Here is a 264,820-nt window from a genome sequence, read left to right on the forward strand (position 1 = left end):
ATGTTTCATTGTATCTCGATACATGAGACAATAATAAACCAGCACTTTAATTTGTTTCCCTGTATCTCATCACACCCGCCAAAAATAAACTACTACCCCATTTTAACAATGAAGAAAGCCAAACAGACGGAGACTCATGTATAAGGTTATAGCTCTTTAAAATGGCTTTTATAAGAGCCTTTGTTGGAATGAGGATGAAGGGAGGTTGTAGGTGCTCTGCCCGCAGATGAGGCAGGCCAGCTGGATGTCCTCGGATATGACGGTAACATCTCGACATGGATGGTCCACAAGTTGGTATTTTCAGGATCCGGCCACCATAAGCCTCGTCGTCCTCCAGTAGAAACCCGAGGGCTAAACTCTAGAAAGCCGGGCCCTGAAGGATGCCTCACACCATACGCTGATCTCTGGTAACGCATTTCCCTCAGATAGGCTCATCTCGTTTTCACATCTTACCCTTCCTTATCTCTGAGCTCCCTCTACCGACTCTGTCTGAAGGGTCTCGACCCGAAACGTCACCCATTCCTTCTCTCCAGAGATGCTGCCTGCCCCGCTGAGTTACTCCAGCATTTTGTGTCAACCAGCACCTGCAGTTCCTTCCTACTCATCTCCTTCAGAGCCTGGCCATCATAAGCCAAATAATCACGGAGCCTCGGGCAGAAGTCAAAATAAATCTAGATTTATAAATATTGAGAGTGTCAACAGATATAGGGATAGCCGGACTGGGTTACAGACTCGACCACAATGCTGATGATGGAATAGTAGGCTCAGGGAGTCAATGAGCCAATTTTAATTACATTTAAAGTCTAAATCCTCGTTTAAACTTGTTTTCTGCTCCCGCGCATTTCCAATACACCGATCGCAGTACTTAGGCACTTCCAGATGGACTTATGTATGTTGGTTATACTATACTCGTGCATATAGAACGTGTTCACTGGATAGTACGCAGTTTTCACTGTATCGAGGTAGATGTGACGATGATTAATCCATACAAATATTTAAACAGTGAAGAAAGCCAAGCAATGACACATAAATAAAGGGCTTAGGCGGAACGTTATAGCTCTTTTCAATGGCTCTTGAAAGAGCATTTTTTGGACTGTAGGTGAAAGAAGTTTTGAGGCGTTCTCCCGCGAATGTCTTCGGGGACGATGGTAACATATGGACGGCCAACTGGTATCCCGGGCCTTGCTGTCCTCCTGTAGCGCAGATCCGTCCATTCCCGCCACCAGACACCTCTCTCCCAAGGAGATCCACCGCGAGGAGCGAGTCTCCCTCCCGCCTCCCATGCCGTCAACAACGGGGTGGCCTTCACTACGGCCAACTTGCCTTTTGTTGCTGACAGAGACCTGGTAGACGCGGGCAAACCCCTCGCACTTTCAATACATCCCTTCCATCGTATCCTACACTTTTACACCAAGTTATTATTTTAAAACTCGAAACGGTGAACCTTTATAGTTCTTTACCCGAGCATTGTACCGTGGATAGACGCAACAAGCTGGAGTAAGGCAGCATCTCTGGATTCTTCAGATTGCTACAGTGAAGCCTGTCAGAGCTCATTCAACCACGATCCGTTTTTGAAGATATTAAGAGCAAAGAATATGTTGATAGTTAGACTGAGAATCAACTCATCCACAAGTCTGGCGAATGACTGTGCAGCCTCAAGGAGTCAAAACAACCCATTTCCAATAAGCCATTCTAGTTATCTTGATGACTAAATCATTGTTTGACTGTTGTTTTGCTCCCGCGCATTTCTCATCCGTGAGATGGCCTATTGTACGTGTTGTGTATGGTTTGATTGTATTCGTGTGGATAATACACAAACAGAACTCTTTATGGCGTTTCGGTACGCGTGACAATAGTAAATTAATGTTACAACAATGAAGAAAGGCAGACTGACAAGAAAGACGAGGAATCGGGAGAAAGGTCGCAGCTCTTTTCAGTGGCTCTTGAAAGAGCCTTTGTTGGACTGAAGGCGGGGGCGGTTTGAGGCGATCTCCCCGCGGGTGAAGCGGGCTTGCCTTTGGAGATGATGGTAGCACCTCGACATGGTCGGTATCTTGGGCGCGCTGACCTCTTGACCGTTCCATGAGAGCCGAACTCTGCAAGCGCCGGTCCATCTTCAAGTCTGTGAGGATAAAATCTCCTCACCCGGATCTATGGGAAGCCCCCTCATCTCCACTGTGCGGGGTCTATGTCCCTCACGGTCACGCCACCCATATCACGTTACACCTTTTAAGGGGACACTCGCTACCACCACTCACCGAGACCAACACGACAGACAGAATGTGGCAGCAAAGATCCTATAGCGAGGATCTTTGTGTGGCAGGGTTTTCATCCATCCGTTTTTATAAGCACCGGGAAAGCCCGCCTCCAACGTTGATTGGCTCCGTCTCCAAACAACCTGACCTGGCGAACAACACATGAAGAAGTATCTCGACCAGAAACGACACCCATTCCATTCCTTCTCTCCAGAGATGCTGCCTGACCCGCTGAGTTACTCCAGCTTTTTGTGTCTATCTTCGACACATTGGTTGTGTTCAGTTGTCCCTCTGAGAACCCCGCTACTTCAGGAGTCAGAAATAATATGTGCTCAATTTTAAGAGATGGATAAGAATTCATAAGTTCCAGGAGCAGAATTAGGCCATTCGGTCCATCAAGTCTATGCCACCATTCAATTCTCAACCTCATGCTCCTGCCTTTCCCCCTATAACCCTTGACACCCGTACTAATCAAGAAATCTGCCAATCTCAGCCTTAAAAATATCCATTGACTTGTCCTCCACAGGCGTCTGTGGCAACGAATTCCACAGGTTCACCAGCAACTGACAATATAAATTCTTCATCATCTTTGTCCAAAGTCACGGCTTAGTTTTACTTTATTATTTTCACATGTACCGAGGTACAGTGAAAAGCTTTTGTTTGCGGCTACCCAGTCAAAGAAACTAGACATGAATACAAGGTGCACAGTGCATAAATAAAGAGTACAACAGTGCAATATATAACATTGAAGTCCAATTAAATATAGTTCAAAGATCTCGAATGAGGTAAATGAGAGGTCAGGACCATACTCTAGAAGAAGAGAAGCCTGATAACAGCTGGGAAGAAACTACCTGAATCTGGTGGTATAAGTTTTCAAACTTCTGTACCTCCTGCCCGATGGGAGAGAAGAGGGAATGACCTACTTGGAAGATTTAAAGGGTTGATAAACTGAGCCCAGTTTCTCTACATATTGACGGCGTAAAATAATGAAATTGGGAAAGAATAAAATCGCAGAAGGGGAGAATGAGGTCAAAAGATAATGGGGAAGAAGGGTTTTGGCCCGAAACGTTGCCTATTTCCTTCGCTCCATAGATGCTGCCTCACCCGCTGAGTTTCTCCAGCACTTTTGTCTACCAAAAGATAATGGGACATTTGTTTATCTGCCATGGTGGTTGGTTTTGAAGAAACCCTGAGCACGGGGATGTGTCTGTTGGAGTTGCATGATTTACAGCCGTTGTTAGAAATCTGTGAAATTTGTTATATTTAACAGTGCAAATAAACAACAAAAATTTTAAAAACTGTATAAACGATTACATTAATCTTTGTTCTGTGAATAGTCTAGTCTGACTGTTCCCAGCCACCATTGTATTTGACACTCTTAAACAAAGTATAGCCTTGCCTGAAGAAGGGTCTTGACCCGAAACGTCACCCATTCCTTCTCTCCAGAGATGCTGCAGGTCCCGCTGAGTTACTCCAGCTTTTTGTGTCTATCTTTGGTTTAAACTAGCATCGGCAGTTCCTTCCTATTAATATAGCCTTGATTGCCAGTGTTTCAAAGTTTTCTTGTAATGGAATATATGGCACTAACAGTCACAAAGTACCCCCCACCCCCCCATCCTCTCCCCCTCCCCTGGTCCCCCATTGTTCTCCCCCACCCCTACCCATCCAGGTAGTCCCCCCACGCCAGGTACTTCATTGTTCATTGTTCTTTAACAACAGAGTATAATTGCTCATGTAAGTGACCTATTGCATGCACAATAACCATAATTATACACCATTTGTGAAAGCTGCTTTTAACATCTATCACAGTGCAAGAATTGGATTGCATTCTCAGAAAATCCATTCTCAGAATTGGTTGTTTGTTCAAGGTTAGCTTTTGTTACCCAGTTCTTAGTTTCCCTTGAGGATGAAGAGAGTGTCTCTTTCTCTCTCTTGCTGTGTTTCATGAAAACCGTGGTGTAATGGCGACATTTCCACAGCTGTTATTAGCTCGGGATCTTGGTTTGATGAAGAAACAATTATTTTCGAGTTCAAGCACCATTCCTGTTGGAGGAGTCTGTGCTCCCATGCTCTGCTGTGCTTCAGGGCAGCAGAAGTTGGCATTTGGAAGAAACTGAGCCAAAGTGTTGTAGAACTGTAGACCAATTCTAAGCAATAGCACACAGTCATGTCCTTCGTGATTGAAATAGTCAAGGTAATTTGTTGCAAGTCTCTTTGTGAAGTTAATTCTCATTGCTGTCTCAAAGATGATGGCCATCACTTCGTCATCTGCTGAGTCTCTGTCACAGAAGCTGTGATAAGGATACCATCACTGCTCGCCACTCTACAGCAGAGGAAAATAAATTCTTATGAACACATTCAGTACATAAGGCGGCACAGTGGTGCAACTGTTAGAGCCGCTTCCTCACAAGCCAAAGACCCAGGTTCGGTCCAGACCTCGGGTGCTCTCTGTATAGAGTTTGCATGTTGTGCCTATGACTGCGTAAGTTTCCTCCCACATCCCAAAGACATGCAGTTTTGTAGGTTAAATGGCCTCTGTAAAATTGCTACTAATGTGTAGGAAGTGGATGGGAAAGTGGGATAATGTAGAACTAATGTGAACAAAGAGTGGTCAGTGTGAACTGGGTGGGTTGAAGAGCCTGTTTCCATGCTGTATCTCTAAACTAAACTAAAATTAACTTCAGGCAACAACAGACGTGTGGCATATCATTCAAACTGAAATATGAACGAGAGAGGATGATGTTACGTGTGGTACAATTTAGACATTAGACTGTGGAGATACTATGTGAAAACAGGCCCTTTGGCCCACTGAGTCGGCGTTGACCAGCAATCAGCCTGTACACTCACTAGCACTATCCTACACACTAGCGACAATTTTAATTTACAATGTCGGAGGAAACTGGAACACCCAGTGAAAACCCACGTGGTCACAGGGAGAACATACAAACTCCATAGAAACAACACCCTAGTCAGTTTCGAACACAGATCTCTGGCGTTGTAAGGCAGCAGCTCAACGACTGCACCACCCCTAAATTCATGGTGGAAATCCCAAAGAGAGTGCAACAATTATCTTGGGAACTTCTGAACTAAGCAAAGGAAGAAAGGTCAATTCGGATTTTGTTGCTGGAAGGTGGTACTAGGATTGGCCTCATGATGTGATGTCTCCTATGATTTAATAGTTTAGTATTTCCACACTGACACACAGGCAACAAGGGGGTCAAAACTTTGATCCAGCTGGGAGAATAAAGAAGGCAGTATCATCTCAACATCAGTATTACAGGCGATCGGCACAAGGCCGTTGATGGCTTCAGTAGTCAAGAGTATTTTTATTGTCCCGAAATAAAACAATGACATTTTTACTTGCATCGCTCTCAGTAGCTACCAAAATAATCAATAAATTGTTCAATAAATAAAAAAAATATATATTACGAAAACAAAGCCCAAATTTGTAAGGTCATAAGTGATAGGAGAAGAATTGGGCCATTTGGCCCATCAAGTCTACTCCACCATTCAATCATGGCTGATTAATCTCTCCCTCCTAACACCATTCTCCTGCCTTCTCCCCATAAACTCTGACAACCGTGCTAATCAAGAAAGTCCCGAGTGCAATCAAGGCAGTTCAGAGTTGAGTTGGATTCATAGTGTTCAACAGCCTGATGGTTGTTGGGAAGCTGGACATTACAGTGAGCAAGGTAAGATTGAAGCATCAGCTTTACTAACAACTCGGCAATGTTCAGTGACTGTTCTGGTGTTGGTGGAATATTGAACAGAGATCAGACTAAACCCACTTACCATCTAAGTTGATGTATTATTGTGGCGGCGTCCTTGGGTGAAACTATCTTCTTGTTCCTACACATCACAGAAAACAACCTCTTGCACTGGGTTACCACCTTAATGGAAGATACAAGTCATTGGCAGATGGAATTGAAATCTGATAATTTGGAAACAAAGAACTGCAGATGTTGGCTAATACAGAAAAAGGCTCAAAGTACTGGAATAGCTCAGCAAGTCTGAAGAAGGGTCTCGACCCGAAACGCTACCTATCCATGTTCTCCAGAGATGTTGCCCGAGCTGCTGAGTTACTCCTGCACTTTGTGTCCTTTAATTTGTATCCCTCTGTGTTGTAGAGTGCCATATGTACTAAATGCTGGAAACCCTTTGAACTGAAATGTTAACTCTTTTTTCCCCCACAGACATTGGGGAAACTGTCCAGCATGTTGAGTTTTTATTAGAGTAAATTACAGGTACAAGGAAGGACCAGTGAACGGGGGAATTTGGCAAGGGATCAATAAATGAGGGAACTGAGAAGGGAATCAGCAAATAATAATAATAATGGATGGGATTTATATAGCGCCTTTCTAATACTCAAGGCGCTTTACATCGCATTATTCATTCACTCCTCAGTCACACTCGGTGGTGGTAAGCTATTTCTGTAGCCACAGCTGCCCTGGGGCAGACTGACGGAAGCGTGGCTGCCAATCTGCGCCTACGGCCCCTCCGACCACCACCAATCACTCACACACATTCGCACACATTCACACACAGGCAAAGGTGGGTGAAGTGTCTTGCCCAAGGACACAACGACAGTATGCACTCCAAGCGGGATTCGAACTGGCTACCTTCCGGTTGCCAGCCGAACACTTAGCCCATTGTGCCATCTGTCGTCCCAATGCTTCTTTTATCTGGAAAAGAGAAAACTGATGTGAACTTTCATAAAATGTATTAATGAGTATGGGTATTCCATCACAGCCTTAAGGGCCAAATGGCTTCCATCCAACCAGTAACAGTTCTATGGTTCGATGCGGAGAATATTAGTTTCCACATAATGTTCAATACAAGGGCCCTTTAATAACTCCATTAGGGAATTAAGGCAAAAACTATTTCAGTTGGATAATGACAAGGAATTTCAAGGATTGGAAGCAAATGCTGTCCCAGGATATTTCCCAGAAGCAGACAGTGATAAGAGTGGTGATGGAGGCGGGTTTTATTGTGATAAGATTTATTGTTATAAATGTTTTATTGTGTATTGTGTGTTCTTTATCATTGTACCGCTGCTGACAAATTCATTTCACTTGCACTTTATGTGCAATGTGATGAATAAAACCGTATTGTATTGTATTGGGCACAACAGTGGCTTTAAGATGGCCACATGGATATGCAGGGAATGGAGAGGTATGGATCACATGCAGGTAGAGGAGATTACATTAACTTTGCATCACGCTTAGCACAGACATTGTGGGCTGAATGACATGTTCCTGTGCTGCACTGTTCCGCATTAACATGATAAAAACTGGCATAGACCAGTTGGGTAGAATGGCCTGTGTTTTTGTACAAAATGTCATGTAAATCTCTGCTCCGTACCTTGGGATTTAACACACAGAGGATGATGAAGATGAAGAAGCCCTGGAAACTGTTGACAATGGTGAACAAATACGCCATCACTATCGTATCCTCATCAAAGTGGAGCAAGCCAAGGATCCAGCTGCAACCCAGAATAAACACTCGCCCGATGGCTTTAAACGTCAACATCCTGCAACAAAGCAAGGTCAGTGAGATATACATCATGTTCAATATGTCTGCATGAACACTCAGCTGCAAAATTCACTCTCCACCACTCACACTAAGCATACTATGTGGTAGTGACAGCACATCCTGCCTCTGGAACCTATGTCATTAAAGTCAATTAATAGAATTTCAACAGTACAGAATAACATGCTGCCAGATATTATTTCATACGTTTCAGTCTAATGTATTTCTAAGCATTTAATTTGACATTAAATCATAGAGTAATGAAATTACATATTTTCTCTCAGAGTTCCCCTGCCCCTTCCGCTTTGTGTTGTTCAGTTCTCTTCGTGCTGAACCTAGACAGTCTTTATTTGAGACTGATAACGTTGGAGCAACCACGCGGGTCACGCAGCATCTCTGGAGAACATGGATAGGTGATGTTTTGGGTCGGAACCCTTCTTCAGATAAAACGAGGGTCCCCAATGAGGTGTTTAAGAAGGAACTGCAGATGCTGGAAAATGGAAGGTACACAAAAATGCTGGAGAAACTCAGCGGGTGCAGCAGCATCGGAGTGCGAAGGAAATAGGCAACGTTTCGGGTCTGAAGAAGGGTTTCGGCCCGAAACGTTGCCTATTTCCTTCGCTCCTAGATGCTGCTGCACCCGCTGAGTTTCTCCAGCATTTTTGTGTCCCCAATGAGGTAGTTGGCAGCTCAAGCACCTTAAATAGTTAGAGACATACAGCACGGAAACAAACCCTTCCATGCTGACCAAAATGCCCCATCGAAGCCAGTCCCATTTGCCCGCGCATAGTCCATGTCAAGGTTAAAGAGTCAAGAGTGTTTCATTCTCATATGTATCGAAATGGAACAATGACATTCTTATTTGGCAGCATCACAACAGGTTTGTAAACACAGTACTCAACAGTCCCTCTAAATCTTTCCTAGCCATAAAAGTCTGGAGATCATAATCGGACTCACCTAGTGTCTTTGAGCTTTGACACTTCAATATCTCGTTTGTCAATTTCTTTCTTTAAATTCCAGAGCGTTATCAGGAAAAGGAATGTATTGATCTGTTGGAAGATGCAAAAATCAAAAAAGAAAATGGATAGAATAAATTGGGGAGGTATCTGTGGAACTCATCTCCAGCCCACAAGGGACCATAGCCAAGCAAGAGGATAAAGATTTGTTTGTTCCAGGCCCAGAAGTCTATTTCCTGCATTATGACCAGACACCAACAAAGACCTCTGAACTCTGCCTGAACCATGAAGGTACGTGTGTGAAACCTTGATGTTGCAGTTTTATTCAGGTCTCTCACAAACCCAACAACCATTTATACCTTTGAGATCTTTAGCCATAAATTCACCATCTCTATGTTTAATCTAAACCTAAGAATAATCAACATATAATCTTTATTACCAAGACATTTCTATACAATTTTCATTCATATTTTAATGCAAAAACCTCATCATCCTCAAACTCACTCTGAGGCTCAATCTGTGTAAGGCATCACTGGCATTAGGAGACTCCTCAGTATTGAACACAATGTAATGAAGTGCCATCATGCAATACAGAGGCATCTTCCAGCTTTGAGATAGAGTACCTGCTCTGAGAATGGCTTGTTCTCACTCAAAAGGTGGCTAAGCAACATTTTGTATTGATAGAGTGCAGTAGAAAAAATAAACATTATACCATGTCACATAACACAGAGGAGGAGGAGCCATCTTGGTGAACGGCTGCTAGCCAGCAGCCGTCCGTTTTAATTCGTTTTTTTTAATAGTTTTTAGTGAGTCCTGTTTTTCGTTTGTTGGGGATATGGACTTTTTAATGTGGGGGGGTAGGTCTCAACTTTATTTCTAGGTCCCTACCTGGTCGGTGAGGCAGCTTCTTCTCCGGGCTGCCCGTCGATCCGTCCTCGTGGCCTACCTGCGGGCTTGGAGCGCCGTTTCCTGGCGGGAACCGCCCAGCACCTCGGCCTCGGCGGCGGCACAGCATCGGAGCGCTGGAGCGGAGCGGAGTGGAGCGGGCGATCCCTTGCCTGGGGCGACGCGCTGGAGCTCTGGCGAGCTGGACTGCCGAGAGCAACAACTCCAGGCTGCGGGTTTGCGGAGCGTAGAGGCGGCGCCGACTTCAACAACGGGAGCCTGGGAGCTCCAAACCGGCGCGGCCTTGTCGGCTTCGGCAGCCGCGGGCTCCAACCAGGAAGCGGCCGTTCCAGGTGGCCCAGCCGCCGAGAGGACTCTCCCGACGCCGGGGCAAGACCACCCGGTGAGAACGGCCAGGGACATCGGGCCTCCGTAGAGGCAATTGCGGTGGCCTCAATAGGCCTGACTTTGGGGTGAACATGGGGTGGGGACTGGACATTGTGCCTTCCTCCACAGTGCTATCCACTGTGGGGGGATGATTTTTTTTGTCTATTTGTAGTCTTGTAGGTCTGTGTCCAAGATGGCTGCCGTGAAGAGAGAGTGGACGCTGGCACGATTTGGTTGCCGCTGCTCCCTCTTCACACTGTGTTTTTGATTTTCTGTTTTTGGATTGAATCCTGTTTTTAATTTGTGTCTCTGTGATGTCCTTATTGTTATATTCCGATTATATGTTTACTATGTAAGGTGTCCTTGAGATTTTGTATGAAAGGCGCCCATTAAATATAAAATTTATTATTATTATTATTATAATGAAATGCGAGTTCAGAAGACCAAAGTTTGATCGAGAGGTGGGGTCATTTTCGTGGAGAGGACAGGGGCAGATAGGTTTAACGAGAAAATCCCTGAAATTTGACCTTGAGCAGTTGAATGCAAGATGGGAAGACTCGCAAGGAGGATGTAGACACAAAAAAACTGCAGATGCTGGTTTACCAAAAAACCCCATAAAGTGCTGGAGTAACTCAGGAGTCAGGCAGAAGCTTCTATGAAGAAAGTTGTAAAGGTAACAAAGGGTTCAGGATAAATGAAGATTTCAGCAGCAGATTACTTTGCTACATATTTGAAATATAATATGTACCAAAATTGACTTGTAGATCACAATCGCAATATAGATAATTTAAAAGATTACCCCAATTATTAGGCACACAGGTCCCAGGAAGCTCCAATTGAATCTCCTCTGTTTTTGTAGCCAGCAGCTGATGTTAATGAACAGAAGAATTGAGATTAAGTATATGTTGCTTTTAACCAAATTCACATGCTGATCAAAATGCAGTACATCAGATCATCATTGTACACAATGTTAACTAGGATCAATGACAATTTCTGTCCACTTTGGTAATCGTGGATTGTGTTTAGATATGGCAATACTTTACTGAACTGTATGCAAAAAAATAATGTCACTTTGCGTTTGGACATGTGACAATAAAGTACTATTGACCATTGATCATACATCGGTCTTGAATATCCAGAAGCATCTCATCTCTCCCAGAGATGGAGAGAGTAGATTCACCTCATGATATACAGGTGTGCCTACTGCGATGGTGTAGAAAATGATCTAACAATAGACTTGCCTGTGATTATACGGGTGATTGAGTAGTCTGCAGGAACTCAGCAAAGAGTTTGGATGATACAGCTATCTGTCTTGTTACCCCAGGGATAAATGGTAACCATGAGAATGGGAAAGATATAATGGGCAAAAATAAAGTTTAGTGTCTTAGCTCTTCAGAGTCATTCAGAGTTATTAATATTCTTATTTTGGTTCAATACATAAATAAATATAGCCATTGAAAACAATTTGTATTCACTTCAATAATTGTGTTGAACTGCAACGGTGTTTCTTGTCTCCTCAGTAGACAGTGTGTCAAGAATGACTGAACAATTTCTATTGTAAGAGCAGAGAAACATAATACACTACTTACTAGTTGGGTGATCCATAGCCGTCAGGGTAGATAGCAGCAGAAACGACCACTATTACTGCAGGAATCCCGTAGCCACATCCGTACATGTACTTGCCCATTTTCTCCGACTTAGAAATTCTTAAATTCTTGATGTTTCTGACCAACAGGTAGAGCTGAATTCCTTCCAAAAACATCCACACAAAGGCCGACAGGAACAAGTAATGTAAAAATCCAGCTATAACCCCACACACAATCTGAAACAACAAGAAGTTACGATGAGGGGCTGTCACAGCCCAATTGCATAATCACAAAGTTTTCATTTTATGAAAATGTAGGAATAGCGAGCCTTCCGGGTTTACGAGGACATTTTTTTTTGATTGATTGAAAAATACAGCATGGAAACTCTCGGCTTGACCCACTTGAGTCCACGCTGACCATCACTTGTTTGTTAGAAGGTGGACACAAAATGCTGAAGTAACTCAGCGGGACAGGCAGCATCTCTGGAGAGAAGGAATGGGTGACGTTTCAGGTCGAGATCCTTCTTCAGGCTTAAGATGGAGAGAACAATTACACAAGCGGGTGCTACTGGCAATGTCTGTAGTTCAGTAAGTTCCTTAAAAAGGGGTAGAGATTAAAGTTTAAAAAAAGACACAAAGTGCTGGAGTAACTCAGCGAGTCAGTCGGGGAACATGGATTGGTGATGTTTCGGTTGGGACCCTGATTGTGGGACAGATTAATGTTGCTTTTCCCTACAGAGATTCCCTCATTTCTCTTAATCAATAATTTAGCACAACCTATTTCTGTTTGTATCATTAATACTGCAGAGAGCGGTCTCAGTTGCTTCCCCAGGGCATCGCTGGTATCTTACCCGGTGTCCAGTTCTGTTGATTCCTATAATGAAGAGTAGTTCTGCCAGGAAAAGGCTCACACACAGCTGCATGTGTGTGATAATCACAGCACTCTTAAGCTCCTCCCAAAGGACTATGGTTCCAATAGTAACAATGAGACACACAAGTGACACAGGAATCCCAACGTCTGTAATTACATTTAGGGCATATGGTTCACCCTGCAAGTGAAGAGGAAAAGCACATTAAAATAGTCTGCCTTTGGAAGAATCATATTCAAGAGCCCCTGATCACGGGAGAACAAAGAAGGGAAGGGATGGAACTTTGTTTCTGCCTTCCAGCACAGTGAGGAATGTGGAGCAGTCACTCTGGTGGATGTTTATGTTAAAATGTATTTTGTACGTTCTGTTGCTTTTTATTTGTATGACTGACTTGGCAAATTAAATTCCTCGTATGTTGCATACTTGGCTAATGAAGTATTATTGTATTGTGTTCTTCATTATTGCTGTTATCAGGCAACTGAACCCTTCCTCTCACCAACTAGAGAGCGGTCCTGACTTCCCATCTACCTCATTGAAGACCTTCGAACTATTATTTATCGGACTTGACATCTTGAACTAAATGTTATACCCATGATCCTGTATCTGTACGCTCTGGATGGCTTGATTGTAATTACGTATAGTCTTTCCGCTGACTGGATAGCACGCAACAAAAAATATTTTTACTGTCCCTCGGTAAACGTGACAATAATAAACTAAACTAAAACAAATCGATTCACAACTTAACTGATTACAGGTTTATAAAAATGTGTTCAATGTATTTTATTAATTCATGTCGACATTGCTGGCCCAGTCAGTATTTATTGCCTACCTCCAGGAGGTGGTGGTGAGCTGCAGTCTGCTTACGGAAGATAAGAACCCACAGTATCATTGGGAAGAGGTCTAAGATTTAGATCCAGTGATGTTGAAAGGACCAGTGACATATATCAAAGTCAGGATGGTGTTGACTTGGAGGGGAACCTGCAGGTGGTGGTGTTTCCATGTAGAAGCTGCCCTTGATCCTTCTGGTGTAGACGTTTGGAAGTGCTGTAGTTGTAGACTGGGCGAGTAACTGCAGTGGATTTTACAGATGACACACATTGCAAGCCAATCTGTACTGGTGATGGAGGGACTGAATGTGTAGCATAGTGTTGCTAATCAAGAAGGATGCTATGATTTTCCTGAATGTGTTGAAGTGTATCCATTCCATCAAGCTCCAAACTAGTGTCATGTAAATAGTGTCTGGAGCTGAGTCAATGAAAGGAAGGTCATGCTCATGCTGCTGAAGATGTTTGGGTCCAGGATACCGTCCTGTGGAACTCCTGCATGGTTGCTACACAGAATGTGATGATTGACTTCTAACGACCACAACTGTTTTATTTTCTGTGAGGTATAACTCCAAACATGAGTCATTGTGCAGCAATGGATAGACTGTGCACTGGAGTCTGCGATGTGCATAGACTCCACCAGTCATTCCTAAAATTACTGGAATGGACATGTATTTGTAACAGATTGGTGAGGATCTCAAAAAGGTAGATCACCCACCCTTGCTTTACCCACTTCCTAAGCAGATCTCCTCTAACATCTATTTTTTTGCAGGACTTTTGGCCAGCCTAGTTCCTTGTTAATGAGCAGTGAATTATCTCCTCTAGTCTGAGAGGGTCTATGGTAGGTAGTGGGTAAACTACCAACATAAATTCTACAGCCAAGTCAGTGGATGGTTAGGTGTCAATTACATAATGGTGAATTTGTTATCAAATTGAGGCCAAAGACCAGGTAAGGAGGAGATTCAAGAGACTGCAGATGCTGGAATCTTGAGCAAAGTACAAAGTGACCGTCTTAACTTCCTAACTCTGAACTTCTTAAGTTCCCCTGTTGCAACCTTGTGTAGCTATAGCTAATGCTAACCTTTCTCTTAACTTCCCCTCTTGCCATGTTGGAAGTCAGGCCCCACATTCGTTGGTGAGATCGCATTTAGAATATTGTGTTCAGGTCTGGGCACCATGTTATAGGAAAGATTGAAGCTTGAAAGGGTTCAGAAAAGATTTACGAGGATGTTACCAGGACTAGAGGGTGTGAGCTATAGGGAGAGGTTGAGTAGGCTGAGCCTCTATTCCTTGGAGCGCAGGAGGATGAGGGGAGATCTTGGAGTGGTATACAAAATCATGAGAGGAATAGATCGGGTAGATGCACAGAGTCTCTTGCCCAGAGTAGGGGAATCGAGGACCAGAGGACATGGGTTCAAGGTGAAGGGGAAAAGATTTAATAAGAATCCGAGGGGTAACTTTTTCACACAAAGGGTGGTGGGTATACGGAACAAGCTGCCAGAGGAGGTAGTTGAGGCTGGGACTATCCCATCGTTTAAGAAACAGATGGGCAGGTACATGGATTGGACAGGTTTGGAGGGTTAGGGACCAAGCGCAGGCTGTCTAGTGTAGCTGGGACATGGTTGACCGGTGTTGGTGAGTTGGGTCTGTTTCCACACTGTATGACTCTATGACTCTAATAAACATTTATACCTTCCATTTGAAAGGAGCAATCAGCAGAGCGAGGTTGGAGACCTGGTTGCACTGGCAGCGGGTGTGTGTTCCATTGGAATCTTGCAAACTGCATCCATCGGGAGTCCAGTAACTTTCTTCAGGTGCGTAATTCCAGTGGGCACAGTGCATGCTCCAGCCATCAACTGGTTCCTGTGGAGAGCAAGCTTTTCACGTTAACACCGGCTGTAACCTGGCATGGAACCATCCCTCAATGCCCAGAATAGTTCTAACCCTGGCTTAACTCCATGCTAATTCGGCCCAGCAGAGGAAATGAAGGAAGCTGGTAGAATACAGCCAGTGTATTCTTGCATACGGACAAATGCTGTACGGGGTCAAATGCAATCTTCTCCACCAGTTTCCACATTTATAGTCTGATCCATTGAATGGTTGAATGGAAGGTTGTTAGTGACAGAAAGATCTGGCTAGTATTTAACCCTTGTGTAGCTATTCCATTTGGGTGGGTGGGGGTGCACAGTGATGCAGCTGGTAGATTCTGGGCTTGATAATAACCCCAGGTCTGAGTGGAGTTTGACCTCACTGGGTGCTCTGTTTTCCTCCCACATCCCAAAGATGTGCAGGGTTGGAGAGTTCATTGGCCACTGTAAATTGCCCATAGTGTGTGTAGGTGGAATAACATAGAACTAGTGTAAATGAGTGATCGATGGTCGATGCGGACTCGATGGGCCGAATAGCTTATTTCCATGCTGTATCACACTATGGACACACTGAACTGTTCTGTATTTATGCTTACTATATTCTGTTGTGCTGCAGCAGGCAAGATTTGCATTGTCCTATCTGGGACACATGACAATAAACTCTCTTGACTTTTGATCTCTAAAACTGAAAAACTATGCATGAATAGGTTTCATTCAGAGACAGGTTTACGATCAATGATACAGACAGGGCGGCAAGGTGGCGCAGCGGTAGGGCTGTTGCCTTACAGCACCAGAGACCAGGCTTCGATCCTGATAACGGGTGCTGTCCATGTAGTGTATGTACATTCTCCCCATGTTTTCCCCCGGGTGCTCCGGTTTCTTCCCACACTCCAAAGACTTACAGGTTTGTAGGTTAATTGACTTCTGTCCATTGTAAATTGCCCAGTGTGCAGGATAGTGCTAGTGTACGGGGTGATCACTAGTTGGCGTGGACTCGGTGGGCTGAGAGGCCTGTTTCCGCGCTGTATCTCTAAACTAAACTAAACATCAGCTAAACACAGCATACCAGACAGTACAACTCCTTACAAACCTCTGTTTGCCTGAACGTGAAGATAAGCATCGTTTTGGGGTCATGGTTCTCTCTGTTAGTCATCACAGCTGAAACTACATTGGAGACTAACTGAAATGTTGTCTGATTTCCGCCTGAGGTGCTGAGCTTGAAAGGACACCCCTTGAGGATGGAATCCATGTTGCTGTAGGCAATCAAAGCCACAGCTGCAACATCTGTCAATGGAGAAAGAGAGAAACAAATGAACTGATGGAGGATCAGTAACCCGAAACATTAACTCTGCTTCTTTCTTCAAAGAGCAAAAAACAAACCGCACGAGGAACTCAGCGGGTCAGGCAGCATCTGTGGAGGGAAAAGGGCAGGCCACATTTCAGGTTGGGTCCCTTCTTCAGACTGTTGGGAGTGGAGGGGAGAAAGCTAGCCAATAAAGGATCCCAACCCAAAACGATATCCGTCCATTCCAGTCCATAGATGCTGTATTTTGTTCTGGTCCATTTGACAATTGACTCGTGACTCTTGTTCTTTGTAACTGAAAATGTTTGTGTCTCTGCAAAACACCAATGGGCCATGAACTTTCTGAGAAGTATAATAGTATATTTACTGCTCAGGTTGTCTTTCACATTTTAGACTAATATCAAATTTTGCACCTGCTGACTTACCAACCCCGCCCATTCTAATGAGATGCTTTAATCTATGCACTAACGATTAAAATGAATAAAACCTAGAGGCATATATACCTGATGAGACCTTTCTGAGTCACTCTGCATGTTGGGAAACAGACACTCCATGTAAGCGACTTACATCAAATACAGAATAGTAAGCCATTGTCATCAATTTACCAAGGCCACAGACCTGCTCCTGATAAGACCACCAATTGGGTTTTTAATGTTGATGAAACAGGAGCTTGCAGGTGCTGGAATCTTGAGCAAAATAGCTGCCTTCCTTTGCAGGTCTGATCTGTCTAAACTCAGTCTTTCATCAATATGAGTGGTTTCATCTGCTTATTTTAAATAGCCCATCAAGCCATTTCGTGGTCGTAAAGATGTCTCTGTTGCCACCTATTCAGGACAGCAATGGGGTGGAAGATTGCAACCTTCACGTGGTCCGCCCTGTTTCAACGAATGCAATCAACCCAGCGTGCACAATCAAATAAGATCAAATAGAACAAGTTGTCCTACAACTCTAGGCTGTGCACGTCACTCACAAGAAGAAGAAGGACAGCAATGGTCTGACAGAGGCACAAAAGACTTCAGATTTTGGAATTTTGAGCAAAACAAATTGCTGGAGAAACTCGGCGGTTCTGGAACAACTGGGGATGCAAAGAGCAGGCTAAAAAAGGGCTCCCACTTGAAATGTTTTCTGTCCATTCCCTCCCCAGATGCTGCCTGACCTCGAGTTCCTCCAGCACTTTGTTCTTTGCTCGGGGTTTCAATATCCTCAAAAACAACCTACAGTAATTCATGAGTGCTGGAGTAACACAACGGGTCAGGCAGCATCTCTGGAGGGAATGAACAAGCATTGTTTTTGGTCGGGAACCTTCTTCTAGTCTGAAGAAGGATCCTGACCAAAACGTCCAGCGCGTTGTGCTTTGCTCAAGATTCCAGCATCTGAGGTTCATTGTGCCTATGGTATAAACCGTACCTTTACTTCGTAACAAAAATAAGACATTTGCTGAGAATAATTCCATTTCAGAAGAATTAGCACAAACAAATTAGCATCAAGGTGGCACGGTGGCACAGTTGCTGCTTTACAGCACCAGAGACCCGGGTTCAATCCTAACTCCGGGTGCTCTCTGTACGGAGTTTGTACATTCTCCCCGTGACCAGCATGGGGCTTTTCCGGGATCTCCGGTTTCCCCTCACACTCCAAAGACTTATAGGTTTGTAGGTTAATTGGCCTGGTGTAATATTGCAAATTGTCCCTAGTGTGTGTAGGGTAGTGTTAATGTGCGGGGATTGCAGGTCGGCGCGGACTCGGTGGGCCAAAGGGCCCGTTTCCACACTGTATCTCCAAACTAAACTAAACAAATAGAATTAATTGCTGTTACCATCGGTTTGATTTCTAGTGATGGTGTTTCGATCTATATCCACAGCATTGCCTTTTGTCTGCAGACTTATTATGTCAGAGGCTGAACTTTTAAGTCCACGAAGGTTCAGTATTTCCACACCTAAAAATACAAAAAAGTAAATTGTAAATGTATCCTGGTGAAGTAACATTTATTCCAAGAATGCTCCATCTTCTGCTCAGCATAAATTGTTTAGTTCCCAGGAGTAAACCTTTGAAATGTTCCATTACATGGACATAGGTCATTGCACAGGATGTCAAAGTGAATTAAATACATTTTGGAGCATATTTACTGTCACAATGTATGAAATAAAACAGCAAATTTGCAGACAGCAAATTTTTACAACAGATGTGTATAACTGGATAATCTGCACCTGTGAATGAAAAACAACAAAAAGGCGTAGATGCCAGAAATCCGAAATAAAAATAGAAAACAATGTAAACAGCAGATTAGTCTGCATCTGTGAAAAGAGAAACAGAGTTAAGGTTTTATGGCAATGATCTCTCATCAGAGCAGAACAATGACTCTTGTTTTCCCCTTCACAGCTACTGCCTGACTAGCTGAGTGTACACAGCATTTTCTGCTTTAAAAAAGGCACAAAGTGCTGGAGTAACTCAGCGGCTCAGGCATCATCTCTGGAGAACATGGACAGGAGATGTTTCGAGTCAGGAACCTTGTCCAGACTTATTGTGGTCGGGAGTGGGGGAGGGATGGAGGGGGCGGGTGGAGAAAGCAACAAAGTCTGGTGCGGGTGAGTGATAGGTGGAAGGTACACAAAATTGCTGGGGAAACTCAGCGGGTGCAGCAGCATCTATGGAGCGAAGGAAATAGGCGACGTTTCGGGCCGAAACCCTTCTTCAGACTGATGGGGCGAGGAGGGGTTTTGGTGGGAAGATGGTTAAGAAGAAGGGTCCCGACTCGAAACATCAGCTATCCATGTCCTCCAGAGATGCTGCCTCCCTCACTTTCTGTCCGTTTTTATAAACCAGCATCCGCAGTTCTCAGTCTATATTATGTGTACCTCTACCCCATTGATGGTCATTGGATTTAGTTCATGGAACTAATGCGCTCCAATGCTGAGAACTATATTCTGCATTCAGTATAGAAACATAGAAAATAGGTGCTGGAGTAGGCCATTCGGCCCTTCGAGCCTGCACCGCCATTCAATATGATCATGGCTGATCATCCAACTCAGTTTCCTGTACCTGCCTTCTCTCCATACCCCCTGATCCCTTTAGCCACAAGGGCCACATCTAACTCCCTCTTAAATATAGCCAATGAACTGGCCTCAACTACCTTCTGTGGCAGAGAATTCCACAGATTCACCACTCTCTGTGTGAAAAATGTTTTCCTCATCTCGGTCCTAAAAGATTTCCCCCTTATCCTTAAACTGTGACCCCTTGTTCTGGAATCTTGTATCTTCCCTTTTGCTCTACCGGCATATCCGATATGTTTGGATAGCGTGCAGTACAACACTTTTCACTATTCCTCAGTTAACATGACAATAATAAATCTAAACCAAAGCCTAAAGTTAGTAAATGCTATACCTCACAATATATGCTCCATAATCACAATACAAGAGAATATGTCAAATAAAATATATCTTCAGAATTTACCAATGTTAGTCAACTCAATGCTGCTTTCTTGGTCCTGTAAACTCAAGGTGGCACCAACGACAGCATTTTCCACAGCCTGCAGGAACACAGATGCTAAATAAAGTCGCTTATCGCTTTCTAATTCGCCCCACATGGAATCTTTCTCAAGAAGATCGCTTCCAGTTGAAATCACTTCCTGCAAAGAACAAATAATTTCGTTTTTGGCACAGGAAATTCTTAAGTGCTGAGAAAACTTTAAAAGATTTTTCCAACATAGTTAGTTTTGAAGTCTCCAATTCTTCTTCCCCAGCCTGCATTTCAGGCAACATTTCACCAGTGTGCGTTTGCAAACCCAGTGAGCTGGCATGGGCAATATTTTGAAGCATTGATGGCATGTTCAGCACAGTCATTATGGACTGAATCCCTGTGCTGTATTGTTCTATGTTCTATATCCCTTCCACCATCAGGACCTGCTATTTCCAACTCAAAACACTACTGCTCTCTGTCTCAACTCATCTCGAGTGAAGACTTGGGGTGGGAGATTGCAACCTTCACGTGGTCCACCCTGTTTCAACAAATGCAATCAACCTGGCGTGCACAAACAGAAGATCAAACAGAACAAGTTGTCTTACAACTTTAGGCTGTGCGCGCCATATGCAATAAGAAGAGTGAAGCCTTCACTCATGCCCCTGTTACGCCTAGATACTGTATGACTCCTCCAGTGCTCCCCTGAGCAGTTATGAAATAGTGAACCCTGAAAGAGTGACGGGGTATATTTTTTCTAGTGAAGTATCTTTCAATAGGATGCTTTGGATTTCCATTCCTCAGGCTTACCTCTCTCCCACCATCCCATCGCTTGTCACATATTTACCACTCTCTCTCTCTCTTTCTTCATCTTGCTAGTGGTCTGACACCTCTCTTAATGGATTTTCAACCCTGTCCCTCTCGGATATCATTCCATAACAACCAACCTCCCATCTCCTCACTCCCTGTCAGAATTGACAGTATGATTAGTGTTAGTGATGTTGAATATGGGTTATATATTGACCATAACATACAGGGATGGTGCATGGTAAACGTGGGTACACAATGAAACCCAGCTGCCAGAACACAGAGCATCTTCAGCAATAAGTATGGAAAGAAATGGAACCATTTAAAGCCTTGTGATGTCAGCTATGGATCTGTTAATGATTGAGAAAACCGTTAGATCTGAGCAGAGTCATCAAAAGTCATAGTGAACTACACAGCATGGAAACAGGCCCTTCAGCGAACTCGTCAGTGCTAACGACAAGTTCACAAGTTATAGGAGTAGAATTAGGCCATTTTGCCCATCGAATCTACTCTGCCATTCAATCATGGCTGATCTCTGCCACTTAATCCCACTTTCCTGTCTTCTCCCCATAACCATTGACACCCGTTCTAATTAAGAATGTTTCCATGTCTGCCTTAAAAATATCCACTGACTTGGCCTCCACAGCCCTCTGTGGCACTGAGTTCCACAGATTAACTACCCTCTGACAAAAGAAGTTCCTGCTCACCTCCTTTCTAAAAGTCTCCTTGATAGACAACTTGGTCAGCATAGAGGAGTTTATGGTCCATATCCCACTGAGCCTTTCCTGTCTATGTCTTTCTTAATTGTACCTGCCTCTACTGCTTCCTCTACAGCTCATTCTGTGTCAGATTGGGATACTTTCTGTTCATACATAGATACATAGAAAATAGGTGCAGGAGTAGGCCATTCGGCCCTTCGAGCCTGCACCGCCATTCAATATGATCATGGCTGATCATCCAACTCAGTATCCTGTACCGCCTTCTCTCCATACCCCCTGATCCCTTTAGCCACAAGGGCCACATCTAACTCCCTCTTAAATATAGCCAATGAACTGGCCTCAACTACCCTCTGTGGCAGAGTTCCAGAGATTCACCATTCTCTGTGTGAAAAAGTTTCTTCTCATCTCGGTCCTAAAGGATTTCCCCCTTATCCTTAAGTTGTGACCCCTTGTCCTGGACTTCCCCAACATCGGGAGCAATCTTCCTGCATCTAGCCTGTCCAACCCCATAAGAATTTTGTACGTTTCTATAAGATCCCCTCTCAATCTCCTAAATTCTAGTATAAGCCAAGTCTATCCAGTCTTTCTTCATAAGACAGTCCTGACATCCCAGGAATCAGTCTGGTGAACCTTCTCTGCACTCGCTCTATGGCTATAATGTCCTTCCTCAGATTTGGAGACCAAAACTGTACGCAATACTCCAGGTGTGGTCTCACCAAGACCCTGTACAACTGCAGTAGAACCTCCCTGCTCCTATACTCAAATCCTTTTGCTATGAAAGCTAACATACCATTCGCTTTCTTCACTGCCTGCTGCACCTGCATGCCTACTTTCAATGACTGGTGTACCATGACACCCAGGTCTCGCTGCATCTCCCCTTTTCCTAATTGGCTACCATTTAGATAATAGTCTGCTTTCCTGTTTTTGCCACCAAAGTGGATAACCTCACATTTATCCACATTATACTGCATCTGCCAAACATTTGCCCACTCACCCAGCCTATCCAAGTCACCTTGCAGTCTCCTAGCATCCTCCTCACAGCTAACACTGCCCCCCAGCTTAGTGTCATCCGCAAACTTGGAGATGTTGCCTTCAATTCCCTCATCCAGATCATTAATATAAATTGTAAATAGCTGGGGTCCCAGCACTGAGCCTTGCGGTACCCCACTAGTCACTGCCTGCCATTGTGAAAAGGACCCGTTTACTCCTACTCTTTGCTTCCTGTTTGCCAGCCAGTTCTCTATCCACATCAATACTGAACCCCCAATACCGTGTGCTTTAAGTTTGTATACTAATCTCTTGTGGGACCTTGTCGAAAGCCTTCTGAAAGTCCAGATACAACACATCCACTGGTTCTCCACTATCCACTCTACTAGTTACATCCTCGAAAAATTCTATAAGATTCGTCAGACATGATTTACCTTTCGTAAATCCATGCTGACTTTGTCCAATGATTTCACCACTTTCCAAATGTGCTGCTATCCCATCTTTAATAACTGACTCTAGCAGTTTCCCCACTACCAATGTTAGACTAACTGGTCTGTAATTCCCCGTTTTCTCTCTCCCTCCCTTCTTAAAAAGTGGGGTTACGTTTGCTACCCTCCAATCCTCAGGAACTACTCCAGAATCTAAAGAGTTTTGAAAAATTATCACTAATGCATCCACTATTTCTGGAGCTACTTCCTTAAGTACTCTGGGATGCAGCCTATCTGGCCCTGGTGATTTATCGGCCTTTAATCCATTCAATTTACCCAACACCACTTCCCGACTAACCTGGATTTCACTCAGTTCCTCAATCTCCTTTGACCCGCGGTCCCCTGCTATTTCCGGCAGATTATTTATGTCTTCCTTAGTGAAGACGGAACCAAAGTAGTTATTCAATTGGTCCGCCATATCCTTGTTCCCCATGATCAACTCACCTGTTTCTGACTGCAAGGGACCTACATTTGTTTTAACTAATCTCTTTCTCTTCACATATCTATAAAAACTTTTGCAGTCAGTTTTTATGTTCCCTGCCAGTTTTCTTTCATAATCTATTTTCCCTTTCCTAATTAAGCCCTTTGTCCTCCTCTGCTGGTCTCTGAATTTCTCCCAGTCCTCTGGTATGCTGCTTTTTCTGGCTAATTTGTACGCATCATCTTTTGCTTTGATACCATCCCTGATTTCCCTTGTTATCCACGGATGCACTATCTTCCCTGATTTATTCTTTTGCCAAACTGGGATGAACAATTTTTGTAGTTCATCCATGCAGTCTTTAAATACCTTCCATTGCATATCCGCCGTCAACCCTTTTAGAACTAATTGCCAGTCAATCTTGGCCAATTCACGTCTCATACCCTCAAAGTTACCTTTCTTTAAGTTCAGAACCGTTGTTTCTGAGTTAACAATGTCACTCTCCATCCTAATTAAGAACTCAACCATATTATGGTCACTCTTGCCCAAGGGGGCACGCACAACAAGACTGCTAACTAACCCTTCCTCATTACTCAATACCCAGTCTAGAATAGCCTGCTCTCTCGTTGGTTCCTCTACATGTTGGCTTAGATAACTATCCCGCATACATTCCAAGAAATCCTCTTCCTCAGCACCCCTGCCAATTTGATTCACCCAATCTATATGTAGATTGAAGTCACCCATTATAACTGTTTTGCCTTTGTTGCATGCATTTCTAATTTCCTGTTTGATGCCATCCCCAACTTCACTACTACTGCTAGGTGGCCTGTACACAACACCCACCAGCGTTTTCTGCCCCTTAGTGTTTCGCAGTTCTACCCATACCGATTCCACATCCTCCAAGCTAATGTCCTTCCTTTCCACTGCGTTAATCTCCTCTCTAACCAGCAACGCTACTCCACCACCTTTTCCTTTCTCTCTATCCCTCCTGAATATTGAATATCCCTGGATGTTCAGCTCCCAGCCTTGGTCACCCTGGAGCTATGTCTCCGTGATCCCGACTATATCATAATCATTAATAGGTATCTGCACGTTCAACTCATCCACCTTATTACGAATGCTCCTTGCATTGAGACACAAAGCCTTCAGGCTTGTTTTTACAACGCTCTTACCCCTTATACAATTATGTTGAAAAGTGGCCCTTTTTTATTTTTGCCTGGATTTGTCTGCCTGCTGTTCTGCATTTGCCCTTCTTTTGCATTTTCTTGTAAATCTTCTGAGTTTTTCTGCTTTATTTCCCTGCCTGTCCATAATACCATTAAACAATATCTCCTCCATGTTGCCAAGAATTTGGGCTGAGATTTCAGACTCACAGATTGATTACCGTCAGCAAGACTGGATCTAAAACATATTTAATATAAAATCCTGAAAACCAGTAGGTATATAATATGCTGTACTATTCCACGGATTACAATAAATCCTGTAGTAACCAACTGCAGGAAATCACCTGGTAATCCAAATGTGGAAACTAATGTGATACATAATACTTTTAATCTTACTCCCCGGATGTGAATTATTGATATTACTCTGTGGAAAGCAATGCAAATTGTAATGAGCCACTACTAACCTGTATTAAAAGGTCATCATTCTTGTGTTGGCACTGTTTATTCACTAAGATAACAAGTGAATTAATCACAGAACAATATTGGTGAGAAGAAAACCAGGGGAGCTGTGAAAATAAAACAAAATAAGGTGTGAAGATTTCTACTTGGTGCTTGTTTGGTTTGATTTAGTTGAATGGTTCAATGGTTCTTTATTGTCAAGTATGCACTGCACAGTGAAGTTCTTGCACCTGTCACCATATTTTGGCACCAATTACAAAAGAAAAAGTCCAAAGACCATATGCTGGATGTACTGGAGCGTCATGTAAGCCCCAAGCTGCTGCAGTGACTCCTCCATCGCCCTCAATTGGCCTGGACCACCAAACGACGTCCCTCTCCTTGCCTGACTGCCTCCATTTAGTTTAGATTAGTTTTAGATATACAGCATGGAAACAGGCCCACATGACATCGAGCACCCGTTCATACTAGTACAATGTTATCCCACTTTCTCATCCACTCCTTACATAGGGGCAATTTACGGAGGCCAATTAACATACAAAGCCACACGTCTTTAGGATGTGGGAGGAAACCACATTTTGCTACAATTCCATGAAACAGAGAATTAACTTGTTTTAAGTTATCCAACATTCAAAATCTTAAGAGGTGTTCATAAGTAAAATATTATATATTATATATCATAGAATAAAATCAGTCTGAAGAAGGGACCCAACGGAAAAGTCCCTGCCCATTCCTTCCTCATATGCTGCCATACACGTTGAGTTCCTCCAGCATTTTGTATATTGATCAAGATTCCAGCATCTGCAGTCTCTTGTGTCTCTACAGATAGACACGCATGCACATATTCACATAAATCATTTACTTACACACGGGTTATGACAGCTTCCACACATATATTCATAAGTTACACGTGGATACAAACATGGATGACATTTACGTAGAATCAAATATCACAGATATACATAGATAAATTGAAGATGCATGCATAATCATGGATTTATGCAACTGTCAACAGGAAATAAGGAAATGTTCATTTCCCAAAGCTCACATTGTTCGCTTTGTTGGTTACGAAACTGCATTAAAGCATGTCAAACACATCTTTTAGTACAGATACTTTATCTAGAATAGACCCCTGAGAATGACGTGCCCCAATACCTGTGCCTGCTTGTCCCAGTGAATGAAGCTGCACTGCGAATTGTTGAAATGATTCACATCTGTAAGAACATTTACACATGAAATTTTAAAATGAGTGGAATTTTTTTTTTTTAGCAGAACACAAAATGCTGGAGGAACTCAGTGGGTTAGGCAGCATCCGTGGAGGAACAGACAGGTGAAGATTCGGGTCGGGATTATTCTTCATATTGATTGGAGTTGGGGGTGGGGAGAAAGCTAGAAAAGAGAGAATCTGAAGAAGTGGCCCAACCTTAAACGTTGCATAACCATGAGCCGCTGAATTCCTCTAGCACTTTGTGTTTTACTCAAGATTTCAACATCTGAACTCTCTTGTGCCTCTGTAATAATAATAATAATAATAATAATAATTTGTTTATAGGGACAGTGCATATTAATGAACATTTGCATGTAAATATGCGAGATTGTAGCCAATCAGTAGCTAATTTCCGTCTCTAGTCTCTAGTAAGACCATTGCTTAACCCTGCTGTCTTGAATAGTGGCAATGGGCCACTTTTGCTATCACAAAATGGCTTGAAGGAGATGAGAAGGAATTTATTTTGCCAGAGGGCGGCGAATCTGTGGAATCCATTGCCACAGAAGGCTGTGGAGACCGATGGATATTTTTAAAGCAGAGATAGATAGATACTTAATTGGTACGGGTGTCACTGGTTATAGGGAGAAGGCAGGAGATTGGGGTTAGGAAGGAGAGATAGATCAGCCATGATTGAATGGTGGAATAGACTTGATAGGCTGAATGGCTTCATTCTATTCCTATTACATGATCAATGCCAAAAGCTGAGTCGGATTCCTTGGGACAGTACTAAAGGAATGTTCACTGTGATAGCTGCCATATTTACAATGATGCATCAAAATGAAACCCAATGTGAACTTACAAGATCTCATTTGAAGTGAAGGGACATAAGCCTGGTGTCTTGGCCAACCTTTGTGCCTCAATCAATATATCTAACAAGGCACCAATTCTCTGATTCTGGAAGCTTGCACTGTGCAGATTGCTATATGCTTTCTGGTTAGCAAAAGGATTTGAGTATAGGAGCAGGGAGGTTCTACTGCAGTTGTACAGGGTCTTGGTGAGACCACACCTGGAGTATTGCGTACAGTTTTGGTCTCCTAATCTGAGGAAATACATTCTTGCCATAGAGGGAGTACAGAGAAGGTTCACCAGACTGATTCCTGTGATGTCAGGACTTTCATATGAAGAAAGACTGGATAGACTCGGTTTGTACTCGCTAGAATTTAGAAGATTGAGGGGGGATCTTATAGAAACGTACAAAATTCTTAAGGGGTTGGACAGGCTAGACGCAGGAATATTGTTCCCGATGTTGGGGAAGTCCAGAACAAGGGGTCACAGTTTAAGGATAAAGGGGAAATCTTTTAGGACCGAGATGAGGAAAACTTTTTTCACACAGAGAGTGGTGAATCTGTGGAATTCTCTCCCGCAGAAGGTAGTTGAGGCCAGTTCATTGGCTATATTTAAGAGGGAGTTAGATGTGGCCCTTGTGGCTAAAGGGATCAGGGGGTATGGAGAGAAGGCAGGTACAGGATACTGAGTTGGATGATCAGCCATGATAATATTGAATGGCGGTGCAGGCTCGAAGGGCCGAATGGCCTACTCCTGCACCTATTTTCTATGTTTCTATGTTACTGATTTTCCTACACGACATCAGTGATTATACTTTAGAATTAGTTCATTGGATGCAAAACACTTCAGGATGTTCTAAAAGGGTTGCAATAGGTTGAAATAGAGTTTTCTCGAGGCATGAATTTAATTGTACTCGAGGCTTTTAGAATGATCAGATAACTTCACAGTCACTTTTGGTAAAACCAGCTTCTCAGTGCCAGAATGTTAATTCAAGGTCTCAAAAGAGCACGGCAAGATTTGAACATATGGTTTAAGTTATCCAACTCTCACAACCCTTTTTGCCCCTTCCATTAGGATACCTATCTCAGCTTGGTTCAAGTAGAGTCTGTCCCATTGTCACCATTCTTTCTTTTCCCATTACTGGTATGAGTGTCCCACCACTCTTTCAACCGCTTGTTTCTCTTCCTCACCTACTTAGATTATTTATACATCAAGCTGTACATGGGCCAAGCAATAATGCATCGATTATAACTCTTGGTCTTTAATACTTAGCAGAATATGCAAGTTTTTGATTTTTATTTACCAATGCATGTAGTGTTTGTACAGGTGAAACTTCCAGGTGTATTTGTGCAGTCTTCCCAAGGATTACACGGATTTGAAAGGCATTCATTAATATCTGAAATCAAAACGCACATCAATGTTGAACACATGTCTCGACCCAAAACATCACCTATTCCTTTTCTCCAGAGATGCTGCCTGACCCACTGAGCTACTCCAACTTTTCATATCTGTCTTCAGTTTAAACGAACATCTGCAGTTCCTTCCTACTCAGTATTTTATTAGATTCAATAATCAAATCTGACCTTATCCCTATCCTCTCAGAATACCCTTTCACCTCAAAGTTCCAGCCAAGAGGTAGCCAAATCCACCGGCTCATGTGCACACACAGGTGTGGTGCCCCAATGGATCACGCTGCTGCATGGGAATCTCAAGCTGAAATCCCACAAGGCCAGATCACTGCTAGTTAGCCAAGCTCCCGGGATGCCAGTGTCACAGCCGCCCGACAGTTCCTCCATCAGCAGGTCACTGAGGAGTGGCAACGGTTTGATGCAGGGGCGGAAAACCCGGGGGGGGGGGGGGGGGGGGCCAGAGGGGACACGTCCCCCCCATGTTTTGAGATGTGGGAGACTTCCCCAAGTTTTTGTGATCCCGATTTTAAAATCTCCGCTTTCCGCGAGGCAGTGGGGGTGGGACTGAGGATAGAGTGCGGTGATTGGAGGAGGGAGACGTGGCACAGACCTGCGCCTCATCCGCAGGCAGGATCGATCCCGGCCGGGTCTCCGGCGCTGTCCCGAGTGCCCCCCCCCCCCCCGGGTGGCCAGAGAGGTCGGGAGTCAGACGGGAGCTGTACCCCCAGGCCCACAGCCAGCGCAGAGAAGCAGCGCTAAACCCAGCTCAACTCTGCCTGTCCCGCCAGGTTAACCTCCCTGGGCTTGCGGGAAATATGGCCAACGCGGAGAAGCAGCGCTGGTGTCCCGTCAGTCCAGACAGGGCTGTAGTTAACCCGGTGAGACAGGCAGAGTTGAGATTGAGCCCAAAGATCCTAGAGGAGCTCCTCTAGTATCTTGGATTGAACCTCCAAAGCCTCGCGCGTGTGTGAGTGTGCGCATGCGCACGCGGCCGCCAAAGAATTATGTCCCCCGTCCCCTTCATGTTTTGATAGCGAGTTCCGCTCTTGGTTCGACGGATCACCTAGCTGGTGCTCCCCCTCAGGAAGACAGACTTCATCCTTCTGCCTCTGCAACTCTGTTGCACCACACAGTTGCCTATCAGTCAGCTAGCCCAGAATGATGCTGCGCCTGCCTAGATAGGGCAGTGTGACGAGGTTACAAAGTGCTGGAGTAATGCAGTAGGTCAGACAGCATCGCTGGAGAACACGGATAGGTGACATTTCGGGGAAAGACCTTTCTTCAAACCCGAAATGTCACCTATCCATATTCTCCAGGGATGCTGCCTGACCCGCAGTGCTACTCCAGCACTTTGTGTTCTTTTTTACAAACCAGCATTTGCAGTTCTCTTGTTTCTACAGAGTGAAGAGGTTTTTTGTTGTTCTGCACAGAACATCTACAGTTTTCCCCAAAGTCAAAAGCTTCCTTCCAATCATACTTAAGCCACTAGAGTGTCATTACATAACCACACCGCAAGGGCGGTCACGGTGGCGCTGTGGTAGAGTTGGTGCCTTACAGTGAATACAGCGCTGGAGACCCGGGTTCGATCCTAACGACAGGTGCTGTCTGCACGGAGTTTGTACGGTTTCCTCCCACACTCCAAAGACGTACAGGTTTGTAGGTTAATTGGCTTGGTAAATGTAAAAATTGTCCCTAGTGGGTGTAGGATAGTGTTAATGTGCGGGGACCATTGGTCGGCGCGGACCTAGCGGGCCGAAGGGCCTGTTTCCACGCTGTATCTCTAAACTAAAAACTAAACACAATTATAAAGATAAATATTTCAGTTTACATAAAGAAATTTGTGTTTAAATTTCTGGGTTATTTCTTACCTCTGCACCCGATTGAAGTTCTTTTAGTTATAATTTTAGTTGGTAGGTACGAGTTCGCACATGTACAGTGGTACTTGTTGGGTTTATAGAAGCACTTTGTCTTTACAGTACAAAGGACAACTGCAAGAGATCCTGTCCTGTGACAACCTAAGTCTGGAGTAAAGGGAACCAAAGTTAGTACGATTGTTAAAAAAAAGACACAATGTGCTGGATTAACTCAGTGGGTCAGGCAGCATCTCTGGAGAACATGGCTAGATGACTTTTCAGGCAGGACTCTTCTTACTAAGACTGTTTTTATCTTTTGGCAAATTGTAGTATGTATTTATAATTTTAGTCTCGTTGTTAGAGATAAGGATTGATCCTGTTTGGTAAACGTTTCACATGGCATTTCTCCAAATGACCAGCACAACTCCATCTCACAACACTCAACACATTCAGTGCTATTACTGCTCTCTTTGATCTTCATCTCTGTTACTGTTATGCTTCAACAACTTTGAAAAGGAAATTGAGGTATCGGAGAAGCTTCCGAGGAAGGAACTCAGTTGCATGGAGGCTTTGATGAAGCTGAGATCGATTTCCTCAGAGTAGAAATAATTTAAGGGATGATTTAAACAGGTGGTTCCAAATCACAAAAGATAAACAGTGAGAAAATGTTTCACTACCAAGGTTTCGGGTATTTGTAATTACTGCCATGTTCTCTACTTCTTCAATGGTAAATTGATTCATTGAAACACACAGCATGGAAACAAGCCCTTTGGCCCACCGAGTCCATGATCGACCACCCGATCACACTAGTTCTATGTTATCCCACTTCTTTAACCATTCCCTGCACACCAGGAACAATTTACAGAGGCCAATTAACCTACTAACGTGCACGTCTTTGGGATGTGAGAGCAAACCGGAACAAACAGAGGAACCCCACGCGGTCACGGGGACAACGTACAAACATAATGTTGGGTCATGAAATCAAATTCTTCCGTTTTGTGGGCTGGTATTGAAACTAAATAATGGAATTGCTCTTCTTTGACCTGCACTCAACAGTTTCATCCTAGATATTTCCCCTCAATGAAGTCTTGGAATTTCCTGAAAGTGAACACCATATCCAAGGCAGTTCTTCATACAAGCCAGAAGCATGAAGGGACTGCCCCAGTCCATCATGTGCACTGACCTCCCCACCATTGAACTGATCTATAGGAGGAGCTCCCTCAAAAAGGCAGCGGCGTCATCAAGGACCCTGGTCATGCTTTCATTTCACTCATGCTATTGGGAAGAAATTATAGGAGTCTGAAAACCATGACCACCAGGATCAAGAAGTTTCTTCCCAACAATCATCAGTCTCTTAAACACTACAAACACAATCTAAACTATGAACTACTATCTGTCTTAGTTGCACTCAGGGATTCAAGCTTTTTTTGCACTAATGTTTGTTTAAATTTATTTAACTTTTTTAGTTTATTCAAAGGGATCTATTGCAGTCGCTGCCTCAAAAAGGCAACCAATATCATCACCATTCTGGCCATGCACTCATCTCTCCGCTAACATCGGGCAGGATGTACAGGAGCCTGAAATCTGTTACATCCAGGTTCATGAACAGCTTCTTCCCCACAGCCATCAGTCGCCAACAGATTCTGAACTGTAACAGCCTATTGCACTTTATCTGCTTATTTATGTGTATATTGAACTGAACTGTTCTGTATTTTTGCTTACAATATTCTGTTGTGCTCAAGCAAGCATTGTTCTATCTGGGACACATGACAATAAACTCTCTTGACTTGACTTATTACATTATCAAGAGTACTGAACCATCCGATCATCAACCAAAGAGCGGTCCCAACCTACCAACTACTTCATTAGAAACCCTATCTTTAATTGGACTTTACAGGACGTTATCTTGTACTAAATGTATTCTCTTTATCCTGTATCTGTACACTGTGAACAGCTTGATTGTAATCAGTCTTTCCGCTGACTGGATAGCATGCAACAAAAACGTTTTTTCTCTATATCTCAGTGCACGTGACAATAATAAACTAAATAGATATTTTGCTGCTGCAGGAAAGAATTTCATTGTTCAGTATTCAGTATCTATGACAATTAAACACGTTGAAAATATGAGCATAAAATATGTTTGAATGTCAATGAATCTTTTCTCTTTACAATTGACCGTGGGAAAACAGTACAATTGGTAGGTGTTTAAGAAAGAACCTGCAGATGCTGTTAATATCGAAGGTAGACACAAAATGCTGGAGTAACTTAGCAGGTGAGGCAACATCTCTGGAGAGAAGGAATTGGCGACGTTTCTTCTGCCTCACCCGCTGAGTTACTCCAGCAAGATTGGTAGGTGAACTAGGGGATGCCTAAGATGCTTTGATGGATCATGTGGATAGGCGCCAAGAGCAAAGCTAACCAGGTAAACAGTTCTCAGACCTGAAAAGTCAACTGTTTCTCTTTCAGTCGATGCTACCTGATCAAATGTATGATTCCAGCATTTTCTGATTCTATCATTATAGCTAGTCTATCTGCCCACTGGACTGCAGAACAGTTCTAATGGAGGCCCTCGTTTGATTTTCACCCCTATTAAAAGATTAAGGAGCAGGGCAGAGGGCATGCTACATGTTCCAATCTAAAACTCACCAATGTAGAATTTTCTTAGGTTAACGAAGTACCCAGGTGGACACCGCCTTTTGTTGAAACCAATTCCACCATTGATAAAGAGTGGGTCAATCTCTGCAAGGAAAGAAAAGGCAAATATTTGAAAATTCCCAATTACTCCCAATTTGTGCCAAAAAGACATAAAGTGCTGGACTAGGTCAGCGGGTCAAGGGATAGGATGTGTTTAGGGTCGGGACCCTTCTTCAGACTTAAGGGTCCTGCCTCGAAACATCACCTTTGCATGCTCTCCAGAGACTCAAAATGCTGGAGTAACTCAGCGGATCAGGCATCATCTCTGGGGAAAAGGTTTCGGGAAACGGCTAAGTTACTCCAGCATTCTGTCTTTTTTTGTAAACCAGCATCTACAATTCCTTGATCCTACAATAATCCTTGTTCCTACAATGAGCCCACCTATTTGCAGTACCCACGTGCCGCACAGCGACCAAATTACCCCACTGACTTATTGAAGACACAATAAACTGCATAAGCATAACCTCAATAGGCCTGACTTTGGGGTGAACATGGGATGGGGACTGGACATTGTGCCTTCCTCCACAGTGCTACCCACTGTGGGGGGTTGATTTTTTTGTCTAATTGTAGTCCTGTAGGTATGTGTCCAAGATGGCTGCCGTGAAGAGAGAGTGGACGCTGGCGCGCTTTGGCTGCCGCTGCTCTCTCTTCACACTGTTTTTGATTTTCTGTTTTTGGATTGAATTCTGTTTTTAATTTGTGTCTCTGTGATGTCTTTTTTACCTGTTCTATTCCGATTATATGTTTTTATTCCGATTACTATGTAAGGTGTCCTTGAGATGTCTGAAAGGCGCCCATTAAATAAAATTTATTATTATTATAAGCTGTCTTATTTAAAAAAAATTGTATCCCAGGTGCCAATGCAAAACATCACCTACCTGAGTTACTCCAGTACTCATATAATTAATAGAAGAATATAGCTTGAGTCTATAAATTAGGACCAACTATTTTTCAACATACATTATTGCTGTGGGGAAGAGTGATTTGTGAATCCTGATTTACCTTCACAGTTTGTTGAAACGCTGCCACCTGCGTTATTGCAGTCACAATGCAAGTGTGCAGATGATGCGATACATAATGCATTCGTAACACATGCCTTGATACGAATAACGGCATCAATGTCACACTTCTCATAATCTGAAAGGCAGAATAAGTGTTAGTAAGTTCATTTTAGCGCTTTGGTGAATTAAGATACACAGTGAAAACCAATGAATGTTTTGACTGTGGGGAAGCAAACGTTGAGGTAAAAATTCTCCTTTGTCAAGTCAAGTCACGTTTTATTCGTCACTTGCACATAAAGTGCAGTGAAATGAATTTGCCAGCAGCGGTACAATAAAAAAAAGAACACACAATACACAATAAACATTTACACAAACATCCACCACAACTTTCATCACTGTGGTGGAAGGCACAAAAATTGGCCAGTCCTCCTCCATTTTCCCCCGTGGTCGGGACCTCAACCCTCCGCAGTCGCCGCTGCGGGCGTCCAGATGTTCAGACAAGGTAAGTCCTGAATCAGTGCCTCCCCACCGGAGACCGCGGCTTCACGTTGGTGTAGGCCGCAGGCCGGCGGTCGAAGAATTAAAGTCTTTGCCGTGCCGCAGCCAGTAGCACCGCAGAACGCAGGGCCGGCAGTTGGAGCTCCTCTCCAGGGATCCCCGGCGAGGGATCCTGCTCAGGATGGTAAGTCCACGCCGCGCCCGCGGTAGAAGTTGGCCGCATGCCGGCAGTAGGAGCTCTTCTCCTCCTGGGTCTCCAACGAGGGATCCCAGGCCCAGGACGCCGCCAGCTGGAGCTCTGCAGACCGCGGCTTCAGGCTGCCGCGGGCCAGCGAAATTGGTTGCTCATGTTAAATTTAGGAATATGTTAGTGACTGCTGGACAAGTTCAAAGTCATTGAATAGACAATAGACAATAGTTGCAGGAGTAGGCCATTCAGCCCTTCAAGCCAGCACAGCCATTCACTGTGATCATGGCTGATCATCCACATTCAGTACCCCGTTCCTGCCTTCTCACCAGATTCCCTAACTCCGCTATCTTTAAGAGCTCTATCCAACTCTCTCTTAGAAGCATCCAGTGAATTGGGCTCCACCGCCTTCTGAGGCAGAGAATTTCACAGATTCACAACTCTCTGGTTAATGGAGGAAACATTTGAAAGCAGTATGGAATTAATGGCCATGACTAAACTGCACGTTTAACATACCCTTTAACTGACAAGATGGAAAGAGTGCAGAGAAGATTTACAACAATATTGCCAGGAGTTAAGGTCCTGAATTGTAGGGAGAGGTTGGGCAAGCTAGGACTTTATTCCTTGGAGCACAGCAGGATGAAGGGTGTATAAAAGCATGAGGGGACTTGATGGGGTGAATGCACAGAGACCTTTATCCAGGATAGGGGAATCAAGAACCAGAATACACAGGTTTAAGGTCAAAGGGGAAAGGGCGGTACAGTGGCGCAATGGTAAAGTTGCTGTCTTACAGCGCCAGAGACCCAGATTCATCCTGTACGGAGTTTGTACGTTCTCCCAGTGACTGTGTGGGATTTCCCCGGGTGCTCCAATTTCCTCCCACATTCCAAAGACGTACAGGTTTGTAAGATAATTTGGCTTCGGTAAAACTTATAAATTGTCCCAGGTGTGTGGGATCGTTCCAGTCTCACGGGTATCACTGGTCGGCGCGGACTCGGTGGGCCAAAGGGCCTGTCTCCGCACTGTATCCCAAAACTAAACTAATATTTACCAGTGACTGTAGTTCAAAATCATTCATTTGCTGAGAACCATATTGGGATGATCCAAGATTGTAAAAAGATATTACACTACATAACGGTTCAAAGGTTCTTTATTAGTCACATACACCAATTGGTAAATTGCCATTGCAGCACATAAAAAATAAAACAACATAACAATAATAAAGAGATTTAACATTAAAAAAAAACAAAAAAAAACATCCCCCCACAATGGCCCCCATTATGAGGGAAGGCACAAAGTCCAGTCCTCCACAGTCCCCCATAGATCTCCCCACCTCTCTTTCTTCAACAGTTTGCAACTCACCAATCAAGATGTGATTATTTTGAATGTTGATATAAGGATTGCAGTTGTCACCCTTTATGATAAATTGGTGAATTAACACGCCAGCATACTTAACTGTAAGGAAAAGATAGTGTGATTAGTGTGGAGGGATTCATGCCTGATGCGAGCAATTGGGATTAGTGAAGATCGGCGTCATGGTTGGTATGAACGAGTTAGGTTGAAGGGCCCCTTTCTATGCTTTATTGCTCCATGGGCTCTTGACGTGACCATAGAACTCCAGTTGGAGTTACAGGTAGCTCAGTCCACCCACAGATCAGTGATAATGCGCACATTAGTTATGGTTAGACAAAATTTTGCATCTGTGATTTACCAGCCCCCTTTGAAACATAGAAACATAGAAAATAGGTGCAGGAGTAGGCCGTTCGGCCCTTCGAGCCTGCACCGCCATTCAATATGATCATGGCTGATCATCCAACTCAGTATCCCATACCTGCCTTCTCTCCATACCCCCTGATCCCTTTAGCCACAAGGGCCACATCTAACTCCCTCTTAAATATAGCCACTGAACTGGCCTCAACTACCTTCTGTGGCAGAGAATTCCAGATTCACCACTCTCTGTGTAAAAAATGATTTTCTCATCTCGGTCCTAAAAGCCTTCCCTCTTGTCCTTAAACTGTGACCCCTTGTTCTGGACTTCCCCAACATCGGGAATAATCTTCCTGCATCTAGCCTGTCCAACCCCTTAAGAATTTTGTAAGTTTCTATAAGATCCACCCTCAATCTTCTAAATTCTAGCATGTACAAGCCGAGTCTATCCAGTCTTTCTTCATATGAAAGTCCTGCCATCCCAGGAATCAGTCTGGTGAACCTTCTCTGTACTCCCTCTATGGCAAGAATGTCCTTCCTCAGATTAGGAGACCAAAACTGTACGCAGGTGTGGTCTCACCAAGACCCTGTACAACTGCAGTAGAACCTCCCTGCTCTTATACTCAAATCCTTTTGCTATGAATGCTAACATATCATTCGCTTTCTTCACTGCCTGCTGCACCTGCATGCCTACTTTCAATGGCTGGCGCACCATGACACCCAGGTCTCGTTGCACCTCCCCTTTTCCTAATCGGCCACCATTCAGATAATAGTCTGCTTTCCTGTTTTTGCCACCAAAGTGGATAACCTCACATTTATCCACATTATACTGCATCTGCCATGCATTTGCCCACTCACCCAACCTATCCAAGTCACCTTGCAGCCTCCTAGCATCCTCCTCACAGCTAACACTGCCCCCTAGCTTCGTGTCATCCACAAACCTGGAGATGTCGCATTCAATTCCCTCATCCAGATCATTAATATATATTGTAAATAGCTGGGGTCCCAGCACTGAGCCTTGAGGTACCCCACTAGTCACTGCCTGCCATTCTGAAAAGGACCCGTTCACTCCTACTCTTTGATTCCTGTCTGCCAGCGAGTTCTCTATCCACATCAATACTGAACCCCCAATACCGTGTGCTTTACGTTTGCTTACTAATCTCTTATGTGGGACCTTGTCAAAAGCCTTCTGAAAGTCCAGATATATCACATCCACTGGTTCTCCCTTATCCACTCTACTAGTTACCTCGAAAAATTCTATAAGATTCGTCAGACATGATTTACCTTTCATAAATCCGCTGACTTTGTCCAATGAATTCACCACTTTCCAAATGTGCTGCTATCCCATCTTTAATAACTGACTCCAGCATTTTCCCCACTACCGATGTTAGACTAACTGGTCTGTAATTCCCCGTTTTCTCTCTCCCTCCCTTTTTAAAAAGTGAGGTTACATCAGCTACCTTCCAATCCTCAGGAACTACTCCAGAATGTAAAGAGTTTCGAAAAATGATCACTAATGCATCCACTATTTCTGCGGCTACTTCCTTAAGTACTCTTGGATGCAACATATCTGGCCCTGGGGATTTATCGGCCTTTAATCCATTCAATTTACCTAACACCACTTCCCGGCTAACCTGGATTTCACGCTGTTCCTCCAACTCATTTAACCCCCGGTCCCTTGCTATTTCCGGCAGATTATTTATGTCTTCCTTAGTGAAGACAGAACCAAAGTAGTTATTCAATTGGTCTGCCATGTCCTTGTTCCCCATGATCAATTCGCCTGTTTCTGACTGCAAGGGACCTACATTTGTTTTAACTAATCTTTTCTTCACATATCTATAAAAACGTTTGGCCCTATATGTCCAGTCTTACAAAAATCCCAAGTATTATTTCTGAATATCTATCCGTTGCCTTGTGTCTAAGTCTGCAAAGGGCAGTATAAGTGAAGCGCAGTGATCTTGAACAAAAATTAGATTTGAGCATTGTGTTAATGCACTGTGTTAACAACAGCTTTATTACTTGAATCACCCCACCCCATCTCCCCCAAATGTCATTTTAGTTATCTGAGCTGCATAGTAACTCATCTTTAAGATAAAAAATCTTCAAAGCATATGACTAGGAATAGATGGTTTAGACCAGGGGTGGGCAACCTGCGGTCTTCGAGGCCATTGAGTGCGGCCTTTTGAATGAATCCAAATGTTGTAGAACAAATGCTTTTATTTTTATTAATATGTTTTTGTTTGTCTTTTATTATTTTTATTTTAATCTTAAAATGAACGTATTTAAAATACCAAAGAGTAAAAGAAGATTCAACGAAATAATCCTCCCCGACTGACGGCCACAATTAAAACATTAGTAAGTCATGAGGGCTATTTTAACAAAATAATGTACATTTTGAAGTAGATTTAATTGAAGTTGCTTGGATGTGGTCTTATTAGATTACAGCTAACTTCCAATATGAAAAGGTTCCCTGCCCCTGGTTTAGGCTTTATATAACCATATAACAATTACAGCACGGAAACAGGCCATATCGACCCTTCTAGTCCGTGCCGAACACGTATTCTCCCCTAGTCCCATATACCTGCGCTCAGACCATAACCCTCCATTCCTTTCCCGTCCATATAACTATCCAATTTATTTTTAAATGATAAAAACAAACCTGCCTCCACCACCTTCACTGGAAGCTCATTCCACACAGCCACCACTCTCTGAGTAAAGAAGTTTCCCCTCATGTTACCCCTAAACCTCTGTCCCTTAATTCTCAAGTCATGTCCCCTTGTTTGAATCTTTCCTACTCTCAGTGGGAAAAGCTTATCCACGTCAACTCTGTCTATCCCTCTCATCATTTTAAAGACCTCTATCAAGTCCCCCCTTAACCTTCTGCGCTCCAAAGAATAAAGCCCTAACTTGTTCAACCTTTCTCTGTAACTTAGTTGCTGAAACCCAGGCAACATTCTAGTAAATCTCCTCTGTACTCTCTCTATTTTGTTGACATCCTTCCTATAATTAGGCGACCAAAATTGTACCCCATACTCCAGAATTGGCCTCACCAATGCCTTGTACAATTTTAACATTACATCCCAACTTCTATACTCAATGCTCTGATTTATAAAGGCCAGCACACCAAAAGCTTTCTTTACCACCCTATCTACATGAGATTCCACTTTCAGGGAACTGTGCACAGTTATTCCCAGATCCCTCTGTTCACCTGCATTCTTCAATTCCCTACCATTTACCATGTACGTCCTATTTTGATTTGTCCTGCCAAGATGTAGCACCTCACACTTATCAGCATTAAACTCCATCTGCCATCTTTCAGTCCACTCTTCCAACTGGCATAAATCTCTCTGTAGACTTTGAAAATCTACTTCATTATCCACAACCCCACCTATCTTAGTATCATCTGCATACTTACTAATCCAATTTACCACACCATCATCCAGATCATTGATGTACATGACAAACAACAGTGGACCCAACACAGATCCCTGTGGCACCCCACTAGTCACTGGCCTCCAACCTGACAAACAACCATCCACCATTACTCTCTGGCATCACCCATTCAGCCACTGTTGAATCCATCTTGCTACTCCACCATTAATACCCAACCATTGAACCTTCTTAACCAACCTTCCATGAGGAACCTTGTCAAAGGCCTTACTGAAGTCCATATATACAACATCCACTGCTATACCCTCATCAATTTCCCGAGTTACCTCTTCAAAAAATTCAAGAAGTTTAGTCAAACATGACCTTCCAGGCACAAATCCATGCTGACTGTTCCTAATCAGACCCTGTTTATCCAGATGCTTATATATATTATCTCTAAGTATCCTTTCCATTAATTTGCCCACCACTGACGTCAAACTAACAGGTCTATAATTGCTAGGTTTACTCTTAGACCCCTTTTTAAACAATGGAACAACATGCGCAGTATGCCAATCCTCCGGCACTATTCCCGTTTCTAATGACATTTGAAATATTTCTGTCATAGCCCCTGCTATTTCTACACTAACTTCCCTTAATGTCCTAGGGAATATCCTGTCCGGACCTGGAGACTTATCCACTTTTATATTTCTCAAAAGTGTCAGTACTTCCTCTTCTTTGAATCTCATAGTTTCCATAGCCTACTCTACTTGTTTCCCTTACCTCACATAATTCAATATCCTTCTCCTTGGTGAATACCGAAGAAAAGAAATTGTTCAATATCTCCCCCATCTCTTTTGGCTCTGCAGATAGCTGTCCACTCTGACTCTCTAATGGACCAATTTTATCCCTCGTTATCCTTTTGCTATTAACATAGCTGTAGAAACCCTTTGGATTTACAATATAGCTGTAGAAACCCTTTGGATTTACTCAGCATCTGATGGCCACACTCCCCGACACTTACGCTGTCAGCATTCAGTCTGGTGGAAGATCTCACATGGTTTGGAGGACAATGACTAGGCCAACACTCCAATACAGCAAAATGCTGGAGTAACTCAGCGGGTGAGGCAGCATCTATGGAGCGAAGGAATGGGTGACGTTTCGGGTCGAGACCCTTCTTCACCCATTCCTTCTCTCCTTAGATACTGCCTCATCTGCTGAGTTACTCCAGCATTTTGTGTCTACCTTGGATTTTGTCCAGCATTTGCAGTTCTTTCTCACACTACAATACAGCACCCTAGGAGTGAGATTATAGTCCATAAAATGCCTCTGAGCTTCCAACATCATGATGGGTGATTGTTCTTCAAAAATAGTTCTGGGCGTACTTTTGGAGATTATGTGGTTGCGTCAGAAATGCAACTTTCCTTTCCCATAGATCCAGAGTATTCAGGTGCAGATTGATCAAAGTCAGGTTATAGGCATCCTAAAGGTCCACAAGTGACTTGGGTCCAACTGTAACCTTTCCACCATTATTAATAAGAGAGCATGCTGACCGGTTGCATTGTGGCTTGGTTCGGCAACTTGAGCGCCCTGGAGAGGAAGAGACTACAAAAAGTAGTAAACACTGCCCAGTCCATCATCGGCTCTGACCTTCCTTCCATCGAGGGGATTTATCGCAGTCGCTGCCTCAAAAAGGCTGGCAGTATCATCAAAGACCCACACTCATCTCCCTGTTACCTTCACGTAGAAGGTACAGGAGCCTGAAGACTGCAACGACCAGGTTCAGGAATAGCTACTTCCCCACAGCCATCAGGCTCGGAAAAAACTCTGAACATTAATAACCTATTATTTGTTATTTGCACCTTCAGTTTATTTATTCATGTGTTTTGTAGTCAATGCCTACTATGTTCTGTTGTGCTGAAGCAAAGCAAGAATTTCATTGTCCTATCAGGGACACATGACAATAAACTCTCTTCAATATTAATGTATAAGGTTAACAGCAGTGAGAAAGATCTCAAACAGATCTCAGGCACCTTTAATGATTCAGCATGATTGCTCAATCATCAAGGGAACCCAATGTCATGTTTGCTTGGATAATGCAGAAGTTCCTCGTATGTTGCAAAACATACTTGGCTAATAAAGTAATATTGTATTGTAAGTTAATTTGTTTTGAATCTTCTGTGCCTTGTTCTTTGTTTTAACGACTGTCTTCCCAAGAGTGCCAGTCATTTGACAAATAAGCAATTTAAACCCAGGGTTATCAGAGTAGAATGGGACTTGCTTACCATCACCCGGTGGGGTCACAACATCGGGGGCCTGGATCGCCTCAGCGCAGAGGGAGAGCAAGGAGGGAAGAGACAAGGACTTTGGGGCTTTTGCCTTCCATCACAGTGAGGAGGTGCCTGTTGGACTCACTGTGATGGATGTTAAACTGTGTTGAGGGTGTGTTTTGTTATTTATTCTATGTTATGACTGCAAGGTTAAACCATTTCGTTGTACTGTAAATGTGCAATGACAATAAAGTTGAATCTATTCTAATCTAGAAACAAGGGACTCATGATGAATTGTTAAACTCCTGTGAAGTACAAATTATCTCTATAAGCACAATGAGTCAAAGATTATCAGGAAGAGAGAAGCTTTAGTTTTTTTCCTCTCTCGCTCAACCACAAAGACATCAAGCACTCAAGTATATAACAGATAAAACAGCCTGCATTTATATAGCTCCTTTAATTGAATAAAATGATTCAAGATTCTTCACAAGAGCGATTATTAAACAATATTTAACACTAGCCACATGAATAGGCATTGGAATAAACTTTTGGTCTGTTGATCAAGAATGCATTTAAGAAGGAAAGTGACATTAGAGAAGGGTCAGCTGGGAATATGTAAAAACAATTTTTGACCTTGTCCTTTCTAACCAGAGGATTCTAGGACATCTCATTCAAAACTAGTGAGTACAAGTCCACCCAGGTTTGTGGCAGAGCTCCCCTCCTGAAAACAATTCACAACCCAGACAGTTCACGTCGGAAATGGAACCACAAACCCAGTTCCTTCCGTACCCTGGTTTCACTGTCACCTGCAAGCCGCACGCCTTTCCTCTCTCTCACCATTCCACCAAAATTGGTGCAGTTGCAAACAGTGAGGAAGGTTATCAAAGTATACAGCGGGAGATAGATCTGCTGCAGGAACGGGTGGAGAATAGGCAGATGGAGTTTATTCAGGGCAAGTATGAGGTGTTCGACATCCCAAAGAGATTTGGGACAACATACAATTAAAGGCAAGAGTCTGAACAGCACTAATGCACAGAGGAGCCTAGTTATACAAGTCCATAGCTTCCTATCAACACAAGGAGATAGCGTGGTAAAAACAGCCGAGGGTATGCTTGCCTTCATAGATTGGGACATTGAGTATAAGAGTCAGGAAGTCATATTGTATTTTTGGAGGACTTTTGGACAGACTGCATTTGTAGTATTCTGTGCAGTTCTGGTTTACCCATTACAGGAAGGATATGGAGGCTTTGGAAAGGGTGCAGGAGAGGTTTGCCAGAATGCCGCTTGGATTAGAGGATATTAGCGATAAGGTGGGACAAATTTGGATTGATTTCTCTGGAGCGTCAGAGATTATACATGATAGAAGTATACAAATTTATGGGGGGCATAAATAGGGTAGACGGTCCAGATGTTTCAATACCTCGCTATCCGTTCAGAGATTTGTATGGGAACTCAGAACTTATGTAATTACAAGGAATTGCAGATACACCAAAAATGGACACAAAAATATTGGAGTAAATTGGCGGGTGAAGGCGACGTTTCGGGTCGGAACCCTTCTTCAGACTGATTGTAGGGGGTGGGAAAGAAAACTCGGAGAGAGGAATATCATGGTTTTGGAAGTGGGGAAATAACTGGTACAGAAAGGAAAGAGGGTAGTGGATCAGAGAGATCAAATTGAAATCGAGGCAGAACGACAAGAGTCCTAAGTGTTTCCATCGATCCCTATCCAATCTCTTGAGGCTCTTGAAGTTCATGAATAGCACAAGTAAAATCACAGATTTATCCTATACAAAATCTTTGAATCTGATACAAAGCACTAATTACTTACCAAGGATCAGATACGTTGAGGTTAGTGCAACCATGATCTTCAGAGATGTGATGTGCCAGGCAGCATATCCTACAAACTGAACACTTTAACACCGCAGCATTGCTTCATCTCCTCCACAGGAAGCGGTTCATTCACTGATGGGGAATTACATTCCTGATATTGTGTAACACTTTTAAAGGAATTTTCCCCCCTCAGTCGGGATTAGAAATGCTTAATCACAGTGTTGGGTTTGGGTGTGTCAGGTTGACAACAAGCAGAATTCATCTTCGGCAGCAGGGTTGCTTCCAAACTGATTCAGGAATGAACCAAAGTATGTAGGACAGTATTGCATTGCCCTAAACATCTACTTTTCATTGATTAGGAAGTGTAAATAACTTAACAGTTGTTTTTAGACTGCTTTGCCTGCAGAGAGTATTCTAAGGGATAAGCATTTAGAAGAACAAGGACTGATTAAGGATAGTCAGCATGGTTTTGTACGAGGGATGTTGCATTCCATGAACCTGATTGAGTTTTTTGAAGATGTGTCCAAAAAGGTTGATGACGGCAGAGTTGTAGATGTTTTATATATGGATTTCAATAAAGCATTTGACAAGGTTCGGCATGGTAGGCTGCTGATGAAGGTTAGATCTTAAGGAGAGATAGATTCAAGATTCAAGAGTTTATTGTCATGTGTCCCATAGGACAATGAAATTCTTTCTTTGCTTCAGCACAACAGAATACTGTAGGCATAAATAAATACAGAACAGATCAGTGTGTCCATATACCATTGAATATATATATATATATATACACACACACACATAAATAACTGGATAAAGTGCAGTAGGCTATTAAAGACCAGATTTTTGTTTGAGTTGAGTTTAATAGTCTGATGGCTATGAGGAAGTAGATATTCCTGAACCCGGATATTGCACATTTCAGGCTCCTGTACCTTCCACCTGAAGGCAACGGAGAGATGAGTGTGTGGCCAGGATGGTGTGGGTCCTTCATGATGTTGCCAGCCTTTTAGAGGCAGCGACTGTGATAGATATATTGATAGCGTAGGTTTAGAGGGATATAGGCCAAAAGCAGACAGGTGGGACTAGTTAAGATGGGGCATGTTCATTGGCATGGGCACGTTAGGCCAAAGGGCCTGTTTCCAAGCTGTATGACTCTATGACCCAATAATTAAGAATAGCATACAAAAGAGCTATTGAGCAAACATTTGGATTGCTCAATCTAGACTGAATGTATGGCGAAACTGTCATTAAGTGCAGTAGAGATTGCATGTATGAGGTTTAATTGGAATATCTCAAATACTGCAGAGGCCGTGATGTTTGGTAAACTGCACCGCATTGATGCATTGCTGCCTTCAGTTTCAAATGACTGATGTATGACAAACAGTTCTTTTCAATGACTGGGAGCCTAATATTGCATTCCCTGTGTTAGTTAAAGGCAGCTGAACCTCTTAAATGGTCCATAAACAATGAGGAAAGTGACCTTTCAATCTTTCTTTGAATGTGTCATTGGCCACATTCAGAATATTTCATGCAGTTCTGCTTGTCCTTTTACAGGAAGGATGTGGAGCTTTGGAGAGGCTGCAGAAGGGATTTCCCAGGTTGCCTCTTCTCACTTTCTTTCCCCCATCGGGATCCTTCTTAAGCAAACGAGATTGTTTTCTCTGGAGCAATGGAGGATGAATGGTAGAGTGTTGGAAGCAGTACTGTTTTCATGAATCTGCGGGCTAGTACACCTCTACAAAAATTAAAAACTAGAATGAGGTGCAGCAGCCAATAGAATGCGTAAAATGTTAGCACTTTTTGTCTACAAAGAAAGCGCTGGGTAGAAGTATATCAAATTATGAAACTTAGAGAGTAGATAATCAGCGTCCTTTTCCCAGAGTGGAAATGTCGAAGGGTATAAGGCAAGTTATTTCAGACTTATAGTGCTAGTTGCCTGGAACACACTGCCTGGGAAAATGGTGGATATACAATAGCAACATATAAGAGTCATTTAGACAATCACATGAACAGGCATGGAATGGAGAGATACTGACCATATGCAGATGAATGCAGTTTAAATTGGTGTTATGGCCAGCACTGATATCATGAGTCAAAGTGCCTGATCTTGTGCTGTTCGATGTATTATCCCAACAATTCAGTGGGTTAAAAAGTAGTATTATAGTTAATACTATAGTTAAGAGTCTAATTTCTACATTGGCAGTAACAGTATATTTTAATACATCATTTGTAAAGGTTCTACCTATATTCCTAACATTTTTTGAATCCGATCCTAAACTGGTCCTCTCTACTGCTTGGGTGGCCCTATTCCAGGGGAACTGTTCCAGGCAGAACTGCTTGTTCTCCATCTCCTGCCAATCCTTTGTGCTCATGAAGCACAAGCAAAGTGATGATTCATTTAATTTGTACGTATATTGGTTACCACAAATATGTAATCGCAGTGACTGCCCTTCCAAAGTATTTTACTGCTGGTCTAAAATGTTCTGGAGGTGGGAGAAGTATGATGCCATGCTTCATTATTACCCCGATATATTTTCCCTGAACTCACCTACTCTCCAAAATGCAATCACATGTCTTCTTCCTGGTTGCTTCTGTAATTACTGCATGCTAACATATAATACTTTTCTTCCTCTCTTGCATCACCCTTCGCAATTGTTCCGATTCATGCATTTGATAGATCTTAGTTAGCCTAGTGTTGCCTCCTGCTGTTGACTGAGGACTAGGTGGATGTAAAGAGAGATGGAAAAAATATGTTATGTCTTCCTTTCTTTTGCAGGAATCACAGCTTATTTATTATGTTCTAAGTTCTTGATCTGTTCCTCACTACATGTTCTATCCATTTCCACTTTTAAAGACTGGCATATCCAGAAATCCACTCAAATTTTTAATCTATGGAAATATAAAATCTACAGCCTGCTTTGAAATTTCTAACCAAATCACCCTTACATTTTATTTTCCTTAATCAATTTCTTTGTGAAATCTGAATTTTCCCATTTGATCTTTGTCTGCATTCTTGAAATTAATCTAACCTTAAGTTTAAATGGTAAAAACAGATCATAGAAGAGCAATCCTAAAGCAAGATGGGAAGGAGGTCTCCTCAGGAAGCCTTCCCCCCAGCATGGTGCTGGTAGTTTAGTCCGTCACCCATCGAATAAGTGAAATTCCAGCCAGTTATCATAATTTTTATTTAGAAGATTTGGCATATACTACGCATATTACAAACAAAATTATTCTTTACATTGTCAATTCTCTCTGCTAATTACAAATAGTAGATGATTGATCTTCAACTCTTAAAAGTTGCAATAATTAAATAACGGCTAATACTTATCGTCAATGGTTTTGACGCATTGGACTGGAAGATTTCGTCCATTGCATGTGTGTATGCACAATTCAGTCAACAAATCCATTGGGTCAATTACTCTTTTTTTAAGTACTTTGATCAAGTGCTAATTTGACATAATTAGAAATTAGTGCTGCATCAGCTCCAAAACCATCTCACTATCCTTGTTCTGAGTTACCACTGTTAAATGGAATTGTGCTGCAAACATTTTGGCTTTCTAAATTACAAAATTGACCATCCATCCATTGCACTTCCTTAGTTGGAAAGCACTTTGTACATGCTGCGATTGTGAAATTGCCTATATAACTTTGACAAATGTACTTTGTGCTAAACTATTAGTTGGTGCTTAGCGAGCAGCGAGGTGAAGGGAATTATATAGGTGTACTCTTGCCCCATCTTCCACCAAATTTTCATCAAATTGAGTATCCTTTCGTCCATTCACAAAAATGCGATGTGAAAGCGTTTAAATATTGGAAGATCCATTATCAAAGAAAGAGGCTTTTTTTTAATTTCGCTGCAGCAGATCTGAGTTGTAAGAGGTAATTTGGGCGTGGAACGATTCTACGAGACCACAAGCAATTGATGAGCAAATGCCGTGTTAAACAATACTAGTTGAGTTAAAGATATTTGTTATGAATGCCTAATCGCCTTTTGAGCTACACCTAAAGTAAAGTAGCCTTTATTTGGGAGGGCAGAGTTTTAGGCATAATCATTTAAGGCAGACCCAAGAAGATGATGCAAGGAGTATAGGGAGTTCTTAGGCTGCTGATGGGGTGGAAGATTGCAACCTTCACGTGGTCCGCACTGTTTCAACTAATGCAATCAACCCGACGTGCACAAACGGAAGATCAAATAGAACAAGTTGTCCAACAACTTTAGGCTGTGCACGCCACATGAACAAAGAAAAAGGCTGCTGATGTTACAGCTGTTGGGGTGGGGGAGAGGTTGAGCAAGAGAATCGAGGTAAAACTTCCAGGTTTAGTTTAATTTAGTTTAGAGATACAGCATGGAAACAGTTCCTTTGGCCCACCAAGTCTGCGCTGACAACTTCATTTTAGTTCTGTTATCCCACTTTCACATCCACTCCGTTACAGCCTGGGGCAATTTACTGTGGCCAAATAGCCTACCCCCCCCCCCATCAAATGATATACTGTCTGGGGAAGAGTCTTGATTAGAAACGTTACCTACCCATGTCCTGCAGAGATGCTGCCTCACCCACTGTTACTCCCGCACTTTGTTTCTTTTTTTGAATCATAGATTGGCCTGATTTGTTATTTACAGGCTCGGTATTAGAGAGGCTGCTGTGTAAAAGGCAGGAAACTTAGCCACAGTATTCTGAGATCATAGCGAGTGAACAATGCGTGGGCATGACAGTTAATTATTATTTTAATAAATAAGCATCTGCAGATCCATGGGTCCATAATAACCAAGTTCTTGTTTTATAACCTAGGATGGAGCCATGTGCCATTATGAAGCTCATTATATAACAACATTCAAATAGAAGATTCTAAAATTATTTTTACTCACAAATGTGCAAATTCTTTTCATTCATGATAAATTGTGTATTCTATATTCTAAAATTAACTATAATTTCACCCAAGTAAAGGTGTGGCATGCGTTCGTGTGGATTCAGGTCTACTTGTCGTTTTCCTCCAGGAACGTCCACATGAGCTTGTTGACCACATCGGGTTCATCTTGTTGGACCCAGTGGCTGGCCCCAGGCACGACCTTCAGTTGGAACACATTCTGTATGTACTGTTCAATGTGCGCAGTCATGCCAACTTCCAGGGCACCATCCTTGTCTCCCCAAATCACCAGGGTAGGTGCCATCACATTGTGGCACTTCGCTGGTTGGTTGCTGCAATAGAAGCAATCACATTCAGTCAACAATTACCAATGCTGCAACACAGTGGCGCAGCAGTAGAGTTGCTGCCTTACAGCACCAGATACCCAGGTTCCATCCTAACTATTAGTGCAGTCTTTACGGAGTCTGTACGTCTTCCCTGTGACCGAATGCGTTTCCTCTGGGTGCTCCAGTTTCTGCCCACATCCCAAAAACAGGCAGGTTTGTAGGTTAATTAGCTTTTGTAAATTATTCCTAATTTGTAGGATAGAACTAGTGTATGGGTGATTGTCAGTCGGTGCGGACTTGGTTGGCTGAAGGGCCTGTTTCCACGCTATATCACTAAACTAAACTTCATTCAGTTGGTAACCGGGCATTTCTTCAACAAGTATAATCACATCCAAGTGAAATCACCAACTAGGAACTGTGACCATTCAGTCCAGCCACAGCTTAATCCTTTCCCAATGCAGGCAATTTTGAATTAGCTTATTGTCATGTGTACCGAGGTACAGTGAAAAGCTTCACCCTAACTTATGATCTTTTCTATCTTTCTCTTCTACACAGATAACTGGCTGAAGTTCTGACTGTTCAGAAATTCAGCTACTTGAGCGAATACCAAAAACAAAAAATCGATTAACTTCAAATTCACATTTATTATCACATACACCAATTAAGGTACAGTGATATTTGAGTTACCATGCAGCCATACAGTTAAAATAACCCAACACAATTAAAAGAACGATAGAACTTAACATAAACATCCACCACAGTGATCACTGTGATGGAAGGCAATAAAGTTCAGTCAGTCTTCCTCCTTTTGTTCCAAATGTTGCCCAATAACACACCAGTGATATCCTTGGAAATATTTCACTATGTTACAGATGCTAGATAAATGCTGTTGCTTGTTATTGCTTGGGTCTGATTTTGTACAAAATCTAGAATATGGAAATGTGATTTAAATTTATTCAGAGCAAGAAGCTCTGCATAAAGCATTCATTGCCCCATTGTGTATTGTCAGTATAATGTTCCTCCGATGCAAAGGAATACAGTGCCCTTCATAATGTTTGGGACTTAGAAAAATAGTTTGACTGTAGTGTAGGAAAGGTGATGAGTTCTAGATAATGCAAGTAGTTGCCAAGGTGCAGGGTTGATGGTCTGAAGGATCACCGAGTTTGGAGACTGCATCAGATGGTTCTCAAAATGTGTGTCTTAAATGTTATCTGCCTCAATGTGAGGCTTTGCAATGTCCAAACGTGGATCAGTGGTTCAAATCCCACTTCAGAAACTCCGGCATCATACTCCAAGTGGACTCTTAACAAGAGTAAGGTCATCATTGTCACCCACCCCTACTCTGCTTTCAATGCATGGCATAGAAGCACACACAATAGTCACAGATGGAGCATGATTTGAGCGAGCAACTCACTGGTTACATGGAACTGCAATACCTAGTCGCTCATGGTCCCTCCTCGATTCCAAAATGAACAGCTTCACTTCAGCACATTCGTGGAACATACTGCTCCAAAAATACTATCTTCTGCATTATACACTAAAGCAGATCCCGTTCCCCTAACTCAGGCCGATAGAAAACTGCCCATTAGTTTTCCCAGGAATTTTCCCCGTTGTACTCCCCATCCTTCATGGTATATACAGATTAAATAGTCATTACTATTTTTGGGATCTTGCTGTGTGCAAATTGGCACACAGTTTATACACAGGCCACACTTGCACCAGGTACAGCAGCCCCTAGAACACCTCACACCTGATGATTACATTTTTACCCGTTATAGAAGAAACTGGAGCTTCCACAGTTCCAGTTTCTTCCCAACCTTGGCTATCCGCTCCAGCCAATTCTTGTCACACGCCTCTACCCCCCGAACCAGATCCCCAGCACCTTCAAGAAGTTAGGCTTGATGGTGAAGGGGACGGAAGATCGGTCGGGCCAGTTACCAAAGAGCATGGCCTCGCTCTACCTGCAGTTCACCCTGGCTCCCGTGGCCAACTCAAACTGGTCGCAGACACTGATCAATCTGCGGACCGACCCTGGATCCAAGCAGAAGAGTGACATCGTCCATGTACAGGGAGATTTGACATGAGTGCCCCCACTGCCTGACAATGTCACTCCTCTTATGCTCGCATCCTTCCTTGATGGGCTCGGCAAAACAAGACAGAGGATCAATGTCACATTGAGGCATAAAGCCAAGTCCAGTCATTGGTTGAATTCCCTACCTGAAAATGTTCCTGTAGTAGTTGTAGGGACCCACCAATGCTCCAGGCCGAGAAAAGCTGAACACGTAGGCCTCCAAATCTTCTTCAGTCAATCTATTATTTTTATTTTTGATCCCCATTCGTTTACTCATATAAACACTCTTCAGGGTCTAATAAAAATGACACAGCGGTAAATGTTAAAATAATTTTTAAAGCAAAATAAAACCTGGGGAATATAAATATATGATATGAAATGATCAACATGCAGTTGAGAAAATAAATGTTCGAACAGCACCACCACCCCCTCGCAACCATGTTTCTGTAATGGCCACATCATAATTCCAAGCATTGATCCATAAAGAAATGAGGAACAATTTGAGGCAGTAAAAGCAACCAGGGTCCATAGAGCACTTCAAATGTAGAAACAAGGAACTGCAGATGCTGTTTATAAAAAAAGACATAATGTGCTAGAGTAACTCAGCGGGTCAGGCAGTATCTCTGGAGAAAATTGATAGTTGGCGTTTTGGGTTGGGACCCTTCTTCAGACTGAGGATCTCGACCCAAAACGTCACCTATCCATGTTCTCCAAAGATGCTGCTGACGTGCTGTTAATCCGGATGTTGTGCCGTCTTTAAAATAAAACATGTCAATCATGAAGTAATCAATATTTTCAAGACAGTAAAATAGTGTACCTTGAAATCATCCATATGCATCATAAACTCTGGAAGTTTTGGTACTTGGAAGAAGAATATATAGCTGGATTTCAGCAGCTGGGATGGATGTTGTTTCATGTAGCCTGAAATAAAGAAAGTCAACTCACATTACCGGCTCTAAACCTTCACATAAAAATAAAGCAGAATCCCAGTGCGCATCTTTCTAGTTTGATATTAACGAGTGTATGTGTGTTGGTTTAGCAAGAACCAGATCGCAAATACACAAATTTATATACCATTTTAAAACATCGCTCATAAATATCTCTGAGAGCTTTGACTAGCTTTTGTGGTCAATTCAGATTACAATCCCACATCCGCCGGTTATTAATGCTAGTTAAAGGTTGAAAACATATTACTTCAGGTCCCCCTGGGGTCCTGCAGGAGATATAGCCTCCACTTAAAGTGACCCACGGAGCCAACAGAACTCGCTCCTACTATTGGGAAGAAATGACAGGACCCTGAAAACCGTGACCACCAGTTTCAACAGCTTCTTCCCAACCACCATCAGGCTTTTGAACACTACACAACACTAACTTCAGCAACTACTGTTACGGCCGCCAAAATCAAATACCTCAAAGGCCAATAACATAATACAAAACCAGGTTCAAATGGAAAAATTATTTATTTTTCACTAACAAAAAGAACTAAACCTGGATCAAACAAACAAAGAGGGGTCGGATGGGCTAGCAAACAAAAGATAAAGGGTGCTCTGGCCGACCACTCAATGGGCCGTCGGACCAGAGACTCTAAACCTGCCTCAGTGTGAAAATAAACCTGAAACAAAACCACGAAAACAATAATGCCAGTCCCATCCTTCCCAAGCAAAATAATTTAATACAGAATGAAGAGTTACATAAAGAACACTATGCAATCAAACAAACTAAACCAACACCAGACTGCTGCCACCAGTCTGAGGGGGAAGAGAGACAGAGGGAGAGACTGCCAGTGCACATGGTCTTTTTAAGCTGAGGCTCCGTCATCAGGCTCACGTGATGCAGCTTGGGCCAGGAGCCTCCAATCAGGTACAGGAGCAGCCAGGCAGCAGGAGGTACTAATGGCAATCACAGAAACAGGTTAGTACATAATTAAAGGTACACAAAATTGCTGGAGAAACTCAGCGGGTGCAGCAGCATCTATGGAGCGAAGGAAATAGGCGACGTTTCGGGCCGAAACCCTTCTTCAGACTGATGGGGGGTGGGGGGGGAGAAGGAAGGAAAAAGGGGAGGAGGAGGAGCCCGAGGGCAGGCGGATGGGAGGGTGGGAGGAGACAGCTAGAGGGTTAAGGAAGGGGAGGAGACAGCAAGGACTAGCAAAATTGGGAGAATTCAATGTTAATGCCATCCGGACGCAAGGTCCCCAGGCGGAATATGAGGTGCTGTTCCTCCAATTTCCGCTGTTGCTCACTCTGGCAATGGAGGAGACCCAGGACAGAGAGGTCGGATTGGGAATGGGAGGGGGAGTTGAAGTGCTGAGCCACCGGGAGGTCAGGTTGGTTATTGCGGACTGAGCGGAGGTGTTCGGCGAAACGATCGCCCAACCTACGCTTAGTCTCCCCGATGTAAATCAGCTGACATCTAGAGCAGCGGATGCAGTAGATGAGGTTGGAGGAGATACAGGTGAACCTTTGTCGCACCTGGAACGACTGCTTGGGTCCTTGAATGGAGTCGAGGGGGGAGGTGAAGGGACAGGTGTGGCATTTCTTGCGGTTGCAACGGAAAGTGCCCGGGGAGGGGGTGGTGCGGGAGGGAAGGGAAGAATTGACGAGGGAGTTGCGGAGGGAGCGGTCTTTGCGGAAGGCAGACATGGGGGGAGATGGGAAGATGTGGCGAGTGGTGGGGTCACGTTGGAGGTGGCGGAAATGGCGGAGGATTATGTGTTGTATTTGCCAGCTGGTGGGGTGAAAGGTGAGGACCAGAGGGACTCTGCCCTTGTTGCGAGTGCGGGGATGGGGAGAGAGAGCAGTGTTACGGGGTATGGATGAGACCCTGGTGTGAGCTTCATCTATGGTGGCGGAGGGGAATCCCCGTTCCCTGAAGAACGAGGACATTTCCGATGCCCTGGTATGGAATGTCTCATCCTGGGAACAGATGCGGCGTAGGCGGAGGAATTGGGAGTAGGGGATGGAGTCTTTACAGGGGGCAGGGTGGGAAGACGTGTAGTCCAGATAGCCATGTGAGTCAGTGGGTTTGTAATGTATGTCGGTCAGGAGTCTGTCCCCTGCGATGGAGATGGTGAGGTCAAGGAATGGTAGGGAAGTGTCGGAAATGGTCCAGGTGTATTGGAGTGCCGGATGGAAGTTGGTGGTGAAGTAGATGAAGTCAGTCAGTTGTGTGTGGGTGCAGGAGGTGGCCCCAAAGCAGTCGTCAATGTAACGGAGGTAGAGGTCGGGGATGGGGCCCTGGTACGTCTCGAACAAGGATTGTTCAACGTACCCGACAAAGAGGCAGGCGTAGCTGGGGTCCATGCGTGTGCCCATAGCTACGCCTTGTGTTTGGAGGAAATGGGAGGAGTCAAATGTAAAGTTGTTGAGGGTGAGGACCAACTCCGCTAAGCGGAGGAGAGTGTCAGTGGCTGGGTATAGGTTGCTTTTTTAACACCATAATTAACACCAGCAGAGGGAGCGCATAACAACTATGAACTTCAATCCACTGTATTTGGTTGCACTTAGCAGTTCAGTTTTGTTCAGCTATATATATTTTATCTGTGTGTGTAGCGCTTACAAGCCTGTAAGATGCTGCTAGCAAGAATTTCATTGTTCCATTGTCAGTACATGACAGTGTGAGGAAAGAGTTAACAGACATGGTTGATTTAGACTTGGGATAGAAAAATAACTTAGAAAGAAATAAGGTGTCAGCAGAAGCCAGACTGCTAGTAGAATAGAAAGTAACGATATAAAGAACAGAGAGAAATTCTAGATAAAAAGTAGCAATAGAAAGACTTCAGCAGGAGATAGCAGAGAAATTAGAACAAAGGGGAGAGGGACACGAAGTCACGCTCAACTACGCATGCTTGATGAGATTACATGAATATGTACACACACCCACTATGACAAGATGCCTAATTTAAATGCACATGCGATGCATGAAAGGGGAGGTGTCTTTGACGTTGGGTGGGCGTTCCCAGATGTTCTCGTCGGAAACGGGGCTTTATGTAATGATTGGAAGAAGCTCAATAGGGAGGGATGAGAATGTGATAATAATGAAAAGAAATGTATAAAGATAGAAGACATCCCGATCCTCGGTGTGCCTCTAGGGGACATCAGAGGAGAGGCACCTATTCTGCAGAATATGAAATTAATAAAAACACTTCTTTGTCTGAATTTGTCTCAAGAGCATTTGTGATTTTTGAATCTCACAACAGTTAAACATTCTATCTCTCTCTCCTGGAAACAAACTGTGGCCTTCAACTCACGAAAAAACACATCTGGATGTGGTGCATTCATGATGATTAATTTCTCTACCAACTCTGGGTTCTGAAGAGCCAAACTCCAAGCTAAGGCTCCTCCCCAGTCATGTCCAACGAGGATACAGCTGCTATATCCTGAAAACACAACAAAATAGCATTATTAGATTGTTGCGTTAAATACATTAAGCAAGATGTTAATCCAACTTGTTACTAGTTGTAGACAAAGACCACTGGGTAAATCTAACACCAGGTTCAAAGCCCAAAAGTCATACAACACAGAAACAAGCTAGTTTGTCCACATTCGGCCCATATCCCGCTAAACCTTTCCTATCCACGTACCCGACTCAAATACCTCCACTGGCAGCTCATTCCATATACCCACCACCTTATAAGACATTGACAGTATAACACCCAGCCAATCTTATCCATTGGTGAAGGAATGAGAGATCTAACAAAGTTCTTGACGTATCCTATTCTTGTACTGTTCTGATATTTCCAATGCACCAGAAGAAGCTGCCATATTCCAAGTAATTTCTAACTGTCTCCACCTCCGTACAGCCCTATGAAGGTGTTTTAATTATCCTTCCACACCAGTAAGTCTCTGAAGTTATCCTTGGGATTTTTAGGGGCCTGTCCCACTCAGGCAATTTTTTGGGTGATTACCGCAAAATTTTCAACATGTTGAAAAATTTTCGGCGACAGTGGTGACAGATCTCCTCGACACTGTTTACCAGTTGTGCTGAAAGTAATTTGCCTGAAAAAGCAACTGTCTTTTTCGCTCCACAAATATTGTCTGATTTGCTCAGTATTTCCTTATTGTTTCCAGCGCCTGTTGTTTTATTTTGTTGCTCTTTTAGCAATACACCAAAGCATAGAGTGGTGGAGTAACTCAATGGGTTAGGCAGCATCTCATGAAGACATGGACAGCCAATGTTCGTGTTGGGACCCTTCTTCAGAAATGTTGCCTATCCATGTGCTGCCTGACTTGATGCGTTACTCCAGTACTTTGTGTTTTGCTCCAGATTCCAGCATCTACAGTTCTCTTGTTTCTCTTCCACGTATGTGAATGTGAGTTAGTTTCCTTAATGGCTGCCAAGTACAACTATTAAGTAAACTCAGCTTTGTATGCTTAAAAAACTGCAGATTGCAAGTTTTAGGCTCCAGATCAGCATACATTTACTAAATTTAATTCTTCATTGGAGACCCATTGGAGCTGCACAAATTCTGAAAAAAAAATTACAACCTTCAATATTGTAAGATCACGGGTTTACAGAAAATCAAATTCCACATAAATGCTATTTGTATGCAGCAGTCCTGATACCCCTATGAAAAATGCAAAAAATAATTTTGTATTTATCATACCTAGAGCCTCAATCATTCCCCTGATATCAGCCAGCAAATACTCCATCTTGTAGTCACTTCGATCTTGGGGTGCATCAGAATCCCCGTATCCACGCAGGTCCATAGCCACCACTCGGTACTTACTTTTGAACTCCCGCAGCTGGTAACGCCACGAATACCTTTGACACAAACAGCGTCAATGAGATGGTAATCCACTGCCAACTAGCAGCAACAATTAACATGCTAGGGCCTGCGGCACACTTCGGATGATTACATGCAGATATTGCCCCTGGTAACAATGTACCTGCAGCCTCACACTGAAGAATCAATAAGGGCTTTCATTCCTATAAACAGCACAGTATTTTTATTCATTTGGAAAGCTTTGATTCCTTGCTGTTAAAAAAAAAAGATTTCTTTTCAGTGGTCACACAGCCAAGGAGATGTATTCATCAGGATGAGTCAGATTGGGGCGGCACTGTGGCGCAGCGGTAGAGTCACTGCCTTACAGCGCCAGAGACCATGGTTTGATCCTGACTACGGCTGCTGTCCGTACGGCGTTTGTACGCTCTCCGTGACCGTATGGGTTTTCTCCAGGTGCTCCGGTTTCCTCCACACTCCAAAGACATACAGGTTTGCAGATGACTGAACTTTAGTAAAAATTGCAAATTGTCCCTAGTGTGTAGGATAGAACTAGTGCATGGGGGTAATCGCTGGTCGGCACTGACACGTTATGCTGAAGTGCCTGTTTCGATGCTGTATCTCTAAATTCTAAATATTCAAATGTATAATGTCACTCTGCATCTCATGACATCCTAAATTGCTTTATAGTAATCAATGTGGACTGTGTGGATATTACGGGCTGAAGGGCCTGTTTCTGTGTTGTACAGTTCTATGTAGAGTCCACGTTAGTATTTATTTTGCTATGACTAAATAGGGCAACTTTCTACTGACAGGAGAAATTGGTGAGTAAATAACAGGGCACATTGTTTACCAGATCTCAGGAAAGCCATGGAGCAGCAACATCAACTGCTTGTTCCTCTCGCCAGCTGCCACATAGTGAAATTGCAGCCCTGAATCCTGTAGAAAGAGGATCGAGAGGTCAGTAATGCCCCTGTCCCACTTAGGAAACCTGAACGGAAACCTCTGGAGACTTTGCGCCCCACCCAAGGTTTCCGTGTGGTTCCCGGAGGTTGCAGGTAGGGAGACTGACAAAAACCTCCGGGAACCGCACGGAAACCTTGGGTGGGGCGCAAAGTCTCCAGAGGTTTCCTTTCAGGTTTCCTAAGTGGGACAGGGGCATTACCATCCAACACAACTGTCACTTACGAAACCACAGCTGTAGGTTTCAAACAGAAGGACTTCCATCTTTTAAGTTATGGTAACCTTTGTAATTATTACATTACAACATGCATTCTCTAAACTAGAGTCTTTCAAGCACCTTCAGGTGGCTATAAAATTCAGCATTTTCCCCACAGTGCAGGACCTCAATACCCAGCATTCTGGGCAATATGAATGGCTCAATTAATGTTACTGAAATAGTAGATATGTTCAGTTATTTTGCTGCTTTAGTGGTGCAGGAAGTGAGCAATTGGGGATATACGGAGTCACAGTCAAAGGCTTAGCAGAGGGTTGTAAAAATTTGGAAATATCTTACAGGCAAGTACATTTAAAAACAATTATTTCCCAAATTAATGGATTTTTAAAAAACTATTAGGAACTAATCTGGTGAATCTTTGCTGCATTTCATCTAAAAGCAAATCCTTTTATTTGGAAGGAGCCCAAAACTGTACAATACTGGAGAAAAGACGATGTTTCGTGATGAACAAGGGTCTAAATGACTTTGTTTTACTCCTGCTTTCATCAACAGGATAGTGGTGGAGAGAGTCAATAGATTCAGTATCTCTCTGATGATCTGTCCTGCGACCAGCACGATGAAGCAAATGAAACTCACCAATGCTCATACTTCCTTAGAAGCTTTGGCATGTCCCCAAATATGCTACCAAACCTCTGCAGGTGTACAGTGGAAAGCATGAGGCCTGCTAAGGTAACTTGAATGCCTATGAATAAGGAAGGCTGTGGAAAGGGTGGACATTGCCTGGTGCATAAGGGCATTGACTTCCCTATCATCAAAGTGATCTACTGGAAGCACTGCTTCAAAAAAGCAGCTAATATCATCACAGGCCTACACCATCCTAGCCACACTGTCATCATGCTATTAATATTAATATCAGATAAAAATAAAAGAGTATCTCGATTTCCATTCGGGAACAACTTCTTCCCGTCAAGCATCAGGTTCCTGACCTACCTTTATAACCCTACCTCAGCTCTAAACTAACAAGGACTTTGTACTGCGAAGATTGCGCTATGTACTTTGGCTTGCACTATTGTGATCTGATCTATCTAGTGTAAGCGATCATTTACTTTATGTTCATTTGGTATGCTATTGTGTGTAATGTTCTGTAAAGCTGCCGCACCCATCCACACTAATCCCATTTTATTTTACGACATCCCCACCATCTCCTTCACCATCAAATTGAAGCCACACGCAAATTGGAAGGAGTGCAACTCATATTCTGCTTGGGTAAATTTCAATCTAATGGCATGAATGTTACTTTCTCCAATTTCAAGTTAAGCATCTTCTCTTCCCCCCCCCCCCCTTATCCTCCACCCCACCTATCCGCCACACCCCCGTCCTCCATTCCCCCCCTTATCCTCCACCCCCCCCCCTTATCCTCCACCCCACCTATCCTCCATTCCCCCCCTTATCCTCCACCCCCCCTTATCCTCCATTCCCCCCCCCCCATCCTTATCCTCCACCACCCCCCTTATCCTCCATTCCCCCCCCCCCACCACCATCTCTGTACACACTGAGGCCCCCTGTTGGGGGAGGGGCACTCTCACGGGGGGGGGGGGGGGGGGGGGGCACGTGATGCATGCGCGCGGCGGTTTGAAACAAGGCGGCAGTTGAACGGTCCCCGCCGCCAGTACCTTGAGGCGGACGAAGCCGTGAGTCCCCAGTGACGGGTCGCTGAGGCAGGCGGGCGGGCTCTCCCGCACCCGCCACTCGAAAGCCCTCCGCCGCTTCCTCACCACCACCACGGCGGCCCGCAGCAGGACGACGGCGCAGATGACCGCGGTCAGCGTGTGGACGGCCAGCCAGGACAGGGCGGCCCTGGCGGCCAGCGCAGCGCGGCTGGGCAGCAGCAGCAAGCGGGACCGCAGCGTCGCCATTCCCGCTCCAAGCCCCGCCTACGCTCCCCCTCCTCCCAATCCCATTGGCTGACGCGCCCGCCACTCAGCGGTGGGCGGGCCGAGGCTGCAGGTGAGGCGGGGCTCAGGTGAGCGGAGGTTCCAAAGGTCAACAGGGACTCAGGCGTTATAACCATATAACAATTACAGCACGGAAACAGGCCATCTCGGCCCTACAAGTCCGTGCCGAACAATTATTTCCCCCTAGTCCCATCTACCTGCACTCAGACCATAACCCTCCATTCCTATATAAACAGATAACAATTATAGCAAACGTTGCTTGAGGATAAGACAAAAAAATGCTGGAGTAACTCAGCGGGACTGGCCCTGAGAATCAGGGGAGAGGGAGACACAGATAAAGAAGGTAAAGTGTGTGGAAACGAGAAATCAAGAGAGATGTGGATCAAGGAAAATATAGAATCGATCATTGTTAGTTAGAGAAGGTGACATCAAAGCAACTTGGGCAGCTTCCAACCCAGTGGCATGAATATTGATTTCTCTAACTTCAAAGTAACCCATGCATTCCCTCTCTCCCCCACTCGTACCAGCTTCAAAGTTGTCTTGTTGAGTCTCATTGTAACTCGTTCTCACCTGGCGCACAGCTAACAATGGCCAGTTCTCTTTATCATCGTTACTTTTTGCATATCTTTAATTCATTTGTTCTATATACCTAATTTCTTTCCCCAGGCTGTCTGAAGAAGGGTCTCGACTCACAACATCACCTATTCCTTCTCTCCAGCAATGCAGTCTGACCTGCTGAATTATTCCAGCTATAATGTCAATCTTCGTGTTCCATTATCATATGCCCCAGATCCAAGCTCCAAGTCTTTATTATGGAATATTAGCTGTGTATCAGTTAATCCATCCCTCGGGTTGAAATTATTCCAGTTATGTGGAAAATAATTCCTTAATCTATCTCCTTTCCTAGTCCTTACACCCAATCTATTTTTTTAAATAAATGTGCAGGCAGGCAGCTGAATTTAGATCAAGATTTGTACCCATAAATGAAAACATCTATTTTAGGAAAATCACAAGGAATGAAGATTAGAGGACTCACAACTGTTTGTACGTTCTCCCAGTGACCGTATGGGCTTTCTCGGGGAAACTAGAACTAGGGGACATAGTCGCAGAATAAGGGGGGGCTCTTTTAAAACTGAGATGAGGAAGAACTTCTTCACCCAGAGGGTGGTTAATTTATGGAATTCACTGCCCCAGGGAGCAGTGGAAGCAGAAACGTTAAATATATTTAAGTCTAAAATAGATGGTTTTTTAGCTGCCAAGGGGATAAGGGGCTACGGGGAGAGGGCAGGGATATGGACCTAGGTATGGTTAGTATAGTAAGACCTGAGTGATCTCCTGGACAAGTGTCGATCGCCTGGATTGGGGTCGGAGAGGAATTTCCCGGATTTTTTCCCCGAATTGGACCTGGGTTTTTATCCGTTTTTTGGCCTCCCCCAGGAGATCACGCGGTTCTTGGGGTGGAGAGGGGTGATAGCGGTATAAAGGGGAGGGTAGTGTCTTGTGTTCTGTGTCTTGTGTACTGTTTGTGGTTAAGTGTGTCTGTTTAGTGTTCAGCCATGAGCGAATGGCGGTGCGGGCTCGACGGACCTGGTGGTCTACTCTCGCACCTACTTTCTATGTTTCTATGTTTCTCCGGGTGCTCCGGTTTCCTCCCATATTCCAGACATGCAGGTCTGTTGGTTAATTGGCTTCTGTAAATTGCCCCTAGTGCATTGGTTGAAAACTGGGATAACTAGTGTACGGGTGATCATTGTTCAGCACGGACATGGTTGGCCAAAGGGTCTGTTCCCATGCTGTATCGCGAAACTAAACCGTGAAAAGTTCAGTGTGGGAATGACTTCTTGAAGCATGTGAAAGGCCTAGCTTGTGAGTTAATTCAAAAGTCACTGGCTTTCTTAAAAAAAGGCTTGTAGTTATACAAATTTTGCAATGTCAAAACATGACAAAGCATTACAAGCCAATGGTATGTTTATTTCAAGTGCAGCCAGATTGATAAAATACAGAATATTAAATATCACAAGGAGCAAGAAGCAATATTTCTTCAATACTATACTTAAATTTAGCATAAAACCTCAATCAGATTAAAGGATGACGATGGAATCCATTAGTTGAAGGTTTGTCATTATTTTCTTCCTGATTGCATGTGTAGGGGTTATAGTAAAATAAACAAATAAACAATTTTCACTTCATTCAGCTGCAGTATAAATTCTGACAATGCACGACACAGATTATATTTTTGTTTAAAAGGTAATTGTGGCAAAACTGTTTTTGTTACTGTTCAATTTGATTTTCACACTTCATATTGCACAATTCTATCACATTATCCCAAATTGGAATTAGTTATTCCATATTCAGTAAAAATGTTTATTTCAACAATAACTGCACAAAAACTAGGAAAATCTAGTAATTTCTTTCTACATATATTCAAAATGTTTAATACAAGCATTTTCATATTTAATATAATTAGAACTTGAAGAGTGACATTGTGTTGCATTAAAAAAAAAGCTAACTATTTCATTTGATTACTGGTTTACATCACATTGATGCCATTAATCTGCAAGTAAAATTATCCACAAAAACATTAAATAGTGTGTAAAGTGTGCTCAGCATGTACAACGCAAACATGAAAATTAAACTAAATATGCCTGATGTATCCAAGAACAAGACAGTTGTATTGTCTACCAAGCAGTCCATTTAAGGGGTGGAATGCACACAAAACAAATTGAGCAGGATACAAATAAAGTCACATTATTGGAAAACGTAAAAAAATACACTGGAGTAATATCCATAAATGTGTACATCTGAAAGTTTTAAGTGTTTTGATCAGAATATAATGAAATCACCTCAGTCTCAGACTGAAAGGCTAATCTATTAACAAATGACAATATTTGGCAAATTCAAAGTACAATTGAAAACATTAAAAAGGCTATTATTCTAATATCTGAATACAAATATTTTGTTCTCTGCATACATATACAATTTAAATACATAGTTTTTATTCACCCCAAATGTGCCTTTGGAGTTTAACGTTAAGGACTTGCAATCCATTATGATATGCATTGATATCAGTTCAGAACATATTTATACCACTGTGCGCAAAGTACCCACTGAACCCTGAGCGTAGACAGCAAGCAACTCATGTAGAAGGAAAAGTGAACTGCAATTGCCCTTTTGTCCGAAATATCACGTGCAATAAATGGTGCCATACTTGAGAAAATTGCTTAGAAGGAGTCGACAGTCAACCATTGTACGTTACACAAACATTTCCCATCCAAAGATAATTTGAGGCTGTTGCAAATGAAAGCCTAATAAAATTGGAAGTGATTCCCAGATATTTCCCACAAAAATGAAATGCAATAGAACACCAAAAGAGGATGGTTTTGGCCCTACCTCCTAACAAGCCATTTTCAATTGCAAGTACAAGAAGCGACTGAAACATCAAAAGTATAAGATGCACCGATCTACAAAAAAAATTTGTATAGTTGGAACTTTTCAGAAGTAGTGTCTCTGGTATAATTGGAACATCATAGAACAAGGGACAATTGTTGTCTTTGACCAGTCTAGTTGCCAAATAAATAGATTATAGTTTGATAGTTCGGGTAATAGTAAAGTAATTACCAGCCATTTTAAATTAGAAGCCCAATGTTATCAGAGTATCTACTTTTAAAAAGGCAATGTATCTCAATTGTCAATAAATGCTCAAACAAAACATGGATGGAAATTCTGTGAACCAAACTAATGGGCTATATAAATCCAGATTCAGCTGGTTTTGGTGAGCTGCAATATTCGTTGATAAAGGGTTGTTAAAGGTGATAATAAAGTTAATTAAACACTTCCTGTCAAGTCTGCATAATCACAAAAGCTTTCTTTTCCTGCCTCCTAGTGGTAGAACGTTCACACTTTGCAGCAATAAAAATAACAATCTAATCCGCCACACTGGGTATACTGATAGGGTAAACCATTTGTTTAGGGTGGCCCCAACAGATCATCAGCTACTTAGCAAACCCCAAAAATCAATGGAGACAAGGGACTGCGGAAGCTGGAATCGTGGAAGAACTCAATTTGTCAGGCAGCATCTGTGGAGGGATTGGACAGAAGACACTGAAGAGGGCCATGACCAGAAACATCACCTGTCCATTCCCTTCACACTATTGGCCTTGCCCTATAAATCAATGCTTTGTTAATGTGCATAAATTTTAAGATGTAAATATTTGACAGATCACATTTTGATTTTATCTACAAAAGAGACAATTCTACCAATCCTGCCACCCGAATGACAAAACTATACTTATGGATGGAAATAGATTTGCCCAAGCTGCGCAGGCTAGTGTGACAGAGTTCGCAGGACTATGATCTATGGGCTGTTGTTTCAACCTCCCAGTCAAGGTCAACTGCTGTGCTCAGATTATTGCTTATACTGAAAAAACCCAAATGCTGCACAGGCACTTAAATTTACTGTTTTAGTCCTTGGTTAAACAACACTATTTCAGCAAGAGGACACACAAACCAAGAAAAAGACCAGATTAGAGTATAGATGCATATTTACATGAGACTGCAGAAGTAGTATCCATTTTTCACGGGACATAATACGAGGTTGGTGAAAATTACGTCCAGGAATTAACGTTTTAGTCAAAATCTACAGGTGCCCTTTTACAGGACGCTAAATAACTGCCATAACTACGGTCAGTATTTTGTTTTGAAGCAGAGCAGATGTGTGTGCTTGTGCGTGGGGGAGGGTGAGGGTGAGATAATTAAATGTTAATCACCAAAATCCCTATTTCACACTAACTGCAGAAATCAGTGCCATAAACCACCAACTCTTCTCAAGTATCTCCCTTGCAGTAATGAGGCTCATGGACTAATGTTTCAAAGAGAGTACTACAAATAAATACTGTAAGCTTCTGAAATGCATGCTCTCCGACCATGAAACTTTTACAAGATAAATTTACATTATAAATGCCCCAATTTTCTAACACCTTAGTAAACTTATACAGGGCATTAATGTCACCAACTAAATATTATTTAAATGCACAAATTCTATTTATTGCTGCTAAAAACTCCAGCATTGGTAAACAAAGCAAAGCATCTCTCAAATGCTAAGACTGATAGGTTATTTCATAATTGCTGTGCTGTCCTGAGGGACAAGGACTCTCTTGTCTCCCGATCTCAAAGCTCATTGTAACAGCAGCCTCCAAAATCCCTAAATGTATTTTATCTCGGTCAAGCATCAAGCTGGGGCCAATTCTGTGATTTGATTTACACCTAGCGACCTGCCTTCTTCCTGTGTCTCTACTACGTTATAAATAGCACGACTAATGTGGACAGATAAGAGGAATCTGGTAATTTTTTTTCTCTTTTGAGAATTGGTTAAAATACCTTTCAAGTAACTGAAGCAATTGGAAATGGTGATTTCAAGGAAAGTATTTCTTCATGAGATGTTAATCAGAGAAATCAGATTTAAATGACTGTTGGTGGAGGAACAAGAGGGAGGTGATAAGTATTCTTTTTACACTTCTCAAAACATGCCATCTGAAGAGTGATCAAAGTAAAATCGCCAACTTTCAAAAGGGAACTGAATTTAAACTTGAAAAGTTAAACATTTACAGGGCTATGAGGAAAGATCAGGGATATGGGTCCAATTGTGCAACTCCTTCAGAGTCAGCACAATCATGAAAAGGCAAATGGACTCTACTCATTCAGGATGATGCTGTGAATCGGTTTAACACTGACATCACACAACATTATTGACAAGCACCTGCATTTTTCCAAATGTCCGACTGTCTGGGTTTGAGAAATTTTTCTGGAAGCGATAATTTTGATTTGGAAGATTTAAAAATGCTGGATTTATTATGAAACCATTTTATATATGGCTGTGAATAAACAATTTGGGGGGGGGGGGGGGAATCAGCTTTGTTTGCAATCAAGATCAAAAGATCCCTTTTTGGCAGAGATAAGTAAGCATGCTATAAATGAATATAGGCAAGATACAAATTACAAAATTGGTGTTCACATAATCTTTTGAAGATCAATTCCTCCACTTCAAGTTCCAAACTCAGCATCACGAAGAAGTTAAACTGTAAACATTTCCCTACCTTATAACTAGATGCACCTCTTTATAAATCAGTTCTTAAGTGCATCATTGTACTGGTGTATGGAGATAACACAGACTGCTGCAATGGATATTAGTTGAGCTATTCTAGGTTCTTCATTTCCTTTCTTTCTGAAAATGTTTTGATAACACTTCTTTAGTTATATGCACTCATTCTGTTACTGATATTGGAAAATATCCATGATTTTTCTTTCGATATCTTAAGAGGAAAACTAAATTGAACCAATTCTTTAACTCAATCTTGTCCTTGCATTAACAATGGAAGGATTCATTGCCGAGAGAAGAATATTCAGGCTTTAAGAGACAAGTTTCTTTGAGTAATTCAAACCCAATTATATATCTTGCTCTCCTACTAGACGCCCATATCTTTCTCCACTTTCCAAAATTTCTTGGCACCAACTTCCGGCAATAGATTGGAAAGTAATTTCCAATATTACTGGCACAGCCAACTAAAAAAAGTGCATCTCTTGTGCAGAGTTGTCTGTGGAATAACTTTCTCCAAAGCATTTTTATATCAAAAGGCATGGAAAGTTGGCCCATGAAACAAATGAAATTATTGCAGGGTCCAATTCTTCCAAATTCATCAGATGTACCATGTTGCCATCTATTCTAGCAACATCATGTACTGAGCTACTCAGCTGACTATTTTTCTAGCAAATACCTGAACATTTGTCAGAACTATAGTCCTGGCAGCATGTTGACAATTAACAGCAGGGTTGTTTAAAAGCGCTTTTTAAAAAAAAAAATCACTTTTTCTTACTGTGGTAAATGTGTCATTTAACTTTTAATAATGGAGTAATTTTAATCAAGATGTATCATAAGCAAGCTACGTTATCAGTGCATTCTGAAAGCATGATCATTAGGTATAGGTGATCACTCCAATGGAACAGATTCTAGGCTAAAGAAAAAAGACACCAGTGTATTGTATAAAAGGTGTGTTTATTCAATAATCGATACAGACCAAATGCAATTTTTCTGCCTCTCAGTAAAACCGACTTTAAACTGAGGTTACCAACACTGGAGCTGGTACTGTATAGTGGGTATTTTGGCACATTAAAATATGTTCATTTAAAAAAAAAAGAAAAAGGTTAAAAACAGCTGAAAAAATAAAATTATATTTAAAGGCAAAGACGAGGAATGGTACATTAATTTAAATTTTGCCATATTTGCCATAAAACAATCACTCGTCTAATTCTTGCTGCAGAGTTTAACTAGGAGAACCAGCACTTCACTTGATGCTTTTAGCGAATACTAAAGAGACACTTGCACAGAAACAGCTCGTATATTTTGTACAACCCTCTGAAGAAAAAAAAGGAACGCCCAGAATCGACCATATAAAGATAAAACTCACACCTGGGCCTCCAAATCGTATGGAAGTCTGCTACATTAATAAAGTAAGTTTTTTTTAATTACAGAAAACATACAAGTTAAGCATTGCACACCAACCATACCCACTATACAGCATCGGTTGAACTACTCAAGGGCAGCTGAAACCTCTGGTTATTTGCAGAAAAGAAAGTCAGCTCTTGTATCTTTACTATTCAGAGGGACAACAGTACAAAACAGTTTCAGCAGTGCCATTCAACATTCGTATCTCCTGAGGTAATGAGACAAAACAATTTTACCTACTTTGGTTGGTAGTCCAGCTTTGATCCCAAACACTGCAGAAAAGAAATTAAAACAGGGAAAAACAAAAAAAAATGCTTTAGATGGGACAGCTGTTTAAACTCATAACCTCCGACATACGATTTTTTTCCCTTTTTTGTATTGCCATAACCATCACATGGCTTGTCAGAACATACCCAGCCTAGTATGTGAAAACTCTGTAGATAAACAAAACCCGCAGACAGCACTATGCACTGTAAAAAAAAAATGAACACATAGTTGCACTGCTTAAATAGTCCATCCAGATTATACTGTTGTAACTTAGTGAAGGGGCCAGTTTTCCCAATTACAGGGGAATCCACCCATATATATCATAGTATTGCCCCGTTCTCTCATGAGCAGTGAAGGAGACGAACTAGATTTATAGAGCCAATGCAGCAAAACCGTTCAGGAAACAGGGCCCTGACACTGTAACAGTGAAACCCTGTTTGATTGAGTACATCAGAATGTTATTGTGTCTTTTCGTACATAGTGAAGGAGTTTGGCGAGGACAGCCTTGCAGCTAATGGGTAACCCCTCCCTACCCTCTTTACAGTAGTATCATTCGGAAAGCTGGACGCACATTTGTGCACGTGTTTTCTAAACAACAATAAGTTTTTTTTGTCTATTTGTTCATTCCTATATTGTGGGTTAAATGTAAGGCAGACTTCTGTCCATCCATGTCCATCCATCCATCCAAGGCATCGACTGAACGATTCGCTCACTCACTGGGTCACACATGCAGAAAGACCGTGCACCAAGAACCTGGCCCAAACACTACGGTGCCACGCAACTCATGGAAAACAGTTTCGTAGTACTTTCAAAAGTCAGGATATCCAGGAAAAGGGGTCCTCAGAAGAGATTCTCTTCAAATATTGCCATTAAGTCGCTCTGAAAATTCATGTCAATCGTAGCCGCCATCTAAATCACAAAAGAAATGTGTGAGAAAACAATCATGTACGGTTTGTCTATTCTGTCAGTAATTTAAAACTTTATTTTTTTCCAGAAATCTTCAAATAATTGCTTGCTATACAGCCTCACTAATATAAGAAACAGGCAAAGTCAATCTTTAGCTGATCAAAGGGCAAAAGTAGAGTTAGATGACAGACCCACTATTATTTGACTGGCAGAACAGACTTAGAGGCTGTGGCCTGCCCTGCTCCTGTTTGTTAAATGGCAAGGGGGTTGTATTTCCAATGTTTGCTCAAAATTTCTAATGCCTAGTCGAGGGCCATGCCCAATGGATGCATACATCAAGGTTAGTTTACTCGAACATTCCTTTCTAAACGCAACGAGGATCAATGGAAGACCCCTATGAGGGATTCATAACCAGGAGGTCAAAACTTTAAAGCGAAGGACAAACAATAGATTTTAATGACAAACCTGTTAATTTGTCAACTTCACCTCTGCAATATTGCACTGATAACCCAAGAGAACACAATGATTATCAGCTACAAAATAATGACATAGTGGATCCTTAATTAAAGATCCTAGCTCTCCCCTATTTTAGTATCACATCCCTTTTTTGTACCCATCAGTCCGCAACTCAGGGGCAGATAAAAATCAAATCCCCATCAACTAGCCAGAGTCCCTTCTGCTTCAAAGAATATTTTTAGATGGTTCTTCTCACTTCACCATTAAAACTTTCTTAAACTCGTTAAATGGTTGCTGGCCAAAAATTCAAAGTATCACCTTAATATATCTAGATTTCAAATGCTAATCAGTATTTTCAAACTGATCCTAATTTTCACAATTTGTGTATTTAATCATCAGTATCCAATGAAAACAATCCTGTAAAAAAAATATTTTCACCAACTCCCAAAGGTACTAATACGTCCCAAAGGTGTACTAATATTCCCAAAGGTACTAATATTGCACAAGTGCACTGGCCCTTCAGTAACAGCTTATTTAACACACACTGCAGAAATATTGAACCTATTCTATACTTTTACAATATTCATACACAAAATTCTTCTGGTTGATATCAATGGATTACATATCACAAAAAATTAGGGACAATTATTTCCCCTCTGTGAACCCACGGTAAACTATCTAAAAAGTTATCACAAACTAATAGGCATGGTTCTAAGGGACTGTAAATCATGTTCAACATTCCATCCCATCTACGAGTTGCACTGGAAACTTACTGCTTCCTTCCGCCTTCGTTCTTGCTCCCGCTTCCTTGCTAGCTCTCGCTGCTGATCCAGCATAGACTGTGAGGTGGGTTGAGAGCTCTGTTGCTGCTGCTGCTGTTGCTGCTGCTGCTGTTGCTGCTGCTGCTGCACCTGTTGTTGTTGCTGTTGTTGTTGCTGTTGCTGTTGCTGCTGTTGCTGCTGTTGTTGCTGCTGCTGCTGCTGCTGCTGCTGCTGTTGTTGCTGTTGCTGTTGAAGATGCTGCTGCTGTCTTCTCACCTCCTCGTGAGCTCTCCGGGCGCACTCCAAAGCATCCTCCTCATCTCGACTTCTGGAAATTCAAACCAATATTCGGTCAAAAGCATTACAAGGGTAGCAAAGCGCCACCTGTTGAGTTCTTGCTCAGTCAGCTGTAGACATATTCAATACACTTGAGCAATTGTTTTGAGTTTTAGTTTTGAAGATACGGCCAGAAACAGGCCCTTCTATCCACCAAGTCCGTGTCAACCAGCAATCCCAGCAAACTAACACTATCCTACATACACACTCAGGACAATTTACCATTATACCCAGGCAATAGGCCTACAAATCTGTACTTCTTTGGAGTAAAAGCAATACCGAAAGCAATGGCTTAGAGTTTGCTGCAAAGGAATATCAAAGAAAATCTGGTCATTTACTTGGACATTTAACATTTTCCCCATAACATTGGCTGAAAACCTGAGCTAATAATAAGACCAGGATAACAAAACAGTTTGGAGCAAGCAATCACGCATCTCCTCCACCAAGTTGATTAGGAAATTAAACGTGACACAAGTATCAATAGGAATGGTGATTTCAATGTTAAATTAGATCTAAAAGAAACAAAGGAGGGGAAAAAATAATGAATTGAGGAAAAAAAGTACTTTAAAGCCTCAATCAACAACAAAAATTTGAAGGAAATGACATTGCAATCTTTCCCTTTTGGTACTATTGAGATTGATTTGCTTTATTAATGCACAGTGGTGTTAAATGGGCATTTAGACAGGAAATGAATAAACCTCTGTGCATTGAGCTTGTATCTGATATGCAAACATATAAAACAGCTTTCAAGGATGGGAGGAACAGTGTGATGCAACTCCCTCGCAACTTTACCAATATTTCAAATAGGTCCTTTTGTCAGAAGAAACTTGATCATAATTGTTCAAAGATTCAAGTTTCTTCCGCTGCATTCCAAAGACTCAACCTGAAACACAGCGCAGGCCAACAATGACTACTTAGTAGACAAATCAAGAAAGGAAGTTGATTTAACAGAGTAATCTTCATCCACAATGGGCCTTCCTTGTAATAGAGAACTGCTCCTTTCCTGGCACACTTCCACAGGTGCTGAGGTGAGAACATTTTGTGCACAATGAGTTCAGTGGCAATAAGCACCGGGCACCAAGCACGGCTGGTATACATTAAGCTGGCTGGCAAGAAACAAAGGAAGCAAGGCAAACCTTACAGTAAATACAAAAATGAATTTTACTGTCCCTTGGTGCATGTGACAATAAAGTACAATTGAACTACATCGGCTTGATAGTGCAAAGAAATGGAAAGGCTAGACTTGCCGCTGTCTCTCCTGCTCCATGCGGAGACGCTCCTTCTCCGCTGCCTCGTGTTGCATCTTACGATACTCTTCCTGTGCTTTAAGCGCCTTTTCTCGCTCCTCTTTCTCTCGCGCTGCTCGCCTAAACTGCTCAAAGCTATCGCTTGATGATTTTGCCGTAGATGAGGGAGTGGAAGGAGTCTTCTTAACAAGACTTGCCCATGATCCCATGTTCTTGATCTTGAGATCCTGAAACATGCACGCATAAAGAATGTAGAACTCCAATATGGTAACAACGCACAATTAACTCTCAAGCTGAACAGGTCTGAGAAACCAAAATAAACGATTTAGGTACAATTTAAGACTTAGTAATTCAAAGAAAAGGAATATTTGAACATTTCTATTTTAAAATAATATTTAACGTTAGTTAATTGATAAATAACTAAGCAGCCTATTCATCCAGTTTCATGGACCCAAAAGATCACTGATTCAGAATGAATTACCAACCATCAGAGACATAATTCAGGAAAATAACAATCAAAATAAATATATTTTCTCACAATTGAGGAATTCCCTAAGGGGACTTCAGGACAGGAATAAAAACAAGTGGATTGGTCATCAGTTAGTGGTGAGGGGCTGTCCCACTTGGGCGACCTAATTGGCGAGTTTAGAAGAGTTTGAAAAAATGACATGTTGAAGACCGCCTTCAACTATGTAGAAGACCAGTTTCGATTAGCTACGACTAACGTCGGGAAAAAATGGATGCCGAATAGTGGAGAGTGAAGACGACTTCCTTCGATCTCCCTTCGACTACCCTTGGACTATCTTGAAGACTATCTACGACCACCCTCGATTACCTACGACTAACATGCCGACCTAATAAGACTAAACCTACGAGTAAAAAAAGTATCGATTTTTTCCATGGCGACCTTTTTTTACTCGCGGCCATTTTTTAACATATTGAAAAAAACGCCGCGACCTAGCTGAGGCCTCGAGTACGCGGAGACCACTCTCGAGCATGAAGGAGAGTTACGAAGACCTCCTATGACCTCGTGTCGACCATGCTGCGAGTATGAGTCAAGGGCAAACTCGCCAGAACTCGTGGATTAGGTCGCCCAAGTGGAACAGCCCCTTTAGTTATCACTCCATATTGGAGTGGACATGGTCATCAGTTAATGCATGCAATGCCTCTCACCTTTTTGGGAGCCACAGGAGTTTTGGGCGTCTGTTGTTTGTGTTTGTCTTTGTCCTGAGGAGAAGGCTGCGAGCTGTGTTCCGGAGGCCGAATCACTGGCCCAGCAACTTCCATCTGCTTCATCTCCGCCCCTGCAGGAGGAAAGAACCCAAAGTCCCTCAACACACATTTGAACAAAAATGATGGAAACATTCTGATCAAGAAGCCTCTGCGGAGGGAGAGAAATAAAAGTGCAGACTCGATGGGCCAAAGATTTATAGGAAAGAACTGCAGATGCAGTCTGAAGAAGGGTCTCGACCCGAAACGTCACCCATTCCTTTTCTCCAGAGATGCTGAGTTACACAGCATTTTTATGTTTACCTTCAATGGGTCAAAGGGCCAGTTTCTACATTGTTTCTCTAAAGTCTAAAGTAAATGACAATTTCACTGGAAACAGACGTTGAGAAATGAGCTGATGCAGTCCTCCTGCTTGTGTTTGCAAGCAGAGTTCCTGAGATTATCTCTGAAGGGCAATGCACTGATTTTCAAATTATGTCTCTTGTTCTGAAGGAAGGTCATAATCAAAGCAGGCAAAGAACTTCCGTCATATCTGAAGGGATGATAATGATCCCCAAGGCGATAGAATGTGCTACTCACTGTGACCAAGATGTGGAGGTGGTTTGTTTCCTTCCCTCGGCTTTGATGGCTCCTGCCGCATTGAAGGACTAAATGGCTCATTTCTGATTACGGGTGAAGAGTGACTCTTCTCTTCTTTCACGTGCACCATCGGTTGCGACTGTACTATTGACGGTGTTCGGGGTTCCTGTGAGAGAATAAATATTTCTCAGACCATAGCAATCCAAATTAGACTGTTGAGGTAAAAGTATCCAAGCTACTGTGAATCAGTGGAGTTTCCATTCATGCTACACTAATGTACACCCATAGCAAAATGAACGCATGTAAACAGCAGAATCAAACAGAAAGGGGCACCGTCTGGCAGGTTAGTGTAGGCGAATACTGTAGTATTAAAACATGCTGGAAACAAATCAGGTCAGGCACCTTCTTAGAAAAGAGAAACATTTAAGGACAGAGACCTTTCACTCTGAGTAGTCAGGTTCACTGCATTTTTCTGAAACGCAATAGTTGCGTCAGTTCCAAGCAAGTTTGCAAAGATTGCTCCATGCATCAGAAATCTGTGCCCATTTCTGACAGGGAAGATTTTCCCAGGCTCAGAGGGGAGGAAGATTTAGAGGACAAGTCACAACAGGCCTTGTACAAAGCTGGAGAATTAGTATGCAGAGAAACTAAACTGCCCAGATTATATGCATTCAAAGTAAAATAGGTCAGTGTTCATTTCTCCAGTGTGGATGCCCAAATACCATAACTGTGCATGAGAATGATAGTTTTAGCTCATTACTATATATTTAGTTTCATGTTAATGGATGGTTTAGAAGTTCAGGGTCATGATATCTTTCACAAAACTTTAATTTCCCTCAAATGAACTCTCAACTGGAATCCCTGTTAAATGAGAGGTTGCCTGCAAAGTGTACTGTGCAAACTCATATGTACAATTACACCAAATTTAACAAAGATTGAATGCACACTTTCCTGTTGATTACTTGAATTTGCCTCTGATCGAGGCTTCATTATCAAAGAACAGCTTTCGGAAAAATGCAGGAGAAGTTGCACAGGGGACGCGAGAGCAAGAGAAAAAATAACTTTGAAAGGAATGAGTCAATTTCCAGAACAACCATTCAATTGGTTCGATTCACTGTTGCTGAATTTGACAAGCTGAACTATTGACAAGCTTCATTATATTGTGACTGTTGCTGTACCAAACATTCATTACATAAAGTGTGAGAACATTCTTCATGAACAATGCTTCTCAAAGATTCCCTGATTAGGACAATAAGTGAAATTGTAAAGGCATCTGGCTTGATCTCAAGTCTATGACGATCTCAACACAAATAGTGACTGGAGAATTAAAACTGGACAAAGTTTCTGCTCTTCATCGCTAGCCACTGAACCTTCATGCGAGTCTAAGTGTGCGTAGACAGATTATTAGTATCGTTCTTTTTTTTTTAAATGCCCAGCAAAGTTCACTTTATTAGATGCATATTTTTAACCAAATGTTTTTTCACCATGTCCTGCAAACACTAATCTTTTTGTAGATGCTGATTTAAAGGCTCCAAAGAGCGTTGTTGTGTTTCCTCTGCCCACGGCCTCCCGCGTGTGTCCCCCCCCCCCAGAATTTAGCTGATCTTGCTGACTTCCATCATGAAACACAAGCTTGCCTGCCTCCAGACCACTACGTCCACAGACTCGTCTTCCCTTACCCTTTTATTTTACGATCTTGCCAACTGTGTCAAAATCGAGCACAAAAAATTGAAAAATCTGATTCATTGTTAGGAAAAGAAAAAAAAAAAGAAAGAATATCATGCCTGCTTGGAATAGACTATGCTTTGCTCCATGATACGGAAAAGATGCTTTTTACCTGTTTTTTAGTCTGTACATTTCTTGGTGGTGACTGAACAAGGGATGGAAATTGTGGCAGTGGTGGGGAATGCATCAGGAGCGGAGAAGACACATCTGCCATATGAGCTGAGAAAAGCAAGCAAGAAAAATTAAAACCACAATTTTCCACCAAAGGAAATTTAATTAGCACTTTTTATACCTTCAGAATTTCCCAAGAACTTTGCAACTTAAAAAAAGTTGTCACTTTTTATGCACAGTTGTTAAGATGAGACATTTTTTCAAAGTAGTTAAGGGGTCAATATTTACCAGAACAATGGGCTTTTGAAAGGCCTAGATAGAGTGGACGTGGAAAGGATGTTTCCATTAGTGGGAGAGTGCAGAACCACGTGGGAAAAGCCTCACAATAAAATCAAAATAAGTTTGGAATGAAGATGGGGGTATTTCTTTAGCCAGAAGGTGGTGAATCCGTGGAATTCATTGCCACAGACGCTGTGGAGGCCGTAATTGGGCACTTCTAAAGTGGAGATTGATAGGTTCTTGATTAGTAAAGGTGTCAAAGATTACAGGGAGAAGGCAGGAGAATGGGGTTGAGAGGGGAAAATGGATCGAATGGCGGAGTAGACTCAATGAGCCGAATGGCCTAATTCTTTCCAGTGCCTTATTCTCCAAATTCTTCAAAACAGTATCAAGAAATCTTTTATGTTCATTTGAGTGAAAATGGACTGCTTAGAAAATTATTGTTTGATGAGTTTATCAAAAGGCGCATCATTGGTTTTTTTAACTTAAAATTGAACTATTATTTCAATGATTTTTTTTTCATTTCAAATACTACTTTACGATTATGTATAGGCCTGTTTTGGACCAAACATTCTTTAGTTCTGGAACCAACTTGAATTTTTAGCTTTAAATTATTCTGAATAATCTTCACGATTTGTAAAATCTTGCTTAACAAAATATTTCCCAGGAATTCATCCCTTTTTTAAATCAAGGATTATTTGATTTGCTGCATAAATGACAGAGTAAGAGACGGATGTTTTTTTAAGACTCCTTACCTGTGGAGTAGGGATCAGGTTTTGGCTGCCGTGGGGAGTGGTGATGCTGAATGACTTGCTGGGGTTTCGCCTGCGGGGGAGGTTGGTGGGGAGGCTGCGGGTGCTGGATGTGTGGTGGAAACTGCATGGGCTGCATGTGAAGTGGCCTTGGCTGCTGCTGCTGCTGTTGCTGTTGTACCTGCTGTTGGGAGAGAGGCTGAGGCTGGGGATGTGTCACAGCCTGAGTGTGGGGTGGAGGCTGGGGCTGCGCGTGAGATACCTGGGGTTGGCTGAGGATGGTCTGGGGCAGTGGCTGGGGCAGGGACGCAGTCTGGACCGTTGAGAGAAGCGGGGTGTGACTCTGGGCCTTTTGCAGCTGTTGCAGATACAGGTGCATCTGAGAAGCATGTAGGGGGATCGAGAGATGAGATGGTAGTTCTTCCTCTTCTAGAATAGCTGGCGGCTGAGTCATCTGTGGGGGCTGTAATATAGGCTGTGGGGCCATGGGCGGGGACTGTGCAAGAGGACGAGGCTGTTTGGGAGGTAATGGTGCCGCTTTACCACTGGGTCTGGATGGCTGTTGAGGCAAACTACTGTGCAAGGCTAAAAAAAAAGAAAACAAAATGATATTTACTTTCAACATATAGCAGAACGTTGCAAGGCAAATATTGATATGTATAGCCTAACCGCACACCTATAGTCAGTGCTTAGATCACAAGGAAGTACAATGCTGGAATTGTAAAGAAAACACAAAGTGTTAGAGTAACTCAGTGGGTCAGGTAGCATCTCTGGAGTGGATAAATAAATCACATTTTAGGTCAGGATGTCTGAAGAAGGGCCCCGACTTGAAAAAGAGTCTGAAGGAGAGTTCCAACCCGAGATATCGCCTATCCATGTCCTTTCATTTTTATTATTTATTGAACTTTTTTTTTGGTCAATTTCTTGTGTTATCTATTGAGTACTGCATTTACAAAGCTGTTATGGTGTTGATGCACGTAAGAATTTAATTGTTCCGTTTAAGGGTCATATAACAATAAAACACTCTTAAATGGAGCTCTCTTAATTGACTATCAGATGCCACCTAGCCTGCTGAATTATTCCAGTGCTTTTAATATAGACAAAAAGATACTGGTACTCATATAACAGTTCACGCAAAGATATTGGCTGCTGTACATCAATCTACACTTTAAACTTTTTAGAGATGCTGGTATGCCATACAGTCACTAAACAAAAAGCACTGCCTAGTCATCATTCTATAGTGTCTTCATTTTCTCCTCTTATTATTATTTGCTCCCGAAATATTGGCACCTTCACTTTTCAATTTTAAAACTGTATTCCAATCATTGACACTATTTCACCACAAGTCAAGAATGATTTCTTGACCAGCACAAAATATACCCATCACCAGCAGTACACATCCCCATCCCCTCACCCCAACATTTGCAATCAAATATTTGGAAGGTGGCACGCACCATTTGCATTTCCTCAACCATTTTACACATCCCGACAAAACTAAACCCTTTTTATTAAACTCTATGGGTTTTCTCTTTATTTGCTAAAAGGTTTTCCATAATTACCACTCCATCCATTTTGCAAGCCACGTCAACAGCAGAATTAAACATTAATAAGCACATCTCTTTATGCGTTTGGGAATTTGGCTGGTCTTGGTGAATGGCAATGAGATACAGCAGGATGGTAGACAGAAGGGAAGGATGGAGGTCCAACATTATAGTAACAATTATTCAATACACTGGTGGAAACCACAAGATACTTTAAATCTTGTGATCTTCCAAGCAGAGTACATGGTATAAAGATTACGACAAAATACTAGATGCTGAAATCTTAAGAAAAAATCAAATGCTTTTGGAACTCAGTAGATCAGGCAGCATTCACTTTTGACCAGTTGGATTCCTCCAGCACTGTGTGTGGTTTACTCAGAATAAACATTATCCAGCATATCATTTCAGTAAAATCTAGAGGAAAAATTAATATTCTATACAATTTCCAAAAGGTTTCTCAGATGCTTGACCTCACTACAAGGCTGTGATGCTAGCCACACACCTGGTGGAGACACCACTGAATGCTGGGTGAGGTGAGGGGGCGAATGCTGTTCGGGTGGTGGCGGCAAATGCGTCTGCAGCTCGCTTTGGTGAGGAAGGTGCATTATGGGCTGTCCAAAGTGCGGCATGGCATCATAGGCATTGGTCAATATCTGTGGCTCCATGATTGGAAGGGGAGTAGGTATAAACTGTGGAGGTGATTGCTTCATCGGCTGTGGAAGCTGATGGTGGTGGTGATGTTGCTGCAGAGAAAAAGATAAAAATTCATTAAAGATAAGTTTTTGTTTTAAAAAACACATGCTATTTTAATGTATGCATTTGGATTTATGCTGTATGCATTTTCCTAACATTTCTTTTCTAATTTCCTTGCCAATTTTCTCTCGAACCTTCCAATATATATGGAACTAATTTTCACCATCCACAGAGCCAGTTGTCGGCACACTCAAGTGATCCAGAAAGCACAACCTCACTCCAGTTTTTCCAACTCTTCCAGCTTCTAAAGCAGATAGAACTGGTCTCCATCTTCACAACTAAAATAATGAACCATGAGTGACCATAAGCCAGAAGAATCAGATTGACTTCTACCCAATTCTAACAGCCTAGTGCAAAATACTATTCCACAACCTTACATGGTCAGACCATTGTGAACTGCATGCTGAGACATTGCTACAGACAGAATTGACAGAATTATATTGGAAAAGTCTTTGACAGAATTATATTGGAAAAGCAGTCTGAAACTCAGTTATAAAAATTAACTAGAACTTGAGCCACTGTGACAATGACATTAATTTTCTCCCTTCTGGTCTTGGATGTTGTGAGAAGAGAGAAAATATCTCAGAGTTTATGTTCTTAATCAACATCCTTCAGGAAAGAGGAAGGGAAATTTGTTAGGTTGGGAAGGAAAGAAGCTGTTGACTCAGTAGAGAAGATTCTTAACACCTGTCCAACGTAAGAATCATTGAGTAACAACATGCAAAATAATATTTCACTATGCTACTATTTCCATCCATCTCCTGTCAACCCATCCCACCACTCTTCAATCAAAGTACCAATTGGACAGGTCTTGCACAGCCAACACTGAATGAAACATTCCCAATTTAGTTCAGGAGCACAGAGAACCACTCATCAGCTAGCAGTTTCTGCCAGTCTGTTGAATTTCCTACAGCAATGAATTAACTGCACAGGATCCAAATGTCAGGAGTTTGTGAGACCCTCATGCAGTAATAAAATCATTCTTAAGAAGAAGAAAAAAGGAGCACCTAGCTCTCAGTCGAGTCGTCGACTGGAAATATTAAGGTATTGAGCTTGTATTATAATGGAACTTTTAAAATCAAACCTTTACAATACATTTTGTGGATATGATACATTCCACCAGATCTCTACAATGATAACTACAGGAGTGATTCTTAACTTTGTGCACAGAAGATGTAGTAGTGATCGCATTAGGCAGTTTAAAAATGTTATAAGAATTTCATAAGGTAAATATAGAGAAGTAATTCTGCTGCAGTAATCAAGAACCAGGAGGTATTTGTTAACAATGAAAGCAAGACCATTTCAGAGGTATTTTTAAAGGGCTGCTAAAACTAGTAACCGCTTCCCCTAAAGACTTCTGGGGAGGGGGTGGGCTTGGAGCTGTGGGGACTAAGATTAACAAAGGTCATTGTGGATAAGAGCAATAAGAAAATGTCTAAGCAAACAATTGCTATTCTGACCTAAATAAATGACAGCACAAAAGAATGCAAGCAATGCAATTTCAAAACTTCTGAATTATGGATTTTGGATAGAATTGAAAAATGCCAATGGTAAAAACTTGGGATATCTCAAACATGTTTATTTGAAGCTTTATTTGGAAAGTTAAATTGAGCTTCACCTTTGGCCATGGTACAAATAGCAAACGCTTTCTCAGCAAATTATCACTAATTTCAATTTTTTGCTATTTTTTCTGTTGGAGGGAGACAACTTTCTTCCTCCCAAATACAAAGCTGCACTTTCAGCCCAGTGTTTTCCATTATTTTCTACCACATTTAGTTTCTGCATCATCAATGGCTCAAGCTAAAAAAAAGGTTTACAACCAGTTCAAAAGGACATCAAGGAGAACTGGGTGGTGTATAGGAAGGAATGAAGGCATCTCCAGTAAAACATCTACTAATTAGCCAAGCAGAAGTTGCTGAGATTATCAGCAGCTTCTGGGAGAAATTTATCTGGGATCTTTCAAGGTCTCGAGCTGTGCAGCTATTTCCTGCTAGTAAAAAGTTACAAACCTTCTTATTGTTGCTTAGGCAGAAAGGCAAATGGCTGGATCATGCTCTTAATGCCCTCCATCCAGACATATATCAACACAAAACACTTTTCAGGAAACTTGCAAATACAGTTTTAAAATAAATTAAGTTGTGTTGGTTGGTTGTCTTTCAAATAAAACAGGTCAAGGTTGCAGAATCATTAACATGCTGGGACAGGAGAGGTGGAGGAAAGAAATACCAGAGGAAGGAGTCCGAAATATGTTTAGTTTCTTTTAAGCAGCAAATGAAGAAATGCTCAAAACCCAAGCCACCCCCACCAGTAAACAAACAGCACAGTGTCTCAGACCAATGTTCATTCCTACCTTCTTTTGCTCCCGTCCAGAGCGACTCTTGTGGCTGCCATGTTTGGTTTTAGGTGGCACCTCTGCAGAAGAGAGTTGAAATTGAGATGTGCTGCCTGATGGACAACTAAATCTAAACTATACTATACACACAAGAGCTCCAGGTGATGACTTAAATAACTCTAACAGAGGACCTCCTTGCAGCAAAGCAGGGCAGGAGTTGTGTTTGCAACAAAATATATCTACAGGTTTTTGTTGTAGATTGTGAATTGTATTTTTAAAACAGCTGTTGGTTAAGTATTTTCATCTATTTCCTTTGTTTTCTCATCTTTTCATCTGCACCCCAAAGGAGAGGCATATAATATGTTATTAACTGCCAGTTTTTGACCAGTTGAAGTTTTTACCAGGAGATCCGTATTATGTTTCCATACCCTTGCACATTCATTTCCAGTTAGCCCATAGCATTTCACTGGAGACAATTATCCGATCACAGAAATGGCTACAATTGAAGATTGAATTTGTACTTCTTGATCAAGTATATCCTTGTCATTTGATGGTGCCCCTGCCCCTGCAGAATAAAGTCATCTATATCTCCATTAATCACAGGCAACTCATTTCTAGGTTGTTCAAACTAATGGCACAGAGTGGATCATAGTGGTTCATCTGCCATTTTCCCCCCTACAATGAGGAACTGGTTGGTTTCAAACAACATGCATCTATTGTTCAATAGACGCTCTGTAATAAGATGAGCCTACTGCCCCATGCCTTTAAGTTTGACTTAACCCGTCACCTTAACCCCCACTGAAACTTAATCAAGCTAAAGCCGGCAATTATACAACTTCAATTCACAACATGAACAGTATTTTATAAGAGCATGAAATAGGCATTAAGGCACTGTATCTGGTTAACTATATTTTTCATTGCTTTCTTCCAGATGCTGATCAAATGAATATACAAAAGTTAATGTCCCTTGGTACATTACTGTTTATTTAATATTTCCATTTACAAGGTAAGTATTACATCATATTGCACTGCAGATTAATAGAATCGTAATTAAACCAATTGCTTGTATCACATCACAGGTTTCAAGTGCAAACTCAATTCATATTGTATACAGAAGGTTGGCCCACAGGGGTTAAAGCAGTCCCCAGAAGTTTACAATAGTAAAGTGGATGCTGATAAAACAAGGGTCCTTTGTTTCCACCATTGCCTTCCCAATGATCCTGTCTGCACAGGGGCACCAAGCTTTATATATTAAGCAGCAAAGATGATGGTTTCATAATTCCGCGGCAATATATAGCACATTGCAAAGCGGTTATACTTAAAATGTGATGAAAAGATATGCAAAGGTTTTACATTATGACAACTGCTTATATATATATACTAGACCAAGGGGGACCCGTTGGGTCCCGTCCCTTCAATGGGGTTGTGGGGGGTGTGTGGGGGGGGTGGCCTTCAGCGTCACACATACACACTAACACCTCCCCCTTATTAATATAATATATTATATTAATATTATTTATTCGCTCCTATTACCCCATCCCTCGCCCTATCCACTCACGCATAACCCCCGACCGCGTAGGCGCGGCTGGGGGGGGGAGGGGGGTGGAGTTAGAGGGAAGGGGTAGAGATTGAGGAGTGGGGGTGGGTGGGGCGGCGTCACAGGGGAGGGCTGGTTCCCGAACGCAATACTCCACCACTCACCCATAGTTCCCTATTTTCACCACTCCTTAGGAAGGGGGGGGCAGAGTGGGATAGGGGGCAGAGTGGGATAGGGGGCAGAGTGGGATAGGGGGCAGAGAGGGATAGGGGGCAGAGAGGGATAGGGGGCAGAGAGGGATAGGGGGCAGAGAGGGATAGGGGGCAGAGAGGGATAGGGGGCAGAGAGGGATAGGGGGCAGAGAGGGATAGGGGGCAGAGAGGGATAGGGGGCAGAGAGGGATAGGGGGCAGAGAGGGATAGGGGGCAGAGAGGGATAGGGGGCAGAGAGGGATAGGGGGCAGAGAGGGATAGGGGGCAGAGAGGGATAGGGGGCAGAGAGGGATAGGGGGCAGAGAGGGATAGGGGGCAGAGAGGGATAGGGGGCAGAGAGGGATAGGGGGCAGAGAGGGATAGGGGGCAGAGAGGGATAGGGGGCAGAGAGGGATAGGGGGCAGAGAGGGATAGGGGGCAGAGAGGGATAGGGGGCAGAGAGGGATAGGGGGCAGAGAGGGATAGGGGGCAGAGAGGGATAGGGGGCAGAGAGGGATAGGGGGCAGAGAGGGATAGGGGGCAGAGAGGGATAGGGGGCAGAGAGGGATAGGGGGCAGAGAGGGATAGGGGGCAGAGAGGGATAGGGGGCAGAGAGGGATAGGGGGCAGAGAGGGATAGGGGGCAGAGAGGGATAGGGGACAGAGAGGGAGGGGCAGAGAGGGAGTGCCCCCTCCCCACACCCCCCCCTCCCCCTGCCTCCACCTCCTCTCTCTGCCCCAGGGAGGGGATAGAGAGGGAGAGGGAGGGCTAGAGGCAGCACCTACCCAGGTCGTAGAGCAGAAGCCTCCCTCACCAGGTGCCGGACCCGAGCTAGGCTGCGGCCGGCATGGACCAGAGCGAGGCCCGGAGCGATCTGAGGACGGTCAAAAGCAGCGGAGGGCCTTCCGCGAGGGTAAGCCCATCAACCAGCATGACAGACGATCGGGCAGGGGAGACGGGAGAGGAGGTTGTCCCCTGTGACGGCCGCCACGGCCACTTTTCCACTGTGCTTGTCCGCGCCCGCGCTGCAATAGCGACCGCCGCCACCATGTTGTAGAACTTCAAGGAGCCCAGCGGAGTGTGCAGCACAGCTTGAGCACGTGTTCAACGGCATCAATCCACAGCCAGCGGTTGGGGGGGGGGGGGAGGCTGGTCCATGTATCTCGCAGCTCGTGGAAAACAGTGAGGCTGAGCGTTGAAAATTCTGAGCAGCTTGCATTGTGACGTCAGTAGCAGAGGCATTGTGATGTCACCCAGCTCGCTTCAGCACGTTAGATTTAAAAAATGTCAGATTGGTGAACAATTTTAGTGAAAAACTCAGGAAGTAATGAATCAAATTTTCAGATGAGGCGATTTTTGAAACCATGAGGTAAATCTCCACCGGAATATGTAAAAATTTCACCCTCGGGCTTTCGAGGAGATGTGAATCAAAGAAAAAGCTCAAGCAAGCAAACACAAGATCAAGATCTATAATAATATAGATACACACACACACACACCGAACAAAACTAAGCAGAGGGTGGTAATTTATTTAAGTGCTTTATCTACGCTGCCAAGTGCGACACCAAATATCAAAAGATGCAATCACCTCCATCCCACCTACATCAATTTCCTCTTTACATTAGCAGACCATGTTAAAATATTTGGGAAAAGCATCTTTGACCATGAATACTTGTTACAATAGATAAGTATAAAACAGGTACAATAGCCAATCCTGAGCTTATTGCAATTACTTTCAATTTCCAAGAACATGCATGGATGAAAAATATTTCCAGATGGTAAATACCATCTTGTGATGTATATTCTTAAGTTCAAAGCAACAATTTACAGCTTTCTCTTACAAATTTAACCAAGTATCTTATTTGAACATACTTCTATGAAGCTTAATGAGAAACATATTGGACAACGCTCAAGGGTTGTGTTAGAAAATATGTCAAAAGATTAATCAAAGATTCAGCTTTTAAATGCAGGGTGCAAGGGAAGTAACTGGTTTAGGAAGGACGTCTGGATATTAAGCCTCTGACAACTTGGAAGCCAAAGGGAATGGAAAAGCAGCCAAATTTAAGGAACAAAGATGTTAAACATAGTTTTGGTAGTTAACTCAAAGCAGACTGTCATTTTGCAACAGACAATGGATGCAGTTTCTCATATTAATCACCTTTTCACTAAATAAATAAATATTAACAACTCTTTAATGGCTGACATTTTCACAGGCGTCTTGCTTGATGAACTAGCAAAATCTGAAGTATTCCATTAGTCTGTGACTTGTTCAGATTATAGGATCATGACCAACTTCCATTTTGTGGAAGCGAAAAGTGAATACACAATTTCTATATTACACCATGACAATACTTCAAGGATACTTGATGAGGTACTTTAGGACACCATGAAACTAACGCAAGAGGTGTCATATAAATGCAAACCTGTTTTTATTTAAATATATTTTGACAACACAAAGGTCTAAATTTTCAAAAAATGTTGTTTTCAACCTCGGGCCTCTTTCTTCTACACTTGATCAAATGGATGGGGGAAATGTAACAAGTGTATCAGGAAGTGGTGAAGTGGAGCCAGGGTGTTGATGTCCAATGAGAGGGGAAAAAAGAATCAGGCAAGAGTAAAATAAGATATTGAGGAAAAGAGCAAAATAATATACACCTGGAAACCTTTGGTTCACAAAACACCCAGTCAATGTCTATATTCAGGATAATGGCTTCATTGAACTTCCAGATTGAAAAGATAATTACAAATGAGAAATTTATATTGTCCACGTTAAGACCTACATGGTTCTAATATAGGAACATCTGGATTGTCCAAAATGCAATATCAACATGATTGTATGCAGCCTCTGCTGGCAATAAGATTCTGACAGACCTGGACAGACTTTAAGATGCGATCTCTGGTATAGATGTGTCGGATCAGGTGCAATTATTTAAAGATGAGGGTAATTATTTCAAATCAGAATTGGAGGAAGAATTGCTTTGGCAGGTTTGCAAATTAGGGGAATTCTTTATCTAAGAGCTGTAGATGCGGATTCATTATATATATTCAAGACCAGTAACAGGCTTATGTGAACATGAAGGAAAAAAGGAGTGATGGCCAAACGGCAGATTGTCTGTAATTAATACTTTAAAGTATACTCAAGTCGTTTTGTGACAAATAACAAAATATTTAATATCAGAAGCCGATTAAGAGAGAAAATAGTCAACAGGCCGAGAGGTTTAAAGAGGGAACTTCAGTGTGTGGCCCTTTGGAAGCTGAAAGCACAGACGATAATGGAGAACGATCAAGTTGAAGGAATTTGGGGAAAGTAAATATACTGGAGCACTGCAAAATCAGAGATCAAGGATTAGGGAGATACAAAGCTATTGCTTTTATTGCCATAATCAAAAGGCAGTGAACTGAGTTAACAGATGGGCAAGAAAGCTAGACCAAGATTGCGTGGGAAGTCAAATCACATGGTAACAAAAAATTATTGGAGGGTTTTGCTAACAAGCAGAGATAGACTTACTCTGGCAAAGTTCCCAAATTTAAACAGAAGTCGAGTTGGATGCTTTTCTTAGTCAAATATGACACTATGATTATGAATGATCTGGTTCAGTTACAGGAAGGTAAATGGAAGCAGTAGCTAGGCTTATTTGAATGGAGGGAATTGCGGCTCATTTAAAACTCATGTCAAACAAAGCATTGCAACTTAAGAGTCAGTGGAAGGTCAAAAATGGTGAAGTGGCATTTCGACTATTCGTGCCAGTGTTCCATTCCTAAGTTGTCTTTCTTCACAGGAAATTCATACATACCCATCATAAATTGGGATTGAGATGAGTTGAAATGAGCTGTCTGTTTCTGACTTGTTTTCTTGGGTGAAATCCAGTAATTGTTCTAATGCCTAAATCTAATCTTCCATTTGTTTTTTTTATTGAATGCACTCAAATGGTAGAATCTTGGAAAAGATAGAGCTAAATAATAAATTCTACAAGAAACAGTCAATAAGAGTGAAATCATGAAGGTGAAAAGTGAATGTCACACCACATGGTGTTTGATGGTCAGCAGCGACTCCATAGACCGAAAGGCCTATATCCTTGCTGTATCTCCCTGTAAATCCATGACCATGCAAACAAAGCCTACAAAAAATAAGCAACGTTAAAGTGTTGATTTTTAATTAAATGACAGTATTTCCCTACGTATTACAGGGACAGGTGTGTAAGGCATTGAGATTTTGGATAGCAATCAGTCTTGAACTTTCATTAATAAACCTGAGGTGCTTATTTATGAGGTCCATTATTTTCTTGCCATTGCTTTCTAATTTCAATTATCTTTTATGATAAGACTTAAATCTAGCTCAAGTACAATACCAATGCTAACTGGCATCCTTTCCACTTCCAAACCACTGCTCTAATCATTTAGAACAAACTGCACACTAATAGGGTTGCATCAGTCTCCACTGTTGTTTCTGTACCCAGAAAAACAAGGATTACTGGTCTAATGACTACAAGCCTGTCACACTGACCTCTGAAATCATGAGAACCCTTGAAAGACTTGTGCTGGTCCACCTGAAAAGTATCACAAACCCCCTGCTGGATAAATAGATCATAGAAGCATACAAAAATAGGTGCGGGAGTAGGCCATTCGGCTCTTCGAGCTAACACCGCCATTCAATATGACCATGGCTGATAATCCAAAATCAGTACCCCGTTCCTGCTTTTTCCCCATATCCAGAGCTGCCAAGTTTTGTCAGAGCATTTCAGTATTCTAATACCTGAAAATCAGTATTTTGCTGAGGAAATCAGTATTTTTACGCGGTACCATTTTGCTGAAAAAAAGGGTTATTTTTTAATATGCGGTCATACCCATGTAAGAGTACAAGAATGCATAACTTTGCTACCAATTGACAGGTCTTCTACGCACCTTACTTGACAGTGCATTCATTGCCATCTCTTTGTATACTGCTGTTTGAACAGCTGCTTCCTACTTTTAGCACCAGATGATGATGTAGAAGCCATTTTGGAAGCCTCCCTCTCCCTCCTTCCTCTCTTTCCCTCCCTCTCCCTCCCACCCTCCTTCCTTCTTTTCTCCCTCCCTCTCTTATTCCCTCTCTCCCTCCCCTAACAGTCTGTGACCCATAGCACTGTGGCTATAGCGCTATGTGTAAAGGCAATAGCACTCCAACTGGGAGTTCTATTTTTAGAACCCATAGCGCTGTTCATTTAAAGTCCCACGCGTTAAAACCTGGAGCGGGACAGGCAGATCAAAGCTTACAAAAATAATCATCCAGATCTTGAAATTTAAAATATTAATAGATCTGCTATAATTTTTAGAGGTACAGTACAAACCTGTATGTCTTTGGAATGTGGGAGGAAACCGAAGATCTTGGAGAAAACCCATGCAGGTCACAGGGAGAATGTACAAACTCCATACAGACAGCTCCCGTAGTCGGAATCGAACCCAGGTCTCCAGCGCTGTATGGCAGCAACTCTACCGCTGTGCCACCGTGCTGCCCATTGATATCAATTTCTTGCAAGATGCCTCCAATAAATATCCCAATATCAGACCAGTTTTAGCAGCCCAGGTGACAACCATTTTCTAAACCAAAAGATTTTTCCAGAGAGACCACCTGCCACGAAACTCCTAAAATTCCATCTGCCCCTATGGAAAAGTTAAAGTCGCAGAATAAGGTTGGTCAAATCCCTCTCCTGTATGCTTTGCAAGATCAATGGAGCACATTTTATTTTACATTTTCCTAGCCAGCTTATTGATACATATTTAATAGTGCTCTTCAACCACTACTGACAATAGTCGAGAACTCAAGGACATTCTCAACTTCAGCAGAATTAATTAGATTAAGCTGTAAAAGACAGATTTTGTGAAATATTGATAATTTTGTATTTCCTGTTTCAAGAGGAACAATTCACGCAGTGAATTCACTGAAAATAATTTTCCTGCTCTGGATTAGCAATATTGACTTTGTCAACCTGTTATCCTCTACCTAATCTTAATTTTAAAACAATTACTTGGTAAATTAACAATGATTGAAGGGAGGTATTAAGAGTTCTTCTCATTGGCCAGACATGGACAAGAGCCAACGCTTTCAGGATGCAAACATTTCCTTTCCTTTCTATTTGAAAGCTAAACTCCAGTTTCAGATACTCAAAAGCTTACGGTTACATTTCATCTCATTGTGAATATCTGGCTGGGATGTGGGGAAAGAACTGGAAGAACATTTCTCTCCTCCAACTCTATTAAATGGTGACTGGACTTTCAGCACACAATTAACTGCTCCAGGATCCATTTACTGGACAGAAAAAACTTTTCTCCAACTAAACATTGACTGGTCACCGTCGTTACCATTTTCCTTTACGACAACTATCTGAAACTATTCACCAATGTTGATGCCATGTTTGACCTCCAACCATACACCTTTGGCATCACAAGAGCAGTGAACCGTGCAGCACAAAGACAGGCTCCAAGCCACATGTCTGCGTTGAACAGATAGCACTTTTTGCCAGCTATGTAATGTCACCCAACTCTGCCTTCCCAAGCTCAATTGTTGCCACAAGCCACATTCATATATTGCTAACTTTAGGCTCAACTTTCCCAGTGCTGTTTCAGCTATCTCCCATGTGCCATCATATAAATACAATAGGTTATTCTGTGCCACAGTTCTTCCATTCAAGTTCTGTACATCCATCATCCTGTAAACTCCCTGACCTTTATTGGTTACTAATTAAGTAGAAATCAATTTTAAAATTTAGCATCATTGTCATATTGTTTTACAGCCTCACCTCTTCCCAGTAATCCTCCAAGTCCGACTAATTCCTCCAAATCTGGCTTCTTGAGAGTCCAAAATTTTAATCACAAGCCCACACCTACCAAGACACTAAGCTTTGGTTATCCCCAATGGGTTTTTTTCCATCCTTCAAGATGGTCCTTAAAACCAACCTGTATCAGCCCTAACATTGTATATGGGTCCACATTAAGGTATGTTTGACAAAGTTCCTTTGAAGCACGTAAATAACTCTCAATAAAGAATAACTTTCAGACTGGATCCAGTATCCAGCCCAATATGTTACCCAGCATATTGGTGCGGACATTGGTGCACCCAACGACATTGTAGACTATTCACAAGCACATTCGCGTTAAATGTATGCGACCAATACTTGGATGAAACAGAAAATATAAACTAATTTGATTACAGAGGGATAGGGGAAGGAGCATTAACAATTCATCTAAAATGTTAATTGAGTTAACAGATAACTTCCCTGCTGGAAAGAATATTGTAAGTTCTTGTAATGACCATGGATTGCAAAGTACATGTCATCTAAAGACATCTGCAGTCCATGTGTTACTTGACAACCCACTATAACTAAAACATTTCCATGCCCCAAGAAACAGGCCAAATTCTTTAAATGCACATGAACAATTTGATCAAAACCACAAAATTCTACTCTGCAATATAAAGGGTGAGCAACTTTTGATGTCAATTATAGGAACCATAAAACCCTTCTGTTAGGCAAAACAAAGAACAACTTCTGGCACAAGAAATTTACAGACCCTATTCCACCACCAGAAATACATATAACACAGTACAGCACAGCAACAGGCTCTTCAGCCCACAATTCTGTGCCAAACATGATGCCAAGTTAAATCACTACATACCAGGAAAATCATATAAACATTGGTACTCACAACATCTACGACAATCAACCTAACCAGGAAGTGCAGAAATACTTGAAAATAGTCTGTCGCCGATTTGATGCTTCTGGAAAATTTGGTTTATAAACTACATCTGTATTACATACAGCTTGGGAATTTTAGACAATTAAAAATACAACTTAAAGAGACACCTCCTAATCTTTTTCTCTAACCTCGACTGAAAATACCAACTTCCAGGGTCACACATTCTATGGCCCATTCCTTATCAAATTCTTGACCACATGAATTATATTGTTAACCAAGTACAAGAGCAAGCCCAACTCCTGCATCAAAAGACATTCAGGAAGGAGTAATGGCATATTTTCCCCTTCTAATTGGAACTGGAGTATTAAAGAATGACAACTTGAGGCTGCAAGTTGACGGCAATATCTGCGTAAGTTTGGAGAGGGTGGCAGAATACTGGTCGGGTGAGGAGAAGAAAGCAGATTGAAAGAATAGCAAGAGGAGTGAATTACAGGGGGAAGATAAATCAGCTGGCCTATTCATTGTACATAGCCACTCGGCATGGCTCATTATTTCTTTGCTACGTTCATGACCCTGCCTTTGTTTATTTCCAATGACACTTGCTTTCAGATGATAAATTATCCTGTTTACAATTTGTCTTTAAAGTTGGCCATTTCAGCATGGAAACAAAGGCCATATGTCATTTTGCAGTCAGGGAACCAAAGTCTGATATGCACAAAGAGGGCAAGGCAGATGCGAAGGCAATAAATTCCCTTCCCTTCAGATGGCTCACGCATCCCTTTTGAAGCAAGTTCATGTTTATTATTTCAGTTGCGTCCAAATAGCAATCAATAATTAAGGACATTTCTATTTCCAAAGCAACATTTCTTGGTCTGATTTTTTTTCAGGTAACTACATGCATATTACTAGTAACACTACTACTACTAATGTCTGTTTGAATTAACCAAGCTAATTGTACAGATTGTTTAAACTACTATTATCTTCTTGCAAAAATGTACTCTTAAAAAAATAAATAACGCTTGAACATGCCTCAGTTTTAAGTAATTTTAAATTGCATGTGTCTGCACTCAAGCCACAAATTTAGCATTGATGGTATCTTCCAGGAACATGGCAAATGTCCAACCAGTCCCTGCAAACCTGTACTGTCCCTGCCTGCTGCAAAGTCTCCACTATTGTCCCTCTACCCAAAAAGACAAGGATTACTGGTCTTATTGACCATAAGCCTGTCGCACTGACCTCTGCAGTCATGAAGATCCTTGAAAGACATGTGCTGACCAAGCTGCAAAATATCACAAACACCCTGCTGGGCCCTCTGCAGTTTGCATACCGGGCCAATATACTGGATGCTGCAGTCAACCTAGGCCTGCACTTCATCCTCCAGCACCTAGCACACCAGGGATTTTGTTTGTTGATTTTAACCCTGCATTCAACACCATTTTACCAGAGCTACTACACTCTAAACTCTCCACGTTGACTGTGCCTGAACCCCTCTGTCAGTAGATCACCAACTTCCTGTCAGACAGGAAGCAGCATGTGAGGCTGGGAAAGCACATCTTGGACCCGCAGACCCTCAGCATAGGAGCACCACAAGGCTGCGTACTCTCTCCTCTCCTCTACACCAACGACTGCACCTCCACAGACTCCTCTGTCAAGCTTCTCAAGTTTGCGGACGACACAACCCTGATTGGACTGATCCAGGAGGGGGAGGAATCTGTTTACAGACAGGAAGTGACACCGCTGGCGTCCTGGTGCCTTTGTAATAACCTGGAGTTCAATGCTCTTAAGACAGTGGAATTGATAGACTTTAGGAGAGTTCCCCCTCCCCTCCCTCACCATCAACAACATCACAGTCACATCTGTGGAGTCTTTTAAGTTCCTTGGAACCATCATCTCCAAGGACCTGAAATGGGGGGCCGCAATCGACTCCACATTTAAAAAAAAAGCCCAACAGAGGTACTTCCTGTGGCAGCTGAGGAAACACAATCTGCCACAGGCAATGATGGTCCAATTCTATACTGCCATCATAGAGTCTGTCCTCACCTTCTCCATCATGGTCTGGTTTGGCTCAGCCACCAAGCACGACATCCGATGGCTGCAGTGAATCGTCTGATCAGCTGAGAAGGTTGTTGGCTGCAACCTTCCCTCTTCCCCCCCCCCCCCCCCCATTGATGAACTGTACACTGCAAGGGCCAGGAAGCGAGCGGGTAAGATAATCTCTGACCCCTCTCACCCGGGCCACTAACTCTTTGAAGCACTTCCCTCTGGAAGGCGACTCCGGACTGTCAAAGCCACCACACCCAGGCATAAAAACAGCTTTTTTCCCCACGAGTAGTAGCTCTACTCAATAGCCAAAAGTCTGTAGCCTCATTTTGCTCTGGTATTTTATTTCATTCACATGTTTAAACCGTAATGTTTTATTATTAATGTTTAATGTTTTATGTGTCATTCTTAATTGTCACTGTGTGTCGTGTTGTTACTTACGAGGGGAGCACCAAGGCAAATTCATTGTATGTGAATATACTTGGCCAATAAACCTATTCATTCATTCATTCATTCAAACAAAAACTAGGTTGACACTTTCATATAATGCTTTGAGCATGGTGGAGTGTCAGAGACCCCGTAAATTAATAGATGATTAATGCAGAAACATTAATTTGACAGTTCTTCAAGAACTGCAGTGTGCAATGAAGGTCCTGCTTCACCTCACTGTTTCTTGTGGAGCCCAGTTTATTTATGTCTGCTTACACAACAACATTGTTCACTTTGTGATGCCCTGTAATCTTGGGTGTATTCCATACAGTCTAATGACTACTGGGAAGGGACCTCTTCTTTCAGGTACACAAAAATATCTTGTGAATCATTAAGCAACTTTTCAAAAGTGAAATGGAACTCTTAAGCACAGGGGTGAGAATATGTTCCAGCTCAGCTTTGCAGAATCAACTTACTTTAAAAATCATTTTAACATTTAACTGATGGCTCTCAAGAGCCTGTCTCGCTCACAATATGTATGATAGTCTGAGAAAGTAACAATTCGCATATAAAAATTACCCAATGATCCTTATTCCCAATCTGTTGATTACCAAGTCGAAATACCAAGATTAATGGTTTAATGTTTAAGATGCAAGCAGTACAAATGCTTACCATAATGTTATACACGCACAGTCCCACGAGTTATGAATTGCTAACTGGAGTCATTTGTGTCACATTTAAAATCCCAAAACAGTTTTCTCAGAATTTTCTTGAGGTTTCTGCTGATGTTTACCACTAACATTTCTCAGCTGCAGCAAACACAACCCACACTCTACCTTCCAAATATTTTCCCCACTATAAAGTATTTTCTTAAAACACCATCACACTATTCGGATGGAATAACTGCTTGAAATGAAATGACTCAATTTGCAGACAAGGGCAACAGGCTGAGATGAGTAAACAGCATTGTGTACAAGAGTGGATAGCTTGTTATGATCATTAAAATCAAGTTGAAGATATTATATTGAAATTAAAAAGATAACGGGCTTTCTGATTGCATGTGGTCATGTTAATTATTTATGTCTTGTGATTTTCATTCTCATGTACTGGAACTGCTGTATATTTTCACCAGAGCTTTGTGGAAAAAAATCAGTAGGAATAGAATATTTATGAAAGTTATGGCAGTAGTTTATCATGTGATTTTTGATGGGACATCTGGTTTAAATTGATCATTTTTGATGTTTTGCCAACTTACCTGTGTTGGTGGTCACCAAAAACAATGAGGTATATTGCAGGACATAGAAATGTGCAAGATAATTCTGGGACCTATGCGGACCTGACAGTCTACAACTCAACCCAGCAAGCAAACACATTCTTGTTTGTAAACTTGTTTTATTTGAGAAATAATGAAAATAGAAAACTATACAAAGTAAAAAAAATACATATAATTTAACCCCAAATATAGAAAGTCAACATGCATTGGATACATATTAAACGAGAAAGTAGAAAGAGTAAATAAAATATACCACAAAAGCTGCATTTCTGGTAACAAATATCCAGTTAATAGTTCATTTTGAAAGGGGCACACTTAAGAATGCTACAGTCATCAGCTAAGGATGTTGACGAGTTCACTTAAGCACAACCTCTTCCACCACATATTCAGGCAACGATGTTAAACAACTTTAAGTAACTTTCTGGGATCTCTGAGGCTGAGAGGCAGTTAGAAAACATCCATAAATGCATTTACTCAACAGTTCACACTTCAAATAAAATCCAGCTTTATTGCAAACCAAGCCAAGTCTCTGTAATAACTGAAAATATTTAAACAATCCTAACTATGGTACATTTAGTTCTGAAAGATTGATTAAGTACTTTATGCCTCAAATCTAGTTGAAGTAATGATGAGGCACATTTGGGAGAAGGGGAGGATATTTCTAATTAGCCTTTGAAAATACCAATTCCCATGTACAAACTCGACATTATTGAGATCCACATGAATGCTGTATTGGGAACTCATTGCAGACTCGAGCGACTTGGAAAGGATGTGTTTAAATCTCACAAGAAATGGTTTACAGCCATGCCAATTCCAAAGCCCATTGTCACTATGTTCCTGCTTGTACTATCAACAGTTGACAGCAAATAGATTGTGGGATAATTTGAATGGACTCTGCCCTTTGCATTCCTTCAAAGGTGACACTTCAACTCTTTGGGAGCAAAAATAAACTATGGAATATTAAACGCTTGGATTCCAAGCACAGGCTAACATTCCTAATTTCCCAATAAACTGAATTCCACAATGCAAGAGACTGTGGTGGAACCAAGTCGTGCAACATTATAAGAATAGAAGAGTGGCAGTTGCCTGGAATGCCTGGGTGGGTAAAGTTTCCTAAATGATACACTAATTGGCTTTAGGGATGTCATGATTAAGGAAAGAATGTGGTCTATAATCTAATGCTTACCAATACTATCGACATTCTTACGTCAGAGTCCAGCATGACCTGTTATGAGAGTACAGGCAAATCTAAGGTAGACACAAAACGCTGGAGTAACTCAGCGGGACAGCCAGCATCTCTGGAGAGAAGGAATGGGTGACGTTTCGGGTAGAGACCCTTCTTCAGACTGAGATTGAGAAGGGCCTCGACTCGAAACTTCACCCATTCCTTCTCTCCAGAGATGCTGCCTGTCCTGTTGAGTTACTCCAGCATTTTGTGTCTACATTCGAATTAAACCAACATCTGCAGTTCTTTCCCAAGTCAAATCCAATTTGCTGTAGCCTCAAGAACACACCATTCAGTGCAATGGTGCAATTTGCTCGCATGTATCCATCATTTGTCGCATGCAATACTGATTTAGGTTTTTCTCCTGTTGTGAACTGGATAAAAATTTCTGGAAGTGACTTCCAATTTTTGGAATGATATACAAGACCATTTCAGCCAATTGAATTGATGCTGGCTCAGAGTAACCAATTGCTCCTGTACCTACTTTCTCCACATTCTCATCAATTTTACAACCCACCTACCCATTTGGGGCAATCTGTAGCAGCCAATTAACCTACCAACTGTGGGAGGGAGCTGAATCACCTGGGGAAAACCACGGTCATAGGTGTAATATGCAACTGCCAAACAGACAGTGCTGAAGATCAGGACTAAATCCAGATCAATGGAGTAGAAAGGAACTACAGATGCTGGTATATACTGAAGATCGACACAAAGCGTCAAGTAACTCAGCAGGTCAAGCAGCATTTCTGGAGAAAAAGGATGGATGATATTGGGTCTGAATAAGGGTCCCTACCCGAAGAATCACCCATCCTTTTTCTGCTCCAGCACTTTGTGTCTATCACCAGATCAGTGGTGCTGTGAGGCAACAGACCTAATCGCAGAGAAGCAGGCTCCAGCAGTTTCCCAAACTATCATTTGGGTTGGTTTCAATATTTATCCAGGCATGTTAGTACAACTTCAAGAGGGAAGTACAGCAACTGAATAAACATTACACCATTTGGAGCTTATGTCTCCAAAGCATTCATTCAAAATTTAAAGGACAGCACCTCTGTTCAGGAGTGGTATGTTCTTAACATTTTTTAAATACGATAACTGGTAGTGAGATAACACATTTGCCACAGCAAGACCCCATGGAGTTTAACAGGACTATTATTAACCAAATGTGGTACCGTGGCAAATGTCAGTGAAGATGTTCAGATGCTTGGCCAAGGAGTAGTTTGAGTTATATACAACAAAATATAGAAGTTTATGGGAGGATTTTTATTATTTAAAAGGCATCAGGGTCTTGAATGCATGCCCGTTGACGGTGAACACAATCAAGAATGGCTCAAGAAATCAGAATGTGAGTTTAAATACCTCAAAGCTGTCCAGCTCGGGAATACTTGAGTTGGTAGGCTATTAGTCATGTATGTGTTCAAAAAGAAGAATTCAAAAAGGTGTCTATCAACTGGGAGTCAAAGGTAGGTCACCAACAAGAGTAACAGGCAAAGGGGAATTCTTGTAAGATGAAATTGATTTTGGGTTGACATCGGTTTATAGAAATATGAATGAGCAAAAGCAGTCAGGATTGCATTATTATCTTTCTTACCTCTGGAATTCATATCGCGTGTCTGGGTGGAGTTTGCATGTTCTCTGCGACTATGTGGGTTTCTTCCAGGTGCATCCATTTCCTCCCACAACCCAAAGACATGGTAGTTGACAAGATAACTTCCCAATGGAATTTAGTGCCAGTGGGTGAGATGCAAGAGTAAAAGGTGAGGAGAGAAATAGTCGATGAACATATGCGGGGTGGACAGATAGAAGGGGGGTGGACAGAGAGAAGGGGGGTGGACAGAGAGAAGGGGGGTGGACAGAGAGAAGGGGGGTGGACAGAGAGAAGGGGGGTGGACAGAGAGAAGGGGGGTGAACAGAGAGAAGGGGGGTGGACAGAGAGAAGGGGGGTGGACAGAGAGAGCAAGAAAAGGGAGAGAAAGAATAAGAGAGTGAATGACATGGTCTTCATTGGGCCAAAGGGCCGAGTGCCTGTATTGTATAAGTTCATGCAGAGTATTCTGTTCCTTGGAAAGTATAAGCCAATTATATAGAAATGTAATTGTGGTGTCTGCTAAAATTGTCATGGGTGCCAATTTCATGAATCTATTTAAGCCAAGTGGCAACCCTTCTGAATGTCTTTGAACAGTTCTACTTTGTGGTATCTGGAATTAAAATACATAACATGGACATGTATTGCTGCTTCCCATTTTAATGATATATCAGCTCAATTAACTCAACTGATAAGAACACAATGTGGCCACTTTATTTCAGCTACAGGAACGAGTCTGTCTACAAACAAAGCAACTCAATAACTGACACTTGGGTAACAGGCAATGTAAGGTGTTCTAAGGTCCAGTTGTTTAACAGCTGTTTTTACCAGAAATACAGCTTTCAATCTCATTTTATTAACTGCCAATCACTACGCAAGCTCGGCTTTTTTTCTTTCATGCGATCCATATAAAACAGCTATTCCAACCAATCAATCGATCCCTGTGACCCCAAAGTCAAAAGTAAAATACATGTGTTTTAAAAGCAAAAAGAATGTTCACCATTACAAAACATGCAAGTCAAAATAAATAAGATATACAATTGCATACAAAACAACAGTTTTGGAACAGTGAATTTTTTTATCACAATAAATTGGAATACAATGTCCAGTTTCTTTTCCCCCAAAAAAAATCACATCTGTTTTGGCTTACAAATTTCTTTTAAAAAAAGTAAAAAAACAAAGTAGCCAACGAGTGCTAAAGTTTTGACTGAGGGGCCAGCAATGCCAGTTCAAAGAGAAGTTAAGGTTTCTGTTCTGCTACTTGGATTCAAAAGGATATTTAACGAAATACCTCGATAACAACATTATTTCTGGTTGAATGCAATGTATGAATCCATACAAATATTGATTTTAAACATATGGCTATGATCCACTCTGAAACCCTGCACCAACAACAAAGAAAGAATTGTAATGAGCCATTCCCAACCATCACCAATCTGGTCGAGAGACTGGCAAGTGTGGCACCATCCTTGATCCCGCGCCAATTTAGATTTAAAGTGATATATTAAACTGTAGTAGCAAATGCACAATAATTAGGGCCTTTTTCAGAGACCACACAGCACCATTCTCAGAATAATTCAACCCAATCCTAAAAAAGATTGCAGCACCAATTCCTATCCAAAAGATTTTGTTACAAAATAAGGCTGCCACATAATTAACCTTTCTCCAAAAAATGCATTTTAGACTTGCGGCCAAGACTCTTTCAAAGGCAAATGTCCAGCCCCACAGTCAAAAACACCTCCAGCGTAAGTATACCAACAATAAAACTAACCACACCATCACAGAATTTGCCCCGGAAGAAATATCAAGGTTTGAAAACCTGCAGATTAAATCTTTTTATTTATACACTTTTTTCTAAAAAAAAGCAGGTCTCACCAGTGTTTAAAATCATGCATGTCAGATGTGTACAAATTGTGCACTTTAAAAAGAATTAAAGAGTAAAGTTAAAGAATTTCAAAATATTCAGTCTGAAATATTTATGAGCTGAAACGATGGCTTCAAATTTACCAACAATTCTGAATGGCTCAAATATCACCTGCCTTTAAAAGCAGAACCAATATTGCCATACTGGTCAATTTCTACCGTGACAAACAAGTGAGATTGTAACTTCCAATGGTGAAGGCAATCACGATAAATATTCAGGGGAATGAGGTTTGATGCAAGTGCATTAAATCCACCAGACGTGAAATACTGTCACAAATCTCAATAAATTAAAGAAAGATGCAAAGTCACATACAGTGATACTGTAGATTACTTCACTTCCATAAGAATTTCACTAAAGGTTATGGACAGGTAAGAGAAGATGTTTACTTGCATGACAAGGGTGAAACTATTTATCCTTTTGTGTCAGATCACGAAGGATATCAGTGGTTGGAAGAATTTAATACAAATATAAGTGATGCAATACACACAATGGGTGACAACTCCCCAAATAATTTGAATGTCAATAAAGTCATTTGTTCTTCTTTCACTCAATGACTTGTGCTCCATTATACATTCTTCTGCCTCGGGAGAATCAAAAGCTGATGGGAGCACCAATAACCTCTGTACAAAAATGCACAAAGAAATCGTTACTGCAGAAAATTCACCCTCAGTGGGGGTTGCCAGAAATTTCCAAAAGGTGGGAGCTGATCTGAAGAACAAAAATCAAATGCTCTCTGCATCATTGCAACTAAACAGTTTAAAACTTAAAATCTTTCTGTGGCATGTAACGCAAGGAAATATTCCAAAGTTCCGAAGCACAATTTGTATCTCTGCAAACCTTGCTGAAAATTCAACAGTAAAATATACTGTGATGACAATATGAACTGTAATAGGTGCATATGTTGAGTACAAAGCCGGCCATTTAGATTGAAAATCTGATCACATCTTAATACACCGGCATAATACGATGTGTACATGGATGACCAACAATCTGAAGGTGAAACCAATGCTTGGCAGAGTAGAAAGGTTCGAGGTTTGAATATTAATCTGTGATGAATCAGTGGATTTGAACCAGAATATAACAGCTGGCATTATATCACAAAATTCTCATTGGATTCTCGAGCATTTCTGCAGCACCCGAGTGAAAATTCAAACATCTACATGGGAATAGGGTATTGGAGATGAACTCAATCAAGCAATGCTGTGCTGCCTCCAGTAATCAAATTATCTTAACATCCAATATGGATATCTAGGAGCGCACGCTTGATAATTTTAAGCAGTGCGAGCTACAGCAAAGCACTAAATATGAATTTAATTACAATGTTTCATCCAAAAAATTTGTGACCCATCATATCTAAGAATATGAAATATTACTCTCATTGCCAAATTCAATAACGTAGAAATTTGAGGAATCACACAAAATCCATTTGTCTGAACTCGTCTTCACAGGCATATACCCATTGTTGGCTGACAATTCACAAATTTTTATACATCTTTGAAAAAATTGTTCTATATACTTCAACCTTTTGTTTTGGTTTAAATCGAGTTTGCTACATCCCAAAATGTTAGCTCTCTACAATTAGGCTCTCGCCTTCTCACAAAATAAAGACAGATGGTGCAATATTACCGAGCTGTGCTGTACATTTAAAAATACTTCTCAATACTTGCAATTGTATTTTATTAGATGTATTTACTAAATCCAATGTGTTAACTCTGAAGGAAGCTTTTGGACTTCCCAACTCTGTGCAGTTTACATGCCTCAACATCCAAACACATCTACGACCCAGCCCCAATACAAGATTATCTTGTACTTATATGATAATCACAGCAGGAACAATGTAATATGCAGCCGGCTGACCTCTCAGTTCCAAACTCCGCACTCTGTGGCTATTACACAATTCAATCTGTAGAAAGGTACAGCTTACAACTAAAAAAATTTACTCATCTCAAAGATAGCATTTGTGTAAGAAATCACAGCATCCAAAGACCATACATACCGTAACACGCATGAACATTACAAAAATAAAACTGTTGACAATTATCTTGGATATATTAAATACACACAGCAAGAGCACCTTAATCGTTCTGTAACCGAATCTTGAATGACCAACTAATGTACATAATGAAATTACCCACTAAACTGGAGGTGCACATAATGTTAATTAGAAACCTTATGCTCAATTATTCCTGATCAGAATATCAATTACTCATATTTCAGTGGAAAAAATGCTTTGATTTCACGACATTTGGATGGGGGGGGGGGGGGGGGGGGGTTAGAGGGTGGGAAAGGAGAGCAACTAAAGAACTCCGAAGGTCAAAATTGAAGAATTGAAAAACTTGAAATGATCTACAAGACTAGAAAACAAGCTTCCAGAAAACTTGACACTTTTCCACATTTTTATAATTAGCTAGGTTACAAGTCAGCCCTGTAGACAATTCCTCTGCAGTCAGTGGAAGCAATCAGGAACAAGGAAGAGGGGGCTTGGGTCAAGAGGTCCTGTCAAATTGCAGCCCTCAAACAATCTTCAGGGCAGAACTCTTGACTGAATGAAAGCCTGTGTATTAAACATATTTTAATGGTGTGCAACTTAATCACAGGATATGATAGGATTTTAGTTCAAATGTTCAGCAATGACCCTGTTGTGGGTAGTGACAATTAACAAGGTCTGACGTGGTCATATATGCACAACTGGTCTTTTCTGAAAATTATAGTTAAGTGGAAATAACTAGGTGGTAAATTACAAGACCATCATTTTAAATTACGTCTGATGCAAGAGAAAATATACAAGCAAAGTTTGAAATAACCGGCTCCAAGATCCAAGCCTTGCAACTAACTAACCGGGCATTTTCTACAATAGTAAAAAAATAATGGTACATTATTAAATAGCTTACTTGCTTTAAATGCGAAATCTCACTGAGTCGACGGCCATGAAGGTGTAGTAGTAGAACGCAGGATGTAGATAATTTTTTGCCAATTGTAACAGTTGAAAAGGATAAAGATCTGTAGCCCACCAGGTTTTTTCTCCTCCTTTTGCTGTCCTCTCACTGTTTATATAATCAAATTTAGACAATGCACATGTACCTTACTCCGCAAGAGTCCACAGTGCACATGGAGTTGGGGAATATCTTGAAACCTGCCCCTTTCACAGCAGATCTGTGTTAGCACCAACCATCTGAAATGCTACACGAACTGCACTCAGGTGAACGCCATGTTTTGTAAACAGCATTCCAAATGCATGTCCTGACCAGAAATCCTTCATACATTTTTTTTTAGACAGGTGAAGCAAATTTCATTTGCTGGTAGTCAAACGTCGATCTTTGAAAAGACGAGGTAGAAAAAAAACAATCCTGCTTTTTCCAAGAGCAAAACAATTTTCTCTGTTGAAGCTGCTTTCTAATTTAAGTGCAACTTAGGCTCTTTTTATGGCTTTCAATGGTCACTGTCAGCATTATTGCACTTTTTCTATGCAGCTTAAACAGACTAGCGCTAGAATTTCTTCCAGACATGTTGTTCTTTTAACACAAGGAACTACTGGTAAAAAGCTCCATTAATCTGGCAAACTGTATGTATTGCAGTGATAATTAGAAGTCACTGGTTGTCGGTTGGAAACTACGATGGGTGGTTTACAGAGAGTACGTGGGGCAGAGGGGAAACAGACTTTGCCAGCGCCAGGCTAGCAACAGGCTCAATTACTGAAAGAATTGACGCTAACCTGTTTCAGAGTCGTTGCTCTCAGAGGAGCTGGAGTCACTGCTACTGTCTGACTCAGAAGAACTGCTGCTGCTTCTCATCCTTGAAGGGCCTCCCACATCCATGCTTACGTCATGCTTCTCAGCTGTACAAAGAGAATTATTGTGTAAGTAACAGGACTAAGTAATCTGCTAAACATCAATGCTGAAACTAACTGGCTTGTCTACAGTTTTAAGTTGCAATTTACCTTTGGGTTTTGTTGATTACTATCAATATAGGCACTACTTAAGACAATGTTGTACATTAATACATTAGGAAGGAGTCACAATTCTTACTTATCTATTCTTAAAATGTTTTAAACAAGTTCCATAATTGTCATTTCAACTCAATTTGAAGAATCAGCCAAAATGAAGTTAAACTGGTTAACCTCTAACTGTTCATTAATTAGGTGTCAACCTCAATTTACTGCAAACCATCATCAGGGCACCTTTGAGCAAATGCACTCAATTCATAACGCTACTTTTCCCTGCAGAACACTACACAAACACTCTTTTCATAACAAGCAAATTAAACATATTTTGTGTAAAAGAATGAACCTCTAAAATATTTAACCGATTGATAATTTAATAGTTTTCTCCTAATATAAGTGGATAGAGAATCATAATTAAAGAAACAACAGATGTATGACAAGGTCAATCACTCAGGGAAATTCACTTTTTGCAAACAAAAATATATGCTGGATACACTTCAGGTTACAAATTTGGGGTCAGTAAAAATAAAGGACAACAAAACAATGAAGCCATTCCAAGTAGAGAAGACCTCACACGGAATAGTACTCAGTTCTGCTGCAATGTGATAATTGCCTTCGAACGAAATCTTGTGTCACAGAAAATCACGTTATTAAAACAATGTTGACAATGGAGAAAGGAGAGTCTGGGCAAGAGCGTTTTAGATTTGCAATAACCAAGTTACAAATTAGGGACTTTTTAATACTGAAAATATTTTGAATATTGAAAATATTAAAGTATCATAGAATGTCAATGGAACGGATTATTTGTCAATTTCAATGGGTATCTGAGGTGAAACTTGCAGGCTGTTCTTAAGAGACAACGGCATCTGATTATTGCAGGGGAGTTATGTGGAAACAAGTGACTGTTTTTATTTTCCCCAAAGGGGCTATCTTTTTCTGCTTGTCAATTTCCAAAGTAACTTTAAGTGGTTCTCTAGCTCCCCACACAAATCATATAACAAATTCAGCATGTATAAAACTGATAATGTTCCCCAACTCATCAATTGTGCTCCATCCACAGAGTGTTATGGAAACACCCGTTATAGCAGAACGACCTGCATTCACATGAAAGTTATTAATTTAAGCACAAGTTCAAATTCCTGACTTATTGGATTAAATCATTGTAAAGTGTTTTTGAATCCTCCTCGTGGACGAATGCGGTCAAGGCTAAACGCTGAGAATTATATTTAGGAACAGGCCACATTGCAATTTATTTTCATACTTTGAATCAGAATGATTTTAGCAACGGACTACCCAAGTCCAAGACAGCAACTTATGAGTCTTGATATTCCAGCAGCTTCATGAGCATTCATTTATGGTAATCAAGTGGCATGAGGAAGCTATGCTGAATCAAACCGAATGTCTTCACTCAATATAAAGCAACGATGAGCTCCTACTTTAATGCAGCCATCATACTTAGATAACTTCGAGCATTAAGAAGGATTTATTTTGACATACCTTCCCACTTAATTTAGTTTGCTTTACCATTTTGAGAAATACATTTTTTATTCATTTCACACACATTCCACAATAACTAACAATTGTTACATTAATATGAATAAAGATTAGTCAACATTAATATGAATCAGTCTGAAGAAGGGTCTCGACCTGAAACATCACCCATTCCTTCTCTGCAGAAATGCTGTCTGACCCGCTGAGTTAACCCAGCATTTTGTCTACCTTTGAATCAAGATTAAGAGAGCAGGAGAGCTCCCAGTCCCTCCAACAAGTTAATATAATTGCTTAATAGTTTATTATTTTATTTACACCAGCTCATAAACCACATTCATGAAAATAATTTGGAAGGGGATTCAAATCGAACCTGTGCATTCGATATACAAGGATATCCAAGTCCCTTGGACTGCTTTAAAAAATTCAGCATTTCTGATTTTTCTACCAAAGCAGATAATCACACATTTTTATACTTTCTATTCCAACTGCCAAATTACTTAGCTTGACTCTATCACTTTTTCACATCCTCAGCACAACTCACATCCACACTATTTTGTGTCATTAGAAATGTTACATTTTGTCCCCTTGGCTAAAGTGTCAATAACAATTGTGGTAAATTTGGGACCAAAGCTCCAATTCCCATGGCACTCAATGAAAGGGAATAATTTATACCCACTGTGTTTTTTGCTGTCCAACTCTCAATTCAAGCTAGTTCCAATTCCACGTGCTCAAACCTTTTTCGCCAACCCCTTGAGTGGAAATCAGAAGCCTTCCAAAAATGCAAATGCCCAAATCACATCAATCATGGTGGCCAAGCGGTAGAGTTGCTGCCTTACAGCACTTGCAGCGACGGAGACCCGGGTTCGATCCCGACTACGGGTGCTGACTGTAGGAGTTTGTACGTTCTCTCCGTGACCGCGTGGGTTTTCTCAGAGATCTTTGGTTTCCTACCACACTCCAGACGTGCAGGTTTGTAGGTTAATTAGCTGATATAAGTGTAAATTGTCACTAATGTGTGTAGGATAGTGTTAATGTGCGGGGATTGCTGGTCGGCGCGGACTGGGTGGGCTGAAGCGCCCGTTTCCGCGCTGTATCCTCGAAACTAAAACTAAACTAAATCTATACTAGATATTTCAAAACATTGTGGAGTACAGAGGGAAATAAATAAACGATGGATCTTAGTCCCAAACATTATGGAGGGCACTGTGTATATCATCTGCATATATTATTCATTTTCAGGCATATTAACTCCATCTGTAAATTTCTATACTAATTTATTTTATAATATTTAGTATTTAGTATATAACAATATTTTTGGAAGATTTTTCATGTCCATGACATCAAGCTATTTGCTGAATTCGTTTGTCATTTCCTTATACCCCCCCCCCCTCCCAGGAGCTAAACATTTCCGATTCAGATTAAATAATAGTAAAATTGCTAGATTAATGTATGTGTGAAAAAACTGATTAAAAAGTCAGGAGTTCACACAGTTGCACCACAGTTTGTGCACATGCTGCGTAGCTGTGGCAAAATAATTATTCACCATTTGAAGTTGTCTTTATTTAATCTCTTGTTACTTTTCTTGAGTTACAGATTTCTATACAAAATGTAAGTAATATATGGGTCTGAAATCAAGAGGCAAGTAGATAATAGGGCAGGTTAAATGGTGGACATCACTGGAGATAGCCTGGTATTTTGTCCTATAGCTTCCGAGCATAACTTTTCTCAGAGACAGTTCATAAGTCATCAAAAAGATTGATTTATTACTTGATGTAACAAGATTCGGGACTTTAATCATTCCGTTACTGCACCCACTCACATTGAAGTAAGTGAACAGTGGAACATGAAGAACATTGTCTCCATTTATTGTTATCATGTTATAAACTTAAACAGGTCCTTGAATCTCCGTGAGCACAGTATAAGCATAATTGACTGCTAGATACAAGTAAGGCATAGGGTCAAATATCAAGTTACAGACAAGGCAATACTCATCAATAACATACTCTGATAAGGTAGTGCTGGCAATTCATGGAATTTACAAATTTGTCCTTCAGCTTAGATTAGCTATGAATTATTTGCTGTCTCAAAAGTAACTTCAGGCAGGGTTCATTAGACGGCAGTTCGTTTCTTCTTCACAAGAGACATAGATTTTCACTGATGAAACATTCATAGATGATGATTTGTGCAGGAGCAAATATTAATGAGCATTTACTTTTGTGTACTGACCAGGTTGTATACTTTTCTAGGATATGAGAGTGGGAGAAAACCGAAGATTTCGGCGAAAACCCACGCAGGTCACGGGGAGAACATACAAACTCTGTGCAGACAAGCGCCCGTAGTCAGGATCGCACCCGGGTCTCTGGCATTGTAAGGCAGTAGTTACCGTGTCGCCCATGTTCTTCTACTTTTCCCAGTAGGATAATCATACCTGGCCATAATTAGCACCTCAAAAGTAATCTCAAAGCAACAATTACACAAATTCTTGCCCCACATTGATTCATGCGTTGCAAAAAACACAGCAACTGGACTCCTCCTCTTTATCTATCCATTTCCCATGTCAGACTCTACACATTTGTCACAGATGCAGAACATTGCTAAACAATGAAAATGAATGGCTTGAAATGTACAACTTGTTGCAACTATTGTCAACTATCATTTTCAGCAACTACTACATCTGAACTAAATAGCAGTGGCCCAAATGAAGCAAGGCAGGTTAATGGTTAAATACAGCTAGTCCAGACTTAAAATGCATGTGAGCCAGACTTTGCGTGACTTATTGTGTAAAAATGAACTGCAGATGCTGGTTTAAACTGAAGATAGACACAAAAAGCTGGAGTAACTCAGCGGGACAGGCAGCATCTCTGGAGAGAAGGAATGGGTGGCATTTCGGGTTGAGACCCTTCTCAGACTGGTTAGGTATAAGGGAAACGAGAGATAGACGGTGATGTGGAGAGATAAAGAACAATTCTGCCATTGTCAGATTGAGGCTAAATGCTGTTTCCTTTATTATCTTTACTTTTTTGCATATCTTTCATTCATTTTTCTTTATCTCTGCACATCACTGTCTATATCTCTCCTATCCCTTATCCCTAACCAGTCTGAAGAAGGGTCTCGACCCAAAATGTCACCCATTCCTTCTCTCCAGAGATGCTGCCTGAGCCGCTGAGTTACTCCAGATTTTAGTGTCTACGAGAGACATTGACAGGAGAGCAGGGGTCGGGAAGAAAAACGTTCCTCCCAAGGTGAGGATCATGAGTGATTAAGACGGAAGACGTTAAGATAACGAGAACAGATAGCTGTTCATAATGGCAACATTTCTATTTGCAGGGGTTAGGAGAACAATGGAACAAAATGTTAGTTTATGTGCAGATTTGCCATAAACCTTCCAAACAGTGTGTGACTTGTGTTTAGTCATGACAAAGTAGAGTTAAGAAGAATATTCAGTAACATGAACAGTGACTGTGCAGATCCCTGGATTGGTTTGATCAATTTAAAGATATTAGAGAAGAATTTTCAAAGATTATTTATATATTACTTCGGATTTCACCTTACCCAATGGTTATTGATTTAACATACATCATGATACTCAAAATGATGGCATAGTCCCATGTACTTTAAACTATTGCAGTCCTGCTTTCGCTTCCTAGCTATCATTTTCAAAATCTTTGATGGTGCTTTAAAAAAAATCTTTGATGTTTTATTCTTTGTAGAATTTACCTTCCCTGACAAATTGCTTGTACAAATTCTCTAGTTAAATCTCCAAATATTGATATGTTCATTTTATCTGACCCTCTGCTAGTAACAATGTATCTAAAGCACTTTCAATCAGCTGGTACTAGACTCACATTAACACAGTCTCTTACCACAATGTTCCTTCATATAACCAGGCAGTCACCCGGGGGACAAGAAATACGGCAACCGGAAAAACTTCACTTCCACATAAGATACCTTACAACATGGTAATCAAGAAAACTTAACCAAAGAACAAGGAGGATTATACTTTCGTACATTAATGTATTTCTTCAATAACTGACTTCTAAAAATATCTGCATCATTCCATTCAATTACATAAAACATGCAACACCATTTTACTTCCAATTAAATACTTGTTAAGTATAACAATAGCTTAAACGTAGCATTACAGTGTGGTTCCACCCACAACTTCATTGTTTGAGCATAATCATGATTTAACACATTTATCAACACTGGACATATTACAGCCAAGCACTATTATAGCTTTCTGTGTTTCAGTAGGAATAACTGTAATGAGACCTAGAGTACAAGACCATTCCAACTTACCCACACCACAAAAAAACACAGGGCAGGGCAGAAAGGCAATTGCTGCATCCATATCATCATCCATGCTGATACAAAATTGTTCAGCTCCAGCATAGAACGAAACCCAAAGGAAAACCGTTTTATTTTTTTGAGAGGCCAGGATTTATTGTCCATCCTAAAATGCCGTTGAAAATGAGGTGGTGAACTGAACTGTTGAACTGAATTTTGAACTGCTTCAGAGATTTTGGTGAAGGAACTCCATTGTTGACGATGACTACCAGGATTTATAACCAGCAATGATGAAATAATAGCAATACACTTCCAAATCTGGATGATGTGCAGTACAAAGGGGAAACTGCACATGCCAATGTCCCATATGCCTAACGTCCCTATTCATCAAAGTGATGAGAGGTTTTTGGCTTGGGAAGACCTTTCCTCGTGGTCCTGATGAGAAACTGCAGTGCATTTGTGGATGGCACACGGTGCAGCCACCGATCCAGGAAAGGGAGAGAAGTCCAACACACTCCCGAATTGTGATAAGGCTTCAGGAGATGATTCGTTCGCTGAAAGATAATTGTATCTGAGCTGGTCTCATAACCACATTATTGATGTGGCTGGCTCTTTTGAGCTTCTGGTCAATGGTTTGGAGTGGAGTCACCAAAGTAAAACCAAAACTGGGTAGCAGCCATTTGTCGGCACTGTTAATTAATGATTGAGAGTAGGTAGTAATGTGAAATCATATTTCTTTTTGTGAACGGTATATGTGGTCCTTTTTCCACATGATCAAGCAGATACCAGTGTTGCTTCTCGAACAGCTTGGCTGGAGACAGTTCATCAACTGCAGTTCTACAATGCGGATAACTAGAGCCAGCAGCCTTTATTGTAGCCAGTGTTCAGAGTAGTTTCATGTCACATGAAGTTAATCAAATAGATTGAACACTGTCTTCTGTGAAGGTTTGACCATGTAAAGTATCATTATCAATGGCAAAGGCATTGGCTTCTTCTTCGGCACTAATGTACCAGCTGCCCACTATTATCAAGTATGGGGATATATAGTATGAGCTGTTGTTGCATCCTAATAGCATCTTCCTGTCCACCACCATTCATGACTAAATGTGTTTGGATTGCAAAGATTTGATCTGATGGTTGAGAGACTGCTTACTGCATGCTGTCTAACAAATAAGTAGTGTTTTGTTGCAGCTTCAAGTCAGAACCATACAAACATCAAGAAATCTCAAAATTGTAGTCGTATAAGTTTTCATTTAAAACTAATTCTTGTTTTCTTTAAGGAGTAAATTTCTGGCCCACAACATTTTCAACCAAGACCATGAGTGTACAGTTCATTTCAGTGTCTTGGTGCTCAGTGGGAAGTGTTGCATCAGTTGCAAAGTGGTCAGGTTTCATCTCATTATTGCATTCCAGTAAACAGAATGAAAAAGACAAACAAATGTTGCCAGTCCATTAGATATCCAAAAATCACTTGATATTCATCACCTGACTGAATGGTACCAGAAAAACAACCTTGCTCTCAACATCAGTAAAATTACGGAAATGATTGTTGGATTTTGAAGAAGCAGCTGAGGATGCACGAACCTGCCTTCATCGACGGTCGGTTGTGGAGAGGGTCAATAACTTCCAAGTTCCTAGGTATGCATATCTCTGAATATCTGTCCTGGACATAGCATATTTATACAATCATAAAGTAAGCCCATCAATGCCACAACTAGCTTAGAAGATGGAGGAATTTCAGAACATTGATGAATACTCTCTTGAATTTATACAGCTGTACGGTAGAGCACATATTGACTGGTTGCATCACAGCCTGGTTTGGAACAAAGGAGAGAAAAGTGGTGTATACTGACTGCCCAGTCCGTCAAAGGTACTGACCTTCCCACCATCAAAGGGATCTACTGGAGGTGCTGCCTGAAAAAGGCAGTCAACATCATCAAGAATCCACACCATCCTGCCCATGCTCTCATTTCACTCAAGAATCCTGAAACCTGTAATGTCCAGATCCAAGTACAGCTTCTTCCCAACTACCATCGGGAAATTGAATGTTGCAGAACTACGAACTGCCTTGTCTTCGGGCTTCGGCACAAATTGTTTTTAAATATATATTCATTTAACTTCTTCTTTATGTTTGTTTATTATATTATCTATTGAGTACTCTGCTTAGAAACCTATTGTGCTGCTGCTGCACGCAAGAATTTCATTGTTCCATTTTGGTGCATATAATAAAACACTCTTGACTTCTGACTTGAATATCATTGCAGCTGAGTCTCATTAAAACTTGTAAAAACATCAATGCCAATGTGTTGCAAAATGAATCACAGCCTTCGTGCTTGTGAAACTTAAATTATGCAATACTTCATGCACTGGATTTAATTCCAAAATGCCACAAAATACACAGAATTTTGCAATATTGCAGCTGTCCATATAAGACAGTTTCGTAAGAAACCAGTGTCTCGATCTCTCAAATACTCTAGAAACAAGGATGTGATTCTGTGGCTGTGTGGAATGCCCAAATCTGGCATTAACTGTACACTCTTATCTACAGAAGAGATAAACCTCAACCTTCAAAAGTGAGTGTATCCATACAGCAGTGATAACTGGGAACAATTAAAACAGTCAGGCCTTTCAGTAGCTTGTTACCAGCCATTTGCATTGAAATGCCCAATCATTTAAGAGATTGGAATGAGAGAGGGGGAGGGAGGAAAAGTGGTGTTTCACAATTTAATGCAAGTTTAAATTTATCAACATCAAAAGATGAGGCAAAATCCATCTTGTATCACAAAGACTTCAAACATGACATAAGAACATTTGAGTAAGCCACTCAGCTCATAAGCCTATTTCCTAAACAAGATGATCATGGCTAATATTTTCCTCGGTTTCAGCTTCTGGAGTTAAACTCATTTCATTTACTTTCTTAATATATTGACTTCCATCGTGAATATTTACAGCAACCGAATCTCATAAGTTCCTTGGATAAAAAATTCCAAAGATTCATCCTCAGTGATGAAATGTCTTCTTATTTCAGTCCAGAACAGCCAACACTTGAATTTGAAACTGTAATCTTTGGTTCCAGATTTCTAGCCATGCAAACATTATCCTTGCATCAACCTGTCAACCTCCATTACAGTTTTCTATGCTTCAATGTGATCACCTTTAATACTATAGATAAGTCTGTTTAATCTCTACATATACAGGTAGTTCTGCTGTAAAAGCGATAGTTGAGTTCCTAAGAAACCTTCGGTTATAGAAAATGGAGTTATTAAAAACAATTGAGTTAATGGGGAGAAAAGTGAGCTAGGGGCTGAGACCAATTAGTTATTTTTCCCATACAAGGTTTTCAAATTTTTTTTTCTAATAGCTGTAAGTTTAATGTTGTTACTGAAAGCTGTATGTAACATTGTTTAATAGAGTATCATTGCACAAGTGTCAATGGAAACGATTGTTTGTCAATTTCGTAGTCAGGAACTGCAGATGTTGGTTTACACCGAAGATAGACACAAAATGCTGGAGTAACTCAGCGGGACAGGGAGCATCTCTGGATAGAAGAAATGGGTGATGTTTCAGGTCAAGATCGTTCTTCAGTCTGAAGGGTCTCGACCCAAATTGTCACCCATTCCTTCAATCCAGAGATGCAGCCTGTCCTGCTGAGTTACTCCAGCAATTTGTGTCCAACCTGCTTGTCAATTTCTCAAGCCACTGGCCTCTGTTCTTACGAGACAATGGTTACAATGGGACAGTTACATAGAAGGTATTTGTCCCTTCAATTTCTGCCCCCCCCCCCCCCCCCCCCCTCACCCACCAAGACAGCTTTGTCTCTGCTGGTCAATTTCCAAAGTAACATTAGTTCCCTCGTTTCTGATCAAAATTGCATTCTTACCAATTTGACCCACATAATACAGTAATGTTCCCTAATTCGTCAATTATGTTATACCCAATTAGAGATATGAGTTGAGATTGCAACCTTCACGTGGTCCGCCCTGTTTCGACGAATGCAATCAACCCGGCGTGCACAATCAAATAGAACAAGTTGTCCTACAACTTTAGGCTGTGCACGCCATACGCAAGAAGAAGAAGAGTTCTTGGGTTCAGTGTACGAAATTAGAGAAAAGACAGGAGAAGATACAACTATAATCCCATTGCTCTGGTCTGAAACTGTAAATGAAAGAATCATGCTCTCACTTTTACCAGTGAATCTCTGGCTTCCTGTTTTAATGTGAAACATTTCCATACAAACAATTTTCCATCAGCAGAATTTATGATTTTTAAGTAATTGTTAATTTCATATGCTACAGTCACGACAAGAAATAATGATCTGGAAGAACCAGCATTAAAATTGATTTCTCATCATAGGCAGAATACAGGACCATGTAGAACTCGATTTGTAGCAAAGCTTTGAAAAGAAAAGAAAAAATCACATCTTACCCTCTGCCTACGATTGCAGTGATTACCTGCAGTACACATCCAGATGAAACAAATAAGACCGTTTCAATCTATTAAATCACAAATACTGATGAAATCACCACCATACCTCTCAACTGTATGCTTTTTTTAAATTACGGTGACACAATATAAAGCTGCACACATTGAAATAGCAGCCAAATTAAACCAATCAAAATCAGGCAATTTACAAATGCTACCAAAAGCCGCATTCTTTTGAAAGCCTAACCCAGAATTCTGTCAATCAACGCATTGCAGTTTGAGAGGTATGTGCACCACAAAATTAAAGCTATTACAAATACATACAAATTTATTTTAACCTTGGCCCCAACCTAGGATAACCTAAGGATCTACTTCACAAGGTTGCACTACACCAACCTTTTATGCCTGGTTTCTTCCCAGAGCTCAGCTGGCCGCTAACGTCATGTAACCTGGTATCCAGCTCACTCTTCGAGTCTAGCTGGAGGTCATCGTTCGATTTCCCTGGGACTTTTTTCACTGCAAACAGCATCACACAACAAGATTTGGACCAAACACTTTGGTACCATTATACAGGTACAACACAATGAATAAAAATGACTCTAATTTGGCACATGGGATCAGATGCAAATTGAAGGAAGGAAAAGCAGCTAAAGAGAAAAAAAAGGATCCATTCATTGTTTGCAACTTAAAAAGCCAATAATCTAAAAGAGAATTTAGCAAATGTTTGGAAGCATGTAGCGAGGTCATGATAATTTTGTTTTGTGAAACATAAACCACATTTTAAAAATACTGAAGTATATAGAATGCACAATTCAATTTATTGCCAAAAACATTCGAACCAAAGAGCTGCTCAGATGATCAAACCAGAGGGAAAGGGAGTGAGGGTTAAAGAAGATTCCTGGTCACTGATTATAAATAAGTCAACTTCAAAAAAAGAACCATAAAAGGCACATGGATTGTGAGGAATAAAAAAACAATTACTTTAACCAAACTTGGACCAAGTTAAATTTAATTTTAGCCACTTTCACTCATAGTAAAAGGCTAATGGTTGAAGCAACTGGTCAACAAAGTTTCTCAACTTTCCCAAACCATATACCAGCTGCCATGACAACCAGAGATTTGCTACGGCAACAGTGGAAGTATCCAGTCTTTTCCTTCAGCATGGTTAGCATTATAATGAGTTATATAACCCCAAGAAAGTGTTTCAGTGCACCACTTTCGTTCTCATTTTTTTTGTTATGAGAAATATTACCTACAATATTTTTCCCTCATTAAGATTTACTTTTATATCATGACGTCACTACTGAAATTCACGATTTTTGCCAAATTCTAAATAAATTTAACTGGAGAAGCCAAATCTGGTTCAAGATTAAAAAGAAAATAGTGTACCTCTGAAAACCAGCTGTTGCTCTGATCTCTAGGTTAAGCAGCCCCAAAGATGTCAATACCCAACCTGTGTGTGCCCATTCCACAAGTCCAATGATGCTGTGACAGTGTAGATCATTTAACAATGATCACACATCCAAAGTAAACAGAAGATGATTGTTGTCATAAAAACTGAACATTACAAATGTCTTCCAACAAAAAAAATGCAGAACAAACCACCCAAATCAGGGCCTGTTCATGGTGCATAATGAAAACATCATACGTCACCAATAATTATATCAAAATTCATCCTCACTGGAATCAGTGAATTAATTGGTTATTTATCTCATTTGCAACTACCAAGTTATCAAAATACATTGAAGCAGATTATCTACTCTTTGAAGTTAATACAGCAAGTCCTTTTCCCCCATCACCATACCAAAATCCTACAAATTTGAATATCAATAGTTTCTGCAACAAAGAATAAAATGGTGTCGTATATGTACAGGCGGAGAAATTTGTGTTCAATTCTACACGTTTCTGGACTAATTGGGGAGAAAATTAAGTACGGTAAGTATCTGGATCTAATCTAAGCCTTACATATGCGTCCAAAAGTTAGATACTAAGAGCATGCAAATTCAGATATTTATCTCATAGTTTCAAGGTTAAATTACCAGCACAGAAAAGAGTTACAAAGCAACTGGTCTAAGTTTCTGAACTTTCCTAAAGCATTTTATTAGACAGTATATTTTTATGCATGCTCCTGGCATTTAGAATTTAGAAAATGAAACTGTCAAAATCAGAGCAAGTTTTCAAGGAATGATGATGCAGAATAATCGTCCATAGTTCTTCTAATTTAAGGATAAACTAGTTGTTACTCAAATTGTAGTTTAGTACATTAAATAATGCTAAAGCAGCACGGGATGTGTGTTTTACAGGGGAGGATAGGTGGCCAAAACAAATATTGTTGATTTGCTTAAATCCAAGATTGCCAAAAAGTGTATTTACAATCATATCCTAAGAATTTAAAGCTAACATTAAAGGTAGTCATGTATTGATTCTACCCAATCCCACACAGCAAACCCACGATAGACCCACAAAGACAAGAGTACCTACTGTATATATGATTAGCACTGTCTGGTAACATGTACGTTCCTAATGCTGTAAATCTGCCATGGCTTACCTGGAGGATCACATTGTGGGACTGGCTAAGACTTCACTAAAGTCAGTTCAATTGGATGATCAGCCATGATCATATTGAATAGCGGTGCAGGCTCTAAGGGCCGAATGGCCTACTCCTGCACCTATTTTCTATGTTTCTATGTTTCTAACTGCACCTGAATTGGGCGAGGGTTGGTCTTGTGAAATATTTATTCTCAGTATCACAGTATTTTGATGTATAATGTGAGCCAGCCAGAATACTGGGGCGAAGTCTAAGAGATTAGGTAATCTCAAATACCTTGATACTCAAATAAAACCAAGTCAATCTATGCAATGTGTTTGACCCACATACGAGTTCCTGACAATGTATCATTCCTATCATCGAGATCGGCTATCACCACCAGTTTGAGATTCTCCCATGATGAAACATGCCCTTCCATCTGGGTCAAGAACCCTCAGGATTTTACATTGCAATCAAGTCTCACTCTTCTAAACTCCAGCAGATGCAAGCCAAGCCTATCCAACCTGATTTTAAATATTTGTCTCATAAACCTCTCTAAGCTGCTTAACATTCTCAATTTCATACGTTTACTAATGCTGTATGTGTGCTCCAGATGTAGTCCAATAGCCAATGTAACTGAAGCATGAACTTTCTACTTGTGTATTCAATAACCCTCGCAATAAGATTGTTAGCTTTTCTAATCACTGAGTGCTGGCATACTAACCTTTTGAAAAATAATGCACAAGTTCACCCTGATGCCTCTGCATCCTTAAGTTTCACAGAATATGATTTCCTATTTTCACTTTACAAAAACATGACTGAACTTATCACTACAAAACGTACTCATACTTTATATGCTATAAACTATTGAGATCCTGGTCATTAGATCCCTCATTATAAAGTCCTTGACCGTGACGATTCACTCATCTTCCCAAGGGCCCAACAAGGTGTCGGGACCTTCAATTCTGGACTCTATTTTAAACACCTCTACTGACAGCTGTACTTTTAGATATCTTGGCATCATGCTCCATAACTCTCCTCCTCAATAACTGTCCCGTAAGTACCTTAGACACTGTTTTTGGTCACTACCATTGATATGGCCTGTGACACCATTAAAAGGACACAAACATTACTGTTAAGTATCCTGGTACATTTGGCTACATTAAAGGCAAGTTTTATTTGTGTCTGTCAGCTAATAGTAGTGACAAAATGTGTTGGCAGCATGTGTAGATTTGCAATAGCATCTGTCCCCACAATAGTGAAGGTCAGAATATCATGGCATATAACCATCTCCAATGACAATCTGCAAATAAAAATATCCAAGGACATGTTTTTGTTAGCATCTTGGACAAAGAGTAAATTATACTCTGGTTTATTTTATTTTGATATGGTGGCATTGTATCATGAGACAAAACGAATTTGTACTGTGTCAGCTCCTTAGAATCAAAAGTAAATAAAAATAACCTAAGTATAGCATTAGTAATCTTAAGAAACATGTGGATAACTCACTGGAGGATGCAAGAACACTTGGCCCCCCAGTGAATTATCCATGCATTGAGTTATATTGGAATTAGGGAACATTATTTGGATGTAATTTCTCTGTATTCATGGGTATGCTGTATTTGATTAGGCAAGTTTAATGTTGGTCCTGGGTAGCTGACACACCAAGCTTCCATTTGAGAAGCACCAAATAAGAGAAGTGAATGGTAGTTTAAAATGTGTAAATCTTAAATTTACAGTCAAGTGTACCAGGAATATTTCAAAAGGGAAATACATGAAAGAGATGTGGCTTTGGGCCAATAATCTTCAAATGTTCCAGAATTTGAGGTTTACTGCTAATTGACAACATATTGTATTGTGAACAACTGACTGATGGTCCATTTGGCCGTGTAAATTGTCTTCCTGCAGAGTCACTTTTTGGATCCGAGAGGAAGCTTCAAATTAACTTTTTTGTGCCATAATTATTTCCTCTGCATGAAACATGGATCCGAAGTCAGCGGGAAAATATTGCCGCAAAATGCAATAATTCAGAAGCCAAACACACCACTACATAAAAATAACTCAAATACAGAACAGGTTGAACCATGAGGTCCATGGAAATTGGTTGGTGTTTAATTTTACATTTGCTGCCTTCTGTAAAATCAGCAAATTCCATCTCCAAACCTGGTGAGTGATGCCATCAGACTGTTAATTCATGAGGTAAATCATGTTCCAAACTAAATAGATACCAAAGCACTCCACTATCTAACAAGCGAGCAAGGAGGTGAACAGTTAACTGGCCCTGATTGAGTACAAGTCCTTTGGACTCAATCCCCTATCCCTGTGAAGGAATGTAGGTGGAAGGGGTGGGAGTGGGAAAATTAAATAGGTGCATCCAGGTGGGCCACAGGGGAAGGGGAGTGAAGGTTTGGGTAAGAGAGGGGGTTTCGTAGTTGCATAAAATCAGAGAATTCAAATGTTCATACCGTTGGTATATTCTGCTTGGGTGGCTTATAACCCAACAGTACGAACATTGAATTCTCCGATTTTAGGCAAGTACAACCCCCCCCCCCCTCCTCCATTCTCCCCACCCCCTACATTCCTTTCAGCTTCACAATTGCAATGTTTCAATCCTTTGTGTCTTTTTTTTTTACAATAAACGTGACTCGACTTGAATTTCCGCAAATTAAACCCAACCTGAAGCTTGGCCCTGAAGTAAACCTGGCATTTCATTTCTTCCCGTCTTATAATGCCCATCAAGATTACCATCACAACTGTCATTTTTGCATTCTTGACTTTGAGTCCCCAACCCAAACAATTACATTCCCATGCTGCACCTCTATCATGCCATGTAGTGCAACTATCCTAGAGGACATCAGCCAGACACTCCTCTCCCTCCTTCAAGATGTTTCTTCTTTGCTCCTCTAACTGACCCTTATAAGATGACTTCAGTCAGACTTCGTTAATTAACAAGAAGAGAAGATGAGGAAAAATAAATAAATCACGCCTTAATAATGGGGATCTGGAATTCACTGCCTGACCAGGGTGGGGTAGGGAAGCAGCAACCCATATTTTATTTAAAAAGATGAGCAACTGATAAGATTTAACCTCCAAGACTACATAAAGAAAGAGTGGGATTAATCTAATAAACAGTTTTACCTTTAACTTTAATAGATCATCTAATACTTGGTACACATTCTACAGCTCTGACACGTGGCCTTACTGCAGTTAACGTACTTTAGGGATTTATACGCTACACAATTTTGATCATTCAAATCAGAAGTAATTTAGTTTATTCAAATCAGAAACAATTTAGTTTATTAATCAAATTAATTGAAAATAAAAATAGTACTTTAACCTATTATGAATAAATATATTTGATTTCAAAGGTCACATTTTTATGCCCCGCCTCAGGATGACCAAAACATTAATTAACCTGATTTTTCCTGTAATCGTCTTTGGAAAACAGATAGGGGATGAATTTGGGTAGCAATACCAAAAAAATTCAGATGGTAACTTAGTCAATGTTTTTTATCCTCTATGACACTAAGCAAATTGAGGGCTACAATTCACCATGTCATGAGGAAATATTTTTGTTAACAAAAATTGTTTTATTTGCACGGAAATGTCAAATTGACACTTGGGTGGGGAAAATATCAAAGAGCATTCCTGTTTCTGTTTCCTATCAAACCAACAGCTGGAAAAATGACTGTAAAATAAAAAAATACCTGCAGTTCCTCATCGTGGAAGAACAGTCATTCTAGCAATACAAGAAGGTGAAAGGAAGCTGAGTGTGTCATGATTAACAACTTACAACATACACATGGTCCTGTTTCCTACACTTCATATTGAGTCACAAAAGTGTGATCTCATTGGGAGATGAGTATGATATATTTGCAAGAGGAACTGCCAGGACAACATTTTAATGGGATTCAAATTATCCACCACTAGGTAAAACCAACATAAGTAAATTTCATTTGCGGAATTCCGATTGTTAGAGCAAGAGACTGAAGTTGTACAGAAAGCCATTCCAATTAGCATTGCAGCTTTTCTGCTATAGCCTCTAACATGTCACTTAAACCTTGCTTAATGTGACCCTACAATCTATCAGTGAGGAAAAAAAGATGCTCTCAGATGCATCCCCAACATGTTTTAAATGTCAGGCTTTTAATGAACGTTAATTTTTTATCTTTAAAAAACTGGTTTTTGCTTCAACAAATCAGTCCCTGGCAATAATGCAGTGTTGACACATTGCAGAATTGCAGCAGAGTGGCCTGGACTCCAGCTGAAGATTTAGGAAAGAAACAATCACCCACGTCACTCTTATAAACCACCGAACAGCTGGCTTTCAGAGGTAAAATAAGGAAAAGCCTATAAGGGAAAAAATGCTCCCAAAGGACACTACAATCAAGAAATAGTATGGGTGTGAAAGTGCAGAAAATTTTAAGCAAAGAGAAGGATTACTGATTTCAGGAATGGTTTCTGTAATTTTGTGTAAAATTAATCTAAAAATGCATTTAGTTCTCAAAGGTTCATCTCTCATGCATCTCACCATGCAAGGGATAAACTCACCTTGAGGTTTCCTCGCTTTCTTTCGTAAACACGACGTAACGTATCGTTCTAGCTCTCGCAATGTGGAGGGTTTTAAAGTTTCAAAGTCTATTTCAATTTCGTCAGGGTTTGAGTTTCTCAGTGAGGGCTCACGGGACTGAATGATGTGAACTACTCTCCCCAATTTATCTCCAGGAAGTTTGTTTATATCCAGACTCAGCTGTCTTTTCTCCTCATAGGTCATCGGCTTGCATTTATCTTCTTCTTCAGAGTCGTACGTGGGTCCAGGTTTGTTGTTCTTCATGTTCCTGAACGGAGAGTGATGGAAATAAAGACAAACATTAAAACATTTTACAAGGGGTCCAGATTTTCTTCATGCTTTCCAGAGAAGTGTGATTAATATTACTCGGTTAAGAAGACCAAGACCTAGCATTTAGCAAGATTTATACTTATAAATGCAGCATAACAGCTCAAAAGTTACGCCCAAGTACTCCATAACCTTTCTTCTGCTCATTTAAAGCAATAACTACAAGTATATTCACCATAAAGGATTGTAAACATAACACGGAGAAACAATTTCATTCTGTGAATCTTTGTAAGCATGTATGATATTATCTCCATTTCATGAGGGTCTCTGTTTAGCAATATTTCATCCACCCCTGCCATTTATTGCGTATGTCCTGCCCCTGACTGGCTTCCCAAAATGCAGCAGCTCACACTTGCTGGAATCAAGTTATATCGGACAATGCTCCGCCCAACTTGTTCTTTATCATGGTACACAAAAATGCTGGAGAAACTCAGCGGGTGCTGCAGCATCTATGGAGCAAAGGAATTGGGAACGTTTCGGGCCGAAACCCTTGTTCTTTATCATGTTGTAGCTTCAACTTTCCTCGCTATCCACATCACCATAACCCTCAATGCAAGGGGAAAACTCAAATACTTTGTCCAATTTAACCACATAACTGATGCGTTTTCCCTCCACTGCTCAAAAAAACCCCCAATAGTTCTACACAACTGATCACAAATCAGTTTGAAGTCACTCTTTCACCACATGGCTAGTTCTTAAATACTACTGTGCCTTTAAATGATTGAGGAACTATTTGAGATAAAGATGGCACACATTCATTTAGTTCCAATGCAAATGTTTCCGTAAAGTGAAGAGCTTCAACATTAAATCACAGGATTCAAAAATAATTTGCCTTACTGATTATTCACCACAATACAAAGCATTATCCTGCTATTTGAAGGAATGGGCAAGCATCCAAAAGATACAAAAACAATTAGCCAAAGCAGACAAGGTATACGTATGAAAACTAGAAGTTTTATGAACCTTGTCACAAATCCGCACAAGGTAGAACAGCAGCTGAAAGTAATGATTCCTTACTGGAAACTTTCAAAAAAATATTGCAGTAACACCAAAAACGTCTTCAGAACCATGTGTGAATGGGTGCTCTGGATTTCAGGAGACAGAATCAGAAAACAGGAAGACACAATAGAATCAAGCTGGTTGGGATCGGACTCATCCTTAAGTTGATTCCAAATTGTGACTTGATCCCAAATGATCAAACTGATCAAACCTGTGATCAAACTCTTTTCTCTGGGTCAATGGTCTAGTGCTTGAACCACTCTGCTGTCAACCCCCATATCACCACATACAACTCAAATTATATGAAATTTCTTTTTGATAAACTAACTCAGACCAGGCGTTCACCTGAAATAATGATTTAACCATGACTGATATTTAACTAGTATTTGAATAACGGAGAAATTAACCTGCAAGCAGATTTACCTGGAATTTGCATTGCTCTTCTTTGATTTTTTTGGCTGTTGCTCCTTAGCTTTGTTCTTTCTCTTTTCTTCCACATCATCTTTCTTTTTATGCCTCTCTTTTTCTTTGTCCTTTTCCTTCTCTTTCTTTTTCTCCTCTTTCTTATCTTTCTCTTTCTTCTTTGGTTTTGACAGTTGGGGTTGGGAAAGGGCAGCCAGCTGCTCATGTACCGCTTTCAACTATATGACACAAAACAATGCTCAAACTTAATTGCTGTTTACTTCCACAAATTTTGAACACAAGAATATGCATTTGCCTGTAACAGCTGTTGTTATGTCGTCTACTTGATGGATGCACATTCACGCAAAGTTTAGAGGGAAGAGGCAGGGAAATACTTCTGACAATATAAATAATTTGTAGTAATTTTATCAGAAGGCAGGTACAACATAGATTAGTACCTGTCATCTAGTAAATACTGAATTAGATAATATAATGCTCACAATTACACAGTATCACAAGATGGTTACAGCTTAGGAGGCAGCTGTTTGGTCCATCAATTCTGTGTTGGTTCCATGCAAAATAAATCCAGCTGGTCCCGCGCTCATCTTCTCCCAATGCTGTGAAAATTCCGGAGATATTCTCCAGATACTATTCAATTTGCCTCCATTGCAACCCCAGACTAATAATTTCCCTGTATAAAAACACTTTACCTGATTATTTACTTGCATGTATTTACGTGACATCAAAAAGGAAGGAAAATGCTGGAATCTATCATTAACAAGGCACTCAGAAAATAACAACTTTATGAGAGAAATCACGTTTAACAAACCTGTTGTGTTTGAGGTTATAAGAGATGTATACTTTCAGAAAGTCTTCAATATGGTCCCGAATAAGAGATTTAAAAAAACCAGAACGCACGAGGGTTAATATACAGGCATGGATGGAGGATTAGTTTATAGAAATCAGTAGAAGGCTACACAAGTGGGATGCCACAGGGTTGGTGCTAATATCTCAGCTGTAATTAATCAATCTATATTTGGACACCGAATCATATAATATGTCCAAGTTTGTTGATGATACCATAAGCTAAGCAGCATTATTTGCTATGAAAATGACGTTAAAGGGACATGGACATGCAAAGTGAATAGCAAGGACTTAATGGATGACGTATAACGTTAGAAAGGTAATCCACTTTCGTAAAACAAAATTGAAAGGGAATTTAAGCAAAAATGTCAGAGGAAGTGTTCAAAAGTACACAAATACTCTCTAGAACGCAAATCATAGATAATTCACAATTGGCATTGGGAAGGCAATCAACATACTAGTTTTGACTGGAAAACTAGGGGTGGTGCATCAGGAATATTGTCTATCACTGTGATCTCCCTACCAAAAGGGCATACTTGTAATAGAGATAATTCAGCAAAATCAGAAGATCAATTCCTCAGACAGAGGATTTATCCTGAGGGAAGATTAAACAGACTGGGTGCATGCTCCAGTTTAAGAGAACGAGAGAATCTCAATAAATATACAAAATTCTTATAAGGGCTTTACAGGGTAGTTGCCGAGTTGGTTGTCCCTAGCTATCGAGAACTAGGGATCTTAGCCTTGTACAAGGCCAAGATGAGAATATATATTCTTCAAACATGAATAGTGAAAGTTTGAAGTCTTTCAGCTGAGAGTTGTGGTGGCTCAAATCACTCAGTACACCAAGGTATCAATATTATTTAGGTGTTATGGGAATTAAGGAATATGTTTAACAACACTGTCGGGGAGAGGGGTTCCAGGAATTTGACCGAGCGATACTTTTGTTGCCGTTGTCCTTCTAGCCGGTAATGGATTTGGAAGGTTCTGTGAAACAACCTTTGGTGAGTTATTGTAATGCATCATGTAGACAATACAAACTGCTGCTACTGTGCATCAATCGTGGAAAGAGTGAATGGGGTGCCTATGGTACAGATGCAAAGTTTCTTTATTGTTGTGAAATCTGTACACATCCAGGCAAGTGAGGAATATTCCATTATACTCCTGACATGAGCCTTGTAGATGTGGTTCTTCAGAGTTTTTCCAGGATTTTCTGCTTTTCTTTCAGTCAAGTAATTCCATAGATAGATACAAAAAGCTGGAGTAACTCAGCGGGACAGGCTGTATCTCTGGAGAGAAGGAATGGGTGATGTTTCGGGTCCGGTGCCCTTCTTCAGAGGCCCTTCTTCAGTAATTCCATAGTTTAAGTAGATTCAAGTATATCTTTGATGGGTCTAATTGTTTTCTGAACTGTCATTCAACAAATTTTCAATTAATAAAAATGATAACATACAAATCAACCTGTTGCCAACTGTTGTCTTATCTTAGCTCTAGAAAGAATTCCGAACATGATACACAGTGTATTCTTTAGTTCTTATTACTTATCCTCTTCCTGAGATGGGTCAGTTAAAATTTATGTTGGGGTTGTCAATTAAGCTGGATATAAATGAACGGTTGACTGCAGTACACCATATTCTAAACTAATTGTACCAAATCACTGTACCACGAGGTAACAATGAAATGCCAGGAGAAGTAGGAAGGTGGCAAAACAGTAACACCCACGTAGCAAAATTCCAATGCTTAGAGACTGATTTCTGCATAAAAAGTTGCACACGGTGCAAAGCAAGTGATCCAGTTTTATCCATTAACATTTATCTTGAGTCTCAAATTCCACAAGTATTAATTCGCTATTGCTCATTGAAAGAACTTTGTGGAAATTTAAAAATACAAGACAGTTTGGAAGATGATTCTAATATTTCCACCATGTACCTGAATTATACATTCCATATAAATGTCATGTATAATTTGCTCTCCACTTGGGTAGACGATATCCAATTTTTCTGCATTCTGTCTTCAAGCACTAAAAAGTATGTCACAAGAGGGAAAAAAGCTGCCCCACATCAGTTACTTATGGCAGACATCGCCACGAGCCGCAGCATAATATGCAATTAAACAAAACTCATTTCCACCCTACACGATTTAATCAAGGTTAACTCCAAATTTTCAGTGGTACAATCATATTCAGTGAGCTGTGAATTTAAACATGCTTTACATTTCAATTCCACCAGTTTGTTTCAAAGCTGTTATCATGAATCAATTCTGAAGCAGTATGTTTACACAAGAACCGAAAGTGTTTTGCAAAGAGTTTGCCCTCTACTAATCAATGGAAAGAAAATTGATTTTCAGTTTTCAAATTATGAGACTACAATCTGATTGAATTGCAACATTCAGAATAGCAAAGTAAAAGAAAGAGTTGACTGGTATCAAACCAAGGTCATCTTCAAAAGATGCTGTGTACTTTATGGTGCGGCTGGGAACGTCACATAATGTTCCGGAACAATTCCACAAACACTGATATTATTCATTCTTTTGACATTGATAAAATTGTGATCTTACTTGCTTAGTTGCTCAGAGATGATTTCTCCAAGTAAAGTTTGAGAACATCACTCAGATCAGTTCTAAATTATTTGATAAAACTGATTCTTTTAAAATTTGTTCAAAAGCTCCGTCTCTTTCATAAATTACTGAGTGTTTTTTACTGGAATATCCCAGGCTCGAGAAATAAATGTGACATTTGCTTTCCAGCTTGTAATTTAATCAGTTTATATTTGATCAAAAATACAACACGTTCACAGTGGAAATGGGAATTGGTAGATGGAAAACAACACCAATTGCTGTTGTATCACATACTATCATTATATTTCCAATCCACTGCTTCAGAAAGATTTAATAGGAATCTGAGGGGCAACGTTTTCACACAAAGGGTGGTGGGTGTATGGAACGAGCTGCCAGAGGAGGTAGTTGAGGCAGGGACTATCCCAATGTTTAAGAAACAGTTAGACAGGTACTTGGATTGGGATATGGGCCAAACGCAGGCTGGTGGAACATGTTGGCTGGTGTGGGCAAGTTGGGCCAAAGGGCCTGTTTCCACACTGTATCACTCTATGACTATGACTATCCAGCATTTTAATTGCCTTAGAGATATGGAAGTTCAGAGTTAATTGGTTATTTGCCATTTGATGGCCCCATAAAAAGATGCTAAGCAAGCCATTGCAGTATAGGCATCAACCTATGGTTGGGATTATATCAAAACTGAAGAAATGGTTAAAGTTTTGAAAATTAATATTCATACAGAAAAACTAGTCCATGCCTACAGGTTTGAAAGACAGGAAAGCACTAATTGGTCAAATTCAAGGGCAAATTAAGCAATATTATTGGCAAATTAAGCAATATTATTTTCAGCAAATTAAAGGAGAATATCTCAAGAGAACATGGTCGTCCATCAAACACAGCAGAAAAAAATACGGATAAGAACAGACACAAACACATTAAGTGTTCGAGTCTGACCAAGAATGTCCCCACTGTAGAACCAAAGGGCATTACAGTAGGGCATGTGTAAGTTATATAAAAAGAACCCGTAAATCTCTGATAAACATGAACCCTGATAAATGGAGCTGCACAGCCGATAATTGCGTTGAAACTTCTTAATGCTATGTAATCCATGTAGACATACAAGTATATAGAAACAGAAAACTATGTGAAAATGGGGATACACAGACAATGAACACTTTATTTAAAACAATCTAACCCGCAACGTCCGTCAGAAAAGAAAACCGCTCAACCAAGAACTGACCTTTCCAAATTACCAAATGGAAAACTGCAAAAATGCAACCCGTATAAATGGATATTAGAGTTCCATTCATAATAATTTCTGACTAAGTCAAATTATTTCAAAATATCAACTCATTGTAAAGTGGTGGCAATCATTCAGTTTAAAATAACTTAAAATAATATCCTGTCTACTGCAGAAATGTGGAGCTATGATACTAAAATCATGGCTAACCTATTTGTATGGAGGCCTCAAAGGCAGTACCTGTTCTTGAAGTTCAGCCAGCCGCTGTGCCCGCTCCTCCTCGGAATCGTCTGTGCTGCTGTCGCTGTCAGAGGAGCTATCACTGCTACTGTCGCTCGAAGATGAGGATGACACCTGGTTGGTTGGAGGTGGTACAGGAGGAGGAGATGGAACAACTGGTTCAACGGGCTCGTCTGGCTTTTTTGCAAAACGCATCTCAAACACATCCTAGAAAGAACAAAGCAAGGATATGAAATCCAACTATCAGCTAAATTGAACAATGCATTAAATCACTTGCATTATCATTCACTTGCATAAAAAGAGGGAGACTAATGTCAAAACAAGGAGCAATTTCCAGTTGAGGAGCAAGTTCTCAACTATTGACTCATCTTCAGTGTGGAAGGGCATGTAAGAAATCACCAGCTACAAGAGGAAACCCCCACTCCTTGGACAATTGGCAGCTGACCAACGACCTACTGCAGGTTTAAAAGGCAGAAACAAAACCCAGATATCCCCAAAGGGCAGACATCTCCAGGACTGGACAATGGTTCCCCCTCTACCCTTAAGCTCTGTGCCGAACAACTGACACCAGTCTACACAAACATTTTCAATCAGTCCCTGCAAACCTTCACTGGCCCTGCCTGCTTCAGAGTCTCCACCATTGTTCCGGTACCCCAAGAACAAGGATTACTGGTCTTAATGACTACAAGCTTGTAGCACTGACCTCTGCAATCATGAAAACCCTTGAAAGACTTGTGCTGGCCCACCTGAAAAGTATCACAAACCCCTGCTAGATAAATAGATCATAGAAACATACAAAAATAGGTGCGGGAGTGGCCATTCAGCCCTTCGAGCCAGCCATTCAATATGATCATGGCTCATCATCTAAAATCAGTACCCCGTTCCTGCTTTTCCCCCCACATCCCTTGATTCCTTTAGCACAAAGAGCTAAACCTTAAGAGCCTGTTCCACTTACGTGTCCTTGGCACTCTAATTACGCGACCTCGTGGTCGCGTATAGGCGCAACGGTCTCGCGAAAGTCGCGCGCGACTTCATTCGACCGCACAGCCGTCTGGAGCGCATGACGTCATTTGAAGATGGACGCAAAATGCAGGAGTAACTCAGCGGGACCGGCAGCATCTCTGGAGAGAAGCAATGGATGATGTTTTGGGTCGAGACTCTTCTTCAGTCTGAAAGAAGGATGATGACCCGAAACGTCACCCATTGCTTCTCTCCAGAGATGCTGCCAGTCCCGCTGAGTTACTCCTGCATTTTGTGTCTATCTTCAATTTTCTTGGCCCCGCTCTGGGAGTAGGAGTGGATCCGGACCGCAACGGCCGTGAGTCCCAGGCCGAGTTCGGCAATAGTTTGCCTGCTTCTGCTGCTGTTGAAGATGAGACGTTGCGCGCGCCAGGGTCTTGGGCCTGTCCCACTTTGGCCGTCAGTTCCGCGACAAGCTGTTGGCGCGCGAAGATTTTGTTCACTACAAAGATTTCGGAGGCCCGCGCGATGTTACGCACAACTACATACCCCTCCGTGCTTCTCAGTGGGACCGGCCCCGCGTGGCCATACGATGCCCGTGCGCCTCAACGCAACCACGCGATCGCGTAATTTGCGTGCCAAGGACACGTAAGTGGGACAGGCCCTTAACTCTCTCTTGAAAATATCCACTGAATTGGCCTTCACTGCCTTCTGTGGCAGAGAATTCCATAGATTCACAGCTCTCTGGGTGAAATGTTTCCTCATCTCAGTCCTAAATGGCCTACCCCTTATTCTTAAAATGTGACCCCTGGTTTTGGACTCCCCTAACATCGGGAACATTTTACCTGCATCTAGCCTGTCCAATCCTTAAAGAATTTTGTGTCTCTATAAGATCCCCTCTCATCCTTCCAAATTCCAGTGGATATAAGCCCAGTGGACCCATTCTTTCATCATATGTCAGTCCCACCATCCCGTGGAGTCAGTGGATGACGCAGTCAACCTAGGCCTGCACTTCATCCTCCAGCACATATGATGAAGCTGAATTTTAGTTAAAATATAAAAAGATATTAAATAGGTTTCTGGGCTAGCTTATAGCTTATATTTAGTGTCAAATTAGGCTTGCCTCAGGTTGCAGTGTGTGGGATAATAAACACCATAGCATTGTCTCCCAAGGGACAAGCAGAGAGAAAGAGCTAGTCACATCTTTGAGGTAAGATGCCATAAACCAAATGGCCAATGTTTATGAGGGACCAAATGACAGCAAGGAAGCAGCGAAAGATCTAGGGTGGTCTCTGGGAAGATAAAATGGCATTATCCAAATAGCCAATGTTTATGAAGGACGAGAGAGGAACAGGGAAGTGGAAAGATAAAATGTCGTAAACCAAATGGCCAATGTTATCTTGTAACATGTAAACAAAAGGCCTTTGATGTGATGCATTCTGTGGAAACCTTTCCCTGTACCTCTGACCATGACTAATGTCGGAAATGTGCTAAGGGGACAAAAAAACCCTATTTAAGGCAATGTAATTCTGTTGTTCAGAGAGGTGAACGGAGGACAGTCAAGTGTCTGTAATGGTCACTTGACTGGAATCCTCCCTCCTTCCATCGGCCGATGTTAAGTAAAGTTTTGATCTGGTCTACCAAACAGTTTGTGTGGTGTCTGTTTATTAAGAAGCGAACCTGGTTTAGTAGTTAATAAAGTAGCTTTTTCACATAGACCACCAGAGGACCTATGCAAGGATTCTGTTTGTGGATTTTAGCTCTGCATTCAACACCATTGTGCCAGAGCTACTGCACTCCAAACTCTCCCAGCTGATAGTGCCTCAACCACTCTGTCAGTGGATCACGAACTTCCTGACAGGAGCAGCATTTAAGGCTGGGAAAGTACATCTCAGACCCGCTGACCCTCAGCATGGCTGCGTGCTATCTCCTCTCCTTTACTCTCTCTACACCAACGACTGCACCTCCACAGACTCCTCTGTCAAGCTTCTCAAGTTTGCGGACGACACAACCCTGATTGGGCTGATCCAGGATGGGGAGGAATCTACCTACAGACAGGAAATGACACAGCTGGCGTCCTGGTGCCATAGCAACAACTTGGAACTCAATGTTCTTAAGACATTAGAATTGATTGTGGACTTTAGGAGAGCTCCCCCTCCCCTCCCTCCACTCATCATCAACAACACTAGTCACAACTGTGGAATCATTTAAGTTCCGCGGAACCATCATCTCCAAGAACCACCATCGACTACATAGTCAAAAAAGCCCCACACAGGATGTACTTCCTGCGGCAGTTAAGGAAACACAACCTGCTACAGGCAATGAGGGTGTAGGAAAGAACTGCAAATACTGGTTTAAATCGAAAGTAGATGGAGAAGGAATGGGTGACATTTCGGGTCGAGACCCTCTCCATAGTCAGAAGGGTCTTGACCCGAAACTTCACCCATTCCTTTTCTCCAGAGATGCTGCCTGTCCCACTGAGTTACTCCCTTTTTTTTTGTGTCTACCAGGCAATGATGGCCCAGTTTTACACTACCATCATAGTCTGTCCTCACCTTCTCTATCATGGTCTGGTTTGGCTCAACCACCAAGCATGACATCCGGAGGCTACAGAGCATCGTTCGATCAGCTGAGAAAGTGACAAACTGTACACTGCAAGGACCAGGAAGTGAACGGGTAAGATCATCTCTGACCCCTCTCACCCTGGCCACAAACTCTTGAAGTAATTCCCTCTGGCAGGCAATTCCGGACCCTCAAAGCCGCCACAGTCAGACATAAAAACAGCTTTTTTCCATGAGCAATAGCTCTCAACAGCCAAAAGCCAGTAGCCTCTTTTTACTCTGGTACTTTATTTTCACGTGTTTAATACATTTTTATTCATTCATATGACAAAAACTCGGGTAAAAGATGCCAAATTGAAATTGAATAGTTTCCTTAATAAAAAGTTACATATTTGAAAATGAAAAACAAAATTCCCAACTAAAAATTGATGATCAAATATAATTATGGAACTCAAAATTACTGAAGGGATCAAGTATAAACGGTCTCTTACTTCAATGCCTTCCAATTCAGCATTTTAATACTGTTGTAGTTATCAATGTGAGAACGATATTTTAATCTCTGTAAAATTGATCAACCAGTTAATGATCTGCTCAGGTATAAAGTTAACAAAACCAACCCAAATCCAGAGTTATGTATCCTGAGCTGACCACAAGCAATTTGAACCCAATACAAGCCTGGGCTCTAATAAATCCCAGATACACAACCTTTATTATTGGAAAGAATAGCTCACTATTTACCCTCTCAAAAACAATAGAAACCATTGTCATTCTTCTATTTTAACGGTCTCGATTTTGAAACCCTCACAATTAAAACCCTGCTTGGTTTTGTGGAGTATGTAATGTACCCTCTCCACTACTTATTTTATGGGGCACGATATATTAATTGTACTAAAAACAAAGGCATGGAATAATTCAAAATCGTTAATTTGCTCTGATTTTTAATAGCTCAATATGTCAAGAAAAAATAAGTTGCCATATGGCAGCTTTCACATACTCATGGCAATTCACCACCAAGTGGAGTTAGAAATGAAAAAAGGACATAAAACAGCCGCTACCTAATAACAATGAACTGCAGATGCTGGCTTATATCAGAGACACAAAATGCTGAAGTAACTCAGCGGTTCACGCAGCATCGCTGGGGAAAATGGATAGGTGACATTTCGGGTGGGGACCCTTCTTCGGACACCTTCTTCAGTCTGAAGAAGGGTGCTGATCTGACATGTCACCTATCCGTTTTCCCATGTTACTCCGGCATTGGGTGTCTACAAGAAAGCAGCTCTTTTGCACAAACTCATCAACAGCAATATGATAGTTGAACAAACACCTGTTAACATTAAGAAATACATGATAATGTGCCATAAGAGCATTTGTGTACAATTGCCTAGATAGGTATTCAATGGATAGACATTCAATTGAATATATGAGAGTTGCCACTTCGAATAGTACTTGGTCAGTAATATAATCATGTCAACTTGCATTAGCTGCTTAATTTTTTGGAACACTGTCTGAATCTGAGATCTCTTGATTCACAGACAAAAGTGTTATCACTGCGCCGTCCCACGATCTGATACATTTACTTTGACCTTATTGACTTGCATTCATAACTTTAACGTCTGTTTTCTGCATTTCCGACCAATGGTCTTACACCATTATTGATCTCAATGACAGATTGGGGACAACGAATGAGATATTAATTTACAACATATAAATTTTCATTTGCAGGAACTGCTTTAAGGCTACTTTAATTTGTTCCTTCCATTAAAAACATACAACCGTATGGCTTAAATCGAATTTAGTTAAACGTCTTACTACCATACTGATCTAAACTATGGAAACCTGTATTAGAACAATATATGTTTCTAGTCCAGTAGAGGGATCCAATGAAATAAGTATTCCTTTCTGGCGACAGTAGCTGCCTTACAGCGCCAGAGACCCGGGTTCGATCCCGACTACGGGTGCTATCTGTACGGAGATTGTACGTTCTCCATATGACCGCGTTGAGTTTTCTCTGAGATCTTTGGTTTCCTTCCACACTCCAAAGACATAGAGGTTTGTAGGTTTATTGGCTTGGTATAAATGTAAATTGTCTCTAGCGTGTGTGGGATAGTATTAATGTGCAGGGATCGCTGGTTGGTGCGGATTCGGTGAGCCAAAGGGCCTGTTTCGCACTGTATCTCCAAACTAAACTAAATAAACCAACCACATACAAACCTGCAGTTTTCTTGCCATCGCAACCACTTCATGATCAGGAGGATTATATTTGTAACAATTGGAGAACATCAACCGAACATCTGCTGCAAAGTCTTGAGCATCCCCATATTGTCGGTTGTCCATTTTTGCCTAAAAGCAAACAAAAGATCAAGACATTGGCTACAACTCACAGGCAACCTTCCAGTCACTCTGAAATTAAGTACCTTAAACTTCCTTATGTATTAATACTACTGGAATTAATTCAAGTTAACAAAACTAAGACCTGGGTGTTTGCTACTGGCTTGTATAAAATCAATGTTATAATCAGGAATACTGTACAAAGATTCAAACCTCCAGATTACTAAATTAATCTTTTTGGATTAAAAATAACCCAGGTTCAAGCATTGAAAGGATTTTTTTCTTCATCCAACATTGCTGTCTCAATTTAAAACACAAATGGCTAGACAATGTTAACCTACAGCAAATGTGATCAAGTTTTTCAGTAATATACCAATATTAATCTTTGTACAGCTTCAAAACAGTCAAAGTTTCCAAAAACAAAACCCATATTCTCCTCAAAAGTTCACAAAGTACACACACGCATCTTACATACAGCTCTCACTTCAACAAACTTATTTTACTGCTCCAGTGTTCTCCATATTCCAACAGCATATTGAAGGGGGCTAATCAAATAAATTGGGTCATGTGTTTTTCATTTCACCTATTAATCAAAAAATAAAATAAAATAAAAAATACAAGACTGCCTAACGTCTGCCAAATGAAACATGTCCTAACGGACATCAACACTAAATATGAAACAACTCGAGTTACCATGGTCTTTGAAACTCTGCCTCGTGCAGAAATCATTTACTAAATGCAGCAGTGTGTGTGGGAATCTAATTTCATCACAGTAACACAGTAAATATCCAGCCCACTGATAAATGCTTAACAGAATTGCTGGTCATGGCAACATTTATAACTATCCCCAACTGCCCACGATGTTGTCAACTTGAAAATTGAGTTCTTCTGATTAAGGTAATCTTGCTGTGCTACATTGAACAGTAGAGCACAAGCACATGCCCTTTGGTCCGCAAATTCTAGACCAAACACGATGCCAAGATGCCTTATTCTAAAAATGATTTTTTTTTTTTTTCAAATCATCAATCTACGCACTTTATCCCATAATAAAAAAGCGAAAACAGGTGTTTAGACATTTTTGTAAAGTAATTAAAAATAAATAACTGAAATATGACATTTACATAAGTATTCAGACCCTTTACTGAGTACTTTGTTGAGGCACCTTTGGCAGCGATTACATTATCAAGTTTTCTTGGGTATGACGCTACAAGCTTGGCACACCTGTATTTGCCATTCTTCTCTGCAGATCCTTTCAAGCTCTGTCAGGTTGGATGGGGAGCGTCGATGCAGAGCTATTTTCAGGTACCTCCAGAGATGTTCGATCGGGTTCAAGTCCAGGCTCTGGCTGGGCCACTCAAGGACATTCATAGACTTGTCATGAAGCCACTCCTGCCTTATCTTGGCTGTGTGCTTAGGGTCGTTTTCCTGTTGGAAGGTGAACCTTCGCCCCAGTCTGAGATCCAGAACGCTCTGGAGCAGGGTTTCATCAAGGATCTCTATGTACTTTACTTTGTTCAACATTCCCTCGATCCTGGCTAGTCTCCCAGTTCCTGCCGCTGAAAAACATCCCCATAGCACCATGCTGCCACCACCATGCTTCACCGTAGGTATGGTATTGGCCGGGTGATGAGTGGTGCCTGGTTTCCTCCAGATGTGACGCTTGGCATTCAGGCCAAAGAGTTCAATCTTGGTTTCATCAGACCAGAGAATCTTGTTTCTCATGCCTTTTGGCAAACGCCAAGTGGGCTGTTATATGCCTTTGACTGAGGAGTGGCTTCCGTCTGGCCACTCTACCATAAAGGCCTGATTGGTGGAGTGCTGCAGATATAGTTGTCCTTCTGGAAGGTTCTCATCTCCACAGAGTAACTCTAGAGCTCTGTCAGAGTGATCATTCGGTTCTTGGTTACCTCCCTGACCAAAGCCTTTCTCCCCCGATTGCTCAGTTTGGCCAGGCGGCCAGCTCTATGAAGAGTCCTGGTGGTTCCAAAGTTCTTCCATTTAAGAATGACGGAGGTCACTGTGCTCTGCGGGACCTGCAATGCTGCAGAAATTGTTTTATACCCTACCCCAGATCTGTGTCTCCACACAATCCTGTCTCGGATGTCTACGGACAATTCCTTCATCTTCATGGCTTGCTTTTTGCTTTGACATGCACTGTCAACTGTGGGATCTTACATACAGGTGTGTGCCTTTCCAAATCATATCCAATCAATTTAATTTATCACTGGTGGACTCCAATCAAGTTGTAGAAACATCTCAAGGATAATCAATGGAAACAGGATGAACCTAAGCTCAAATTTGAGTGTCATAGCAAAGCTTATGTAAATACTTATGTAAATGTGATATTTCAGTTATTTCTTTTTAATTACTTTGCAAAAATTTCTAGACACCTGTTTTTGCTTCTTCGTTCTGGGGTATTGTGTGTAGATTGGTTATTTTTTTTAAAAAAATGAATTTAATCCATTTTAAAATAAGGCTGTAAAGTAACAAAATATGGCAAAAGTGAAGGGGTCTGAATACTCTCTGAATGCACTGTATGTAGGAACGAATGACTAGTTAGAGTTGGAATGCCTCATCCACAAACAGTCTTGTCCTGTTTGGCGACAGGCTCCTTAAGGTTGTTGGAACTGCACCCATCTAAGCAGGAAGAAAGTAGTCTTCTGGCTTGTGTTTTGTCGATGGTGAAAAGATTAGAATTAGAATTAGATTCCTTTATTGTCATTCAGACCTTTCAGTCTGAACAAAATTATGTTGCCTGCAGTCATACACAGAATCAATAATAACAAAACATACAATAAACACAAATTAAACATCCACCACAGTGAGTTCACCAAGCACATCCTCACTGTGATGGAGGCAAAGTCTTAGTCTCCGTCTCTTCCCTCCTTGTTCTCCCTCTGCGCTGAGGCGATTGATCCAGGCCGAAGATGCCGTCCTCCAGTCCAGCGGACCTCCGTGGTGATGTTGCCGCCGCCGAAAGCCAGAACGCCGTCAATCATCCGTTGGGAAATCAAATGTGAACAAGCCATTCCTGGGCGATTTCCCATGTTGTTAGGGTCGGCACCAGTATCACGACTGCATTGAAGCCCAGAGCTGTGCTTAACTCGAGTACCATAGTGCAGTGGACTGTGACACATGATATAGTCTGTGCAGGTAGACACAAAATGCTGGAGTAACTCAGCGGGACAGGCAGCATCTCTGGAGAAAATTGATTTGGTTAAATATTGTTTTCTATGGTGCTGAGAATCACAGGAATTGGGGATGGCCAATTGATTGGGCACTTTTGACAGAATGCAGTTGCAATACTTCCATCTCAAGTTTAACACCAAATCCCTAGTCCATGGGGCGTACTTGGAGTACATTCTCCATTCAGATATTTAATTGCCCACCACTATTTACAACTAGATGAGACAAGAGTATAATTGTTATTGTTTTGCAACTGTATTCTGGTGTCTCTCTTACACTTGCTCATTGAACCATAAGCCATTATTATATGCACTGGTCCCAACTGGCAAATACTGAAGCACGAGCCTTTGATATACCCGTTCCCCATCCATGATGGTGCTTTATCCTACTCTGGCCTCAATATTAGTTTGCCCATTCCATGCATTAAACTGAAATATAAATCACCAACAAGTGCTGCAATGTTACATCAGGAATTATTTTTGTTGCATCATTGTAACGTAGGAAAAAAGGCAGACAAATTCCAATTGCTTTACTGCAAAAACAGCACCACTCAAACTGTATATGGAAAAAATTCTCTGCTCATCATTCAAACTAACAGTTATTCTACGACGGTTTAGATGTCCAAATGTCCAAAAAATGGAATGCTCAACAAATGGACAATTTGGCCACCAAATAATTAAACAGAAATACCCACCAACATATTTATTTTGTGTTTGAAGAATTGCTACTTAAGTTAACTCTATTAATCCAAGTTGAAAGTAACATGTGATATTTTGGAATCTATAACCTCCAACTGGTGGTGAAGGGGGAAACTCCAAAATATGGCATGGTGCTCCATACAGACTACCCTCCCTAAACGAAGAGCTAAAATTACGTTACTGAAAAAAAGGCAGCATTCATTGTTACATCAACAGTCCATCGCAATTTTTTTCCTGTGTTCGTTTTATCCTTTAAATACCTACGATGTCCCAGCATTCTTTGTATTTCAGAATTTTTTGGGATTATGCTGATTTTTAAAACTGTTTATTTCACACATTACTTATCCAAAGTTCAACTAGCTGGAAGTATATTAACCACTTCAAAATTCACTCAGATATGAAAATCTTTATCTTCCACAATTATACTGGAAGTTATGGGAGTTGGAGGGGGGGAAACAATTTGCAAGAATTTATTTTAATCCAGTTTAAAACTGACACCCATTTCACTGCCTCGGTTCTTCTCTCTTGGTTACCCAAGTTTTAGAATGTGCTGGCGGGAAAAACAACAGGGCCAAGTCACTAAAAAATATTGCCAAAAGCATCTCAAGATAACGATCAGAAATAAAAGCACTCAACTTACCCTAAGTGCACATTTGCTTCCAACACCATGTATAAAAGGCGCTTCCTTGTTATTGAAACAACCTTCAAAACCTACTCTGCCAATGTCTTACAACTTTAATGCAGGTGTATAATCCAGTTCACTCACACTCACCAAGAAAATCATTCTGCACGAGATGAGACTGAGAAAGGAGACTGCAAGTGGAACAAAAATCTACACTGTGATAAATATACATTGTCACTTTGCAGCAAAATGGAATCTTATTTACTTAACCGCAGTTAAAAACCTTTTCCATGCAAATTGAATAATTAACTGAAAAATGTTTCAATAGAATGTTTAATCAGTTTCTTTCATGTAAATATGTTAAGGATTGCATATAACAGATTATGATGTTTCCAGTATACTCAATAATTGCATTTAATCCTAGTTTGATTTTATTAAGATCAAAAGAATCATACCCTGCAAAGATGTACAAAAGAAAATCTAATTATAACCTACATTGGGATTCACAGTAGAATGGTTCAATTTACTTAATAAAACGAATATCAAAAGAGAGTGTGTTATGCCGATGCTCCAATACATTATCATTTCATGGAGAAGTGCAGGTAACCAATAATTATGGAAGCTTCTTTTCTGCTACATATGGAAATGTAATTGCAGCAGCATGCTAAAATGTTACTGAACTACAAATAAATTAGTCAGCAATGATTGGAAACACAATTACAAGCTCAGTACAGGATACCCGTCTCTTGTTTGAAGAATCCCATTGACCTTTCTGATAGATGAGTGACAGTTTCAATGACTTGCAATTTTCTGGAGCATTCTTAGTCATATTTAAAATGTGATAGAAGACCAAGAATGCTTCAGAAAACAATTGTAGCATGAACGAATTATAGCAAGTGATACAATATGAGTAGCAGAGTAAACTGATTTTTCTGACGGAGAAATCGGCTTACAGACATTCCCCAGTCTGAAGAAGCGTCTCGACCCGAAACATCACCTATTAATTTTCTCCAGAAATGCTCTCTGACCCGCAGTTACACCCGCTTTTCCTGTATATCGGTTTAAACCAGCATCTGCAGTTCCTTCCTACACATTTCACAGGAACAAATCCCTTGCATAACAGGGGGACTGATTGCCTATACAATTCAGTGATTTGAGCAAACATCGGCAAAAGATTGTGACTGTGCAGGCAAATCTGTTAGCTTTTTCCATTTCTTTCTGATATTAACTGGGAGCAACACCCAAAGCCATTTCAATGTTCAATTATGACCAAATTCTGTTTAGGAGCCTGTGACAACTACACTCACTGTGGTCAATCATGCCACTAATCCGATTTTTGCATGTTCCAGACAACACAAATAAATGCAAGCCATGCGCACAAGGAACCAAGATTTAATTAAAGAAAGGGCAGCTTGTTATTCTATGATAAACTATTGCCTTTAAATGAGATTTGATCTACAAGATTAATGCAACGAGAAAAAGTACATCCCTGACCATTGGGCCTTGGACCCTTATTGCCAATGTCTGTCTGTAATCAACATAGCTTTGTGTAGGAAGGAACTACAGATGCTGGTTTATACCAAAGATAGACACATGGTGGAGAGGAAGGGGTGACGTAACAGATCGAGGCCGTTCTGCAGACTGAAGGGTCTCGACCTGAAACTTCATCCATTCCTTCTAACTAGAGATGTTGCCCGTCCGCTGAGTTACTCCAGCATTTTGTGTCTATCAACATAGCTTTGATTTATCAGAAATTCATTAAGACAACTAAAATTAAAATTAATTTACGGTAGAGAAGAAAAGTAGATTACCATGAAACAGACAAATGCTTTACTTAGTACAAGTTGGTCCAAGGATAACTATACCAGCTGTGACAAAGATTGCCCATGGTAAGTAATACATTACAAGTAGTGTTCACATCAGTTCTCAACCTCTTCAGCTGTTAGTTTTAAAGCTACAATGCAGAGTGATCCAATATGAGTAGCTATAGTATACAGATTCTTCCGACCTAGAAATCAGCGTACAGATATTTTGCAGGATCGGAGCTCTTCCATAACATGGGGGCTGCTTGTCAAATTCAGTGATTTCAGCAAATATCTGTGAAAGATTTGATTTATAATTGACAACTGTTTGTCTGTCCTTTCTTTTTGTTATTTTTAGCATGTGTTAAAAAGTATGTTTTAGTGTTCCTTGGTTTGTTTTATGTGTATGTGTGTGTGTGTGGGCGGGGAAAACGTTTTCTCAATCTCACCTCGACGGAAATGCGTTTTTTTCCCGTATCGTACCTCCGTCCCCACTGCGGCCTAACATCATGGAGTTGGCGGCATTTCCTGGAGACCGACGGGCACTCCAAGCCGCGGGAGTCTGTGGGACTTTAACATCGCGGAGCTTGCGATCCCTTTGCCAGGGATCGAAGCTCCAACCGCGGGGCCTGAGGAATTTACACCGTGAGGCTCGCTGTCTCTGATAAGAAGAGGCAGACTCAGGAGCTCCATGCCGCGAAGAGTTTCGACTGCCCCGACGCGGGAGCTTTGATCACCCCGATGGGGGCTTCGATCGTCAGCTGCGGGGGCTTTGATTACCCCAACTGCGGATGGTTTGATTCCCCCGACGGTGGGAGAACAAAGGAGGAAGAAGATTGAACTTTATTGCCTTCCATCAGTGAGGAATGTGGAATCCACTGTGATGGATGTTTATGTTCACTTATGTGGTTGTGTGTCTTGTTGTTTTTAACTTAGTATGGCAACTCAAATTTCACTCTACCTTAATTGGTACATGTGACAATAAACTGACCATGAAACCTTGATTGTCACAGACCCTGAACAGAATTTGGACACAGTTGAACATTGAAATAACTTTGGTGTGTTGCTACTAGCTATCGAGAAAAAGAAAATAAAACAAGCTGATTTGACTGGACAGTCGCAATCTTTTATAGATATTTGCTGAAATCACTGAATTGTACATGCAGTTCCCATGCATGCAAGGGCTCCGTTCCTGAGAAATGTCTGCACATAAATATCTAAGTCAGAAAAATCTATCTACTATAGCTTCAAATATTGTATCCCTGCATATAGTTCCTATAATTCTTTCGTTTCATTAAATAAACACCCTATAAACAAATGTCCCGAATACATTAGTTTAATTAGATCATAATTAAACTAATGTAATACATACTATATGCAGCCATTCATGAATACCATGGAATATTTTATCTACCTGCTATTTATAATTTAGCTTTAATTTCACATATACAGCATATAATTTTTGATTTTCAAATGCAGTTCCAAATTTTTGATGCAGATACTTACAGCATGGAAGATAGTCTTCTTGCCAAAGACATTAAATCTGCATCTACCAGTTCCAGCCAGGTGAAACCTTTTTTTACTAATTCACTCGGGAGACATCATAATACTTCCATTAAAATGTCCCTTAACCATCTCTGCACCAAGCAAAATTCGCCCAGCTTCCCCAGTTTTGCATATGATTAAAATGTCATGTCAAGAGTGTTTTATAATGTCATGTCAAGAGTATTGTCCTGGACAGGACAATGAAATTCTTACTTGCTGCAGCACAACAGAATATGTGAATATGTAAACATTGTATATAACGGGGACAAAAGTTCAATAAATAACAAATAAAGTGCAAATAATAAATAATAATATAGTCTTTTGCCGTTCAGAGCTCATTGCTTATTCGTTGTGTTTAATAGCCTGATGGCTGTGGGGAAGGAGCTGTTCCTGAACCTGGACGTTACAGTCTTCAGGCTCCTGTACCTTCTTCCTGATGGCAGTGGTGAGATAAGCGTGTGGCCAGGATGGTGTGGGTCCTTGATGATTTTGGCTGCCTTTTTGAGGCAGCGACTACGATAGATCTCTTCGACTGTGGGGAGGTCAAAGCCGACGGACTGGGCGGTGATCACAACTTTTTGTAGTCCTTTTCGCTCTTGAACGTTCAAGTTGCCGAACCAGGCCACAATGCAACCAGTCAGAATGCTCTCTACCGTGCACCTATAGAAGTTTAGGAGAATCTTCTTAGACATGCCAAATCTCCGTAATCTTCTCAGGAAGTAGAGTCGCTGATGTGCCTTCTTTACAATTGCATCAGTGTGCTGGGTCCAGGAAAGATCTTCTGATATATGCACACAGGAATTTGAAGTTATTGACCCTCTCCACAATCGTCCCGTTGATATAAACAGGATTGTGGGTCCTCATCCTTTCCCTACTAAAGTCCAAAATCAGTTATTTGGTCTTACTGATGTTGAGAGCCAGGTTGTTGTGCCGGCACCATTTGGTCAGTCGGTCGATCTCATTTCTACACTTTGACTCGTCCCCATCTGTGATTCGTCCAACCACAGTGGTGTCATCGGCGAACTTGATGATGGAGTTCGCACTATGACCGGCTGCGCAGTCATGGGTATAGAGTGAGTAAAGCAGGGGGGTGAGCACGCAGCCTCGAGGTGCTCCCGTGCTAATTGTTACTGGGGAAGAAGTGGTTCCTCCAATTTGAACAGACTGTGGTCTGTGAATGAGGAAGTCGAGGATCCAATTGCAGAGGGATGCACAGAGGCCCAGTTCCGTGAGCTTGGTAACCAGCTTGGCAGGGATGATGGTATTAAACGCCGAGCTGTAGTCTATAAACAACAGCCTGGTGTAGGTGTTTTTATTGTCCAAGTGGTCAGTGCGGAGTGGAGAGCCAGTGAAATTGCATCTACCGTTAACCTGTTGTGGCTGTATACGAACTAGTCTTAGATCAGGCTAGTTTTCTTCAGTTCATCTTCATTGCACTCACTACAGGCAAGATTTTAGCTAAGCATGAAAGAAACTTGCTTAATTTGGTAAATTGTCGCAAATTATGTTAACGCAAGGGTCCACAAATTCTAGGTCCGTGTTTCCTAAAGCATTTCTGCACACGACCAATTTATAAACTGATATGTTCTGCAACACAAGTGGTAGTCATCATATTATAAATATACATGATTACTTATCAAGCATCTTTGTTACTATTTCCTTAAATCTTTGCAAATCCCAAATGGCTTGTAGCCTCAAGGCTGAGAACCTTTACTCTCGGTTTTTTTCCCTGCATCATATTTGAAAAGATTTTGCCATCCAATTCAAACTGCTTCTCATTCTTTCCCAAATGCACAACTTAATACCATCTTCTGTTTTAAATCAATGCATTTCCATTTTCTATATCCTGCTTACTGTCTTTTTCACTGTGTGCAACATAGGAACCTTTGATTCAACAGTAAACTATGCCCTATAACGTCTAAGGCAACCTCCATAGGAATTTCATCATCACAGGTCATCAATGATTAGTCCCTATTTTATTCTGTATCACCCCTTTGCTTAAATTACTAACTCCAAACATTCTCACAGCTGCATTCTAGACATCCCCTGGCACCACTCTGCTGCTGCCACATTTACTTCAACAATCATGAAGCATACATCAAAGCCAACTGCTTTCCCCCCTCCCCCCCCCCCCCCCCCCCCCCACTGAATAGACCATCAAATGTTAAGTGTGTCTATTTTCATCCTATTCAACTTCTCTACTTCCACAAGAATTATTGCGGCATTTGCTTCAATTTATCCAAGAAGACTCACTACACTGGTTCTTGGCATGAAGGGCTTGACCCGAGAGAGGCGGAGCCTATACTTATTGGAGTTCAAAATCTTCTTGAAAAATACAAGATTATGATGGAGGTTGACAGACGAATGCCGAGAATATTTTGAAGCAGGGTTTTATAAAGCTAGGCAGCCAGGTTGCACCAATTCAGGAGGCCATCAATTTAATACGAAAAGGAGGAAGTTCTTTTAAATATGAATCTTTGGATTTCTCTATCCCTGAGAGCTGTGAGGACAATGTCACTGTAGTTGATCACTTCATAATCTTGAACAATTTATAAAATGAATGTTTAATTATTAATGCAGGAGTAAAGCAAGATATTAGACTTCTGAAATAAAGCAGAGCCAAAAGCTATAGAAAGAAAGTGATGTTGAGGTAGAGAATGGCTTGGCCATAAGCACGTTGAATGTCAGAGCAGACTAAATAATCTGACTGACTACTGCAGCTTCTTATGTTCTTATTTTTAACCAGAACTTCAGCACAAAATAAAAATGTTCACCATATTATTGGAATAATGCAATCAGTGACATTAAAGTTTATATTTAGAGTTATACAGCAGAGAAACAGGTCTTCTGGCCCAAATCTACCCGTGCCGACCAAGATACCCCATCTATGCTTCTCCCAGAAAGCATACGGTCCACATCCCTCTAAACCTTTTATACCTATGTACCTGTCCAAATGTCTTTTAAATGTTGTTATAACCTGCCTCAACTACCTCCTCTGGCAGATCATTCCATGTACCCACTGCCTTCAGTATGGAAAAGTTGCTCCTCAGGTTCCCATTAAATCTGTCCCCTCATCTTAAAATTATGTCCTCTGGTTTTTGATTTCCTTACTCCTGGCATAATACTCCATGCATTCACCCTATCTACCCCCTTCACTTGGACTATCCCATTAAATTATAGGCACCAATCAACTAATCTTCAGGATGTGCATAATTTTGTTCAACTTTCCTCGCCCTAGTAACTTCCAAGTTCTCTTTAATTTGCGACTTTGTGCCTTAAAGTAGTGTTGCTCAGAGCTTCACTTGCATCTCATTAGTATGTGGGAAATACTTGAAACTAATCAAACATTTCTACAAACAGAAGGTTGAAAATACAGTTGGTGGGACAGCAGATTTTGAGTGCCCCATACACAATGTCAACCAATGACACTGCAACTACAGTGCTTCTAAATTATAGTGTGGCTATGTCAAAATGAAAGTTATATTTGTAATTTATCACTTCATAGCCCCAAATAATTAGAAAGAGAATGCTAGCTGTTTGATCTAGTTTAGTTTTCGAGATACATCATGGAAAGAAAGGGGGCTTCAGCCCACTGAGTCCATGCCGGTCACCGATCGATCACTTGTTCACATTTGTCCCATGTTATCCCACTTTCACATCCACTCCCTACACATTCGGGGCAAAACACTTGAGGCCAACTAATCAACAATCACGCGTGGCTTTGGGATGTGGGAGGAGCACTGGAGGAAAAACCCGCGGCCACAGGGAGAATCTGAAAACACCACCCAGAGAGAATCCAAGGTCAGGAATGAGCCCAGGCCTCTGGTGCTGGGAGGCAGCAGCTCTACCAGCTGCGCCATTATGCCACCCCATATGTTAATATGGGAGAGTTTCATTCTGAAAGTCAAGTTCACTTCACAAACCATATGATAAACTGCTACAAAATATACACAAGCCTGAATTGCCAGGACAAATCTAGTGGCTGCACAAGAATATTTGAAATAGGAACAGGAATAGGCCATATAGTTCCCCATTCATCGATACAATGGCTGATGTTCCATCTCAGCACACCATCCCTATATTCCTTGATGCTCAAGTTTTGCTCTATTTCACATGAACATAACCAAGCTGGTACAGTTTTCCAGGGTAGGAAATACCCAAGATTCAACACCCTCCAAAGGATTACACGACTATAGTTATATTTGTTTAGTTTAAGGATACAGCAAGAAAACAGGCCCTTCGGCACACCATGTCCATGCTGACCAGCGATCCATATCCAAAACATCCTAACCCGTTGCCTATCCATCCCCTTGACAGACGCTGAATTACCCCAGCACCTCACGTTTTGCAAGTTTGTAACTTGACAAGCTGCTTGACATTTTCTTCTGTATTTACCAATTTGAATGACATATGACGTTGAACAAAATAAAAAAATAACATGTGCTATTCCATAACCAATCTAATTTTGCAGCAGGGCACACAATCAGTTTGGATTGTTATTTCTGAATTGTATTTATGAACATAACATCACTGCCAGATAGAGCTGATTATTAAATGCAGAATTATAATGCCACAATAAAATACTTTCTCTTCACAAAAAAAAAAACAGTTGCAAGGAAATCAGTCACATAAAGCTCAAGGTTAAATAAAACTGACAACAATCATATAATCGGTATGTATGTCATAGCATACATGCATATCAATCAAGTAGAAGTGAGCAAATGGGTCTATCAAGCTTGCTCCACTATTTAATAAGGGCCCGGTTGATTTGACCATAACCTGAACTCTGCGTTCCCATTTATGCAGCTTCATTTATTATTTAATCCATGTGCCAATAGAAATCTACCTACCTTAAAAAATATTCAAAGACCACTTGAACTGCCCTTTGGAAAGGAATTCCAAAAACCTACAATCCTCTGAGAAAATACATTTGCTTCATCTCGCCAACATGCAGGAGTTCAAACTTTTTTTAGGTTCCATTTGGTCTCCGTAGTGACCACATTAGAATTCAAAAAGTAGTGTTGCAAAAAGTAGAGCAACACTACAAAAAGGTTTCAGCCCATGCAACTTCTAATATCTTCAACTTTGGGATTCTGATATAACATTGTCTTAAGACAGGCAATGAAATATAGCACAGGTTATTTTAAGCATTGATAAAAGATTCAGTACAAGACGACGGACACCTCAAAGTAATCAGAGCTGCTTCAATGGTGTTTCATAATACAAGATCTAAAATTACAGCTGAAAGACACTGTAAAGTATAGGCTTACTTTAATAGTACAGAGATCCATTGGGTGTTTTATAATGTCATGATAATCATGCAGTCCCAAGGCGTCTACATCCACAGGTTTGTAGAAGGGCCAGGCATAGGCTGCGTGCTTCTTGGCGAACATTTCCTTTAGAATCCCAGTGCAGTACTTCAACTGTTCTGAAACGTTTCCACTGCCGACAACAAGCTCACTGCCACTGCCACTGCCATCACCACCACTTCCGACAATCCCAACACCTCCACCCGCACTCTTCTCAAGATGAATTTGCTGTTGTGAGTCTGGAATCTCTTTCTTTGCAGGTTTGGGAGGTCTGCCACTTCTGGAAGGGATCTTTGCAGGTTTGGGTTCGGTCATTAACGGAGAAGACTCTCGACTCTTCACTGCAACGTTGGTTGTTGGAGTTGTTGTATCAGCTTTCCTTTTCACACCCTTTTTATGCTTAAAAATAAAAGAGAACATTGTAGATTCAAATATCCTAATTGAGGAAATATTAATTAACCAGCAAATGACAAATGAGAAGGGAATTAATTTAATATTGGCATTGGTGGTCAATTATCTGTTAAAAGATTTATAAAATGGACCCCACTACTACAAACGATTTTTTCCCCTTTACATTGGAGAATGCCTGAATTCTGACTATTTCGCGAGAATAGACAGAGCCAATACCTGATATCAGAATGAAAAGGCATGAAAATTCCAAACCATATCTCATTCTTGTTGTTCTCTCTCAGTTCTTATTTCTCAAACTCTTCCTCAAAGTTCAGCCATAAAGTCATCAATATTTACAAATATGTGAAAAAATGAATACAATAAACACATTCAATTTGGAAACTCAGTCATTAAACGATCAATTTTCCTGTCAATGTTTTCCTGTCCACAAATACTGAATTATTGATATCTTCCTGAGGACATAGATATGAGGCAATTGAATCCTGCATACTTGGAACTATTCCCCAGCTTGGGCAAAGTTAGCCAAGAGTAAATATGAACCAAACACACTGGAGGGAATGCTACTGTAGAGATAATTACCTTTAAAGGCTGTGGTGCTGTTGTCATCACAGTTGTTGGCGTGAGTGTCGGCATTGGGGGTGCTGAAGTATGCGGAGACACTGTTGTAGTTGGAGGCTGGACTATCAAGTCAGGAGTTGCAGGAGGAAATGACTGTGGCGTGGGTGCCGGCACAGATACCAATGGAAGCTGCGGCTGTGGTGGTGCAGGCTGAGATGCCTGAGGTGCCCGCTGAGGTGGTGGCTGCTGTGGTTGTGCTGGTGCGGATACTGGCATTATCGTCTGTGTGACAGTCTGTACAGTTGACACGTTGGTTTTAGAATGAACTAAAAAAACAAAGAGAGTCATTTACATGAAATATTCAAAGCGAAGGTCACAAAAATAAGTACATTTCAAAAAGCTTTCCAGTCACAAGTCTAAAATGTACATTAAAATGTAACAAGGTAAGGATTCAGTGAACAATATCATAATCAAGGCTGAAGATGGGTTTCGACCCGAAACGTAGCCCATTCCTTCTCTCCAGATTATTCATTCATGGACAACACACTAAATAAAAAAAACACATATTAATGGAAACTATAGGTTTATGGAAAAGCTGGTTAAATCTCCGTCATAAAAGTATATGTGGAACATGCTAGCAAACATTTCTGAAAATTTACTTTTGAGGTAAAATTAGGAACCAGACCCTTGGAATACCAAGTGCTTGACAGTTTGCTGTATCATTGATGATCGTAGTGGAATGACACGATTCATAGTCAAATATTCCCAAATTGCGAACCGTGTCATGATATTAAATTTAGCACTAAAAAAACCAGATACACTTTACCTGCTTCTTTTCTGCTTCGTCCCCGTGATCCTTTGGTAGGCTGGATGGGTACTTCAATCTCTTCTTGTGGCATCTCTGAAATTTTCTGAAGAAATATCTTTTCCAAAGCTTCTGCCATTAAGACTATATCGTCCCCTTGCTGTTCCAAGAAAAGAAAAATCTATTTGTACAGTTACTTTGAATATAGCTCAAACATTAAGACATTTTGGCGGCCATAAGTCTAGTTTCATTTAGGATGTCATGTCAGTCTGTTGAAGCATAGCCACATCCTCTCAAAGCTGCAACTTTAAATAGGATACTAGACCTGCACACCATATTCTAGGTTGAATCTCAACAGGGTCTTATGCAATTCTGGCAAGATAGCTTCAGGTTTTGTTCTGCACAATGACTTATAATAGTAGGAAATGACACCAGATGCTTCTGAATATCAAAACTTCAAATTCCACCATTTAAAATAAAAACAGATTTTCTACCAAAGTGGATGACCTCAGTTTTCCACCTTTTATTTAGCAAGTCTTCTTCCATTCACTCAGTCTGTCTCTATACCCTTTAAGCTCATCACTATCTTCCACATAACCAGCTTGCCACCCTGTTCTGAAATGGCAACAAATTATTTAGCTGTTACATCCGACCCTCTCACCTCATTCGATGAAACAGACCGTAAATAGCTGGACTGCAACAATGACTCTTGTCACTCGATAGACTACAGCTCTCCAAACCAATAGTGACTAAAAAAACTGAATATTCGGAATAAAGAGTACATTAGAACTGTATGTTTATTTCTCCCCTTTTCTGTTCATTAACTATTCCTCATCCACATCAAGTACCTCAATAGACACAAAAACCTGGAGTAGCTCAGCGGGAATTAATGACTTTAAGATTAAGAGTTACTTCAGCTTTTTGTGCCTATCTTCGGTTTAAACCAGCATTTGCAGTTCCTTCCTACACATTTCAACTACCTCAATCCCAGGTGTTTAATAATCTGGTTTCTAGTATATTTTCAAAAACCTTCCAGGTCTTAATACACCACACCTACTGGTTCACTTATCAATTTTGCTTGTTTCAAGTTTAAAAATCTTAAGACTTTTCAAACAGCTCTCACTTTCATAAATCCGTATCGACTCTTCCCTATTTAACCGCCCTATTATCAAGTCCTCAACATTAGATTCTGGCAGTTTTCCTGTGATAACATAGTTTGAAGCAGGCCACCTGATTTTATTCATTAAGATCATATCTGTTCTGCCTCCACATTATTTTCATGCACTATCCAAAAATCTGTTACTATTTTGAGTAAACTCTATGCTGGGTGTCCACAGCCTTCTTTGTAGAGAATTCCAAACCTTTGGTCTTGCATTGTATTATTGTGTTTGTGCACATTACTGAAATTACACACCACTCTGTAAGCACCATGATGGACTGATGTCAGTTAAATCTGATCCCTCAAAGAGGAAACAGGATCTCAAATGGCAGTTTATATATAATCCCAGATACACAACAAGTGAAACACACACACTCCATTTTACGAAGATCATGTATGTTACATTCTTTAAGAAAAATCACTTTGAATCATAACATTGAAGTACAGAAGAGCATGATGCTTCCTGGACATCAGCTACAACTTTTCCATCAGTCATCTTGAAAATATTTTCTGCCGTAATAACCATCCAAATCAACAGCAGTTTTCCCAATGGTCTTCCATCTAATACACTGCCTCTGCCTTTGCCCTGCACGCCGCCGCTTATTTTCACGGGCTTAAAGAGGCCTGAATCCTATACAAGTTGTTTTATCCGGGGAACGGTCAACTACTATGTGTCATTGCCAGCAGTGTAAGTAGCATCTCCATTTTTTTGTTTGAAGACTCTTAAAAATATCAAGGACTTGGTGTATTCATGGAATGTAAAATGTTGAAATACATAAACAAGTGCATATATCTTTGAGCAGATATTCTTGTACGATTGAATTTCCATCATGAAGCAAACACCATGAAGGTTTCTATGAAAATCACAGCTGGAGTTAGGTACTAAACTGCTTAGGTGTCAGAATCATACATCAAAGTGTTCACCGTTGTAGCAGAGGGCTTGGCTGTGACAAGGAGCGCAACAGTCTGGAAGTAAACCACATTTGTTTCCTTACACGATTGATCCCAACATTTTCTCTTAAGAATTATCTGTCAGAAAAAATGGTTATTTTTCACTCTCATTGCACATGTATCACAGTCTTACCTTATTGTAAATGTAACAGTTGGTAAACATGGTATTGAAGTCTTGAATACATTCTTGGGCGTTCAAGTAGTAATTGTTTTCTAAGCGTTTTTTAATTGTTCCCATATCCATAGGATGTTTGATGATTTTATAGTAATCCTGAAGAAAAATCAGTGGTGACCGTAAAATTTCAGACTTTCAAAACAAAGATTTTTGTACAGTACAATTAATTTTGGCAGTGGTTTAAGAGCATCACTAACGTTTTTGGAGACAAGTGGAGCTGAAGTGGTCCTTCCTCAGCACCACTGCTAGCAACATTGTTATATTTCTAAGTTAAAGCCAATTTCAATAGATGTGGAGAGGATGTTTCTACTAGTGGGAGAGTCTAGGACCAGGGTAAAAAGACATACCTTTAGAAAGGAGATGAAAATAAATGTAGACAGAGGCTGGTGAATCTGTGGAATTGCCACATTGCCACTAGACGGCTGTGGAATTGCCACATTGCCACTAGACGGCTGTGGTGTACAAGTCATTAGGTATTTTTAAGGTGCAGATTGACAGATTCTTGATTAGTAAGGGTAACAGATGTTATGGAGAGAAGGCAGAAGAATTGGGTAGAGAAGATAACAGACCAGCCATGATTGAATGGCGGAGTATACTTGATATTCTGCTCCTATAACTTATGAACATGAGTAAGTCCGCCTGCTTTCCCTTCCTGAAGTCAATCAGTTCACCCATATCGCAACCTTAACGATCCCACAAGTCATGTCCAACTGTCTAGTCAACAGCTCAGTCTGAAGAAGGGTCTCAACCTGAAACATTACCTATTCCTTTTCTCCAGCGATGCTGACCCGCTGAGTTACTCCAGCATTGTGTCTACCTTTAGTCCAGTCAAACATGATCCATTTCACAAATCTACGTCGACTTTGCTGACCTACTACTACTTAAGGTATTGCGTACAATAACAGGTTCCTGGCATATAAACATCTTTTAATTGCTCACCATTAAAAAAAAAGCCTTGTTTTCCTCCACCAAAGGTTTCTTCCCTTCCCACATAATATTCCACATTCTCACTCGTTCACTTAATCTATTTAAATCTCCCCAACAACACATTAAAGTCATTTTAGAGTCCACAATGCCACCAGGCTTTCCATTCTGCAGTATTTTGTTTCTGACTTCAATTCCTCCATCTAGCTTCATTCTGCAACTGAATCAGACTATTTAGAAATCAAAAATACTGCAGATTTCAGAAGTCTGAAACGAACAGAAAATCTCTAATTGTTCACATTAATTTCAACCAAATGGTTCTATTAGTAACCATATGACAGCGACAATAAAGTTCATTGGACTCACCATATAGTTGACCAATAGATTAATAATCTCCATGGGTCTCCATGGATCTCAATCAGGTAACACATAAAGCCATTAATGGCCTGAACCATCCGGAGGTTAAAAATAACGCGGCAAGGTTTCACCAGAATCTACCACAACCTGCCCCATTAAAAACAAATTACTGAGGTTTATTTTTCCTGTTTTCTGCACAGATAACTTCAAATTTTACTATTTTTACACAAAATCCAGTGTAAGCATCACCTTTGCCCATTGCTGCTGAGACAAAACAACCTCTTACAGATAAGCTAATTTAGCAATACCTATTCCACATTTCCTTGGTCATCGTCTGCTTTGATCTGTTGTTTTCACACCCTGCCCTTCCACATATCTCTTGTCTCTCTCCCCGACTTTCAGTCTGAAGAAGGGTCACGACCCAAAACGTCACCCATTCCTTCCCTCTAGAGATGCTGCCTGCCCCACTGTGTTCAAGAGGGAGCTAGATAGGGCTCTTAAAGATAGCAGAGTCATGGGATATGGGGAGAAGGCAGGAACGGGATACTGATTAGGGATGATCAGCCATGATCACATTGAATGACGGTGCTGGCTCAAAGGGCCGAATGGCCTACTCCTGCACCTATTGTCTATTGCTCCTGCATTTTGTGTCTACAGTGTAAACCATCATCTGCAGTTCCTTCCTACATAATACGTTTTGCGATGTACTCCAACTTGTTGAGTGACCTCAATTAACTATTTGTTAGGCTATGGGAAGAGTATATGGAATGGAACCAGTAGGAATGTTCTATCATCAGGAGCTGGTGACTTGATCAGCCAAATAACCTTTCATGTTGAAATCATGCTGACATTATTTTAAATATGTTGTTGACAATATTGCACTCCAGAGACAAACACCTAAAGCAGATCCACTCTGATGCACACTGAGACTTAGGCTAAGGATGTTAAAACCAAGCCTACTTAGATGGACATAGAAGCTCATGGCAGAATTGAAAGGGGTGTGGTACTCTCATGGAACTCATTTATCCACAAACCGACATAAAAAGGACAGACTAACCAGTCTTTACACTGTTTATGAGGCTCTGCGCTGATCGGCTGCTGCGTACAAAAACATAAATCAACTCCAAAATTCATGAGCTGTGAGGGCTTTCAATTTTGTATCCAAGGACCTGCATGAATTAACGTTCATTGCTCAAATAATTGGATACTCAATTTTTATTAGATATTTGGGGGACTGATTGACAAGGGAAAAATTGAGATATTAAAATTTAATTAGCCTCAACTTATAAACGTTCTTCAAAGATTGGGTACTGAAGCGAAGCATTGTTCATCTATATTATTAACAACCTTTACAAAGATCAGTTTATTGCACTGCAAGTCAAAATTATACAAGAAATCTATACATTCAAAATAATTTAAAATGTCAGGACTGCTGTTCACTATTTGGCTTTTCTTCCAAAATTGCTGGTTTGTCAAGTCAGCCAACATGTTTTCTAAGACTTGGCAAATGTATCAGTTTACTTGATTTATGTCAGTGATCCAAACAGGCTATTACTCGAGTGTTTACTTTTGCCTGGCCCAAGTTGGAAAGGATCCAATTGGCACATTAGTATCAGGTACCACAACTGACAAGTGGAGTTGGTTAATGAAATCTAATAACTATTTTGGTGGAAGCCTGAATCGCATAATATGACATGGTGATTATCAATATGAATTATCAGCATGAATTACTACCACCGTTAAACTATGTCCTCTCACAAATGCCCATTTCTTAGTTCTTACACCCGTCTATTTTTCTCCGTCTTTATTGGAAGGAAATTAATCAGAATTTGGTTTGCTAATTTGTCCTTCTCGCCTTCTCGCCTTATTCAAGAACAATTTGCACTTGAGAAAATTAAACATGAAAATAATTATCTTTTAAATTTAAAGCACATCAGTACATCGCTGAAGCTGCTTTTTGACTTCCGAGCTAAATATTTGCTTTGTAAATACTTGAAAATGAGTCAAAGAAAACCTAATGCCATTGCAGGAAACCTTCATTCAACTTCTTCCAATGCAATAACATCACTTTGTTTAAGAAGGAACTGCAGATGGTGGAAAATCGAAGTTAGACAAAAGTGCTAAACTCAGCGGGTGCAGCAGCATCTATGGAGCGAAGGAAATAGGCAACGTTTCGGGCCGAAACCCTTCTTCGGACTGACATATCACTTTAATTGGAGGAGACCAATATTACCCACAGTACTCCATGTAGGGTTACACCAGTGCCCTCCAGAATTGAAGCATAAACCCTCCTACATTTGCATTCAATTGTCCCTCACGATAAACATTAAGCTTGCTAACTTTCCTAATGACTTGTTCACCCCATATTATATCCTTTTAGAAATGTTCCATTAGGTTTCCCAGATTACATTGCAACTCCGACCTCTGCAATATCTCATCATTTGGATAACATGTTCCATCCTTTTCCCTTCCAAAGTGGACAATTTCATATTTTTCATTTATCTCATTCAGACAATTATCAGTTTAGAAAATCCCCAGAGGCTTATTTGCCACATGTACAAAAATAGTGCATTACTCCTTCATTTGCCAGATCTTTGCTCACTTGTTCAATCCATCATTAATGATGGATTCTTCCCTTTATGCGTACTTTCAATACCTACTTTTCTGCAAATTACCTTTTATGTCTTCAGGTCATTTATGTAAACTGTTAAGCCCCGCTACCACTCTGTGGCACACCACTCATGTCAGCTTGCCAAGCAGACCCCCCCCCCCCCCCCCCCCCCCCCCGAAATAAACAAAAATTGCATTACATTCCCTGATGCTATTTTATATTATACACAACTGTCGCTCAAGCAAAAGCTATAGTTTTAATATCAGAATTATGCCAGAAACAGATACATGTATGAATGTTAACCATAGCTTTAATTATATCAATTAATATTTTAGTGTGTAGGAAGGAACAGCAGATGCTGGTTTAAATCGAAGATAGACATAAAATGCTTGGGACAGGCAGCATCGCTGGAGAGAAGGAATGGGTGTTTTGGGTCGAGACCCTTCTTCAGACTGATGTCAGGGGAGGTACATAGATAAGGAAGTGTATAGATGAGGAAGTGCAAGGTGTGAAAACAGGACAAAGGGAATAGAAATCAAGGAAAATCAAGCACATTGTTAGTTGGGAGGTACATAGATAAGGAAGTGTATAGATGAGGAAGTGCAAGGTGTGAAAACAGGACAAAGGGAATAGAGATCAAGGAAAATCAAGCACATTGTTAGTTGGGAGAAAGTAACAACAAAGCAACCAGATAAAATGTAGTTGGAGACAGCAAGACTGGTTGAAAAACTGGGAAGGAGGAGGGGATGGAGAGAGAGTGAAAGCAAGGGTTACTTGAAGTTAGAGAAGACAATATTCATGGGATGTAAGCTACCCAAGCGAAACACGAGGTGCTGTTCCTGCAAAAAGGTCAGTGCGGGAATGAGAGGGGGAGTTACAGTGTTCAGCAACTGGCTAGTAAAGCAAGCGGTGTCCCGGAAAACGAACGACATTGAAGAGACGAAGGGTGTGCAAGGTGTCTTAGACATAGGTAGGGATTGGACCAGGGGGCATAATAGCAAAGATGAGGTAGTGAGATTAAATTAATATTTTAGCTCAGTTGATTGCAACAAAGTTAGGAGGTCATGATCAGGCACAATTTCAATACTTTAATATTCTCTTACAAACTAGAAGGAATTCATTCAACCCAGAAACTATATAAGTTCTCAGAATTCACATCAATCAAAATCCCCATTTCCACCAAACCATACACCCCTCTCCTTTCAACGCTCCTTTCAGAACCCAGATTTACCTACCATCAGCAATTGCAATTTATAGTCACTGATTAGTAAAATAACCAGCACGTCTTTGAAATAGGCGAGGAAATTGAAGTGCCCAAGGACACTCACATGGTCACAGAGAGATGCACAGACTCCACACAGGCAGCAATGGGCAGAATTGAACCTTTGTTGAAGCTGTGAGACAGATGCACTACTTGCGGCACCATTGTGCTAGATTGGCCATTTAATTCATCTTGCTTTATGAAAATAGCCCAATATACCACCAACAATACTGGTATGATATGAAGAAATTCAGAATGTCTCAAGGACCTAAAAAGGTCACGTGAAGATTAAAAATTCTCAAATTCCTCTCTTCTCTTAAAATTCAATTAGAATTCTATTTGATTTAAAATGACAAACCTGGATTGTATGATGTGTAAGCAAACAGCAGATAAAGGTACCACTTATAAAAATAGCCCCAAAATAAAAAAGACAATTTTACCAATTTAGAAAATCCCCAAAATGTCTTCTGTGCCACATGTACAAAAATCCACCAAAAAAATCAATGAATTTTCCACGTCTCCCTAATCATTCTACCAAGTTATTCCTCCCTCTTTCAGCATAATAAAGCAACTATTTTCAAAGGGTTTACTCATTTCTGAATGTACACTCTCATTCCTGTGTACCCAGTGGAGATACAACAACCATTTCCACCCCCTCTCTCCCACCAACCAAGGTCTCCAACACACTTTCAAGTTAAGAGAATAATTAACCGATACTTAAAAACAAAGTGCAGGAGTAACTCAACAGGTCAGGCAGCATCTCTGGATAACATGAATAGGTGACGTATCGGGTTGGGTCAGCACATGGTAGCTCATGAGAAGTATTTAAAGTGGAGCTGGACAAATATTTGAAAAATCAAGGAATGGAAGGTATGGAACTGGCAAACAGGAGGGGCCGATGTCAGCATTGATTAGCCATGATGATATTAAGTGATGGTACAAGCATGGAGGCCTATTTTCTTGCATGTTCTTAACATCTTCGAGCCCTAACCACCAAATACTCTGCTCTTGGCCTATGAAACGCTTTCCAAGTTCAAGGAGTGGCCCATTTTTCATCCAGCAAATTAGAGCCTTCCAGATTCATTACTCGAGTTCAACTATTTCAGATCATAAACAATTTTGATATTGGTGTTAGGGGTTATGGGGAGATAGCAGGAGAAAGGGGTTGAGAGGGAAAGGTAGATCAGCCCTGATTGAATGGCATAGTATTGATGGGCTGAGTGGCCTAATTCTGCTCCTATAACTTATGCTTATGAATTTCAGCAACTGCGTTATGCTCTTTTGCCATTTCAAATATTGTGCTTCCTTTACATACCTATTCACACAAGCTTTTTCTTCTGAATTTACACTGACTCATTTGCATCCTTGTCTTTTAATCTCTTATAAATCCATCCCAACAGAGATTCCTTATGTTCTCTCCTTCCCTTGTAATGAATTATTCAACTTTTTTCAGTTCTGAAAAGTTTATCAATGATCTAAAATGTTAACCATTTCTCTCCTCCTTCCCGACTGAGAACTTGTTGAATTTTTTCTCCTGAGTTCATAGCAAAGAATTAACAAATCTAGACGTTTCACACCCATAAACTATGTTTCAGGCACAAGATAAATAACTTCTCATTAGTCACCAATTAAAAATAAATTTAAAAAAAGGCTGCTGTAAGGTTTAAAAAAATAGATATTCTGAAGAAATGTCATCAACATGAAACATCCCCATTCCATAAATGCTGTCTGACCACAGAATATTTCCAGCATTTTCTAATCTCATTTTTGAAAAACCCTCATGATTTGAAGTCCAAATATTTGATGACAAATTACTTTAAGCGAGCTCATCCAATTCGTTTTAAGCTCTTTCAGTGAACAGCAGCACTTGAGCAAAGGGATAGTCGAAGGAACAGCCATCCTCTATTCGGCTGGCACAGCGTCCACTGAAACCAAACTGGAACAAGCATCTTTACACAACTGGCAACTAAGACCAATGAGAGAAAACAAACAGGAAATAAAATAACGTGGGTACTAAAAGACTGCAAGAGGTATAGAATAACCTCAAAGTGCATCTGTTAACATGAGGGGGAAAAACATTTAAATCATGCTCAAAATGAATACATGTAGCCATCAACAAAATGGATAAATTAACAGCGATAAGTAGAGGTAAGTGGATTTGATACAATGGTCATTAGAAACAACCAAAATTGTGACTGAAATTGAGAACAAAATATTCCAGGGCATTTACAAAGCTGGAGTAAAATAGAAAAGGATGCAGGACAGTCCTAATAACGAAGTATAAAAAGACAGTTTCCAATCACCTTATTTATTATGATAAACGGAGGATCAAAAGTTGAATTGTGTGCCCTATCGATAAACTGAAAATTATAGACCAATGACCTCTTTTTAACACAGCACCTAACATTATCTAGTTGTTGAAGAAGGGTTTCGGCCCGAAACGTCGCCTATTTCCTTCGCTCCATAGATGCTGCTGCACCCGCTGAGTTTCTCCAGCATTTTTGTGTACCTATTATCTAGTTGCTGTTTTCTGACAATTGCAATATAGAAAATGGCAGAAGCAAGTCCGCCTTTTGGCTACTCTGTCCCATGGAAAGGCACTTCCCTGCAAACCAGGAACTGGGAAGACGAGGAAATTAAAGGCAAACAGGGCAAGAATACCCCAAAGTGATCGTGATAAAGCTATGAGGAAGAATACAAAGGGAATATGACCCAAAACAAAATTAGCTTGAATTTAGTAACTTCCTCAACTTATATTACAATATTAGTGACCCAGTCAGTTTATATTTCAAGCACATCCATTGCTTCAAATATAAACTGACTGGGTCACTAGAAAGGAAAGTACAACTTACAGGTAGGTTTAATTTCGCAGCATCCACAGGCTGTTGGAAAGGCCAAGCAAACTGGTGTTTCCATATTGTCTTCAGGAGCGCTTTTGACAAAAACTGGAGCTGGTTTGTCAGCCGTTTGGATCGGTTGGGATTGGATGTTTCAGGATGGAAAGGATTACCAGCAATGCTTTGTTGGGGTTGAGCTTGTGACTGTGTTGAAGACATCTGTGTGCTTTCTAGGCCATCCCCCATCGCTGGTAGTTTTCTTAGTCTCTTCCCTGGGCCACTCTCACTCGACATACCATTGATCCCATTGTAGACCTCACCTGGTAGCCTGTAACAAGAACAATGGAGTTAGCAACGTGAAACTCCACATCGCATCTTGTATATTTAATTTCCAATGCAATATTTTAAAGCACCCCATGCAATTTTGTTGTTTTATTACTGTTAATCCCAGAAAGGAGGAGCAGCAGGACTGTTTAAAAAATGTGCATCAGGTGAGGAGCTGTTCTTCTTGTAGCAAGGCCCAGCAGCAAATGAAAGGAAATAAAGATGCAGTGGAGTGACCATTTTGCAAAGGGGCTGTGTTGAGGGTCGAAGTGCTGCTGTTGAGGGAAAATACCAGGTTTTTGGTGCAATCAACATAAGTGAGCAACAACAAGGCAAGGAAGAATGTTTCCCTTTCCTCAAGTTAACTAAAAGGGCAGTTATGCCAGTCAGTAAAGTGGTATACATCTCCTGTGAGATATAGGAGATCGGGGGAAGTGTCGTGTGCATGATGACTATGTCTCCAGAGAGTGTGTCCAACTACAGCCCCTCTCAGAATACATGGGCATGTTGAAAAACATGTAGAAAACAGAGGGTGTAATAGAAAGGAACTTCAGGGAGGTGGTCACACAAATGTTAAGTCAGCCAGTGGTGACCGCCAGGTACAGGAATTTAGTGTGGCTGTTCCCCTTTCAAACAAGTATACCGCTCGGATACTGTTGGGAGAGAGGCCCCTAAGCAGAGAACAATAGTGGCAGCGAGATCAGTGGCAGATCTTAGTCTGATGAGCAGCAAGGGAGGGCCGAGACTAGGAGAGTGACGGAGACTAGTTAGGTGAACAGACTAGAGATTCTGTGGCCTCAAACAAGACTCCTGGATACCAGAGTCAAGGATGTCTCCATGGTTACATAGGGAGGGAGGGAGGGAGGGAGGGTAAGTAACCAGGTTACAGTGTACATTGGTACCAATAACACAGGTAGAAAAAAAAATGATGTCCTGTGGAGAGAATTTAGGAAATAAGGAAGAAGGTTTAAAGCAGAACCTCAAAAGTTGAGTGCCCCCTCGGTGTGTGAAAGTTATTGGTGGGAATTTTGAGAGACAGAAGTCTATATCTCAATTGTCACACATTTGAGGCTGGTCTGGAAGATTCAATCACAGGTCAAGAGCGAGCTAGCCAATTGTATACAATGTAGAAACAAATGTTGGTTTACTGGAAACAATTTTGGTTTGAAGGTGGATGATAGAATGGCCGTTGAGGGATGTTTTTCATTCTGGGGGCCTGCAACAAGTGGTGTTAGGTCCGCTGGAATTCATTATAAGCAATTTGGATGAGAATGTAATTGACCTGTTTAATAAGTTTGTGGTTTGAACTATGTACCCCAAGATCTTTGCCCACATTGAAGACAAGGGTGCCAAATGCCCATTTCACCCTGACTACAACGTTCAGGGAACGATGTACTTGTACCGCAAGATTTCTCTTATTTGTCAGAGTTAAATTCCATTTGCTAATCCTTGGCCCACTTTCCCAGTTATTCTACATCATGTTGCAATCTTAGACAACATGTATATAGTTCCCTGAAAGTAGCAACACAGAAAGAGTGAAGGGGGCATTTGGCACCCTGTCTTCAGCGTGGACATCGAGTACGGGAATTCACAAATCACGCTACAACTGTACAGGATGTTGATGAGACTGCACTTCGAATATTATGGTCACTTAGCTACTGGAAGGATGTCATAAAGCTTGAAAGTGTTCAGAAAAAAAAGTCAAAGATGTTACTGGAACAGGATGGTTTGCATTCTTAGGAAAGAACAAATTGACCAGGGCTTTTTTCCCTGGAGCATAAGTGACTGAGAGTTGACCATTCACGAGTGGGGGAGGTTAGATAAGGTGAATGCTATTTCCTTCCCTAGGTAGAGTAATCTACAACTGGAGGGCACAGATTTAAGGCAAGAGATTTAAAGGTGACCTGAGGGGCAACCTTATCCATACAGTGGAATGAGATGCCAGAGGAAGCAGTAGAAGCAGGCATAATTACAATGATCAAAAGACAGGTACATAAATAGAAGTTTAGAGGGATAAGAGGCTAAATGCAAGCAAACGGAACATGCTTACTTAGGCAGCTTGGTTGGCATGGGCGAGTTGGACTGAAGGGTCTTTTTCCACTCTCTATAACTATGACATTTTAAAATTGATGATTTTTATGTCAACTTCCTTACAAGAGAAACCTTTATTTTGGAACTACATTCCTGTAGGTGTTTTGAAATTTCATAATCCAAAAATGTATAATGGTAGAGAGCGACTCATATCCTCCTCCCATTTGTTTTCACTTAGTCAGCCCCTGCAGACACGATGCAAACAAACTCAGTATTTCACTAAAATGCTGCTTATATTATAGCTAATTGTACATCATTATATACCAGCACACCACCAAGATTAGCCAAAAGTTTCTTTACGCAACCAATTCATCCAGTTATCCAGATTGTCACATTGGATTCAGACTTTTTCTACGCCAAATGCTGAGAAAGACCCATGATAAAAAGGTCTTCAACTCCATAAAACTTGCTTTTAATTGATTATATTTAAGGATAAAAATATCGCTCCTAAATTTAAGATGGTTCTTTATGAAGCTATGCACACAAATCAATTGATAAACTTGAAGAACACAATCATTTATCAGAAGAAATTAGAAATTTTCCAATGATCATCCAAATGCCATAAAGTATTGTAAACCATATTCAATTCTGCACTACTAAATAAGTTGTATAATAAACCAAAAAAAGTCATACTGGAGTGTATTCAAAATAATTAGACTGATCATGCTGTGGTTCTTCACAATAATAATGCAAACAATTAATATCTTATGGTGTGGTTTCCCAATATCATTGACTATATTTTGGACTTGCACTGTTCCTTTTACAAATTCATACTGATGCAACACATTTGTAGGCAAATTAGAGAATTAGCTCTCTAACACAACATTAGGCACAATTCTTGCGCTCCTTTGGCTGTCAGGTAATATGGGGGATGTGGAGAAGCGATGTGGGCAATAATTCAATTTAACTCTACAATTATTACAATTGGCATTTGCATTTACAAAGCACCTTTAAAATAGTTCCAGCTTTAACAAGAAATCACGAGATCACATTCCCATTTTCATTGGTGGATAGGTAGAGAAGGGAGTTGGCAACTTCAAATTCCTGGGCTTAAAACTTCAGATTACTTTTGTCCTGGGCCCAGCATAAGATGTAATCAATGAAGAAGGGACATTATCTCAGAAGTAAAAAAGGATGTAAATGAAAAGTCCAAGAAACTTCTGCAAATCCTGACTGATTGCATCATAGCGTGGGACAACAATTTCAAAGCAGGAGGAACGCAAGAGCCTACAGAGAGTGGTGAACTCAGCCTGGTCCATAGTGGGAAGAGCCTTTTGACAATAAAAAAACATCTATATGGGACACTACCTCCAGGCAGCAAAATCTATCCAGGATTCCCACCAATCAGGACATGCCCTCTTTTTTATGCATCAGGCAGGAGATGCAGAAGACTGAAATACCACACTGCCAGGATCAAAAAGTTACTTTCCAACAAAAATCAGGCTCCTGAACTAATCTGCATAATTCTACTTCTACCTTGACAATCGAATACTACTGTGCCAGCGGTCGAGCAGCTACCTTACAGCGCTCGCCGTACCGGAGACCCGGGTTCGACCCAGACTGCAGGTGCTGTCTGTACGTAGTTTGTACATTCTCCCTGTAACCTGCATGGGTTTTCTCCGAGATCTTTGGTTTCCTCCCACACCCAAGACGTACAGGTATGTAGGTTAATAGGCTTGGTGTATGTGTAAATTGTCCCTAGTGTGTGTAGGATAGTGTTAATGTGCAGGGATCACTGGTCAGTGTGGACTTGGTGGGCCAAAGGGCCTGTTTCCACGCTGTATCTCTAAACTAAACTACCAATAGACGTGTTTCTTTTACAGTTTGTGTTTTGCAGTTTTTCCCACCACTATCTTGCAGAATTTGTGTAATTTATACATTATTTATATGTTTTTTTATATGTGTATTTGTCTGAGTGTACATACCCATGATGCTACTGCAAGCAATATTTTCATTGGACCTGTACCTCACCATACTTAAGCACTTGGCAATAAATGTGATTTAGCTTAAAGAGAAACTTCCTGCAAAGAACACAGCACTGTAGTAATTCAGGGCATCAGTACAGCATTACCTTCTTCTGATCAATTACAGATGAGTAAAAGGACTAGCTCGCAACAACCAAAACAAATCAAAATAAATCGTGGGGGACTGCAACTTTCATACAAAAAGGTAAAAATTAAATCAGTAGAAATAGTTTGGAAAACTGATCATTTTGCATGAGGAATCTACTCATGCATTCAAATATGGTTAATTTTATAGTAAGAGATCTTACGGGGGAAAAAGTAATCACATTATGATAATTTTGCAACGGTTGACAAATGTTAAAATTAAAGCTGTAGTAACTGTGATGCCAGGATGGCCAAGGCACCAGCAAAATTTCATTAAGATCATTACTTATAGGCAATACATAAAGAAAGATTCAATAATTCTTACATTCCACTAGAAAATACAAGATCCACATGAAGAGTGATTCTCTGAAGGACTGGGCTATAACAGCACAGTGATGTTCAAATCTGTTGCTGCTTGAGCTGCGCATGAGGGAGAAAGTACCAAGTTCATAAATTCATAGGGAAGCTGCCCATGAAGCTGAACTGAACATTTCAGTCTTTATTGATTGGGAAGTGGTCCATCTGGTCAGTGGTTTTAAGGTAAGAAACCATGGATTCTCTGATTCATAAGACATCTCTAATGATATCTAAAGTCTTAACAGCAAGTAGTATTGACTGTTACTAAGGTAATAAGAGGTAGAGATCAAAAGGTAAGACAGTGAAATACCCAAGTGAAGATGTTTGCTCTGGGGGTGGGACTATTCACAAACTTTGGAGCAATGAACTCCACACGCGACTTTATCTAATTGGTTCAGTGCCAATAAATAGGAAGCTAAGGATTTGAAGTGGAAAGTGAAGGTGATATTGTAGCATACAATAGTCCAACTGCAACAGGATGAAGATGGATGAGATGGGCCGGACCAACATAGTATCACCTTAAAGGAGATGGATAGAAGAATTGGACTGAGTGAGACTTAGGAACACGATTTAACTCCATCCAAAACCCCCAATCAATAGTACAACAGCCAAGTTCAGAGAAAATCTAGGACAAGTAAATTACAAGACCCTAAGTCTGGAACACAAGTGAACAACAGGAAGCTGCGAATCTGACCAAGGTTGATCACCTCATTATTATACAGCTGCAAGTATTTGTTGGTGTTTTTTTTTTTTAATTAAGAGATTTAATAAAACCAAAGGTAGATGCAAAAAGCTGGAGTAACTCAGCGGGTCAGACAGCATCTCTGGAGAAAAGGAATAGGTGACATTTCGGGTCGAGACCCATCTTCAGATTTAATATAACCAATTACAAGAAGGGCTTCGACCCGAAACGGCACCCATTCCTTCTCTCCAGAGATGGTCTGTCCCGCTGAGCATTTTGTGTCTACCTTCAATTTAAACCGACATATGCAGTTCATTCCTACACAAGTACATTTTTCACTAGTTAGTAGCACAACTTTCATACAAATGCAAAAGCAGAATAAAAGTTAAATCAAATTTTGATAAGGTGGCGAAAAGTTGAAAGTCGTCAATGTGGTCTTGAGCTTACAATTAAATCGATCATAATTAAATGGAAGAGCAGGCTGAGGAACCTTTTCCTGTTCCTAATTTATATGTTGGACTAATTACACTGAAATCAGTTTCTACCATACAAAAGTGACTCAAACATTGTACATAATTTTCAGAGGATTGAGCAAATGTGACAAAAAAACAAAGGAATAAGTAGCTACTTGATGTCAGTCGCTATTGAATGCCGTGCTGAGCCTACCATCTAATGATTTAGATAAAGGGTGAAATTTTAACAATGCTACAAAAGAGATGATAAGTGGATGGTTCAAATTGTTTGCAATTGGAAAAACATTTGTTTCTCAGCTTAGAAAGACGATGTACAAGTATTGATGAAGATCATTTAACGTTTTTTTTTTTTTTTAAGGAAGGGATATCATCATATTGGGGTAAATAGAGAAAAGGTTCACTAGATGGATTCCTGGATGAAAAGGTTCCACAAACCTAGTTTGCTAGCACCGTGTGGTAGCAGCACCATCTGCCACGACATTGTGCCGTTCCTTGTATTTGTCAAATGTAATTTATCACTTTAACTTTACACTTTTGAACTACTATAAATGCATAACATAGCTTTGGCTGTAATTTCAAATACTCTGTCCCAATTGTTACTCAATGTTGCATAAAATCTAAAGGAACGTGGGCAGGTGGGACTAGTGTAGCTGGGACTTGTTGGCCGGTGTGGGCAAGTTGGGCCAAATAGCCTGTTTCCACACTGCATCACCCTATGACTGAGAATCTTTCAAGAACTCGAAAGGAACGCAAACATTTGGAGACAATCTCACTAAACACATTTGTATGATAACTGATGAAAATAAATGTTTTTCATCAGATACCAGGTACAACAGCTATGAGTTGTAAGATTAAGCAGCTTATAACAAATTACTAGGCAGAGATCCAGTGTAACTCAAGTTTGAGTCTGGGGAAAGTAAATGTAAAATCGGAGGTTTATACTGAGGTGTAATTTCATTGACCAGATTGCAAAAATAATCTTTCATACTTCAATTCTGAAACAGCATAAGCACAATAGTACATCAAAAAGGCATAGATTTTAACAGTGGGCTATAAAATGTTAAAAAAAAAAAATAAGAACCCAAGAAAAAACAGTGCAGCAGGCCACATTTATTGTTTCCTTGTTTAAAATATGTGTTTGCCAGACAGAAAGTTTAATGAAGATTTACTGGAGTGGATGAATGGGCGGCATATGAGGATACATTGGATAGTTTTGAGTTTACAAGTTTAGAAAAATGAAAGAAATTCAAAATCACACAAAATTCCTGTTGGGTTTGACAGGCCAGATACACGGAGAATGTTTCCCTGGATGGAGGACATCTGTTAAACCACTCTGCTGCACCCATTTTAATCAAATCAAATGTATACATTCCTGCAGATTATTGAATCAAGGATTACACGGATGGTGTTAAAAATGGTGACGAGGTAAATAACAGCCATAATCTTGATGAATAGCGGGGCAAAAGGACATGTGGCCTAATCCGGCTCCCATTTTTATATTAAGCTCTTATAAAGACGAACAAAAAAGAATTAAAATACATTGCTCCTCCACAGGGCTCCCTTGGTCCTGAAGTTCAAGAGTTTATGAACACATGCTCTTCTGAAGATGTCCCTTCATGTTGCACCAATAACCCAGCACTCCCTGTTTTATTGTGCACTGTCAGTAATCACTGGCAGTTAAGCTTTCTAGCATAGAAATCTCCATGCTGAGAAAGCTATGCAGCCAAACAGAGGGGGAGGGAGGGCTGCATTTTCCGTCGTATCCGGCATTCAAAGGGTCATCGAGGTGAACTAACTCTCAAATTTCAGCACTAGGCAGCTGTAGTGCTCGCTCCAGCCCACCCAACACACGCCTCACAAGCAGATCTTCATGACATACCTATAACCCATATTACATATTTTAGTGTGCAAAAGAACTATAGATGCTGGTTTAAATCAAAGGTAGATACAAAATGCTGGAGTAACAGCCATCACAACAGAATATATAATGTGCCTTGCATTATCAGGTTACAAGGGTGGCTAATGAGATTTGTAACAATTCAACCACAGGAATGAATCGAGTATTGAGTGATCACAGGATTACGTATCAGATTTTGAAAAAATCAGTAGTCAAACTGTCGGGAAAAATTACAAACTGGAACAAACTGGAATGAGATATGGAATAAACCCTTCTTCAGAAGAACTTGTTTTATTGAAACCCAGTCTAATAAATTGTAAGCAAGGGGAAAGTGGCCATTTGGTTAGAGTGAGGGGAGAGGCAATGGGTCCACTTCAAGACATCCCCATTTGCATCTAGAACCTCTACAGCAGAAATAGCAAGCCATCCCTATGATGCCAAGAGTCAAAGCTCCAAGGCAGAGAAATACATGTGATAAATTTGTAGGAACTACAGATGCTGGTATAAACCAAAGATAGACACAAAAAGCTGGAGTAACTCAGCAGGGACAGGCAGCATCTCTGGAGAGAAGGAATGGGTGACTCCAGAGATGCTGCCTGTCCCGCTGAGTTACTCCAGCTTTTTTTGTGTCTATCCAAGTGATAAATTTGGTCTATTTAGAAATTTAGGTCATTGTAACTTTAGGAACATACAATATCAGGCTCCTCTGCAAACAACTAGCTTAGTACATAACTAGGATGCCAAACATTTGAAGTGGAAAACAAAACGGATACAGCAGCTACCAATAGCCCAGGTGCAGAGGACAAGGATAGATGAAGTGGGTCAGACCTAGACTATTGATATGGCACCATCTTATTGGATAAGCACAGAAGGAAAATTGGATCTGGTGAACAGGATTTAACTACGAAATCCTGAACACAATGAGAACCGAGCTACAACACTCAAAGGATCCCGAGCTTGAAACTCAGAAAAGGCTGGGGTTCACAGATTCAAGGCCAATCGCCTTAAGTCTTGATGGGAGCATACAATACAAGTTGAGAGAAATTATATGTTTGCAATTAAGAGTTTGAATAAAGTTGTCAGTGGCATTTCTAATATGTGCAAATTCAGCACAACACTAAATCGTTAATACCAGAAGCAGAAATAAATATTGTAAGTTACCAATCCAAAATACTATCAATTCAACAGGGGAGAGTAAGTATAGCATCCCTAATCTCAACCATATGACAGCCAAGGGCTAAACAAGGTCAGCTTATACATCAAGCATCATTCAATCCAAATAAAAAACAAGGGCCACAAGATTCCTCTAGCGCCTTCAGGTTCTGAAGGATCCAATACCAAAAAGAATAAAATTTATCTTTCAACAAATGCTGCCTGATCAGCGGAGTATTTCTAGTTTTGTTTTTATTTCAAATTTCCAGGATCTGCAATTTTTGATTTTCATTTCTTACACTTTCTCAATGTCGGTACAGAACCAACTAATGATATAGTTACTGTAGTGCTTCCTTTTTTTAAAAATGATGACACAAGATACCATTCCAACCCATTCAGGGTTCGCAGCAGAGTAGTTCCTTCCCCTTCTTGACTGCAACCCTTCAACATAAGAAGGGTCTCGACCCGAAACGTCACCTATTCCTTCTCTCCAGAGATGCTGCTTGTCCCGAGTTACTCCAGCATTTTGTGTCTACTCTTCAACATATCCTCTATATAGTGCCCATCATTTCCTTTTGAGCGAGCCTTTTGGCATTTAATTGAAAAATAGAATAACTTACTGTGGCCAATTAATCTACCAGCATAGTTTTGGACGTCAGAAGTGAGCGCTAATGTGGAAACCCACTTGCTCATAGGGAGAACATGGGAATTCCACATCAATAGCACTCAAGGTTAGGATCAAACGCAAGTTCTGGACCTGTGAGGCAACAGTGCTAACTGTTGCATCACTGTGCCATCCTCAAGGAATCCTGGAAGGGCAGTTGCTATCGGAATTATGTAAAAGTATATTTTAGAAACATGCAATTTGTTGAATTACTTTACAATGCAAAATGAAGTTTTTGGAGAAAAAAAAATAATTAAATGTCTATTGGAATATTATTAAAAGTAACATCAGATATCCCAGAAAATCTGGCAGCCTGTCACAAAGTCTAACATGCGCCAGTTTGACTGTAGTTTCTCTTCCAAGACAAAATAATGTTATCGCATATTTTCTCATCATCTACTACAGTAAAATACTTAATTTTGCACCATTGCACTAACAAGTCTGAGCAAGGAAACTACTGTATACTTTGAATCTTTCTTTCCAATTTTATGCAGAAAACAAATTAAAGCAAATAAAAATTGCCTTTCATTGATATTCAAAGAGAAATCCTAGCAAGAACACATCATTGTTCTTTTAAATGAGCAATAGGTGAACAAATTTTAGCCAGAGCCAAGAAAGAGTAATTGCGCATGTTAGAAATTCTCAAATCTATTTATATTTGGCATAATTCTAGCAGATGGCTAAAACATACCCACAATATCTCAAGAGTAAACCAAAGCCAAAAAAAGTTCCAGTGGCTAACTTTGTAAAACAGAAAAAAACAAGAATCAGCTCAAAATAGCTTTGCCAGTATTCTCACTACACTCAAATGGTGCCACCATGTATCACTTCTCTCATCAACATACACTGCCTTTCTGTTTCATGTTCCATGCTTTTACCCTTAACTACTCAATGCAATAAAAACATTCAAATTCTTGCCACACTATCTACAGCAACAACCAGAACATGTGCTAAATGTTAATTCCCTTATGACAGAGGAGAAAGGAGCACGATTGATGGGCCATAGTAATGTTAGAGCATTGGAATCTGAGTGCAAGAGTACTTGAAGATAAAGAGGATTGGCTCATTCTGTCAAACTGGAAAAGTTACAAAGCCTATAATGGGGGAGACATGGATATATAGAAATGAATAGTGCCAAAGCAGAGGTTGCATGGAAACAACTGTAACCAGTGTGGCTGCATTAGTTTTTTTCTCAGGTGTAGAAAGTGGAGTATGGTTAGGTTTCTCGCATTTCTGCAGAAAGTAAATAATTGAGCCTTATTATTAGGTTCTTGGGGATAGAGAACAGATGAAACAAGTCCCGATGTTGAAAGGAGACTCTAAATGTCAAAGCGAAGCAGTGGAATTCAAAGAGGTGAAATTCAAGTAAATTCATAAAGACCTGACATGAGGTCCAAGACTATAATTCCAAAAACCTCCATCCTAATAAGGAGCATCCACGGCAATTATTCATGATATAGAACCTACAGTATGTTCAAATGGTAGAACAATCACTTCAATGCTGTAGCAGAGATCCTAAACTGCAAGTTAGAATCCTCTGGCATGTACTGGTTTAGATGGAAAGGTGACCAACAGAAGATGAAAGCATAACATCAGACTCAAACTTTGGAGGAAAAAAGTTTCTAACAGTGATGAATGACCTTACATTCATTGATCATTTGTTATTTTATCTTTAGAAAATTTTGTGACAGCTTTGGTATTTCTAGTTCTGAAGCATCAAAGAAAAGCACAGAATCCAACAGTTTAAATGGGACAGATTTGCTAATCAATGAGCCTGTTACAAAAATTATCACTTCATCTACAAATTCCAATAAACAAACTCCAAGTGGACACTTTCCCACTTACCTGGCAGCAGCCATTAACTGCTTTGGAGAGATCGTTAGTTGACTTTTGATCACCAGATGACATCACGATGCTTTCTATTGCTGGCTGAAATACAGGAGGGCCTTTTTTTTAAAATTAAGTTTCATAAGAGTACAATATTAGTGATTAATTTATCCATTGACGGAACATAAGAGCAAGAGCAGACCTTTTGCTGCTCGAGCCTGAAGTCTTCTTAAAAAGGGACATGGCAAATTTTTAGGTCTTCATTTAAGTAAGAATGTCATCTTGTGACAAAATGCTAATCTCTCTAAAGCAAAGAATGGCTAACAAATTGACTATCCAACCACAAAATTCTGAAAATTAAACATGAGGAATATTGTACGAGTATATGGTAACTGAATTAAAAAACATGCAATTTTAAAGCCAAACAAGAGGGCAGTGAAAAGATTTTGACACTACCTGCTCAATTTAGTGAGATATCCTTGGTATGACTAAATGAAATGATCTGGCTAAATCACATGCAAATACATTGCTGCACATTACCAGACAGTACAAGACAACAATAAATATGAAACTAACAATGAGCTCCAATAAATACATTTAAGACCATTTCACACACAAGGGAAATAATATTTATCTCTGGTTGAGTTATCCAGCGTTTCCTGTTTTTATTTTATTGCTATCATTCCACTATGTTACTATGATACAATTCCCACAACAATGACAGACATTAAAAGACAGTGAATAAATTAATATTGAATTGAAGGAGGGAATATTAGAAAAAGACAAAGAAGTCCAGTCAAAGAGATGGTATTAAAGGGTTGCCCAGAGACAGGGACAACTCCAGGACTTAGCGCTCAAGCAAATGACAGATGGGACTGAAGGAGTCCAAACTCAAGAATTTTAAAACTAGAGGTTGGAGTTGATTGGAAGGCAACATAGGCCATTGGTTTCTCAGGAATAAGGATGATAATGTTATGTCTTGTTTAAGAAAGGAGATCAGACTGAATCCTGGAATCATCAAATTGGAGGAGCAAAGCAGAATGAGAAGGGAGTGGCAAGTAAGATAGCATTTAGAAGCTCACCTCAGGGTTAACCAGAATACTAAAATAGCAAATCGACCAAATTTAGTGGCTACAAAATGGTTGTAACGTGCAGTTCAACTGAAATCAGTGTTCTACCCCAATTTTACCTGGAAAGGTTTCTGCATTCCTAATGGCAAAATGTCCCCGAAACATAATGGTAGCGCCAAGTCAAAAGTAGTGGTGATTGGGAGCGCTTGCCATTCTCAGCACACAAATATTTTTTGCATTGTATTTTCAGGTGTCATTATGGAGACTAATGTGCAAGTATCTCAATTATTTGTTACATTACCAAGATTTTAATCATTCTCTATTATAATCCTGCTTTCCATATTACACTCCAACTGATTGCCGAAACTTCACGAGAAATTGAACTAAAATTAACCTGTCAGGAAAACCATTCAGATCTAACGTGGAAATATCCATCCACAATCATCTTCTGCTTTCTATAATTTGATTACTTCACTGTCCCTTTTTTTTGCATTGACTTTCAATAATATCCCAATCCAATAATATTTGATGTGATCACTGTCTTGACAATTAATAAAGATAAACATACCTCAACCATTTGAGACATTGTATTACTTACATACATTTACTGTACTATCTTAATGAAAATCTCCAGCTCAAAATTAAATCAATTTGTTTCAAAATGATGTCCTTAAATTAACGCCAATTCTAGATTAAAACACCTTACGAACTAAATGTAACTTTATACTTAAATTATTTCAAAGATTGATCGAATTGCAGATGTTTGCCTTTTCTCACTTCTCCCAAATAAAATCATGAAGTGAACAATACAGTCCTTCAATTCTTTGTTTTTAAATGAAAAAAATGTTCAGAGCCGGGAGGGGGGGAAGAGCGCACCTACAGTAAAATAACAAGAATAGCACTGTGCCTTAGACGTGGAAATTGGGATCTCAATGATGGGAAATAGCAGAGATTGCAAATGCTTATTTTGGATGGGTATTTGGGTTAGAACACCTGGAAATCATCCCAATCACATTATTGAAGATCTATAAGGAAGGAGGAACTTACACTGGAGAAAACTCCCCAAACTAACGTTGTTAAAAACTGGAAAGTCCCTTGGTAACTCCTAGTCGGAAACTTGAGGAAGTGCCTGCAGAGATAATGGATGTGTTCTCCACTAAAATTCCCTAGATTCCACAGGTCCCAGAGGACTGAAAACCCACAACTGTAACACTGCTAATCAACAAAGCAGGGGAACAGAAAGCAGTAAATTATGGGCCACTTAACATAACATTTAACATGTGTAGGAAAGAGCTGCAGATGCTGGTTTAAATCAAAGGTGGACACAAAATGTTGGAGTAACTCAGCGGGCCAGGCAGCATCTCTGGAGAGAAGGAATGGGTGACGTTTCGGGTCGACTGAAGATGGGACCTCGACCCGAAACGTCACCCATTCCTTCTCTCTAGAGATGCTGCCTGGCCCACTGAGTTACTCCAGCATTTTGTGTCTACCTATAACATTTAACATTGGGGAAATGCTGGAATTCAATTGATGAAGCAATAGCTGAACATTTGGAAAATTACAACTTAATATGGCTTTCCAAAACCAATTTTAACTAATTCACTAATGGAAGATATAACCAAAAGGATGGATGAAGGTGAAGTAGTAAATATAGGGTATTTGAATTTCTGAAAGGGATTGGGAAGGTGCGACTAAATGTTACTGCACTAAAATGCAGGCAACTGATGGATTTAATATATTGACGTGGATAGGGAAGATACTAGAGAGAAACAGAATAAAAATAAATGGGTTACTTTTAGATTCGCAAATAATAACTCGTGAGGTGTATTGATCAATGCTGCAATGAGGTGTAGACTTTATTAACTACTTTTGTATCCATCAGTCTGGTCAAAAATAACATCAGCAATAAATATTCCATTCAAAATTGTCGCAGTAATGGTTAACCTTATATACAGGAAAAGTAACAAACTATACTATGTAGAGTTGAGACAGTTTGTGGCCCACGTGTCCAGAAATTGAACGAACATTTAATACAATACAATACAATACAATACCTTTTATTTATCATTTGAACCTCACATGAGGTTCAAACGAAATTTGGTTTCTGCAGCCATACAAAAAAAGAACCAAGACACACACCAACACAATTCAATTTAAATAAACATCCATCACAGTGAGTCTCCTCCTCACTGTGATGGAAGCCAAAGACTTGTCTCTCCCCTGCTCTCCATTCCTCTCCCGAAGTCGAGGTCAAAGCCCCTGGCGGGCGCTAGCAAATCCGCGGCCACTCAAAGCCACGCCGGGCGATGTAGGGCCCTGCCCCGGGTCTTGATGTTGGAGCCCTCGGCGGGCGCTAGCAAGTCCGCGGCAATTTACAGCCACGCCGGGCGTTGTAAGGCCCCGCTCCAGGTCACTCTCAACCCCGCAATTCGGGCGGGAGAAGTCGCCGTTGCCGGTGCCCCGCAAAGCGGTCTCCCACCGGGGACCCGCGAGCTCCTGGTGTCACCATCCACCGGAGTCGGGTCGCAGCAGCTCGCCCCCGCAGCTCTCCACGCACCGAAGCTGGCTAGCTCCACGGAGGTAGGTCCGTAGGTCCACAGCTCCACAACTCCACAGCTCCACGGAGGTAGGTCCACAGCTCCACAGGCTCCGTGACTTGAGCCCCCAGGTCGCTCCGGTTCGAGGCCACTCCACGGCGCTAGGCCCCAACGGCAACGGAGACCCGACAGGGAAAAGGTCGGGTCTCCATGCAGGGAAGAGATTTAAAAGTTTCCCCCACCCCCCACACATACACATTTAAAAACCCATTACAAACTAAACCCTCAACAGGACCCTCAACAGGACAAAAAAATAAAAAATACACAGACAGACTGCAGAGGCCGCTGCGACATCAGTCGCGCCGCCCACCCACTACAGGTTTGTAGTGGTTTGTAGAATATACAACATGCCACGAGAATATTTACAGCTCTCAGCTCCAAGAGGCTGTGAGAGATGCATATGATCTTCTCTGGCTATTCAAAATTCAGTAATATTGATAATACAGCATTGCAGTTCAAACTTAGTGAGCCATGGGAAATTCCGAGTCCAAAGTTAAAAACCTACAGCCACCTAAACAAAAAACTCTAGTAAAGTTAGTGTGTGTCAGGGACCATTTAGTATAAATGTTAGTATGAGGTTAACTAGTTTAAATAGAAGAAAGGTGAATGAGAAGGTTGTGAAATTTATGTTTATATTTTTTGCACTTGAAATGTAACCTCAAATCAAATTCCATTGGAACCTGAAATCTAATTTTAAGTCTAACCGAATTGAAACAATGTGCTTGACCACTCGAAAATGCAATCGAAATTGAGACCTTGAACATTTTCAAATGTGAAACACCCAAGCAGTCAAGGGGGGAGGACTGAAAACTTATCAGGCCAGAACTTGTGATACCCAACCCTGGGTTCTCAAGACATCTGCAACATTCTTTCTGTACATAGTCTATCTGGTCCTGTTAGAATTTTATAGGTTTCCACAGAGCTCTCATTTGTCTGATTCATTTATTCAAGTAAAATTGAATTGGAGTGATTCAATTTAACTAAATTTAACTTACTGAATATACTGCTTTGTTAAAATGAGTCAGAAATGGTGACTCATTCAATGAGAAGTACTTGAGATATTTCCTATCTGGTGACCAGGTTGGTGATCACAGCTGGTCTGTGGGTGGCTACTATATGTGACCTACATTATGATGGCACCGTGTAAATTAAATCTATCAGGGTGCGCTCATGATTCAGAAAAATGGAAGTCAATTCATTTTTACAGATTTTATCAACATTGCAACATTGCAATTTTCTGGTTAGTTTAGAAACACAGCGCAGAAACAGGCCCTTCGGCCCACTCACATTAATACTATCCTACGCATACACTAGGGACAATTTACGCTTATACCAGCCAATTAACCGACAAACCTGTAGTCTTTGGAATGTGAGAGGAAACCGTAGATCACCCCCTTTGATGTCTCGTTCTCACACCTTACACTTTCCTATCTCTGTATCTCCCCCTCCCCGACTCTCAGTCTGAAGAAGGGTCTCCACCCAAAAACGTCACCCATTCCTTCTCTTCAGAGAGCTGCCAGTCCCACTGAGTTACTCCAGCATTTTGTGTATATCTTCAGCAAAATCTAACTCTGATAAATTACTGATTTAAGCTGACAGTGTGGCATGGTCCAAATACATTATCAAAATACATATGCCCAAAAAAACAATATCTATTGTCAGGCCCTATCAAGCTTGGGTTGAGTAACTAGCCTCTGATTCACAGCGATTAGCGAGGTGGACGCAGATATGTGATAATCTCTACATAAAAAAAAGAATTACGCACTCATGGAATGATACTGAGATGAAAAGTGCTAATTTGGTTTTAGCACAACCCCCAGTGCAGGAAGGAAGAGTATTATAGTGTTAATTACTTGCAATCTGTGGATAAATGATGTAATCCCAATCACTACAAGGGCAGCTGGCTGGTATACAATTTGCTTGGCTCAAGAAAGTGACTGTGTACTATTAATTATGCAGTATGATCTGCAGAAGAGGACACAGTAGCCCAATAGTCAACTTATTTGTCTAAATTATCAAACCAATGTCACTCTGGCAGATGAGATATTAAATAAATCTAGATTAAAAGTAGATGACTGTAATGACAATTTAATGGATGGTCAGAGAATTCCATCTGACTTCTTTATCTGGCCTACATGCACCCCAGAAATCACAAAAACAGTTGATTCTTAACTACATTCTCAGTTTAGGAGATAACAGAAATGTCTAAAAAATAATGACCATTATTCAGTGCCACCAGTGTTCAATAAACTGTAACTGTCAATAGTTACCCACATAAACAATTACCATTCATACCTTATAATAAATTGTTGGAGGGAATCCAGGGAAATGCCAATGAAAATGGATTGTTATAGAGCTTTACTTTCAGATGAAAGGCGGATAAAAATACACAACTGAAAGTGCTCATGAATTCAACCACATAAGCTACATTATTAACAAATTACATACTCTTAAACAGGGAATGAAATAAATACACACTAATTATCTTGTAATATCTGAGATAGATAAAAGAATAATGAAAGTGTATTAGTCTAAACTATACATTGAAAGTTATCCAGTGTGTTCCAGATATAAATCATTAAAGCAATCCAATAATGCTATTGTTTAATGATTCCCTCCCTTTCTGGGATCTATTCAATCAAATACAAACTTTTAATTGCATCACATTCGCCTTTGAAATAATTTCAAGACAACACTCATTCTGTAACTGTGACAATGCACAAATAACATTTAAATAATTCAAACTATGTGAATACCAATCAACTCTTTCAGTGCAACCACTAGCACACACTTCATTTACACTCTTGGGACTAGCAACTTGATTGAAAACAGCATTTTCTACTATGTGCAAGTTTGTAAATAAACCTGGTTTGCACTACTTTATTGACCATTGGTGCTTCTTTCACCAGTACTCCCAATGTTAAAACTTTGGTAAACTTGTAACATCTACTATCCGTAGATTAGGTTATTCCCCACCCCCAAAACTACACAGCAATTCTTGATAGAAAGCAGATGTCTGTAGGCGCCAGTTCAGGAACTGTCTGCCAACAATCACTACCCAAGTGCACTCAAAGAATTGAAGCATGGATAAAATACTGGGCAGTGGCTGACATCTGTGAAAACATACCTCAGTTTCAGTCAGGAGAGGAAAATGAAGCAGCTCAGCAACTTCAATATTTCTAATTACATACACAAGCCCATTTATGAAATACACAAAGTAAGTTCCCTGAATAATATTACTGAGTACTTGGTACAGCATCGTACCACAAATATCTTCAGGATTGAATTTGATTCCAAGCAGAAACTTAAAAATAATGAAATTGAGGATACAAGATGAGGTGCAGAATGAGAAAGATTACACTCAAGCACTGGTATGTCATACAGAAGTGACTAGCATAAAGTTGTTATATCCCAGAATTTCTTATAAATGCCGAGGGTCTCGAGATTTACAAGTTCTATTTCAATAAAAAAAGTAAGCAAATGATTTCCATAGGTATACACACTGAAAAGCACAAAGCAAGCATTAGATTTGTTTTTTTAATTGAAAATCTACAACAAAAATAAACAAAACTGGACAGACCATATTTCACTATTACTGGTAAACACTATGAAGACATTCATTCCTGTATGCAGTTTGCAAAAGATTTCTCATCTTTTGCCAACCTTCCTAATCACAAGACATGTTCAGTTTCCATTTATAAAAACTATATATCCATTTTAAGAACTTGTCACGTAGATCAAATTTCACATTCTACATACCACAAAACCCAGAATGCCAACACATCATTGCACTAACAGAAATAAGACAAGCTAAATATCTCAATTAATGCTCTGGCGTAATCCAATCTCCATGTTTTTACAATTGGGTTTTAATCACTGAAAAAAAATCTCAGTCTGAACAGTGACAGTGACTGGTCAATGCAATTCAGGTTTCACCTTTTCTAGGTGGGGAAATATAAATATATTAAAAGTAATTAGCAATATATTAAACCAGTTCAATAATACAGGGAGAAATTTCATTTTTGCTAAGCATAACATAATGCCGGAGATACACTGTGAGCAACTAACAAAAGAAGAAACCCAACAATAAATTTAAATAGATCCTAGTAGCTGATTGGTAACAGCAATGCATGATGCAATAAATGCTGATACATAGAAAAGTAAAGAGTCATGTAAATATATGGACCAGTTAAGCTCTAATGGCAAATCCACATGGCAAAAATCCTTACAACAAACAATTCCATCAGGGATGAAGGGAAGAAATGCAAAATTTATCATTCCAATGAAACAAAATTAATTCATACTACTAATTATCTTGTAATATCTGAGATAGCTAAAAGAATAATGAAAAAGAGTATTAGTCTAAACTATAAATTTAAAAGTTATCCAGTGTGTTCCAGATATAAATCAATAAAGCAATCTGATAATGTTCTTGTTTAATGATTAAAAGACCCTATATTCACTGCACTATGCATGGGAGAAACATATTTTCCCAAATATCAATCAACAAAAACATTTGCACTAATCTACCACATGAAATCTTCTGGACAGATGCAAAGCTTGATCAAAAAGAATGTCTTGGAAAACGCTCATTTCAGATTATTACTTTAGTATTGGCATCAAATCCATTAGAATATGGAAGTGATGGGAATGGAAATAAATAATCGATCTATCTCCTTTAAATCTAGATAGATATATTGATAACTATAAATAAACATATTCCTATTAATTGCATGTGTAGAGATTATGAAAGGCAAAGATCCTCAAAACAAAATGGTCTGCTAGACATAGCGATCTCATATGGTCCACTTGGTAAGGAATCTTGAAGGGGAAAGTGAAGGGAAAAGAATGGCAATGACAGGTGTCCGAATATTGTCACAAAAAGAAAAAAAACAGCATAAATTTAGAACCAGATGGCCTATTTTCGGTAACAATACCTCATTAGTGAATGAAACAACCAATGGACATGATCATTCACTAATTTGGCAACATTTTTGTAAACATTGGTAGTTTTTTTTTTAAGGTAAGAATTATACACAATGGAAGTTAAGCATTCACTCACTGATCTAATACTTTAACCCAGTGAGTTAGGGAGAGATATTTTCAGAACTGCAGCTTTTTCAAATTATTTGAAGTATATATATTCACTGCAATGTGATTAATAAAAGGACTTTTAATCAGCTGTCCATCTACTTCTTTAATTCTAATTTAGATTTTGAGAAAGTTATTAAGTAGGAGCACATGGGGTGAGAACAATGTACTCCTAGAAATTGAGACAAGAGGACTGAGAAGAACGTGCTACATACAGTTCAACATAACCAACAATATTGTGTTAAAAAAATGTTATAATAAAACCAAAGAGGAAATAAAGTGGCAATATATTTTGCAAAGGAGTTCTTTTTGTACAATATTAGGTTCCTATATATGGATTTGCAAGATGGAGAGTTCTCAGTTAGCTTTGTGTGGGTTGCTGCTCAGAACAGATGTCACAAGAGTAGAGAATGCATGCCACTATTTTAAAACTCCAAACATAATGCAGTCAGATCACTATCAGTGTCCGCCTCACCACACCACACACTTAGGTTTAATTGCGAAAGGTCATTCAGGCTCTTGTGCCGCACTTCAACTTTGACCCAAATCATTATCTGTAGACATTCCCATCTGCCAAATGTAAAAATTAAGCTACTTAGTGAATTGCAAACTTAGGTTTTAATTTCATAGATGAGAATAAGACTTTACAAAATAGAAAAGGAAAATATTTCATTCATCCCACCTGTGCCAATTAAAAAACTACTCAGTCAAAATCCATCTTCCAGCATGTCCAAGACAAGCAGTCAGGTTCTTCAAGCACACATCCAAATTCTAAAACTCCGATCTTGTGCTCTTCCGGTTTTGCAGTTTTTTCTATTTTCGCAAAAACGGTACATGATAGCGCTACAATTTTCGCCACCCTACTCACCATTCTCCTGTGCTACACAGACAACAAGTTTTGTTACGATCTATGTATATTTTAAAAGTTAAGATTTTAAAATCTTAAAATCCATGCATACGCAGATTGGTCCCCTCTCCTGTCACTCGCCGCCACGTAGATTGGTCTCCTCTCCTGTCAGGGACGGCAACGCCTCTTCCTGCTCCATCGCCGCACTGATTGGCCGGGTCCGCTGTCAGTTACAGGCGGCACCCGACTCGCCTAGCGAGGAGAATATAAAGCTGAAGGAGCGGAGTAAGCATCACTAACACTCCACTCAGTCTGTGGGCGCCTCCGTGGGGCGCACACTTCACTTGCAAGCCCACAAACAGTCTGCCCAGGTGAGGCAGAGGTTCACTTGCACTTCCTCCAACCCCATCTACTATACCCGTTGTTCCAGGTGTCAACCTCTCTACATTTGCGAGATTAAGAGCCCGCTCTGCGATCGTTTCGCTGAACCACTCCGCTTAGTCTGTCATAACTTACCTGATCTCCCGGTTGCTCAGCAATTCGACTCCCCCTCCCATTCCCAATCTGACCTTTCTGTCCTGGTCCTCCATTGTCAGAGTTAGGCCCAGGGCAAATTGGAGGAAAAGCACCTCATATTTCGCTTGGGTAGTTTACACCCCAGCGGTATGAACATTGACTTCTCTAACTTCAAATAGCCCTTGCTTTCCCTCTCTATCCCCTCCTCCTTCCCAATTCTCCCGCCAGTCTTACTGTCTCTGACTACATGCTATCTTTGTCCCGACAACTCCCCCGACATCAGTCTGAAGAAGGGTCTCGACCCAAAACGTCGCCCATTCCTTCTCTCCAGGGATGCTGCCTGTCCCACTGAGTTACTCCAGCATTTTGCATCCATCTTCAAATTTTCCTAACCTTAACAAAACAAAATTGGACCATGTACTCAGCTGATTTGATTGAAATGATACATTTCGTCTGCACTTGTTCACTGACAAATTGGGAATAGACCCAACGGGTCTGCACTTGGTCTAGTATACTATTAAAAGTCTTGTCTTGTTTTATCTGTCTGTCTGTGAGATCGAGGAACAACGCCAAAACGGAACACAATAGCGCGAACATTTTTGCAGAATCTTACTCAAATTTTCCCCATGGTCGTTTGTATCAAGTTTCTTCACATTTGATATTTTTCACGTTATTGATATTTAAAGTTTTTAAAAGGCCAACTTTGAAAATAATAACTGCCTGTGAGTGGGAGACCTTTCTAGCAGCTTCCAGTGATGATGTCACAATGGTATCTCACAGTCCGCCAATCACAATGGGAGCTCATTTACACAAGCTGCCGTGAAGATTCCGAATACCGAAAATGACATCACAGTGTGATTTCCGCTGCCAATACAGAAGTTATGAGAGTTGATGGAGTGGGGGATGGGAGGAGAACAAATGTCATTTAAACATTGTCTTTAAGGGGGGAGTGCGAAAGGGGAGAGCTGACCAAGGGAGTGACTGAGTTTAGAGAAAAGGAGAGCGAGGTAGAGGTGACAGAGAGACAATGGGATCAGCAGCTTCAAGGGGAGTAAGGAGAGAGTGAGATTTTTGCCCCCCCCCCCCCCATGTGGGAAGGATTGATTGACCCAAGGGAGCCCCGACAAGCGCCGACTGCCCCCCCACCCCCTCACGTGTGGAGGATTGATTGCATTGGGGGAAACAGGTGAGTGGGGGAAACAGGTGAGTGGTGGAATATTGCGTTGGGGAAACGGGGCCCAACGGGTCAGGAGGGTAGGGAGGGGAGAGGGGTTATGGAGGGTGGGAATCTTACGTTCGGCAACGGGTTGAGGGGGGACCACGCCTCCCGTGGGGGCTACGGGTTAGTAGTGCAATATTGCATTGGGGAACGGGTTGCGTTGGGGGACCAGGCCTCCTCCCGTGTGACAGGTCCCGTGTGTCCCAACGGGTCCCAGTTGGTCTAGTGTATAATAAAAAGTTGAGGTAGAACAATGGTAATAATGATACTAGTATTGGTTTATTATCTTTGTGTACAGAGAAAAAGAAAAACTGTTTGCGTACTATCCAGTCAAATCATGTAATGCATCAGTAAAATCATGCCATTCACAAGCATAACAGGCAGTGGAAAGAAAAAAATTATAGAAGGCAGACTATAATGCAAGTATTATAGTGTTACAGTTAGACAAAAGTTCAGATTAAAAAAATGTACAAGTGCCGTAGTGAGGTAGGTTTGTTAGATTGGGAATGCACCCTTATCTTATGAGAGGATCAGTGGTCTCATAAGAAGGAAGACTGTTCCTGAAATCGGTGGTACACACTTTCAAATTTTGCATCTTCTGCCTGACAGAAGGGAATGACTGGGAGGTCCTTAATTATATTGACATCCTCATCACTTTGCACTGCTGGTTTATCTAACTACTTATTTTTAAACACTGGTTTGATAATTCACCACTAAACTTTAAAGCATTAGTAAATCTAGATCACTCTTATCACTTATTCAAGGCGAGTGATACACAGCAGACTTTAATTGCTTTAATTGCCTAATTCAGCAAGAAAGAACTTTGACTAGTATTGGGTTTGTTGACAAAAGACAGATTAAAAGCCAGCTGTACTTTTAATTGCTGTAATTTAAATGTATTCAAAAAAAATTATGTAGTGCCACAATTTTCGTTACATGCTGTAATTTAGATTTCTCCTAGGGCTTTCATGGCCACTTGACCTGCATATAATTTATCACCGATAATATAAAGTCTTTCTATTCATCTCTGATTTATTTCCTCAAAAATAATGCCAGATAGAAGAGCTCCAAAGGCCAAATTTAAAAAATGATCACGAGGTATAATAAGATTCACAATAATATTTAAAGCAAACACTAAAAAATATTTTAATACTCCATGCAGTTTGCTTTCAACTGCAAATGGTGTATGTATTGCTAAATTTATAGAAACCGATATTTGTACATCAAAATCAACACATAGCAAGAAATCTCAAAAAAAAATTTTAAATCCAAATTTTGTTCGGCTTCTACAGTTAGCTGACTATTTGGTCCTTTCTGCTTTAAATAAGTTTGTTTTATAATCAATGGAGAATACTTTGCTTAAATTAGTGCACATTCAAAATAATTTTCACCACGGCAACTGTTCTGAAGCCAAAATTGCAAATCAGCCTCTTTTCTACTGCAAATGGAGATTCCCATTAAAGGAATTAAAATTAACTAGCCCTCCGCAAAATTAAGACATCAATCTAATCATGAATCATCAGGTTCCGTCAGTTTTGCTAAAATTGAATATTATCCTTTATTGCAAGATTCAATTTTATCTAGAACATCACGCATAATTTTGATCTCCAGGCTCTCAAGATATTTTTCACATTCATGGGATGAGCTGCACAGACTGAGCCAGCATTTAATTGCCCATCACTAATTGCCCTTAAGATGGTGGTGAAACCGCTGCAGTCCTTTGAGGTATACCTACAATACTGTGATAGATGAGACATGCTTGGGGGAGATTGAGGGCTATGAAGAGAGGTTAATTTTTGTAATAAAAAAATTGGCAAATGGGGAGGATGAGCAGGCTGGACCTACCTTTAGAAACAGAAACATGACGTAAGGAAATAGCAGCAAATGATTCTAACCTTGCCTATCCACATTCTCCACAGACGCTGCCTGACCCACTGAGCTGCTTCAGCACTTCGTTTATTTTTGTAAACCAGCATCTGCAGTTCCTTGTGTCTAGTCAAGTATTATAATGTTCATTGCTTTGTGTTCAAGTGCCGAAAATAGGCCATCATCACACCCTTTCAAATATACTCTGATAAACATCAAATAGGTCTGACAGAATTATAACCTGTAACGCTTTTAAGCGTGCCCTCAGGCATGTAGGCTTACAAATAAAAATAAAAATTCAGTAACTCATAGGTCTTATTGTTTGGATAATTAAAATTCCAGCTTATTAATATTCCATTTTAGAACTTGTTATTACATTAAAAAACATGACAATTTACAGCACATTCACGGAAACCTAAATTTACTCATTTACCCCATACAAATTGGTCCAAATTAAAACGTACTTGAATAATAATATATAAAAGATCACATGACAGAATGTCACATTAGACGCAGCAGCAGAAATAGATAATGCAAAAATGAATTTATTAATGCTAATATAAAGCAGAAAATGCTGTAAATAAATAGAACACCAACTCACATCGCAAGTAGTAACATGGCTTATTGAAATACAAAAGGAACAGGAAAAAGTCAATATTGGTTTATGAAAGGGAAAGTGAAGGTTTTTTTTGAGGTTGCAACCAATAAAATAGATAAGAGTGAACTGGTTAATACAATGCATTTGGACTTCCATCGGAGTTTTGACACGGTGAAACATAAAAGGTTGCCATTATTTAAGGAGTAATATACTGGTCTAGATTGAGGATTAGTTAATGGGCAGAAAACAGCAAGAATAAATGACCTGATGAAGGATTTTCAATCTGATGCGTTACCCCAATTTCTTTTTCTGCAGAATTAATTTATTGCTACAATTAATTGTTTTTAATTTCTATGAGGAAGCACTATAGATCAGTAAACAAGATTAGAGCTGCGGTGTTCAAAGTTTTGATGTAGTTTTATTTCTTATTGTAAAGATTCCTAACACTCGAAGATTCAATGAAGGATTAGATAAATTTTATTTCTATTTCCACATATTTTATACATGATATATCCTTCAATATTTTCTTCACTGACACCAATAAATTAAATCCAACAAAAATAAGCAAGTTAAAATACTCCAATATAGTCAACCTTGAAACTGATAGAATCAATCTAATTTTTAATTTGCTCAATAGCTATCCAAAGTCTGAATAAGAGCATAGATCTAATGTTAACTAATAACCTTCTGAATTGGCATTTCAATTCCATTATCCTAACCAAATGCATTCAATGGAAAGGCATGATATTACTTAGCACCAGTGTAAACTTCAGAAGATGCGAGAATATAGAGATGGTAGAATCAAGAAGAAAAAATGCAGGAAAAATCCGCAAAAGGTGTAAGTCAACATTTCGTGTTATGGTCATGCATGAACAGGTAGATTGCCAGTAAATGGCAGACCAAAGGAGTTTGGGATATATGCTGGTAAATGATAGGTGGAACCAGATGGGAAGAGAATAGGAGGGATGAATACAACACAATGGTATGAATATTGAACTTTCTAATTTCAGAATGCCCTCTATCAAGATGCTTTCCTCTCACCTAGTTTTTAAGTCTATCTTCAATTATCCTACCCATTCCTCTCCCCACCCAGTTCTATCTGCCCATCATCCTCTCCCTCTGCTTAAAATTAGTAATTAGTCTGTGCATTAGTATAAATAGAATTAAAAATTATAAATTAAGTAATTTAGGCACATTGGTTAAGGAGTAACAAAAAGCTTATGCAGAAACCAGCATGGAATGGAGACACAATTAGTGTCTGTTGGCCAGAAGAATTATAGCTCTTGAAAACATCCATTGAATTGGCCTCCTTCTGTGGCAGAGAATTTCACAGATTCACAACTCTCTGGGTGAAAAAGTTTTTCCTCATCTCAGTCCTAAATGGCCTACCCCTTATTCTTAATAATGGTATCAAGATTAAACAGTGCTCGAAGGTACATAAATAGTCCAGGTTCTAAAGAAACACAGCTGTGAAAAGCACAGTAAAACAAAACTGAAACTTAAAAGTAGCTTCAATTGGGAGTGAGGAACAACTGTCATTTAGCTAATTGGCACAAAGCAAAGCCAATGGCATGTATAAATCGAAGCATAAATGAATGCAGTATATTGAATGCCAGTCCATGTGAAGGAGAGATCTTTAACAATATTGCCATCAATATGTACATTTTAGGCAGATGTTCTATGCAGTATATACATATACTTCATTGCATAAAATTCTACAAATCACATTTTAGACTTTAAATTTGCGTTTAAGATATTGTTAAACTCGAGCATTTGCGAGGTTTTGCATTTTGAAGGTTGAATATAAGGAGATATTGAGCAGTTAATGGCAAGAGCCTTAACAGCAATGATGTGCAGAGGGATCTCCCGCTTGCCTTCATTGCTAGGGGCTTTGAGTCAAAGAGTCATGGTGTAGTCCCGTAGGACTTTGGTTGGACCGCATTTCAAATATTAAGTGCAGTTCTGGTCCCTACTTTACAGGAAAGCTGTAGCTTTGGCAAGGGCACAGATGTGGTTCACCAGAATGCTGCCTGGATTAGAGGGTTTCAGCTACAACAATCAGCTTGGATTGTTTTTGCTGGAATGTTATAGAGGTTGCTGGGAGACTTAATAGAAGAATATAAAATTGTGCGACTAGATAAGGTATGGTCAGGACCAATTTCCGAGGGTGAAAAAGTCCAACACTAGAGCGGAGCAACAAGATGAGAGAAGGAAATGCTTAAGGGAGGTGCGAGGCAGGATTTTCACATGGGGTGGGGGGGGTCTGGAATGCATTGCCAGGGTGGTGGAAACTGATGTGATAGTGACGTTTAAGAAGAAGCTTTTGGATAGGCGCATGGAAATGCAGGGAATAGAGATCATGCGACCAAGCAATCTTGAATTATGTACATCTTAATCTTCTCAATCAGTCTACCATAAGGGACCTCATCAAAAGCATCCTTTACTACTAAATAATTAAATAGTTGATCTTGTTATCATATGCAGAGCTGCCTGGTTGTGCTGCCACAGGAAGGAGAGTGCTGCCACATTAAGGAGATAGATGCATTCAACCTATTTGATTGACTTTAGACATAGTTGTAAAAGATGTTATAACCTTTCAAGCCACTTTTGTAGATGTTACAATACATGCATGTTCCATTTGAAGCATGGCAAAATGGTGCTGCGTTGATGCAAAGTTGTTGGGTCTCCACTATGCACTCACTGTACCATTTGGACAATATGAACACATACACGGGCTATGGCTCATCGACAATCATTCATCGCCATCATCCCTCCAAACTTATTAATCTCATAAATTGGATCTCCCAATTGGGAAACTGTGAAACCATCATCCCTCTAAACTCAAACTAGGTCTCCACTCATCCCTGGATTCTCATCGGCAGACCACAAACTGTACAAATTGGCAACAACGCTTCCTCCTCAATAACCATCTACATAGTGCATCTCAAGATTGTGTGCTCAGTCCTGTGCTTTACTCTATACTAGGGCCTCCAAACTATGGCCCGTGGGCCACATCCGGCCCGCCACGAGAATTTATGCGGCCCACGGCAAGCTCTTAACATGTTCCGTGCGGTGGGCTATTTAGCGGGTAATGCGGGAACTTACAGGTCAGTTTGCCGATCGGCAACAATGGCCCCAGTGAGTGAGGTGGGGGGGGGGGGGGGTGCGTGGGTGGGATAATTGATAGTGCCAGAACAATCTTACTTGCAATGCCAGCAAGACCAAGGAACTGATTGTCTTTAAGAGGGTAACGCCAAGAATCCACAGACCATTCATTGACGGGACAGTGCAAGAATCAACAGCTTCGAGCTCTTGGGCTCTGAAGATCTGTCCTGGATCCAGAACATAAAAAATATATTTTTTTTTAATTAAAAGCTCATTAATGCCTCTACTTTTTTTAAGATTGAGAAGATTCAGGTCAATCAATGCTGCATGAAATACTCAATTAAGCCTCTACAAGTGTATGGTACATCATACGCATGGACCTCCCCACCATCAAAGGGGTCTATAAGGGGGCGCTGCCTCAAAAGGGTAGCCTTTATTAAAGATCCACACAACTATGATCATACCCTCATTCCGACCATCTGAATGAGATTGGAGACCCATCACATTGTTGAATGTTGATTACAAGATCCTGTCTAAGGCCATCGCCAACCGGGTCAAGTCTGCTCTGGAAAGGGTGATCAACCTGGACCAAACCTGTGCTGTACCTGGCAGAAAGCCTGCCTTGACAGCTTGGACCAGGAGGCCTTCGACAGGATATCGTACACGTACATGAGGGACATATTCTCCAAAACGGGCTTTGGGGAGGGAATCAGAAATTGGATCCAACTGCTCTACACCGATATCTGTAGTGCAGTCCAAATCAATGCGTGGGAATCAGACAGCTTCCCTGTCAGGTCTGGAGTCAGGCAGGGTTGCCCCCTCTCCCCTGTCTTCGTCTGTGTATGGAACCTTGTCCATCAGGAAGGACGCGAGCATAGGAGGTGTTACATTGCCAGGCAGTGGGGGCACTCAGGTCAAAACCTCCCTGAACATGGACGATGTCACCGTCTTCTGCTCAGATCCAGGTTCGGTCCGCAGATTGATTAACGTCTGCGACCAGTTTGAGTTGACCACGGGAGCCAGGGTGAACTGCAAGAAGAGGGAGGGCATGCTCTTTGGCAACTGGCCTGACCGATCTTCTGTCCCCTTCACCATCTAACCTGACTTCATGAAGATGCTGGGGATCTGGTTCGGGGGAGCGGAGGCGTGTGACAAGAACTGGCTGGAGCAGATAGCCATGGTGGGGAAGAATCTGGAGCTGTGGAAGCAGCGCTCCATCTCTATAACGGGGAAAAATTTGGTCATCAGGTATGAAGTGCTCGCAGGTCTGCTGTACTTGGCGAAAGTGTGGCCTGTCCGTCCCTCCTACGCCACAGGGATCACCGGGCCGTCTTCCAGTTCATCTGGGGGTTGACGATAGACTGGGTGCAACGGGCCGTAATGCACGTCGGCAGACAATGGGGGTAAAATTGTACCCAACGTTGCCCTCATCCCGATGTCCACCTTCGTGTGTGGTTGCATCAGACAACGCGTAGGGCCAAGGCACGTAGGCACCAAGTGTTATTACCTGCTGAGGTTCTATCTGTTCCCGGTGTTGCAAAGGATGGGCCTGGCGCAGATGCCACACAATCTGCCAATCAGCTGGACATTGCTGCACCATGTGTCGTTCGTGAAAAGGTTCTTCTGGACCAACACCTTTGACCACAAGTCCATCGGGCAGTGGGCAGCACAGAACGTCTTACTGGCACTCCAAGGAATTGACTCCATGGATCCTGTGGCATGGTTCCCAGAGCAGACTGCCAAGCTTGTCTGGCAAAATGCCTCATCGCCAGAACTAACCAACAAGCACCAAGGCATGGCTTGGCTGGTGGTGAGGGGAGCCCTCCCAATCAGATCCTTCCTGTACTGTCGGAACCTCACTACCTGCACACGCTGCTATGGAGAGGAGACGGTTGCCCACCTCTTTGCAGAGTGTGGATTCGCAAAGAAAGTCTGGAAAGGTTAGCAAGGGTCCCAGTCACAATTTATTCCGAACAGCTCCTTCAGAGGACTCTGTGATTTACGGACTATTCCCAGGGACGTATTCAGAGGCTGACAGCGAGTGCTGCTGGAAGGTCATCAACTCGGTGAAAGACGCTCTTTGGTCTGCCCGAGCTTTGTTGACCTCCCAGCGGAACGGGATGTCCGTCAGGCAATGTTGCCGATTGGCGCGCTGCAGACTGCAGGAGTACGTGCTGAGGGACTCACTGAAGCCTGGTGCAGCCAACGCCAAGGCTCTGTGGGAGAGGACCACAGTCTAGGGTCCTTCCGCTGCTGGATATTAGGGGGGCAGGGTGTGGTGGAGACGCCCCTCAAAAATAAGGGAAGGGATTCCACGCCAGTGGGCCACACGAGTGGCAAGGGTGGGGGATAAATGTGTGTAATTTGTGCAAACAATTTTTTTGCACGGTTCCTATATTGTATATATTTATTACTTGAATAGACTATTTTGAAATATAAAACAAAAAATTTCCTTCCGACCATCGGGAAAGTGGCACAAGAGCCTGAAAACAACCATCTTCTTCACAAAAACCATCAGGTTCTTAAACACTAAACAACACTAACATTAGTAACTAATAACTTTTATAGACTGTATCTTTGATTGCAATTGCTGTTAAGTGCTGTAACTAAGCAATTCACAGAATCAGTAAACCCTAAATTCTGCTGAAACATTAGGTTGTTCTGTGTATATTTATTATAAAGCACATGTAGCTTTTATTCGAAACAAGGAGAGTAAGTGGCATACAGGAAAAAACAGAGTCAACGTGAACAACTTTCTTAGGCTAAAATGAACCATCTCAAATTACTCCAATTGATACTTTAGACCCCAATGGTTCAAAATACACTCTCGAAATTAAAGTTCAGAGTTTGTGTTGCAAAAAATATGCAATTATTTTGGTATTGGTTTATACTCTTAAAATTATCTGTGTTACATATTTAATTAACCATTTTGAAATTCACTCCAGGGAAGATTTACCAGTACATGTGTGTTTTACAAAATGTTCCCTCAAAAGGTTCAGCTTGTTAAAACAGCGAAGTAGACAAAGTAGAAGATTCAATGACTCAGCAGTAAGCGCAGTTCACCAACTGCACCCGGATTAGGTCGTGGTTTGTAGAAAACTCAAAATAGGAACAGAATACCTATGACAACCAATAAATAGGTTGAGTAACTCAAATGATTCATAACCATGTCAACTTTATTTAAAGAGCAGAGGAGATAAAAACACAAATTCTTCCTCATTAAAGCAGGATAATTACCTCAGAAAAAGTAGTCAGGTTAATTTCATATAAATTGTTCACATAAATTCAACATTGGACACTTTCAAAGAAGTTTGATTGGGTAATTTGGTTATCATTGTCACAATTGCCAGGCATAGTACTGCCATTATATGCAGTCAAGCTAGAAAAAAATAAATAAAATCCTTCAATATCCCAACTTGCCGCTATCTAGCAAAGCATGCTGGAAATGTATTTGTATGTCAAATAAGGACAAGAATAGTCCTCCCCCCCCCCCTCCCCGTGAACAAATGACATGAATGAGATTAAAACATAATGAATTACGATATTCAACGATCTTTCACAAGAGCATTATGCAACCAAATTTTACAGGACAATTGCCCATGGCCCAGGCACCATTAAAATCAGCCGCATGCAGGAAGTTTACATTGTAGGTAGAATGTGAAGATCGAAGATGGTTGCAAAGTTTTAAGATTTGCTGGAATTTTAGAATTCTAAAAGTAAGGATATTGTTCAGCAGATGCAAATCAGAAAGACAGGAGAGAGGGGTACAAATTAATTGGTCGATGATACTGGAAACCGAGGTTTGGATGACCTCACAATTATTATTTTGTTTTTTTATGTTTCAAAATAGACTTTATTCAAGTAATAAATATATACAATACAGGAACTGTGCAAAAAAACTCATCCTACATTCTCGGAGGCTTTACATTCAATACCGTTTATACACATTGCACAAATTTCACGTTTATCCCCCACCCTTGCCACTCATGTGGCCCACTGGCGTGGAATCCCTTCCCACATTTTTTTGGGACATCTCCACCACTCCCTGCCCCCCCATGTCCAGCAGAGGAAGGACCCTAGACTGTGGTCCTCCCCCACCGAGCCTTATGGCACATGTAAGACACAGGCCAGCCAGGAGTGTATTGCATAGAGGAGTTCACAGTGCAAAAGTAACACAGGAGTGAGACAGGGTGGAGTTTGCCAACATTACTCACGTAATTTACACCACTAAATTTCTTATTCAGCCTCTGGAGTTGCTAAAAAGGAGAATGTTGGTACTCATTATCCACAAAGATAATGATGACCTTGTCTGCAAGGAGGGAGGCGGCACACACGCCACCACGGTTAATTTAAACGCGAGAAAATATACCAGAGAACGTGTTAATGGTATGTAACAACATTGTGAAACTTTCCAAAAGAATCAGTTTATTACACACAAAAAATCTGAAACTAGCAGATATTTCAGAAGTAGGCCCAGAATAGACCGGATTTCCTAACCTACCATGCTGTTTTGTTTCCAGAGTCAACTTTATGCTCCGGGCCTCCTGATTAAACAATAAAATTTTTGCAACTAAGTCTGAAGAAGAGTCTCAACCTAAAACGTCACCCATTCCTTCTCTCCAGAGATGCTGCCTGTCCCACTGAGTTACTCCAGCTTTTTGTGTCTATCTTCATTTTTACAACAAATCTCATCTGGGGAAAAAAAAAAAAAAATCACAGCCCAAAAAAGGCAAAAATTGAAGAACCTGTTTCGTCACCTTCTAGGAATGTGTAATTTTTTTTAAATTAACCAAATAACAAGTTTTCCCACTTTCTCTCACACCTTGTAAACCCTAAAGGCTGTATTACAAACATATTGTTTAACCAGAAAGAGCAAAATTGCAAAATTCATCAAAAAGTGCACTTTTAAATAACTTAGTCTAATTAACAATTGAGTACTCCTGTAACCTTTAACATGTTCATCATTAACTTTGAAGGGGAGTACCAACAGTCGGAAGAGAGAATAATTTCAGCCACAATAAGTGGATATATCATTTATTTATTTCAAGAATTGCATCTTACTCTATTTTTGTCAAATAGCTACCCAAAGAAAAATGGTAGCACAAATGAGTAATCTGGGCAAATTAAATTCCGTTTTTGAAATGGAGATACCAAACTGCAGTTTATTGCCATCGTGTGCAATTCAGTGCATTCCAGGTGCAAAAGGGGGCACAGAATTGACTGAAACTGTCCAATACAACAATGTAAATACTTACAGATGAAAATTAATCCTATCAGCCATGTACACTGTTAAGAAAATTGCTCTCATCTGGATTCAACCAGGAACATAAATCCCCAAAATTGTGAATGGTGTAAACATGCTTCTTTCATTCTGCTACTTATTCCCACTCCCATTCATGCTACCCATCGCCTCTCATCATCTTGATCTCACAATTTTTTTCTTTTTGCTCATCATCAGAGGAGCCACAGGACAGCTAAACACAACGTAAAGATGACACCACTGAGATGAAGAAACAGTCAAATTCCAAACAAACACTCACCCCCACATCAACCCAACATACACACAAACGGCTAAATTCAGGCACAGAATCTCAATGCGGTATTATTTAATATTACAGCCAGACCTGTGCAAGAGATGGTGGATCCAATTGAAGAGGAGACAAATTTGACAGGCCTAATTAGCTTCACATCCAACAGCGTTTAATTCAATCAAGGAATCATATTTCAGCCTAGGTTCATTAGTTAAATGTTTAAGAAGGAACTGCAGATGCTGGAAAATTGAAGGTAGACAAAAATGCTGGAGAAACTCAGCGGGTGAGATATCAGTTTTCCAATCTAATGCACTTCATGATGGCAAATACATATTCAAAGGTAAGTTTCCTTATTATGCAGAGTGAAAAACGTCTAGCATAAAGCAATAAAGAGTTTCACAATTTCATGGACTTAAATCACAAACCATCCAAGGTGCAAGACCAATAACAGCCTCTACAGACTCCAATATAACTATTTGGAACTGCCAGAGTAATTCTGTTTGTCGATTTCCAATAGCAATTTAAACCATGCAAACTATTTAACATTGTCATATTCGATTTGACAAATGCAATGATACCATTTCTACCGTAAAACTAAAGTGAAAATTTAGAGATAAAACGCATGTCCAACCATGCCACAAAATATTGAAATTGACCAGCTGCAGTGATAAAATAAATTTCCATAGTACTAAATATTTTATGAGAAACAGATTCGATAATGGATAGGGTCACCTCAGTGCTTGAAAATGATAATGAAATACAATATTAATTTTTTTAAATCAATAAAATAATTGAATCCAGAGTAGTAGACATTGCATTCATTTGATCAGTTTCTTAATTACAAATGTAACCAATGCTCCAAATTTCATTAAGTTGAAGGAATTCCTTTGAGCTGCATTCCCAGCGATGCGTGTATTGCACATTATTAATTCAAATGGGAAAAATCATTTTACATTCACAAACCAAGATACAACACAACTTGGCCAGTCTTTTCATCATAATTAACAATATAATATTCCTACTTTTCCTATCATTTTTACAGTGAAAGGTTGAGGAGAACTGATTATAGACAACATTGTTTCAAGAGTAATTCTTAGGAATACATTTGCATCACATTTAGCAAACATAGCACACCATTCTTCAAGTGGAAATATTAATTTGCATAAAAGATAAATAAATCACTGTTTTAAACAGGCTGTACAAGATTCGTGTAATCAGTTAAATAACTAAAGGCCACAAGATAGGGACTTTGTGTCTATGCTATACAAACAGAGCCCCAAACTAAAATGTCATCATTAAAACATCCCATGTGTTCAATGTAGATCACAGAATACTGTAATGTTTTCACCCATGTGTTCAATGTAGATCACAGAATACTGTAATGTTTTCATGTCCACATAGAATGGCATAAGAAATTCGATTGCTGATTGTTAATAGTAGTGTGCATATATCAAATTGAATCAAAACTGCTATCACGTTAGCTTTAATCAAGATTGTGATCAATACAATTTTGTCACACAGAAAAGCAGAGCATGCAAATTGCACCATATTTCAAACATGGGTTTCAAGAAAACGTTCTGATTGTCATAACGAATGGCCGAACTCTTAGTTTCATAATTACACCACCAAGTACACGTGTATCCTGTCACGTTCTGAATTCATAATTTAACAATGCTGGAGATGGCTAGTAATTAACTAACTATCGTCACGTGAAACTGAGCCTTTTCTGCAAACGACTTTACAATGCATCCATTTAATAAGATCGAGTGCATCAACTTCGCACTTCCGCGCATTCGCGTACTGGTTGAAATGGCCGGCACCTGAACCCATATCTAAGGTAAACAAATCAAAGCAGTTATCCACAGGCTTGGCCAGCTTACAAAAGCCTATACCAATGCTTGCGTTCAAAATACCGAAATAGTATGCGATAATATCACATATTACCGTCGATATTACCTATATTAGGACCAGGTAATCAACAATAATGTAATAGATACATAATTAACTTTCTGGAATACATTTGAACTATTTTATTGTGTAAAAGTAGGGGCGAACACAGCACTGAGTGAAATGATGTGCTCTCTTACAACTAAAGACTTTGCTATTGCTGCCATTTCGGTTCCGTAGCTATCCGGGGAAGTAGACGCTATTAATTAATAGGCCCCAAAAAAAAAACCAGGTCGGGGAGGGAGGCGGCGGAATTAGTGCACAAGAGGCACTCTGCTGCCACCCACACCATCCGTTGCGGCCACACACCGACGTCCATCTTTAGGCGGCGCCGCCGCTGTGCGGAAAGGGTAACGGGCGTTTCTTTCCTTCTTGAAATGAAAGTGGCGGCGAGCACCGAGAGCGCCCCGGCGCTGGGCCTCACACACACACGTACAAAATGGCGTCAGGAAGCCGTTTCCCGCTCGGCGCCGATAACAATAAAAGCCGATCGCCCGGCCTCTCCTTCCCTCCCTCCCCCCCGCCCGCAGTTTGGCCTTGCCCCCGCCGGCACTCACCGAGTCGTTGGGCCTGCCGGGGCCGCAGAACCGCCCTCACTTTCCATGCTGCCGCTTAAAATCCAGCTGTCGAAAACGGCAACCGAGTGCCGGCGCCTTCGGGAGAGTTTTTAAACCTATATTTTACCCGTTTCGTTTGGGGATTTCTACGTAAATCCGACGAGAAGCGACTCCCTAAAGCCGAGCCTCCGCTCCGCAAATGGCACCCCGACGACACCTTATATACCCCCCGCCATCTTGGACGCGCCGATTGGCCAGCGCGCCCCACGTGACGGAAAACCGCCCGTCCCCATTGGCTGCGGCCGTCCACGTGACCGCGGGCCCGCATCACCATTGGTTACCATCACCGTGTGAGTCATGGCGACGGCCGGCCGCTGACGTCGGAACCTCCGCGATGGGGGAAAAAGCGAAAGCCATTCCCGAAATCCCGGTTTGATTTTTTTTTCCTAGCGGGCACCGAAGGAGAGGGAATGATTTCCTCCCTCACCCCCTCCTCCTTCCATGACAAAAAGGGGGTGGTCCATCACGTGACGGGGGCGCCGCGCGGCGATTGGCCGGCCTGCCCTCCTGGCACGTGATAGCTGACCACCCTCGTTCTCCTCCCCTCCCCCCCCGCCTGAGACAGACACAAAGTGCTGGAGTAACTCAGTGGGTCAGGCAGCATCTCTGCAGACAGACACAAAGTGCTGGAGTAACTCAGCGGGTCAGGCAGCATCTCTGCAGACAGACACAAAGTGCTGGAGTAACTCAGTGGGTCAGGCAGCATCTCTGCAGACAGACACAAGCGCTGGAGTAACTCAGCATCTCTGCAGACAGAAACAAAGTGCTGGAGTAACTCAGCAGGTCAGACAGCATCCCTGCAGACAGACACAAAGTGCTGGAGTAACTCAGTGGGTCAGGCAGCATCTCTGCAGACAGACACAAAGTGCTGGAGTAACTCAGCAGGTCAGGCAGCATCTATAAAGATAGATACAAAGTGCTGGAGTAACTTAGCGGGTCAGGCAGCATCTCTGGAGATAGACACAAAGTGCTGGAGTAACTCAGCGGGTCAGGCAGCATCTCTGGAGAGAAGAAATTAAAGGAAGGGTCTCGGCACAAAACCTCACCCATCCTTTTAGTTTAGAGATACAGCGTGGAAACAGGCCCTTCAACATGCCGGCCAGCAACCCCTGCACACTAACGCTATCCTACACACTGGGTACAATTATACAAAGGCGGTTAATCTGCACGTCTTCGGAGTGTGGTAGGAAACCGGTGAAAACCCACACATTCGTGGTCAGAACGTACAAACTCTGTGCAGATAACACCAGTAGTCAGGATTGAACCCGGGTCTCTGATGCTGAAAGGCAGCATCTCTACTATTGGACCACTGTGCCTTTTCTCCAGATATGCTGCCTATCCCACTAAGTTACTCCAGCATTTGTGCCTTATCTTCAGTGTAAAATCAGCATCTGCAGTTCCATCCTACACAGAACATCTACTCGCCGCTGCTTCACAAGTCAGACACAAAATGCAGGAGTATCTCAGTGGGACAGGCAGCATCTCTGGAGAAAAGGAATAGGTGATGTTTTGAGTCGACACTCTTCTTCAGACAGACAGGGGAGAGGGAAGTAAGAAATATGGAAGAGTACGGTGTGAAAAGGACAGAGCAGATGAGGTGCTGTTCAAGGAAATGTAGAATGGTTCATTGTTAGCTGAGCGGAAGGTAACAATGAGCCATAACATCAGTAAAATTAATCAGGAGGATAGGGAATCTAGTAGAACTAGTGTGGGGGAGAGACACATAGAGAGAGAGAGAGAAAGCAAGGGTTACTTGAAGTTAGATAAATCAATATTCATACAGCTGGGTTGTAAGCTGTCCAAGTGAAATATGAGGTGCTGTTCCTCCAGTTTGCCCTGCGTCTCACTCTGACAGTGGAAGAGACCCAGGACAGAAAGACAAATGGGAGGGGGAGTTAAAGTGTTTAGCAACCCAGAGATCACATAGGCCAAGGCAGATTGAGCAGAGGTGTTCAGCGAAATGATCGCCCAGTCTGAGCTTGGTCTCGCCGATATATAAGAGTCAGGCAGACAAACAAGATAGACACAAAAAGCTGGCGTAACTCAGTGGGACAGGCAGCATCTCGGGAGAGAAGGAATGGGGACGTTTCGGGTCGAGACCCTTCTTTAGACTGAGCTGTTGAATGGACTGTTGGACTTTAAGGGCGTGACTCGTGGGATAACTAAGGTTGCGATAAGGGTGAACTGGTTTACTTCTGGAAGGGAAAACAGGCAGACTTATTCACAAGTCCATAAATTAAAGGAACAGAATTAGGCCATTCGGCTCTTAAAGATAGCGGAGTCAGGGGAGAAGGCAGGAACGGGGTACTGATTGGGGATGATCAGCCATGATCACATTGAAGGGCCGAATGGCGTACTCCTGCACCTATTGTCTATTCCACCATTTCAACCATGGCAGTGCTAGCTTTCCCTCTCAACCCCATTCTCCTGCATTCTCACCATAACCCCCGACCACCATTGTGTGTGGAATTGAGGGCCCACCCAATTCAAAATTTGAATTCTAAGTTGGTACCCAATTCAAAACGTGAATTCTAAGTTTGTATACAATACACAGGGATGATACCAGCACTAATAGTTATTATAACTGTGTAAGAAGGAACTACAGATGCTGGTTTGCACCGAAGATAGACACAAAGTGCTGGAGTAACTCCGCGCGTCAGACAGCATCTGTGGAAAGAAGGAATGGGTGAGGTGGTGGGGGGGGGACCTTTGTTCAGACGGGCAGGGTAGGACGATGAGGCGGCAAGATGATGTACCCGAGGCCGCGGCTCCAGCACTCGGGCCCGTACCGAGGCGCCGCCGCCACCTCCCCTTCTCGCCCACTTTCAACCCATTTTGTTTCCGCCTCACCCTCTCTCTCTCTCCCCCCCACCCCAATAAACCTATACATATAAATAGAGCAGTTGAATTCGGGTTGCTTGCCGTAAATTTTATTTTACCTGTGGTTTGCGCCCGCGGCCTTCCGATTCCACCCGACCTTTCCGCCCCTGCGTGACGCCAGACGCCGGCTGGCAATCATCCGGAGGTCCCGCCTCTCCCCTTAACCCTTGCAGTTCCCCTTGGGGGTGGACATTCAGGAGTCAAGAGTGTTTTATTGTCATATGTCCCAGATCAGATCTTGCAGCAGCACAACAGAATATGCAAACATAGTACACTGTAAACAATAAACTGGAAACCAGAGTGTGTGTATATATATATATATACACACAAAATGTATAAAAATGACCTTTATTTAAATCTGACAATGTGCACTTTAACCACATGTGATTTTTCCGATTACAAATCTCAAATTGTGGAGTACAGAGGCAAATAAGTAAACGATGGGTCTTTGTCCCAAACATTGTGGAGGGCACTGTATATATACATTTTAGTATCTATGGTCCCCCAATTTGTTGTCGTTGCCTTGGGATTGTCATTGTTCAATCCAGCTTCAGACTTTTAAATTATGATGAAATATTAAATTGAGTTGGGAATGTGCTGTGTAGTAAGGAACTGCAGATGCTGGTTTACATTGAACATAGACACAAAATGCTAGTGTAACTCAGCAGGTCTGGCAGCATCTCTAGAGAATAGGAAAATATGACATTTCAGGTCGAGACCCTTCTTCAGACTGAGAGCCAGGGGAAAGGGAAATGAGAGATATAGATGGTGATATCGAGAGATATTATTCTATATCTATTTCTGCAATTCTTCCCTACATTTTTTTGTGAACCAGCATCTGCAGTTCCTTATATCCACAAGCTGATGTGCAATCTTTCTCATTTGGAGGTTCATTGTTGTCTTGTCTCATTATTGTCATATGTCCCAGATAGAATAATGAAAATCTTACTTGCAGCAGCACAACAGAATATGTAAACATAGTACACTGTAAACAATATAATAAACGAGAGAAAAAAAGTTCAGTGTGTGTGTATTTATGCACATACTCACAAATACACATAAATAATAATAATAATAATAATAATAATAATAATAATAAACTTTATTTCGGACTCAAGGTCCTGACAAGGGACATTACATAAAAATGCATAACATTAAAAACATCATAAAGTACATATACAATCTTAGTATATCACTTATAAAAGCATCATACATTATATATACATTAAAAAAAAACACAATACATGAATTAAAATCCAGAATAAAAAGAATTAGATCATATTAGTACATAGAAACATAGAAATTAGGTGCAGGAGTAGGCCATTCGGCCCTTCGAGCCTGCACCGCCATTCAATATGATCATGGCTGATCATCCAACTCAGTATCCCGTACCTGCCTTCTCTCCATACCCTCTGATCCCCTTAGTCACAAGGGCCACATCTAACTCCCTCTTAAATATAGCCAATGAACTGGCCTCGACTACCCTCTGTGGCAGAGAGTTCCAGAGATTCACCACTCTCTATGTGAAAAAAGTTCTTCTCATCTCGGTTTTAAAGGATTTCCCCCTTATCCTTAAGCTGTGACCCCTTGTCCTGGACTTCCCCAACATCGGGAGCAATCTTCCTGCATCTAGCCTGTCCAACCCCTTAAGAATTTTATAAGTTTCTATAAGATCCCCTCTCAATCTCCTAAATTCTAGAGAGTATAAACCAAGTCTATCCAGTCTTTCTTCATAAGACAGTCCTGACATCACAGGAATCAGTCTGGTGAACCTTCTCTGCACTGCCTCTATGGCAATAATGTCCTTCCTCAGATTTGGAGACCAAAACTGTACGCAATACTCCAGGTGTGGTCTCACCAAGACCCTGTACAACTGCAGTAGATCCTCCCTGCTCCTATACTCAAATCCTTTTGCTATGAAAGCTAACATACCATTCGCTTTCTTCACTGCCTGCTGCACCTGCATGCCTACTTTCAATGACTGGTGTACCATGACACCCAGGTCTCGCTGCATCTCCCCTTTTCCTAGTCGGCCACCATTTAGATAATAGTCTGCTTTCCTGTTTTTGCCACGAAAATGGATAACCTCACATTTATCCACATTATACTGCATCTGCCAAACATTTGCCCACTCACCCAGCCTATCCAAGTCACCTTGCAGTCTCCTAGCATCCTCCTCACAGCGCTGTCCCCCAGCTTAGTGTCATCCGCAAACTTGGAGATATTGCCTTCAATTCCCTCATCCAGATCATTAATATATATTGTAAATAGCTGGGGTCCCAGCACTGAGCCTTGCGGTACCCCCACTAGTCACTGCCTGCCATTGTGAAAAGGACCCGTTTACTCCTACTCTTTGCTTCCTGTTTGCCAGCCAGTTCTCTATCCACATCAATACTGAACCCCCAATGCCGTGTGCTTTAAGTTTGTATACTAATCTCTTATGTGGGACCTTGTCGAAAGCCTTCTGGAAGTCCAGATACACCACATCCACTGGTTCTCCCCTTTCCACGCTACTAGTTACATCCTCGAAAAATTCTATAAGATTCGTCAGACATGATTTACCTTTTGTAAATCCATGCTGACTTTGTCCAATGATTTCACCACTTTCCAAATGTGCTGCTATCCCATCTTTAATAACTGACTCTAGCAGTTTCCCTACTACCGATGTTAGACTAACTGGTCTGTAATTCCCCGTTTTCTCTCTCCCTCCCTTCTTAAAAAGTGGGGTTACGTTTGCTACCCGCCAATCCTCAGGAACTACTCCAGAATCTAAAGAGTTTTGAAAGATTATTACTAATGCATCCACTATTTCTGGAGCTACTTCCTTAAGTACTCTGGGATGCAGCCTATCTGGCCCTGGGGATTTATCAGCCTTTAATCCATTCAATTTACCCAACACCACTTCCCGGCTAACCTGGATTTCACTCAATTCCTCCAACTCCTTTGACCCGCGGTCCCCTGCTATTTCCGGCAGGTTATTTATGTCTTCCTTAGTGAAGACGGAACCAAAGTAGTATTCAATTGGTCCGCCATATCCTTGTTCCCCATGATCAACTCACCTGTTTCTGACTGCAAGGGACCTATATTTGTTTTAACTAATCTCTTTCTTTTCACATATCTATAAAAACTTTTGCAGTCAGTTTTTATGTTCCCTGCCAGTTTTCTTTCATAATCTATTTTTCCTTTCCTAATTAAGCCCTTTGTCCTCCTCTGCTGGTCTCTGAATTTCTCCCAGTCCTCCGGTATGCTGCTTTTTCTGGCTAATTTGTACGCATCATCCTTCACTTTGATACTATCCCTGATTTCCCTTGTTATCCACGGATGCACTACCTTCCCTGATTTATTCTTTTGCCAAACTGGGATGAACAATTTTTGTAGTTCATCCATGCAGTCTTTAAATGTCTTCCATTGCATATCCACCGTCAACCCTTTTAGAATTAATTGCCAGTCAATCTTGGCCAATTCACGTCTCATACCCTCAAAGTTACCTTTCTTTAAGTTCAGAACCATTGTTTCTGAATTAACAATGTCACTCTCCATCCTAATGAAGAACTCAACCATATTATGGTCACTCTTGCCCAAGGGGGCACGTACAACAAGACTGCTAACTAACCCTTCCTCATTACTCAATACCCAGTCTAAAATAGCCTGCTCTCTCGTTGGTTCCTCTACATGTTGATTTAGATAACTATCCCGCATACATTCCAAGAAATCCACTTCCTCAGCACCCCTGCCAATTTGATTCACCCAATCTATATGTAGATTGAAGTCACCCATTATAACGGTTTTGCCTTTGTCGCACGCATTTCTAATTTCCTGTTTGATACCATCTCCAACTTCACTACTACTGTTAGGTGGCCTGTACACAACACCCACCAGCGTTTTCTGCCCCTTAGTGTTTCGCAGCTCTACCCATACCGATTCCACATCCTCCAAACTAATGTCCTTCCTTTCCATTGCGTTAATCTCCTCTCTAATCAGCAACGCTACCCCACCTCCTTTTCCTTTCTCTCTATCCCTCCTGAATATTGAATATCCCTGGATGTTCAGCTCCCAGCCTTGGTCACCCTGGAGCCATGTCTCCGTGATCCCAACTATATCATAGTCATTAATAGCTATCTGCACATTCAACTCATCCACCTTATTACGAATGCTCCTTGCATTGAGACACAAAGCCTTCAGGCTTGTTTTTACAACTTATACAATTATGTTGAAATATAGTACAAATCTATTATATATTAAAACTGTATTATGTAATTGTGTGTATGTATGTATATGTGTGTATGTATGTTTACACCGAAGATAGACACAAATCTAATCTAATCAATAATTAGATTGCTTCTATACGCACACAAACAACAACAATAATAGTGCAATAATAACATTAATAACATTAATTAGCCCAACAAATGCTCTCAAAGACTCTCTTCCAGATCCCACCCCCTTTTAAATCTGGGGATTGGCGGTAAATTCGCTCTGTGGGTGGGGTGGGGAACGTTGACTTGTTTAGAAGGCGAGGAGCGTTCGCACCTCGGTCTCTCCCGACGGTTGGAGCGGCCGTTGGAAAGACAAGCCGGCGGGATCACTCGACAATCTCTAGACATGAATACCTCAACAAAGTTGACAGAATCTCAACTGGCTGCACCCTCGGCGGTTCATTGAAGTGTTTAAACTCCGAGCACAAACGTTCGTTGGGTGTGAATCCTGTCAGTAAGTGATTGGCTCCTTTACTTTCTCTAGAGCTTCCTTGCTTGCACTGACTAAGTAATCGAGGGAACCAGGACACATCTTATTTTGAGTTATACTTTAATGCAAGTACCATTCTCCAGAAGCATCGCCTGGTCCATCCTGTGAGCAGTAGTTATTGCATTGCAGTCTGGCAACTTGTCCCATGTTCATTATCATTATCTGTTGAAGAAATTGACTGAAATCAAATTTCTGATGGGCCTTCGGTCTACAGCCATTGTAAGGCATTTCAGGATAGCCCAACACGTGGGTATCACAGGCCTGTGGTGCCACCTTTGAACTGTTTAATTTCACCACTAAGTTATCATCGCTGAAGGTCATTATGTCAAGTCAAGTTTATTCGTCACATACACATACGAGATGTGCAGTGAAATGAAAAGTGGCAAGGGGTGGGCTGCTTTTGTTCCCCAACTACACAGTTGAACAGGTTAAAATAAATATATTCGTTCTCCAGCCTATCTTTACTATTAAAATAAACACCACGATGTGCTGGAATAACTCACAGGGTCAGGCAGTCTCTCTGGAGAACATGGATATGTGACTTTGTGGTTGGGTCTCTTCTTCACAACTTTTCTATATTTGTTTAGCTGACTTTTTCAGAGATTGTATTTAGAAAAAAATGTCATGTTTTCATGTAAGAAAAAGAAACTGCAGATGCTGCTTTGTTCCAAAGATATAACAAATATAGGTCTGAAGAAACGTCACCTCCATTTTCTCCAGCAATGCTGCCTGACCTGCTGAGTTACTCCAGCATCTTGTCTCCATCTTTGTCATGTTTTCAGCTTATTTCTCCTATTGCAGTATCTTCACACATTGGCTGAGGTAGTGTATATCCAATGCTGTCCACAGTAAATAATGACATTCCATGCATTAACATAGAAGGTCACCAGGCTGATCAAGGACAATATTCAGTATATACTCAAAGATTCCTTGAAGAAAGTGCGACATCTCTACTGCCTGCATACAATGGCCCCATGGTTGTTCAAGTGGAGGAGGAGCATTCAGGGTTGTATTGGGAACCTTGGTGCCTTGTAGAAGGGGTGCCCTCGGTTACAAACTGCTACCTATTTGAAAGATGGACTTGTGTGGAAGAGTCTGTTGTTCCTACATTGCCTCATGAGACTCCACTAAACCAGAGTGGAAGCAAGTCATCCTCAATCTCGAGGAATTGCCTGAGAAGTATACTTCAGAAAATGGAAGGTGGTGCCCTGCGCTATCAATTATAGAAACAGAGAAAATAGGTGCAGGAGTGGGCCATTCGGCCCTTCGAGCCAGCACCGCCATTCAATATGATCATGGCTGATCATCCAAAATCAGTACCCCGTTCCTGCTTTCTTCCTATATCCCTTGATTCCCTTAGCCCTATGAGCTAAATCTAACTCTCTCTTGAAAAATGATGTGGCTACATTTTAAAAGTATTTTATGCAAGCTAAGAAGAATATAGAACACAGTCTACTATAGTGAAGACACTAATATGTCTTATAAACAATTAATATTTTACATCATGATTTGGGGAAAGGTCATTGATCTGAAACATTAACTCTGGTTTATGTTTTGTTCCTATCAACCAACATTTAAAACATAACTTTTACCTGCAGACGAAAAGTACACAATACAAACCTTGTTCAGCAATCAGAAACTTGAATATCAAACTAACAAGCTCATTTAACCTGAACTAATTAAAGATGAAATTAATCATGCAACATGGTTTTTTTCACTCTTTCTCTGACAGAATGCTGAAATAGAAATGCAGATTATTGCTCCCAATCTGCTGTCTTTCGTCTGACAGTCTGCTCAGCTGGAACGCAGCCAAGCTATTGTGTAAATTCCCAGGAATAAATTCTGGACTGAAGAACATTAAGATCAGCCATCTTCCTAGCTCAATTAAGCATATATGCATCAAAAATAACACAAGTTAAATTATATTTAAATTGAATAGAATAATGTGTCCCATCGATATATTCCAAACACTTTTTTGATGATAATGTGAAATAACAGAAAATGTTGGCGATGCTCAGCAGGCCAAGCTGTTCCTGTGGTCAGAAAACTGGATCTGATGATTCCTCAAAACATGAAGTGAAACATCCTATGGTTTGAAAATTATATTAGGGTCTTCACCATATTAGACTATTATATATTCTTATTAGCCTGCAGAAAGAATGAATAATTTTAAAATTTAGTAACATATTAGCAGTTAAAAAATCCCACGATACTATAATTATTTTGTTTTTTTACAACAATGTGAAGCAGAAAAAATACTTTTAAATATCAGTCCCAGTGAAATCCAAACTTAGTATCAGTAAAAGTAAGTAGGTTGTTGATGAACACTGAATCATGTACATTGAGTTACCCAATGATCGAGGTAATGGAATGAGTGGTTAAGCCATTCATACCACCTAACCCACGTTTAATATCTGCTCCATGCTGTTATTTAGGTAGCACAGTCTGGCCACTATAACCAAACTCTGTTATAAAGAGGTCCATTAAAACAAGGGCGTACTGTAGATTGGGTATTAGAATCAACATTGGTGCCCGTGAGGAAGGAAAGAAAAAGCCATCCAATTTTGTGGTCTTCATTATAATCCAGTGAACCCAGCTGGAGTTGTCTGTTGATGGTGTTCTGATGAGGACAAGAACAAACTCACCTTGGCTGTGAGTGGGAACGGGCCCTTCGGCCCATAATGTCCATACCTAACATTATAGCAAGTTAAACTAATCTCCTTTGCCTGCACATGATCCATTCCCTACATATCCATGTGGCTATCGAAAAGCCTCTTAAATGCCAATATCGTATCTGTGTCTACCACCATTCTCTGTTCCCGACATCTTCTTTAAACTTTGCACGCTGACCTTAAAATTATGCCCTTTAGTCTTTGACATTTCCACCATGAGAAAAAAGTTCCGGATGTCTATCCCTAATGTCTATGCCTGTCATAATTTAAAAAAACTTCTTTCAGGTCTCCCCTCAACCTCCGATGCTCCAGAGAAAGCAATCCAGGTCTGTCCTAACTCTCCTAGCCAATACACTGGATGAAACGGAAAATTTCTTCTGCTCTTGATTTTACTTCATTATCTTTTCTTCCCAGTAGAAATGATTCCAGTGACAGAACTATCATATTTTGGGGAACAAGACCCAGCATTCAAAATCCTGAAGCCCTGGTGGGATGTATTTGCAGAATATCTGACCCTTCTAATGGTTCTGGTGTCAATGTTTGGAGGAGCACTGCAGGTAAAAACGAAGGAAAGAGTGACCTATTGTAACCTGTCTGGGTCACTAATGCATTAGATTCTGTTGAGTTGACACCAAAAAGTACCCCTGATCATTAGTTTCTAAATGTAGGCATTTAAAATTAGAAGTGGTGAGGAGTTACTTTATTCTCCCCACAATTTTTGTCCTTTCAAGATATGAATTAAACTTGGACATGATTACGGGTATTGCCACTTCTTTAGGTTGAGTTCAGACAAAACATTGTTAAATAGGGAAGTGTCTCGATGCTGATTTAAATTAGCAAATATTTTTTGGTGCCCCAATTTGCTGTAAATGCCAACAGAGAGAAAGGGTGCTTTTAGCTGAACAAGATAAAGTTATGGAAGTCTTTGATAATAACCTACTCACTGATGCTGAGTTTGGGTTTCAGTGGGGCGACTCAGCTCCAAACCTCATCAGAGATGAATGTGTGAGCTGAGGGCGACTGCACTTGACAACCAGGCACCAACTGTGGCATCAAGGTGTCCTATTAAAATTAAAGTCAATGGGTAACAAAGGGAAAACACTGCAGTGGTTGGAGTCACACAAGGGGAAGTAGTTGCGATTGTCAGGACAATCAACCCATCCACACGTCATCACTGCAGTTCCTCAGAACAGTGCCCTTAGCCCAGCCATCAGCAGCAGCTTCCTTCCAGCCAACATTAGGTCAGGAAAGTAGTGACAATGTTTGCTGATGAAGGCTTTGTGTTTAATTCCAAATGCAATTTATCAGTAAATATAAGCAGTCCATAACTATCTGGTTGAGTGTTGCATCAACAGCTCTGGAGAAGCTCAATATCATCAGGACAAAACATCATTGGTACCCATCGATGTACCCAAACATTAATTCCATCCACCACTGGCACACGTCCACAGATTCCCCTGTAATTACTCAACCAGGCAACTCCATCAGCATCTCTAAAGCCCACAATCTCCAGCATGAAGATAGACAAAGTCAACAGGTTCATGAGAATACTTTATACTTGCAGCTTCCCTTCTGAATTGCACACAATTCTGACCTTGAAATGTACCAGTTATTCATCACTACATCAACATTCTGGAATTCCTTCCCCAAAAATACTGGGATTATCTTCATCAGAAGGGTTACTACTGCCCTAGATGTGGTTAGGAAATATATTTTTTTCTTGGTCATTAAAATCTGCTGTAGATAAATATCAACCAGTTATCAAACTTTATTGTAGATTATTATAAAAGTTTGGCATTCTGAGTAAATATGGATATATTTTCTTGATATTGTGAATTCCACATTTCTACACATTTAGAGGAATATGTAAAATGGACATATGTAAAATCTATTGTTTAAGAAGGAACTGCAGATGCTGGAAAATCGAAAGTAGACAAAAATGCTGCCTCAGCTGGAAAATGCTGAGGCAGCATCTATGGAGGGTTACTGCTGCCCTAGACGTGGCTGAGAACAATCTACTTTATGTACACTTTTATATGCCTTTAATTGTCACTTCCTTTGCACCCAGTTGATTCATCTGAATCACATGGTATGATTGTCTCATTATATAGTACCTAGATAAAGCTAAGACAGCTGGAACAACCTTCAATTGCATTCATTTGAGAATATTGAAATATAATACGTGTTAGAATCATAGAACTTGTTTTCCTCCATCCCATATCCCTCCAAATCTCTCCTATCCACATTCCTGTGTGAATGTTCTTTAAATGTTATAACTGTACCCATGCCTACACCCCCTTTTTTTAAACTGATGTTGTGGTCTTCAAAAATGAATTATTCTCTGAATTCTGTGTCTAGTTCTCTTGTGGCAAGATATTATGTTTCCTTTATGCAAGAGATTATACACCCTTTGTTTTCAATCTAATGTATTGTGCTGATGTCATTTACAACGCTGAGACCACACCTAAGCATTTACTCCCAGTGGCATCTATATTGTTTATTGTGCAATAGTTCAGAGGAATAGACCAATAATCCTCTTCATTTACAGTGCCTATGTGTGGATTGTAAAGATCTCAACGCTCATAAACACATTTTCTCTGGCAACTGCCTGCACCTGAGCCATGATGCTCTTGTCATCTGCCTTGCCACAAGGAAAATGATACAAAACTCAGTAAATAATTATATTTTGAAGACTATGACACAATTCATTAAAAAAGTTTCGAGGTTTTGCTATAACAACATTTAAAAGACTCATACATGTACAAGCTTTACATGTAATAAATAAGGAAAATAAATCTATAATCAAATGAATTTCTGTTCAGTGTGATTTGTCATTTTCAGGTATCAAATGGGCAGATTCTGTGTATCCCAGTGCCAGAGGGCCTCTCTATTCAGGAACGACAATGGAACAACTCAATTTTGGAAGGGCTTAAGCTTAATGTGTTTGCTTCTGGATTCCAGACTGGCCTAGATGTTCAGCAGTACTATCTGATTAACCAGTGGTGCTATGATAATGCAGTGATATGGTTTTCCAAGTATTTCCCTTATCTGGTGCTTCTACATTCTTTAATATTCCTCATCAGCAGCAACTTCTGGTTCAAATTTCCTGGTACAAGTTCTAAGATAGAGCATTTTATTACTGTCCTTGGGAAATGCCTTGACTCACCATGGACCACGAAAGCACTGTCAGAAACGGTCTATGAGGAGTCTACCCCGAGAATGCCTGTAGTTTCTGAATCCAGTACAGATCAATCGTTATCTTCTATGGACAGTCCACTGAAAGTTGACTTTTCCGAATCATTATCACAAGAGATTGCATTCAGTAACGACGTCCATAAAGGGGATAAGGTTTCTCTTCTGTCCAAAAGCTCCTCAGAAGTTCTGAAGTCTGCTGGTGGCATTATGGTAGACAACTCCTCCATGAAAATCTTGGATAAAAAGGAAGGTGAGCAGGCCAAATCCCTCTTTGAAAAAGTGAAGAAGTTTCGCCTGCATACAGAAGAGGGAGACATTCTCTATACAATGTACTTGAATCAGACCATTGTCCGCACTGTGCAAAGTGTAGTCATTCTTGTCTACATCAGCATTTTCATTCCTCAGATGCGTAACAACATTCACTGTGTCGATGCACTGCACATCACGGGCTTCACTGACTTCTTCTGCATTCATGGCTTATGGAGAATGTTCCAAATGTTATCCTTGTTGTACATAACTGCTATAGCCTTGTATAGTTGCACGTGTCTCTACACACTGCACTGGATACTGTATTATAAATTGAAAGAGTATTCATTTGAAAACGTGAGAGTTGAAACTGGGATGGATGATATCCCGGACGTGAGAAATGACTTTGCATTCTTGCTTCATCTCATTGACCAGTATGACAAACTCTACGCCAGGAAATTTGCAGTGTTTCTGTCGGATGTGAGTGAAAATAAACTTCTCCAGCTCAATCTGAACCACGAGTGGACTCAGGAACGACTAAAGCAGCGTCTCATCACAAACATGGAGAACAAGGTTGAAATGCATCTCTTCATGATGCCTGGGATCCCCATCCAGGTGTACGACCTGACAGAGATTGAAGTGTTAAAGCTGGAGCTCATCAAAGGTGTCGCCATTTCTGCTGCTATTTCCAATCTGAAAATGATGAAAGAAATGTGGTTGTACAACTGCTCGGTTAAGGTGGAAAGGCAGGCTCTATTATTCCTAAAGGAGAACTTGATAACTCTGCGTGTGCGATTTGGTATCGCTGATGAAATACCACCATGGATATTCACCTTGAAAAATTTGCACGAACTCTACATCGAAGGGCAACTGCAAACAGACAGTAAAATCTCCACTGCCCTGCAGATGTTTTGTGAGCTACCGAAAATAGATACCTTGCATCTGAAGACCAATATAACCAAACTTCCCAATGCAATTTTAGACATGGCAAATCACCTATTGTGCTTGGTAATTCACAACGAAGGGGTCAAAATAACATCACTTACAAACATTAAGAAGCTCTTTGGCCTGACTCTGCTGAGATTGCTCCACTGCAACTTGGAAAGAATTCCCAGTGCCATCTTCAGTCTGACCAACCTACAGGAACTGGACCTTAAAGATAACAACCTGAGCTCAACAGAAGAGCTCGCCAGTTGCCAAAACCTCCGGAAGCTCATCTGCCTAAGGCTGTGGCATAACAATATCACTTCCATTCCCGTTCACATTGCTAAAATTCCAAAACTGGAAATGCTGTACCTCAATAAGAACAAGATTGAATTCCTGCCCCTGAGTCTATTTAAACTAACAAAACTACTCTTTCTAGATGTTTCCCATAATCACATTTCAAAGATTCCTCCTGATATTGACCAGCTAGTAGAGTTGCAACATTTTGCTATTGAATGCAATAAAGTGACAGAACTTCCTGAAAATCTTTTCTCCTGCACCAAACTCCGGGTTCTGAACATTTCGCACAATAACCTGACTTTTCTCTCTCCCTATATTGGACGTCTGCGACAACTGCAACTCCTCGATCTTAAAGCCAACAAATTGGATAAGCTTCCAATTGAACTGGGACAGTGTGTTTGTCTCCGGAGAAACCAACTCTGTGTCGAGGATGACATTTTTAAAACATTGCCTCTAGAAGTCAGGGAGCAGATAGAAAATATGTCATGAATCTGAAACGTGAGTATTGAATAACCAGCATCTAAATCTTCTTCTTCTCTACAAATTAGGGTGGTGACATTTTACAAAGATCTCATTGTAGTTCCACTTGGGAAGGAGAGGGAAGCAGAGAAGGGGATAAGGTGAGTAAAACAAAGGGGGGCAGATATTTGGGTTCTTGCACTTAACTTTGCACACAGCCAACAGCACAAGAAATGCTATAAAGCTATAAGAAATAAATTGTTAACTGTGATTTGATTCAAATATCCCTTATGATATAGACAAGTTAAAGAGCTGCAACAAAGTGTTTGAACTTTCTGAAAATCTTTTCTCTTGTTCCCAACTCTGGGTTCTGAACATTACACACAATAGCCTGACTTTTGCCCCTTCCTCTATCGGACAATGCATTTGTGCCAACAATTGATTATGACTTCATCCACCATCATAAACACTCATTCTCTCCATTGCCACCACACTGCGTTGGCCTCTGAAAGCATCTCCCAAACTCTCAGGAGCAGCAGCAAGCACTTGACAACACCACCACCTGCAGGTTCCTCTCCAAGTCACACCTGACCTGGCGAGATTTTGCTGTTCACTTGTAGTCACTGGATCTTAATGACGGAATATTCTGACAGCACTTTCGTCAACACCTGCGCACTAGGATCTGTAGAGTGAGAAAAAGCTTTCATCTCATAAGGATATACCAGGAAGTACAGACAATAGACACAAAATGCTGGAGTGACTCAGCGGGACATGCAACATCTCTGGAGAGAAGGAATGTGTGACGTTTCGGGTCGAGACACTTGTGCAGACATGGGTTTAATACTAAAAAAGACAAAAAGTGCTGGAGTACCTCAGTGGGTCAGGGAGCATCTCTGGAGAACACTGATATGTGATGTTTTGGGTCAGGACTGAAGAAAGACCTGACCTGAAACACCACCTATGCATGTTCTCCAGAGATCTTGCCTAACCCACTGTGTTTTTCAAGCACTTTGCGTCTTTCTTCTCATCAGTTTGGCTTAAATTGAACTCCAGACTGGAGATATTTTCAGAAAAATATATTGATGTTCACTGAAGGCCCTAAAGTCCTCTGGACGCAATGCATGGCTTATGCAATATTTGATACACAACAGAATAGTCTTAACTTTTATATTACCTCTGATAAAGACTAAATAAACCAGCAACTTGATTAAGCCTTTTTCCCCCTCAGTTCTCTATTTACATTTAATGTAATTTATTTTTAAAAAGATGAAAAACTGCTTGCTGCTTATATAATCCAATTTAAGCACCCTAGTTTGGTAACAGAATGTAATTCTCAATTGTAAGTAATTTTACTGAAAATTGTAGTTTGAATTCTTAGCACATTTCTATCTTTCTGAGAGCTGAATAGTTATTTCTGATTTTTGAAAACTGCATGATATCCATTTCAATTCCTTTTAGTTTACGTTTAAACTTGACTGATTTATTAGCATTAAATAATTAACTGATTTTGAGATTGCAGTCTGAGTCAGTGCATCATTATACCTGGAAAGGGTAAATATAGCCCCATTTCATTTTACTCATTGAAAAATGCAAGAACATAGGGGATTGCAGATGCTGGAATCTGGAACAAATAACACTCAATGGGTCATGCAGCATGTCAGAAGAATATTGATAGGCAACATTTTGGTTCAGGAACTTTTTTCAGAAGAGGCCCGATCTGAAACATTGCCTATCCAAGTTATCTAGATATGCTTAAGAAAGAACTGCAGATGCAGGAAAAATCAAAGGTAGACAAAAAATGCTGGAGAAACTCAGCGGGTGAGACAGCATCTATGGAGAGAAGGAATTGGCGACGCTTCGGGTCGAGACCCTTCTTCAGACTGAGGAAGAGTCTTGACCCAAAATGTTGCCAATTCTGAGTCTGCTGCCAACACCGGTGGTTTACGGGAAGACCTGATAGATGTATATAAAATTATTAGAGGTATAGATAGGGTTGACAGTCAGAACCTTTTAACCAGAATAGAACAAATCAGATATTGGAGGGTACAGCTTTAAGATGAGAGAGGTGCAAAGCTTAAAGATGTGCAAGCCAAGTTTTTTGTTTTACACTGAGGGTGGTGTGTGCATGGAATGCGCTGTGGTAATCAGTGGTTGAGGCAGATACAATAGCATTTAAGAGTTTTGGATAGGCACATGGATATGCAAGGAATGGAGGGATATGGATTGTGTGCACATAGAAACGAGATGGTTGCATTATGATTGGCACAGACATTGTGGGCCGAAGGGCTGGTTCTTGTGCTGTACTGTTCTATGTTCTGTAGCAATTATTGGAAAAAAAACATGATACTTTTCTAAAGTAGGAAAAGAATAGTGATTCCATCAAAACATTAACATTTATAAAAAGGGTTTAATATTTTATTGTATACAATTATCTCCATTCAAGCAACTACTCCTCTTTCCAGTAGTAAAACAAGCATTACACTCCATCAGTACCCAGATGGTATTGCTAAACTCCAGAGCAAAACTCAACTTTTAGTCAAAAATACCAACTGAAAACACATGTTCGGTCACATCTCCAATAAGTTGTGTTTTATTTAAACATTTGGTGTAGAAAGTTTTGATTGCACAATACAACTTCTGCTCACCTTTAAAGGCAATGTAAGAATAGTAAGCGTTGCCAGGCAAGTTTTTCCCGAAGCAGATTGTATTCATGACGCCCCCATCAACATCTTCAAACCAAAGATCGAAACACAGCAGAGTTTTGAGGAGTCTCACCACGCCACTAAACACAGGGAACTACCAATTCTTTTTTGCCATGTAGGAAAAAATCCCTATGTTCATGCAAGTGTCCAGATAATCTTAATTCTGAATATCCTTTTATAAAAACAACAAATTAACCAGGACAAACCATTTCCATAATGTTCTGTGCGCATCCTGAATGAATCACACAGGTCAATGTCACCTATTCTGGAAGATTTGTTTTTAAAAGGTAACAGGGCAAATGCACTCACAAAGCACTTTCACAGAAAAACAGCATTTCACGTAAAAATTGTTTGACAAAGCCAGGAAGAGCCATCCCAGATTTGGGACAGTCATAGCATGGAATTGCCCCAAATGCAGGATGTTCCAGAACCATACAGTATTCGTTGTTAACTAAAATACATTTCATTGATTCAGATCCAATGTAGTTAGAGAATTTAATGATGAGAGAGGGGAAATAAGGAGTGATGTTTATTCATATGAGAATTATTCTGTCTCTTCTTCTGCATCATTTTCACCTGGAGAACACTCATCGGGATTTCCTTCTGCAGGAACTTCTGAGATATTGTCTTCATCTTCAGCTAAGAGAGATGCTTTGGTGTCTTTACCTACTGGAAGGGATTCTTCACCATCCCGATCTGCTGTCATATTGGAGTCAGGTTCTTCATCAGTGATATCAACCCCTCTCTCAGGTGGCTCTACAGCAGTCTTGGGTGCACTAACAATTTCATCGCCCCCTTCATTTCCTTTTAGCTCTGCCCCAGGCTCTTCTGCCCCCTCCCCTTCTGGAGTTTCACCTTTGTCTCCAGCATTTTCACCTGTAACACTCTCATTATGTCCCTCTCCCTTCACAGAGTCATCAACAGCATCATCATCTTTAGCATCTTCTTCAGTAAATGGATTGTCACCCTGTGAAATACAAATGTTTAAAATCGTTAAAATCTTTACATGAATGTACTAGAAGTTATATCAAGGCTTCCAAACAAAATTAGCACCATTCTCCCAGTGGAGAATTGCAATCTTCCAAGGGATGGTTTGGCGACACTGTCTTGCAGGATTTCAGCAGAAGCTGTTTAAGAACTAATTAAAATGTTTACAAAACGCTGAGGACTTTTGTCAAAGTACACCAAAATTAGCTTTTATCTTAAGTGTATGCCAAACAAATGACACAGATTTAAAGTTCCTGATAAAAGAACGAGAGGTGAAGAGGAGGCTTTGCATTTTACCCACAGCAAGTTATTGTGATCTAGGAGACACTGTCCAGAAGATTCGATAAGCATGTGAAATGCAAATAAATAGGTTTACAGTGAATGAGTGGCGTGCTATTAATTGAATGCCTCTTTCAAAAACATTTCAGAACCAAAGGACTGAATTGCTTCCACTTTGTGCTTAGGTTGTAAATGAATGTGTGGGAAGTCATGATAAACCCAGTCCTGTTCTCACACATATCCATACAAGTACTTTTGAAACTTCATGTTGCAAGTAAATCTTGAGGCCTTTCTTGAATGTGTAGCTTGACCTGCTACATAAAATGACAGTCACCAATTTTATTTTACGTGAATGATCCCATTACCGCGCTGCCACACAATTACAATTAATAACAGCGATCACGTCCAAAATTATCACCCCTTTCTCCTGCCTGTAGAAAGTTTTGATTGCACATTACAACTTCTGCTCACCTTTAAAGGCAATGTAAGAATAGTAAGCGTTGCCAGGCAAGTTTTTCCTGAAGCAGATTGTATTCATGACGCCCCCATCAACATCTTCAAACCAAAGATCGAAACATAGTAGAGTTTTGAGGAGTCTCACAACGCTACTAAACACACGGAACTACCAATTCTTTTTGCCATGTAGGAAAAAATCCCTATGTTCATGCAAGTATCCAGATAATCTTAATTCTGAATATCCTTCTATAAAAACAACAAATTAACCAGGACAAACCATTTACATAATGTTCTGTGCGCATCCTGAATGAATCACAGAGGTTAATGTCACCTATTCTGGAAGATTTCGTAGGGGGCGCTGCTCTGGCAGCAGCCATGTCAGCAGCGCGTTAGTTTTTTCAAATTTTTTTTTTTTTTAGTATGTTTAAAAGTATGTGTTTGATTTTTCTCGGTGTGTCTTGTGTGGGGGGTGGTAAGGGGGAAACCGCTTCGGTCGCCTCCTCCATGGAGAGGCGACTTTTTCCAGGTCGCCTCCCCCGTGGCCTAACATCAAGGATCGACGCGGCCTTTCCACGGAGACGCGCCCGGGACTTCAGCGGCGGGCGCAGCGTGGACTCTCGGCGTGGAGCGGGTGAGCCCTCGCTGGGGCTCGCCGGAAGGGAGCGCTAGATTTCGCAAGCCCACGGCAGCCTGAAGCCGCGGTCTGCAGAGTTCCAGCTGGTGCGGCGTCTACAGCCCGGGATCCCTCATGGGGGACCCGGGGGGGGGGGAAGAAGCCACCACTGCCGGCCCGCGGCCTACTTCTACCGCGGGCCCGGCGTGAACTTAACATCACCCCTGGAGGGGAGCTTCGACCGCCGGCCCTGCAGTCTACGGTGCTTCTGGCTGCGGCGGAAACTTTAAATCTAGACCGCCGGCCTGCACCAACTTAAAGCCGCGGTCTCCGGTGAGGAAGAGCCGATCCTGGACTGACTCTGGACTCTGGTCCTGTCCATGGGGGGGAAATGGAGGAGGACTGGCCAAATTTTGTGCCTTCCACCACAGTGATGAATGCTGTGGTGGATGTTTGTGTTATATTTTTATTGTGGCTGTGTGTTCTTTATTATTGTACTGCTGCCGACAACCCAAATTCCACCGACCCTGGTTGTGTGGCAATAAATTCTATCAATTCATTTGTTTTTAAAAGGTAACAGGGCAAATGCACTCACAAAGCACTTTCACAGAAAAACAGCATTTCACATAAAAATTGTTTGACAAAGCCAGTAAGAAGTGCCATCCCAGATTTGGGACAGTCATAGCATGGAATTGCCCCAAATGCAGGATGTTCCAGAACCATACAGTATTTGTTGTTCCTACAATCCTACAAGCTAACCAGCCTGTTTAATACAAGCTAACCAAACTCTTTTTAATTATTTGGCCACATATGCAATCGCATGTTTAGGAGGATTACCTGTAAATATTTCTCCAACATGCTCCCAATATTTCGATTATTCAGAATACTCTTTGCTACTTGAAGGCCACCCCTCTTTGACTGCTCGAGCATCAACTGAAAAAGAAAAAATAATGTTACTTTACAAGAAATTAGACACTCTCGTCCGGATTTAGTTGTCAGATTGTTTCAGATGACCTGTTTTTGTTTACATCTTGCACAGAACCAGCACATTATATTAATACAAATTATAACTATTCACCGACCTGTCAAACAATCTTAGCAGCAGTGTTACTGCCCTCACACACTAACTGATTCATGTCTGTACTTCATCCAAATGTCCATGGAACAAAATTTTCATCATACTATTCAAATCACGTCATTCCTTACCACTAACTGACTACTGACCGACATCTATTACAAACCCACTGACTCCCACAGCTATCTGGACTACACTTCTTCCCACCCTGCTTCCTGTAAGGACTCTACGCCACATCTGCACCCAGGATGAGGTGTTCAAGGGCAGGGCATCGGAGATGTCCTCATTCTTAAGTCCTCACTCTTCTATTATTGATGAACCGCCGTAAATTTTACAGATTTTGAATCTGCAAAAACCTACAGCCTGCATTTCCCTTCTGCAATCTGAAGAAGTGTCCCAACCTGAAACATCACCATTTCCTCCACATATGCTGCCTGACCAGAGTTACCGAAGCACTTTGTTTTTCTCAAGATTCCAGCATCTACAGTTTCTTGTGTTTCCATTTTTGCTGCTTGATGTTAGTAAAGCGTGAATACTTACTTTTCTATTTCTGTTGTGATCAGGGGCCTTCATGTGTCGCTGGATGGCATTGTATTGCATCGGAATAAACATTTCACAAGCCGTACAGTGAACAGCTTCCACCTTCTTCATGAAATTGTCAATACTAATACCTGCAACATTAAAAGAAACCCACTGGTTTGTGAAGGAGAGCTGTATTTGTAATTCATGTTTTGAGGAAAGGTCACAAACTCATTAACAACACATCTGACAACATCTATCAGAACAGTTAGATAGCTAGCAAATAGAGGGCAATATTTGGATATATTATAATTTTGCACCACTATGTTTAGCTAGTATTAATGTTGTTAATTTACTGACTCTTGATTATTATATCTCATGTATATTGTGTTTACGGGTCTGTTAAACACTTGATACAAGCATGAAAATGGCAACTCTGCAGGGTGTAGATTAGCAAAGATGCTTTTTCGCTTTGGTTTACAATGAAATACAAATTCTGCAGGATTAATAGAAATGAGTGTGATAATATGTTATTATTAAAGCAATGAGTAACCTTTCCATTTCACAGCATTCTAATGCAGATGTCCAAGAACTCTACAGCAAGAGTAACACCAAAAGAACTATGTTTATGTTGCTTATTTTAGAAGACAGAATTGAGGAAAAAAAGACCTTTATATCAGTTGCAACCACAAAGGAAAACATAAATGGGAACTTATCTATGAGCGGATAGAAGTTGGACTGGGACAATCAAGATGGAATTGTAAGCAGAGTGTACTTGAATTCTTGGAAATATAATTTATCCGATTGAAATATTATTTGAGTCATCATAGTTGGGATGCATCCAGTTTGCAGAGGCAATATTTGTCAAGTTTATTTCTTTTGGATGAAATGTTAAACTACCCTTGGACAATAGATAGTTATGGTGAGATTTGGAAAAGGGAATGAAAATTGAAGAAACAATAAAAAATTATGATTATTAATGAAATTAGATCTGTAAATAAAACGGGTTTAATGTTTTAAGTCCTCAGAACTGAACTGATAGATCTTCAATCTGAAATATTAACTGTTTATTTTGCCAGGAACGCTCCGTGAACTGCTTTCATCAATGTTTACAGCACTTCTGTACTTTTATTCCAATACAGATATAGTGTAGTCTGAGATGCAATCTTTTGAGTTTCTCATACCCATTACCCCTCTTGGCAATACTCACCATGCAATAGGTTTTGTTCCTGGATCCTCTTTTTAATTGCATTTTTATCTTCCATTGCATCACGGAACTTCAGAGTCTTCTTATTCTTGTTCAGAATATATTCCTGGAAGGAAAGACAACCAAAATCTTAAAACAATCTCAATATACTGATGCTACTAGAAAATGATTAAATAAAGCTACAATTTACTATATGTACTTCCCTATTTTAATTGAAAGGAAAATTATAGGCTGGCAACACAAGATCCCAGCAATAATTGAAATTCCCAGGGAAAGAACTCAGAGGATCACGCCTGTCCTTCAGATGGGACACCAGACTGAAATAGTCAGTCAAAATGGCTACACTTCACAATGGAGATGCATGCCCAAAGTCATATTCAAAATATCTGTTAACAGGTATGTTGCATTTACAGAATATTGAAGCAACAGATACCTTCGGTAAAGCAACAGAATATGTCTCAGTTTCTACAGGGTGAATGGCAACCGTACAACTTGTACAAAACATCATCAGAGGCTATTAGTTCAATACCGTGCATCATTACAGCAACTGAAAAAATAAGCCAACGTTCCCCACTCAAGATATTGAGTCAGGGAATCTCACAGCGTACATCTAGTTTACATTGTACTAATAAAAGTTTAAGAAAAACATGTTTAAATACAAAGTTAACCTACATGCAAAAAGTCAGCAGTTTGTTTGGGAAGCTTGGTCCCAATGAATTTGAAGTTTTCCTTATGGAATTTACTTTCCAAGTGAGGGAAAATTTCATCATCATCAAAGGTGCGAAACTTGCAAACTGAGCAGACGTACATTATCCTGAAATAACAAAGTTTGGTTAGTGGTGGAAAAGATGCAGACACTGTCCTGTATTCAACTGCAGAGCTGAAACTTAAATGCAAAGTAACCTCACAAGTCTGCTAATTCGTTCCACAGAACCATAGAAAGTCATCCAATCCATAATTTCTATATCAGGTACAAAAGAATTACACAGCCTTTCCCCATCTTCCCATACTGGACCTAAAACCCTGCAAGACACAGGACATCATGCACACATCCACAGTATGATGATGATTTCTACCTCTCCCACCATTTCAGGCAGTGAGTTCTAAATTCCCACTACCTCTGGCTGGAAACATATTCCTTTTCTGCTGTCCAATTCATCTATTAACGACTTCAAGTTATTAATCACCACCATCACCCATTCTTCGTTCAACCCCCCACACACTATTCAGCCTCCTTTACTGCTTAGAAAATAACTAGCTTATCCAATCTTTCCTCTTTTATACACAGATGTAATATTCCATCCATGGCAACTCATTCACAACTTTCCATTGCAATCATATCTTTCCTGTAATGTGCTAATTTATGCTAATTATCGAGGCTTCAAATTGAATTCAAGCAGATTTGCTTTTATACCTGACAAGAGATTCACTCTAAAGGGGCCAGTGAATGAAAAAAACACAAAGTTTGTAAAAATCTATGTGCTTACTTAAGGGCCTGTCCCCACTTGGGCGTTATTTGCGAGCCATTTACGCGACATCTTTTACACGTCACGCGTGCGTTGTGACGCGCACATGGCGTGCATTACACGCGCATGGCGTGTGGTGAGACGTGGTGGCGTAGGCAGTGAGGCGCAGTCGTGCGCGGCGCCCCAGGATTTTGGAACTCACAAAATCTTTGCGCGCTACCTGCTTGACGAGCAAATGACGTCCAAGTGGGACGGGCCCTTTAGTTGATTGATCTCAGTTTGATTAAAAATCAAGTTTCTTAGTTTCTGTCCAACCAACCCTACCAACAACAAAGCAGCATTGGGCAGTGCTCAGATCATTTTGGGTTTAAACTTTTTTTTTTTTTTTTTTTAAAGAATTCAGCAAGGCCAGCATTTACTACCTATCCCTAATTGTCCACAAGAAGGTGGTGGTGTGCTGACTTGAACACTGCAGTTTCTCTGGCAAGGAGCATACACACACAATGTGCTGTTAGGTTGAGGCTTTCATGATTTAGACATTGCAATCATGAAGGACTGGCAATTTATTCTCAAATGAAGATAGAGAGTGACTGAGAGAGAAATCAGAAGGCAGTGGTATTCACATGCACCTTGGGCTTTGTCCTTTTTGTGCTGGAGATTGCAGGTTTGAGAAGTGCCGCCTGAGCAGCCCAGGCAGGTAATGCCTGTGAATTTTATAGATGGTGCTCACTGTAGCTGCTGTGCATCGGTAATGAAAAAATAAACCCAAAGGTAGTTGGAGAGTACTCCATCACTCCTGTGCCTTGTAGACAGTGGGAAGGCTTTGGGGGTGTTTTAGATACGTACTGCAGGATATTCTACACATAGTATTTTCTGATCAACAGTGAATCAATACTCAACCTAGTAAAAATAACTACTTAGTCATTAAAGTAGGTTATAATTAATGCATTAATATTTATAAGAAATCACTATAAAGATGAAAATGCACACCGTTTAATCACAACGGAGCTGTTTAAATTCCACAGCTCATAATGCAAAAACATTAGTTCCGGCTATCCACTTATTCCACGAAACAGTTTCTTCAAGTCATTTGGGAATATTTTCCTTTTACGTTTAGAATAAATATTTACAAACAGGACATGAATAAATGCAAAACTTAATTACCTTTCTGTAATACGATCTCGCTGCTTCTTCTTTGGTTTCTCTTTGATATATTGCTTCTTTTTACTGTCACTAGTTTCTTCTTGGAGGTCACCAGCTAACAAAAACAGGAGTTAGCATCACAGGGATTCCATCAGATACACACAAGCAAAAAAATAACAGAAAACCAGTACTCTTACATTTCTTGGACTCGTCATCTTCACCCTCAGCAGATTCTTTTTTCTCCTTTTCAGGGTTATCACTTGATTCTTTATCCTCAACCCCCTAAATACAAAAAAAACATTTAAATGATACACTGAAAAAATATCCTCATTTTCTTTTACAAACCTACACTGGCTCAGATGTGGAATCATTGAAATTTAGTGTAGATTATCTGGAGATTTCATTAATCAGGCCCTACAGGATAATTGAATGAAACTAAACTTCTCCCCTAAACTACCAAAGAATAAAAACAAAATTAATTATGGTGGACCCTTCCACTATCTATAAGCACAAATCAGACATTTGAAGGAACACTGTTCACTTGCCTGGATGACCACAATACCAACAAATCTCTTGAGGCTCCCTCAAGCGGGATCCCTCGCTGAGGATCCCTGGAGAAGAACTCCGACCGCCGGCCTGTGGCCTACGTCATCCTGAAGCCGCGGTCTCTGGTAGGGAAGCACCGATTCAGGACTTACCTTCCAGACTGAGAGGGCCTGTGCATCTGGCCGCCCGCAGCGGCGACTGTGGAGGTTTATGGCCCCAACCACAGGGGAACAATGGAGGACTGACTGTACTTTGTGCCTTCCACCACAGTGAAGAATGCTGTGGTGGATGTTTGTGTTATATTTTCATTGTGTATTGTGTGTTCTTTTTGATTGTACCGTTGTTGGCAAGTTCATTTCACTGCACTTTATTGTGTATGTGATGAATAAATCTGATTGATTGATTGATTGAGTTAGTATATAGGAAACCACTGCACGCAGGTACCCTTCCAAGTCATATACTATCAAGACTTGGAACTATACAGTTTCTCCTTCATTGTCACAGAGTCTAATTCCTGGGACTCCCTCCCCAACAGAACTATGGGAGGACCTCCACCTGAAGGTCTGCAGTGGTTCAAGTGGTTAAGGGCGATAAATCGAAAGCTTTACTAGCATTCCCCAGATCCTGAAAATAAATTAAAAATATATAGATAAATAATAATGATTGTGGGTCAGCAGAAACCCCTTTGATCTTTAGCATTTTACCATTTCATACGACGTGAAGAAAAATTAGGGAATTCAATATAACAGCGAATATTAAATTGGTTAGAGCTCTCCAGATGTATCTCCAGAAACCTAACTCACTGGCTTACTGAAATCATTACTGTTTAAAATGGCCACAATTTTCAAGACTTCAATAAATACTCACAGCACTTGCGTCACCTGCAGCAACATCTTCAGCATCTTCTGCATCATCTGCGTCCCTCTCTTCTATATACAAAACACAATTAATATACTTATTAACATGTTGGCCAAATCATTAGATTTCAGAAAAAAGAAAACACTCTAAAGAAAATTTGCTATGATCCTTAAACAAAGGAAAGAAAAAAAACAAAAAACACCATCACATAGATTTTTCTTGTGCTATATTACAGCAAAAAAAAACAACCCATGAATTGCTAGTCTCAAAATGACATCCTGGCTGGTAGCTGTTTAGGAAGATACATTGGGTTCAGCATTACAGGTTGCTACATGTTTTAAATAAAAATACAGGTTTTATAACATTGGGGAAATACACCATACAACACAATACGTGCCCAAATTCCAACCTTAATATACTTTAAATATTAAAATAATGGAGCTCAAATCCATTCCCAGAGAGGGAGAGACATGTAATTGTTCCAAACTGCTGCCTATCACCACTATTGGAAAGTGCTACATGAAAGTTGGTTAAAATCAGTTTTATGATGTTTGACTAACTCTACAGATGAATGTTACCTAAACTCCTTATCTAGAATGACAATCAAGTCAAAGAGGAAGAAGGTGCAATATCAAATTTTTAAAAGTTACCTTCTTCACTGTCTGATAAATCTGACTGGTCTGTTCTTGACATTTTGAAGTCTGGTTCATCATTGCTTCCAGTTGATTGCTTCCTCTTCATTCCACCTATTATTCCACCTCTACCTCTCCTCTGTCACAAAGATATTACAGTATTGGTCAACATGATTCTGTTAACTAAAAGAAATCATGTTCCTCAGGTGCATAGAACACAAATTGTTCACATCACTATTCTGGATTCAAACTTTGACCCAGATTCATTTCTAATTCTTGCAAATGCTCAAAACAACCAACTAATCTCTTTCTACAATTCAATAGAGACAATGTTCCAATTCTAATATTTCATACACGTTTAATCAAATCAAAACTTTTGTCTGTAATCCAGTCATCCACTAGTTTGTGAAAATGGTTGAATACATCTAAGCACTTAATGAAAATTAACTGAAGCGTACAAAACCGTTACACCCAGAAATTGGAACAGTGAATCTTAAAACTTGTTTTAAAATTCCAGCTGTGCATGATATGTTTCCAATGAAATAGATGTAATGCAAATGAAAAGCAAATATCAAAGAGACCAACAACCACTATGCTATACATATCTGTTATTTATTCTCTGTGTTAACAACATTTTACCATGCTAACATTCTCAACTGGCCTTGAATTTTGTATTCTGTATCCAGACCTTTTAAGTTCTCATCTAACAGTAGGCATTGTTTCTATTAAACTAACGTTGCACCCACAAATCTTTTATTTGGATTTTCTGAACCATTCTGTATATTTGACCATTTCTATTTTGTCTTTCAACTAGCCTTTATATTTTACTTTAAAAAAAATTACAGATCAGAAAGGGATTGTGCCTGGCATTTGGAATTTGAAGTCTTTGAGTTGCTAAAATTTCACCTAACTGAATGCTTTTGTTTACAACCTTGTAAAATAGTACAAGTATTTTACTTACACCTCTGCCCCGATTCCAATCTCTCCTTCGTGGTCTGTAACCTCCAAACTGTTTTCCCATTCCTTGCATGCCATATGACCCATAGCCAGAGGTGAAGGCATGGGAGAAGAGCGAAGGGGGGTTCCTGGAGGGAGCAGCATAACCCCTGCCACCCATTCCCATCGACATCTCATTCCAGCACGCCGACAGTCGCTCGGTACTCGATGATGAGAAGTGGTCGTTCCGGTAAGGCCTGTTATTTGGAACCCAGTCTCTAGACCAGTTCTGACCCCGAAACTTGCCCGGACCATCACGTGCTCTGTAGCGGAAGTTATCCCTGCGGTTCCTGTTGAAGTTGTCAAAGCGGTCAAAACGACCTCCATAGGAATCATTACGATAAGGTCCAGATTCACTGTAATCGAAGCCAGGTCGGAACAGATCGCGGTCGTCTAATGAAGACCTGGAGTCATAGGACTCAAAAGGAGCAAACCTGAAAGAGTTGCACAGCAAGCAAGGAATGTGGTCAGTAGCTGGAACATACTGAGTAACAGTCAGAACTATAATCAAACACCAAGAATACTGGGGGGTTTTTAAAGAAACAAAGAATATTTCCTAAATTAGCAATGGAATCTGATAATAGACCAGTAATGATCCAGCTGTTACCAATTTAAAAGCCACATTATTGACTCTAAACTCTAGAGTGGACTATGCCCTAACGTTAACAAGTATTCATAGTTGCTAACCTATGTGCTCTACACCTGTATACTATTCATCGTCTCTGAGAAATGAGACAACTAATAATGGTTGAAAGATAAATGGTTAAAATGGTTAAGATTGAAATTATTCTTATGGCATAATAGGAGGCCATTCAGACCAGATACAATGCTCTCAGGGCAATCCCAATAATCTAATCCCCCATATTCCCTGTTCTCTCCTGCATGTTGATCAATCTCACCCTGATTTTCTCACCGCCCACAACATAAAGGGTAATTTACCATGCTGAATTAAACAGCCAATCAATATGTCTTCAAGAGACTAGGGGTTGAGCAAAAGGACATTGCTGGAGGAACTCAGCAGGTCAGGCAGCAACTGAGCAGAGTATGTTGTCTCCTATAACTAGAATGTTCCTTTTCATTACCCCTCCCACTTGTACGGTCCCCCATACCACCAACATCTTATTTGTACTCCCCACATGTTCTCATAATCTGCTTGCAGTTTGTTCCTGTTGGACAAGTATACATCCCAAGACTTCTCAATCACTCTCTTATAGATACCAATTACTGTCTATCTTGTACTTACATTCTACTATCCATGACCACTGCTCAAATCCAGGCTTCAACCCATCCAAATACTTCAACACCACCAAAGGAGTGCAAGTTCCTTACTCTACCCCCTTGCATCTCAATGTCTGCAACAACCTCCAGCTATGTAGACGTTCTGTACGGTGCAGATATGCATTCTTATCCTTTCATGAGACAAGAAATTGTTTTTAAAGACAACGTGTTTCAAAGTAGCAGACATAGAAATATGGTAGTTGTAGCACAAGAATTAATTCGCGGAAAGTCAAACTGCACGATACAAACACGTCCGTCCATGTCATTGACAAAATCAGTGTTCCATAAGAAATGGTAGTGTCCATTACTTTACCCTCAAGAACCTGCATGTCTATTTCAGCAAACCCTGATAAATGGTCACCTTGCTAGACTGAATTTTACCCTCATTGACATTTACAGTTATATTTGCATGTATATGGCTACCTCAAGTCCAGTGACATATCAAGCACTTTCCAAAAACCAAGGCGTCAGTAGTGGACCACAGGCTACTCTGCTACAGAGAACAAGATCAGGAATAATCTCACAACTGCTTAAATCATAAAACACATGGCACCTATCAATGAAGCTACTTGGGATCTATTAGGAATCCTTCACCCAATAGTTACAACAGTGCAATTATTATTAGTCCCATTGCCTCACTTTTCCTCAGAACCTGAACAGCTATATATTGCTTTGATAAGTGCATTAGTCAAACACCAATTCAGCACAAGGCTTGAACAATTACAATAGTGCCTCGATTCATCTTGAAATTATTTCTCTACAACCAATTTAAAACCACAAATGTTGACTTGCCAATGAAACTACCACAGAGAGCTACAACAAGACAAAAGCTGTTTAGGTCAAGAAATTCTGCTTAATAACTCGTACTGATGACTCTGTGAGTATTGGCTACGTTGCTATTGCTTCTTGACATGTGGTTTGGTTAAAGTCAATGGAATCAAGCATCAGGAGTCAATGGAATCAAGTATGAGGAAACGCAACCATTATTCCTGCAACTGCTTATCTCACGGCCTTTTAGCACCAGCAATCAGAGGTAAATTACTTAAGCTTCATGTCCACCACCTAAATCTACACAAAATGTACAAAAATACGTAAGCAAATAATGTCAGAAGGACAGAGTGAACAATGTATCCACCATTGAAACAAAAAGTGAAGTGTAATGACTCACTCAATGACTTTGGAGGCGTAATCTATAAAACTCAAAATACCTCAACTAGTATAGAATGATCACCTACTAGATTAGTCTCCTGACCAATACACAGCAATTCCTAAGTTTTGATACCTTTCCTGTTCGTCATTGTCGTTACGAGAAAGCAAATCTAACCGTTGGTTAATTTTAGTAACAATGGAATCAGAATTATGGCTGGCATTGCCTCTGTGCGAGTCCCATGATTTGCCACCATAGCCATAGTTTGATCCAGAGCCTTGTCCATAGCCATAGTCGTAGTCATAGACATCATAGCCTGAGGAAGAAAAAAAGAATGGACTGAGCTTGCAAGTTATCAGTGATACTAGTAACAATTTCACACTATAGAGAACAATTGATGTATTGATAGATAATGTTCATAAAAACATTAGCCAGATGACTGAAAGCTGGAGGCTATGTCTATAAAAAAAAATCATTGATCATATTATCAAATGTTTGGACTGAAAAACTAGTCGTCAGTATAGAAATCAGTTTGTAAGTGATATAGATGATACTAGTTTTTTTTTTTTAAATCATTTACAGTATAAAAATCCATATCCCATAGGTAACTAATTTTGACTTAGTAAAATAGTGCAATAGCATTTCTATCTGGAAATAAGTCAAAAGTTGAAATTTCACAAAAATTAAATGAATTACAAATGTTCAACATTGCATCAGCCAATTAAAGTAATGTTACAGTATAGTTGTAATTGTCACCAGTTTTAACGATGTGGCCAAGGTGAGGTTCCCTTCTCTTCTCTATTTGCTAGCCTACCATAGCCCCCAAAAATTTATCATCCTTTGTTCAGTACACCAATGTAACAGAAACAATATTTGACATCAAAAACAAAGAACAAGCATATCAATTAGTGGGAGGATTCTTAATGCAGAACCTGTTAAGCCTTTCAATGCAGCCACAGGTTCAAATGATAATTCCTATGTTGGTGGAGGGGCAAACAATTAAGAAAAAGGGACCAGAGTAGCTATTTTGCCTCATCAGTCTCTCCCTTTGTGTCACTGAGAATTTTTACCTGCGCCGGATGATTCAGCGTTCCAGTTTCCATATGAGCCTACAAAATGAAAGACATTTTAAATGTTTTGATTTACTTCAGATTTAAAAAAAAGTTAATTCTGATACAAGCTGACGAACAGAATATAATAACAATTCACTAAAGTTGTTCACTAAACGTTTGCTCCACTGATAAAAGACATGTAGCATTTTAGGGCCACACGGTGGCGCAACGGCATTGCTGCCTTACAGCGCCAGTAGACCCGGGTTCAATCTTAACTACGGGTGCTGTCCGTGCAGAGTTTGTACATTCTCCCCGAGACCACGTGGAGTTTCTCCGAGATCTTCGGTTTCCTCCCACATTCCAAAGACGTAGAGGGTTTGTACGTTAATTGGCCCGGTATAAGTAAATTGTCCCTAGAATGTGTAGGATAGTGTTAATGTGTGGGGACAGTGGTCGGTGCGAACTCAGTGGGCCGAAGGGCCTGTTTCCGTGGTGTATCTCTAAACTAAACTAAATTTATAAAGCAACTTCCACAACTTTGTAAAACATTTTACAGCCAATAATGTACCTACAAGTGTAACTACATTTGCATTTCAGGGAACTCAGCAGACAAACTGTTCACAATGTAAAACTCTAGCAACACAGCAATTCCTTTGCTGCAGCCATGATGTTGTGCTTGAGTTTGACTTAAAGCTAGAACCTTGAGCTACTTGTACACGTGGTGCAATAGAATGATCATTAAACCTCACAGATATCTCAGATGGTCTTAAAGGGTTCCATGACACCATCCAAGAATTCAGTAGTTATTCCCAAAGTGTTCACCAATATTTGCCTCTCAGCCAAAGATCATCCTACCAATTTCTCACAGATGTTCTTTTTCCCCTCAAACTGGTCACTGCGTTCTTACAACTAAGAGATAAACTTCACATCAAAGGTATAATTTGCTGTAAAATCTTTAGATGACAGAAATCATGATCAGTGGAATGTAAATGTAATAATTGAAGCTTTCTTTCTTTGATATATATGCAGGTTATTCTTGTGATTATGTTCATGGCAAAGACAGATTCATTAAATAATGAATTTTAAAAGTTGTTAGACACCCAAGGTAAACACAGAACATTGAAGATACTTTGGTACAGTTCACTCATACCATCTATTTTCAAACGCCATTCTTGGACATTATAGAAACATAGAAACATAGAAATTAGGTGCAGGAGTAGGCCATTCGGCCCTTCGAGCCTGCACCGCCATTCAATATGATCATGGCTGATCATCCAACTCAGTATCCCATGACCATAACAGAATTCAGAGGATCTGTTTGGTTATTGCATTTGTTACATTTATATTCCAATGTGTGTATATTTACATTACTACTGTTCACAATATTTTTAAATGTGTAATTGTTTCATTTAATTAGATGATAATTGTAAAAATCTTTCAAACAGTTGCACACATTTGGCAACCTATCTTTCTAGGAACCAATTGTTTTAACATTTGAATCAGCGTTTACATATTGGCAAATTAATCAATTCCAAAGCCGAAAAGACAGATCAAAACCAAACTACCATTGCATTATGAAAGGATGTCTTCCTGTTCTTCAGTCCCTTGAGGTTAATGGTGACTAGCTTTCACTCTTGCTGTGTGGATTCTAAGGTACCTAATGAGGCCAATGTGGAGATATATGACATGAGTCTGAAGAAGGGTCTTGACCCGAAATGTCACCCATTCCTTCTCTCCAGAGATGCTGCCTGTCCCTCTGAGTTACTCCTTCATTTTGTGTCTATCTTCCGTACAAGACACGGGAGATGGATAGATAGTATGGGAGGTGGCGCCTTGTTTCTGATGTTTTCCCATGGTTTTAGCATTCTCCAGAAGGCTCGAGATGTCATCCTGATTGTTCCTCCTTGATTTTCAGCTTTCAGGAACTGGATAACAACCTTAAATCACTGCTGCCCACCCAAATATCTCTTGCCACAAGAGTGCAGAAGAGCATGTCTTTTTTGGGCTGAGTGGAGAGGAAGCATTTTCTAGAATGGCAAGTTGTACAACTCCTTTGTCTTGCTGATGCTTTGTGCAAGGATCATTTTCTCATACACTTTGGGAAACAAGTCACGATTTTGAGCCTGGCTTCCAATTGAGTGCACAGGCAAGCTTTGTCAGCACATTGCAGCTTGATGACCGAGGTTAGAGTGACCTTAATATTGGACGATATGGGTTGCAGTTTGCTACTTGTCTTCTGAATTAGTTCACTGCAGCACAAAGCTTGCTGGAGACGTAATGCACCGTGAAAAATAGAGAAAATTGTTGGGAAGACAACACAACCTTCCTTGACACCAGTGTGCATTCAGAACCTGGGGGTTAAAATCATGACTTGCATAACAATGTGGAGCTGATGGAGAATTAACTTGAATTGCTCAGCAGCAAAACTTGAGATGTGTACTTCATGTTCCCTCTTAAATTACAGAATCAAAGGGTTTTGTCAGGTCAGCAAAGGTCCAATGCAATGATTTAAGATGGCATTGTCACAGAATGAGGAAACTATCCATTGTACATCTGGTTGAACAGCTCTACTCAAGGGGTGAAGGAGAATCTTTTCAGCCACAGGGAGGAAGGGGCTGACAAGGACTTTCCTCAGTAGAGAAATCCCTCTGCCATTACCACAATTGATTTTGAATCCATTTCTCCAAACAGAATTTCAACAGGAATGCAGTCTGTTCAGAAGTCAGTTTTACATGAAAATATAATTTAAAATGTGCTTATTCTGCTAGAGGATTTTCCCTTATTTAAGTTAACTTTTTTAGTAAGCAACTACACCGGAGAAAAGGGTTAATGTCATAGATAGACAAAAAATGCTGGAGAAACTCAGCAGGTGAGGCAGCATCTATGGAGAGAAGGAATCGTTTCGGGACCCAGAACTTCGCCTACTCCTTCTCCAGCATTTTTTGTCAACCTTCGATTTTTCCAGCATCTGCAGTTCTTTCTTAAACACAGGGTTAATGTCATTGTCAGCCATTCCAGTATAGCTTGCATAACCAGTTTTGTTTTGCTTTGTAAAACATACTGCCATCCAGGGAGACACAAAATGCTGCAGTAACTCAGAGGGACAGGCAGCATCTCTGGAGAGAAGGAATGGATGACATTTCGGGTCAAGACCCTTCTTCAGACAGAAGAAACGTTACCCATTCCTTCTCTCCAGAGATGCTGCCTGTCCCGCTGAGTTACTCCAGCATTTTGTGTTTATCTTCGATTTAAACCAGCATCTCCAGTTCTTTCCTACACAGACATCCAGGTAAGCAGCTCACTACTGCTACATTAGATCCTACTCCTTCTTGGTGCCAACTCAAAGGGAAGAGTATCTTTGGAGTAATGGAGCCCTCTGCATAACTTGCAAGCTCTACAAATTCAGGGTTATATTCCCATTTTTGAATCAGGCACTCCCCACACCCATCTCAAAATGCGCAAAAGACAAAGTGCTGGAGGAACTGACGTCAGGCAGCATCAGCGGAGGGAATGGTCAGAACTTGGCTTCAGAGCTGAACCAGAAACATTGTGTGCCCATTCCCTCCAAAGATGCTACCTGATCTGCAGAGTAACTCCAACACTTTGTGTTTTTCTCCTGTATCTGCAATTCCTTGCTGTTTAGGTCTATTATTGCCACATTCAAGCACCATTGAACATGTATTGAGGTACAGAGATGTTTGTCTTGCAAGCTATCAGCAAATCACATATAGGGAGGTTTCACGGCAGTCGGGTCACGACCCATACCGTTGCTACGCTACTACAAATGGATTACACGCGATGAACTGCAGGTAGGCACTTACCATTGTTTCCAGTGTAGTGGGCCCGTTAAAACCCACCGAAAATGTCAATTTTTGCGATGTAAATAATTATGGAAATCGGGATAAGCGTGTGAGACATTTAGCCTACTTCAGAATTCCAAAAGTGAGGAGAAATGACGGCAGATAGAAGCGAAAGCTGAAGGGACAACAACCGACAGTGCTTAGAGAACATTGGCCGTTTGCTCACTGCATTTCATCAACTAAGGTGTTTTTTCTTGATTCCTTTAGCATCTAAAAAGTTTCAGAAGTGATAAATCTGGCTGTAATTTTTTTTAAATCGCCCATGGTTCCCGTGGGTTTTTACATACAAAATGAAAACGCATCTGAAGAAAAATTTACAGCCAGATTTATCACTTCTGAGAATTTTTAGATACCAAAGGAATCATGAAAAACACAAATAATGCCTTACTTGATGAAATGCAGTAAGCAAACGCAATAATTCCCAATATTTTCAATTCCGATATCTGCACGTCCAATGTTTACCAAGCACTTTAGCTGCTGTTGTCCCTTCAGTTCTCGCTTCTCTATAGCTAAATTTAGCTTCATTTTTGGAATTCTAAAGTTGGGTACATGTCTCTCACACTTACCCCGACCCCCACGATTTTTTTCAGCGCATAAATTCAACATTTTGGCAGTTTTTAACAGATAGGAAAGTACGCGTGTTTAGCATTAATAACATATACCGGAAGTGACGGATGTCCTCCAGATGGATTTAGCGACTCCGTGCGTCGTGACCTTTCGTGCAACCCCCCTATACCTTACAATAGAAGTACAATAGATGCAGCAAAGTTTAAGACAGAGTACAGAATTGATGTCAATCATACATGCAGTTACCCAAACGGGGCAGAGCTAATTTTGCATCCGCAATTTAAAAATGAACATTAAAAAAAATAAGTACAAACGTTGTAAATCTTAAATGAATGCATAACACTCAGTATGTGTAGGAATGGAGATGGTGGTTTAAACCGAAGATAGACACAAAAAGCTGGAGTAACTCGGCATCACTGGAGAAAATAGGTGACGTTTCGGGTCGAGACCCTTTGCTTCTGACTGCCTCAGTAGTTCGGGCAGCATCCGTTGGAAATGAGTTAACGTTTCAGGCTGGGAACCCTAGGTTCACTGTTTCTCTTCCTTCAGGTGCGCCCGACCTGCCGAGTGTTCCTAACACCGCCCGCCACGGGCGTGCACCATGGCGGGGACGGGAGCACTGGGAAGAGCGCGTGCACGTGCATGCGAAGCGCGCGCCCATCAGCTGGACTGGCACCATTTTGTAAGGGAGAGGTCGGGGATAAGCCTTGCTGCCGCCGTTCAGATCAAAGATCTTATAGGATCTTTGGTTCAGATTGGGCCGGACTGTGAGGGAGCAGAGGCATCTGCTCTCGACTGCTGGGGCGGCAGAGATAGAGTTGGTGGCGCAGCGGTAGAGTTGCTGCCTCACAGCGCCAGCGACCCGCTTTCAATGCTAACTACGGGTGCTGTCTGTATGGAGTTTGTAGTCTCCTCGTGAGAACCCTGCGTGGATTTTCTCTGGGTGCTCCAGTTTCCCTCTCACACACCAAAGATGTCCCTAGTGTGTGTAGCATAGTGTAAGAAGGAACTGCAGATGCTGGAGGAAGCTGGGTCTCGACCCGAAACGTCACCCATTCGTCCTCTCCAGAGATGCCGCCTGTCCCGCTGAGTTACTCCAGCATTTTGTGTCTATCTTAGGTTTGTAGGCTAATTGGCTTTCGTAAACTAGTCCCCAGTGTGTGAGTGTGTGTAGGAAGGAACTGCAGATGCTGGTTTATTGAAACCCAGGAATAAATTGTAAGCAAGTAGAAAGTGGCCACTTGGTTAGTGAAAGAACCAATTCAAGACATCCCCATCTTGTATCTCTAAACAACTGAGCTACGTTCACGGAGTCAGAAGGGTCATAGAAACATAGAAAATAGGTGCATGAGTAGGCCATTCGGCCCTTCGAGCCTGCACCGCCATTCTATATGATCATGGCTGATCATCCAACTCAGTATCCTGTACCTGCCATCTCTCCATACCCTCTGATCCCTTTAGCCACAAGGGCCACATCTAACTCCCTCTTAAATATAGCCAATGAACTGGCCTCAACTACCTTCTGTGGCAGAGAATTCCACAGATTCACCACTCTCTGTGTGAAAAATGTTTTCCTCATCTCGGTCCTAAAAGACGTCCCCCTTATCCTTAAACTGTGACTCCTTGTTCTCGACCAGAAACGTCATCCATTCCTTCTCTCTAGAGATGCTGCCTGTCCCGCTGAGTTACTCCAGCATTTTGTGTGTTTCCTACGTTTACGGACAGTCGGTCCGCAGTGCGAGGGTTGCGATGGGGAGAAGGCGGGTGAGGGGGTGACCGGCCGGAGGCGGCTTGGAGCCGCGGTCGAAGTGGGAGGCCTCGACTACCCGTGCAACCTAACCTAGCCCCGCCGTTGAGTGACGTGAGCAGCAGCCAATCATGCGACAGGACTCCGCCCACCGACGGGTTCTTCAGCCAATCACCTCGGGAGGGGGCGGGACTAGCGCGGGGGGCGGGACCAGCAGGGTTGGTTGCTGCTTGATGCGAACCATCTTCAGGTAAAAAAAAAACCACACGCACTCCAATACCGCGACGACAATCTCTCTTTCCAAATGCACGGCGGTCACAGTGAGGAAGGGTATATGGAGATCAAACCTCCCGTGGCGCTTGTGAAGCCGCGCTGGACTGACCTGAATAACGACCGTCCATTTTGCTTCGGAGAGAAGTCCGCCGCCGCGACCAGCTACCTACCACTCACCCGGATGTACCCCCGCCCGCTGCCGCCCATTGGTCGGGCCCGAGGTGTGTGGGCGGGCCTTAGGGGCGCTGCCCCAATCCTGATTAGCCGTAATTAACGTCAATCATTCCCCCCCCTAACGACTGTAACCATGGATGTGAGTCTATATTGGAGAGACACACATTTGTTGGATTAACTCAGCGGGTCAGGCAGCATCTCTGGCCATAGATACAAAGTGCTGGAGTAACTCAGCGGGTCAGGCAGCATCTCTGGCCATAGATACAGAGTGCTGGAGTAACTTAATGGGTCAGGCAGCATCTCTGGCCATAGATACAAAGTGCTGGAGTAACTCAGCGGGTCAGGCAGCATCTCTGACCATAGATACAAAGTGCTGGAGTAACTCAGCGGGTCAGGCAGCATCTCTGGCCATAGATACAAAGTGCTGGAGTAACTTAATGGGTCAGGCAGCATCTCTGGCCATAGACACAAAGTGCTGGATTAACTTAGTGGGTCAGGCAGCATCTCTGGAGATAGATACAAAGTGCTGGAGTAACTCAGTGGGTCAGGCAGCATCTCTGGAGATAGGCGACACAAAGTGCTGGAGTAACTCAGTGGGTCAGGCAGCATCTCTGGCCATAGACACAAATTGGTGGATTAACTCAGCGGGTCAGGCAGCATTTTTGGAGATAGACACGGGACAGGCAGCATCTCTTAAGAGAAGGAATGGAGGATGTTTTGGGCCGAGACCCTTCTTCAGACTGAGAGTCAAGGTTGGGGCATTAGAGACATGGATGAGTAAGGTGTGAAAACGACAGATCAATGCAGACAATGGTTACGGAAATGTAGAATGGTTCAATTTTACATCAGGGGAAGGTGACAACAAAGCATACAATCAGCAAAATTAATCAGGACAGTTAAACTAGTCAGAGAATTAGGAGGGGGAAACAGACATAGAGGGAAATCAGTCTGAAGATGGGTTTCAGCCCGAAACGTCGCCTATTTCCTTCGCTCCATAGATGCTGCTGCACCCGCTGAGTTTCTCCAGCATTTTTTTGTGTACCTTAGAGGGAAATCAATAGTTGCTTGAAGTTAGAGAAATCAATATTCATCCCAAAGCAATATTATAACCGATATTACCTGATTGGGAGCGTTTAGCCTTGTTGAGTGCGATGGTGGGGCTACTGGACATTTATTTATTTCGTTGAGTAGGTTTATTTATTGTCAAGTCAAAAGCTTTTGTTGCTTGCTAACTTGGAAAGACAATTCCAATCGAGCCATTCTCAGTGTAGATGCATGATAAAGGGAATAACGTTTAGTGCAAGATAAAGCCAGTAAAGTCCGATCAAAGATAATCAAATGTCTCCAATGAGGTAGATAGTAGTTCAGGACTGCTCTTTAGTTCTACAGCCTATGCTCCAACTTTCCCTCTTGTAATGCTAAATTTAAATTCCTGCTTAAATCATTTAAAAGCTTATTCCTCCCCCCTCCCCTCCCTCCCCCTAAATTTCCTGGATCTGCAGTTTTATTTGGCTTCTAAATTTGGAATATAGAATATTGGAATACAACTTAAGGGAAAGAGTTGGACTTTCATGTCATAAATTTTAGATACATTTCCCTAGGTTATAGTATCTATTTTAAAAAGTGTGTAACATCTGCAGGATATCCAAAACTCTCGGCACACTCCACACATTAAGCAGGTCCTGGCAATTAATCTGCCATTTGTGGGCGGCAGTGGTACAGCAGTAGAACTGCTGCCTCACAGCGTCAGAGACCTGGATTTGATTCAGACCTTGGCTACTGTGTATAGTTTGCATATTCTCTTTGATCACGTGGGTTTTCTTCGGGTGCTCTGATTTTCTCCAACGTTCCCATGTGAGTAGGTGATTGTTGATCGGTATGGGCTGAAGGGCCCGTTTCCACTATCTGCAATTATCCAATTCATTCCAATTTAGGTAGGTTGATTTATACAAAGTGTAATGCATTAATTACCATATGATAAGCCTCAAAGCCATTTCCTTACAAATCTCTTGGGTCTTGACCCAAAACATCACCCATTCCTTCTCTTCAGTGATGGTGTCTGTCCCACAGAGTTACTCCAGCTTTTTGTGTCTATCCCCAAAAAGACCTGCTCCTTTTGATTATAAATGAGTGTTCACAATTTATTCCACTGTTGATGAATGCATTCTAATGCAAATTTGTCCAAAATATCCATAAAAACATGCAATTAGTAATCTGAATAATCAATTTTTTCCAGAAGTCGAATCAGCCCCCTTCTTCAGACATGAAGCATCACCTGCCCATTCTCTTCATAGATACTGCATGACCTCTAGCACTTTGTATGTTTTGGTAAAGATTTCAGCATCTGCAGTCTCTTGTCTCCATTTCAGTATTTTTTAGCTTATAAAAGTAGAGATATTCACGAGAGGGACACCACTGAGACCATAGTTGGAGTATGGTGCACAATACTAGTCTTTATCTAGTGAAGAATGTTAATACATTGGATGCAGTTCAGAGAAAGTTTTCTGGAGTACACCCTGAATGAGTGGATTGTCTAATGAGCAAAGTTGGACAGCACTGGAATTTGGAAGAGGGGCAACTAGCTTAACACATAAGATGCTAAGTGGTCTTCATAGAGTGAATGTGGAAATAACATTCTCTCAGTGAGAGAATTCAGTACAAACTGTTACTGTTTCATGACTTGCCCATTTGTGGAGAGGACACATTTTGTTCTTTGTACGATGGAGTCTTTGGTACTCACTTCCTCAAACTGCACTCAAACCACTCTTTAAAATGATTCAAGGCAGAGGTAACTGGATATTTGATAAACAAAAGGGTGAAAGGCTATTGTGGGTGGAGAGGAACATGAAGTAAGGTGACAATCAAGTCAGCCACAATCTTATTAAGAATGAAGCAGTTTAACTTCTGCTGATAATTTGATTGCTTATATCTTCAGTTCCTGAGCAAGTTACAGGTCAGATTTGCCTTTAAACAATTGTGTTTGTTAAAGCCAGACTGTTGGGTATTCAGTAGCCAGACAATATTGCGAAGGGATTAGATGTTGTTTCAGACCGATTGACTTCCATTTCTAACAGATGCTTTCCAATTAGGTGAACGGTACAGTAAATGAAACTAGATACTGCGTGATCAGTTTCGCAGATATGGTGCATCTATACGAGGCGTCGTCTCTCAAGTAGGTGACATCTGTCAGCAAGGATCCCTATCATCCACTCTTCCTGCTACCATCTGGCAGATAAACCTGATGTCGCACAACACCGGGTTCAGGAACACCTGCTTTCCTTCAACTATCTGGTTCTTTAACAAACCCACACAATCCTACTCCTACCTTGACAAAGGAACACTAGACTACATCATGCACCACCACAGACTTGCTCTTTTTGTTTACCTCATTGTGATTTGCAATAATATATTGTTCTTTTGCAATCTTTTTTCTGCCTCTCAGAATTTTGTGAAATGTCTGTATGATTGCTGTACAATTTATGTTTTTGTACTGATCAAATAAGAGATATAGACCAAATAGTGCTTTTGGATTACTGACCAAAAACTATCCCACATGAACAACTGCCCAATTGCAACAATATACTTCCAATTTCGTACCACACTCTCCTCATCATCTTGTTCTCCAAAACACAAGACAATAATTTTAAAAATTAGATTGTCATGGTTTACAGTGCCAAAGTGTGCTGCAACCTAACAAATTAACACACAAGTCCAATTATAGAAAGAATGTTTATTGTAAAATGTTCCACACAAAGGTTCAGGAGAGATTACGGTCTACATCATTGTGAAAAGCCATTCAGCACATTACACAGGGAGCATTTACTAGACTTTTGAAACTATGGAACAATCAGCTGGAACTTAAGTACAGCAATAACAAATCTACCTGCAAGTCAAACAAAGAGTAACGTTAAAACTAATACAAGCTTCAGAGAATGACAGGGGAACATAATCATCTGTCCACATTTTTCAGGAAGTCGGGCTAAATTATTCTAATTCTGTATCAAATGACAATGGATCATCTTCTCCCTCCAGAATCTTATCTTCATCAGCTTCAAGACATTCCTCAGGGTCCTTGCTTTCAATAGCATCATCATCTGCGTCGCCCAAGTCTTCGTCTTCAGGGTCTCCTTCTGCCACCTCCATTTCGTCATCCACAGTATTAATTGGTTCCTCAGATGCATCTATTCCTTCCCCTGCAGTGACGTTTTCTTCTCCATCTTCACCACCCTCTCCTTTATTCTCTCCCTTCACACCTTCTACCCCTCCCTCTCCACCTTCTCCCTCCTTGGTTTCCTCTCCCCCTTCGCCCGCCACCCCTTCTCCCTCGCCACCTTCTTTCTTCTCACCATCATTGGTACTGTCATTGAGCCCATCACCCTCGCCATCACCTTCACCCTCATGTATTGCACCCTCTTCTTCATCTTTGTCATCTGGATCATCAGTGAATGGTTTTTCTCCCTGTGAAAAGAGCAAAATTAAGTACGAAAGACTTGCAAACAAAATTACCCGCAGTAGGTGTAATCCTGAAAGTAACGCTTCATTATGCTTTTAAAAGAGTCATTACTTTATTCCTTCCAGCCAAGGGACAGAGTAAGGAATTCTCTACCTTAGTCTACTTTCAAAGAGATCTTGGGCATCAAGAAATGAATGCTCATTTCAGAACGAGTTTCATTCACATAAACAAAATCTAACATTACTTGAAGCACCTTTGCCCCAACCATTTCAAAATTAGTGTGAATGTCAAAACAAAAAGTTATATTGATAAAAGCAAGCAGAAACAAAAGGAATATAGAATATAGAAGTTTAGTGTTTAAGGGAACAGTACTCAATGTTAGACCCAAAATGTTGGGGTAATTCAGCGGGACAGGCAGCATCCCCGGAGAGAAGGAATTGGTGACGTTTCAGGTCGAGACGCTCCTTCAGATTGAGAGTCAGTCTCAGTCTGAAGAGTCTTGTCCTAGAACGTCTCAGTTTCTCTCCAGAGATGCTGCCTGTCCCTCTGAGTTACTACAGCAATTTGTGTTTATTCTTCGGTGTAAACTAGCATAGTCATATAGTGATACAGTGTGGAAACAGGTCTTTCGGTTCAACTTGCTCACACTGGCGAACATATCTCAGCTACACTAGTCCCACCTGCCAGCATTTGGTCCATATCGCTCCAAACCAGTCATATCCATGTAGCTGACCAGCTGCATCTTAAATGTTGGGATAATCCGTGCCACTGCCTCCTCTGGCAGCTTGTTCCATGCATCCACCATCCTTTGTGTGAAAAAGTCACTCCTCAGATTCCTATTAAACCTCATACACATCTATAAGATCACTCCCTCATCCTCCTGCGCTCCAAGGAATAGAGTCCCAGCCTACTCAACTTCTGCCTATAGCGCAGACCCTCTAGTCCTAGCAACATCCTCGTAAATCTTCTCTACCCTTTCCAGCTTAACAACATATTTCCTATAACACGGTGCCCAGAACTGAACACAACACCCTAAATGTGGCCTCACCAATGTCTTATACCACTGCAACATGACCTCCCAACTTCTATACTCAATACTGTGGCTGATGAATGCCAATTTGCTAAACGCCCTTTTGACCACCCGATTTACCTGCGACTCCACCTTCAGGAAGCTATGCACCTGCACTACTAGATCCCGCTGCTCTACATTACCCAGAACCCTACCATTCACTGTCCATGTTAAGACTTCCCAAAATGTAACCTCATTTTTCTGCATTAAATTCCTTCAACCATTCCTCAGCCCACTTGGTCAATGGATTCAGATCATGCTGTATTTTTTCACAACCATCTTCACTATCTGCAAAACCACCCACTTTAGTATCATCTGCAAACTTGCTAATCTTGCCATATATGTTCTTATCCAAATTATTGATATAGATGACAAACAGTAACTGGCCCAGCACCAAACCCTGAGGCACACCACTAGTCACAGGCTTCCAGTCCGAGAAGCAACCTTCCATCATCACTCTCTGCTTCCTTCCATGAAGCCAATTTTCTATCAATTAGCAGTTCCTTCCTTCAATGTTAACAAGTTATTGGGATTTTGTGATAGAACTTTGTCCCAGGTCAAACAGGAATGCACAATGAGAAAATTAATTTCTCCCTGGCCCCAAAATCGTTGATTCGGGAAATCAATTACACTTAAAGAAAGTAACAATTCTTACTTTAACATATTTCTCCAGCATTGTTGCAATGTTGCTGTTGTTCAGGATGCTCTTAGCAATAACCAGGCTACCCTTTTTGGCTCTCTCAAGAGCAATCTAGAAAGGAGTTCAAAAACACAGCATTAACATTAACAGCTCTAAAAGTGACAATACATAGAGATATTAGAGCATAGACTCAATGGGCCAAACAGTTTTGCTCCAAGTGGTGTTGAAATTGTTCCACTTACTTTGCGGTTCCTGGTGTGCTCAGCTGACCTTAAATGTTGTGCAATGAAGCCAGTCTGCATTGGGATGAAGAGATCACAGGCCATACAATGAGCCGCCTCCACCTTTTTCATGCACTGCTCCATACCAATACCTACAGCAGAACTCAGAATCAGTGATGGCAAATAAAAATTTAATTAATTAATCCTCCAGCCAAACTATGCCCACTTTATAAGAAGCAATGTATTAATGTTGTAGAGACAATAAAGCTTGACGTTTTGAGATCAATTACCTTTTTCATAACAGTAAGGTGATCCACCTGATATATTAATTCTGTTTTCTTCACAGCCTGACTTCCATGTTGTTTCATTTCAGATTTCCAGAATGTTCAATATTTTTCATTTGGATCTACTGCTGGTTGGTTTTGGTTTAGTTACAAAAATTAAAATCAACCCAGTTTTAACACCAATTGTAAAATTCTACCCAGTATGCCAGATTTGGCAGAATCCAAAGCTGATATTTGTAAAGTTTTTACTTAATAAGTTTGGCATTTCTTTAAGCCTCATGACTGTAAAGGGCATTCAGGCCCAATAATGCGGGCCTGAATCAAACACTGTGGCGTGTCCTCTGCTATGCCTGGGCTATAGTTTTGCCTTTGGATCATTAACGTGGAGGTAGACACATTTTATATATTGACAAATAGCAGGGTATAGAAAAGTGCACTGAAGAGTTCAGGCTAAAATATATCATCCACAATCATGAAATGGTAGGACATGTTTGAAGACCCTGATGGCCATCACCCATGGATATTTTCATTAGTTTATAAAAATATACTGTACCTTTCCTGCATTCACAAATAGTTTACTAAATACATCAATGTAAGAAATCGGGTAAATAATTGCAGGGTAGAAATGATTAAATTATAACTAATTGATACTGCTCAAAGGTAATTCAAATGAAATTAAACAAATACAAAAAGCTATTAGTTTCCTGCGTACCCTGAAGCACATCATGTTGCTGCGTCAGTTGCTTCTTTAGAATAGTTTCATCTCCTATCTGCTCTCGACGTTTCTGCGTCTTTTTGTTCTTGTTTGAAATGTATTCCTGAAACAAAACACAAAGACAGTTAACATTCAACATATCTAAGGGATTCCCTCAATTGCTACTAATTGGTGACGAACATGCACGATCTCAGCTCAGTTAAGGGCCTGTCCCACTAACGCGACTTTTCAGCAACTGTCTTCGACCTTCAAGCCAGAGGGCACTCACCTTAAAAACCTCGAGCTGGATCGACCATCAGCTATGAAACTTCAGCACACACACACACACAACACAAAGACGGGGGCCAGGGAAAACGGGGGAGCGCTGTCTGAAATTCACACCCGCGATGAACAGGAAGGTAAAAGACGGCTGGCACAGTGTACGGTAAGTCTTTTAACAGGCGGGGAGGGGGGGGGCGGGGGGAGAGAAGGGGGGCGGGAAGAAGGAGTGGAGACACCTTTAAGAAGCCAGACAACTTTTAATAAAGTTTAACAGGCATTTAACATTACCAATCAGTTTTCCTTGGTTCTGAAAACTCCAATGAGCCAATTATAATGCCCGGTCAGCAAAGGAGGTTGCCCACGGTTACCTCAACTGCCTATAACTACATGGCGACCCCACTACCACTGCACTACGAGTTCAAAAGAACCATGCCGACCAATTTTTACTTGCGGAAAATTTTTCAGCGAGCTGAACATTTTTCCTCGACCAAACCGAGGCCGCGAGTATGCGGGAATTTCCCTCGAGCATGAAGGAGAGTTACAGTGACCTCCTAGGACCACGTGTCGACCATGCTGCGAGTGCAAACTCTTCTAAACTCGCAAATTAGGTTGCCATAGTGGGACAGGCCCTTTAAGCATAAAGAACAATTGGCTCAAGGAATTAATTAGTTGCCATAATGTTGACTATCTATACCATGAACATCTATACCAGTGATTCCCCACGTCGCACAAGGTTGCATTCCTAGAAAACAGTCTGAATAGCGAGCAATCTAACGTAACGCAAAACCATCTGTACGTGCGTCAAGAATGTGAGTTTGAAAAATAAATTTTGTGCTTCCTCATATTCCACACACGTTCCGTGAGAACAAATGTTATTGTGACTCCAATTTTTGTGTGTGGATCTGAGAATTTTGTTGGGGCCAATTTCTATAACTTGAATGGCTGAAAAGGGAGCGGAGGGGAGGGAATGTTAACGTCTGACCATGCAAATAAAACAGAACTCCAGTGTGATGGCTACTAAGCTCAAGAATACACAATAGGCAGAGACTCATCCACATAACAGAATGCTGATGTCTCAATTTTTATGAACATAACACATGACAGAGAGCACACCAATCGCTCATTTTAAAAGCACTGAAGCAGTTGTATTTGGATAAGGTCGGATGATGGATATTACATAAAGATTTAATATTTTGGACCTGGTCCCATCCACCAACAGGCCAGAATTAATTTTTAAATGCATAAACATGTAGTTTGAATGGATAGTTTTTAACCTCTAACAATTTATCTGCTCAAGTCAGTAATCCTTCGAGCAAAGCAGAAGCTTTGTTAGTCCTTCGTCAATACCTAGTAATCATCAGACAGAGTAATACCTAGTAATTATCAGCGGCAGAGAGAAGTATCAGATGGGACCAATGGCCAGAGCCCCAGTTCACAATTACTACAGGATCCTTTTAGGGAGAACGTGGTTGCAAAATAACAAAGAAAAGCAAGCAACGTGTGACAACAGACCACTGATGTAATCTGGACACTTCTCCATGCTCAATACTATGAAATACAAGGACAGGAGCATGTTTCAATGTTTCATTTAATTTACAAATTTGAAGTTATATTGGAATTTATTCTGAAAGCAGCAAGGCCATCAAACCTTCACCTAGGGTTTCACACCGAGGGAAACAACTATCAATCAAATTTCAAAAGCCACAGTATTTATATCCTGTATTATAGAAACAACTTCAAAACACAACAATATACATACATCCAAGAAGTCTGCGGTTTCAGGTTTGAGCTTGGTCCCGATAAATTTTAATGTCTCCTTATGAAATTTGCTCTTCATATGATTAGCAATTTCCTCATCTTCAAATGTTCGAAACTTACAGACTGAACAGGCATATGTTATCCTGCAAGAAACAAAGCAGAATTAGCCTATGAACATCAGGCCCTGGCCAAATTCATGATCTTATGAGAGTTTTCTTACACTTCCAAGTACACTGGATTTATACTTAGGTTTGTAATATCAACCAAACGTAATTGTTACAAAATCATAAGGGGATTGGCAGTCTCCAAATTCAAATGCCACACACATTGTTAATCTTCCATCGCAGAACTTAATGTTCTGGACAGTTAGCTCCTCCAGATCACTGGTATAGCAACTCCAAAATTAAAAGAGTTGCCTACAAAAGGACTACAAAACCTGAAAAAAGACAAAATGCTGGAGTGACTCAGCAGGTCAGGCTGCATACCAGAACACGGATAGATGACATTTTAAGTCTGGATCCTGCTATTTCCTTCCCAAAATCCGTAGAAGACATCCCTGACATACCCAATGTTTCTGCCTGCTCCTTCCCCACAGAACTCATCACCATGATTCCATCCAACCCCCCCCCCCGTCCTGTCCCTTCCGACCTACATCTGAGACACCTCGTATGTCTTTCAATTCTTCAATAACTTTCAATTTCTCAACCTCATTGCATTATCATTACCATGGATACCAGCCGCTTTTTACCTCCATCCCCCACCAGGAATGTCTCAAGGACCTCCAGATCTTTTTTGAACAGAGACCCAATCAATATTAATCCACTATAAAATTGCTCCTCGACTACATAACCAAACTCATCCAATTCTGCTGCTTATGAAAGCAAAGGCAAAAAAGGAAAGACAATGAGAATCTAATATCTTTTATTAAGTATACTACAATTTTCAGTAGATTGTAACTTTTAAAACAAGCAAACAGTAAAATCGATCTCTCAACCATTCTTAAACTTGGCTAAAGACATCCAAACACATTACCTCTCTGCAAGGCGGTCACGATTCTTTTTGGGCTTGCCAGACTTTTTCTTCTCTTGCATAGTTGGAACTATTTAAAGGAAAAACCAATATCACAACATTAAAACAATGCCTAAATCATGTTGCATATTTGTATATACAATACCCATCATAATGTTTGGGACAAAGACCCATAATTTATTTATTTGGCTCTGTTGTCCACAATTTGAGGTTTGTAGTACAAAAAAAAAAAAAGATCACATATGGTTAAAGTGCACATTGTCAGATTTTAATAAAGGCCATTTTCATACATTTTGGCCATGTAGAAATTACAGCTGTGTTTATCCATAGTCTCCTCATTTCAGTGCACCTGCTTCACATGTGTTTGTAATTGCTCAGGTGTGTTTAATTGCCTCCTTAATGCAGGTATAAAAGAGCTCTCAGCACCTAGTCTTTCCATCACCTTTGGAAACTTATTGCTGTTTACCAACATGAGGACCAAAGCTGTGCCAATGAAAGTCAAAGAAGCCATTATAAGACTAAGAAACAAGAATAAAACTTAGAGACATCAGCCAAACTTTAGGCTTACCAAAATCAACTGTTTGAAACATCATTAAGAAGAAAGAGACCCTGGTGAGCTTACTAATCGCAAAGGGACTGGCAGGCCAAGGAAGACCGCCACAGCTGATGACAGAAGAATTCTCTCCATAATAAAGAAAAATCCCCAAACACCTGATTGACAGATCAGAAACACACTTCAGGAGTCAGGTGTGGATTTGTCAATGACCACTGTCCGCAGAAGACTTCATGAACAGAAATACAGAGGCTACACTGCAAGATGCAAACCACTGGTTAGCTGCATAAATAGGATGGCCGGGTTAGTTTGCCAAGAAGCACATAAAAGAGCAACCACAGATCTGGAAAAAGGTCTTGTGGACAGATGAGACGAGATTAACTTATATCAGAGTGAGGGCAAGAGCAAAGTATGGAGGAGAGAAGGAACTGCCCAAGATCCAAAGCATACCACCTCATCTGCGAAACACGGTGGTGGGGATGTTATGGCCTGGGCATGTATGGCTGCTGAAGGTATTGGCTCACTTATCTTCATTGATGATAGAACTGCTGATGGTAGTAACATAATGAATTCTGAAGTGCTCAAGTTCAAACAAATGCAGCAAAACTCATTGGCCGGGTACTGGCCAACGAGTACCTGGCCAATGATCATCCATGACCAATGTCAGATAAGCAATTTAACCAGAAACTGATAGGATGAGATGAAGGACAAAGGAGAACAAAGTTAGCAAGAAATTGGAGGCCAATGATCAATCTTTTAGGATTCTCAAGGGAAAAATACAAGAGGCCTCAAAGGACCATTGCAGGGAAGCTCCTCAGCATCAGCACAGCTTGTTCTCTTCAAATTCAGGAATGCTTCTGATAAGACAAATTACACAAACATGGCCCTCATTTACTAAATTCAACAATTACAAATGTCCAAGTATGAATCGCTTAATCCTACAAAAATGAATTTAAGGCAAGAGACGGAGACAATAACATTTACACATACAGATTCCACAGGTTGGCACCCTAGTGTTGAGATTAGCCAGTTATGCAACAGTTCTGTAATCAAACTTACAGCGTTTTGGTTTCTTCTCACTTGGATCCTTGTCCTCACCACCCTGGAAAAGAATGGAAGTATAATTAAAATTTCAGGTGCAGAACTTTGCATACCCCACCCTACCTGTGCAACTATGTTCAAATGTCAGAGCAAATATACAATTTCAATAAGGATACTGCATTTTCAATTCTATTCCTGCAGTTTGGAGGTTTAAACTCAATTTATCATTTTTTTGGGCAAGATTTATCAATAGTGATAATTGAATCATCACCTGGCCGGAGGAGAAAAACCAGAGTCACTTCAAACAGTTTTACTGCCACATAAATGGGATAATTCACGGTTAGCAAATATGGGGATTGAATCTGATGCAGTACTGTGCACTGAACCTGAAGGCCAGCAGGCCACAACGCCTCTCACTCTGTGCAGTGCTGCTAAAGGGATGAATATGGGCGACCAGTTTTTACCCTCCCATCACTATACTGAAACAATGCCATGTGATTAACATAAATCTACTTGGCAAAAGCTCACCGTCAGTGCTACACCTGTGTCAAAGGAGACTAGAGGCTTTTTAGCGAGCATCATTATTATTTTACTGAAGAAGTAACCCAGAGATATGAACCGTATAAAACACCTATGATAAATGGAGAATTTAATGCAAGCAAATTTGAAATAATAGAATTGACTAATAAATATCTGGAAATAAAAGCGAATAAGATAAATGATAGCCACAAAATCACCATAATTGCCATTCAGGAAAGGGAAACTATAATACTGGGTTGTCTCATGATGCACTCAGTTCAAGAACACAATTAGGGATTGTCAATTATTCTTGTCTTAAGGACTGATATCCACGCCATATGAAAGAACAATGTGTTTATGAATCCAAGCAATTACAAACTGAAAGTAACCATTCATCCAAATTGAACGAGTCGGCCAACATTCGAGACATTTTCATTCATCTCTATCTTCATCACAATTCCACATTTGGCAACCAAACAAACCGTTTAGGTTTAATTAGCAGCAAATTACCATGTCCTGGTTGAGGTATTTTTGGAGAAGTCAAATGATGGTAGTACTTACTGAATCAACTCCATCGTCCTCTTTGTCTTCTAAAAAAAAAACCAAAATAATTGCCCGAGTGGTTATTATGTCTGACCAACACAGAAGGGTTCCAACTAAATAAGATTAAGTGCCAATTCGTTAATTAAATTATGATATTTGTTCACTGACAAGCATAACTTGGATTTCACAAAATTAACATAATTTGCATATATCCGAGACAAATATTTCACAGCCTACATAGCAACAAGAAGGTAGACACAAAATGCTGGAGAAACTCAGCGGGACAGGCAGCATCTCTGGATAGAAGAAATGGGTGAAGTTTCAGGTCAAGACCCTTCTTCTGAAGAAGCGTCTCGACCCAAAACGTCACCCATTCCTTCTCTCCAGAGATGCTGCCTGTCCTGCTGAGTATCTCCAGCATTTTGTCTACCTTCGATTTAAACCAGCATCTGCAGTTCTTTCCTATACATAGCACCAAGAGCTCCCCAATTCATGTTTCTATAACTACCACATTGGAAATATCTCCATCCAAATTATTAAAAGCACAAACCTATAAACTTTAACTGATTATACGTACAATGTCCTGCACCACAGTAGCCAGCATTATTTAACATATTTCATGAAAACTCCATACAAATTAAAGATCAATTTGCCACTCATAAAATCTAATAAAGCAACCAAAACTATTGGTAAATTCCAAGTCTCAAACATTTTTTTTACAGTCATAACAAGGCTCTTCCACTTCCTTTCTCCACCCCATTTGCAGTAAAGGGCAATATTCTATTTGCTAACCCTCTGCACCTGAGCCTGCTCAGCATTTATTCTCAAGCTCAAATAAAGAGGCCAACATCCACATGACTCCTCTCACTGCCAAGAGAATACAAGGTTCAAGTAAGTAAAAAAGTAATGTCCAGTACCAGCATCTTCTTCAACCTCATCATCATCTGTTTTTGCTTGCTTGTTTTCAGGGTCTTCAGTACTACTTGTTGACTGTTTCCTCTTCCTGCCTGGACCACCTATAACCTTCTTTCTCTGATAAGAAACAAAGATAGCCTGCACTGAAATCAGATTTCAAACTATTAAGCATTTAACTCGTTAAATAAAAGGCCATTTTAAATTAATTTCAGGGTTTCTTTGGGTATAATTTAACCAAGGCCAGACGACAAAAAACGATTAATAATAAAACCCTATATATTTTACATCACACCAGTGTTGGAAACATGTTAATCTGCAATTCAAACCAGAACCAGGCTAGTGCTGGTGTACCAATTACTGCTTGAAAATGCAAAATATTAGATTACAGTAATAATTTATTTCCTCCAATAATTTATTGTGAGGTTTTTTTTTTGTTTAATCACAGCATGGTATAATAAACATTCTTAAAAATGCTGATCAAAATATTTTTGCCCAACCCAACTTTCCCCAATACAAGGACGACCCTTCCCCCCTCCCCCACCACTGTTAATCAGCTATGACCTAGTTTATATCTGAACTGCAAAGTCCAAGGACAACAGGTACTGCTTTGAGGGATGGGGCAAGTAAGAGTAAAGAGGAAAAACAAATCTTTTACAGTGTTACAACAAATTAAAACACTGAAATGCTGCGCAGAATGAATTACTTTGAAGATGGTCGCACAAAGCTTGAAAACAATTAAATCATCTTAAAATCTGAACGTTTACTCAAATTCTAAATGCAGCTACAAATTCTTCCACAGATCGGAAAGGTCCCTGAAAATTATATTTATAGTCAAGCACATTAGCAGAATGAGAACCTGATTTAATATTAAAAAAAGGTTGATGGGCACTGCATTTTTAACTTGGCTTTTTTGATCTTTCACTAATTATACCCACTGGCCACTGAGTAAAATAAAAATGCTTTTGTTTTTAAGAAAGGTACTTACGCCTCTGGTTCGAATCTTGTCTCTCCTTCGCTGTCTGCCACCAAACGCTCTTGCCGAGCCTTGAGCTCGGAACAGGTCCATTGGGATAATGTTTGGGGAGAAGAGCGAAGGGAGGTTTCTGGTGGAGGGGGCAGCATTGTAGCCTCTGCCTCCCATTGGCATCTCATTCCAATGTGCAGACATCCGCCTGGAACTTCCAGGCTGCATGTAGGGGTCATTCCAGTTTGCTCTCCTATTTGGAGCCCAGTCTCTAGACCAGTTCTGACCCCGTTGGCTACCATATGCTCTGTTGTGGTACTGATCTCTGCGAGTCCCGTAGGAGTTGTCGTAGTGGTCATAGTGACCTCCATAGGAATCGTTATAATTAGGTCCAGAATCACCGTAACCATAGCCGTAGCCAGATCTGTACGGATCATGGTCATTCATTGAAGACCTGGAGTCATAGGACTCATAAGGTGTAAACCTGAAAGAGTTGCAGAGCAAGCAAGGAAGCTAATCAGTAGCTGGAAAGGACGATGGCACAAGCCTGCCAATCAGTGAAAGCAGACTAAAGACTAAACAGGATATTTCAGGTAATCATGGTGCTTGAGGTTTTATGTTGTCTGTAACATTGTCTAAATTACTAACTGCAGTAACTAGTGATGGCTGAGCAACCAATACATCAAATATATCAGTAATGGAGCAAACAGCCTCTAGATGTTTAATGTTAAAATTGTTCTGTATGGGAATGGGTAAATACACAAACTTTGGCCACTTTTAAAAAGATAAATGATCCAACTATCCAACATTCACTGCAGTCCCAATTACATGTTAATTTGCTGTAAATCTCACCTAATTATTGGAAAAACTGTGCATTTTATAACAAGTTACTACAAACTATACTCATCACATTACCAAGTACAGGTTGCATTGCAGATGAAAATCCTTGGAGACCCATTCACGCTGCTAAAACAATTAACCAAACCTAGGGTCAATTATGCCGACAATCCTGGTGGTCTGAAAATGATTCAAATGTCTGGCACAAAATACCAAGTGAGACATAAGCTGAGTTAATTTAGATTTATACAATGTTGGTTAAATCTACGTTGAATCCATGCTTAAACAAGTTCAAGTTAAATATGGCAATATTAAAATATAAAATTAATAAACCAGTGTTTTCTCACCATACTGGAGGCAAACACCAGTTTCTCTTTGGGGTTGGGCGGTGGAAGAGTCAACAGGGTACTAGCCTATTTATATTTAAAGTGCCACATCAATGCCGTTTCCAATTTGTCAACTTATTCCGTACAGTATTTTACCATCTAGTGACTCTCCAGAAGATACCTGTTGAATTGGCCTGAAGACCGAGAAGAGCCTGGTGTGTTATCACACTCTAGATGAGTGAGCATGTCCAGGCGTTGGTTGATCTTAGCGACGATGGAATCTGTGTTGGGGTTTTTAGGAGCATCCCAAGCCTTATTGCCAGAGTTATAGCCATAATTTCCTGAATAATTTCCTGAATTATCTTGGTTGTAATTGTAATCATAGCCATCATACCCTAACAGGAATAAAATACACATAATCAGATATTCAGATTATAAAAACACAAAAACTCAACAATAGAACCAGACCCATCAATTATCCCACAATTTAATCAGATCATGATGGTTCTGCTCTTTACCCAATACTGAGATCATAACGAAACACACAAAGTGTTGGAGTAACTCAGCAGGTCAGACAGCATCTCTGGAAAACGTGAATAGGCGACTTTCAGTCAGGATCCTTCTTCATTCTGTCAGGCACGTCTGAAGAAGGGCCCCGAACCAAAACATCACCTATCCATGTTCTCCAGAGATGATGACTGACCTGCTGAGTTACTCCAGCACTTTGCCTCTTTTATTACAAATGTGAATATCTTCATTAACTAGATTGACCGAATTAAGAGCTGTACAAAATACTTTACATTCAAATCATATTGCTTCAAATGCAATACATAATGTATTATGCAGGTAAAATATTTTAAACAGAACAATTCTAACCCCATTAAGCCCGCATGCTAGATCTTATTAATAAAAGTGCTAAAGATATTCACCTTGACCATCGTCTCCACCTGCGTTCCAAGAATCATCCTCTCCGTACTCTAAAAGAAACGGAATCAGACAATAATTGTGTTGGTTATATCAACTAATAACATAAAAAAGCAAAACTTATGCTCCTCCACATTAGGATACAATTCCAGGGTACAACTGTTTCTTCAGATGACCACTGTTCATGCAAGTCTAATAATAATAATAATGGATGGGATTTATATAGCGCCTTTCTAATACTCAAGGCGCTTTACATCGCATTATTCATTCACTCCTCAGTCACACTCGGTGGTGGTAAGCTACTTCTGTAGCCACAGCTGCCCTGGGGCAGACTGACGGAAGCGTGGCTGCCAATCTGCGCCTACGGCCCCTCCGACCACCACCAATCACTCACACACATTCACACACAGGCAAAGGTGGGTGAAGTGTCTTGCCCAAGGACACAACGACAGTATGCACTCCAAGCGGGATTCGAACCGGCTACCTTCCAGTTGCCAGCCGAACACTTAGCCCATTGTGCCATCTGTCGTCCCAAAAGTCTAGTCAATGAACACTTGGAGGCGGTCGTCAGATAACATTTTTTTTTAAACAGAACCAGTGAAAACCACTGGTAAATTCATGGTGATCTTCAATTTAATTACACAACTCATACATCTATATAATAGATATGGTGGCCACAAAATTCCCAGCACATACTCCTTCTCATCCAGATAGTTTTGTGCCTTTTGCAATGTATTATGTGCCTTGTTTGTGATGAGGTAAACATAATTAACTGGATGGTTATCTTGATCTGTGTTGTTTATCATATCAATGTTATTTAAACCTTTAGGGTGGTCCTGTACGTCTGATAGGTAGTACAATGGGATGTAAGATTAAAAAAGTATGGGGTGGTGAGGGGTGACAAGCTTTTACCTCCATAAGAAATCACGTTAAACAACAAATTAGATACTTTATTACTGAAACAATTCAAATATATTGAAGATAACCACGTAGCAGCAAAAAATAAGTTACAGGAGCAATTTCAAATAAGTTGAATATAGAACTTTATATATATTGAATACTGAATATGAATGGTAAGCTGTTATTGCAGACCTGATACAAACTGACCCCAATAAATGATATAAATCTACAAATCGGGGAGCAGAATGTGACAAGAGGGAAAATACCATGTATGAATATACTTGTGTAATGACTACACCAGGAAGAGACACACGTTTTTCTCTCTGGTAAGTAGATCTTCCTGTAGCAATGACTGCAAAAGTTACCCACACACAATTAAAACATGTTCACACAACTGCATTGGCGTAGTAGAGAATACATGAACAACAGAGATCCTTTGAAGATTTTTCATTTAAATCTGCTGAAGCTAGAAGAAGCAGTCAAACTCAAGCCAGATATTTCAAAAAAGACCATTTAGGTATTCTGATGATTTTTAGCCCTCAAACTTGCCAGAGATGCATTTCAAACTTAATAGAAAACAGGTACAAGCTCTTGTTTCGAGTCAGAGGGCAAAGGACAGCAAGTAACATAACCATTCTTAAACGTGCAGATCATGTACTGTAGCTGATGATGAATTCACATACATTACAAAGGTCAGTAAAACAGTGAATGATTGCTTGGTGGGCTGCCAACACAAATAATTTCCAAAGGGGGGCAAGAATGAGAGCAAAGCAAGAGAGAGGGAAAGGGGGCAGAGACAAGTTATAAGATCAATTATGAAAATGTCTTGAGTTCGATTAAATAATGGAATGGGCATTTCAGTTCTATTAGATGGCAAGTTAGTTCATGGGAACATCCATTTGTACTTCATGGTCAGGATAACGTAGTATGCCAAACGTGGTACGACAATTTTTGCCACAAAAAGTCTACAAGTTTCTGTTCTGATCTTTCATAATAAGTCAAAACAGTATGGCATCCTCCAGAGTGGACCTGTACCATTAAATAAGTAGAACAAGCAACTGTGGGTCCCTTCATGCAAGCAATGGAGGCACCCTTACTGATAGTCTAAAGCAAAGTGCAAGGGAATAGTCTTAAAAAAGCCTCAAATTCCTACATTTTTCAAAGACCACGTCGCAAAGAATTGGTAAAAGTTACTTAAGAATCAGCATTGTATGACAATCCCATGTACATTTGAATTGACAATTCCAAGCCTTTTGGATATGATATACAAGTACTGAAACATCAACATTAATGCTTCTGAATCTTATGTTCCCCAGCAAGATACTTTTAGATACAAGATCCTGATAAAGCAAGGGAATTCTCGTAACTCCTTGCTTTCCACATTTAACTGTACATATCAAGAAGCCAAAAATTCTGGGGAAATGGATTCATTAACAATGAACTCCAGCGTTCTTATCACAATTTATGGCAACTGTATAAACATTCAACGCTTTTGTTTTCACCGGCCAAATGATGTAGTGGCATGGGTTGGTAATTGAATTAGACATATAACCCTATTCACCCCACCCTATCTATCACCCCAAAGGACAAGCAATAAGATCTCCATACAAAACACAATGAAATAACATATTGAATCTGCAAAGTATTATCACCCAGAGAAAGATAGTTATATATAATCAAGTGAAAAAATGTAAAGTGACCTCAAGATTGTGCAAAAGAATGAGATTATTTTCAGTAACATAAAAAATGCTTGTTGCAAGTTAGAAAAAAAATTAGACCTACATTTAAAAATAAAATGCAAATGCATGAAACACAGATGCTGCATTTTTATGGACTATCAGAATGGCAGTCACCTGGGCAGAAAGACTTCTATGTCAAGACAGAGTACAGGAGGAAGATAGAGTGAATCTAAGCAGCATTGTGTCAACAACCTTGCCCTCAATGTCAGCAAAACAAAATAATTGGTCATCAACTTCAGGAAGTGGGGTCTAGTGCATGCTCCAGTTGTATCAATGGTGATGGAATCGAGATGACCACGAGTTTCCAGTTCCTGCATGTAAATATCACCAACAACTTGTCCTGGTCAAACCACCTTTGTCACAGGCAAAAACACCTCTACTTCCCCAGGAGCGCAAGGAAATTCAGCATGCCTCCAACGACTCTTCCAAATTTCTACCGTTGCACCATAGTAGCATTCTATCCTATACTAAGCTGTCCTAGATGCATCACAGGTTGGCATGGAAACTCTTCTGCCCAAGGTTGCCAGAAATTGTGCACCAGCCCAGTCCATCACACGAACCCCAGCCTCCCCTCATCCGAGTCCATCTATACTCTATTGTAGGAAAACAGCCAACATAATCAGGGACCACTGCACCCCAGTCATTTCTCTCTTCTTCCTGCTCCTAAAGCCACAAAAAGCTTTAAATGCCAATAGACAATAGGTGCAGGAGTCAGCACCACCATTCAATGTGATAATGGCTGATCATACCCAATCAGTACCCCGTTCCTGCCTATCTTTAAGAGCCCTATCTAGCTCTCTCTTGAAAGTATCCAGAGAACCGGCCTCCATGAGGCAGAAAATTCCAGACTCGCAACTCTCTGTGAGAAAAAGTGTTTCCTCGTCTCCGTTCTAAATGGCTTACCCCTTATTCTTAAACTGTGGCCCCTGGTTCTGGACTCCCCCAACATCGGTAACATGTTTCCTGCCTCTAGCATGTCCAAACCCTTAACAATCTTATATGTTTCAATAAGATGCCCTCTCATCCTTCTAAACTCCAGAGTGTACAAGCCCAGCCGCTCCATTCTCTCAGCATATGACATTCCTGCCATCCCGGGAATTAACCATGTAAACCTATGCTGCACTCCCTCAATAGCAAGAATGTCCTTCCTCAAATTAGAGGACCAAAACTGCACACAATACTCCAGGTGTGGTCTCACTAGGGCCCTGTACAACTGCAGAAGGACCCCATTGCTCCTATATTCGACTCCTCTTGTTATAAAGGCCAACATGCCATTCACTTTCTTCACTGCCTGCTGTACCTGCATGCTTACTTTCATAGACTGATGAACAAGGACCCCCAGATCCCATTGTACTTCCCCCTTTCCCAACTTGACGCCATTTAGATAGTAATCTTCCTTCCTGTTTTTGATACCAAAGTGGATAACCTCACATTTATCCACATTAAACTTCATCTGCCATGCATCTGCCCACTCCCCCAACCTGTCCAAGTCACCCTGCATTCTCATAGCATCCTCCTCACAGTTCACACTGCCACCCAGCTTTGTGTCATCTGCAAATTTGCTAATGTTACTTTGAATCCCGTCATCCAAATCATTGATGTATATTATAAATAGCTGTAGTCCCAGCACCGAGCCTTGCGGTACCCCACTAGTCACTGCCTGCCATTCTGAAAGGGACCCGTTAATCCCTACCTTTCTTTCCTGTCTGCCAACCAATTTTCTATCCATATCCAATACCCACTAATCTCCAATGTGGGACATTATCAATGCTTTCTGAAAGTCCCGGTACACTACATCCACTGGCTCTCCCTTGTCCATTTTCCTGGTTACATCCTCAAAAAATCCTCTGGCCGCTACTATATCAGGAAAACACACCTTCCGATTCAAGAACAGTTTCTCCCCCGCAGTTATCAGACTCCCAAAACGGTTGAATTCCTGATCTTCCAATTTACCTCACCTCCAGGAAACCAGATCCAAATCAAGGATGCACAATAAGAACAATGTTTCTCAATGATTATAGTTCAGTGTACAACACTATTATCTGCCTGTCTATCTGTCACTAAAACACTCATTGTGTTTGTATCTATCTATCTATCTATCTATCTATCTATCTATCTATCTATCTATCTATCTATCTATCTATCTATCTACCTACCTACCTACCTATCTATCTATCTATCACTAAAACTCCATCTTGTTTGTATCTAACCATCTATTACTAAAACTCTCATCTTGTTTGTTTCTATCTATCTATTACTAAAACTCGCATCTTCTATCTATCTATATCTATCTATCTATGCATGTTTGCCCATGTGATCCTGGACCTACGCCAAAACGATACACGATAGCATTAACATTTTTGCACCACCTTAATCACAATTGTTTAGTGTCAAGTTTTGTTCAGATTGATGTTATATTTCACAAGTTATTGACTTTTCCTCTTTTTTAGATTTACAAAACCCCAATTTGAGAAAACATTATTTCCTGTGCTTACAACTATGATGTCACAATGGGATTGTAGCCCTGCTCGCAACATTTTTGTTATCCAAGTACACAGTCCTGCTAGCTCTTAACAGGTGCAAATGCATTTTTCTTAAAGTCCCAGTACACTGATTTTGTTTTAAAGTTTAAAATGAGGGAGGGTGAATAAGGCGAAATAAGCAGCCCCTGCGCATTGGGGGGCTATGGGTGAGTGATGGAATAATGTGTTGGAGAACCAGGCTTCACGTGGGAGCTATGGGTGAGTGGTGGAATATTGTGTTGAATGGGTTGCGTTGTGGGACCAGACCTCCCGTGTGGTGGGTTTGTGTGTGTGTGTGTGTGTGTGTGTGTGTGTGTGTGTATAATAACTAACTGAAATTCTCGTCTTGTTTGGACGTCTGTCTGCGTGCGTGATCCTGAAATTACGTCAAAACGGTACACACTAGCACTAAAATCAACAAATTTCGTTCAGATTGATGTTATATTTTACAAGTTAATAACAATTTTAGCTTTACAAATTCCCACTTCGAGACCAATAACCGTGCTGTGCCAGTTGCAGCTATGACGTCACAATGGGATCTCAGTTGCAACAAAGTTGCAATCATAGAACACTTAGTCCTGGCAGAGTGAAACTGAACAGGACAGGCATGAGACAGGAAAATATGAAAAAAGAGATGGGTATTCCAAGGGGCAATGCTCCGGTGGGAATAAAAGTGGCCAGTGCCCCCTTTATGCAGTTTAAAAAAAATTTTTTATACCTTGCAATGACACCGTTCGCTCCACCAGGCCTCGCCTTGTCCCGCCCCCGGTCACCTCCCTCCGCCAATCACCGCTCGTTATTCTCAATCCCACACCCCCACTTCCACCTCTGTACGCCGCCTCCCTCCTCCAATCATCCCGCTGAATCATCATGTCCCGCCACCCCACTGCCCGCTGACTGACGACCCTCTCGTCCAATCATCAGACTCGCGGAAAGTCATTTACAGATTTATAGAGATTTAGATTTTTAACGAATTACAAAATATGCGGGGAAATCTCATGTCTGACAGAAGGGGGAGGGGCACAGTGAGGCTGAACAGAAAAGGGGAAGGGAGTGCTGGGGGAGGCACACACATATATACATACTAGACCAAGTGGGACCCGTTCCCTAACGCGGTGGAGGGGGGGGGCGCACAGCGTCATAGGGGAGTGCTGATCCCCGAACTCAATACTCCAATACTCATCACTCCCTAGAGAGTTGAGAATCATAACCTCCTGCTTCTTGCCATCAACCATGTTAGTATGTTGTGTTGATGTTCCTGTAAAGTTGCAGCAAGTAAGAATACAACTCTTATGAATTTCAAGACAAAGCAGACAACAGACTTCAAGACGACAGCCTTAAATTGGGAGATAGCTGGAGGCTGGATTTCACAGAAAAAATAACAAAATTACAATGGCAAGGACGATAAATTAAGAAAACTTATGGACAGTAAACATGCCTATGAATGAAAAGAAACTTATAAGTGGCAGTACTAGTTACATAAAGTTGGAGACATCTCAGGAGCTCTATAAATTAACGAGGAAAGCTGTTTATATGGAAAATGTAATGTTACACAAATCATGTCTAATATTCAGATATGACATAGGCCTGATGAAGGCTTTTTAACCCAACGCTTGTTCAAAAATGTATGTTTGAGACTTAAAATGATTATTTGCTGAATTTGTCGGCTCTCCAACCCGCCCCTCCACAGAAGTCCCTCTGAAAAGCGCAATTGGAGTGTTGCACTTTCTTTCCTTTATAATTAAAACATTAAGGTTGGAAACATACTATGATAAAGCATTCGCCGTATTAGGTGGCTATAGGAATAAATATACACTGTTTCCACATTGCAACAACCAATACTGACACGCCTCAAATATCATCTTGGCTGGGCCACGTTTGCATATGCAATACCTATGTCTTTTTCCAACTGTGAATACAGAAGACGAGCCTAATCTCTATATTACTAAAACTCTCATCTTGATTATTTGCCTGAATTGTATTTGCAAAAAAAAAACCTCCCCCGGCTCCAAGCCCCCCCCCCCCCCCCCCCCAACTCAAGCATTCTCCTAGGAGGATCACCCCCCCTCTCCCCCCCCAACAGTCCCGCCTCCCCCAGCTCCAGACCGCTCGTCCTCGCCCCCCCCCCCCCCCCCCGACAGAAGCCCTCCCCGGCTGCAAAACGCCCCCCCCCCCCCCCAGACAGCCCCTGCCTGAGGCACAGTTGAGGGAGGGTTGCCACGTCTCGCGTCACAGCCGGGGTCTCTGGCATCACAACGGGAACCCCTCAGCCGCCCCATCGCAGTTGGGGGCTATGGGTGAGTGGTGGAATATTGTGTTGTGGGAACTGGACCCAACAGGTCCCACTTGGTCATAGTTCCTAAAAAGGAACCCTGATCACACCAGCTAAACAAGTACAACCTTTAGTAAACTGAATCAATTTCAAATCAACAAAACCGCAAAAGCAGTCCAGTGCACAAGTTTATCACCAAAATCAAGCACGTTTTTTCATTGCATAGATTTAAGAACAATTTTCCTCACCGATGTCATAATTCAAAACATCCAAATCACAGAACAGGGATAGATTCATTTTGCATTACTCCATGTGTTTTCCTTTTTTAATGGTGAAGGACATATGCAGTGGAGACGGTATAGTATTTACCCTTACATATGTTTCAACAGGTGGTACTAGATGAATTTCAGCCCAGAAATCAATTAGATAAATATTTAGATGACAATGAACTTCCAAAAAGCATATTGAAAAGCCAAGATAGCCAGATTGCTAAATTGATCAGACATTTACAAGCACATCTGTTTCTCCTTCTGTCAGTCCTCCTGTCCTAACCTCACAGTTTTGATTCATTGATTGAAAGACACAGAATGGTAACAGGCCCTTTGACCGACCATGTTCGCGCTGGCTATTGATCACCCGTTCTATGTCATCCAGCTTTCAAGTCCACCCCCTACACACCAGGCAACTTACTGAGGCCAATTAACTCACAACCCTGCACATCTTTGGAATGTGAGAGAAAATCAGAGCACCCGGAGGTAACCCCCACGGTCACATGGAAAACATGCCGTCTCCACACAGACAGCTACTGAGGTCAGGATTGAACCCAGTCTCTGGCGCTGAGTCTACCAGCTGCGCCATTGTGCCGCCCTTGCTCCCCTGAGAGTACCTGATCCCACATTACTGAACAAGCATGTTCAGGAGCAGGTGCAGCAAACTAAATTATCAGACAAGAGCAAAATTAAAATTACATATCCAATAAATCTCAAATAATAAAAAAATATATAAAACACTCAACAATTAAGGACATCAGAGTGGCAACACTGCTCCAGAGACTCGGACCTTGGATGCTTGCAGTGCGGGATTTGCATGTTCGCTTGTCACTATACAGATTTACTTCAGGTGCTCAAAATTCCTCCCAGATTCAAAAGGTGACTCGTTGCTGCAAATTGACTCTTGGTGCAAGTAATTGCCAAAATAATCATAAAAGAAAGTTGGTGGACATCTGTGAATACTTTCCAGCAGTGATGAGACCATTCTGCAGAGAACTGCCTTGGACTTCATGACATTGTGTGCTGTGGGTATGTTAGTACGTTCAACACCTTGCCCGAGTAGCTGAGCATTAATGTTTGATTGATCTTCACATCAGGAACCAAAGTTTCAGGAAAGCTACAAGAGGCTTCAGCAATGCTAAGGGAATGGTCAAAAGCAACAATCTTGTGGGTATGAACTAACTAATAAACAACAAAACACAAAATGTGAGCAAGTCAGCCAGTCAGACCTTTGAGGACAGAATGGACAAGCAACATCAGGTCTAACTGCTGCCGGGACATCAACCGCCTCAAATTTTCCACTCCCCTTACCTACTCTAACCTCCTCCTCCTCCCCCCCCCCCCCCCCCCCCCTGCCCCCGATTTTATCGTCTCCCCAAAATCCACAAGCTGAACTGTCCTCGCAGACCCATCGTTTCTGCTTGTTTATGCCCCACCAAATTAATTTCCATATTCCTCGACACCATCCAATCCCCCCCCCGGTCCAATCCCTCCCTACGTCCAAGTTGCATCACACGCTCTTCGTCTCTTTGATTACTTCTGTTTTCAAGGCCCTCACTCTCTCATCTTTACTATGGATGTCCAATCTATGCCTCCATCCCCCACCAGGAGGGTCTTAAAGCTCTCTGTTTCTTCCTCGACTGCAGAACCAGCCAATTTCCGTCCACTAATACTCTCCTCCGCCTAGCAGAGCTGGTCCTTACCCTCAACAACTTCTCCTTCAACTCCTCCCACTTTCTCCAGATCCAAGGCGTAGCTCTGGGCACTCGCATGGGCCCTAGCTATGCCTCTTTGCAGGGTACGTCGAACAATCCGTTCTAGGCGTACACTGGCCCTATCCCCATACTCTACCTCCGCTACATTGACGACTGCATCGGTGCTACCTCCTGGACCCATGCAGAACTCACTGACTTCATCAACTTCACCACTAATTCCCATCCTGCACTCTTATTCACATGGACCAACTCCGGCATCTCCCTACCGTTTCTAGATCTCGTCGTCTACAGCACAGGAAAACAAACTATTGACCGACATCTACTACAAACCTGACTCCCATAGCTATCTTGATGACACTTCTTCCCACCCTTCTTCTTGTAAAGACTCTATCCCCTACTCCCAATTCCTCCGTCGACACCGCATTTGCGCCCAGGACGAAGTTTTTCCATACCAAGGCATTGGAGGTGTCCTCATTAGACACTAGGTGCAGGAGTAGGCCATTTTGCCCTTCGAGCCAGCATTCTTTAGGGAACGGGGATTCCCCCCTTCCATTATAGATGAGGGCTCTCACTAGGGTCTCCTCGAAATCCCGCAGCTCCACTCTCACTCCCCCTCTCGTAACAAGGAGAGAGTCCCGCCTGTCCTCAACTTCCACCCCATCAACGGTCGTATACAACATATAATCCTCCAACATTTTCGCCATCTCCAAAGGAATCCTACTACTGGCCATATCTTCCCATCTCCACCCCTTTCTGCTTTCCACGTAGACGGTTCACTCTGTAACTCCCTGGTCAACTCGTCCCTTCCCACCCAAATCAACCCCTCCCCAGGCACTTTCCCCAGCAACCACAGGAGATGGAACACCTGTTCCTTTACTTCCCCCCTCGAGTCCATCCAAGGACCCAAACAGTCTTTCCAGGTGAGGTTGAGGTTCACTTGCACCTCCTCCAACCTCATCTACTGCATCTGCTGCTCCAGGTGTCAAAGTCTCTACGTCGGCGAGACCAAGCGCAGGCTCGGCGATCGTTTCGCTGAACACCTAGACTCAGTCCGCCTTAACCAAGCTGATCTCCCAGTAGCCCAGCACTTCAACTCCCCCTCCCATTCCCAATCTAACTTTTCTGTCCTGGGCCTCCTTCATTGCCAGAGTGAGGCCCAGGGCAAATTGGAGGAACCGCATCTCATATTTCGCTTGGGTAGTTTACACCCCAGCGGTATGAATATTGACTTCTCTAACTTCAGGTGTCCTTGCTCTCTCTTCCTTCTCCACCTACATTCTTTCTTTGTCCTACCCCCTCCGCTGACATCAGTCTGAAACGTCACCAATTCCTTCTCTCCATTGATGCTGCCTCACCCGCTAAGTTTCTGCAGCATTTTGTGTCTTCCTTCGATTTTACCAGCATCTGCAGTCTTTCTTAAAAATTTCAGGTTAAGGCACTGATTGTAATAGAGTGAAAGAACGCTGGAAAATAGAGCTGAGAGGCAGGACAAAAATTGTAAGAGGGATCCTGATCCAAAACTTCTATTCCTGCCATAGATGCTGCCTGACCTGTTGTGTTACTACAGCACTAAGTGTTTTACTCAAGATTGTAGTCTCTGCAGTGGCCTCAAGTGCAACAGCAAACAGGTAACCACATATATAAAACCAAAATGTAATTAATTAATATCCCCAATGCTAGTGCAAACAAAAACAAAGTGCACCCAAAGACAGTCCACAGTTGAGGTTAGTGTTGTGTAGCAGTCCAAACCTTGCTGGGTGTTGGGACGAACCTATTATTGCAGAATACACAGTACTGGAGAAACTCGGCAGGTCAGGCAGCATCTCTGAACATGAATAGGCGATGTTTCGGGTCGGGACCCTTCTGGCTTTGTTATCCAGTTATCAATGTTCTCCAGAGAAGCTACCCTGCAGCCCAGTTACTGCAGCACCTTGTCTTTTTTTTAAACCAGCATCTACAGTTCCTCGTGTCTTGATCTGCGGAGGACATGGATTGGCGACGTTTCATGTACGGAACCCTTCTTTGGAGGTCCCGACCCGAAACATCGCCTCGTCATGCCCCCCAACATCTGCAGTTCCGCGTGTATACTCGTGTCGTTTTCACCTTGCCCTTCCATATCTCTAGTCTCCCTATCCCCTTACTCTGTCTGAAGAAGAGTGTCGACACGAAATGTCGCCCATTCCTTCTCTCCCGAGTTACCCCAGCACTTTGCTTCTACGAGCTCTGCTTGTACCTCCATTTATGAGAAGGAAATGGAGACGGAATGAAAGAGACCGCCGAGATTGCCGCAGGGCCGCTTCAAAAAGGCGCGCTACGCGCAACACCGGGACCCCCCCCCCCCCCTTTGTGCCCGCGCGCGTGCACGAGTGCGCGGGGCCGCGCCCAGGACGGGGGAGGGAAGGAGACGCCGCCATTTTGTGGCGTTGAAGCGAGCGGGAGGGCGCGGGCCCTTTCCACTCACCGTCCTCCCGCTCGCTCGTAAACCCACTGGAAAAACAGATAATATTAACACCACCCGCAAATCTAGCCTAGAACCCGAACAAAAAAAAAAGTTTTATAAGCGCTATTTAAACTGGAAAGTGATTTACTTAGCACGTGGAAAGCGCGCGCCACACACATTTCTAACACGAGTGGGGGGGGAGGGGTCCTTTAATGAAAAGGAACTCGGCTTTCTCTTCAAAGTGCAATATCCATGTATTTTAGTGTTTGCTTTTTACACGATAGGAGTAAAAGAGAAAAGGCGTTCACCCAAGAGTGAGCCAGCCAGGCTGGCGGGTAGATTGACAGCGGCAGCAGCCTAACGCATGAGGCGCTGGTGGCAACTCGACCCAGTCAGCAGGCGACATGGGGAAAAGGCCCGCCTGTAACCTAGCGAGAAAAAAAAAAGGATTTGCAGCGCACGGGGTGGGAGCGACACCGAAAGCAATACTGGCGAATAGTTGGCGATTGCACCACTGCGAGCTTTATGAGCGCATTAAAGAACAATTCCAGAAGAATCCCGATCAGACTAACCTCCGTAGCGACCGTCCATTGTGATCCTGCTTCAGCCAGGAACACTCGGGCCTCGGCGACGTGGTTACGTCAGACGCATGTTAGGTCACGTGAGTCGTCGGCGTCGCCACCGTCGAGTGGTCACGTGGCCGCAATCAGTGCTATGGTCACGCGAGCTTCACTGTCGACCAAAGATGGCTACTGCGCTCTTTTCCCACAAGGTCGGAAAGTCCACAATTGGTGGCTTAGAGTCTTAAAGTTTTGTAAATTCTTCTCATGGTCGGAAAATGGTCTTGAACTAAATATATTATTAATCATATTTCGCTTGGGCAGCTTACAGCCCAGTGGGGTATGAATATATAGATTTATCTAACCTTAGGTCACTTCGACAAACATTCAGATTCAGATTCAACTTTAATTGTCATTGTCAGTGTACAGTACAGAGACAACGAAATGCAGTTAGCATTTCCCTGGAGAGCGATATTGAATATGAAAACCCTTCCCCTCTTCATTAAGTCAGTTCACTAGTTCACAACTATGTATCTCCCTTGGGTTCACACCTATCTCCAGCCGACAGTCAGTGTATCAGGAACCTCCTTGTCTGGGGTCATCTCTTGCTGGCCCTGATTTGTCCTGTTTTTCCCGCACTTCCAATTTTTTGCCCCACTCTCCCTACTACAAAAAGTCTGAAGCAGGGTCCTGATCCAAAACGTCATTTACCCATTTTCACTAGAGATGCTGCCTGACCTGCTGAGTTGGTCCAGCATTTTGGATCTATATTTAGCAAAAATAATAGTCTCATTTGAAGTTGAGAGAAAATTCTTCATACAGAAAAGTAAATCTTTGGAATTTTCTTTCTAAACACTTGGAGTTACAAGGATAAAATGGAAAAGTGGATCTGAGGAGAGAAGAGAGCAAGTAAAGGCTAACCCAGCTTGCATTATTATGTTCTTTAAACATTCCTCTTTGTCAAGTTTATACACTGTAAGAATGTGCATGGTACAATGGCGCATTTTTGCGATAAGGATGCAACGTAAATGAATGTTGTTTCAATTAGAGATTACAAAAAGTAGTGGACTCCACCCGGTCCATCATGGGTACTGACAATCACCTCCATTAAAGGGATCTGTAGAAGGTGCTGCCTCAAAAGTGAAGAGCGGAATGAATTATAACAGAGTACACCAGGCAAGGATAGTGCTACAGACTGAACCGTTCAATAAAGTGTTGTGTTTAATTATTGGGTGAACCTCTGAGTTCCTCCAGCATTTTATGTCTACATCCAGAGATGCTGCCTGACCCGCTGAGTTACTGCAGTGCTTTATGTCTCCATAGATGCTAGACACAAAAACGCAGGAGTAACGCAGCGGGACAGGCAGCATCTCTGGAGAGGGGGAATGGGGGACGTTTCGGGTCAAGGCCCTTCTTCGGACTCTAGAGCCCGCTGAGTCGATCTCCAGAGATGCTGCCTGACCCGCTAAGGCCAGCTCCAGAGATGCTGCCTGACCCGCTGAGTCCAGCTCCAGAGATTCTGCCTGACCCGCTGAGTCGATCACCAGATATTTCCGGAAAGCATCTTGTCCGGAAATATCACGATTTGGTTTGGGAACTGCTCTGCCCAGGACAAGAAGGCTCTGCAGAGAGTAGTGCGTTCGGCCGAACGCACTATGGGAACTTCACTCGCCCCTCTGCAGGATCTATACATCAGAAGGTGTAACTCCAGAGCCAATAAGATCCTGGGAGACCCCTTCCACCCTGCAATGGACTGTTCCAGCTGCTACGGTCAGGCAAACGCCTCCGTTGCCATGCTGTGAGAACAGAGAGGTTGAGAAGGAGTTTCTTCTCAGAGGCCATTAGGACTGTAAACTACCTCACCAGGGACTAACTTTACTGTACCATTCTACTGGGTTTTTTTTTAAAATTTCTGTTTTTTTCCTTTTTCCTTCCTCCCACAATATGCAATATGTAAAAGAATATGTGATTCTGTTCCATTCTGTTTGTAGTTTGTTTGTTTGTTTTTCGCACAAAGTCCACGAGCATTGCCATTTTTCATTTCACTGCACATCTCGTATGTGTATGTGACGAATAAACTTGACTTGAGATGCTGCCTGACCCACTGAGTTAATCTCCAGAGATGCTGCCTGAACCCGCTGAGTCCAGCTCCAGAGATGCTGCCTGACCCGCTGAATCCAACCTTGGAGATGCTGCCTGACCCACTGAGTCTATCTCCAGAAATGCTGCCTGACCCACTGAGTTTCTTCAGAGATGCTGCCTGACCCGTTGATTCCAT

General features: G+C 41.1%; 6 protein-coding genes and 1 long non-coding RNA gene across 10 annotated transcripts; 1 reads left to right on the plus strand and 6 right to left on the minus strand.

The window, feature by feature from the left end:
• Window positions 1–4,089: 4,089 nt before the first annotated feature.
• LOC116966012 (adhesion G protein-coupled receptor E3-like) lies at window positions 4,090–43,899 on the minus strand. The gene is made up of 19 exons (XM_033012131.1): window positions 43,816–43,899; window positions 36,007–36,099; window positions 33,961–34,095; window positions 32,911–33,003; window positions 30,280–30,432; window positions 28,306–28,398; window positions 26,105–26,163; window positions 24,958–25,059; window positions 19,909–20,083; window positions 18,275–18,394; window positions 16,249–16,442; window positions 14,983–15,153; window positions 12,449–12,646; window positions 11,602–11,834; window positions 10,812–10,878; window positions 8,742–8,833; window positions 7,617–7,785; window positions 6,048–6,145; window positions 4,090–4,578 (listed from the first exon to the last, which is right to left on the minus strand). Coding segments are annotated over exons 1-19 (2,280 nt in total). The 5' UTR covers window positions 43,850–43,899; the 3' UTR covers window positions 4,090–4,577.
• A 3,081-nt stretch (window positions 43,900–46,980) lies between these two features.
• Window positions 46,981–59,905, minus strand: LOC116991808 (epoxide hydrolase 4-like). 2 transcript variants are annotated; one of them, XR_004416904.1, is made up of 8 exons: window positions 59,650–59,905; window positions 57,653–57,738; window positions 56,683–56,840; window positions 55,327–55,455; window positions 51,895–51,998; window positions 51,224–51,372; window positions 48,125–49,012; window positions 46,981–47,919 (listed from the first exon to the last, which is right to left on the minus strand). XR_004416904.1 is itself a non-coding variant. In XM_033050755.1 (7 exons), exons 1-7 carry the CDS (start codon window positions 59,890–59,892, stop codon window positions 48,790–48,792), a joined length of 1,092 nt encoding a protein of 363 aa, XP_032906646.1. In that variant the 5' UTR covers window positions 59,893–59,905; the 3' UTR covers window positions 46,981–48,789. The 2 variants fall into 2 exon arrangements, 1 of the variants encoding a protein (XP_032906646.1); XM_033050755.1 differs by having other exon boundaries at window positions 46,981–49,012.
• A 6,874-nt stretch (window positions 59,906–66,779) lies between these two features.
• On the minus strand, window positions 66,780–194,464 carry LOC116966050 (bromodomain-containing protein 4-like). Its single transcript, XM_033012200.1, is given in 22 exon segments — window positions 66,780–68,605; window positions 69,832–69,930; window positions 69,995–70,021; window positions 70,024–70,147; window positions 71,403–71,629; window positions 72,576–72,706; window positions 73,212–73,377; window positions 75,049–75,155; window positions 76,082–76,663; window positions 78,122–78,362; window positions 80,723–80,784; window positions 102,289–102,411; window positions 119,795–120,081; window positions 121,563–121,780; window positions 126,436–126,642; window positions 132,168–132,296; window positions 145,408–145,845; window positions 146,437–146,741; window positions 147,242–147,380; window positions 149,464–149,601; window positions 157,511–157,823; window positions 194,015–194,464. Coding segments are annotated over 22 exon segments (4,179 nt in total). The 5' UTR covers window positions 194,062–194,464; the 3' UTR covers window positions 66,780–68,536.
• LOC116966052 lies at window positions 98,510–102,282 on the minus strand. Its single transcript, XR_004409883.1, has 2 exons — window positions 101,468–102,282; window positions 98,510–99,284 (listed from the first exon to the last, which is right to left on the minus strand). It is a non-coding gene; the product is annotated as an uncharacterized LOC116966052 (long non-coding RNA).
• A 10,327-nt stretch (window positions 194,465–204,791) lies between the features above and the next one.
• On the plus strand, window positions 204,792–209,526 carry LOC116966122 (volume-regulated anion channel subunit LRRC8C-like). The gene is made up of 3 exons (XM_033012310.1): window positions 204,792–204,929; window positions 207,214–207,578; window positions 207,645–209,526. Exons 1-3 carry the CDS (start codon window positions 204,792–204,794, stop codon window positions 209,524–209,526), a joined length of 2,385 nt encoding a protein of 794 aa, XP_032868201.1.
• Window positions 209,527–211,883: 2,357 nt separating this feature from the next.
• LOC116966123 (A-kinase anchor protein 8-like) lies at window positions 211,884–233,108 on the minus strand. Of its 2 annotated transcripts, none has more exons than XM_033012312.1 (13): window positions 233,009–233,108; window positions 226,471–226,509; window positions 225,578–225,716; window positions 222,941–223,409; window positions 221,998–222,118; window positions 221,357–221,418; window positions 220,141–220,225; window positions 219,965–220,058; window positions 218,007–218,148; window positions 217,338–217,440; window positions 216,149–216,279; window positions 215,371–215,466; window positions 211,884–213,165 (listed from the first exon to the last, which is right to left on the minus strand). In XM_033012312.1, the coding sequence occupies exons 1-13, from the start codon at window positions 233,025–233,027 to the stop codon at window positions 212,743–212,745; spliced, it is 1,923 nt and encodes a 640-aa protein (XP_032868203.1). In that variant the 5' UTR covers window positions 233,028–233,108; the 3' UTR covers window positions 211,884–212,742. The 2 variants fall into 2 exon arrangements, with proteins under 2 accessions (XP_032868203.1, XP_032868202.1); XM_033012311.1 differs by having other exon boundaries at window positions 225,536–225,716.
• Window positions 233,109–236,788: 3,680 nt separating this feature from the next.
• Window positions 236,789–262,656, minus strand: LOC116966039 (A-kinase anchor protein 8-like). Of its 2 annotated transcripts, XM_033012181.1 has the most exons (13): window positions 262,555–262,656; window positions 250,131–250,178; window positions 249,383–249,596; window positions 248,060–248,522; window positions 247,077–247,191; window positions 246,178–246,206; window positions 245,116–245,158; window positions 243,507–243,573; window positions 242,476–242,617; window positions 240,453–240,558; window positions 239,478–239,608; window positions 239,251–239,346; window positions 236,789–237,531 (listed from the first exon to the last, which is right to left on the minus strand). In XM_033012181.1, the coding sequence occupies exons 1-13, from the start codon at window positions 262,571–262,573 to the stop codon at window positions 237,058–237,060; spliced, it is 1,947 nt and encodes a 648-aa protein (XP_032868072.1). In that variant the 5' UTR covers window positions 262,574–262,656; the 3' UTR covers window positions 236,789–237,057. The 2 variants fall into 2 exon arrangements, with proteins under 2 accessions (XP_032868072.1, XP_032868073.1); XM_033012182.1 differs by lacking the exon at window positions 249,383–249,596 and having other exon boundaries at window positions 236,799–237,531; window positions 248,060–248,523.
• Between the last annotated feature and the right edge of the window lie 2,164 nt (window positions 262,657–264,820).

The sequence above is a fragment of the Amblyraja radiata genome, chromosome 35 (assembly GCF_010909765.2).
Source record: "Amblyraja radiata isolate CabotCenter1 chromosome 35, sAmbRad1.1.pri, whole genome shotgun sequence".
NCBI lineage: Eukaryota > Metazoa > Chordata > Chondrichthyes > Rajiformes > Rajidae > Amblyraja > Amblyraja radiata.

Coding starts and splice junctions, on each gene's coding strand:
- LOC116966012 (XM_033012131.1), bottom strand. CDS start 43,849: ATGGTTGCACTAACCTCAACGTATCTGATCCTTG. Junction 16,443..18,274: donor CACTAGAAATCAAACCGATG/GTAACAGCAATT, acceptor CTCCATTGACAG/ATGTTGCAGCTGTGGCTTTG. Junction 15,154..16,248: donor TCACGTTCAGGCAAACAGAG/GTTTGTAAGGAG, acceptor TGCTCTCCACAG/GAACCAGTTGATGGCTGGAG.
- LOC116991808 (XM_033050755.1), bottom strand. CDS start 59,892: ATGGCGACGCTGCGGTCCCGCTTGCTGCTGCTGCCCAGCCGCGCTGCG. Junction 56,841..57,652: donor CATGGCTTTCCTGAGATCTG/GTAAACAATGTG, acceptor TTTGTGTCAAAG/GTATTCGTGGCGTTACCAGC. Junction 49,013..51,223: donor TACTACAGGAACATTTTCAG/GTAGGGAATTCA, acceptor CTTCTATTGCAG/CAACCAACCAGCGAAGTGCC.
- LOC116966122 (XM_033012310.1), top strand. CDS start 204,792: ATGATTCCAGTGACAGAACTATCATATTTTGGGGAACAAGACCCAGCA. Junction 204,930..207,213: donor TGTTTGGAGGAGCACTGCAG/GTAAAAACGAAG, acceptor TGTCATTTTCAG/GTATCAAATGGGCAGATTCT. Junction 207,579..207,644: donor TCAGAAACGGTCTATGAGGA/GTCTACCCCGAG, acceptor TTCTATGGACAG/TCCACTGAAAGTTGACTTTT.
- LOC116966123 (XM_033012311.1), bottom strand. Junction 220,226..221,356: donor CTGCAGGTGACGCAAGTGCT/GTGAGTATTTAT, acceptor TTTTGTATTTAG/GGGGTTGAGGATAAAGAATC. Junction 216,280..217,337: donor GGAACAAAACCTATTGCATG/GTGAGTATTGCC, acceptor TTAATGTTGCAG/GTATTAGTATTGACAATTTC.
- LOC116966039 (XM_033012181.1), bottom strand. Junction 240,559..242,475: donor AAACCGCAGACTTCTTGGAT/GTATGTATATTG, acceptor GTTTTGTTTCAG/GAATACATTTCAAACAAGAA. Junction 239,347..239,477: donor AGCACACCAGGAACCGCAAA/GTAAGTGGAACA, acceptor ACTCCTTTCTAG/ATTGCTCTTGAGAGAGCCAA.